The following is a 288,358-nucleotide window of genomic DNA, read 5'->3' on the forward strand; positions in this document are numbered from 1 at the left end:
GGCCATCAGGACGGAGTGGTTGGCTCCGGGGTTGGGGCCGATGAATATCTCGGCTGGGCTTCTCTCTTTGTCTAGTTTGATTGCTCCCCACCTGCAGCTTGTCAGGCGGGGTGTTCAGGTCCGGTGATGAGTATCTCGTCCGGGCTCGTTTCTTTTGTCCAGCCTGATGGCTCGTGTCCTGCTTATTCTTTTAGGCTGATGGGCGCTGGCTAGGATCATTATCCCGATGCCGGTAGAATTGTTATCTCTAAAATGGATGTTTGCGGCTGGATCTAGGGAGGAATCCTTGGCCACACTATATTTTATATTTTCTCATGTTATTATAACTACAGATATATTTATTTAGGTCTTTACGAATTTTTATTCATAACTACATTTATTACACTTGGTATTTAACTATCAATATTTTTCAATACTACATTTACATGTGTATGATGGGATCTGATGGGTTTCTATTCTCATAAAATAGAGACAACTTGGAAACTTATTGGTTCTTGGAGGACTGAAGTAACCCAAGTTTTCAAGTACTGTACTGTCCTAGTTTTATCCTTCCTAATGTTTTCTTGTTTTCCATCCAGCTCTGTTGAAACAGAATTCATTTGCTTGTGTTTTAGGGCATCATTTTTGCTTTGGTTATTGTTGAAATTTACTAGCCTTCCCTCATGGAGCAGTGATAATATTTTTATTTGTGAGAGTTAGAGTTTATAAGGTGTTCTGGAGGAAATGTTTATTGTCTTGTAGGCTGCAAACTACAGTGGAGCTACCTCATAACTGAGTTTTCTACGAGTGCTTGTAGCCAAATTCTGGTATCAATGACAGCATCAGAAAAGTGAAGAAACACTGCTGGCCTGATGTGGATTCTGAGTGTGAAGCTGTTCTGGGCCTGAGCTGAATTCCAGCCTAGGTTGTACAAACATTGTCAGTGGGTGAGGAACATGCAGATCATTCTTTCTCCCCTCACTGGGTTCTTTGATGATAAATTGCAGATAACAATTGATTGATTTAATTTCAAATCTTCCATGTCCTGCAGGTGCTTTCTGTTAATTGCTCATAAGATACTTCCATCAGTTGGATACAAAAGGAGATAGATAGTCTGTGTCCTGTGAAGACAGAGAGGGGTAAGTGCTGAGTGACTATTTAATAACACCCTATGTATTTTTCAGACACTGTAATAAAACTGATGGCTTCCTTTAATTGTTTTGGGGTTTTCTACTGATCATTAGGGTAGGCTTAGGGTTGTATCTCACCCTGATGGATGGGTGTAACAAAAGTAAAATGTCTTCTAGACATAGCAATGTTGCCAGTCCCAAAATATTTTTCTTAATGATTTGCCAGATTTTGCTAAGGTTAAACTAGAAAAATATATAAGACTACCTTAGAAATGCACAAAATGCTCAATCTGGGCCATAAGCTATGATAGACTTTTTTCTGTATTTCAAATATTATTCCTTATTGCTAATTAAATAACTGAACTTGCTCCTAAATCTACTCAGATTCTTGCTAGGATGAGTCTGAACTCAAGCATTTCATGTACAGAATTCATAAATGAATTCATAATGTTTGTAAATGTCAGGGCCTTGAACAGAACTTGGCGGTAACTGCACAGAGCTTTAGAAAAGCACCCACGACAGTTCAACGGATCTTTAAATAAAAGGCAAAATCACTCCCTCATCCCAAGCCAGTTTTCATGAACTGTGGTCTGTATAAGTGTCTCTCTACTCACAAGCATGTCACCACTTCAAAAATACAGTTGATTACTTACTTACTTACTTCTGACAGAGACCCTGACATTGTCAGCTGGAAAATGTGATGGGCCAGAGGTGCTCTAGAGGTCCATGGGCTCGAAAGGAAACCTTGGTTTAGGTTTGGTCCTTAATAAAGCTTCCTGTGCCCATGGAAATGCTTCATGCAAAACAATCCTCTTAACAAATTTCTGTGTGTCTTCTGCAAGATCCCCCATCAACCATTAGCATGCCAGGCTTTGGCATCTACTCCAAACAGCTTTAGAAGGGAAATTAATCTCAAGCAAGAATGTTCTGTCTATGTGCTGTTCTTACAATGGTGGATTCTGGTACCTTTTGAATGGATTTTTTCCAGATTATATAAAATAATATCCCTGGGTTTTTCTTTCTTTTCTTTTTAAAATATAAATATCTTAGAAAACAACTATTTTGTTCGTAGTGGTTTTGGGCTCTGAGCAGTGAGAAGCTAGAGACTAAAGCATGCTGCAGCACTGAAATAACTTGTTACTTCTTCAGAAATACATAGGATCTCAAAAACTGAACTCTAAATATTTAAAGAAATGCACAATGTTCTGATGTTAATGAACAGCCTTCATTATGAATCAATATGAAATTGCAGAGAAGTTCTTCCACTCCAGAGCTGTTTGCCTCCTTTGTGGTGACTTTAAAATGGGTTGAATTGAATTTCCGAGCTCCAACAGCTGCCAGGACTGAATGGCACAGTGGCAGTGCCAGTGTGCTATTTGCAGGCAGCACATCGAGTGTTTTCTGTGACAAGGGGCTGTGCTGGAACAACGGGGCCACTTGTGGCACTCAGCCACTCATTTGGACTCCTACAGGGCTTTGTTACTAAACAATGAATGAAGTAATGACAAGCTCTCCTGCTATTTGGCTTAACAGGAGAGCAGAGAGAGGCAAATATGTTTAATAGCACAGAAAAAAAAGAGTTAATGAGATACTTTCTTAGTTGTTGGCAAGTGAGAGCTCTGTATTGACAAAACCACCATCAAGCATCAGGCAAACAATCACTGCATTCCTGTGTTCACAATGGAAGAAATCACCAAGTAATAGCAGTGCTTTCAACAGTGCTGGAAGAAAGCTCCATCTTAATCCTCTACAGCCACTTTATAATCTCCTGACTCCTACAAAAGCAACTGCAGGACAGGGAGGCCAGAGCTGGAAGGTGCTTGGAGCAGCCTGGTCTGGTGGAAGGTGTCCCTGCCCATGGCACGGGGTGGGACTGGATGAGCTTTTCTTTCCAACCCAAACCATTCCAAAATTCCATGATTTCATTATATATTTGATTATAGACCTCACAAGGCCCAGGTTTTTGCAGACACCATCATGGATTTTGGACATATCCAGACATGGATTGGACATATCCGGAAGTTTTCAACAATTGTCTCTTTCTCCAATTGATTTGGATGCTAGATGCTACTCCAAATATTCCCAGCCTTGAGAGAAGATCAGCTGAAGAGTTCCAACAAATCCACCAGTTACCAGGGGCAGTGTTTACTTTTAGGCTGAATTTGCAGCAAATTTTTGTGCTGCTGGTGGTACCACAGTGAAGGCATAACATTTTCCTTTGCTTTTCTGTCTGGGGGACAGAAAAGAGGGGACTGCTCTTTTCACTACTCTTCCCCTTAATCAAACTGGCTTAGGGTGGTGTTTCTCCTACCCAAATCCTCCTGCAGCTGTGTAATCCAAATTAGAGAAGCAACATTTTTCTCATCCTATTTAAATAGCACAAAATGGGTCCATTACGTACCCCTCTGGACTTCCTGGAAATGAAGCAGACATTAATTCTGAAAGATTAATTGAAACATTACCTCTGGCACCACTATAGGTACTTCAGCTCTTTATTGATTCGAGTTTGGCATTGACACCCAGCTTCCATTTCAGGTGATGATGTAGAGCCTGGTGAGAGAATAAGAAAGATCTTGTTACTACAAGAACAAGGAGTTACTAAGGTGAATATACATGTGACAGACACACTCTCTTAAATCTTCCCACATAAGAGACCTGTCACAGTTGTTATCATTCACCAAGGCTAGTCAGAAAAAGTGGTTTACAGTAGAAAAATCCATTTCATTGAAAGCTAAATATCTCATGGAGTTCTGTCTGTTTTGACAGCCTTTCTCACTGAAAGTTTTATGAGGTCCTTGTAATAGTACTGGTAAAAATAACTGGTGGTGAAGAAGATGAAATGAAAACCAAACCTCTCCCAGCAAAAGCTAGGCTTCACAAAATTACGTAGCAGGTTAAGACTTCTAAGGTTTAAAGTCTTCTCCAAAGTAGAATGAAAATGAAGACATCCCTAAACTTTATTTCTGCTGTTAACCACCTCTGTTATTCACATAGTTGTCAAATGGCACCTTCCTTCAGTCCTCCGCTAATTGTTCAGATGTGAAAATAAGAATTACTGCAGATGATTTAATCTCAGACATCTGAGAAATAAATTAAAAAAAAAAAAGAGAAAAGAAAAAATAGGACATTTATCTAAAGGAAAAGAACAGCTGCATGAAACTGAAGTACACACTGCACCTGAACTCAAGGCTAAGGCAGTCTAATTCCAGGTTTAAGAATAGAATCAGGGAAATGGAAAAGCTCTAGAGGTGTTTGGAAGTTAATGATGCAGCACTGTAGTAAAGCCCAAATTAAATTCTCAGTTTTCTCAATAGAAGCACATTAAAACAAAAGTACTTCAGAATAAAGGTGTCTTATGCTGCTTCATTGTTGCTCCCTCTGAATGGGTTTTCTTTTCTGGTTTTGCTGCCAAGCAATGGCATATGGAGAGTTTCCTGCTCATACTTCTAAGTGAAGTAATTTTAGGACAAAAACAAAGGATAAAGTAGCTGAAAATATGAAGCAAGTGCAGAAGCTGATAGAAACTTAAATATAGTAGAATGTGTCAAATTATGTTGTCTGACTGCTGGACATTACTGCCAGCAAAAGGAGAAAGAAGGGTAATTGGTCTCATATAGGTATCCTTTCTTGTCCCAATTGCTCTTGACAGTGGGATTGGTCTGTAACTCTGATCTCTCCATCATTTTAGGAACTTAAATGTAGTCATCAAAGCAGTTTGAGCCACTGGAAGTTCTGCTGGGTTATCCTTCCTTGCACAGGATGTTTAAGACAGAGGCTTGAGGTTTCAAAATGTAAACAATTATTGTTTCACTGTTGTTTTCACACATCTGTGACTGTACCCATGCAGATGAGTAGAGGAAGAAAGAATTAACATGCCCATGTTTTGCTTTAAAAAAGCTTTCACTGATTTGTCCTCCCTCCCTCCTGCACTTCTTTTTGTGCTTCCTTCTTTCCTTCTCCCGTCTCTCACTTGTTTTCTTCTGTTCTCTGGATCTGGCCAAGAGCTCACACTTTATCCCCTAAACCTTCTCTCACTTAATGACTTGGGTTTTATTGTGTAAGTCAAGCGATTTACACTAAATTGTGTTTATGGTTGTGGGTTATATTGTTTAGACTCTGAAACCTTTTAATTCTCTAACAATCTTTGTTTCTTCTCTTTCAGCGGTGCCTTATTCAAGGACTGGGATTTTTTTTTCTGCCTCAGGCAATAATTACTCTTCTTCAGCTATATTGATAGGGGTTTGGGTGTCAGTATCTGAAAATTGGTAGAGATTTTAGGTTTGTTTCTTTAATGAGAAAGGGATAGTAGAAGATGGTTTGTTTTATAGCTGTCCAAGCTCTCTTTTTACAGACTTACAGATTACTCTAGAAATAATAAAAAATTACTAAATGACATCCCCATCAGAAAGGATTTTCACAGGGAGTAGGTTGGTAGAGAGAGTTCCAAACAAACCTTTGCAACAAGAAATATTTCTGTAGAGGGGGAAACCACAGACAGTCACAGGAAATTAAGAACATTTTGACAGATGGATCACAGTATCTATCAAGAGGAAAACCGGAGAAGCATTATAGACCTTTTCTCCTTTGAGCAGCCTAAACTTTGATATCTATAACTTCAGCCTGGTCCCTATTTATAAGGGCAGAATTTCACTGGCAAGGAAATAAGGATGGCATGTTCAGGATTGGGGAGGGGAGGGAGTGGAGGTTTGTTCTCAGCAGCTGGTCACAAAGAAAGGCTGTTTTCTTGGGAATGAGAAAAAAAAACCCATTTGACAGCAGAGCTGAAAAGGTGGTCACAAAATAAACAGTGCTGCCAACAGGAGCTGTCACCATATTTAAGGTTGATGAGTAGTAATTAATGCAGATTCTTTCATGCAAGACTTGCAGGCTCAAATGGTGCTCAGTGGTTCACAGAGGAAGAGGAAAGTGAGAGACTCTAAGTTGGAATTTGAATTCAGTGCCTGTGAAAGCCTGGAAGTGCTGGTGTGCAGGTCTCCCAGCCTTCAGCTGCAGCAGGGGAGTTCTGTGTGTTTGTTCCAATTGCAGCAGCTTTAAAAACAGCAACATTCACAAGCAGAGGATGGATTGAGGATTCACTAATCCGTTCTGACTCTCTCACACACCTTCAGATCTCAGCACAGTTTGGAACCTGATGGAAACTTCCAGTTCTTTCCTGGGTGTTCATAGTCCTAGGGTTAAGATCCCAACTGTTTGGGGAGTTAAAAATGTTCCTCTAAGAATGTCTGAGAAAAAGTCAACAAGGACAAAATAGTAATAGTTTATTACCTGCCATTTAGCTCTAGTGTCAGCTACCTAGAAATGTCTTAATAATCATAGGATGCAAGGTGTAAGAGGTGCAGGATAGGAGATATACATATTTTATGTATAAAACCTATAAATCTCCTACCTTATGTAACTTGAAAATTATATCATTCTTGAATTTTCAAGTGGAGATCCACTGTGTAAACTGATTTTTGTGTTTTCAAACAATGTCACACTGCAGAAATGTTTATAAGCCCTGAAGCACAGTGCAAAACACCCCCAAAGTCTCTATTACTGATTGTGGTGTTGACCAACTGTGGCTTGTAACCACATCTAGAAATCAAGAAAGAAATATGTTTTACATGACAAATGGGCTTTGCAGTCCTGATACACAAGTGCACATGTCACATAAGTGGTTAAATTTAGTCCCACTGATGTCAGGGGAGGAGGTAAGAGCTGAGCTCTGCCCAGATTCTTATTTAGCTTTTCTCAAGCCACCCCTACTCCGAGTTTACCAGTAATGGTTAAAAGCCATGTAAACAACTGCTTCACAGTAGAGTTCAACAAAATGCCAAGTGCTCATGCAAGTGCTGCCCTGAGGTTCTGTGAATGTTTCTCAGACTGGGCCTTGTGAGATGGTTCTGAGCAGGTCATAGAGTTATTTCACCTTGTTCACCCTTCCCTTCTCTGCCACTGGAAGAGCTGTCCCACCGAGCCTGTCTGTGCTGTCCACAGGCTTGTTTGACAGTAAGATTTCAGGAATGGGTATTTCCCAATCTAAATTATTCCGTGATTCTCAGATTCTACAACTAGAATTAAGTTTTCTGGCGAAATGACCTACTGATTAATTATAGTTTTCACTGAATCACAAAATATCCTGAGCTGGGATGGGACCAGGGATCATGGAACCCCTGTCCCTGCCCAAACACCCCAACAGTCCCACCCTGGGAGCATTGTCCAAACTCTCCTGGAGCTCTGGCAGCCTTGGGGCCGTGTCCATTCCCTGTGAGCTTGGTTAGCACCTGCCCAGCATCCTCTGGGGAAGAACCTTTCCCTGAAATCCAGCCTGACCCTCCCTGATAGAACTTGAGGCTTTCAGTATCTGCACTGTGGGTGTCTGCCCCACTGGGCTCTCCCCAAACTCTGGAGGGGGATCTGGAGCACCTTCTTGTCCTATTCTTTTCCTTTGATATTTTAAGGCTCTTTTTCCCAATTCCTTTCTCACACTTAGTTTATTTTCAAAGCAGGGATATGGTAGAGTTTCATTAGCAAATTAAATAGTTGTTCTGTTTGGTGCAGATTCAGTGCTCGATTGATACAGTAATTAATTCAACTTAAGGTTCTATTCCAATTAGCACAAAGCATATACGAACTAAGACAAAAATAGTGAACATGTTGAGTGAAAAGTTTACTCTCTTCCAAAACAAGTATCTTCCCAAGGAGCCAAGATGTTGTAGCAGATACAACTTTTTGAGTACAAAAATTAAGGTTCAGCCGAGGATAGCAATAGTCCTTTGATTAGTTGTAAACTTCCAAGTAAAAAAAAACCACCAGTAATCAGGAATATATATATTAGCATAAATTACACATAATAAGAATGATAAGAAAAACAACAAACCTTTGTTCCTTGGAATCTGGCTTCAAAAGCATGAGACTGCATTGTAATTTAGTGTTTAAGTTAGTGTATTGTTTTTAATTTTTCCAGTCAGGGACTTTCTCCCACAGATGTCAGTTTTACCCAGGGCAAGGACAGTGAGAAGATTTTTGTCAGCCACAGAAACTGGAGTTTTTATTTATCAGAAACTTTTATATATCAGATGGCTTTGGCAGCTTAAAAATCTTTGGATTTTTCTTTTAGCTCAAGCCTGGTATGGGACATTCCACCTGGAAGGCTGTTCTCCACAATATTCCCATTATATCACCAATTATTTCTAGCCTTGAGGATATCAAGTTTTTTGTGTGCACATAATGAAGACTCACTGCATGACAGCTTTCCAAGATCTGGCCTTTAAAACAAATCTGGTAACATCAGCCTTACAGTAAAATCTCTGAGCTGGCAAAACATCAGTGCTTCCTAAAGGAGCAGTGCAGCCTGCCTCTAAGAGGGAGAATAGACACTTGCTACAAGGAAATTAAAAAAAAAAAAAAAAAGAAAGAAAGAAAAAAAAAAGAAAAAAGAAAGAGAAAAAATGGCTAATCAAAACAATGATTTATTTTTTACTTGTATGACTCATTCCCTTAAATAAACAGCAAGCAAAAATCAGCCTCCCTCTAGCTACAAATTGGCCAAAGCATTCAAAGATCAATCTTGATCACTCTTGATAATGGGCTTTTTCCACTGAGTCCATTTCACCCAGTGTGCAAAGTGCAGCTCCTTACTCTCAGCTTAATGCATTTAATAAAACTTAATTAAACATTTGTAAGCTTAATGAAGCACTCTGGAAATGAAAACAAAGGCAAGCCAACATCCTTCTAAATGGAAACTTGGCCATCAGAGTCCCACTGAAAAACCTGAAACTGTGTGCTGGGCTTTTAATGTGTCCTCTGGGGTTAATAGGGTAGATCAGGGAAGCATTGAAAGTCCTGTCACAGTATATTATTTATTTCTTTTTGTTAGCATGTCAGTCAGATATAGGTGTTTTATGTTGTGCTGTGGACTCCAGCTGGAGCTGGACAAAATCAGCTTAGAGGTAACAAAGAGAACAAATCTCAAATATTTAACTTAGGCAAAATGCACCCCATGCAGTGAATTCATTTATGGTAGGGACCTTCATACCAATGAAGGAATGTAAAAGTGGATAAAATTGTTGGAAAACGTGAAAATACCAAGCCTGTCCCTGGGAGCTGGTGGGGAATGTGTGGGAAATCACATCTTGTTTCTCCAGCAAAGGAAATGGGAAGGTGTAACTTGGTGTTCCTCCCACGACATTCAATTGCCTGAAGCCATGGAAGGGGTTTAAATATTATCATTAGTGTTTCTATTTATTATTATTATTATTATTAACATTATTATTATTATCATTATTATTAATGATGATAATAACTTTTGTGTAATAGTATTCTGCTCTTTATTTTTATTCTAATAATTTGATCTGTACCTATGTTAATTCTCTGATTATTGTGGCAAGATTTTCAATATGCTGATAACTAATTCTTTGTTTTAATGTGTGTTTTATCGTTGTCTATAACAAGATTTCGAAAGACAATGGGCTGTTTTTTCCCAACCATTTCCTGAGGAGAGGAGTGAGCAATGAAGTCCTTTGGAGGAGTTCCCCTTTGGGCACTGGGAGGGGTTCTGGGATCTCTCTGGAGCCTTCTCTCAGCCCCAGCTCTCCCAGCTTGTCTCTCATTTATTAACTCTTGCACAGCCTCAGAGTTTTGCTTTACATTGTGAATTAGTGGCATTCTGTAAGGAGCCAGAAGGTCTTGTTCTTATCCCAGCAATAAATTTCCAAAGCTGAGGGGGCTTCATTCACAGAATTGCAGAGTCCTTAGGGCTGGGGGAACCTCTGGAGACCCTGTGTCCCACCCCTTGCCAAGGCAGGGTCACCTGGAGACACAGGGGCTCTTCCAGGTGGGTTTGGAATGTTTCCAGGGGGGAAGACTCCAGGCCCTCCCTGGGCAGCTGCTCTGGTGCTCTGCCCATGTTGTGGCTGGCTAGTTTATGGCCATCACTTCTTGTCCTGTCACTGGGCATCTCTGAACACCGTTGGGCACCATCCCCTTGGCACTTGCCCTCAGGATATTTTTACAGATTGATGAAATCCCCTCTAAACCTTCTCTTCTCCAAATTAATCAGACCCATCTCCCACAGTTTCTCCTCACCAGAGAGATTCTCCAAACCCCTTCTGATCTTTGTGTTAATCACACTGCATTCCAGTTTAGTTCCCTCCTGCCTGATAGCACAGACATTGGAGAAAGAGAAATCCAAGACCTGATATTCATTTGAACATTTGCAGATTCAAATGTTGGAGTAACCTCCAAAATTCTTTGAGCAGAAAACTTTTCATTGCTTTGAATAAGATCCAATGTGGCTGTAGCTGCACATGTGGACACTTCATCCAGCATTTTACAAAAGCAAGCCTCATTTGTAGTTGTCTAGGAAAGGCATAAAAACTGCCTATTCACAGTTTTATCCAGGCCTAACAGGCTCATTTCATGTCATCAAATTTATTGTCACGCTTCCTGACTTGGACGTGCATCACTTGAAGCATTCCTAGTTTAGACAGGTGATTTATGAGGCCAGCTGAGCTCCCTGCGTTTAATTTGATTTAGGGAAATTTCCCAGAACTTACCAGGGGAAACTCAGTTATAAATCCAAACATCATATTTCATAAGGAGATTTTACATTTTCTCCTAATGTGTTAAAAACATTTCCTTGAGGTGTGACTGTGCTGTAGCCTCCACATGCAGCTGCATCACACACCCTGCTGAATTTCAGTGCGCTAAGGAACCTTTCTGCACAGTTCTGTTCCACAGGTACCCTCAGCACATTCCAGCACATTCCCTCTGCTCTGTTCTGCTCTGCTGAGAGCACCTGGAGCTCTGTGTCCAGTCCTGGTGTCTCCCACATAAGGACATGAAAATATTGGAATGAGTCCAGAGGAGGCCATGAAATTGCTGAGGGGACTGGAGCGCTTCCCCTCTGGAGCCAGGCTGGGAATGTTCACCCTGGAGAAATGAAGGTTGTGTGGAGACCTCACAGCAACTCCCAGGGTCTGAAGGGGCTCCAGGAACTGGAGAGGGACAATTCATCAGGAACTGGAGTGCCAGGACAAGGGAGAATGGCTTCAAACTGACAGACAACAGGTTTAGATAACATATTAGGAAAAAAGTCTTCCCTCTAAGGATGGGGAGGCCGTGGCACAGGGTGCCCGGAGAAGCTGTGGAGATCCCCTGGAAGAGTCCAAGGCCAGGTTGGATGGGACTTGGAGCAACCTGGGATAGGGGAAGGTCCCACAATGGCAGAGGTGGGACTGGATGATCTGTAAGGTCTTTCCAACTCAAACCATCGTGGGATTCCAAACCAATTTGGGATTCCACAGTTCAATGCAGTGGCTAAATGTGCCCCTTAATCACTTCTTAATTTTTTTATTTTTTTTTTTTTACTAACTGTTTCTTTTTTTTCTTTTTTTCCCATTTCTTTGTTCTTTTTTTGCTCTTTGTCTCTTATGTATACTGCAGATTTTTTTTATAGAAAATGGGCCTAGGCTCCACAGAATTGTCAAGAATGGGTTTTGTAGTGCTGGGCTGGTTTATTCACATTCCCTAACATTACACATCTAATCTAGACTAGCAACCTTGAACCTTTGGATTGCTGATGGACAGGTGCAGGCTAATGAGATGTCCAAATTGCCCTTCAGAGCTTTATTGCAAATAGAAGAGGCTCCTATGTTAAAGCCTTCATTACAGATGCCACAAGTTTCACCAGCTGGATGCCTCCACGTGGGCAGGGATGGATTCAGCCACCTGAAATGTTTGTTACCTTTAGCAGTGTTACAAAGCTCTTGCTTACAGAGCAACTTCACCTGCTCAAGAATTGCCTGTTCCCCGAGTGCTTAGGTGGAAATGACATCTATTAACCTGAAAGTCAAATATCTGCACTTGCAGGGGGATTACTGCCCAGTGTGCCCAAGTTCTTTAGAGAATAGCTTTTCCCAACTCTATCAATGATATTAAAAGTTGTCTCTTAAGGAAAAAAGTAACCAGGCAGTGCAATGACTAAGAGTGTGTATAGAATCCAGCTACTTTACTAAATATTCACACAAAAAAAAATCATATATTTCTGGGCTGAAGTGAAGGAATATGGTCTCTCCAATTTATTTTAAGAGAATATGACAGAATACTGCCTTTCCAATGAAGGAAAAAAAATTGTCATCAATGTGTTCCCTTCTACAAAAGGCATATTAGAAACAGCACCAATGTTTTCAATCACAGTCAGTTCCTGTGTTCATCTTGCTCTCTGAGTCTGTTAAAGATGAAAAATAATGTATGAAAATAAATGCTTGGTACTTTTACATGTTTATGACTAAATTCTGATTGACTAGAGGCTTTAATGTTTGGAGTCCAGATAAAATTCATAGCTAAGAATTTCGATTTTCTGTTTTGTGTTGACAAGTCAGCAGTTTTAAAATGCTTAGCAGCACAGTCTTCATCTTAACTTTATACATCTAAATATTAAAAAGGTAACTATGATGCTCTCTGATGTCCTGCTGTTAAACAAGAACTTTCACATCTCAAGCTGTCAAACTAGTCCCTTCAGAAATACAGATTCTGGGAGGGAAATCTTAGGCACTGGACAGCAAGAGAGTAATTAAATTCATAGAAAGAGAGTGGTACAAAACCAGTTTTTAAAAGATAAAAATTCATAGAGATGATACATGGTAGAATTACTGTCTAATCTTGTAGAAATTGTCTGTATTATTTTGGGGAGGGGGGTTTTTGGTTTGGTTTTGCTTGTTTGATCTGAGGAAGAGCTTAGTTGGAAAATTTATAGTGATAGGCAAGACATGTGGTTATTTAAAATTATTTGGACATCTTACACAACTGTAAGTCACATGTGATGTCTTAATTTTATAGGCAAAGGAGTTATGCCTTAATACATACCTGGTGAACTGAGTAACTGAGGGGGACATGAGGGACCCCAATGGAAAGGACACATGAAAGAAGCTCTACACATTTATACCATGAATTATCTTTTGTCATTCTTCTATTCCTGTTTAATGCTTAAAGTTTCTTCTCTGCTGAGAGTGAGGGAAAGATGTAAGACAAAGATTTGTGCGTTCAAAACTAGTGATGGTCGATTTTCTTCTGTCACATGCATGCTCAGTGATTGTACCTGATCTTTGCATTTTTGGTCTTCTGTTATCCCTGTGGTACCTAAATGCTCTTGGAGTGAGTTACACAGCTGTGATGAGATCCCAAAGCTCTTCAAAGACACTTTGTTCTCCCTTTTCTCCCCACTGAAGAACTGTGGTTTGATATGTACACACCTCACTTTGTTTTACTCCTCCTCTTCTCTCTTCCCTGTCAGCTGAGAATTGGCAAAAAGCTTTTTTCTAAAAAGATAAAGCTCTTGGAATGTGTTGAAAGGTGGTCATGCTCTGGATTAGTCCCTCTTAGGGGAGCACTTCTTTCAGAGCAAAGCTATCTCTGCCTCCCAGGTGGTTTCAAGCTCTTTTCTGTCTGCTGTAAGCTGATGATGCCTTGAGAGGTTGCCTAGAACAGAGGCTAGGCAGAGTTAAAGGAATTAAGTAGATATTTATTAAAAAGGCCTTCACAGGATACACCTTGGGCAGTACAAGAGCCTGGCTGAGGCTACACCCAAGATAGACAGCGGGTCACGAGTTTTCACACTTTTATAAGTTTTGGTCCATTTACATATTGGGGTTAATTGTCCAGTGACAGCTTCAGGTTATGAAGTCCCATCCTCCCAGATTGCTCTCCTCAGTTTGCTGTTGTTTATACTTTTGGGGCCTGAAGCTGCAATGGTGTCCTTGGTTCTCAGGCTGCAAAAGGATTGTTGTGTCAAACTAAACTGTGAGGAGAGCTTGCTAACACTTAATGTGACATTCAGGGTTATGAACTAATACAGTACAGAATCTGGAAAATATGAAAGCTAAAACTTAAGGCATCACCAAGAGCAGATCATAGGCAGACAAACAATGCCTTGTGCAGGTGTGACCAGAGGGTGAGCAATCCTGCAGCACCTATTGTTACTAAAACTGGCATTTTTTGAGTTTCCCTTTCATATCTGCATGTTGCACTGAATGTTCCCTAAAACACAACAATATGTGAATGCTGACAAGACACACTGATATTTTTAGATGCACATTAATATCCAATGAGGAATCCTCAGGAAAGGAAAATTTCACCATTTCTGGGAGGTGAAACTGTTTCTTTGGTCATAATTCACACCTTACTGTTGTTGGTTTGGCAGTGAAAGAAAGAATTTATGACCCTGCTCTCCCACATGCGCTCGCTCCCGAAGCGGTGTCATCTCTGATGTGGCCACGCTGCCAAATATGTGAAACCAGAATGTCAGAAATCCATACACTTACTTCTCTGCAGCATGGATAAGTTGACATTTTATCCACTGTGACCCAGGGCTACGGGTTGCTCCCTCCATGGTCTGTGTATGCAGAAAGTGTTAGGTATGTGCTACTTCTGGAGTAGATTCTGTGCTTAGAGAATGAAGCTGAGTGAATAGACCCCAAAGTCAGTCCTGCAGTCCCACAAACTGCCCTGCTGGGCCCCATGAATCCATGAATCAAATCCTGCATTTGCTCTGATGTTGAGATCTTCCAGCACTGACTCTCATTAAAAAGTAGCCACAACATTCCATGTTTCCAAACCTCATTCATACCCAGGGAGAGCTTGGCCTCTGTCTTTAGCTGCAATGAGGCATACAGGCTCTCTTGCTTGTTTAAAAGCCTACTTAAATGAGATCTTGGTTCCTTTTCTCTCTCTACTTTTCCCTAGCTTCCTCCTTGCAATCCAAGCACCTTGTCAAGAGCCCTGGATGCACCATCCAGAGGGTGATCCCATTCCCAAGGGTGACAGTAGCTCAGATTCCGTCCCCTACCTGCCACAGAAACAGTGGCTGCTGGATGATAAGACACTGACCCTCCACCATATCCCATTTACCTACTTGCTGTCAGTACAAGCAGAAAGAAGGCTGTGGAACATTTTCTTTCCCATGACATTTTGTTTTTTCCCTGGAATACTTGCTGCATCTTCAGAGAAAGGACCTTCAGACAGTTGTAACCCCCTCCCACGTTCTCCATCCTCCTTCCTGCACAGGTTGCTCATTCAGCCTGGGAAAACCGACTTTTTTTTTGGCTTTTGCCTCTTTGCTGACTTGAGGTGTCTGCCAAAAAAGCACTTCCACAAGAAATGCAGTCAGCATATGCATATCTTTGGAAACAAAGGCTCTCCCTCAAATTTTGGGAAGAAACACCCTGAAATGTGACTACACCTCTCCCTATCTTCAGCCACGAGGATATGAATGCATTTTCTTCCTGTCTATATGTTTTTCAGCAAGCAGTGAGAGAAATGAGAGTTTATTCATGTTCACTGTATTTTTAATATTATTCAATTCAGCCTCTGTATTCTGATTTTTGTCACCCAGAGACTTGGATCAGTCTGGGAAACCTAATTCTGGCTCCCAGGTAGTGATAAGGGGGCCCATCCTTACTGCAGTCTTTTCCCACACTCAAATTTCTAGACATTAACTTGGCTCCCACACTTCAGACATGATCTAGATTGGATTTGCTTGGAAAATAATGTTAGGAGAGTTTTGTATCAGAGAAGCCTTCACTTAAGCAAGATGGTGACTGTGTTCTAATTAATGATTACCTGTAGTCACTAGAATTTGTTCTGAATATTGTCCTAGGCTGTCAGTGTGCCATTCCATGGGTACCGTGCACAGGCAGTGACAGGACAAGGGTGAGTGGCTTTAAATAGAAAGAGAGTACAGTTAGATGGGATATTGGGAAGAAATTCCTCCCTGTGAGGGTGGGGAGGCCCTGGCACAGGGTGCCCAGAGAAGCTGTGGCTGCCCCTGGATCCCTGGAAGTGTCCAAGGCCAGGCTGGACAGGGCTTGGACCTACCTGAGATAGTGAAGGGTGTTCCTGCCCATGGCAGGGGTGGCATTGGATGGGCTTTAAGTCCTTTCCAACCCAAACAAGTCTGGATTTCCATGATTCTGTGATTCTCTATTACTATCCTTTCCTTGCTTTGTTTTTTTTTCAGTTTATGATGGCAGGAAATAGCAGCATTGGTGAATGCCAGCAGAAAGCACCAGGATCTGATCACTCCAAATATTTGCAATGCCCAGATGGAAATGAGTGCACATGGATGTAGCCACAGTTCTTTCTTTCTTCTCCACCATTGGGTTCATATCTTATTGCAAAACTTTCTTATGGATCAAATTGTTTTCTGATTTGACTTATCCAGACTCATCTTTTTCTAAAAAAAATCCTGAAGTTTTTTTTTGAGAACACAGAAAGCTTCCAATTGGAAAAAATGTCAAAAGGGAAATATTATTGTCTCCTCTATGAGAACCAGATAAACCTGTGCCTTTTTTGTTCTCAATGTGTACTTGCAGGGTTTTTTTTCCTATCACATTTATCTTTATAGAATCCAGTTCTGGTAAAATAAAAATTCTCCTTATTCCATGAGCCTACAGGTCCCAAAATCCAAAACTAGTCCATGACTAGTGGGCTAGGAAATCTGGCACAGAGCTAGTGAGTAATGACAGGAGGTTTCCACTACTCCAGTCCAACACAATGAATGTGTTGTGTAGTAATCAGGTGATGTCTCACTTTTGGGGCTTCTTCTGATCTGTATCTTCTATTATGGACATATTTATGCACAGTGAAGAACTTTAAATCTTGGCAGAGAAAGATATGTTAAAAAAACCACCCTAACTCAGACAAGAAAGTAAAAACATTCATAGAGGAAAATTTTAAGAAGGAGGATGAAAGGTGGGGGGGAAACCCTCTCAGATCACTTACTGTGACAACTGGTATTTTTCCTTAGTGAAAGAAAGCAATCACTTCATCATTGCCTCACACTTCCATCATAACTTTTACTTTCTATAAGCAGAAGAGGACTTTTATTTTTGGTTTTTGTTCATTTTATCAGAGTCTTTCACTTGTTTGAAAAGACTAAACAAGGTAGTGAGTAATAAAACCCAACTATCTAATTTTTCAAGTTATTATAGTTGCCAAAAACATAAGAAAAGAGCAAAAGAAAGACTTGAGAATGAAAACAGAAATACTGATAATTTTAACTTGGGAATATCTTACTAATGGAAGAGCAAACCAAAATCTGGGCATGTAGTAGAGAGGCTGAGATACTTTAATTATCAGCAAAAGAAAACAAACAGGAATTAATCCATAGATTAATTCCTCCAGCACCAAAAAAAAACCAAACAAACAAACAAATAAAGAAAAAGAAAGAACCAAAAACAAACACCAAAGAAAGAAATAAACAAACAAAAACCCCCCAAAAAATCACTAATTTTAGTTCTGAGGAACTTCTTAGTATAGAAGGTCTGAGGAATTATCCAAATGGATGGCTTAGAAACATTAAAGCAGATAAATATTTCTTAAATCAGGAGAGACAAGAATCACTCAGGGAAATATTTCCCTTGTCAGTGGGCTTTCTAAAGAGTTTCTGTCCTTGTATTTTACCTTTTCTTCATTCACTTAAAAGGTGTTTTCTCCCCTGTGCTGCTGGGGTATTCCTGGAAGTGAAGAGTGTGCCTTAAACTCAGATTAGGCTGAATTCAAATGACACTGTAATATAACAAATTGTAATGAAAAATGTGAATTTCATTGAATAGAAGTCCAGCTGAATTAGAATTGTGTATGAATGAAATGGAGGGTTTTGCTTTCTGTGCTTGCCCATAAAATATCATTCTTTATGTAATTCTTTCCCTTTTAAAAAATACAAATTGACTTTTAAATCTATGACACAGATTCAGACCGAATGTAAGGAGGTACTACTAAACCATTTTGTATCAATTTCCTTCGCTTTACCCTGCATTTAATAAGGAGGACTGCTGACAGTCCAGCCATTTGTTCTGTTCTCTTGCAAGAGGCAGCAAAAGCTTTTTGTGAATCCCAGGTTCTGCTGTCTCAGATGTGCTTTTTTTTTCTGCTGGGATGTGTCAAATGGCAAAGAACCTAATTCTGATTCACAGACATTCACATTTAATTAACTTCAGTAATTTATAATGTTTAATTAATGACTTGCACTGCCAGCTTTATAAACTGGATTTCTTGTATCAGTAAAAGGGGATATTTTTAAAAACTGAAAATTCTTGCACTGAAAAGAATGGAAAAAATACCCATCTACTAAAGAGTTTTAAAACATGTAAATTTTAAACATTAATTTTAATCTAAGCAGCATGGCTGTACTTGGGTGAGCAGTTCAAAACAGAGAATTTGAAGATTATAATGCGTGCATTTGGGAGGAGGCAATGTGTGTATGTACTCGATTCTTTTGAAATATGCAAAGCAAAGACTTTTGAAAAGAATTTTGGTCACTTGCAGACAGCCTCTCACCTGTGTCCTGTAGAGCTAATGCAGCCTTCCACTGCTGTGCATCCCACAGTTCCAACCTCCTGCCCATCCTAAAACACTCAGTGGGATCACTCTGATGTCTGGATGTCACATGGAGCACCTTGGAAAGGACAAGCCTCAGGTGGAGCATGCAAAGCATCACTGCAGTTGTCACTTCAGCCCAGCATGAACTTAGATCCACGTCCTAAAAATAAAATTTCCTTTGGCTTTGACTTTTTGACAGTTTCTCTTAAAATCTGGAGTCAATCTCTTTACCTACCCCTCCTGAGTTCAACACACACAAAAGTGTACCAAAGTTACTACTTTTGTGTAAGAAAAAAGAATCCCACAGCATTTCTTTGTAATAACTGTTCAGCTACAAAATTTTATTGGTCTCCTTCTATGTTCCCTCTAGAGGATGTAATGCACAAAAGCATTGCCACGGAACATATAAAATTACAAATGAAATTTATTGTAAAAAGTAGAATGTCTTCTAGACTGGTGTCAGTATTTATTTCATTCATAAACCAAAACTGCAGGTATAATATATTCATTGTCAGCAAGTTCATGTGTGTAAATTGCCATCCAACAGTATTGACTGATATAAGACAGATATTGAAAAGACAATTTAAATTTACTCTTCCAAACATAAACTGTTCCACAAAAGCACTGTAAAAACTCCTTCAAGGTTTTGTGTTGTGCTTCACATTTATGGTTAACTACATAATTTGGTTGTGTCATAATCCACTGTGTTTGGCAATTTGGCATTAAAGGCCTGCAAAGCAGATTGGATCCTCACCACTTCACTGGTAGACAGTTTGAGTCTATGACGGAGCAAGCAAGAGAAGAGGTCCAGACGACGTTGGCCGGGTGGAGAGAGTTTATTTACACGATCCCGAATCTCCAACAGCTGCAAAAGTGCTGAGTCCTGTGAGCCCTGAGTGTAGGGGTAGTCCAGCTGCAAAATCAAGTCTCGAATTGCTTCTGGGTCGAAGTGCATGCTGTAGCCAAACACTTGGATGTTGTTGATTTTCATGTAGCCCAGATTTCTTGAGGGATCAATAAATTCCAGGGGTTCGTAGTAGATGCTCTCATTGCCGTTTGGACCATTTGACTTTATTCGACTCCTCAAATAGATGTGCACAGTTTCAAAAAATGTCTTCCACTTGTTGCCCAGAGTCAGCGTCCAGTTATAACACTGAAGGGGTAAGTCCAGTTTAGTCCGCTCCCAGTCTGGGAAATTGTTTTCATTCACAGGCATAAACCAGCTCTCAGAGTGGCTGCCCCCAAAAGGGTTGATATAAACAGCAAGGACAGGCTCTAAGGTGCTGTTCTTAGTCAGGCAAATTTGCAGAGAGAGGCCCAGTATCATATGGACCAGGCTGGACTTGTACTTGTTGCTCTTAAGAGTCAGGAGCATCCGCTTGCGCCACGAGGGATCGAACCAGCTGTTGAGGCGCATGTCATTGCTGATGAAAATGGCGTGGACCTCGATCCTCCGGTCCGTCTTCTGCAGCAAATACTTCATCTCCAGGTCCTGCAGGTCCGTCTCGAAGCCGATGTAGTGCTCGGTGGAGTCGGCCACCTCGGGCTTGCAGAGCCCCTGGCTCAGCATGTAGCCGGCGTTGCAGCTCCCGCAGCGCGTGCGGTTGTCGGGGGCGCAGCTCAGGCACGCGGGGCCGTCCCCGACCGTGCAGGGCAGGAACCCGTGGCAGGCCACCTGGTCATTGGGGCAGGTGCACGTGTGGGTCTCTTCAGAAAAGCTCCCCAGGAGCCCGTTCTCGTTGCAGTAGAGAAACGACTGGATGCGGTTGAGCCAATAGTTGGAAGACCTGCAACGGAAAAATAACTTATTTTAACAAAGAGAGGCCCGCACGCCGCAAATACGGCTTTGTTATATTCTATCAGAAAGAGAAAAATAAAGCTGGTTTTAGTGTCAGATTAAGGCACGATAGCATCTGCTGTCAGATAGGTACAGGTATAAATTGCCTCTTAGCAATGCAAAATCACAAAAGAATAGTATCCTTCTAAACCCACAGGCATGACAGGAACATTTAGTTCATGTATTTTCTTTCTCTGTGTCTCTGTCAAGGAAGCCTGACAAAGAGCCATTTTCTGTAACTGTCTTCAGATTAACATCTTGAAATCCTACGCAGTTGAGATTATTTTTGTGTGTTCTATTTGACCAAAGAAGTGCTTTGTGTGTATCTAAGTGTCTACAACTTTACTATCCCTCTATTCTATTATGAAGATTTTAATTTTTGTCACTAGCTGGAGTGGCATTGATTTATAGACAGTGAGCCAAAATTCTTTCCTAGAACAGCAATAGGTCCCTGCTCCCCACCTAAAGAGATTCTTTAGCTGACTTCCAGCACTACAGAATCTCCACAGGAAGCCATGCATGAGCATGTTGTGTTTACTTTTCATCTTTGGGGACAAAATTAAAAGATCACTTTAATGTTCTTCTTGTCATCTCATTTTGGTTTCACTAGGAGGAACAGTTAATGTCCTACATCACACTGGGAAAACATATTGAAACCAGCAGTTCAGGCTGATGAGGCACAGCCACTGGAAGAAAGACAATGGGAAGTGCAGAGCTACATAGAAATAGCCAGAAAAGGTATCATCTTTGCATTTTTCAGCTCCTATTATTCCCAGCAGTGCATAGTTTAAAGAACTTGTTTAGTCTGAGGCAATCAGATTTATTGTTGCCACATGAATGATGATGGTTGTACAGTTTTTTACCCTTTCATTACATTGTTTTGGGGAGAAAACGCAAGACCCTCATTTACCCTTGACTGACTTATAAGTCACATCTGAATTTGCCTCAAGGAGAAATCCATGGCAACTCAAAGTCTGATTTTTTAGAAACATGAAAATAAAGTTCAGTAAAAAATTACATCATTGTAATACTCTGGTGACTTTTTAAATCTTTCTAGTTTTTCCATTTTTTAGGGCAGGAATCTTGGTTGCTCGGGGTTGGAGGTTTATACGGCTATAGCTCTAGGTATTTTCTAGAAGCATAAGTAAATATAATAACATGCACAATGTTAACATACCTCATCATTATTCTTCTTTGTGCTAATTTGAAAGTGGGCATTAAGCAAAAACATTCTGGGTGATCTTATTCCTTTGATTAAAAATCACAATGTCCATTCTGCAAGCAAGGTCAATGTCACAAAATAAAAGTTACCCCAAAACTGAGAAGACCTTGAAGCTGTCCCAGGTGGAATGGGAAGATCCTGTGTGTTTTGTTTGGGTTGTTTTGACAGCAGTCTGCAGGTCTGGAGCTGTCCCAGCCTGACCAGGAGTGTGTGACCCTGGTGCCCATTTTGGGCTGAACTCTCCTGTTTATTGCTGTAACCCCACGGGCACCACAGCCACCAAAACAGAGCAGATTCTTCCCAAAAGAGGGAAACCAACCCTCCAAAGACCTCTCTTTGCAGCTTCTCCCTAATCCTTTGTGCTTCTCTGTGCTTATTTAAGAATTGATACCGAGTCCCAAAAGCTGCTGGAGGTAAGATATAAAAGTCTGGTTTGTTTACTTTAACTCTTTGGTTAATGCCATTTGATTCACAATAGACTTCATAAAGTTGTTACCTTGTGATTCATCACACTGGGCAGATAACTGGGCAGATTTCAAGGCTTTATTATTTGTATTTTAATCTCTAAGTGTTCTGCTGGTGTTGTTACTACCAGGTTCTACCACATGACTACTGATATTGACTGAGTACTTAACTGTGACTTTTAACATCCTCCTTCACTTCTTTTGGGAACAGAAGTCCTTGCCTTTGAAAAGTTTTGTTATATATTAGGAACACTTTTCCAGAACACATTTCCAGAAAACCTCTTGTTACATAGACCAACTCTGAGCTTCGAGCTGTGATTTTGAATTCATCTCAGTAGAGGATAAACAGCTGAAGAGATTTTCTGAGTGAATTTTTGAATATGGTTTTAGTGAGGTGTATTGGGTGTCCCTGGAAAGGTTTTGTTAGCAGAGGGGCAAGCACAGTGGTGTCCTCTACAGAAGGAAGCTGGGGTGGGACACAGCTGGGTCCACAGAGCTTCAGCTGGTTCCAGCCAGATGTTCTGGTCTTGACTCAAATGCTTTTTTAATCTTAACTTCTTCACCCTTCCTGTTGAATGCAGTGAGTGAGAGACTGGCTGGATGTGTGGGGGCAGTGGTTAACCCATCACACAATGAGATAATTTCCAGCTTAAAGCTGATCCCTGTTGTGTTTCATGCACCCTCTCTTCCTCTTAGATCTAGTCACTAGCATGACAATTTGTCATATTTATATATATGATGTTGTCACTTAAAACTATTTAGCATTGAAACAAGTTAAGAAGTATTCTATTAGGTTTATTTACATGGCAGAGGTTTTGTGTGGGAACTCCTCCACGGTTGGATGGGAAAAGTATCTGGAATGCAGAGTGCACCAGGCAAAGATAAAAGTGAAAACTGTGGCATTGCTTCAGAGTGGAGGAGAGAACAGAACTGGGAACGCAGGGAGGGTGACTGCAAGAGGGACAACCAGTGAGGAATTTGGCACTCTTGGAAGAGGAGAATTTTCTGCTCTTGGAATAAGCCCACTTAAACCAGCAACATTAATTTATTGGCAAGGGTTGATTTGGGTTACTCACTTTTCCAGCTACATGGTCCACAAAACATTGGTTTTTTCTCTTTTAAAGATGCAATCTACTCTTTCCACGATTATGAGAAGCAAAATCTTTAAAGTCACTTCTTTTTTGTTCTTTTTTCTTTTTAATGAGTCTACCTTCCTCCTTTGATTTTGTTAGGGAATAGAAGCAGAAGAAGCATGAAATTACAAACTGCAGAATTAGGTAAATTTCTTTCTATAACTTAGTTATGTTGTTTGTAACTTTGTATTATCTTGCTTATTTAAACTGCTATGTCTTTGATGATTAACAGTTGCAAAGAGGTCAACAACTTTAGAGGGAAGGAGGTTATCTCCTTATTCCAGTGAAGTTCAAAACAATAACCTTCTAATATTATTGCCTTATTTTGATTTCTTTTAACCTGGTTTTAACCAGAGAGATTTCAAAAAGAATCTGCTTATACTTGTCTTTGATTATTTAAAAAATACAGTATATTTAAAAAAAAAATAACATCTACTTCCTTATTTAACTGCTTGTTTTAAAATTAGTCATTAAGGAATACTGTTACTCTTTGTAAATTTATTGCTTTCAGTGGAGTAAGTTAAGTAAATTATGTGAAAGTACATAAAATGTCAGCAATACCTACTTTATTTAAACCACTCATCCATAACTGGATGAATTCACGCTGGCATGTCATTATGAAATCATTCTTTTTCTCCTAGAAATTCAAGATCAGATCAATTCTGGACCCTGGAGCCAAGGGAAAGGTTTGATTGGAAGCAGATGTGTCCTGCAGGTCAGCACCTGGCTGAAGAGCTGCTGCAGTTGAGGTTCCCACAGCCACTCTGAGGACGGTGGCAGCTGGGGACAGAGGGGGTTCCAGAGATGAGAGGTGACATCTCAAGTGCCAGACTTGCTAACCCTGTGACAAGGGCTTCAAGCATTGTTGGCTTGGGGCTGGATTCTAATGGGGGCTGGGAAATAGAGCATCCAGGGAGAGGGGCTTTTCAGTGTGGCTTGGAGCTGCATCATCCAGTTGGAACAAGATGATCCTTAAGCTCCTTTCCAACCCAAAACATCCTGTGATCCTGTGATTCATTCTGTGCAGAATGTGGTGCACCTAGGGACCCTTCTCTGTGCCTGGACACAGATGTGTGTGGGAAACAGGCAGTTTTGGACACACTTCCAGTACTGTGACTTCCTTGAAATCACAGAGATGTGGTGGATGGACAGAGGCTCCTTGGTGAAACCAGGTAGAAGGGGAACAATTGCACTCCCCCCAAAAAGAAGACTACAGAACTCAAACTTTGCTGTTGAACAAGCAATGGACTGGTCAGGATCTCCAGGGCAGGGATGAGAGGAGAGGACAGTGAGAGGGGCACTGTCAGAATCTTTACACACCAGAAGATAAGAGAAAATGGATGAAGCCTCCCTTAACCAACTGGAGAAAGCAACGTGACCACAGGTGCCATGAGTGGGGCTTGGAAGAGCTCTTCAATCATTCTTTTAACAAAAATATATTATTATTTGATTTGGAAAAGTACATATGCTGGTCTGATGAGTTAATTTTCCAAACACCAGGGTACAGAACCAGGTTCCAAACTTAATGAAGCCAGCAAGAACATTCTTAGTCACTCAACTGAGTTTCAAGTAGAAATGGAATGCTCAGAATACCTGTGTCTTCCTCATCATGCAAAATTATGTGGTAACTTTTAATCAAAAGCTATTTCTGGTGATTCACACCCTTGAAATCACAACTTTACTGTAGAAGTAAACTAATTTTTAGCTTAATTAAATTTGATACTAGGTAAGTACAGGATACTTGTCAAATTATATAATGGATTACACCTTCCTGGAAGTTGTTTGGAATGTTTTTAAACATCTTTTGTTCATTAATATCAAGTCATTGAAATCAACCTTTCAAAACCAGCACAGAAGTACAAAAGAAGTGATAAATCTGGACAGAATTTCTATGAAAACATGAATATTGATTGTCCTGCTAGTAGAAAACCTGTTTTCACTGTAGGAAATAGATTATCAAGCTGCTACTCTGACTTATGAACACTGAACCAGGTAACCCACCCAAACTCCTGCCTTTTAGTTGAGTCCCCAAAACTGGGTCTCCATTATTCTGGGGTTTGAATCTCACCATTGAACGCAAAGAGCTCCAGCTCACACAAATCACATCTCTCATGGAAGAACAATTCCTCCCTCCTTATTAACCTGCCTGATCAAATATGTCAATGTGGAAGTACCTAAAGGTGCACAACAACATTCCAAATTTTCTCAGTTCTTAAAATTTACTTGGAAGCAGATTGTTTACTAATTGTACTTCAATGACAGCTTCAGCTCCAGCTTCTACTCATTTCCTGCTCTGCTACAAGCTCAGGCTACTGTTGCAGGATGAAGAGACTCTTGTGGGTAAATCTGCTTCCATATAAACTGCACCAGCTTTCAGCTGGGATGCTTGCAGGGGAAAGAAAGCCTGCCAGATAATTTCACTTTTACAGAAAGATGGTAAAAAATATGATAATCCTAGGGAAGTTAATGCAGCAATTAGCATCAGCCAAGTTTCTGATGAGAATCTTAATGAGAGACATAAATCATAATTCTAAAGTGCATTTTAAAATATTTTGCAATTTCTTTTCTTACTATGAAAATAACTTTACTTAAAAACAGGATTATTTTTACTAGAGCAGTTGCAAGCTTAATCCAAACCATGTGCCTATTCCTGTTCAGTACACTGTAACATTAAATGTAAGAACAAAGCACTATGGTCACCCTATAGAATAGCTGGAGCAAGCATTTAATCATGATATGACACTTTTACCTCCTTCTCTGCCTCACTAAGTGCTTAACATCTGTTGTACATCAGATGGCTCAGTAGCATATGATGAGTACTCAGTGAGGCAGCTGCTAAGTAAAAAAATGAAGACAATTTAACAAGAAGAGGAGAGGCAGTAAAATACCCATTACCTACTTTCCCTTCCTTTGGAGGCCAAGTCCAGTATAAATCTGTGAGACAGCAACATCAACACCAAATGCACTTACAGACATCTCTACAATGCCCTACTCTGGATCAGGTGGATTGACATCTTGGGAAGGACAAATCAGACTCCAAGTACTTTGTTTCTGTGCTGTGGTTCAAAACAACAACAGTAATTGCTACTTAATTTGATAATGGTCTTTAAGAGAATGTTGTTTTCTTCTAGGAATCAGGGTAAAACTACCAACTGCACAGGAGCCAGGAGAGCAGTGAGTGATGATAGAATCAGAGAACCACAGAATGGTTTGGGCTGGAAGGGACCTTAAATCCAGAGCCACCCCCTGTCCTGGCCTTGGACACCTTCCACTAGCCCAGGTTGATCCAAGCCCCATCCAACCTGGCCTTGGACAATTCCAGGGATCCAGGGGCAGCCACAGCTTCTCTGGGCAATCAGTACCAGGGTCTCCCCAACCCCTCAGAGAAGAATTCCTTCCTAATATTTAATCTAGCCTGTCCTCTAGCAGTGGGAAGCCATTCTCCCTTGTCCTATCACTCCATTCCTTGTAAACAGTCTCTCTCTTTCCTGTGGGCTGCCTTCAAGCACAGTGAGGTCACCCCAAAGCTTCTCCTCTCCAGGCTGAACAATCCCAATTCTCACAGCCTTTTCTCCCATCAGAGCTGCTCCATCCCCCTGATCATCCTGGTGCCTCCTCTGGACTCTCTCCAGCAGCTCCACATCCGTCCTGTGCTGGGCCCCAGGGCTGGGGCAGCTCTGCAGGTGGGGTCTCACCTCAACAAGGCAGAGGGGCAGAATCCCCCCTTCCTGCTGCCCAAGCTGGGGGCTCAGCCCAGGGTATGAGGGGTTCTGGGATGGGGCTGGTCCAGCTCTCACCCCCAAATCCTTCTCCCAGGGCTGCTCCATCTGCTCGGCCCCACCTGGATTGATCCCGAGGGTTGCCCTGACCAGACCTTGTTAAATCCCCAGAGATTCCATGGGCCACTTCTGGAGCTTGTCCAGGTCCCTCTGGATGGCCTCATCCTTTAGGTGTGTCATGAACCCTCAGCTTGGTGTCACCTGCAAACCTGCTGAGGGTGGCCTCCATCCCTCTTTCGTTAGAAGATCGGATATTTTTAGTTTATTCAGCCTCACAAAATTAGCCGCCACTCAAATAAATGCCTGAAATCATTTTAGTGTGGCTCATGTTACAGGTATGGCAGTGAGACTCTTGGTGACAAATCCCACTCCCAAAGACTGCAAAGAGGAGCAGGGCAGCTGCTGTGAGTTCACATCTCACAATTTCACAGCTGCTCTACCTGAGCCAGGTACTCTAAGGGTGGTCCTAAGGTCTGGGTTATGTGGGCCATGATGAACACAAAGAGTAGTGTGAAGTAGGGAAGAACTATGATGCTTTTCTAAATGAATGTAAAGGAAAGAGAAACCTCTACTAAGGGATGCCTGCTAGCATACAGAGAAAGGATATTAATTAGCTACGGAATTTTAATGGAAATGTTGTCCCTATATGCTAAAATTGCTTCCAGCATTTAAGTGGATGCAGCAACTAAAGAAATCTGTCTCAGGGTAAGGATGCTCTAGGGTGACTGGATGAACCTGGTGCATGATTCTGGATTATGTAGCTGGGGCTATTCAGAATCTAAACTGAATCTGCTTTGAATTATGGAGGCAAAATACCTTGTTTTCCCCGTTAATCACATTTAAGGAGAGTCTTTCCAGATCCCCAAGCCCTCATGCCACCATTCTGCAGCTGTTGCCTGGGCCCCTCAGGGCTGGTACAATATAGTTTAAAATCAATAAAACATGTCCTTCCTTTTAAATTCCAGATAGTCTTTATATTATGAGAGGAATTAAGCCCCTACATTAAGTGGTTGAAACCTTTTGCATCTCATAGAGAAAACTGTCATGGGTTTCACAATATTTCAAGCTAACCTATTTTGGCACTAAAGCATGTAATATTTCAGAGGATATTTCTAGTTGGTCTGTTATGAATTGATTTACAAAGCTTTGTAGTTTTAACTACATTGATGTTACACCTTTATAGTTCTCATTGTAAAATTTTTCTAATATATAACATTTCTGCCACACACACTCCCAAAAGAATAATTATTTTTAAAAAAATTAAGATAATATATCCGCAATTCTTTTGACACAGCGCTATACAATCATAATGACCATTGTGGCATATTTAATTGGGAATCAAACTTCTTTGTAGCACCAAATATTTATGTATAAAAAGCCAAATCAGAGACAAGCTTTGAAAGCTTTTACTAAATAATGATCCAAAGTGAAGCAGTGACAAAGGAAATACACAGAAAATTAATTAATGGGGTCAATTGTAGCATGAAAGGAATCAGAGCTGTTAGGAAAATTAAGAGTTTTCATGTGAAGGGGGCAGAAACTTGCCACACACATGCACAAAACACCACCAAAATACTACAACCAAAAACCACCAAAGCAGCCAACCAATGTGTGCTTCTTGGAGCCACTCCCCTGTTGGGTATCAATGTATGTGTGTGCTTCTGTTTGTGCAAGATCTGCTAGATCTGTTAAAAAATGACCTTGGCTCCCAGGCTAGCCACTAATTTGTGAAATTTTAGGTGGAATTTTCCAGATGTATCTTAAAGTATAAATATTATTTTTTTTTATTATGAAGTTATTATTAGACTTAACTAAATCCCTCTCTGACAGTCAGGTTAATAAACACCTTTAAGGCACTAGAAAAGTAACAGCCAAATCTACTGCAATGTAATCATCTTTTTTGTGTGAAGGAAAACTGTGGAAACATCATAATATTGATCAAACTGAAAGCAAACACCACCCTGCCTTTATTTTTACAGGAAGAGGCAAGATGAGGGTATGATAATGCTGTGTACATTTCTGTACACAATCCTGGAACAGTTTAGGCTGGAAAGGACCTTTCAGATAATCCAATCCAATCATCCCTGGACAATTCCAGGGATCCAGGGGCAGCCACAGCTTCTCTGGGCACCCTGTGCCAGGTCCTCCCCACCCTCACCCTAAAAGGAATTTTTCTTTATGCCCTGTCTAAATGTACTTTCTCTTATTTTAGAACCACTGTCCTTTGTCTCCTCACTAAGGCCTTCTTTAAAAGTCTCTCTGAATATTTCACGTAAGTCCAGTCTGTATTGATGCTGCCCAGTGTATTTTCTTTCTGCCACCCTTTCCCTCCCAGCTGGATTTATTAGCCCCAGAAGATGCTCACATTAATGTAGAGCAAGGGCCACTGGTGGCTCTTTGCTCTGTGTTCAGCAGACCATAATGTAGAGGTTAAAAAGAAAGCAGTGAAGGAACACTCTGACCTGGAAAAAGGAGAAAAAATTAAATAGGATTTTGAAATGAAAATTCCTTTCACTGAATGATTTAAGCTGAAAGTGTAAAAGTAGCTAAATCAGGGGTTTCTTTGGATTTTAATATGTATATATAGCTGGCATAAACCTAATTTCAATATTTAATCTCTAGGAGGAAGGGAGCCAGTAGCAGCAATGAGACCAACTGGATTCCCTTGTCAAGATCTCGAGGCCAAATTCACAATAGTCTAAGCTGTTTGTGTGAACTGCACTGGCAACAATAACAAGATGTACCAACAGCTGTAGCAGGCAGCAGAAATTCTTGAATTAATTGAAAAGTAGCCTTGACTGAAAGGTCTTTGCATGTAATGTCCCAGATCACAAAATCTGTTGAAGATGGGAGCAGAATGCTGTGTGTCACAATGCGGTATTTCAGACAGGAGGAAGCAACATCCATGTTTTTGGAGTATTTTTCTTCAAAACAGGAGTAAAATAGAAAGCTCAGAGAGTGGAGATAATTTCTGAGCTAAAGCCTTCCAGTATTTGGTAGGATAATTACAAGGGTAATTATAATTACCCTTTACAAGCAAAAGGGTAATTGGTAGGGTTCCTAAACCATAACAGACAAAATCCCACTGCTGACCAAAGCACCCAAAGTTTTAATTATGGTGAGGGGCAAATCTGGATATGAAAAAAAATTTAGCACCAGAAAAAGCAGTCATTAATTCCAGAGTTTCTGGAATCAAACCTCATTATTCCAGGTAAAATCAGAGCCTCATTAACAGCCAGTAGCAGAGAGGCAAGTCCATGATTACATCTGTGAAGCTGATACAAGACCATTACATCTTCCCATTTTCCTATTGATTTCGAGACAGGACCTTTAGTCCCATTTTAGGCATCCTTATTCCCAGGTACAAATAACTGAAATAAAATAAAACAAACAAACAAATAAACAAATAAATAAGTGAAAATCTGTTTCTGCAAACTTTATAAGTGTGGAGCTAGAGAAAATCTGATTTTATTCCTGGCTGATTTCTGTGTGATGATGGCTATGGACCAGTCACTTGCTCTTTTCTTTGATAATGATCCTTATTTTTTCCCTGCTGTTTCCTATTTAGATTATAAATGTAGTTATCCCTAAAAGCTACTGTAATATAAACAGCAACAATCTGTCATTTTCTTCCATTGTGTAGAACCAGAAGGATTACAGCAAAGCAAGAATCTCCCAGACAAGAGTAATGGTCTTAATTAAAGAATACAAAACCCAGTTCTGTATTCATACCACTCTTATCATGTTATTAAACAAAATAAACCAAAATAAGATTGCAAGATCAGTGTGCTTTGCTCTCTAATTTTATAATAACTGAAAATAACTATTATTTTGAGAAAACCCTTAAAATTTTAATACAGGCACAAAACACATTGCAGAAGAGAGGTTTGGTTTCCTGCCATGGTATGTTTGAATAAATTGCAAGGACACCCTTAAATTTCTGAAGGAAAATGAAAGGCTGTCTAGAGAAGCTGAATCCTGCCATTATAAAAACAACACATATTTCACTTCACTTAATAATGTATAATACTTGTAATAAGATGTCACTCGTGTAACAGTCATAGTCAGGGAAAGTATTAAAATAAATGGCCAAATGTTGCATGTCTATAATATTAATTAGGAGACAGACTTGCAATAAACTTATAACAAATATCAAGTGATTGTATCTCCTAGCACATTTTTGTCTTCCTTAAGCAATCAAACCCACAGCCTGAAATGCAATATAGAAGGTGATAGAAAGAGTGAAAAAAAGAGTAGTTTTCTACATGTAAATGTGCATAATAGAAAAATTAGTATAGATAACAGAGTGAGGGGCCAAATTCCCACCAGGGAAGATATGGAATTGTGATCTGCACCACTACAGGAACTCTGAACCACACCCTGAAGCAGTGAGAACTCTTATTGCAAAGAAAGACCATGTCACTCCTGAAATGATATTTTTCTACATAGGTAATCTCCATCTGATGAGTTCACCCCCTACTGGAATTGTATGCCTTTATGTGTCACAATATTTAAGGGTGGGAAGAAAATCTTGCCATGCAGAACAGCTTCCTTGATACCTTGCAATTTTTATTTAAGGTAATATATAATTAAAAACACACACACAAGCCCATCTGAAGCAACAACAAAAAGCTAACAAAATACCCAGCATGTTGGTCTGCTTTAAATTCCTCCTTAGTAAAACTAACAGGCTGCTACAGAAGGAATTAATTTAAGGAGCTTGTATTTCACAAAGAATTCCTAAGTGTTCACTTCAATAACCAAAAGTGGATTGGAGCAGACAAGATTTCCTTGCAGGAGAAGAAAAAAAGGTCTGTAAGAGAATCTGTTCTTCTGACAAGTGACGTAGAACATTTTAGAGCCTACAAAGGCATGTGCTTTAAGGCTTATTTATCATTCTTAACAGAGCCAATCTAAGAATCTTGGATTATAATCACAGTGGGACACTAAAGGCTCTGAAGGAATTCTATCCTTAACAAGGTCTCTAGTATGCTTTATATAAATATATATATATATATGTACAAAACATACATTCTTCCTTAATACCCTAGGCATTCTCAGAAAGATTTATCTGTCCCTTCCAGAAAGACCTGATGCTTCCACCTGAGGAAAATAAAAAAGCAGAGCTACAGAAATCCCCTGAAATGAAAGTCCTCCCAAACACACACTCAGGGGCTCTAAATGAACCAAGGGAAAAGGGGTCATGATGGCATTAGGGGAATGGTGATGACAATAATTCATGGGAATGAATGATAAAGAGATAAAATTTAATTTTTTACTGAGGACAGAAAAATGGCAGAGAGCTCATTTTCTTTACCACTTTGTACAGAATTCCACACCACCTGAAGTTCAGTATCTTTGCACTTTAAACTCTTGAAGCATATGAAGGATGGTTAAATTCTAAGATTGTGAATGACATCGTGAAACATGAAGAATGTAATAGTGTTAGTTTTTAAACTTTTAACTTCTGGGGTAAAAGCACTACCAAAATGTCCCCAAAAGGATTCCATCTGTTCTTGCTATTGCAAATGATATTGCACTTTCTATTGTATTTATAGTAGAAGTGACAACAAAAGCCTGAAGACATGATCCATATTGAAAAAGCCAATTTGCCTCAAGAGCCTTTGCCTTGAAGAGATCCCAGTCTAAGTACAAACCAGACAAAGTAAATAGAAATAGGCTGTAGGATGTGCTCACAGGGGTTTTAGAGTGGCAGTGAGGGATGGTGAGGACTGGAGGGGGGATAACTGCAGAGCCACAAGCTGAAATACAAGTCTGGATCTTTAGCAGTCCCTCTGTCATGCAGAAGATTTCCTGCTGTGCACAGTGAATACCACTGAACAACAGGGAATAGCCACAAAAATAGCACTGATGTCCTCAGGCAAACACAGAATCCACGATTTCTCCTGTTTGTCCAACACATGGGGTTTGGAAGTGTCTTTCACATGGATTCTAGTGGATAAAATGGCTTAGCATTTATTTTAAAGGGGAGTTTTCAGGGACAGGCAGATTTTGGTGGGATCTGGTTCAGCCTGCTGACCATGGCACTTTCACCCAATCATTGATGACTTTTCCCTCTTCCCCAGCTGCTGCCATCTGTGGTGCTTCTGATGGACAGCCAAGGTAAGAGGGTTTGTCATGGGCAGGTAAACAGGGCTGCAGCACAAACACTCCCACCCTGGTGAGTAATTACACTGCCTCTGCCACACCATCCATCTCCAGCTGCAAAAGGACTGAGGAGCCCAAATCCACACACAATCCAGTGTTTTTCACAAGACTTTTACAGCCAGGATTGACATCCACAGAAAGTCAGAGAAAAACTGGCTCTGCTCAAACATTTTCTTGGATTTTAAAGTTTACTCTTAAGAGCCAAACATTCCTTCTCCCAACCTCGAACTGTCTGCGATACCAGGAGAGCAAATTAACATTGGCTTTCCATCTGGCAGGAGTTTTACAATCAGTGCTGCTTACTGCAATATAGTTCTGTCAAGCATTACAATTATCTGAATGCCTATTGCTCCCTTAATCTATCTAATTCACCTCACTATGGGCTTGCTCCAAAAAAAATTATGGCAGTAGTAAAAAGGACCCCTTTAGCTTGAGAGCATTCCTGATCAATCACTTACACAGTCCTAATATTTTTAATACCAGCCTGTAGCTCTGTGAGAAACCACAGAAGCTCCTGCTCAGTGATGTAATTTTAAAAGTAATTTTAAGAGTTCCTGTCCTTGTAACCAGCAGTATATTGCCAGTGATCCTTATTTACTCAAATAAAACTTGACTGAATTCTTTTAATACTCTACAGCAGTTTCCACTGGCTGTCTTTAGTTTCTATGGAAACACATTTGATTATTATTTTGTCACACAGGACTGAATTGCTGCATAGACTCCCCGTCCACAAATGGGCACTTGAACTCTTGAATGAAATATCTCTACCCTCAGCTCCAGAAATAAAGGTTTGTTGGGTACTCAAAGACCATTTAGTTTCCCAGCATGAAATGATCGTGATGGGGGAGAAAATTTGAATTGTCATGGCATAATCTTTAATGCATCCTACTAAATCCTGCAGTTTGAGGATCTCAACAATTCCCTATCTTCTAGCTGAGGATGATATTAGGGTAAAAATAACCATTATAAAGAGGAAGAGAGGGTTTCTGTTGTCTTGCCAAGGGAATAATTGTTTTACTACTGATCTGCAATTTGATTGATTCTTCTACTCAAAATATTCTGCTGAAGTTGAGCATGGTTGTTGAGGCTGTTTCATGGACCTTTTAAATTCTGACCTCTTTAATATAGTTTATATTTTCATCTTTTATGGTTTGCACCATGAAAAACCTGAGCATGTTTTCAGGTAATGCTGCTTACATAAACCCATAAACATAAACCCATTAGATGGAGTGCAAAACAGCACCTGTGGTGCCAAGGCATAATCTACCACACCCAAATCTCAGTGTTTACCCCTCCAGGTAATCCTGAAGTCAGGTCCAGTCCTCACACACAGGAACAAAAGGCAGGGAGCTGTAAGATTGTCTGAATTCTGCCAGGAGATCCCAGGGAGCTAATTCCTGTGGCCTTTCCTAAAGCATGAATCATGACTTGGAGTCAGGGCACTTCAGTTTAGAGACAGAACCACTGGACTTCAGATGAAATGGGCACAAAGTGAAGAAGGGATGACCAAAAGTGCAAAAGCCTGCTGCAGAAACCTGGCTTTAGCATTGTGGCAGCCAAAAGAAAAATAACCTTTCTCAACTCTCACACTATTCTGCAGTAAAATTACATTTATTTTAATGTTGGAAAACATTGTTTTTCTTCCTGACTAATTTTAATTTCTGTTTGGGGTGGTTATTTGTTTTGTTTTTTAAAAAATATTCTTTATTTTCTTTGCTTTATATATGATCTCTTTGGAGTGTGGAGGGGCAATATCTTCTATAAACAAACTGCTAATTATGAACACCTTGTACATAACACTGACCAGGTTTTTCTCTAAATATCACAGGGAGATTTATTACTAATACATGAAAGATGGTCTACAAACTTTTTTCTAGGCAGACTCAGCAAATATTGAGGAAAATACATCATTTACATTGTGCTGGGAATTGCCTTATCGGAGTTCCACACCCAGGGCAGTTATGGAGCAGCTCTCTTATTTGGGAGGAGGGTGAAAGCAGCATGTTGTCCCCACATCAGGTAGATGGGAAAGGATTAAACATGTCTTTTCCTTCTTTTGCCAGTGGCTGATCCACAGTGGAAATAGCTGCAATTCTTTTCCTCCTTGAGCAGAGATCTTTCTCAGAAGTGACTGATGGATGAGACTTTCTGCCCACAAAGGAAACCATGCCAAGGATAGAGACACCCAAAACTCCTTCTAAGGGTCACATCACAGTGAACGCAGAACTAGCACTCCTTTCCTTTCCTTTCCTTTCCTTTCCTTTCCTTTCCTTTCCTTTCCTTTCCTTTCCTTTCCTTTCCTTTCCTTTCCTTTCCTTTCCTTTCCTTTCCTTTCCTTTCCTTTCCTTTCCTTTCCTTTCCTTTCCTTTCCTTTCCTTTCCTTTCCTTTCCTTTCCTTTCCTTTCCTTTCCTTTCCTTTCCTTTCCTTTCCTTTCCTTTCCTTTCCTTTCCTTTCCTTTCCTTCCCTTCCCTTCCCTTCCCTTCCCTTCCCTTCCCTTCCCTTCCCTTCCCTTCCCTTCCCTTCCCTTCCCTTCCCTTCCCTTCCCTTCCCTTCCCTTCCCTTCCCTTCCCTTCCCTTCCCTTCCCTTCCCTTCCCTTCCCTTCCCTTCCCTTCCCTTCCCTTCCCTTCCCTTCCCTTCCCTTCCCTTCCCTTCCCTTCCCTTCCCTTCCCTTCCCTTCCCTTCCCTTCCCTTCCCTTCCCTTCCCTTCCCTTCCCTTCCCTTCCCTTCCCTTCCCTTCCCTTCCCTTCCCTTCCCTTCCCTTCCCTTCCCTTCCCTTCCCTTCCCTTCCCTTCCCTTCCCTTCCCTTCCCTTCCCTTCCTTCCCTTTCCTCAAACACCAACCTTAAAACAGCAACAAATCCAAAGAGAAGAGAAATCCTGCAGAGTTTAGAAGTGCAAATATCCGGGCTGACCCCTAAAACCGGGCTATCCCTGCATTCTGTGCAGATACCAGGATTCTCTGTTTATTTTCCTTTTCATTCCCTTACACTGAAAATGGCTCATGAATTTCCCCTGTCTCGGTTCAGTTGTGGGGGACCTTCAGCCCATCCCAGTGCGTGCTGAGCCACGCTGGAGGCACCACTCACCTGTGCAGCACATTTCCAGAACCTCTGAGCAGCAGTGATTGAGCTGTGCTGTAGAAATAATCAGCTTCTCTCCTCAGGCTCCACTACAAGGTAAGTGATGGGTGGAGATGCTGTTTCAGACACCACTCATGATTCTCCTGCTTTGCTGCTACAGGAGTGGAGTCACTGAGCAGTGAATCTAATTTAGTGCATGAGCAGCACTCATGTTCTGCATGACAATAACTTGCAAATACTTTCTTAGGCACTACATTTTCAGGCTCAGGGAGCCCTCTCCAATTAAAAACAGATTGTCCTTAATAGAATCTATAAATGTGAAGTAGAGTATCTGTTCTATTTGCTTTTGCTAGATTTTTTTTTTTTTCCTTTGTAACAAGTTTAACCCAACTGTTTTCAGCTTTATTGTCCTGATAAGACAGCAAATTCCATTTCCTGCCATCTGTTGCTAAATTTGCAATTTTCCACGAGATCACTAGGTATATAGTGGGGAAAAATTTCTGTTTGTTACTTTGGAGAACTTACTATAGATAGGCAAAATGGTTCTCACATTTTTGACTCGCTAAACCCTACCCTGATGGGTATTTAATACAAATATTAAAGAAAAATATGATTAAGATTCCGCTCCTACATTCTCTTCTTTTTGAGGTACTTTATTGGTTTCATCTGTTTCTTCAAACTTACTGTTTATTTTCTTAGATGTGATGGCTTCTTAAGGTTGTTTTTTATTCAAATGATCTTTTGCATTTCCAGCTTATGTGTCTGATTTTGATGGATCCTACCTTTCAATATCCAAGAATTTTGAGAGATGAGTACTTTTGCTGTAGCACTGTTCCAGTTACTCTGTGCTCACCTGGAGATACATTTGCTCTTTCTGTTTACTCTTAAATCTACACATAATTGCTTGTCAAACTCATACCTCCTTGATGTTCCTCAAAAGCTGGAAGAGATCGTATGAAAATCCATCCCTGAGGAAGGATGGTGCTGAAAATTAACAGATATCTTAAAGCAAAAGGAAGAAACAGCAAATAAATGTTCATAAGTTATTTGAAACTGAGGGAATTTTAGGGAAAAAATGTGGTCATATATGAACACAGAGAAGTTCTCAAGTGTTCTCAAAGGAGAAACTCACTGAGGATAAACCCTCATAGCTTGGTTTCTGGATTTGAGACTTACAATAATCTCACTGCCATTTATTTAAGTGTTCTCATTTGGGACCCCAAAGGAACCACTCACGCTTGTTTTGGGTTTGTGTTGTGTGTCCCCACTTGGATTCTGAGGAGAAAAAAGGCTTATTTAGCAGTATTGCCCATCAGTGCTGTCTACCATTCCTATGCTACTTCTGCCAACAAGATCTGGAAGTGTTCACATAATATCTAAAAAAATTGGAAAGGGTCAGAATTATCAAGAACATTAAGTTTTTCTATCTTTATGAAAATAGTAGAGATAATTCATAGAATGGAGAAACTGTTAATTTGCAAGGTGAGCCCAAATAATCCATAGATTCACATGGGAATTCAACAATAAGAGGCTAATTTAAAAAGAAACAGGATTTGCTAGTTTCATCATTTACAGAACTATTTTCTCTTTGAACAATTTTTTTGCATTTTTAATTTTTTAAAAAAAAAAAAAAGATTCCTGAAAAAAAACCTTCCAACTATTATTTCAACATATTTTTAAAAGCATAAAGAATCAGAATATGTTTTAACCATAGACCACAATATGTTAATATGCATTTACATGATTTCTCATTCAAAGGGTTTTGCTAAGATTGGTGTATTTGCATTATTCCCACTTGTTTAGAAGTAAAGCAGTGTCATCTGTTATTATTCATTTCTTGCTGACCTGCTAAGTATTCCTTATTAAATTTATGCTTCTCCTAGTGGGATCTATCCTTTTAAGAACTTTAAGAGCACGGAAGTGGCACTGCAGTAATATATGGAAAATAGTTCAGTGTTTAGCTTTAGTTAAGTACACCATCACTGCCTCATAAATGTGTGCAATACCATATGCTTACAAATAAACAGCTGAAAAAAAAGGAGACTTTCCACAGAAAATTTGGGGGGGGGGGGTTAAAATACAGTTAATATTTTCTCTTATTCATTCACTGAAAGTGACAAAATAAAAATTATTACAGGAAAGTTTGTACTGAGGCCACATCAGCATCTGGTCTGGTCCTTAACATGCATTCTGAAGAACACAAAGTACAGAAAAGTGAAGTTAATGAGTACTGTTCTTCTATTAAAAGTATTTTAATAGCTAAAATCTTACTCAATAAATTTTATTTGTGTTAAGAAACTTTAGAAATTTTTTGATTATTTATGGTTAATATTCTTTGTACTGTATCTCTGACATCTGCCAGACTGAGAGCAAGATTTTCTGTAGATCACTACAACTCCTGTTGCAGAATCAACCTGAATCCTTTAGATAGGGATACAATTAAAATTAATTAAATAAATTATTAATATCTAATTAGTGGTAAACTTACATTGTCTCACAAATAACAACAAAAAGAAATGGGGAAAACTTATGTGATAAGAAATTTCTCTTCTTGTGACTCAACTGGTCACAAGTAATAGAATCAAAGACTATGAATCAAGGAAAAAATTATTTTGTATACAAAAGTATTTTAATTTAGAGAGCCACCATAAAGGAGAGCCCTGATTCTTATGCTATGAGATCAGTGGGCATCTTCCACTATGAGATCAGTGGGCATCTTCCAGCTGATGTCAACAGCCCATAAAAAAACCTTCCTTCCTGATAGGGTTTTCACATGTCACGTGGCAGCAATTCTAATTCCAGCTGGGCTTCAGCAGAATTTAGATAGCTGCAAATTTTTATCTTGTAATTAGCAGCCAGTGAGAGCCATAAGTCAAATACCCTTTTATGCAGAGCTGTTCATAGCTCTATTAATATATTTCTCCTCTGTATCTATATAACTCCTATACCTCTGACATCTCTCTCACTGTTCAGGTCATCTAGGTGCTTGTGCACAGCTCCCAACATGGATGCACTACCAAGACACTGTGGGGCACATCTGCAGGCCCAGATGTTCTCCTCAAAACCTTCTCCCCACTCTTGTCATGGCTCTGGGGCTCAGGGAGCAGTGGCAGCCGTGGTGCTCAGGTCACCAGAGCCCAGCCCCAGCCGTGCCCATCACCCCTGCACAGCCCACCTGGGCCACGGGAGCTCAGCAAATATCTCTTCATGCACTCCCATGTATTTACACTTCTGCCAATGTTTTTATGATGACCCCAATGTCCCCCAAACAGCCTTGCAGCTTTTTATATTCCTCATCCTCCTTGAAGGGTGAATTCCACAGAGGAGGACTGAGTTTCTAGGCAGTGAATTTCCTTTTGTAAGAACACGGGAGCTGTTAAGACTCCAGTCATCATGTAACTATTCACAAGTGCTATGCTCCAATAATCCACTTTTATGGGAGTTTGGAAGATGAATATAAAATAACATAATCCCCAGCTGTGCTGTTATGTGCAAAGCCATCCCATTAATCACACTCAGTTTTACTTTACAGCTTAAAGGTATGCAAAGTGTTGCTGCCATTCAGGTGCCTTAGTACTGGCAGTTGCACACCCTAACTGCATTTTAAAAGCTATCTTCTCAAGAAATTAAGCACTCAATCTTTTTCCTTTCCTCCAGTGGAAATGGTAATTCAGCACCTTCTGATGTCAACAACATATGCAGAGCAGTCAAAAACTCTAGGTGAACAAATGAAACCTCAGCACTGTTACAGCCTCCAGACCTGAATATAACGCGTTAAACACGTAAGAAAAACCCAAAAGTAGTTCAACAATTCTGTTTCTTTATGGATTATCTGAACTGATTTAGTATCTGTACTTTTCCAAGAGGCTACCGAGTACAAATAAAAGTACATGGTAAAGCCACACCATTATGGGTAAAAGAGATTAGATTATTTGGGATTCACAAGCATGAATTCATGCTAGACTGATATTGCCAATAAAGACATGAAATTCTTCTTGAGGCCTGGGGAAGCTTGCAAACCTAAGAGTGAAAACAAGTGACATTTAGACCTGCTCACTTCTTTTGTGGAGCTGAAAGCACTGGTGGGATGGTTGGATTTGAATTGTGAGCAAGCAACTGAGTTTAGATCTAAAATAAGGGATATTAATTAGATTAGGCATTAGGAAAAAACTCTTCCCTGTGAGGGTGGGGAGGCCCTGGTATGGAGTGCCCAGAGAAGCTGTGGCTGCCCCTGGATCCCTGGAAGTGTCCAAGGCCAGGCTGGATGTGGCTTGGAGCAATCTGGAAGATGTCCCTGCCCAGGGCAGGGGTAGCAGTGGATGAATTTTAAGGTCTCTTCCAACCCAAATCATTCCATGATTCCATGATTCTATATGACAAGGTCAGGAAGAGAGGAAAACTAACTGGCTACTACTATTTATCTGATAGCTGGAAACCCAATTTTTCTAGAGAGCTGGAAATCTAATTTTCTATCATCAGGGCAATCAATACCTCAGATCAGACCCTTGGATGTGATGTGAAACAGCCTTTTTTACCAAAGTGTGGGAAGTTCTGTGACTCAGAGGAATCAATCAGATATACGGCCTAAAATGAAACTTCTCAGAGAGTGAAAGCAGAAACTACAAGTCAGGGCAGTTTTATAAGATTCCTGAGGATGGATTTGAGAAGCTATTTATATACATATATATATTTTTATTATTATTTTTATTTTTATCTTTTTAAGAGGCAAATTTCTGCACACCTTAACTTGTATGCTCAAGAACTTTTTACTTGATGATATCGAAGGAAAATCGTATACTTCTGTTAAAGAAAGAGTTCTGTAAGTGTTCTTTCATCATAGGTTAACATGAATATGATATTTTGTGTGCAGTGTTGTATATTTTATATCAATTATTGGGGATTATGATCTGCAAAGGAATTTCTGGTTGTGTTTTCTATTAGGATTAGATATTTAAACCAGGAATTGGGTACAAATTTTGTGAATTTCATGGACACAGGATATCAGTTCTATTTCACTATCACTGTCATACACACGGTAACAGCATAGTGAATGCTCTTGTAAACTTCAAAGGTGACATAGGTTAAATAAGTTTTTTGTAAAATAAATTTGAAAGTTTGGGTGAGATGTGTGATCCCATAGATTGTGAGCCTTGCAATGTCATGGATTTCACAAATGCATGGCGCCATTCATCTGAATTTGTCTATAGGGCTCTGTAACCAGATGACTGTCTGCTATTCAGCCAAAAAAGAAGAAACAGGCTCTGGAGTCATTATTAGCCAAGATTCACAGGTGCCTCGTGTAGAAACCCTCTTTATAAAGCTTCACTGCTCTGTGTCAGGACACTAATCCCTATTCAGTGCAGAGAAACTCTGCCTTTCACAGACAGAGGGTCTATTTTTGTCTTTGAAGTTAATCCAACTCTAAGTTGCAGCAACACTTGGAAACCCAGATGCAGAAATTCTGTATAGACTTCCTTTTAAATATTCATGGCTGGAAACCTGTTTCTCTACTGCTATCATTCGAAGCTGAGGATTCTGGCTTTTATGGACTTTTGCTCATCTCTTAATCCACAAGTAAAATGTTTTCTCTTCCCCACAGTTGATGTTATATCCAAATGTGGATATATATAGAGGAGTAGTCAGAATATGCAGCAGATGGTCAGCAGAAGAAATAAAAAATCACTTAATGACCAACAACCTCATACCAGTGGCAGGACTCATTAAACCGTGGGCTGGACTCAGCAAGACAGAAACTGCTGCTCAAGGGTTTTGCGAGGTATCGGGGGCTAAATTGATGAAACAGAAAGTCTGCATGCTGGCCTGGGATTTGCTACATTGGTCTCTGCTCAGAACTGATTTCACTGAAATTTTGTCAAGGAAGGCTGGGCCAGCCCCGTCAGCAGCTCAGCTTTCCATTTCCCACTGCCTTGCTCCCATCTTGGACACATTTGCCAACTGTCTCGTTTATATTTATACTCTATCTTAGCCATCACTCCAGGAATGATCCAACCCAGTAGTGCTTGCTGCAGATAATGCACTGATGGAGCAATCTACACAGATGGCAAGCTATCAGCTTACATTAAAAAAATCATCAGTTATTGTTCCTAATTTTTTCCAAAATTAAGGCAGCTTTGTTCAAAAATCTGTGGAAAAATATATGTGCAGTTTCAAGGACACGATGCCTTTGGACTCTTCTAAGGCAAATTAAAGAATTGTGTAGGATTTCATCTTAACAAGCAGTGTCTTAAATTTGTAAGATTTAAAAAAAAATACAACAAATTAATAAAAGTTGAAGGTAATGATCCTGATTTTGGATCCTACTGGAAATATCACTTTAAAATAAGGAATGAAAATATAATGAACTAAGTCTAACCCGTGTTGATAGAGATTTCTAATTGCTTTTTGAAAGGAAATGCATTTCAAAAAGTTAAATTCATTCCAAATTTCTTTTTTAACACAAAGAGATATTTGCATAATTTCAATTAATGCAACAAATGCTGGTATTTGCTGTACTTTAATAATCCTGTTATTTCTATGTAACAGGAGAGGTTTGAAGGCATATTGAAGTTTTTCCTGTCATACGGGTAGGGCAGGAACTAATTATCTAAGAATCTGAATGACTCCAGGTAAGAAAAAATAAAAAAAGCCAGGTAGGAAAATAATAAAAAAATCTAAAACTTTGGGATTTTTTTATAACAAAAACCTGGGGAAAATAAATTTTGTGGTAAATATGGTGACAGCTTCACAATGGGAAAAAAAAAAAAAAAGCTTGTCTTTCTGTAGAGGTTGTAATTACATTTATAATTTCTTGAGTTTTAAGCAAATAAATTCATTGCAAAGCAAGCAAAGTGAAGGTGATTATGGGTAGAATTCAGAGAAGGCTTTAGTTTGGTTTGGGTCTTCTTACTTTAATATCTCAACAATTGAGGTAAGTCAGCTATTAAAGATAATAAAATATAACTATGTTAGAAAATCAGCAAGTGTCACCTTTTGTCTGGACTGCCATTAGTTCTGCTCCTTGCAATGGGTAAGTCCTTTATTTTATCCTCACCATCACCTATTGTTTCAAAGATCAGTTTCTAGAAGTCTGATAATATTCTGACCAGGATCAAATCCTTACAAATTAATTGGAATTAATGACTTCTGCAGCTGTGTTTTGTCATCTGCTACATGAGGAGAATTTTGTACTGGTCTGTGCTTATCCATTTTAAACTATTGCACTGATTGTATCTTGTTAATGTGTCCCAGAGTCCAAAAGAGGGGTAAACAGACTGTATGTTCTGAATCAGGATTGCCTTCCTGGGATAGATCATGTGAGAACTCAGGATGTGATTTCCATGAGTTCCTCATATGAATTCTGATGCCTTTCTGTGGAAAAAACCCTTCCTGCCATTTCCTGCAGAGGTGTGGGTTGAAGCCATGGGACACAGATGCTTTGGACATTTGATTTTCTCTTTGTCATTGGTCATTGTGCAGCTGTAGAATAAGGAGACAACTGTTTAATTCCAAAACACTGGTCAGGATATAATGTGGAGGAAGGAAACTTGACAGCAAGGCAATCTTGTTTTCATTTCAAAGGTTGCTTTAAGGCCCTGATCTCCTTCACTTGTTGGTGCAATAAAATTCATTTGCATCCTCTCAGCCTGAAGCTTTTCTGTTTCCTGCCTAAAAATGACTCTAAAATTAAGGTTCTTTTTAGAAGAATATTACTGATAACACAGTACTTTGTGTTCATTTTCTGAAGTATATTTGTGGCACTTCTCCAAAAGGATAAAAACATGGGAAATTTGCATCAGTGTCGGTCTTTGCCTTTTGTACAACAACAAAGGACAAGAAGGACGGAGCTGGAAGGTGCTTGGAGCAGCCTGTTCTGGTGGAAAGTGTCCTCTACCCATGGCAGGGCATGGAACTGGATGAGCTTTAAGGTCCGTTCCTGTCTTATTACTGGACTTTTAGATTTGGGTTCTTTTTCCCTTTGAACTGAAGATTGATGAGAGGGAGGCGGTTTTTTCTCTCGTCTCAGTTGTTTATTCTTTTCTTATCAGCATTACAAGGTACAAGGAGTTATGTGCACTATGATAGAAAAGGGTAAAATGGCTCACAAAGATCCTCTTCAAGGTCTTTTATCTGTCCATTTACCCAATTAACAGGTGCCAACTAAATTATTTTTCTTAGTGACCCAATGACCCAACACCTGTGTGCTGCACTACGGTATTTTCTACCCAATCACTTACTACTACCCAAAAACCACTAGGAGAAGAACATGAAGAAAGAAGAAGGACAAGAGACAACACCTTAAATCTTCCATCTTGTCTCTTGTTCTCTAAACTACTTTTTCACCCAGTGATTTAAGAAACTTTCTAATCTACACATTTACACTTTTCTTATCTAACTTTAACATTTGTTTTCATGTGTCACCATGAAAACATGCACATGAATTTCATATTATATGAAATTCAGTGTTTCCTTGAATCCTAGAACTAAATATTAAAAACAAGGGCACACAGTCTGTATCTCAGACTCCAACACCTCCCCACCCAAAGAAGCCAGGACTGAAGGATTCCAGTTTGTTTCTGTCAGAGTCTCTGGGTGCAGTCCTGGGGCTACACTGACTTTGTAAAACACCTGTCAGGGACATAAATGTTCTGGCAACACAGAATCTGAGGTGACTCCCTCGACAGCAAGGCTTTCCCTGGGTGACACCTCTGCACACAGCACATGTCACACCACAGCCAGCAGAGAGTAAAACAACACTGACTTTATTGTTCATCATGGACTTGCTTTCACCCTTCCAGCTGCAATCTCTCCCACAGAAAGGTGACATTTGTTGGCAAGACAGTGCAAGCCTGGACCTGCTGCTGATTTCTGTCCCTCTAGGAGCACAGAGAGCTGGATGCTCCTGGGCTCCCTGCCTGGCACCTCTCTGGAGGGATAAATTCCTTCCAAAACTGGAAAAAGCAGGAAGGGAGAAGGACAAGGGGAGGGGGTAAAGGCACTCGTGTCATACCCCTGCTGACAGCAGAGATGTTGATATTGCTCCTTGGGGCAAATCAATGTACATTGTCTTTACCAATCTGGATATAGCTACACACATGAGATACCAGTAATGAATTATTAATTTGAAAATTTTAATTTTTCAGAGGCTTCTTTATGTTTCTAAAAAAAAAATAACTACTCTAATATATAATTTTCTAATGTTTTTGTTCATAAATCACACTTGAAAGTATACAAAGTAATTATGCACAAACTGAATTCTTATCTAACAGCTCAATTTTAGAAAAATCTAATTTTCCCTATACTTTACCCTTCAACTTCTTTCTATCCATCTATTTTGCTCTTATCAAGAGCACGGGAGAATAAAGAGAGTATATTACACCAAAAATTAACAAAATTCCAGTTTATAGAAGATGTCATAGATTGTAAATAAGAAAGTGTTATTAAGTTTTGATAATTATGAAGCTGACATATATAAGTTATTTCTTTCTTTGTGTTGCAAATGGAAAAACAGCCTAGTAGGAATCAGTCATATGAAACTTTGAATAAATCTTTTCATAAACTCGTGGAATGGTTTGGATTGGAAAGAACTTTAAACATTATCTGGTTCCATCCCCTGCCATGGGCAGGGACATTTCCACTGTCCCAGGCTGCTCCAAGCCCCATCCAGCCTGGCCTTGGACAATTCCAGGGATCCAGGGGCAGCCACAGCTCCTCTGGGCACCCTGTGCCAGGGCCTCTCCACTCTCACAGGGAGGAATTTATTTCTTATATTTAATCTTCTTACATACTGGCCAGATAGAGAGCTTGTACCCAGAAATATGTCTTTTGGAAGTCTGCAGCAATGGGTTTGTGCATTCTGCACATTGGAAGCCAAGGATTGATTCATATATTTATAAGGAATTAAAGAGTAGACACTGCACATTATGAACAAGTCAGATACAGGCTTATGGTGTTTCTCAAAGTATTTTTAAAAGTCAAAGGCTTGAAATTCCCATAATCTGCAATCTTAATCAAATTTATCTATTCAAAGCAACTATATGTCCTTCTCTAAGATGACCTGAAGCACCCTGAAGGTTAAAGAATGGTGTGTGTTGACCACAGGGGAGCTGGTACCTCACCTTCTGAGCAATCTCACAAATTCCATATGACTTAACCCAGGTGAGGAATATCAGACACACACTACTCTCTCTCCATTTCTATGTCAATGCATGCCTCACAGTTCTTCTGCTTGTTTAACTGGGATTTTTTTGATTCTGATCATGAAAAGTTAATTTTCAGTGTTGACAGACCTGACGTGAGAAGCAGAGACCTCATTGTCAAAGCGAGGCACTGGAGTGATGAAAGGCTTTGGCTGAAATATGGATATGCCTGCCACTATCCCCCACCCCACAAGTCCAGCCCTCATCTCCCCTTTTCCTCTGCACTTGTGTCAAAGCTTTCTAGTGCTTTGCATTAATACCATCTCCCCACATTTGGGACACCAGAGAAGTGTTTATGTCACAGCAGCTCATGGCAGCCTGGGCTGGGACCCCTCTGTGACAAACACCTGAAGGGACACAGTGGAAAAAGGGAATGAGGAAGACAGGATCTAGACCAGGCTGTGGGACTGTGCTGGCTGTAGACTGAGGGGCTTGGGTGGCTCCACAGAGGATTCCTGAGCACAGAATTAGAGAAGAAGTTGACTTGGGAGGGACCCAAAGGGATCATCCAGTCCAACTCCTGTCCCTGCACAGACACCCCAACAATCCCACCCTGTGCACCCCTGGGAGCATTGTCCAAACACTCCTGGAGCTCTGGCAGCCTTGGGGCCGTGTCCATTCCCTGGGGAGCCTGGGCAGTGCCCACCACCCTCTGGGGGAAGAACCTTTCCCTGATCTCCAGCCTGGTCCTGCCCTGGAACAGCTCCAGCCATTCCCTGGAGTCCTGTTCTTGGTCACAGAGAGCAGAAATCTGTGTCTGTCCCTTCCCTCCCATCCACAGGGAAGCTGTAACTGCAGTGAGCTCTCCCCTCAGTCTCCTCTTCCCCAGGCTGAACAGACCAAGAGCCCTCAGCTGCTCCTCATGCAGCTTCTCCTCGAGGCCCTTCACCATCCTCATGGCTTCCTTTGGGTGCTCTACAACAGATTTAGATCTTTTTTATATTGTGTTGATGCTGAAGACAAAGGCCATTTTTATTTGGTTTGTACATGTCTCAATAACTCATAGATGATAAAAGATATGCCCTTATGGCAGAGTTTAAAACCTCTCTGTTCAAACGTGCTGTTGTTATACAGGAAATCTGGACATACAGGAAATTCTGGAGTTGGGATATCCTGAAGCCCAGGGTTCTCCAAGATCCAATACCCCCCTCTGGTGTCCTTGCCTGACCTCCAGCTGTATTTGTGGAGGGCACGATGCTGAAGGTGGTGGGGCACTGTCCAGAGAGGCTCATGGCCACCCTGTCACATGTCACGACTGCAAAGACAGATGGCCACCAGGCCAGGGGCAAACAGGAGCTGCCAAGCCCAGAAATGTGTGCCAGGCTCTGTCCACATGTCAAGTAATTATTTTAAAGTGTAGACTTCCAAGCCTTGTGAGTCACCACAGCGCTGGCTCCGAGGCTGTCTCTGCAAGTGATTCATGTGGATAGGTGATTAAGATGTCTTTAAATCTGGCCTGAGGAAAAGTCCTTTACAACAGTTTGGTCACAGGAAAAGCCAAAAGGGCAAAAGCAAGATCTTCAGAACCGTGCATCTACACTGGGGATTAAATGTGCTGAATACTTTATAGCTGAAATTCTTTAGCACTTTTTCTTAACTACTGTTTTTCTTTCTTTTTTAACACCACATATCTATAAAATAAAATGCTTTTTTAAGCACTTTGTTTAAATTTTTTTCAAGTTTTCAGGTTTGTTAGATCAATTGAATTACAAAATTTGCTTGGGAAAAAAAGAAAGCTTGGACATTTGAGTTAGAAACAGATGTTTTGTTAGATGGAAGGGACAGAGGCAATTTGCAGTGGTAGCAAATTAGTGTCAGGAGATGTGAAATAAATCAACACTCTAGAAACTGATTCATGGGGGAGAAGAGGAAGCTGAGCCCAACTTCCCACTTTCTCAGAACTGGACTGCGTAGAGGAAATTCATGTTCCAACAGAGTATGTGATTTCTGTTCTTATCACCCTGTCACTCACAGAAGTGAGCCCACAAGAAAGTCACTCTCCTTGAACAGATGATTTCCTTGAGTCATGTTCTGCTGTTGCACTTCTGAGTAGTGACTCCTTTGGAAAGTTGTCTGAATATCCAGCAGTCACAGATAACATGTGGGCAATCCAAGTCATATCTGTTATGTCTTTTTAAAGGACAGGCTGTTTGCCATGTGCTCAGTGATTCAGTAATCATATTTCAGTATTGCAAGTCTCAGAACTCGACACCCTGCAATATTAAATCAGTATCATATATCATATCTTCAATATCATTAAATCATATCTCATACTGTATTGGTATAGAACCTTTCATGTCAGATGAATCTTACTAAGATGATTTTCTTTTTTTTAACATCCTGTGACAGAATGTAAACTGTGGTTGCAAAACCACTGCTTTTAGGGGACAGTAGCACTGGTAAGCTGTTTGTAGCCAAAAAGGACAAAACATTGGTGTGGAAATGTGATTTCATTGCACATATGGTGCTTCCAAAGCAGGAGTACTCCTGCCCTGTGACATTAATATAAACTCTCTACTCATTTCACTGTCTGACATGCTGAAATTACTTCGTTCTAATGTTGCTATTCATCAAAAATACCAAAAGTGGAGTTGAGCAGCAGCTGGAAAAATTTTCATGGGTAGCAGGTGGTCAAGAACAGCCTCTATGAATGTGCAATAATGTGCTGCATGGTTAGAACCCCAAATCTCCTTGAGAGGAAAGGTATTTCAAGGACAGGTGCCAAGAGCAGGCTGCCCTGTGTATACACAGCTCCTAAACCACGTGTGAAAACACATCTGTACACAAGAGTTTATCTCTGCTTCTCCTTATTATCACACCTATTATTTGCAGGGCTCCAGATCATATTTTTATGTATGTCACGTTAGTTTTAAATAACTCCAATCCCCAATCCAATTAAAGGTATCACCTCTAAGCAGATCATTTTATTTCCTTGGAGAACAGATGCAGAGTTAGTATTCGGGTTAATAAAGAAACCACTACCAAACTGACCTTCGTTTTATCTCACACACTTCATCTTATCACCTTCCTTGGCTGTGGCATGTGACTTTCAGACGTGCACTTGCTGTGTCAGAGCCAATCTAAATTTCCTCTGGACAGGCATTCCTTTGCATTAAAATTTGTAAATCCATTTTTGACTCCTAAATGCAATATCTTAATTGGAGCAGTTAAAAATCTTTACTTATATACTTTTTTTTTAAAAATATACTAATAATGACAAGACATTTTTCTTGGAACCACTTTTGTTTAAAAACATCTCTTTGATCCTTGTCCTCTGTTAAAGAAGATGCTCTGAAATCAGACAAAATACTGTTTATTTAGCACCTCGTGTTCAGAAGAATCATTTAAATTAGACCCAGCCCATCCAGAGGAACTTTTGCTGTCTTGCACTGCCTTTCTAGAGCATAATTTTCCTCTAGACTCACTGCTCACCTTCATTCCAGCAGCCTGTTAAGTGATGGATAATTAGATTTTTTTTTTTTCCCCTTACATCCAGTGCCACAAATGTTCTTTAAGAAGAAAAGTCTCTGTGTGATGCAGTGAGAAAATTTCATATCTTGAACTCTGTGGCTTCCTTGGTGGAAGACTTTATTCCTTAGTAATGTAGTGCCCATGAATCAATTACACTTATAGCAAAGCAATCTAAAGCAGCTGATAAACAACTTTGGGATGTAAGGAACTAATCTTGCATTATATCCTCAGGGAATGGGATTAACCTGCACTATCCCCTTTATTTCTTATGTCTTTCATTCCAGAGAGTTCTGAAGGAAACAGGTTTCCAGGCCTCAGTGTTAGGATGAACTGTGTTTATAGATGCTCTAAAAGTCATCTATTTTAAATCTGTTTTTCTGCCTATGGACAGAAGGGAAGACTAAGACACAAATTCCCTTCTCTGAAGTGTTTTTAGAGTATTCAGACATTGTTGTGCTTCTAGGGCATGTGAATATTTTGCTAGGTGAAATTCAAACATAAATGAGAAACAAGAAAATGCAAATTTATGGCTCTTCCTTCTTTCATAAATGCCCGTGGTGCATTCTGTGGAAAATTCCAGAAAAAAAAAAAATTTGGTTTTAAAAAGTAGAATTCTTTCTGAAACTCTTCTGTTTGATGTAGCTATTCACTGCCTCTAGTGATTAACTCCTTTTACATTAGCTTTAGAGTATGCCTCTTAAAAAAAATAACCTTCATGGAGATAAGGACATGTTTCAAACATAAAACTAGCAAGAATGACTTTCTTTCCAGAAACAGGGGGTTTTATATTTAAATTTTTTTTAAAAAAGTTATTGAGAAATTTTGTCTGTATTTGTCTTCAATTTCTAGAATATTCAGTTACCAGAATAAGATCTTTTTTAAAAGTGTCTGAACTGTTGGTATAATTATCACCTTCACTGTAAATTATGTGGAAATATTAAGCATTCAGTCTTTTCAAAAATTCAGATACTAACATTCTATTCAAAACTCCATGCTTTTGTGTGCACATGCCATACCTTGGTGTTCTAAGATTGAAATTCTTTTTTGTTTGAGGAACTGATCATCTTCATTTGCAGCTTGTTGCACCAGTTTTCCATTTAGTTATTATGCAAGGAGGATGCATTTTTTTTCCCCCGCTGACTTATTACTGTATTTACATTACATTTCTCCTTTTAATATTTTTGTTTATGTCTTTATTAAATCACAGACGGTGCTGATTAAATTAGACCTTAAGTGATGCTTTTTCATTATGAAATAATTTCAAGTGCATACAGATAAGGTTCATACCTACAATAATGTCCTGTACTGAGTGTACTCACTCAAAAGGATGATTAGTGAAGGAACCCATTTCAATGACACAAAAAGAATGAAACTGGCACTTCTGGAAGAAGAAATGAAAGCTTCCCCTCTCTTCCATGTCTTTCACTAGAGGTTGGATATTCTTTGCTGTCCTTCTTGAAAAGTATTTGGGAAAGGGAAGATTCTCCTCCACTGAGACAGTTAATATTTCTTTTATGCTCTCAAGCATGGAGATTCCAGTCTTCTCACTTTGGTTCCATAATTTGGGTGGATGTGAGTGCCAGCACACCCTTAGCTCTGGTTCACATCAGGGGTTTCACTGACAGCAATTCAAGGGTAGCATCAGGTCTTGTCTCCCTGGGATTTTCAGTTTCCCAGCACAGCCATCTCATTTGAAATTAAACCTTACTGCTGTGTTCACCAAAACAGAAAGAAAATCCATTTTCCCTCCTCGTAACACTGTGACAGCTGTATAACCACAACTTTTCTTGCTGCTTTACCTCTTCCTCTTGCCATATGTGAGCTACAGTGGCCCTGTGCAGAGCAACTGGTATTTACTAATTCCCTCCCTTATTTTGTCTTTGACAGATGAAGAGGTTCAAATGAAAAGGTGCAACCTGAAGGTGATGTTAGAGTGAGAGGTGGCTCACAGATGCCACCCTCCAGTGCAGGGGTGACTCACCAGGCTCACCCTAACCCTGTGAGGAAACTTGTCCTCACCAAGTAAGTAGGATTCACTTTCTGACCTCATTTGAGGAAGATGTTGCTGGAATCTAGAGCTTGGACTAAATGACTAATTTAGTCCTTTTCTTAGGGTGGATGCACTTCCCAACAAATCCCCTCCAGAGATTAACCACTGCTCCTCACAGCTCATGGTCCTAACCCAGACATGCACGTGATGAGCTCAGGGCACACGTGTTTTACAGCTCAGCTCGGTTCCTACAAACCAAATGTGCTGCTCTCCTTGAGCTGTTCAACCATCCTCCCATCTGTATTTTACACCACCTGCTGATTCCTGAAAAGCAAAACGTATTGTGCCATCTCTCAACCACATCCCTGCACAAAAGCTGCAGCAGGAGCTGGCCTTTGCTGCGTGCAGTGGACTCTGCCCAAGGAAACACAAGAATACTCCCTGTTTTTAAGGCTGATGTGTCAATGCAATAAGAACATGCTGGAAATAATCACTTCAGCCTTTTGAAGCAGCAGAGACTCAAATTCATGGAGGCAGAATCTCACCCGGTAGTACTACTCTGCAAAACACACTTCTTTTTCAGAGTTTTTCAGAGTTCTTTTTCAGTGCATTGTTTTTTAGTTTTTTCTCTTTAATGCTTGAAATGGAATGTTTTATTAGTCCATCCTTATACAAAACATGGGAGCAGATCATCTACACAGAAATTTCTCTGCAGCTTGTTTGCTTTGAATTTTAGTTGGCATTTTTTGTTGGACTCAGACAACCAGCCTCCAACTCCACTGATTACAGACTGATTGATTAATTCAGGTGAATTTTAAAAGTTACATTCAGCAGTGCCACAGTGGAAATCTAAGGGTGTTTGATGTATCTTGGCATGATCTGACTTTCAGGAAAAGGACCATTTGTCTGCTTCATGTTAATGAAAGCAAGCTTTAAAGCTGGGCAGAACATCTGGAACTTGAAAAGATTTGAAGTGAACAGAATAAAATAAAAATTGCAATCCTGGGCCCACCCCCACTGTACACAAAAGTGCTGCAGTAAATGGTTCTGACCATGAGTGCAAACTGAAAGAAAACTATTTGTACTTTATTTTAGCTGAAGAATATAAACTGTGTTCAAAAAGCAGACATGGAAATGTAGCTTCTTTAACCTGCAAGTTAATTGAGTCTTTTTTTTTGCTGTGAACAATGGTGTTAGGAGGGGATTCAATGGTATTTTGGTTTCAGGATTAGGAAATTAAAATATTAATGTAATTTAGTATTATGATTACTAAGTGGCTTGATCTTCAGGAAATATGAAAGAAGTTGCAAGCAATTCTGTGTAACTCATTAATTAACTCCCTTTTAAAACAATCAGGCAACAATTTGTTTCATGTTCAGGAAAGAAATTTTGTGGCCAGAGAAAAGAGATGATTATTTTCAGTAATTAATGATAACCTTGACCGTATGCAGGAGCTCCTTCAGGCGTGACTAAATGATTTCTGGCAGACTGCATTGATAAATCCCTATAAAACTCCAGCCTCATAGAAAGTTTTCATTAATTACATTAAACTTTGAGGACATACCTCCCAGTTTCATGAAGGAGAAAACCCAATCCTCACTCTTGAGATATTCCTTTAAAAGTCCTTTATACATATATTCTATTGATTAGGGAAATTTGGTGCAAAATTAAACAGAAGAGTTTGTTTTACCCACTGCCAACACCATGACCTTTATTAAAAGTTGAAGCATTGCCTCTTTAATCCATATCTAAAGAGACATATGTCCAAAAAAAGCTATTGCAAATAATATTTATATCTTCATTCAATCTAATTTCTCTTTCCATAATAAAATTCACCCAGCAGCAGAGCCCAAACACTAACCTGATGGAGTTGTTTAGAAAGCCCTGGTAAAGAATTACATTTTTTTCCAGTTCTCCCTTCTTGTTTGTTTGAAGCCTAGACTATCCATGGCACATAAAATCATAGACTGGCTTTAGGCTGGAAGGGACCTTAAAGATCACAAAGATGTTTTTTCTGCTTTTATTTCTACCTTCTCTTGAACACAAAAAAAAAAAAAATTGTACTGGGGTTTGGTTCTCTTATTCCCTTCACTGTCTGCTGAAATGTTTGATGTTACAGCCTGAGCAAGGTTTCTCCATGGCATTACTCAGGTACTGGTTCTACACTGACATTCACCTACCTGTTGGCAGGTATCAAAAATTCAGTATTTTTTCTGGATTAGGTATAATCTCATGAGGAACATCTGTAAACTATTCTGTCAGCATTCTGTTTTCTTTTTCACTATTGGTCTTTTCACCAGTGATATTCCTTTATCCAATACTTTATCTTGATCTATCAGATTTATTTATTTATTTATTTTTTAAATGGGCTTGGACATTTCTTTTGACCTTTCCACCTCACTTCTCATTTTAAAGCTCTTCTCATCAGCCATAAAAGCCTGGATGTCAGAAGGCAATTTTCCCAGATGGTCAGATGGAATTCAACCTTTGAAAACTGTCTCTTTTAGCAAACATATCCCACTGGCAAAGTATTCCCAAGCCTGTTTTAACACTGATATTTGAGTCATCTGTTGCTCATCACTACATCATACGCCCTATCTCCCTCTGTACTGGCAAGAAAAAAATTCAGAGTAGTCACTAAAATGAGATATAATTAATTCAAAAGTGATGGTATTTCTAAGTTTGAGATACACTGCAAAATCAAACTGCTGTGAAAGTTGGGTGCAACTCCCTGTAAAACAGACAGACTCATTGCTAGTAACATTTTCTGTCACAGAACCATGGAATTCCTCCAGGTTGGAAGGGATCTCAAGGATCATTTGATCCGGCCTTTTTGGCAAAAGCATGGCCTTGAAAAGATGGCCCAGCACCCTGTCCAGCTGCATCTTAAAACTGTCCAGCACTGGGGAGTTCATTGTTTTCCTGCAGAGATTATTCCAGCGACTGACTGTTCTCATTTTTAAACATTTTCCTCTTGTGTCCACTGGGAATCTCCGCAGCAGCACCTTGTACCCATTTCCTCTCGTCTTTTCCAAGTGACTCTTTGTAAAAAGGGAGTCTCCATCTTCTTTTTGTCCCCCTTTAAACACTGGAACGTGGAAATAAGGTCTCTCCTCAGCCTGCTTTTCTCACAGCTGGGCAAACACCAGTCTCTCAGCCTTTCCTAATGGGACAGCTTCCTGTCCCAGGATCATCCTTGTGGCCCCTGTCTGGACCTTTCCCTGTCCACATCTTTTTGGCACAGTGCCACCACTTTATATTGAAAAATAAATCATGAATTTGCAAGTTCTTCATTGAAATGAAAAATCCTTTATGTAACACGAAAGCTGTGTTTTGATCAATCCTTGCAACTTTTCATATCTCACCTCATCTTTATCACTGCCCTTATCTACAGCAACCAAACTTTCCTCCAAAGACCTATGGAGGTTGTTTTAGAAGACCTGATTATTTTAAATTATATGAAATCTATTATATTCAGTTTTGGTGGGGGAAAAAGTGAGTCTGGACTGTTTCTTGTGCTTTAAGAAGCTCTGGGCTCCTGCAGAAGTTGCTCATGGTGAATCATCTCTTTTCACAATGCTCATGGCCAAGACACACCTGAGAGGTTCTGCAGTGATTATATAACCTCTCTTGGCAGAATGTTTTCTAATCATGAAATGACCCCACAGCTGAATTTTTGGTTTCAACTACCAGATCACAGCACAAAGCAGAATATGCAGAAGGAAGATGAAAGCTACAAGCACAGCCTCCTGAAAGAAGGGGGAGGGCCACCGAAAGGCAAAGAGGAATTGATGGTGCTTGAGCTTGCAACAGCAGAGTGGAAAGCAGGGGAGTGTAAAGTATCCCTGGCAGTTCTGGAACACTGAACCTAAACTAGATTTCTTCAAAATCAATGGAGAAACGTGCTAAATGCAGGAGCCACTGGACTATCCCACAATGCTTGTGCTCAGAACAGCAATGTCCTTAAAAGCTCATTCATCTCAGATTTACTGTAGTGTCATTGTGCTAATTTCAACAAAGCAATTTTCCACCAGCAATCAAGTATACCCACTTTATGCTAATGAAGATTTGATTAGCTGGCTTTCAGGATCTCTCTCTCTCTGTTTCTGGGAAGGACTGAAACTCTTCTGTTTTCTTTCCTCAGGCATCCTTTCCAATCTAATTCATATTTGACAAACAAGACGAGAAATCAATTGTGTGTAGTATACACTGTATAATGACCCACAAAGTTCCTAAAACAGTTGTGCTTGCTCCAGAGCAGTTATTCAGGATTCTGCACACAATTCTTTGGCACTGTTACACCTGGCCAAGAGCCACAGAAAACATGGCTCTGTAAAAACAGAGGCAAACCAAATGGGATGATGAATCTGTGCTGCTGTCACTTCTAAGTTGCCTCCTATCCTGCACAGTCACAAAAAAAATCAGGATTTATCCTGACCTTTCCCATTGTATTTAGGAAAACAGGAATGGAGGAATATTGAAAGCTGGGACTGTTCAACTCCTACAAACACAAGGACTGCACCCTGTGCCTGTACCATTCCCACACCCGTGGCCTTAAGGAGATTTTAGGGCCAGGTTTGGATTTCTCAGGATTTCACAGAGGGTTCCTTACCTCTGCCTTGGCATGCGGATGAGAGGCTGTTTGTGGCACCTCTTGCTCAGGCTGAAGAGTTTGTGCACCGTTCTCTGGGCCTTGAGGAAGAGTTGCTTCATGCTGTTCTCCAGCTGCTCGTAGCGGCGCTGGAAATTAGAATCCATTGTCCACAAATGCATCACAGCAGATGTGTTCAGGAAATAATTCATAGGCAGCCTCTTCATAAATAATTTGAATTCATCTAAAAAAAAAAAAATACAAAATTAATAGTCTTTAATTATGTAACTATGGTTATTCTTGCAGCAGAAATTAAATTCTGGTTTGGTTTTTTTTCTTGAACCAATTTTCAGAAACTCAATCTTTCAAAATTTTAAAATTGAGCATTTATCTCAGACTCAAACCAGAAAAGTGACTACTTTTTTATTGGTAATATTAGAATAAAGCCAGCAAAATCTAATATTCATATAATTTTTAATTAATATTAAAGCAAATACAAGCATTGTCCTTATTTCTCAACCTGGATAATATGAGGATTAAATAAGAATCAGACTTTCTCACCTTCAAATCTGGGATCTGAAAGCAAATGTGCCTTTAAAGATCAGTGTTTATTGACTCATCTGAAGAATATCAGAAACTGTCTTAAAAGAAGTATATTCCAATACTTAGGACATGCAAATAAATGTGATTTTACAGGCCATTTCCCTTATATATATGTTGTTTCACCTGACACAAGCCATTAAATTAGACTTTCATAAGTATTTACAATTAAAATGAAACATTTCAAAGCATTTTATGGTACTTCAAAATTTTATGACACTTCAAAAATGTTCCCATAACTTCTTTTTGGCTCTAAAGCGGTGGAAAGGAGTTGTTCAATCACAAAGTCATTGTTACTGTGAACTTGTTCTGGTAGCTCAGACCACACAATATGATATGTAGACAGAGTCTTATTAACAGAGTTTTATTAATCAGGGAGTCTGTTTCTGTAAGCAGAATGATTTATAACTCCTGAACCTAAATAAACTTCCATTAAAAGAGCTCCAGATACTGGGGAGGGAAATATGTGAGAATGAGTGGCACACTTGAATGCACATGTTTATCCTTTTTTCTTTCTTGTTTTTATATATCAGTATGTTTCCTTGCCTGCCTTTCTGCCTGCTGCTATCTCCTCCCACCCTTCACAATCCATTTTTTGCTTTCTGCTCGTTCCTGCAACGAAGTCACTCATCCCACGGTTTGGCTTTCACCCTGCCAGATGCTCCTTTTGGATAGTCTACATTTCAGCAGGCTATGTGAAAGCAAAGATCCCACTGCCTGAACTAGCCTCCCTCTTCAAATGAAAATAATCATAATATTTAACATTAGCATAATTTTAGGTTGCTCATGGAAGAGGCTTGTTTGGGGAAAATGTCCACTCACATCAAAGAATACCCCATTAACATTCTTGTTCATAAGTCTTTTGGTTTAGCTTTAGTTAAGGTTTTATAACAATATTTTTACACAAAGCAGGCAAAAATATTTTCTTTTTTATGAATGAAGAAAGAAAGATCTTTTGTAAATAAACTGTAGTGGCCCTTGACCACATCCTGAGGGACAAGGGGCAGTGATGGAACACAACAGTCCCATTTCAGCAGAGTATTTTCTGTGGTGGGTGAAGACTCACAACAAAACAAATGGCATTGAAAGGTCTTCTGGAAGATAAAAAATGAAAGCCAAGTGTCAAAGATGATGATTTTATGTTCAACAGAGTGTTTTTAATAATTCCTCTGGGAATGTCTTGCTTATTTTACCTTCATGCCTTCCTCTTTGGGTAGGAATTATTCTCCCCTGGAGGACAGCCCCTGTGCTGCCCTCAGGGCATGTGGGAAAGGAACTGTTTCTTTATCTTTTCAGCTCTATGCAGCCTTTTATCTTTTGCTTTCTCCTTTCCTTAATTTTGTCTAAATTGGTTTTTATCCTGTGTCCAGCAAGAATGTCCGTTCCTGGGTGTACAGCTACCAGTTTGAATTAGTGGGAATACTTAATAAATTCTGCGTGACCAGATAAGCATCTCTATGAATCTTAGTGTTGTTTTGGGAAAAAACAGTTCCATTTTCTCTTCCCAAGAGATAATTTTTCCTTCCTTAGAATTATAGAGTAATTTGGGTCAGAAGGGACATTTATAGTCCAACCCCCACTGTGACAAGACACCCTCCACTGGATTAGGTTGCTCAGAGCCCCATCCAGCTTTACCAATCTCTGATTCCTTGTTGGAAATGACATAACTTCCTTTTTATTTTTAAGTAACTTCAGTCATGGGTTTGTTCACCTTTGCCAAGGGGGAGAGGAGCTGGGCTCTGTTGTTGGTTTAATCTTTAAAACACCAAGGTTTTGGGTCTGGCTGAGCAGGGCCTGATAAGTTTCAATAAACAAAAAAAAAAAATACTTTTGGACATCTGGAATTTTAAAGTTTACATGTTATGAATATAGAAGATATGGAGGAGGTAATCAGACATTACTGCCTGGCAAAGTTGGAGACACCCTCTCTGAGAAAAGAATGCCAAGGGAGCCACAGAACTGGACCAAACGAGTATGAAAGGCAAAGGGATCAATATCCAATAGAAGATCACACACTAACTAATGAAAATAATCGTGTGATGTAGAACCAAAGAATTCTTTGCTTTCTATAAATGTATAAATATGTGAAAAGCCTTGTAATGGATATGTGTAATTGGAATGATTTCCAGCACACATCCTGGCCAGAATAAAGGAGTGCCTCACTCAGTGGCTGCTCAAAGACAAATTCAGAGAGTTTTATTCCTTCCTGAGTTCAGTGACATCCTGACACTGCCCTTCCCAGCCCTCAGTCCTTCCCAGCTCTGCACAGAAGGTAAGACAGAAGGTTATGTCTGGCTTGTCTAAAGGAACCACAGTCCCATTGGCTTGGTAAAGCCTTCCAAGTTTAAAGACTTAAAAACATTAAAAATGGTAGTTAAAAAAAAAAAAATAAGGAATAAGGTTAACTGAGCTGATACAAAGTTTGTCCTTTACAAAGCACAGATCTGCAGCTTGTAAAAAATCACACAAGTTCTACCAGATTTAGAGGACTGAGGGTATATATGTATATAAATACATACCCTGGCACCTTGGGGGAATTAGATCCCAAAGGCACATCCCTGACTTAATTCCTAAGGTCTCTTTTCCCTTCTGTTCCTCTGAGGAACTGATGTATCCCCTTAAAAGAGCCTCATGAAGGCAGAAGAAAGGGAACTTTCTCAGGAGACAATAGGCTCAGAGGATGCCTTTTCAGCCCTCATGCTGCTCTAACCACGTATTTGTCATTTTGCTGTCCTCTGCTCGATGGCACTAATCTCTTCAGCTAACAACTGCTGCGTGCAGTGTTCAGAAGTGATAAGGAAGGTTCACGCTCCTCAACTTGCAATGCAACAGCATTTCCAATAAGAAAGTGGTTTTTTTTTCTCCCTGTAATAAACATCATCTTTGGCTACCCTTGTGCCCTGTCTGATGCTGCTAATGAGCTCCAGATTGCAGGTGAAGGAGAGACAGAGATAAAATGAGCGTGGTTACATGGTGTCTGCTGCACAAAAAAAAAAAAAAAATAAATAAAAAAATAAGAAAAAAAAAAAGGGAAGATAATGTGCTCATATCTTAAACAGACACATTTCATGATCTGTGAAACTACAACATGAACTCCTAACACTGAGAGATGATTAAACTATTACACTCTAATCAATACATGGTGCCAGCAATTCCTGAGGATTAACAGCCAGTATTACAGTCCCAGGGGCCATAGAAATTGATACTTTAATTCATAAAACCAGAGAATATCCTGAGCTGGGAAGGACCCACAAAGATCATTGAGTCCAACCCCTGGGCCCGCATGGGACAACCCCAAAAACCAGACCACGATTCTTGATACCACATAAAATCTGATTAAAACATTTCCTCTTTCTTTTCACATGGGTAGTACACACAATGCAATTTTATATATTCTTAACTAATTGCAAATAAGGTAAAACATCATATGCAGTGGTGGGTCAAGCAAGTTCATTTTCTGGCTGGTTTTGTCACTTTTCACTTCCCCTTTCTGCCAGGTAAATCTTTCTTGTGTCAATAGTGCCTGCAGATGGAAATGGCATCCCATATTTCAGTGGGAAAGAATAAATGAGAAATATCATAATGGGAGCAAACATTATTGCTGAAATCAGATGGATATCAGACATATTTAGGCTGTGAGAAATGCCTAGAGCTGCAGATATGTAATTTGGATCCTCAGTGTTATTTGGTGTCAGAGCAGGGCTCAGTGCTGAGTGCAGTGATTACCACTCTGCAGACAGAGCTGGCAAAGGCCAGAAAAATCCAGGAAGCCTCCCCCAATGATTTGACAGTGCTCTGCTACACAGGAAAAAGGTGCTTGCTCTCTCTTGGAAGAGAACAGGAGCCCTGATCCCTCTGCTGTGAATATTTTGATTTTCCCTGGTATTTTGCTAAAAGACCTGTACAAGTCTGTCCCACCCACACAGCACACTTCTGATTTTGTTTCCACTGAGACTGAGTGGTTTGCAGAACTTCTGCAGGCTGCCAAAATGCCTTGGATTAGCTTGTTTCCTAAGATCCCTTGTGGAGGACCTTCGGAAGCACCTTGGAAGTCAGTGGATTTATTCCTGCTTAGGGATTCAGAGCACCAGGTTATTAAAGGTGCTGCAGGCTGACATCTGACAACAATGCTGGAAATAGGAAAATACCAAATTTTATCACTGCACTTTCGTCTCCTGTTTCCTTTAGAACAAACAGAGCAAGTCCATGACTGAGCTTTGAAACTGAAATATTCTTTTAAGTCATATAAGCACTGTTTCCCCAGTCAGGGTAACAGAGATTATCTCAGGACTGAGGATGTTGGAGCAATTGTATGTATGCACAAAGGCAGGGGAGAGCCTGAGCCTCTGCACTCTGGGTAGCAGGAGCAGGGGGATAAAACAGCTCCTTTAAGCCATGGCTTGTGTCTAGGGAGGTCTCAGTGATGTGCTTAAGGAGCACCAGAATGCCTAAGTAAACATGAAAATTCAAATTTGACATGGATTTCTATCAGAGGAAAGAGAATACTCTTTCTTTTCCTGCTGGTTCTTATTATGGCTGAAATCGATGACAAAATACATGTGACAATAATGAAGTGAGGTGAAAATCTACATACAATGTAGGAGAACATAAAGCACAGTTTAAAAAGAATCTGCATTTGGTGATATGCTAAGAAAAAAATTGTTCCATAGCAAAGTAACCCACAAGAAATTTCAGCCAACTTCTCTTAGTCTCCAGAAATGGCAGTTTCTGGGGAGATGATATTCCATCAAGCATTATTCTCTTGCTTAATTTAAGGTCAAATTTTCTGATGAGACATTTTACCTAAAATGAAATAATATAATCTTATGGAAACAAAACCTTTAGCATTGGAAATTACAGCATAGTGCTTCAGTAAATATATAATCCTGTCTAATTGTGGATTACATTGTCTGCCCAAAATCAATATTAATTTTTTAAGCAATATTCAAACCCTGAAAAAGCAATTATGTTTTCTGGGCAAAAGCAGCCTGACAATAACTGGGAAAATGTAAGAATCTTTTGTTGACTGAAACATACTATTCACAATTTTATATAGTCTATGTGTTTTCTAATATTAATAAGGATTTGGATTTTAGAGGTTTTTCTCATTTAGCAAAGTTCAGGATAAATATATATATAGGAGAAAATCCCTTTTTACATCACATTTTCATGTCAAAATCTACCATTAGAGAGCAATTGTAATGGGCTGTTTTGTCATTTCTCTAAATGAGGCTCCAAGGAAACTTTTTTCTCCCTTAAAAAAATCTATTCATCTGTCATTCATATGCACATCCTCTTTTTTAATCAAGTTCTTTAACTTGCTCTAGAGGTATCAAAATTCTGCCATTACAGTCTAGAAGTGAGTAATACCTCATGCAAAAACTGTTCTTTGGCTCTAACAAAATGTTACAGTGGGATGGATTAAGGGAAAGTGACAAAAATCAACTGGTCTTTAACATGTGAGGGTGTGATGCTATCACAAGCAATGATATCATCTGGTGTGCTGGTCCAAGTCAGAGTGCTTCAGACAACTTCAAAATTAGCTCAAGTGAATTCTTGTTCTCCACTGCATTTCCTCTTTTCTCACTCTCATCGTGAGAATTGCAAATGATCGCTCCTCTGTACAAAGCACTGCTGCTTTAGGAAGCCAGATCACTTCTTAAACCAGCGTTCTGGGATCAGCTAAGTCAGACTTGGTATTTCCTTGGTCAGTCTGTAGTCCAAGGAGAGATGATCTTGTGCTTAAAGCATGTCAACTCTGACACCAGGTTAACTTTCTCAGAGCTTGGTCCAGTCAGGATTTGGAAACTGCTGCAATCAAGGTCCAAGTGCCCTCACGGAGAATAAATTTCTCCATATCCCCAGTTTGAATCTCTCATTTCACTTTATGCCTGTGGTCTCTCCCCACACAGAGCCTGGCTCTCTCTTTCCCCTCCTTGCAGACAAGGTGGCTGCTCTGAGTTGGCTGAAGTCTCCATGCCCAAGGCTGAGCAGCCCCTCCTGGGGCCTCTCCTCTCAGGGCAGCTTCCCCAGCCCCCAGCTCTCCAAGGACATCCCTGACCACACTCCAGGTTGCTGATGTCCTTCCTGTACTGTGGAGCCCCAAGTTGGAGGCAGCATCTGAATGTGGTCTGAAATGTACTGATCTCATCCCCTCCTTGATCTCCTGGTCCCTGTCCTCCTTTGGAGCACCCACAATGTGGCCTTGGTACTGTCAGGCCACTTCATCCTCTGCCCCAGGAGCCTTCCTGCAGAGCTGCTCCTGGCCAGGCAGACCCAGCCCCAGATGATGCTTTGCCCAGCCAGAGCAGGATTTATTTTATTTTTTGCCTTGTTGAACTTCACCAGGTTCCTGTTATCCTGATCCACCAGCTTGTCCAGGTCCCCCTGTATGCCAGCCCTGACCTTGAAGATTTCTGTCTCATTCCTTCAAACCAGCAACATCTACAAACTTGATGAGAGTGCACTTTCTCCAAGTCATTGTTAAAGAAAGTAAAGAGAACAAGTCCTGGGACAGATCCTGGCTGTATCTGGGACAGACCCTGGCTGTATCTGGGACAGACCCTGGCTGTATCTGGGACAGATAGTGCTGTATTGCACTTGCCACCAGTTTTCAGACAGGATGTGTGACCCTCTAACCCTGCACTCTGTCTCCCACAACATTCTGATATCCAGAGTAAGACACAGTGCTGTGGATGGAAGTCCCAAACAGATGGGTAAACATCCAATTGTGTGACCAGATTCAATTTGTAGAGCCTTGCTAAAACTGACACCCATTGCTCTCCTCTCATCCATAAACAGTGTTTTATCACAGGGAGAATGAGATGGGTCAGAGATGATTTGTCATCTTCTCCCTCATGTCCCTTGCTCTCCCTTCACCTCCACTGGCTGCCAGATGACCCCCATGCTTCTCTCTCAGTCCCCAGGGTGACAACATAAGATGAAAAGGTTCCCAGATTGAGATAAGGATGGGGAAATCTCACTTACAAATTACAGACATGGGCAAACGTGACTCAGTGTTGGGAGGATTAATATGTTGTCAGTTAAAAATAGAGTAGGATAGTGAGGAGAAAAAAAAAAGAAAAAATTAAAACCACCTTCACCCCAGCCCTTCCTTCCCCCAGTACTCAATTTCCCTCCTACATTCCCAGTTCTTCCACTTCCTTTCCCCCACAGCCATTGCAGATTGATGGAGGAGGGAGGCTGCAGTCAGTCCGTAAGACTTTGTCTCTCACAATCCTTCTTCCTCATGCTGTTCCCCTGCTCCAGAGGTGGGCACAGTCCTTCACTGGGTCTTTCCCACCGGGTACAGTCCTCTGAGATCACACTGCTCGAGCCTGGTCCACCACAGGCCACTGGTCCTGCCAGAAAACCTGCTCCTGTTTGGGTTCCTCCTTCCCTCAGGGCATCTCCACCTACAGAGAAGTGAGGTCCCTCACAGAGTGCAGAGTGTTTGCTCCATCACAGACCTCCACAGGCTGCCAGGGGACAACCTGCCTCACCATGGACATCACAGGCTGCAGATGAACCTCTGCTCCAGCACCTGGAGCACCTCCTGCCCTGCTCCTCCACCAGTCTGGCTGCCAGCAGGGCTATTTCTCTCACCTCTTCTCCCTCCTCTCTCTCACAGCTGCTGTGCAGTGTTTACCCTTTCTCACATATGGATTCACAGAGTTCACTGACAGGGCTGGCTTTGGGCAGGGAGGGGTCAGTTTTGGAGGAGGTTGGCATTTGGCTCTGTCTGACGTGGTCTGGTCTCTTCTCAACACAGGCCACCCTTGCAGTTCCTCACTGACAGAACCTTGCCAGATAAACCTCATACATCTCCAAAAATCTTTCACAAGAGGACTCATTCCATGCTTTTCCCAATGACCAAAGTGAATCCCATCAATCAGTAATTCCCTGGACCGTCCTTTTTTGATGATCAGGATAATATTTGCCTTTCTCCAGACATCAGGGATATTCCCCAGTCTCCATGATCTTTCAAAACAAAGAGACCTTAGCAGGATGTCATCTGTCTCTCAAAACCCCAGATGCAGTCCATTAACTCCCACAGACTGCCAGGGGTCAGGTTCTCTCCATAACCCTTGATTACTCCATTTTTCACTCCTGCTGTCTCCTTTCCCCTGCACCTCCTCTTCCTGAGCTCAAGGACCTGCAACGTTTGCAGGTGAAGACTCAGGGCAAAGAACACATTTAGTACTTCTGAAACAAATTCTGAAATCACTCAACCCATTCAGCAGCAGGCCCACAAGTCCTTGTTTAATCTTTTACCTCAACTATAAAAGCTTTTCTTGCTGCTCTTGGCATCCCTTGCAAGCACTGGACGTAGCTTTTCCCATCACTATCTCCAAATGCCTGGGAAGAGTTCCTGAGTTTTTCCTTGGTAGCCTGTCCCTATGTGCACCTCCTGTACTGCTGCCTTTTTGCTTTGTGATTCTGCCTTGAGTTTTAGAAAATCCCTAAAATTTTAGTATATGACCCGAGTGTCAGAGTGGACAGTTCTGCTTGAGGATGCTGTCCTGAAAACCCAGCCAGCCCTCCAGAGCTCCTTTTTCTTCAGAGCTTTCTCAGAGGGAGCATCTCCCCGTTCCCAGAACAGGGTGAAGATGCTTTCATGAAGCCCAGGTCGAAGTTCTGCTGCTCTCCCACCCTGTGCTTTCCAAATCCTGACCACAACTAACACGTGTCCTCTACAAACAAGGCTGCCATTGATTATTCCATCCCCAAGTAGCAGTTCTTTGTTAGGAAATAGTCAGTCCAGCTCTGTGTCACCCCTTTTGATTGATCCAGTGGCTGTATCAAGATGTTATTGCTGGCAACCTTCAAAACCCTCCTTGTTCCACTGTTGATTTTTCAGCACATGTCAGGGAGATTAAAGTTCCCCACGAGAAGCAGGGTCTGTGGTCCCAACACATCCTGGAATTGCTTAGGGAGGGCTTCATCCACTTATTCACTTTGGCTGAGTGCTCTGTAACAGGTTCCCACCCCATTGTCACCCTTGTTGGCCTCTCCTCTGACCCTGTCCCACAAATTCTCATCCCTGTTGTCCATCCCAGAGCAGAGCTCCAGACATCCAGGATACTCCATAACAGGGAAGGCAACTCCCTTCCTCCTCATCCCATTGATTTCACACATCGAGTGCATTTGAGCAGCACACTCCAGATGGATTTCCATTTCCCATCCTTTACCACTGCTCTTGCTGCTGTCACCCTGCACTGTGCATTCCTAGGAAAGATTCCCCCTTTTTCTCACAGGCCTGAACCCTGTGTGGTTCCTGATGCATTCCAGCAGAGCCATTCCCTCTCTGAGCCTCATCCCATCCATGAGATTATATTCCAGAGGCATGTGCCTGTGATAATGCCTTTCCAGATTACTGCCCAACAGACAAAAAACTACTTAAGGAACCCAAAACTTTACATTAAATATAAAAAAAGGAAAATTCAGCTGCAGTTTTAGTTCATTCCTGTTGTGTTTTTCCTTCAAAGAAACCTGTCTCCTTGTCTCTGCTAATCATTTGCCCACACCTGGTTTTAATACGACTCCAGCCTTCCTTTGGCACAACTCCTAACAGCAAGCCAAAGTAAACAGATAATATTGCATAAGGGAAAACAGTGACAATCAGAATCAACAAGAATACTCAGACCAGAAGCTCTCCTTGAAAAACACTTAGGAAATATCTCTACTAGCTCCAGAAGTTTATTTCCCTCCAGAAGAGGTGACATGGAGCAGCCAGCCCTGCTGTGTGTCCATTTCAGGGCTGATTATCTTCTGGTGCTGTAAACAAGATTATTATTTAATATAAATGCTGGCTGCTTTTTTTACAGGTTAGGAGTTGGAAAGAAGACTGCCAATTCATCACACACAACAGGAAAGCTGCTTAAAGCTATTCATGTCACCACCAAGATGGCTCTTAAGTAGAACTGTGCAAAGAAAAGAAAAGAAAAGCCATTTTCTGAAAGGATTTTCAGCATTCTAAAGTTATCGTAAATCTTTAGAAATTTTCTCAAATTTTCTGAATGCCTCTAATTCCTCTGAAATCCTCTAAAAGGAACGTTGCAAAGTGTCCCTCTTTTACTTTGCTTTGAATCAGTCAAAATACTTCACCTTGACAGAATAGAAATTTTTTTTGTTGCTATGTCAGCTTCTAGTTTCGTGTTATGACATCAAAGTTATAAAGTAAAAAATTTAGAATATACACTTCAAAATAAAGTTTAAATGCTTCACTGCATTCCTAGAAAACAAAACAAAACAAAAACCCAAACCAAACAAACAAAAAAAAAACCCCAAAACCCACAATTTTGCAGTTACTGAAAGATTATTCCTGGTTGGTTTATTCAAAATAGCTGTCTATATATTTTGTGACATCCTGTATATATATCTTAATCTCTGCTACACTGCAACAGACTTTTCTGTTTAGACTGCAAGCTCTTCAGAGGAAAGCCTGGCTGTTATCTATCTTTATAGGGCAGTTAGCACAAAAGACCCCAAATTTAATTGCTGCCATTTATTACAAATAATAAAAATAATTTTGTCTATTGCTCCAGGCAATGGCACCCTCCTTGGAGTCCTCAGTGGGAGCTGCAATTAGTGTAAGGAGCAAGAGTTCTGGTAGGAAAAATCTCCTAATCCCCGTTTTATCACACATTTTCCTGTGCTGTTTCTGAAAACCTGTTGCTGCTCCAACAATGTGACCACCATTGCTGTCATTGTTATTCCATAACAATGCTTTTTTTAATTTTAATCAGGGTAATAAATCCAACAGCCAGTCAAATACCACTGTCAGCTGTAAATCAAGACCTGAAAGCACAAAGCTGGAGGTCTGAGAGGATATAAACCATGGGACCCACATTTCAAATGGTTGGATGTGATTGCTGTTCATTAAAGTGCTGCCTCAATATTGTGTAGATGTTATTAAAGAGATTTATAAAAGATAGATGTTTTTTTAAATCTCCCACCATGATTCAGAAGCCTGGAGAAAACAAAGTGGTAAAATGAACATATATTTGTTTTTATGTTGCCATGAATTTTAGTTCTTCGTGATGCATTACTCAATTTGTCAAAGAAGTAGCAGCTGTGTTCCAAGAAATATATGTTTGAAAATAATCCAATTCAAAGAAGCAGAAGACTGCAGCTGGAAACAACCTTATTTCTTCAGAGAAGAGATAGTAAATCTGAATTTTTCTTCCCCTTCTCCCTCCAATTTAGGGTAAATCAGCCAGTTCTCCTGATAATTAGAATATTTCCTTCTCCAAAGCAAAGGATTTCTCCTTTAAACTTTGTGAAGGACAAAGGGAAGGAAGGAAATGTATGTTTTCTGCAGGATACCGTCTCTGTTTTACAAGGAGGAAAGGAAATCCACACTTCCTTTTGGCCAGCCTATTTCAAATGGAACAACCCAGCTGCTACAGAAGCCTCAGGGAAGCAAATTTGGATGATTCTGGCAGCGGGGTAGATTTTTTTTGGAGGGGGGGGAGGGTTGGTTTATTTATTTTTGAGGTGAGGAATGCTGCAAGGATAGCTCCTCTCAGCCCCGTGCTCTGCCAGAAGGAAAGAACAGGGATAAATTTCAGCATGGGGTGGAATTGGTGGGGAGCAGAGACCCTCTGGTCAGTCATTATATACATGATTCTGAGGAACCTCACGTAAATGTTAAAAGTGATGAGAGGAAATGACCTCAGGCTGCAGCAGGGAAGCTTTAGAATGGATATTAAGGAAAATTTCTTAATGGAAGGAGTTGTCAAGTATGGAACAGGCTGCCCAGGGCAGTGGTGGACACACCAAGCCTGGGAGTGTTTTAAAAATGTTTGGACATGGTTTAGTGGTGAACAGGGGGTGGTGCTGGTTGATGGTTGGACTTGATCATCTTAAAGATTTTTTCCAACCTTTATGTTTCTGTGATTCTATGATAGATGTTAGATATGTGTATAAATACCCAAACACAAGTATATATTTGTGTGTTATAGAGTTAATGCTAGTGATGCCAGCCTGTTATAGGAACACAAAACAAAAAATCCTCCTCTCACAAGCCTTGAAAGTCTCCTGGGGGCACATAAAGGTGAAAAAATTGCAGTCAAAATTGGTAGTGAAACCAGAATATCGTCCTATAAATTGTGGATTAATTCAGAAGTTCTGCTGGGCAGGAGATAACAACCTTGTCTAGACTCTGCTACAAGCTGGAAAGACTCACATTTCCCACAATGAAGCAACTTGTTTCTTATTGTCAATCTAAATATGACCTTGACAGCAAGTTCCCTTTTCAGAAACCAAAAAGCCAGGCTCCACAGCTGTCTCTGTAAGTCCCAGCGTTTGAAGGACGTTCCCTTCATTCTGTCAGGTTTGCTTTCAGGTATGATTTTGGTTCATTACTCCTTTAAAAATGTTTCTATCACTGCCCTTCAAAGGATGCTCCTTGGAAGTCACAGTAAGCTTTCAAGAAAAATGTCTCAAAAATTTATCCATGGGCTATTTTGGAATTTATTTTTTCTTTTCATAAGCATTTTAATGATTTCAATGTGGTTTAGAAGTACAACTGCAACACGGATGTCCCAAAGTCCTCTATTATCTTCCTACAGAACTATAAATTCACTTTAATGCATAAGACATACTCCTTATGTGCAGATATAGATATAACCTCTGTCAGTCCCAAATTTACCTTAGTTGAACATGCTGGGAACTCCTAAGGTTTGAGGACTGGGTAGGGTAAGTAAACATGTAATGATTCACAGGAGGATAAAGGAGGGAAGAGAATGAGTGAAACTGAAAAAAATGTTCTTGGAAAACACATTGAAGTAAATAACCAGTGTTAAGCTGTTCCAGGAGAAAATTTAAGAAGCTATGAATCAGAACAGACAACACTGCCCTAGAAGAAAAGAGAGGCCACAGAGTGACATCACTCTTAATAAAGAAAGCCCAAAGCTGCCAAGGCAGATTGGAATTCCACCAAGAACGAGGGGATTTTGTCACTAGCTTTGAAGGGAATTACATTATGTCCTGTACATGGTGGACATAAGTAGAATTATATTAGATCAAGCCTTCTGCTCCTCCTCTTATTACAATGTCATCACAATGTTTGAAGTATCTCAGAGTGCAATGCCATGTAAAACTTTCATATGTTGATTTGCCAGGTGCAGCTTTAGCAGGAGTTGTATAATGCTTTTAGTTTTGGAACAGGGGTAATTATATCAGCTGTACCATCATTTTTGAAATAGGACAGGAACAATTTAGATACTGACCCTCTAAAGAAATTATGCACATCCCACCTGTTCATTTTATTAAAGCAGTGACACCTCCACAGGGGTGAAGAGTTGGGGAGGGGAGCGTTGGTCACAGAAGGAATGGCAGCTTGGTGTATCTGCTCATGTTATTGATTAAACTTCCTGACAACCACAGAGGGAAGTTAATTACTGGGAGGCAAATTAACACCCCTGTAAGATAATAGAGAAAACAATAATTATATTAAGAACTCAGGGGGCTAAGTTTTCTTGGCCCTGAGCCTGAGCCTGAGGCTTTGAAAGCAAACCACCGCTCTACTGCTCAGGGGCAAATAGTTTGAACCATATTGATTGAAGTCTTTATTCTCAGTGATTAAAAAGCACCTTCAGCTGCCAGTGAGTCAGTTCAGACTGTTCACAAGGAGTCTTTCAATTAAGATTTCAAACAGGACTCACTTTGCATGGCAATGGGTCTGTCCTGGTCAGCAGAGAGAGACTGGCTGTGCTGAGGGACTGAGGCACATCTGTGCAGGAGGGGCATCCTCCCAAACCCACAAAAACAAAGCTTATCAGACTGCAAGGTTAGATTTGTCACGTCTATAAATTGAAGAAATCCTCCAGCATTCAGTTTGAATTCCAGGTTTCATTCTTAGTCTTATTTTACGTGCATTTTAATTGAACCACAGCAGCTGGAAAAGCAGGAATACGTCATTGGGGTAAGTAAGACAGGACTTCTAGTGCAAACTGCCTTCACTGCAAATGATGGAGTGGGCCCATAGTCTGTCTGTGATGCCAAGTCAAACCTTGTCATCCTGTGATCTTATTTAAGATTGGAATCTCAACACTGAGTCTGAAAATCAGCCTGGGCATCTTTTTTTTCCATTATAAATGCAATAAGTTTCTTCTGATCAGAGTGTACAACACAACATTTCTGTTTAAACTGACATTTCCAAATTATGCCTGCAGTTACCTTCTGCCCTTTTACTTTCTTTTAGTAATTTGAAACAGGTATAAATGAGACATTTGGTACATGTTTTAAAATGTCTGTCTTGGAATGTAGTTTCTCTTTGAGGGATTTCTGTTGGCCTCTTTTGGGGAGGAGCTTTTCTGGGGGTTTTCTGGGGGCAGTGGATGGATATTTTCTCTTCTCTTGAACTAGAAGAACCATAGCAAACACTGTAAATGCCAAGATAATTTTCACCTAGATATTACATGGCAGTCTGAAATCTTTTAGGACAACATGACTGTATTTTAGACAGGAGTTACTGAGGGCATTTTTTAGCTCTTAGGGTTGTCATTATTACTGCTGGTAAGAAGGAAGAAGGCTGAGACCTGGGTCAGTGTCTCCATGATGTCAATCTACAAGTTTGGCTTCTGGGAAGAATTACCTTTTCCCCTTGTCAGCCAGGTGACTTTGATTTGGATGCAGCGAGAGGCTATAAAAAGGAATCCCATGGTGTCCTCTTCTGCTAAAGAAGTTTTAAGAAAGGATTTGTGTCTCAGGGGCAGCAAAAATCTGTGCCTTATTGGGGCAGCAAACAAAATTACCCTTGATTTTTGTGACTAGATAGAGGGATTTTTAAGATTAAGCTTCACATACTGAATGCAGATTTCCTGCAGCTTTTCTGGAGCTGTCCATCAGAAAGAAGATGACAGCAATAGTTTAAAATGCTTGTCTGATGAAGAGGAGAGGACTGTTCCAATGATTGCATTCCTTAATGCACTGCCAGGAGATACCAATATAGTCCATAATTAAGATTATCCCAGAACGATAGTGCATGAAATGGTGAAAAAGCTAGTACTTATCTGATGGTGCAGACTTCTTGCCCACAGATTTCCCATGTCTTTATGTTGTGATTTACATTTGATCTTGAAGATTTTAATTGGTCTTTGGTTCTCTTCATAATGCATTTGATTCATCACATGTCTGAGGTTTCTGCCTTCAGCACTGGACAATCTATTTAAATTTATTTACATTACATTTGTCTAACTTGAAATTTAGTCCATTTAAATATAAGTGAAAGATATAACTGTATTTTCTTTAACTGCCTGGCTTTGCACAGGCTTTCATTAAGCATCTATATTTTTAGCAAATTAAGTAAGCCCAGCTGTATCTATTATTTTTTGATTGCCACAAAAAACGAATGAAAAAGTAACTCAGCTGATGTATCACTCTGTATTGCTATGTGTTCAGCATCTAGGAGTTTCTACATGCAAGAATTATGGCTATAATTCTCTTTTCTAAGAAGTACTAAGAGATTTGTGTAGATTTTGAGATCAGATATGATGACTGGCTATGGGTGGGTGCTTTGGTTGACTGTTGGACTGTCTCTATGTTGGAAAAATCTCAGAATTCCTATTTTTCAGCTTCTTTACAGCCTCAGCAATCACAAAGGCAGTGCTGTCCATCTGTACCTGATACATGAGGCTGGCAGAGAGCGTAAGGAATTCTCCCCTGAGCACCTGCACTTCCAGGTGTGAGCCAATGTTCATTTCCAGCTTTGATTTTGCTGTACTTTACAGCACTTTGCAGCCTGGCTGTTGGAAGCAACTTTGTGGAAACAGGGATCAGAGTGCTCCACAAGGAACTGTGGAACAGTTCTGAAGCCAGGAGTGAGGGCAGGGTCCTGTTTTATAAAGACACAGCGGGTGACCACAAAGGGTTGGTCAAACTTCTGTTGTGCTTGGCTTTCCTAAATCAGGTTCACAGGTCTGGGAAGCAGATGTGCTTAGTGGAAAGAGCCTTTCTTGTTCCAAAGTTGGTATTTTACAGCATGGGCTTGCTTCATTTGGGAAAATATTATCTGAAGGAGAAGCAGGAGCTAGGAAAGTGTATAGCAAAATATGGTGATTTTCCACATTTTGCAGCTTTGCAGATGGAGATATAAATTCATGGCACTATTAAATTGATAGTTCTCCAAATCTCACTGCAGATTATGGAATGCTGGAGATGATCTTTCCTATTACTTTCTGTAGGTATTGCATAAAAGTAATTATATAGGATGTGAATGCTACCCCCCCCCCCCCCCCCCAAAAATAATGGAATGGTTAGATTTCCTCATCTTCAGTATTACTGATATTTAATTCAGTAATAAGCTTATCATCTCCTCTATTAGAACCCACTTTCTCCAACCCTTTAAATCCAATTCTTTTAGACAAGGGATTTTGGGAACATTGTTATTTCAATCAGAGTGAAGAAAGGGAAAAATATAATTGAACTGAGGAACAGGACTCCAAAGTCTCCAAAGAAATCTCTGCTGAGCAAACAAGAAAACTTTGTTAGCATCTATGCAGTGCTATGTATTAACTGAGGTTCAGACCTCATTTTCAGGTGAGCCATTCAAAACTGTGCATTTATTCAGATGATTTTAAGTCTGTACATGTAAAGGGTAACCAATGCTCAATAGCAAGACATCCCAGAGTTATTAGGGAATTATGAAATGCATTAGACATGAAATCCAAATCCAATGAAACCAGGGATTTGAGAATAGCTTGCACCAGCAATTCACTTCTGTTAGTATTTTGCAATCAAAGCAGTGATGGCAGATGGATGGACAATGAAAAATAGTTTCAGCAAATATTAATGTGAAAGTTAATATCAATTTACTTTGGCTGTACTTTCACCACTTTTACTTTCTGTGATACTGAAATTTACCTTCTGAATTATCTCTGTGTCGTGGTTTTAAAGCAGTAACTAAAAATTACTAGAAAACTTACTTATTCTTTGCTGTGAGATATGGATTAGAACAAGAGCAAAACAGGCTCTTAAAACTTTGGTATTTAAATTAAATGTTTAAAAGAATGAGTTTGTCATTTCAAAGCTACTTTGAAATTATTTTATCACAATATTTATAGTACATCTCCTGATCCCATGCTCTCCAAGAAAATATTCCAAAAGGGATTTTTTGCCTTCAAGGGGGGAGAAAAAAGCCCATTGCTCAGCATATTGTGAAATATGCAGAGAGAAGGCAACAAGCTGCCATTGCATGTCAGATCTGTGAAAATAAATGCTTGATGGAAGATTTTACTTTCATATTTCCAGGGGGTCTCATAAATGCTAGCGATAAAAAAGAAAAGAAATTATGAAAATGCAATTTTGCCATTTTCTATTGTTTGAGCAACACTATCAACCATGTCCTTATTTATTTTGATAGCCTTTTTAATTCTGAAAAATGAAACTACACTATGGGGACTGCTGCAATTTTTTTTTCAATGTCAGCGACCAGATCACCCTAAAAGAAAATTGCTGCCATTTAAACTGTTTAAATGAGGTGTTCAGATTTTCAAAGACACTCAGCAGCCAACCACACCAAGATTATGGCACAGGCAATGTGTGATCATGTTCTTATACTTGTCAGAATTGAGAGCCTGTGGATGGTTTTGGGGGGTCTTCTTGACTTTCCTGTGTTTTAGAGCAGTGGGTCATGATTTCCAGAAAATGCTAAATTGCCACTCAGTGTTGTAAGTCAGAATTGGGGTTTTTTTTGTATATTAATTCTTTAACACTCTCAAAATATTCCCAAAGCAGTGATGTGTAACACAGTAATTTTTTTATCTTTACCATCTTCAAGACTGCTCCAACCATAGGCTGTGGAAGTCCCACCTACTTCCAAAATGTGAGAATTCTTTCAAGGAATATTTTGACACTCTTTATTGCAGGAAACAAATCCCATCCAAGTACTTAGGTCAAACTTTTTTCCTGAAATAGGAAGGTGGAGTTCACTGAGAAGATGAGGTAGGAGAAGCACCTGGACAAGCAAGTGCTCCTATAGTGGGGTGGAAGGGGAACAAGAAAATTTGCAATATTAAAGAACAACTGAACTGAAAAGCTGAGGAGGGCTGCAGGACACACATGAAGATTGCACAGCTTTAATCTGATGTGGGTGGACTCCATAATCTGGAATCTCAGGGGAATTTAGTGACCTGTGATAGCAGAAGGTCAAACAAGACCATCTAGTTGTCCTTTCAGGCTGCAAAATCCAGTGAAAGGCTATTTTCATGCACATCAGGAAAGGTAAATGGAACAGTGCTGGATTCCATTATTGATTGGTGATATTTTTGGTGATATTTTTAGGCTGCTTGTTACTGGTAACAACGCAGCTTGTTGGAATGATGGTCTCAGGGAGAACTTTGCTTGCACAGTAATTCAGCCAAACGCCTCAAGAACCTAATGAAATTTGTTAATAAAGGTTGAACAGCTTTCGTATGGATTTTTGATAAGGAAACAGCTGCTCATTTTCTTGGGTAGTAGTAGAGTCTGGAGGCCACAAGATCTGATAAAGGATCAGCAGATGGCTCAGAGTAAACAATTTGAAGTAGCTCTTGTAATTTCTTTAAGAACTTGGTACATAACCTGACACTAAGAGGTTATACAAAGCTCATTGAGCTCATGGTGATCAAGTATTTATTGCTGGAGGGCAGCTAGAGAGATGAAAAAATGCAGCCAAAATTCACTGTGAGATAAATAACATCCTGCCACACATCCTCCAAAATGGGATTTGAGCAGTTAAAAAGTGCCAGAAGAGCCTGAGTGAAATGCACTCTGCACATAAGGATAAGCATCACACGCTGAACTGGGATGTGTTTGGTCACGTAGCCTGTGACAGTCAGAGGGGCTCAGAAGAGAATTGTCACACCCATCAGGCCCAGAGTGCAGACCCAAGTCTTCCTGAGAGGAAACCAGGACAATTCTTTGATCACAGAGCAGCAGAATGGCTGAGATGGGGAAGAACCCCTGGTGCAAACCCCTGCTGAAGCAAGGCCACCCAGACCCAGCTGCCCATGGCCACCCAGCCTTAGGATAAGTCCAAGGATGGAGGCTCCACAGCCTCCCTGGGCAAACTGTGCCAGTACTAGGTCATCCCCAGTGAAATCCAGTTTCCTGGTGATCAGAGGGAGCTTCCTGTGCTTCAGTTTCTGCCCATTTCCCCTTGTCCTGTTGATGGGCACCACTGAGAAGAGCTTTGCTCCGTCCTCTTTGCATCCTCCCTTCAGGTATTTACAGACACTGTCCCTGAGCCTTCTCTTCTTCAGGCTAAAGAACCCCAGCCCTCTCATCCCTTCTTCAAAAAAAACCATTCCTCAGTTGTTTTATCTTGAACAGACAGGAGGAGAGATAACACAGAGAGTAAACAAACCACCTTAAATGGTTTGTTAAAAAGAATTAAAAAGAATATTTACTTCTTCCTCTTTAAATTCAATCCTGCCCACAGACACTCTGAATGGCCTCAAGTGAACCCAGTAAGTTTTACAAGTCTGTACTAGGGGACAAGATCAGTTTCTGGAGTCAGAAGACTATTTTGTAACATGTAAGCTAAGAAAGGGTTTGGCAGCAGAAAAGCTAAAAATTTAATTCTCTTGTATTTAACTTTAGTTGACTCTGGAGTTCACAGTGTCATAGAAGGAAATTCATAAGTTCATTAATTCCTCTGCCATTAATATGGGCCAGCAGTGAGTGCTCTGGATTATTTTGCCTCTTGCTGCTCGGACTGAAATTACTCCATAATCTGGTCTCCTTTCTAGTGAATTTATTTTTTATTATAAATAGATTAGAATAAACCAACATACTGTTATCTCAGGAGCTGACTTCCACTCATTTAGACAAAGATTTAACAGCTTTTTTGTTTTCCTTAATAAAGGTCACTTCTGTTCCCAGAAGGTGCTATTAACATGGATCAGATCACACTGATATTTGTTAAAAATTTTTCATCATGGAAATATTGCTCAATCTCCAAATGTTTCAGAATATGTCTCAGTGGTTATAAAAAAATATATTTATATAAATCAGTGTGGCTGGAAATGCTTACAGACCATGTGTGACAGCACTGGAAGAGCTGCTCAGTGGTAATATATGATTTATATGAGGCTGGCTGCTCAATGACTAAGTTATCAATCAAAAATTCATATGCCAACTTTTTTCCAAGCTCAGACCCGTACAAGGTTACCTATCTCATCTTCCCATTAACATTTTTATGCAAAACACTTTATGAGATAAAAGCAGAAATATTCTAAGCTACCTCTGAGTTGTGGAAGTCATGCTTGGTGTATTTATTAGATTAAAAACGATTTAAATATTTCAAGGGCTAAAGAGGGGAGTGTGGCATATGTCTTAATGATGTTAATAACCTAAATTTCACACTTCTTAGTAACCACACCTACTAACAATTACCAAATTGACAGATATATGTGAAGCTGGCATTTTAGTGATTCACCCAGCAGAGCTAAAGTGTCTTTTAAAAGCCCAGAATTTAACTCTTACCAATTTTTCCCTGACATTCATGTCACAGACCTGAGCACAGAACTAGAAATGTAGCTGACAATGATTCAACCTCATAATTAACTTGATGTCCATTACACAGCTTGCTGTAAGAATCCTCCACACACCCAGATGTGTTTGTTTTTCCAGCTTGACTAAAATTGCTGTGAAGTAGGTTCCTACAAAGGACATTCTTCAGGCACCAAACAGTGTCACAGCCCATTCAGATAGGACAAAATATGGCAAAATATGTGCCCCCCTGAATAGTCAATATATTCACCCTAGTTTGCAAAGTAGTAAATGATAGCATGGCTCCACAAATAATTAAAGGTGTCCAAATAGTCATTGGGAAAATGCACCCAAATGTACACAAAACCAACACATGAATTCAGGCTTTTATAGTCAGAGATATCTGTGATCCTCCAAGGAGAAATATTGTAAGTTCTGATGTCCTCCTGCAAAAAGTGAGAGTGGGAATGGGAAAATGGCCTCAGATCTTCCAAAGAGACTCAGATAAAAAACAGCATCAGGTTAAAAGATGCAACAAATTAAATTTGAACTGATACAGGGTCTCTTGAAATTATCAGTTCTCTTGAGCTGAGGACTCAATCTTTAACAATAAAACAAGAAATATAAAAATGAATGTGTATAAAATGCTGTTCATTCACACTCTTCTACTGATATTTATTCTACTCTTCCCTTGACCAGTGTAGGGTCTTCCTCCTTTTCTCTTCTACTGATTTGTTCTCTTTCTCCAACACAACTCATTAGAACCTGTGATTTTTGTATTTTTTTCTGATTTTATCTTATCTCCCTCAATTCTTTTTTTTTTTTCTCTCAACAATTTTTCCCAGGTCTGCTGAGCTCTTCTTACTTTTCCCACCATCTGGCTAAACAGCTGTTTCTGATAGCACTGAACAAGCAAGTTGTAAAAACAGTTGTTCAGAAGCTGATTTTACCTGTAGTTCCCATTCTCTGTGGGACAGGAAGTTCAGATGATCAGGACAGGTGAAATGATGTATGAAACAAAACTTGATGCATTAAGGAAAAAAAACTGATGTGGCACAAATGAGTTGTAAAGACAACATGGATTGGGCCAGCTGAAACCTAAACCATTCTATGAGATACAGCCAAAGAGGGGGGGAAAAAAAACAACCCAAAACTAAAAAAAAATCTCACCAGACTCTTCAAATTCACTGTTGTATGCATTCCAGGTCTCACTTATACGGATCAGGTTCTCTTCCATGGCTTGGATGTCCATGTAGGGACAGTTGCACTCCGGGAATTTGGGGCCACACTGACACCAGCAGTCATTGTCCTTGCAGATGAACTCCCCCTCTGAATTGCAGGCGATATAGCTCAGAGCTGCCTGCACAAAATGCTCCTGCAGGTACTCAGGAAGGATCACCTGAAGACCTGAAGGAAATGGAGGAAATATTATGGTATTAAACACAAAGGAAGTTCTGGAGCCGAGCAGCTTCCCCAGCTTACCTAGCAAACAAACAAACAATTATGAAAAACAAAAATATAGAGAGTTTTTAGGACAGCTTGCACATCTGTCCAGCATTTGTACTATGTCATCTATTTCCTTTCTTAATAATTATTTTAAGAGATATTCCTCACATGTCCCTCTCAGCAAGGAACATCCATCCACTAATGAGTAACCTGTATTCCTCAGACAGAGCATTTACTGTTTTAATCTTTCTAGGTGGATTGTGTAACATCAGCTTCTCCTTGGGAAGAGCTGCCGAGTGAACAGCAGCCAGAGCCTTGCAGCAGGAAATCACACAGCTGAATTTATAATCTTGGTGCCAGCAATAATGCAGATTCTGAAAATGCTGATGAAGGGAAAGCAGCCCTGAGAGGCAGAGTAAAGAGACAGCATAATCAGGAAAAGAGGTGCAAACATTTCCATCCAAAATTGGGCTCATGTTTCCTCTGGCACAAGAAGATGTAGCTTGTCTAAATAACTCATTATCTCTTGTGATTCTGTAGGGGCAAACTAAGAAGGAAGGGGGCAATTGGGTTGGAAGAAATCTTTGAAAAATAAAATTTGTTTATTTATTTGTTTATTTTTCTAGCATTGGTAGCAAATTGCTCTGGGACAGTCAATAATGTGAAGGGTACGGCTACAAAACCTCGAGAAAGAAAACTCATTTACTACTGAAGTTTCAGCATGGAAAGGGTGCAAAGTCCAGCTCCTGTGGGGCTTCAAAAAACTCCTGCTACATGTGTTCCAAGTAATTTCTCATCATATGAATTGGGTATTTGGTGATTCAAGTCTCTTCTCCATAGGTACTTGGACAATTTCACAGAGATTTATCCCTTATTTTTAGGTATATACAAGACTATAGCTGTAACAGTAATTTCAGAACCTTTCCAAGTCAAAACTCAAATCACAACTGCTGAAGCCTGGTCTGACTGTGCTTTCTTCTGTCCTGTGTCAAAATTTGTAAGACTGCTCTCCCTGAGTAAATACTGTAATGTAGTTGTGTTCTTGTGAAAAACCATGAGGCTGTGAAAGGAAAAAAAAGCCTAGTTTGATTACTTTATTAAAGAATTTACAGAGTTCTGATAATACATTTCTCCACGTGACAACAAACCACAGTCTGCAAAGAGAATGCAAAGATTATTTCCCAAATTTTAACTGACAAACATCATATATTCTGGAAATTATCAAAAATTGTATTTTCTGGAAATATTTATGGCATCTGAGTGGAAATGACAAGTTTTATGTAAAAAAAAAAAAAAAAAAAAAAATCTCTCTGGGAATAGATTTTATATTTTTATGGATTTCACTGATTTTGGGGAGAAAGGAAAGGGGTAAAAACACATATGGATATTTTAAGGAAGAATCATAGAATCATGGACTACCCTGAGATGAAAGGGACCACAGGGATCATCATCCATGATGTTCTTAATATCACCAGCCACCTCACACTGTTTCTCTGAGTGATTTACAAACTCATATAGAGAAACTTAAAACTTGGAAATAATTGTGTGTCTACCTGCAACTGCAAATTAAGAATTGTATTGTTCTATCGTGGCATAGAGCCAGAGGTATACACAAATATACACATAAAAGAGAATTTAGTGGGTTTTTTCTTAGTCATAATTTGCTCATGCTTTATTTTTGTAAATGAAAATAGAAATTATAATAAAATATAATATATATATATAACTTATAAAGTAAAAATTATGAACAGCCCCTCCCATAAAGGGGGACTTTTGAAAAAAATTTATGTCCTAATATGCAAGCTGGGAAATGCTTCAGCTGGAATTTTGAAAAAAAATATTATTTAGAAATGATTACTCTCTTCTTCCATTTGCTTCCTCTTTCTGCTTCTTTCTATTTTTCACTTTTATTCATACACAATTGCTACAATTTTCCTAATGAGTGAGATTTTAACTTTCCAAGTTTTGTTGTTTTGTTGTTTTTTTTTTAAATTCCTGAGAGGAGGAGCCCTTTGACTCCTCCTGTTTTAAATTATTTGAAAGTGTACATCCTGCTCCTCTGGTGACTCCATTAATTTTGTTGGAGCAACTGCATGAGGTGTAAGCTGCTGCTCAGTATGTGCAGAGCAGGCTGAGCACATTAAATGTCACTCCCAGCTTGGCAGAATCTCTGGGAATTCAGGTGTGCCAGTGGATGCTAAATAGGGAGGCAAAATGTTAACAGGGCTATTCAAATTATTTTCTGATGGGTGCAGAAATTGTTTCTATTTGAAAGGCAACACGAGGTACTGACATTTCCCTCACTTTGGCTGGAACACACTTATTACACACACACACACACAAAAAAAAATTAGGAAAATGACCTTTTATGAGGTGGAGGAAAGAAAAAACAAATAGCGTGATAAATGTCACCCCGTTCCAAAGCAAATTAATGAAATTGCACCTACATACCTTGCAACTGAATCTTATTTTCAGGACTCTGAACCAGGACAGAGCTGACAGAATCTAGGTTGTCATAGTTACTGCAGCCGAGAGGACCCGTCCGTGTCTCTGTTACCTGGTGGAAGGGAAGGGAGAAGCACTCACTGGATTATCCAAAGCAAACTCAGGAGATTGTTTCATAAAGTTTCCCCTCTATTTCAGCCAGAAATACATTTTGGTCTTCACTATGGTGAAATAACGATTTAATTGCCAAAAGGATGAGTGTAAATGTTTTAACAGCAGGAAATGCTATTTTTATCACAGAGAATCCTTACAAACACGACACCATTACCAAACTACATAAATACTACAGCAGTATAATGCTAGAATGGTGTAATGCCACACCAACAGTCTAAAGACAATTCATTTTTCAGAGCTGTGGGAATTACAATTAGTTGGCTAAATATTGTTTATAAAGATGAGGACTGTGATTTTCCCTCTGGAAAATTGTGCACATTACAAGTCCTGCTTGAAATAATGGAAAAAGCTTTGACTTTTCCAGTGATTTTTGACTTTTCTAGTGATGATCAGGATTTGGAATTAAAAACACTTTATGAGCATTATTTATAATGGTGGTAGCGGTGGGATGTTTGGGTTTTTTTCATAAGGGAAGGGCCTAAGATTAGTTTAGGCTCAGAATTCTGGGTATTCTATCTGTTGTAATCACCAAATCCATGGCCACAGAAGCAAAACACAGCTACATTTATCAAAACAGAACCTCCACAAGCAGAGCTCTGGCTTAACAGTGAAGGTTTGTCTTTGGGATAGAGAGGTTGTTTATATCATGGAATCATTAAGGACAGAAAAGCCCTTTCAGATCTTCAAGTTCAAACATTAACCCAGCACTTCCAGATACACCACTAACCCATGTCCTAAGCACCACATCATGGTTTTTGAACACTTCAAAACAGTGTTCAAAAACCGTGGGAGCACTGCTTCCACCACTGTCCTGGGCAACTGATTGTCCATCTATTCTGTGAATTAATTTTTTCCTTATATCCACCCTAAATGTCTATCCCTGGCACAACTTGGTGAGTAAACACATTTAAATAAAAGAGAAAAAAATGTTAGTGATTTATATGCTTCCTGGAATATTATATATTATTCTTAAGTGTCAATGAAGTAATTTAAAAGGCCAATTTCTTTTTAAAATGAGAAGTACAACCTATCCCTTCATCATGCACCTCTATTTTTCAGCCACTCTGCTGGTACTTTCTACTTCTCTTACTTTGACTGTTTCAGAAACTGTGGCCAGGTTTACCCTTATTTGGGATCTGCCTCAGTTTTGAATGCAACTGCTTCTATTTTCTATTTTCTATTACTTCAGGTATCATATTCAGCTCCAGATCTCCTGGAGAATAAGCCTAAATTACAGGGTCAGGGTGCAGATTTCCAAAATCCAGACATGCCCTGAGCCATGCAAGCAGTCATGATGTGAGTTGTAAAGAGCAGAAGGGAGAAGGCATTTGAGCAGCCTGATTTGATGGGAATATGAAGGTTTGCTGATATAAACCCTGATTTTTCATGTTGCTGGGGGTTGCCCACAGCCTGTGGGTGGCTGCAGCTGGCTCATGATGTTCTTGAACCGCTGAGATCTCACATTCCTCTTGCCCTTTTGCAAAGAATTGATGAGATTTCCTGTCATTCCAAGCTCCTGGCACTTTTCCATTAATTTGAGGCAGAGTTCCTGTGGGGAATCAGAACTGGCCTCCACCAAACCTGTGAGCAGAGCTCGAGATGCACCAGGAAATGGGACCAAGCCAGGCTGTGTCCTCTCTGCACAAATTTGGAAACCTTTAATATTTATGATAGGAGCTGATTTGCCATGGTTTGTGGCTAATCATCTTGAGCCAGCACAAAGACTCTTGCAGGGGGATAAGATTTGGATTGGATGTGGCTGGAATGGCAATTGTGATTTACCTGTGATCCTTCAGTTCTCTGCCAACAACTAGTCTAAAATTCCATTCTAAAATATGATTTTTTAGAAGTACCCCCAGTCCATATATAGAATCTTAATCTCTTTATACAATAACAGTGAGTGTCACCTAGATTAAATAAGAGAAATAGCCAGGAGACAAAAAAATAGACACGTAAACGTTGTAATTAATTTTTGCCTTACTCTGACATATTACTCTCAGCATTTATCTATGCAATTCTTTATTTAATGATCCATTTATTTTAGTTTTCATTTGCATATTATTATTATGATGATTTTCAAGCATTTCTCTATAAGGCAATGCAGCTTCATAAAGTTATATGGAATGTATAAATTACAAAGCAAATATTACAGTTCCTATCCATTTTTATTACTCTTTTATGCCCCCTGAAATCACACAAGAAGGAAGGGTGGTAAGTAGCTTTGTAGTTATTGTGCCCCTTTCATATTTCTCCACTCTTATCCAAATTATGCCAGACATAGGTAGAGACTACCACTGTTTTGAGTGATTGCATCTATAAATACCTTGATTCAGAAGAAAATTATATAGGGCAGTTTTGATATGATTTACAGACAATCATTGCAGTGAGTTAATTAATAATAATAATAATAGTGATAGACAATGCTCTATAAATACATCAATAAATAAGGCCGCTTTCTAAATGTTAATTTTCAATTCCAATCTATATATTTATATTATTCATTTTTTTACTTTTCCAGGTACATTCATACCCTCTGTCAGCTGCCTTGCTCTGGTACTCTTATCTTCTGCATAGAAAACACATTGCAAGAAGAAATTCAAAATGAATAGTCTCAGTATGTAAAAAAGAAATGCTAAAGAATATAAAAATCATCCAACCTTCAACTTTTGACGGATAACAATTCTAGTCAGAGATCAAAGCTGTGCAGTTACATATGCTTTTGTATCCTCTACACAAATCCTACTCCACAAGGATTGTAAACCAGAAAAAATTGTGAGCAACTGATAAATGAAAGCCTCAAATTTCTATCAAATTGAGATCAAATGAAAGGATTTGATTTTCCTAAATTATACAGTTACAGACTGGTTTGGGTTGGAAGGGACTTTAAAGAATATCTAAAGAATATCCAACCCCTGCCACAGGGACACTTCCACCAGACCAAGCTGATCCAATCTCCATCCAACCTTGAAAGCCTTCCACCTTTTGGGGTAAGTTGGGTGATAAAAAGGCAGACTAGAGAAGAAGAAAAAAAAATTTGAAAGGATAAAAAATACATTAATTCTTGTATTAATCTTGTATTAATAAATATTATATTAATACAATATTAAGTTTGAGCCAAATGTTACTGATGATTTTACTTTTTTTGTTTCGACAACAATAGGAATGAAATTGGAAAGGCAATGGCACGTCTTTAATTATCTCCCAAGCAGAGAAGTGTGACTTTGTTCAGTCCCAAGATCACAGCTGAAAACTGTGTTTTGTCAGAAAGTGCAAGAAAAAAGATGAACCAAAAAGAGGAGAGGGACAGGTAATGAAATGCAAATTATGCTGAGATGTGGCATGGTCCAGAAGTGGCTGACATCGTGCAAAGAGCACCAGAACCTCACGTTTGTTTTGCAAGACCTACAGCTCACAAAAAACATTAACACACAGAGCAAAGCACCACAGAACAAAGTTATTAAATAACCAAAACCCCCCTAAGAACCAGTAAAAAACACCTGTGAAATCATCTGACACGCAGCAGGCAGGATGTTCTCCAGTGCCTTGTTTTCAGAGATTATCACAGAGCAGGTGTCCCTGAGCAACAGAGTTTTCAGTTCCCAGAAATAAACTCTAACATTTGGCATTAATGAGACAAATGCCTACAGTTTTCAGTCAGTTAAATCTCATAACCATGGTGATAATGACCCGATTATAAGTGCACTGAGAACATACCTCCTAGCACTTAAGCATGGCTGAATTCTTGTGATATCAGTGGGTAGTATTTCCCTGGGAAACAGCCTGCTTTTTTTTGTCCATGATAATTAAGCCTATAGAAGGCTTTCCTAATAAAAGGGAAATACATTTCTGCAGAGATTTTGCTCCTGGTGTGTCCTTTTAAGTGCACGTAGCTAATATTCCTAACGAAGTGCCCATGCAGAGGTGGTGTGTGCCTCGCATAAAGGACTGTCCTCTTCAGCAGGACTCTTTAAAAATGGATTTGGCTTCTAAGGAGGAGAACTGAGCCAGCACAAAGGAGGATGAGGCAATGCTGGCCACTGCAGAACAGATAGCTGCGCTCACATTCACATAAACCTCTTTAATACCTAAAACATTCAAATGAGGATTTAGAGCAAACTCCTCGTACCTGCAAGGGAGCCAGGTCTGTTCTGAGTGCTTGTGCTGACAGAAGGTGGGGGAAAAGCGTGGAACAGGGAGAAACCTGAAGGCTTTGGTGTTGTCCTGAGTAGCATGATGGTGGTGCTGGGCTGATGGCTGTGTCTGCTCATCTCTGAGGTCTTCTCCAGCCGTGATGCTGCTGATTCCACCACTCTCCCACCAACCTCACCTTCAGGCCTTGTCCTGCAGCCCCTGCTCCCACCCCTTGTAGCCCATTCTGCAGTCAGTGCTCATTTCACCTTAAATAAAGAGTTGATCAAATAAATAGGCCCTAAATGTCCTTTCTATTTCGATGTGGATCTCCTGCCAACTCTCTTCTTTCTTTTCCTCCCCCCAGGCTTGACAGTTTTTCACAGAAGCACCTTTATTCCAGTACTTCCCTTTGCCACACAATAGCTGCTGCTCCACTGCCCTATTTTTGTCATTGAACATGCTAAAAAACTCCTGCTAATGAGTCTGCAATTACAAATAAATCAAATTTTCTGAGTGTTCCAAGCGCTGATACTTGACACACTATGGGCTAGACGAACATTTCTGAAGGAGGTACAGGCAAACCAGAAGCATTCACAATGTCAGGGGTTGGATTCATGTTTTCAATATGATTTTTGTAGTTGCTAGGAATTTAAAACAATACCTCAAAGGCATGACATATTTGCAACAGATTTTCTGGCAGCATAGAACTGACACTTTAATGTGAAGAGCCCCCTAACTCAGGAGACCTGGAAACACTCCCATCGTATTTTTCTGTCATCTGTAAAATGGGAGACGAACAATAAACTTGATTTTTCTGCAGAAGAGATAATTGCAAAATTTCCATTAACTTCATTAGAAGGGAAATAGGGACTTCTTTTAAGTTTCTGGGCAAGGAGACGACTTTGAATTTTCCTGAATGCAGCACTAAAGCTTCCCAAGAGATCAGACTAATCCTTCCATTCGCGCTTCTTTGTTTCTACACTCCCAGGAATTTACTGTGAACCAGATTTTTACCTTAAAATAACAAGGAAATTGAAATGTATTCTCCTTACATAAACCATTATGCACCTCAGAAATCAGAATATTTCAGGAGCTGGAGATGAACTCACACTATTTGGATTCTGCTCTGTTACATCTGCTGAAAATGCTACGATTTTTTAAGGCTGCTATGATTTTTTTCAGGTCTGTCTGATAGGGAACAATCCCCTCTCTGCTCAAGTCTATTCCCCGCTATCTCAGGGAGCAATATATTGTCTGTAAATTCCAGGAGAATCCACAAGAATATTGGAACCAGTCTGGCAGCACTGACAGCTCTGGCGTCACAGCCACAATTTTCCCTTTTCAAGGACATTTTAAATCCTGTCAGATGCCACATTCCCGTGCAACCTTCTGGATTGCAACAGGGAAGTTTGCAGGAAATGAGGCTGCTGGAAAACCAGTCAGGGCAGCAGTGCCAGAGCCTTTATTTCCTGCATTTTCTGGAATCAAAAGTGCATCAGCCTCATACAGAGAATAAGGACAGGCATTATCTCCAACAGAACAGGTTATCTCTTTTAATTAATCTTGAAGAGATGACAGTGAAGTTCTCTTACAGAGAAATAATAGAGTTAGCAAAAAATGTAATAAAAATGGAAGATTTTGTTTCAGTCTCCATTTAGCTACTTCTGCTTGCCCATATCTTACTTAAATTAACACTAATATTATTTTTTCTCAGCTTTTATTGCCTAAAGAGACAGCTGAGCAACAAACAGTAAATGAAACCTATATATTTGGTTTAAAAGATAAAATTAGAAACAGAGGGAACAGCACAGATACAAATTAAAATAATATTTCACTTTCATAAAAATCTCAAGGCATCTGCAGAAACCAAAACCAAAGATGCCTACTTAAGAAAAACCCAATTCTCAACTTTCCATCCTTTTCCAAACATCATTCCATTACTATCTAAAGGACAAAAGAAATTTGGGGGCTCATACTGCACAGGTTAAATGTCTTCTTACATTTAACCCAACTGCAAAATCCCATGCAGGGACTTCCCAAGAGTATTGGGCACAGGATTTGTTTCATGGACCAGCTCCTATAGGCAATGCTGAGGCCGCTGGGATTTTTCACTGTGTCCCCATTAGTTTCTAGAAGAAAGAATGATTTGCCTATTTATAAGACTCACAGATACTATTAGTCATAACAATACAGCAGTTGAATGGAATTTTTTTATTTTATTTTTTTTTTAATGTTGGGAAAGTATGAAGAAAAAATATAGTCCTTCCTAAATCAGGATAAAAAGTTAAAATGTTCCTTTTCTTTTTGAGGAAAAAGATCCTCTTGATGAATATAAACAATTGTTTTTAGATCATTTGGGAGCATTATACCTTTAATGTGTTCAGTTTTTAGATCTTGTAAATACTATTTTTCAAAAAAAAAAATTTAAAAACCCCAAACTGGTGCCAAAGAAAAAATATGACAGGTTAACATTAGGTCCTAAAAAGAACATGAAAGGCATTTAAAGTCTTGAAGCTTAAAAATCAAAATGATAAGGGCAGGTTAATTAAGAACACGATTTTCCATAGAGATTTTACCTTCGATTATCCATTTCTATGCAATTCTAAAACTTAGTTGCAATACTCTTTTCAGCAACATCTCTAACAATTCAGTCATTTAAGCTGTTTCCAGGTCTTCTATTTCCTGCCCAGAAACTCCTGGGTTATTTGTGTTGTCCGTGGCACTCCAGCTCAGAACACCCTGCACCTCATCTGCAGCAGGACATTTTTCATGTCCATTTTATTTTGCCATCAAACTCCCCCTCCTGGGGTTGTCATCCCAAGCTCTCACAAAGAATCACATTAGTGTCCATAACATGGGTGTCTGCCTGGCTCACAGAGATGTGTGCAGGGATTTATTTTTAGGTTATATTCTCATTACTTCCCACCCATTTATTCCCTCTGGTAAATGACTGTAACACATTTGCCCTTTCTGTCTCATTGGCGCGGCCAACTCTAAATTCACACTTTTGCTAAACTCTTGTTTTGTGCAACTGGTTTTTAACATGTTTTCCTGCTTCTTTGCAAACCTACCTGCAGACTAGGCAGCTACAACTGATCCATCATTTAATCTTTAAATCCCTATCAGTTGTTCAAGCTAAAGGGAATTTCCCTTTGCTGAATTTGTGTTAGAGAAGGAAAGCGACTTAATACTGAAGCGTTAAAGTTCATTTCATATGGCTGCTTCACTTGTATGGAAAGTTCTGTCTGAGAACACAATGAGTCTCAATATTGTTATTTCATGAACTAAACTAGAAGAGATATTTTAATGTACAGAAGACTGCTCTTAGAATTAGGCTCTGAGGGCAGCATTACCCAGACTGACTGCTGAGCCCAGCTGGAAAATCCTTCACATCATCCTGATTCATGGGAATAGAAAGACCTATCAAATACCAACGTTTGTTCATTAAAACATACATATCCTACTATGGGTAGGAAAAAAAATATTTAGAATATAGAATATAGGATCTTTTCCAAGGGGTTTTATTCATTCCTTTCTGGTCCTTACATAGATGAGCCAATGGCAAGGGCAAAGAATGATGTATCATAAGGTTCTTCCATCAAAAAAAAAAAAACAAAACAGAAAAAGAGAGAGCCAGAGTTCGTGTGAGCACAAGAATCTAGGGAAGGAGGGAAGCTCAGAAGGAAAAAAAAGGAAACCTATGAAAAAAAGCAGCACTTATTATCAGGACTGTGGAGCCCTGTGGAAGTGAAAGGACTTCGTTCTGCTCAGAATTGAAAGAAACTCAACCACCTGCAGGTTTTGATTTGTTTCTGTGCAGATGACCATGTGAGATAGGACATTCCTAGGTATGTACATGTCCAGCTCCTTTCACGGTATGGTAGGTGAAAAACTCTTTTGACAAGAGTTGTTTTCTCAATTAAAGGATTTTTACACATAAATATCTGAATTAAATTCAGATATGCCACTGTATATTTTCTTTATGCCCTTTTGCTTATCAGAATGTTTATCTCAAATGTATGCACAATTATTTCTGAGCCGTTGCACAGTGGTGTCAGGGTAGAACTCTCAGGACACACACCACAGACTTGTCAGTTTGGGATGTTTGCATCAAGGAAGGACAGATCTTCCCCAGTGTAAACCAATACCAAAGAAAAGCAGACCAACACATTTTATTTATGCCTGAAGGAACAGGGGCTATTTATTTCTGACATTGGCTCAGTATTCTCGTGAATCTTGTGTTTCAAATGGAGAACTGGAGGAAGAACAAACTCTACTTAAGCAGGCTAAAACATGACAGGAAAATATTTTAATGGTCCTCTTCAAACCATTTTCTCTTTTCATCAAGGCTTTATCATCACCTAATTTTACACATTAGGAATTTCATGAAAAGCTGAAGAAAAAACATGGAATGATTTTTCATTTGCAAGAGTCTAGATACACTTGGAGAAGATAAAATTAAATTTCTTTGCAAATTTATGTATTATTTGGGAGACTCCCATATCCTCCATTTGGTGCAATTATTAAAAAGTTGGGAAATTATGAACTATTATAACCATGACACAAAAGGGCCTTTTTGCTATATCTTTTCCCATTACTTTTAATAAAATTCAAAGGAAGAATACCCAAAGCCCATGAAATGTAATAGCTATTCCCTGAGAATTAAAGGGTTAAATTGAGCTGTCCAGGGAGAGATAATTAATTACAGTTTGATAAATTGGGAGGATGGTAGTTGAGGCTGACTTGTGGAAACCCTGATCTCAACATGAGTGAGAGGAAACTTCCTGACGCCAGTGGCATTTATTCCTTGCATAAGGTCAGAACCTCACCATGAAAAATCAGGGTCACTTTTTTATTTTGCCCACTGGATTCTGCCACAAAGGCTGTAGAACTGTGGTGAAGCTTCCAACCTTTCAGGCATTAAAGATCTGAAAATAGTGATCACTCCGTAGTGCAGAAAGTCTCCTGAATAAATAATGAAACCTTTCTTAAACCCAGCTCTGCTTCAGCATGTAGAGGCATTATATGCATTATCTTGTAAGAAATTAAATTACAGTTTTGCTGTCAGACATGCAAATGCTGCTGAAGCTCCGTGAGAAGGTCTACAAGGTAAAAATAACAGTAAAGTGCAGAATTCAGCAATGATATAACTCTCAGTGCCAGTTATCTGTGAAAGATTTCCACACAAGGGATAATTTTTCACACTAAATTAATAGATCAAAGGGAATGATTGCAGATTGAATCATAAACCATAATAACAAAACATGAGAAAAGGTATTATAGCCAAGAATTACCTAGGAAAAATAATATGAAAATGGAAAACCTTCCACAGCCTTTTATTATGCTCTAAGCTGGTTTCTTCTGATGCAGAGTCTCTATTCGTCTGAGATACTCTTCCTAATCTGACCTCTGTGTTCATACAAGCTGTTGATACATGCTATCTCCTATTTCTGAGAGCTCAAAGGCAGGGAAATGTTCTGTGAATTTTTTAGTCCTTGCTTGACATTCTCTGACCTGCTGGCAAGCAGTAGCTGCCAATTAGAGGGTGGAGGACAGGCCGAGGGCTGAAGTTTCCCAACCCATACACAAGCCAGCCAGAATAAAGATCAAATTTAAATCTGTACAAAAACCTTAGTGCCTCCAAATTCCTGCTGGAATGCTCTGTCTAACTGCAATGTTCAATATGTTCACTGTGGAGCTCTCAATACTAAAACCCTTCTCCATCTTCTGGGTTTATTTACTTTAGTTTCTTTTTTTTTTTTTTCAGGAGGGAAAAAAAAGATGGTATGGAACATTTAAAGAACCGTAGTGTGAATTGTTTATAGGTTTTTGACAACTGTGATGGCAAGTGTTGTATGAGTGCTGTTAAGGTTTCTCGTTTACATATGTATATTTATAGCTTGCTTGGTGTTTGGCAGTCTTTATCTCCCTGTTTGTTTTTTACTCTTCTCTCTTGACTAAACTCATAACTAATAGAAGAGCCCTTCAATTTGTTTTGCTCTATCATGTAATGCATCCTATCCTATTCTGTGGTTGTTTTGTGGTGTTTTGGGGGTTTTTTTATTAAGTGGAGAATAGTTATCCAAAATGCTTATCCAAGCATCTCTATTATGTGCTATTTTATTGTTCTGAAAGCATCTCACGCTGTGCTGCCAACGAGCTGGCGATGCTGTAACTCCTTGCCCTCATTACTGCTCTGCACACACTGCTGCAAAGACAAGGAGAGCATGGCTGCTTCTGGAGGCTGCTGAGACTCGTCTTCAGTGAGTGTGTGGTGCTGCAGCTGCTGTGATGGACCGTGGCAGTGATGCTGCTGAGTGAGAATTGAGGGTGATCAGTGAAATGCTAAACTTCCTGCTCTGGGTTTGGAACCACAGCATCCCAGACTGGTTTGGGTGGGAAGCCCATCCATCCCACCCCTGCCATGGGTAGGGACACCTCCCACTATTCCAGGCTGCTCCAAGCCCTGTCCAACCTGGCCTTGGACACTTCCAGGGATCCAGGGGCAGCCACAGCTTCTCTGGGCACCCTGTACCACGACCTCATCACCCTCACAGGGAACAATTTCATCTCAATATCCCAGCTAACCCTGCACTCCTTCAGCTTAAAGCCATTTTCCCTTCTCCCATCACTGCTTGTCCTTGTCAAAAGTTCCTCTCCAGCCTTCTTGAAAGTCCCCTTTAGATATGTTTTATCCCCCCTCACCTTTTCTCTCACTCTCTGAAATATTGAGGGCCAGATTCTCACAGCAATTGTGCTGTTTTACACCTGCTCAAGAACTGACCTCTATGTTACCTTTCAGAGAAAGCAGCCCTGGAGATTCAGTTTAATTAAAACTCAACTGTCCAAATGAATTAAAGGGTTCTTTTAATATCATCATCTTAAATTCCTCAATAAGATATAGAAAGAGATCCCTAGCCTTTCACCTGGTGTATTCTTAATATTAGTGAACAGTCCATACATAGCAGCCACTATCACTATGGTGAATTTAATCCAAAGATCTCCAACAGTTCCCAATGAAAAAAAAAAGAAAAAGTACAAAACCTCAGGTATTTTTCATTTTTATACTGACACAACTGAAATCCCATCCGGTGCAGCAGAAGATGGTACAGAGACTTCTTAGCTACCTTTGGGCAATGCCCAAAGTCTAATTGCAGGTCCCAGTCCTTCTGGCAAGATAAAATAATAACACAAATTTAAATTTAAAATTCATACCTAGCTATACTAACAGCAGGCTGTGTTTGAAAATCTCTTAATATTGAGTGAGATTTCTAAAGACACCTGCAGAAGTATTCAATTCTCACAGAAATTTTGGGGAAGAAAAACATTTGAGGTCATAATTTCTACGTAATCCCTAACTTTTGACTCCCCCTTGGAGAAATGTCAAGCTTTGGTCTTGTATGAAGGCAGTCTGATCTCCCAGGGTAATGGAGAACTTGGCATTTCATAATGATCCTGAGCAGTACCTGCCCTTGGAAATCTGTCCTGTGGCTTTTCCTTGACATTCCTAAGCCATGTCACCAAACCTACAAAATGGTGAAACCCCATATTTTTTTATAAGAATCAAGAATTCCTGGTTCTTAATTTTGTGGATTGTTACAATTAAATTTACATTTATATTTCATTTCTTCAATGAAATCAAGAAAAAGCTGCTATCACAGGACTTTCCAAAGCAATGTTTCTAATTGTGATTTTATACTTTAAAGTTGTTGCTGGGCAATTTTTTTTTCCCCAGTCTTTACAAGGTTTCACAGCTGTAGTCTTAAATTCTACCCAAAAACTGAATGGATAAAGTGAGGGCAAGAAGGGTTTGAGATCTGGATTTCAAAAGCTTCCAAAAAATTTGCCATTTATACAAAACTGTGCAAACTGTTGAGATTTAGAATTAGCCAGAAATCTGACAAAAGCTGAAGGCTTTATAGTATTTCAGCATTTCTACTTTTGATTATGGCAATTACTTGAATTCACAGAAAAACACATGCAAATAGGAGGTATAACAGAAAAAAAAAAAATAATCAAGCAAGCTTTTTCAGACAAAACAAACCAGAAAAAAATAAGGTCTGTGTTTCAGTCTGAGTTTTGAGTGAGAAATGAATTTCATTACACTTAAGTTTTCCTCTCTAACAGCCCACCATGAGTCACTCACGGGTTAATTATAGATAATCAGATATAGTTACCACCACAATAGAGCCCTGTTCTTTGTAATCTGAACTTCTCAGATAAAACAAAATGTTTAAATCTCTCATAGCGAAGAAAAAAAGTGATTTGGGGAAAGTAAAAAGCAAATTGCACAATAAAATTTAATTGGAATTACAGGGCACGTTCTCAGGGATGTTTATTCTTTCTCACTCAGATGGAATAAATGGGCTGTAAATAGCTGTAAATAGCTGGTGGAAAATTCAATTTATGCATCTGTTCTTCTGTTGCCTCCTGTTCCTTTGTTGCACTGTGGCTGTCCCAGAACTCTTTGGACTCTGCAATAACACCTCTGCTGTACTCACCTGGCCCAGCTCCCACTAAAGGAGGTGTATTTTGGGATGGAGGACGACATCCTCCAAGCTATGGAACAGCCTCACTTCATTAATGGCAATGCCATAACATAACTGTGTTTATAATTTTGCAGAATGCAGTGAGGCTACTCAGTAATATTTAATTTACCGCGCAACCACGGTGGTTTTTATGTGCTCTGCACAACTGTTTGGACTCATTGCAGAAGTTTGTTGGGACAGTGCTGGAATTACAGCTTGTAGCAAGCTGGAATTGTGGTCAGCTGAGAGGAGCACGCCGCTGTCTCCTAGAACTGGGGCTCAGGAAGCAGGGTGAGATCAGGATGTCCTGTCCACTCACAACCACAAAATTCTCTCATGAGCTGCTGGGAGCGTGGCCCCACCACCTGGGCGAGCTCAGCAGGGTCATTTTGCCAGTGGCAGTGACAGGAGATGGGGAAAGAAACGCTGCCTTTATCTGTATTCTGCTGCCTTTATCTGTATTCTGCTCCCACAGCGGGGCAGGGTTTTATTAGACAAGAGCAGAGCACACCCCATCATCCTAATAGGTTATTAATGAGGAGAACCAACAGCCATCCGTGCAGCTGAAGAGAGGTTTTCGAGGGAAAAACGCCTCTAAAATGAGCGTGCCAAGGAAGAGATGTTGGACGTGTCATATTTCAAACACAACAGGCTGTATGTTCATGTAAATGTTATGCAAATGAGACACAGCCCTCAGGCACCTGGTGAGGTTCCAGCAAGGCCCTGGAGGCTCCAAACTGTTGATTTAGCACATGAGCCTCAGCACTTGCACTAAAATGCATGTGCTAAAATCATATTTAAAGAATGCATGTGTCAGGGACTTTGAAATATATTAAATATTGATACAAGCTATGGGCTCTTCCCATGGACATTTTGATTTCCAGTCAGAAAACGTTGCCACGGAATGATGTTACCTCTTTTAATGTGGAATAAGTCTGTGTGATTAATGCAAAGCCTTCTTCAGCAGCAGCAGCCTCAATGCTACTCTTAAGGATAGTTATGTCTTGGGTAGTAGGAAAAAATAGGACAAGAGAGAAATAGGAGAAAAAAAATAACAAGAAAGGACACAGAATTAATGTAGTCATTTGTTTAGTAGATGCATCATGTGTGGATAAAAATTATCCTTTTTTTTAGGAGAAAATCTGCAATTTTTTTTCATAGAAATAGAGAAAAGAAGAGGTGTGAGAGTGATGTACTCTAAACTGAAAAGGGACGCTTATACCAATTTGGGGGAAGAAAAGAAGGAAAACATACCGGCTTTCTTTGTGGGGGGTAGTGTGGTTTTGGACAAAAGTGTATTTGTAATCTCTCTTCTCAAATGTTATTTTAGAGGTGTCCCAGCCACCAAGATAGTTGTCTCTGAGCACTGCAATCGGAAGAAAATGTTGGTGTGCAAGCAGTTGTGCTATTTTTTCCGAACTCCTGATGCAGCTCCAGATTGCCCATAGTCACAGGAAATGTGACAAACAATAAGCCAAATAGCAAAGCAAATTATTCCTGCTCATTCCCAAGCCCAAACTCCAGGAACTTGAGTGGCAGATTTCATTTGTGCACCAGGGTGCTCTGATTTAACTGCAAATGTCAGGGCTTTTGATTTGTGTTTTAAGTCTTTTCTGTTCCATATCATATTTTTGTTTGGTTGGTTTATTCAGATATGCATTCCCAACAGGGTGGTTATGTTCTTCCTAGTAAGAGCATGAGTTATATGAAACATTTTTGATACTCTCAGCTCTCCCTAAAATACAAACAGCTCTTGTTAGTACAGTAGAGTTTAGAATACTGCAAATGAAAAAGCCATCCAAAATTAATAAAAAATGACAGTATTAAACACTAACTAGGTCCTGAACATTATTTTTTGTTGTTGTTGTTGCTAACTAGTCAGTAATCAGTCAGCAATCATGCTGGGAAAACTTCTAATATTACTTTAGAATTTTAGGGATTTCTCAACCTCTTGCAATACCTTTATCTTGGATTTCTTTGATGCTGGTCAAAAGGGAATTAATTATGCCAAGCTGCGAGACTTTTCTTGGGCTCTTTTGGCAAATCCCCTGTGCAGAGGAAGGCTTTGAGCAAGAGCTGTGGTGAGCACACCAGACATGGGAGGTGCTGGTGTTGGAAATGATGCAACTTTTAAAATTTTTACCTAGCTTTGGTCCAGGGGGTTGTTTGTCTCTGCCCAGGGGAAAGGAATGAAAGTTTCTTTCCAAAAGGCTCTGTTCTCTGGGCAATGCCTAATGAAGTTAGCATCTACAGCCTGTAAGTAGCACATGAGGATCTAATTAGCATTGAAGGCAAAGGGATCAATACCCATAGGAAACCAAATCTTGAGAATTCTGTAATTTGGGACTAATGAACATTGAACCAATGAATTTCCCTGGGTTTTGTCTGTATAAGTATATGAAAAGTCTAGAACCAGGTGTGATGGAATGATTTACTCTGCACAACCCAAGCAACGAGTGGGTGAAATTATTTCTGTTGCACATCCTGGCCAGAACAACATCCTGGCCAGAATAAAGTAATGTCTTAATTCTCCAGCACTAAAAATGATGTTGGAGAGTTTTTGGTGTTTTCCCCACAGTTTTGGTGACACTGGGACTTAAAAAACTGCTCAGGACTCTACGGTGTAACAAGCACTGGGGTAATCCTCCCTGCAGCAGCACAGGAGGGGAAGCTCTGATGGTCACCCTGGTCCCCAGGTCCTTTAGGGTGTCACTTCTCCCAAGCCAACCCTCACGCTGGGACAGAGATCTGGTTCAGCAGCTGTATGGAAAGTACTCTCATATGTCACTATATATGTTTTAATGAATAGTCTTGAAATGTGCCACTTACACCCTGGATCTAAAAATTTACTTGATGGTTTTCCAATTTAGAACAGCAGTCTTTCAGAAACCTGTGCATATAGAACAAAAAAAAAAACAAACAAAAAAAAAGCCTTCCTTGGCTATTTCTGTGCTCTTGCGATTTAACAGAAACAGGTTTTTTTGTTCAATTAATGTTCTGACAGTAGAAATTTGTCATGCAAATGTTCCCAGCCTCTCAATGAAAGTGGTGAAAGAAGCCAGGGTTTCATTTATCAGCACTGGTGCATCTGATGTGAGAACCATTTCCTGGAGGCTCCTGCCGTCAATTTACCAAATCAGATTTGCTGGTGGACTAACACTTGGTTTGCATCCATCTCAGCAGGAGGCTGAAGAGAAATCTTTCATTTGTGGTGTTTGTAGAAATCTTTGGACATGCAGACGGTTCACCCTGTAAACTGTAGGTGGGCATGGTTGAATTTTGCATTGTAACACAAATTTCCTTAAAAATATTTCAATGGCTAGAAAGGACATATTTATTTGTCTCTACAGTTCTATGTTCTGTCACTTGGGTTACCACTGATTGCATTATCTTCACATAAAAGGAATATTTGCATGTGGAGGGAGCCTGGTTTTCAAGGTTGCTGTACATCTACAAAATAAACAGTCAGGTGATGAAGGCAAGTCACAACTGAGGGGTGAGTGATACCATGGTCTGCAGCAAGAATCATAGAATTCAACCATTAAGGTTGAAAAGAGCTCCAAGAGCATCAGCCTTCAAACCACTCTGTCAAATAACCCACATCTCATCCACTCACTTCTTGAACACCTCCGAGGATGGGGACTCCACCACTGCCCTGGACAGCCCCTTCTAATGCCTCACCACTCTTTAAGGAAGGAAGTGTTCCTAAAATCCATCCTGAACCAACCCTTGAACAACCTGAGGGCATTTCTTCTTGTCTATCACTAGCTGCCTGGGAGAGACTCCAATCCCAGCTCACCACAACCTCCCAATCCAGTCCTTCCTCCAAGACCAGGTGATGAGATGGGCAGCCTTAACCAAACCCTGGGTTTGTTCTGCTGCACTCTCAGCTCAACTCTGGCACCAGCAGATGACCAGAGCTGAGCTGGGCTGAGCTGCCATGGCACCATTCTGAGATGGATGGGATTTTGGGAATGTCCTTCACAGAGCAGCAGCCAAACTCAACGTGTGCCATGGAGCCACAAATTCTGGTTGTATCCTTCCCCCAGTAAAGACACTTCCAAGGAAGTAAATTTGTATTTACTTGAGTTAGGAATTGCATCTGGTTTCAGGTGTCTTTAGTGAAGATCTTGGTTACCAGTAGAGAGATCCAATGAAAGCATCCTAAATCACATCTTACATCAAGAGCTTCATAATTACTGCACATTCAACTGCAAGTTACAATTGTGTTTGCCCTTCAAAGCTGGAAATGAACTGGGAGAGGATATTTCAAATGAGTAACATAAGTCTAGAGATCTCCTCAGGAGGAGAGAAAGCTGTTGCTTTCTGTCCTACCTGGGGCACTGATCTTGGTCAAACATCCTCTGGTGCTAGGAGGGAGCTGCAGCAGTCAGCACAGAGGGTGCTTTGACTGACAAACTGTGCTAAAACTAGTTCCTAAAAGAAAATAATACATCTCCTTGAAACACGTAGAACCAAGAGCTCCAAATTGTTCTAAAGGTCTTAAAAAAAATATAAAATTCAGTCACAGGAGTATAATAACTATATTTAAAAAAAAATAAAAAAAAATAAGAAAAGACATGAGAAACATTAATCTGTCTGTAAATGGAGTTACTGATCACACATGTTCATGAGGTTGTTCCAATGACTAAACACTTCTATAAACACTTCTGTATCAATAAAATTATCTATCATTCATCACCAATATCTCTAGTACATCTTTAGACCTTCTTCCACGCCAGCATCTTCCTTACAAACCTAACGCTTTGATTTGGGTAAGAGAGATGATAAAACTGATTGTTTTGCTAACGCTGACGAATCAAAGCACGCTTCCCCTGAGGAGCAGTGCAGCTGGGAGCTGCCCTGGAGCTGTGTCCTGGAGCTGTCCCTGTTGGAGTCTGAAATACAGACTGTGTGCCCTTGCTTTTAATGTTTAGTGCTGAGATCCAAGAAAACACTGAATTTCATATAATATGAAATTCATGAGCATGTTTTCATAGTGGTACATGAAAACAAATGCTAAAGTTAGATAAGAAAGGTAGGTGTGTAGATTAGAAAGTTTCTTAAATCACTGGGTGAAAATGTAGTTTAGAGAACAGGAGACAAGATGGAGGATTTAGGGTATTGTCCCTTGTCCTTCTTCTTTCTTCTTCATGTTCTTCTCCTGGAGGTTTTTGGATAATAGTGAGTGATTGGACAGAAAATGCCGCAGTGCATCACAGAGGTGATGGGTCATTGGGTCATTAAGAAAAATAATATACGTGTCTATTGTTAATTGGATAAAAATAGGTATAAAGATAAAAGAGCTGCGTAGTTCGGGGCCATTTTGTGTATCAGACATGAAGTGTGCCACAAGGCCTTGTTTGTACCATCAGAAGAGAGAAATGTACCAAATTGCAAAGATTAACCTTGTAACCAGCCTGAAGAAACCTGTTAACTTCTGTAAGGATCCTACAATAAACACGAGAAACAAGATTCTAACGAGCTCGAGAGTTTACTTCGAATAATGAGAACTGAGATAAGTGGAACTCCCCACGAGGGAGGATCCCGGGAGAATTCAGCCCATAGCAGGCTGGGGAATTAGAGAAACTGTATCTACAGAGAATTCAGCCCAGAGAAGGCTGGGGAACTATAGAAAGGCTGTATCTACAGAAAATTCAGCCCAGAGGAGGCTGGGAGACTATAGAGAGCTGTATTCACAGAGAATTGAGCCCAGAGAAGGCTGAGAGACAAAGAAAAGATATATCCACAGAGAACAGAGCCCAAAGGAGGCAAAGAAAAGAGAGACAGAGGTAACAGTCCCTACCTTGATGGCGGTGGAGGCGATCTGGATGTGGTGCAGCCGGCGCAGGGTGCTGTCCCTGTCGATGAAGTAGGAGGCTGCCAGCTGGTGCAGGGTCTCCAGCGTCACCACAGAGCTGTTGGCGCTGGGGTCGCTCCCGTCCGACCTCTTGCTCAGCTTCCGTTTGTCCACAAAAATTGTGAGTGACTCCTCTCCTGGGCAGGGAAAGAGAAGCCCCAGCAAGCATCAGCAATGTGCAACAACACAGAGAGATTTTGTAGACATCCAGCTTAAAGTGTATACAAAATGTGTTTATCTCCAAGGTCACTTAATACATTCATTCTGTAGTGTTCTATGTTAGCATAAAAGAAAATGAAACCAGTGTAATACTTGAGATGTTTTCTTGTTTCCTTCTCTCATAAAGCCTATCATAGCTGACTTTACAAGAAAGGCACCTTGTTGCACCTTGTTATGAGTAACTATGTGCTTTCTAATCAATTCAGCAGTGCCTGAAATCTGATAGAACAGTTACCTTGAACCAAATTTCTGCAACAGAAAAATGTAGGGTTTTCAGAAAGTTGGTGGTTTTCCACCAAGCTCTGGCAACTTGTGTTGTGGATTTGTCACTTCCTGTCTCTTTATAAAGATGTGGATAAATACTGTTGAGTTCAGAAATTTTAATTTCTGTAAGATTATCGAAAACCAAAAATCTGACTTGCTTAACTGCATGGGTTCTTAGGAACATCTCCAGAACAGACCTACTGACACTGTCAAATTTTCCATGTTTATTGTCTATTTCATGGATATATTTTCCTGTGTTTCAGGCTAAGCAAGAATTCATTCATTTAATAAAGTGTTTAGGCAAACCCCTTTACATGACAAAACAAATTGGAAAAGTAATTTCTGGACCCATTATTTTCTTCTGTGTAATTTATGTCCAAAATAAATTGGACAGAAGAAAATTTCCTCACCCTCTGAGCATGTGTTTGGTAACCTGCATTCTTCAGCATTTAGCTCAATGATTGATTAATAATGTCATTATACCTGGATTTTAGGTGCTGAACAACTCCACTGAGTGCCTTTTCCTAGTTCCTGGAAAGGAAGTTACCCTGCTAAGGTCTGACTTGCCACTTGTGCTACTTTCACTGCTCACCCATCTGCTGCAGTGGCACTGTGCCCGTGCAGAGCATGGGATGCCAACTTCAGATGGGTTTATGTGCCAAAAAATAATAGCTGTAGGATAAAAATCTAGGATGAAAACATGACATCATCTTTAGAGGGAGCTAATCTTGGTAGTGAGCAATGCTAAGTGAGGAACGTGTGCCTCTGTGCAGGAGATCACATTTGCTGGCAAATTTTGACTCACAAAAATTGTCTTTGGTTAACATGAGCACACTCCTTGCTCCCCAATGTACATTATGTGTTTCCCAATCTCTCAGAAATTCAGAGACAGTCAAGCCCTTCAGATCTTACACAGGCAAAACTGGCATTATACAGGAGTTTTTTATCTAAATAGACCTGTCCAGAATATTTCTTTTTCCCTGGAAGGGACAGGTGGCTGTTCCAGCTGCAGCTTACCTCAGTTTCCACCACTACATTTATGCTTCTCCTCCTACAGTTTCCTAATGGGTCATTATTTCTGTGCATGCAGTTGTCAATGCAGGGATTAATTGCCTGAAGCTCCAAAGAACCAGGAATTAACAGCCTCCTTAAGTACCAGGATTTCCCCACCCAATTATTTAATCTTTCTGCTGTAATATGTGAACGAAGGTTCACAACTGCCATAAGGAGGGAGCTGGGAAAGCACAGCAAACTCTAACAGCCTGTCCCCTGAGAGAAATCTGCCATCAGAACCTGCTCTAGGTTCCAGCTTTGCTGGCATTCAACTATGCCCATGCAATAAAACCTGACTTGCCACAACCTGCCATGGGACTCCAGCCAGGATAAAAGACATTTCTGAGATGAAAAGCAATGGAGTGGGCTGAGATTTGAGCCAGGGGCCGTGGGTTTTGTTTAGTGGTCTGTGGAGCTACAAAGACATGGTTTAGAACAGATATTAGGAAGAAATTCTTCCCTGTGAAGGTGGGGAGGCCCTGGCACAGGGTGCCCAGAGAAGCTGTGGCTGCCCCTGGATCCCTGGAAGTGTCCAAGGCCAGGTGGGAGAGAGGTTGGAGCACCCCAGTCCAAGGATGTCCTCCAGCCCAGACTGTTCCGTGGTTCTGTGGTATCAGAGAAGACAACATCCGAACTCAGAGGGTGGATATTGTGTCAGCAACCACCTCAGGCTGCACAGATTAGGTGAAAAATTTTATTAGGAGCTTACTCTCCATGTTTTCACCTTTTCTAGAGTCTGAGCTAATTTATTTAGATTGAAGTGGCTTTTGCAAGGTCAACCACCTTTCCACTGAAAAGATAATGAATTGTAAGGGCAAAGAAAACAAGGACTTAAAGCTGCAGAAAATCTCTGGAAAAGATTACAAAAACCCTTGTTTTTTTGAGGTTCTTTGTGTTTCATTATCACAGAATCATAGATTCACAGACTGGTTTGAGTAGGAAGGGACTTTTAAAGATCATCCAGTTCTATCCATGCCATGGGCAGGGACACCTCCCACTCTCCCAGGGTGCTCCAAGCCCCATCCAGCCTGGCCTTGGACACTTCCAGGGATCCAGGGGCAGCCACAGCTTCTCTGGGCACCCTGTGCCAGGGCCTCACCACCCTCACAGGGGGCTGAGGGTGATGTTGAGATATTCCTAACATCTAATCCATGTTTCCTGTCTTTTAATTCAAAACCCTTCTCCCTTACCCTATCACTATCTGCCCATGTAAAAAGTCATTCTTTTTCTTTTTTTAGAAGCCCTTTAAAGTCCTGGATTGCCACAATAAGGTCCCCCTGGAGCTTTCTCTTTTCCAGGCTGAGGAATCCCAGCTCTCCCAGCTTCTCTCTGAGGAAACCTTCTCCAGCCCACAGAGCACCCACCACACCTTGTTCTCATGTAAACACTTTTGATTGATCTGTATTCATCATTAGCAGAGATGGTGGGGCTCCTTATACTTCAACAGAATTCTGCTAAGTTTTAGAATTAAAACAGAGTTTGTTGCGTTTTTTTCACATTAAAAAAAAAATAAATCTAAGGCATTCCTGCTCTCCAGGAGAAGACAGCAGATCTGCAATAAAAACTCCCATTTCAAAAACAAACAAACAAACAAACCTTGAAAAAGGACAGGGTGGTGTGTTGTGATGTTTTACTCTGATTAGAACATCTCAGGAAAAGTTCGTTTGGACCACATCAGAGTTATCACCTCATCCTGTTTGTCTTGTCCTCCTTGACCCTACACCTTCCATGGCAGCTGCTGGTGGGTGTGGATCCCCTGGCACCCCCAGCCCTGTCCCCACCCCCTAACAGATATTTGGGTTCTCATTCTTTGTAACCAGACTGAAATAACTTTGAATGTTTACATGGCACCTCACACAAGGAGTCCTGGCTCATCCCTGGCACTCCCAGGCACTGTGCTAGCAGCAGGTGCCATCAGGGGCAGCTCCAAGGTACTTGCTGCACAAAAGACTTCTCACAGAGTTTCTCATCTGTCAGAGATGATTGATCCCTTGCTAGAAACAGTGAATTCCCCCAAGCATCGGGGCTTAGGCACCCCTGTCCCGGCAGAACTGGGAAAGGGCTCCCTTCAACACCCAGAGCTCCAGCTGCCGACTCTGGTTTGGGGGGAGACAATTTGAGTTTTAAGTTCATTTGGAGAAAATTAAACCCACGCCAAAAGAGACTCTTTTGTAACATTGAAAACATGGATGAATCTTGTTTTTCACTGGTTACTGTCTGCCACCATAAAACAGGCTAAGAAGATACCCAAGCATCAGGTAAAAACAAGTGTGATTTAGAAAACTGGTCAAGGATAAAAATTTTAAGAACTGAAAAGGAGCAGTGACAGTGAACACTTACAACACATGATTATTCAGCACCAAATCCTCCCAGCTGTGCTTTTTACAAGCTCTGAAAGCAGCATTTGCTCTCCTTCCCAAAATTCAAGAGACAGTAAAATTCACTTTCTCAGGTTTAAAGGAAGTAGCAGCATGGAAATGCTTAGTTATGCTTACAAAACAATGCTACATAGCCCAATGAGTGGTTCATGAAGCTCTCAGTCACCACAGGGATGTTTTATTGCCAAAAATAAACTTGGGGCTGTCACTGACAGAGTCACTGCAGGGGCAGGGGACTGATGTTCATGCTCTTCCCTGACCACAGTGTCCACCACTGTCCCCACCAGCCCTAGAGCATGCAAGCTTATAACTTCAATTTTTAATTGTTTATAAGAACATATTGCCCATGATATATGTTTATAAATTCAACTAGCTCCCAACACAGTTTAAAAAAAAAAAAAAAAAAAGAAATTAAATAGGTGTATAGAAATTTACCCAGATATACAACCCATCTGTGGCCATTCAGATGTATGACTCCTAAATAACAGTTGGTAAGTGGCATTCAGAAACTAGAAATTAATTTTGTGTTCATCTTAAGAACATATTCAGGAGTTATTTAAATTAAAAATGCAAATCTCCATCAACATGGTGGAATTGGAATAATGCTGTAACAATTGCAGCTAAATATAACCATCTATTAAAGGAGTAAATATATTTTGTTATACATACCAATGTATATTCATATGATTTAAACACTTAGTGCTGTCTTGTGCCTCAGTTGTTGAGAGATTGTTTGCCTGTACCCACATCTTTGGCATAATAAAGGAATTATAGGCCTTGATATTTCATATTTTCATCTGCAGACTGGGAAGTGGTAGGAAAAGGCAGTGATCCAAGAAGTTCCCATCACTTTGTGTCAGAGAGGAAACAGGAATAAAAGGAGAACACTCCAAGGTAGCTATAGCTGAGCATAACCCACAGATGCCTACTTGAACCTCTCTCTTCATACACATAAAAGTATCTTACACAGGACTAAAGGTCTTTGGCCTATGAACCCCTCAAAGGTTTCTGATTAAATAAAATACCTCAGCTACTACCTAAATAATTACACCTAAATAAATACACCAGCTAGTACCAGCTAGTGGAAAATCTATTCCTGTCTGGATCACCAAAGGTACCATTAGGGTTTTATCAGGTCATTTTCCCAAACTTAAGCAGATGCTGGTAGAAATGCACAGGCTGGAAAACGATATAAATTAATGTCAGGCCAGATGTGGTACCATTTCCATGGTCCAAGTGAATAACAGTGCACGTTAATTCTATACAGACCATCTGTTTAAGGATTTAAATTTTTTTTTCATTAAGTAGACGGAAGTGGAAAGAAAGTTAATGTACTTTGTGCTTTTTCCCCTCCCCTTAGCTTCCATAATCTTTGATGCTGTGGAATTTACATATCTGGACGGGGGGTGTGACTGGTGCTTGCAAGTCTGATGCAAAATTTTCAAGTTCCTTTCTCACATCAGTCATTTGAGACTGTCCTCTCCTTCTCTTATTTGCCAACAGTTTGTATCTTACTTTGAGGGAGTGTTATGGAAAGCAAAGGTCATATCAGCAGTTAGTGTAAGTGCTAATAAATCCTTCAGAATTCATTGAGATTCACTGTTTTACACCACCTGACAATTATCCCCATCTTTGCAGGCAGAATAAACACGCAGCTCCAGGGAAATACTAATGAGGAGCAGAAAAGCTGGCACTTGTGGAAAAGTAAAGGTATAACATCACACTTGCAGGGCTGTAATCAGAGGGGTTGGGGTCGAGCTGATCTGCCCACACCTGTTAAGACTGCCTGTTTTAAAGACAAAACTACCTCTTTTCCTTCTGATTCCTTCAACAACATCAAGGGCTATTTCTTGACCCAGAGAGCTGAATGGATTGATGGTCTGGTAATGAACACCTTGAGCAGAGATGACTGACAATAGCAGTAAAAATAAATCTACCTGGAACATTTCAGATGACCACTTAGACAGTTTCTTAACGAGGTTCTCCTTTCATAAGAACCTTCGGCATTGTCCTGCAAATTGGTTTATTCAGAGCAGTTGACTTGTTTCCAGGTGCAAGGAGGACTTCCTTGCAAAGGAAGTACAAAATTAACACAGAAGCAGAAATCAAAGATGAAAAAAAAATAATATTTGAGGGATGCCAGAAAGAAAGGGTTGCCAGCTCCTGGATGAGCAGGGCTATGTAACACATACTCAACACTAGGATTTGTTAATGCTTTTAAGTCCACAGTTATTAGTGGAACCTAGATGAATACATTTTCGTGTAGCCCTTCTGCTTCCCAGCCTCCTCCTCTTGCTCTCCTGGATTCTGCCTTTCCTCTCAGACACATTCTGGTAATCAAAAACAAATGTGAAGAATGATGGTAGGGAACGATTTCTCTAAATTAACTGAAATTTAATGCGATTTACCAGTCAAGGGCATGAGGTAAAACAGATCCCCATAGTCCTTCAAGGCTCTACACACCACCACTGAAATTCCTAAATTAGTATTTGGGAATTGCTTTCTGATAGGGGATTTTCCAACTTGCAAAGCTGTCTTCCCAAATCAGTCTCGCTTCACCCAAATGCCTGGAACAAGAGCCTGTCATCTCATTGTGGTGTTCTAATTACCCTCATCCCCAGCTCTACTGCTTTGCTGAATGGCCTTTTCTGTAGGAGCAGCATTAAATGGAATGTCTTTAACTCCGGGGGGATTTGGTTTTGTCCCCTCACACTCATCCCACAGTGGTAGCCCAGGCTTCCCTACAGCCTCCAGCTCCAAATCTCCCACCTGTTTTTTGGCAAGCCATTAAAGCGTAGTTCCAGCAAACTGGAGCACCACTGCATGACATTGTGAGCAGGCAAAAAAGAGAAAAGTATAAATGCAAAACAAAAGGGGAGAAAGTAATAGTGAGTGCTCAGTCTGCTGGGTCACACAGGGTCCTTCAATCATGCAGCTTGGAGCTGCTCGTTATGGACTTTGGGCTTGTGTCACAAGGAGATAAAATTTCCATAAGAAATAAAAGCAGTGAGAAATGTCACTTTCCACATTATCTTGTGGCAGCAAGAAATATGGAACTTTTTTCCCTCAGTTCTCATTTCCTAATGCCCTTGAGGGGTGTATTTCTGTGTTTGTGAATAAAGACTGGGGAATGTTTCACAAACAGCCATGTGCAAGAGTTCCCTTTATGCTCAAAAAGGGATCTTTATGGAAACCAAATGGTCACAGAGGCACACAAATCTTACCACAGCATCATTCATTTGCCAAGTTTTCCTTTCTGTCCATGAATACAGATGATTGGGGATTCATTATATAAAAGCACTGTGCACACTCCGTTTGGTCTTCTGCTTTTAACAAGCTGCATAAGTGACAAGCTTTCACAATAAAACAACTTGTAATTAAAGGGAAAGTACTAATACATTATTAAAATAATAAAAAAATCTAATTACATGTTAATCAGATGTGGACAAGCATCTGTGGGAATCCCCATTCAATCCAGCCCAAAAATGACAACTAACACATCCAGGAAAGTATGGGTTTATTAGCTACCTCATGAAAGCTTTCCGAGAAATTACTAATTCCCTGTAATTATTGTAATTGAACCAATTTTTCAAAGTATTCAGCACCCATCCAATGATAATGTAAGGCAGCAGGTGTGCCTCAAATCATACCTAGGAGTTGAGACTAGGGACCTAAATCAAGCCCCAAGTTAACACAAAAACTCCCTTGGACTTCATTAAACGGTGACAGAGCCCAGAAGTCAACACTGTCTTCTTCTGAGTGAAAATTTGGGCAAGGCTGTTGCAGCTACTGCAATTTAGAGCCTTTCTGAGGTGAGAAAATGGTACCCTACCTCAGCTTCCCTGCAGCAAATCCTGAGGCTTTGGGGAGAATATTGAATGTCTCAGCTAGAATTTTCAAATGTCTTCAAAGGAAATAACATTATGTTTTAGTTTTACTTAGGTCCAGACCTCCTGAAAGTTGTCAGCTCCGTGGCTCTTTGGTGATCAGTGTGACACTGCTGCTTTGAATGTAAAGATCAGCTGTGGTCATGTTAGGCTGTTTTCCTAGAGCTCTCAGATCCAATTTCACCCTGACAATGAATTTCATCACATGGCTTCGGAGCTACTGCAATTTACATTAATTAAGAATTAGCAGATCGGTAGCCATACTGAAAAATAATTTTTACCACTGGATAATCCCTGAAGTAGGACACATGCTGCAGCCAAACCTTTAGTTCTTACTCTTTCTATTTTAAGAAACATTTTCTTTCTCTTCAGCATTTAGTTTTCCTATTCAAATGTATATACTCAAGAAATAAGTAATTTATAAAACATGTATATTTGCATGCAAAAATATTCAAAGTAATTAAAAGAAATTCAGGGATTTTTTTGTTACAAATTTCCGGTCAACACACTTCAATTGTTCTTCAAATTCTAATGGTAATGCTGCAGAGGTACTAGTTCCCAAAATAATGATAGAAATTAGCTCTTTATTTTTTGAAATAACTACAGCAAGACAGAAATCCCTCTTGTTTCTAGGATGGTCTCCTTCAAAAGGAAGTTTCTGTGGGCCATTTGGGCTCTTACAGATCCCAGCTATCAGCCAAGAGAGACTGGGAGGGCTCTCATTTCCTTTACAAATGGCTAGGATTCAGCTATGGAATGTATTAAAGAGAACCATTCCTCAGGTGAATAAAGGATTTCGACAAGCCTGTCCTGCAGGAAGGACACTCAATAACCAGAATTATCTTTAATATTATCACCCACGATGGGATAGAGCTGCATTTCTAAAATGTCAGTTCATTGTGTAATGCCTAGATGGGTAATCACAGGTACTAATTATCTTTCATTCGGAACAATTTATGCTCTCCTTCGAACATTAGGCCTTTTCACCGGATTTCTTCAATCCATCTGGTGACTGGATCCCAATTATCCATGGGGCTACCCTTTCCAGATTAGTCTGTGGGGACTGAAAGATGCAGATTCCATTAAGTTAATGGGAATGACATGGCAAAGCCTCATCATCCCATTTTGAAAATGCAGTCCCACTGGTTAAGTGAAGAATAATTCTAAAAAGGGCAGAGTGACAATATAGGGATTTTCCAACGGACAAAGTAGTTTAAAAGTCTCATAAATTAAAAGATTTGCTGGAAATACTTGTTACTTGGTTTTGGCTGCATTTCTGCAGGACTGCAAAGGACCCAGATACTTCTGTAAGCTCTTATTATGTAAATTGTTACAAGGACCACTTACAGAAAAAAATGTCAGTCTCCTTAAGACCTCAGTGCATAGAAAGACCCCCAAAAGACTAAGGGCAGCACAGCAGGAGCTCAGGTAAAGCACCTCAACCTTAGCAACCAGATCTCTTCTTTTTTTTGCACAAAATTCTATACACAGCAGCAAAAAGGAGAAGAAGGAGTCACAAGACCTGTAGACAAAGCCTGCTCCCACACAGAGTGCTGCCCATCCTAGCGGCACGGAGGAGGAGGAGTTGTGACCAGCACTTTTAGTCTACTCACACCAAGCTCATCCACAACATTCCCAAGAATTAGCCCTACCTCCCAGGGTAGCTGAGAGCAGGAAATGTGTCCCATATTTCTTGATCAGGTTTTCTGTGATCTGTTGAAGGGTCGGGCGCCGTCCCAGCAGCCTTATGTTACGGAAGAACTCGGGGGCGAGTGGCAGTGGGGAGCCAAGGAAATTTCTTCTTTCCACAGCAAGATTGTTTACTTTCCAGCGGCCAAACTCTCTGCAAAACAAAGCAGTTCTCATTCAGAAATGTGTCATTCAGACAAATGTCCTTCATTTGCAAGCGACTCTGCTCTGCTGAGTAGCTGGGGGCGACTCGCTGGGAATTACAACGGGCCTTGACAGTGATACTCTGTCATGTGTTATAGACAGGACAAGCAACGAGGGTTATTTATTAGAAGTGGAGACAGTACTCCATAATGAAATAATTGTTGGGAAAGAAAGAAATAACAACTAAGCCTCTTAGGTTGCTGCTGCTCCTGTTGGTTTTGTGTGGCCTCTGATGTGAATATTGCTCTGAAACGACACGGTTTGGTAGGAGCTGAAATGAAAGCAATGATTTCCCCAAATGTGAACCAAATGCAACAAATATTTTTGTTAGAACAAGGTAAATTTTAAAATCTTAACAGGATAGAGTCCATGTTCTTTTTGATGTTAAGTCACTCGGGTACTGAGCTGGATAAATTGGATAACTTGAACAAACAATGTCACACCACATTTGACCTTACTGTGATAACTCCAATTTTCTATCGCTTTGGACTCCATTTTGAAAAAATACACAGACAGAAAGACTGATTCCTAAAAAGTGATGATGTTTCAATTGTAAGATGGATATAAGTGAATTCAAAGACTTGCCCCTTCCCTTCTCCAAAATAAATCAATGACAGCAGGGAAAACAAACAATATTTTATTAATTTACTTGCCAATTAAGATACCAGATAGAGCTATTAGTGAGAAGGACTCATTGTCCTCAAATCTAGACAAGACAGGCAGCCTTGGCATTAACTTGGCTTTTCCCAGATACAGCAATAGCTGTATTGGTTACAGACTCTGGCAGTGAAGTGCAAGGACCTGAGCACTCTGCTTTAGCCACCACTTTGTTGAGTCTTTTGTACATCAATTAGGATTCCTCCTAGCCAAGGCTGTAGAAAAGCAAGTAGCTCAATGAGCTTGCAAGACCCTGCTGAAGTTCCTGGGTAAATAGAGAGAAACACTCACGTACAAAATTAACACAGAAGCAGAAATCAAAGATGAAAAAAAAATAATATTTGAGGGATGCCAGAAAGAAAGGGTTGGCAGCTGCTGGATGAGCAGGGCTATGTAACACATACCCAACACTAGGATTTGTTAATGCTTTTAAGTCCACAGTTATTAGTGGAACCTAGATTAATACATTTTCGTGTAGCCCTTCTGCTTCCCAGCCTCCTCCTCTTGTTCTCCTGGATCCTGCCTTTCCTCTCAGACACATTCTGGTAATCAAAAACAAATGTGAAGAATGATGGTAGGGAACGATTTCTCTAAATTAACTGAAATTTAATGCGATTTACCAGTCAAGGGCATGAGGTAAAACAGATCCCCATAGTTCTTCAAGGCTCTACACACCACCACTGAAATTCCCAAATGAGTATTTGGGAATTGCTTTCTGATAGGGGATTTTCCAACCTAGTTTTCAGGTTTTGAAGTTTTCTCTCACAACTTTCCTTTCCTTTTAGGAAGCTATAAAACCTATAACTTCTATTTGCAGCTTTTATGGAACTACTGTATATGAGTAGAGAGAAATGACAAAAATTACAAACAAATATTTTTTGCCTGTAAAGCGAAAAAATCCTCGTTGTGTATATTGATCACATTAATGCAGACACTAAAAATAGTGAATTACCCTGCACTGCAAATTTTTAATTTTCAACTGAAATTTTCAACTGCAATTTTCAACTGAAAAACAAACCACAAAAAAAATAAAATTGAAAAAAAAAATCTTCCTTTTTTTTGTTGTTGTTGTTGTTTTATAAATTCTCTGTATTCTGGTCATATTTTTCATTTAAATACATCAGAAAAAGACTGGTTAACTGTTGTTCCTGAACAAACCAGCAAGACTTGCTTTGACAGTAAGAAAATATTACAAGTTTTATCTTGTAAAATATTTATTTTATGCCTTGAGGAAACCTTTTGTTCTAAGCTCACTATCTGAGCTGAGATTCAAACACAGTATTAACAGAAAAGATACAATTCTTATAAAAGACAGTTTTTGCCACCCTTGATCTGATTTTCATTGTCAGTATTTAAGGACAGAGAAGACCACCCTAATCCCCTCAACCTGCCTCCTTTTTAGTGCAGTCAGAGGAATCTCACCAAATGCCTCTTGCTGTCACACCCTTGGGACTGAGAAGAAACTGTCCCCCAGAAAAACATCTCATCTTGACTCAAATTCCGAGGATTTCTCAGAAATCCTCAGCAATCTGTGGTGGTGTTTGAATACTGAGAGTGCACTCCATTTTCAGCTTGAGCACTGCCAGTTCCAGTTTCCAATTTTTAGAGCCCTTAATGCATGCTGGGCAACTGAAAAATTTTCTAAATATTAGATACATTCTGTGCAAGTAATTACAGCTCTTGTTTGAATCCCCTGTTAACCTTGGGCTGAGCCCATTGCCTTCCTTGGTGTCTCTCTGTCAACAGTGGGCTCAGACACGATGTCTTACAGCCCTTCTCCACAGGCAGCAAATCCTTTCTTGGAAGAGTTCAACTGGAGACAAAGGCCACATCCATAACAAATTCAGAAGAATTTCCAAGTTGAGGTTGCCCTGACCTCCTCCAAATCCTTTATTTGCTGAATCCAGGGACTGGGTTGTTCTGGCACTAGAGAAACTTGCTTGGCTTAAACAAATTTGAGTTCCTTCAACAGTTTTTGCTACAGAAGGATATTTTTTTTTCCCTGTACGTTTACAGAGGAAGTAGGCAAACACTTTTGTAAAAGCTTTGTCATTCTTATTTTGTTCAGAACATACCAATGGAAACATTTATTAGTGCAGCAAGTAATCATCCTCTGAAATTCACTGCTGAGGAATCTGGGGGAGTAGAATATGGAAGATGGAACCCTTCTAAAAAGATGACAGTTTTATAATTGTGCCACAGACAGAGCTGAAGCTTCCAGAGATTTTAGAAAACAGGTTTTCTATTTTGGTGAGGTCTTTCTTAAATGAAGTATTTTGGAATTTGGAGAGATGAAGACCTAAACTCTCTGGGAGAGATAAGCAGAAGGTTCATCTCTGAAGATAAATTAGGGATGCAGGACACTGGAAGAGTCTGCCTTGCTCCAGGAGAAGGGATACCTGGATTTGGACAAGTGAGAAATGAAGAGCAGATCTGACAAAATATTTCAGACTTCAGAAGGAACTGGGTTCATGAGAGTAAAGTGTAGGAGCAGGGAAAAAGCTGGGATGAAGTTCAGGGTGAGGGGTTATGGTGCATTATTCTAGCATGTTGAGTGAAGAGGTTTTCACAAATGCTTTCTGGGTCACTAGTAGCTCCTAAAATTAGAGCTGATTTCCCTTTTTAGCAACATTACTCCATTTAAAATCATATCCTTATCTTCCTTTTAAATGACACATAAATATGTTTGTCTATATACCCATCCATATAATTTCTCTTTTTTAATCTTAATTTCACTTTGCAAGCAGTGCTTTTCCCCTCTCTTGCCACCCCTTTCTGTGTCTCTAACACAAACTCTCCAGACAAAACATTTTATTTTGTGCCCAATGTGCGTTATTCCCCTGTGGAAATCAAGCTCCTGCCCATTGCCAAAGGCAGACCAGCAGGTCTGATGGAGTTAATACCTGTACTCTGAGCAGAAAAAATGCTGCTTTCCAGAGTCACCGAGTTCCATTCATCAGGAGAGCACCTCCCATAGAATAGCACGGCATCAATGCCAGCTGCTGCTCAATAAACCGATTTTCCACTGAGAACAAACACTGGAGCTATGAGAGAGGCTTGTTCTTTCCTACTCTTCATCCTCTTCTGCTTTGTAAGAGCCAAGACCAGCAGCTCCCATGGTGTTCTCAAGGAGGGAATGGCAGGTGGTACCCCCTGTGCTGCCCATCTATTTCCAGCCTGAACAATACGTGATTCACTGCATGGAGCTCTTTAGGGCTCCAGGCAAAGCCTGCTGTGGAGAAGGATGATGGCTCAGAGTTCCCAGGCTTGCACAAGAGAGAGGAAATCAGTCAGTCTGGCTCCTAGGATGAAGCCTATAATGGAATATTGCTATTATCATAAGTAGTGCCTGAAGCCATGGGCAGCATTCTCTCCATCTTCCCAGATTTCAGAGCCATGGATTTGCATGTGCTGCCACAAATCTGATCCCTGGCTGGTTGGCTGCCGTGGCCATGGGAGCCCTGGAGCCCAGCAGTGCTGATTCAGGGTCAGGGTGGGCCAGAGCCTGTCTCCTGCCAGGAGTTCTGCTGGGGATGCTGGGATGAGGAATGACCAGCCAGAGTCAGTGTGGGATGAAAAGAAGCACAGTTTAAAATGCAGTTGTCATTTCAACACTATTTCTTTTGTTAATGACGTTGAGAGAGATGTTTAATCTCAGGAAACCATTAGTGTTCTGACAGGAAAGACCTGTTACTAAAGTATCATACAAGTTTTGGACAAATTTTTACCTTCAAAGAAGCTTAAATTGCAAGTGGATCTGAGGGGAATCCTAGGACAGAGACCAACAAGGGCTGTCAATGTATTCTTTGAGTTTCAAGCCATAGCTTTTTTTTCCAAATGTGTACATTAATTATACACTGGCTTCTATCACTGTATTCATTTCAATACATTTTAAATCTTATGGCATGGGGAGCTATATGGAAAGCTCTCCATAAAAAATCTAGATAAAGGAAATTTAAAAAATGCCATTGTACTCTAAAATGGTAGTGTGAGGAGATTTGAAATGGGAATATAATCTTTTCCATTGCAGTGACTGAATCAGCCTATAAAGAGGTTTACTGTGAGTTTGATGGATCCTGCATAACTGCCTACGGTCAACCACACACAAAACAGAGCCCAGGCAAAATTAATAATGTTAGGCCTCATTTTAAGTAATTTTTTGTGCTTTATAAATCAATATTATCACTGGTAAGCATAAATAATATTGAATAATATTGTGATATAATGTGGACAACACTCTTGGAAAATGAGCTTCATATAATTTCTAATACAAAATGTGTTCCTTTTTCTTAAGGTCTTCAAAATGAGACACCTTCACTCTTGGATGATGAGAACATGACTGCTTTGAATGGGCTGGATTGACAGTGGGAGCCTGAATCCAATGTTTTCCCATGCAGCTGCAAGTTCTGCTGCTGCAGAACAGTTCATCAAGACAATACATGGTGTTTTTCTCCTCCTTCCTTTGTTAAAAGCCTGAGGATTTCTAATGCCAGAGGCCATGGCTTGAATAAGGCCAAGATGAGCTGAAAGTCATTTCATTAAGCTTCTACCTGTTAGCATTTCCAAAATAGGAAGTACAGAAAATATTTGTTAGAAAAAAAAAATTTACTTTTAAAGAGAGGATTCACCCAGGTCTAGAGTCAGGTAATATCCAAGATTGTGTTATTCACAGATTGTCAAGTGAAAATATTCTCCTTACCAGCACAGGTCATAGAACTTTCAATGTTTTTTAAAATCAGTTAAACAATCTGCCACAACCTTTACTAAATGCTTGTTGTGGTTGATTTTTCTATCCCAGGTGGAAAAGGGAATTAGTTACATTGTGGCTGAGCAGCCTCCTGAAAACCTCTACCTTTGTATAGAAACATGATAGCAGAGAAAAACATTGCAATGTGAGCTGAGTAAACAGAACAACCTCCCTTGAGGAAAAGAAGCAGGACCTGATAGCACAGAACACATCTCAACTTTGTCCCAGAACATTTTAAATTATCTACATGTGGCGATCAGAAAGGAAAACATTCAAGATATAATAAGCTCCTTTTAAACATATTTTCCCTCGATAAAATGGAAAGTATTTCTTCATCAAGTTTATGCTTGTAATTGTCTGACATCTTGCCAAGGTCAGAACAGAAAGGTTTACTGAACATAGGCATTCTTTTCCATACTATTGCTTTTTACCTTACAGTGAATAAGCACTATCAATAGGATTTATTTTTATCCTAAAATCTTTTTAGCCTAGTAATTTCTTTTCCTTTCTATGCCTTTTTTGCCTTATCAGCTTCCTAGAATTTGAAATTCCACTTCCAGAACTAGAATTCATCAGTATGAGCTTCACTATCTCCTGGCATTATGCATATGAAGTACATGGCAATGTATTAATGAATTTTAATAAAAAGTACATACATTATACCTAGAATGTACTCAGATATATTTCTTTTTTATGAATACTGATAGTCAGATTACTGCATCAGCTACTGTGACATCAGTGATTTCAAACTTCACATCTCTCATGAACATCAAAGGAACAAGAGGAAGGAAAGTGGCTTTCCTTTAGTGCATGTCTGATTGATATTTAGCCTCTATAGCCTGTGTACTGAAAAATTTCCTCCTCTGAGGAAATCCAAGACAGAATTATTTCTGTATCTTGTCCTGTGGTATTGCTTGCCTTTTACCCATAGTTTGTGCTTAACTTCCCAACACCTTTGTGAACACTCATTCAGGAACTCACCATCCACATGTTTAGCTGGGCCTATATTCATACAAAGGTATTTGCACAAAATCAGTAGCTCCTAATGACTAAATCTTATTTACTTCCTGCCTCAGAGGCAGCTCAATCAGCAGAATTAAGTCAGAAATGCACTTTCCAGGAGCACATTGCAAATGGCACAAGGGATAAACAGCAAGTACAGTACTTCAGAACTGAAATGTGTTTGTATGAACCATCAAAGACCGAGGAACTGGTGAATTATCTTGTCAGATCCCACCAGTTTGCACAGTCTTGTAAGACAAGGATCAAATTCCAAGCAAATTATTCATTAGCTCTGCATGTGATAGCAGTGTCAGGGAGCAGAGAGGAATGGGAGAATTCCCAGTAAAACCAACCCTTGTCTCCACCACATCTGGATCAGAAAATGAGTGGGATGCATGGGAGGTGTTTGGTACAGCCTGAGTAAACAGGACATTGATTTTTCACCTCTTTTGTATCTCTGGGGTTCATTTTCTCAGATGTTCTCTGGCCTGTAGGTACTTTAAAGTGCATGCAAATATCTTAGAGGTGAATGCCAAGAGGATGGGGCCAGACCCTTCAGTCATGCCCAGAGACAGGGCAAGGGACAATGGGCACAAGCTGAAACACAGAAAGTTTCACCCAAATAGGAGGAAAAACTTCTTTTCTTTCAGGGTGGCAGAGCACTGGACAGGCTGCCCAGAGGGGCAGTGGATTCTCCTTCTCTGGAGACATTCCAAACCTGCCTGGGTGTGATCCTGTGCAACTGCTCTGGTGACCCTGCTTTAGCACTGGATCATCTCCAGAGGCCCCTTCCAACCCCAGCCAGTCTGGGATCCTGTGAAAATGATGATAACAACTTGGGTTTACAACCTGCAGGTAAGATGGTGACATACTTGGAGTCAAAAATCAAAAGTCCATGCAAATAATTACAATAATCCATTCTCACCGGTTTATAAATTTATTCTTCCCTGCAAAAAGTATTGATTTCATGGTTTGTCATATGTCCTAGAGGGACTGGAAAACTGTTCCTTCTCCCCTTGACAGTATCAAGAGAGACTCCAACACCTTGTACCTGCAAGCTCAAAGCATCCTTTTTTCCCAGTTCACATCTGCTCATAGGAATAATTTATTATCTAAATAGATAACAGGTTTGACAAAATGGTGCATTTGTTTAGACTGGCAGAAGACAAATGAAATCCAAAAAATTCCTCTGACCTGAAGATTCTTGTTCTTTTTTTTTCATTTTATTTGTGACTGTTATGAAAGCCAATCTTGAGGAAAAGGTATGGATTTATACTTTGTAAATGTGACAAAATGTCTCACTTTCAAAGAAGGTATCTTACCTATAGCTAAAACAGTAATTAACCGTTGAAATAGAGACAACTGCCCTGAAAAAGAGTTTTTTACACAATAAGGAGAAGAATTATGAGAAAGAGAAGCAAAAAGTCTGTTTACATTAATTTTGCTTAATCTTAAGAGCCAGTTGATATTATGGTCCTGTCCCTGTGGTTAATTTTACAGGAGAAAAACCTGATGACTCTGGATCCTAAGAAAATGAAACTCAAAAGTCTCTGGAACTCTCACTGGGGCTGGACTTTAGGGATTTGGCTACACCTTATACTGTTTCAAAATCAGCATGAAAAGCATGTTCTTATTCCATCTCTTTTTGTCCTGACTAAAAAGAAAAATAATTGAACCATGTTTCTTGAAGAGATAAGGAAGAAATTTGAATCTGTGGAAGTGTTTTAGTGCATAAATCAAGACATGAAAATACAGTTTATGAAGAATGAATCAGCATAAAAGTCTGAGAAAACAGAGCAGAGGATTCATAGATTCAATGCTGATGGATACTTCCAGATGAATCACAGGGGAAACACAAACTGCTAAAATTTTTCATCATTATGTGATACAACTCATAGTCTCAAAGTCTTTGAAATGCCTTTTATTACCATTTTTACAAGTTCTGTTTCAGAACTACAAATTGATCTGTAGTACTGGGCAATGGAGAGGCATACAGACAAACCCACACCATGATAAATGATTTAAAATTTAAAAGGAGCGTTCTTACTCACCTTAGTTCTCATTTGAAAAATGAAGCACAGTCAGGATAAGAATTCTGGCAGTGCTTTGAGCAGCCATGACCTCCTTCTACCCCGTACCCAGAGCCAAACAAAAAAACTTTCTGACCTGGATAGTGTGGTGGGGAGTATGAGTTCTTAATGCCTTTGGAAGCTGTTTGCTTGCTTGTTTCTGGGATGTTACTGATGCTCAGGATTGGTTTGTGTTTGGTGACACAGAGACCAAATTCCCTTCTATTCAAAACAAAAGCTGATGCTACTCCTGACTGCCTGAAAGAGGGAAAAGGTACCAAAATTGCTGGCTTAAAACAAAATATATAGTCTCAAATAGATTCTCAAAGAAATACTGATCCAAAGCTTTATGTATGAAGCTGTATATAAAATCCAGAATTGTTCTTTTTCCAGGAAGAATGTTGTATAAACTTAACCTTCTACAGTGAAGATTATTTGGCTCATTTTTTATTCAATTTATAAGTTTATCCTTCCAAAGTGGAGGCTTTTTGTCTCCAGTCTGATGCCAGCACTGCTATTTACAGCACTGATGGATGACAGTTACTTAACCTGCACTTGAATTTATAAAGGCAGTTGTTTCCACCAACCCTCTGGGATGAGTCTGGCTTCACACAAGTGTAAATCTCACAAACACATGCATAAATGCTGTCTTGATATTGTGAAATATAACAACTGCACTGTTGTTGTCTGTAGCAATTCAAATTGTTAAAAGGAGTAGAAGGTAAACCAAAATATTTCCTGAAAATACTTTGGTGTTTTGTTTGTTTGTTTAGCTCTTGGGAGAATGTACAGATGATCTTCTTTGCATCTAAATGCTCTCTTCCTATGCAAGTGTTGCTTCACTGGCAGCAGAAAATGCTCAGATCTCTACGTGCATACAAAAAAAAACAAGTCATGAATTCTTTTTCAGCATATGAAAATGTTTCTACAACAGCAAAGGATGTTTCTCTTTTAGGAAAACTATTTGTACTAATTCCAAACTAAAATTGGAGTGCTGGTTTATTAAAAATGGCCATGGTGTTCTTTTTTTCCAGTGGACTAAATTGCAACTATCTCTAAAGGAGCAGTGGAATTTCACTAATGATGAGCTAAACAGAGAATCAGGGCAAGAAAATTGTCAATATAATTCCAGATTATAAACACAGAACTTCCTAATGCTCTTAACTAAATCAAAGCATTGGATGGGAGTTCAGTTATTCATTTCTGCAACAGAAACAGTGAAGTGTTAAATGTGTTCTGTGAAAGAATAAAGCCTATATTTATGTTACTTTATGGAATCACAGAATACCAGAATGGTTTGGGTTGGAAGAGACCTTAAAGCCCACCCAGCCCCACACCCCCTGCCATGGACAGGGACATCTCCCACTATCCCAGGGTGCTCCAAGCCCCATCCAGCCTGACCTTGGACACTTCCAGGGATCCAGGGGCAGCCACAGCTTCTCTGGGCACCCTGGGCCAGGGCCTCCCCACGCTCACAGAGGGATTTTTTTCCTAATATCCAATCTAACTTATTCTCTCACAGTGGGAAGCCATTCCCTGTGTCCTGGCACTCCAGTTCCTGATGAATTGTCCCTCTCCAGTTCCCTGGAGCCCCTTCAGACCCTGGAAGGCTCTTTGAGGTCTCCACTCAACCTTCCCTTCTCTGGGCTGAGCATTCCCAGCTCTCCCAGCCTGGCTGCACAGGGGAGGTGCTCCAGTGCCCCCAGCAACCTCATGGCTTCCTCTGGACTCATTCCAACATTTCCATCTCCTTATCTTGAGGACATCAGGAGTGGACACAGAGCTCCAGGTGGGGTCTCAGAAGCGCAGAGTAGAGGAGGAGAATCCCCTTTCTCAACGTGGTGGTCACAGTGCTTTGGGTGAGCCCTGGACTCTGTTGGTTTCTGGGCTGGGAGCCCTCAGGGCCAGCTCACAGGGAGTTCCTCCTCACCCAGCACCTCCAAGTCCTTCTCCCAGGGCTTCCCTCAGCCCCTTCACTGCCCAGCCTGTTGGAATATTTGGGATTGCCCTGACCCAGCTGCAGGACCTTGCACTTCCCTTTGTGGAATCCATGGGGTTCACACAGCCCCAGCTCTCCAACCTGTCCAGTCCTTCCTGAATGGAAAGGATGTGGAAATTACACAAGGTGGGGGAACAAACTGGGAAACAAAACCTTCAGGTCTCTGGGAATCCTACAAAACCAGGCAGGTCAGCTGCTAACGTACCTTGTAATGCATCCATTGGAGAGTTACACATTTTGTATGCAACCAGACCTATTCTGAAGTTCAACCTGCATTAAAAATACTGAGGAAGATACTTAACCCCTCTACGGAGTCCAAATATGAGCTTTTCTAAGAAGCTGTAAATAGAATGAAGCTCTACATATTTACTATTATAAAATATATGTACTGAAAATGCATTACTACAAAACTTCTGTGCTTCTGAATTAATTTCGTTATCACCCCCAGCACCTTTGTAGAAGAGGTCTTAGAATAAAAAAGGTGATTTTGGAAAATTTCAAATGGGATATAAACACCAGAGGGAGATAAATACTATTAATAATTCCATGTAATTATCATCTACACTGTAGATTTAGTTATAATACCACAAGTCCTGACACAGAGTGGGAGGGACTGGAACTTTATGTACCCAGCAGAGGCTGGGACAAGAACTGCAGAGCAGGGACATAATTTACAGCCAAGAGGATCAATGCATGACATATCCTCCCAAATATTTAGCTATGGGCAGGGTTACTCTGCCTTTCTCTTCCATTTTTTTTCACGTAACATGAGTGTTATCATATTTGGGAGAAACGTAAGACATGTAGGCTGGTTGAAATAAAGAAGAGGCACAATAGTTTAATTTAAATTAGCATAAAGATTATTACTTATCTTCTAGGTAAGAAGATAAGTAATATATTTCCGTTTCAGGTTGATTAGCCAATAATTTCAGATTATTAACCACAATATAGCAACCATGCTTTGGACAACATTGTCCTGGCTGCTGTTCTGCTGCAGGCTTAGGATAATGAGAGCCTACATGAACATTGCAGGTTTTTCCTTGGAAGCTTGCTCAGGAAGAAACAGAATGAAAGATGGCTCTACAGGTCTAGAAATAAATCCAAGATTAACTGATTTCCCAATCCATATGCCCAACAGACATGATGGTGTTTATTCTCCAACTTCTTTGTGTAAAGAACAATGCTGGGCAATTACCAGGGATTCAGTTTTGGCCAGAATAAAATTAACATTTGCTCTTAATGTCTCGGCCAAGATGATTTTTTTTTGCTTGTAGCACTCGCCAGCTCTGCACTGGTGCCAAGGAAAAACATCAGGGTACCTCTGCAGTGTGTCTTGCTTTCCCTGAATCAAGTGTTAAATATAGTCCAGTATTTTATGGATAATATGTTCCATTAAATGAAAGGTGTGAGAATAAATGAGGTCATTTGTATCATACTTATGGGCAATGGCAGTGCACAAGACAAATCTGCTGACATAGGGTCCTGTGAGCAGTTACAAAATCTTGCCCTTTGAACTGCCAGCTTGAATACAGTTCAAGGTGCAACAAAACAGGTATTTTTGCCATCTGATAGTCATTGTGAAGGGACCCTTAATTCCAGTTCCTGGGGGAAATATATCAACATATTGCAAGAGCAAGATAACCAGCATTTTCATAGACAGTCTCACTGAAAACAAGGCAGAAACCATGTAACACCAGAGTCTGCTCTTCCTGTCTCACAGCATGTAAGCAGTGGGAAAAAGAGACAGGATGGTTGAAAATTTCCTTTCACCAAGATAAATGTTCACTGTCCTTGTGCAAGGCTGTCCTGTATGAGTGAGAAAAACACAACCACCAATGTGTGTAGAGATATTCATGTTCTCTGAGCTGGACCAAGGATGGTACAGCCTGGTGCTTCACCAGGTCAGAGAGTTGCTGTGTTGAACAACTTCCCTCCCCCTTGAACCTAGGACCAGGTGGAATCAGGTCAAAGAGCAGAAAATTAGTGACTATCCAAAGAGCACAGAAACAGAAATCTCGCTGACATGAGACTCCTTGCTGTATTTTTCCTATAAGAAGTAGCTCACATACAAACGCCACAAACCCACAACCTCCCCTATCCCCCAGTACTATCTCTGTCAGGCAGGAAGAGGCAGAGGTAGATATTCCTCTGATTTGAGGAATTTCTCCATTTTGATATCTCAACTATCTCAAATTTGAGGACTATCTCCCCTTTTGATTTTCAGGCAGGAGCTCAAACACTGCATCATAAACTCCAAACAGCTGCTCAGGCACACAGAATAGAGTTACCCTCTTCATTACTCCGCTTTCTGCTCATCCTAAACCTGACACTTGTGTGTGGGTGAGGTTTGACTCCTCTTGCCAGAAGGTCACCTCAGAGTGGTGATAATTATTCCATTATTCCTCTCCCACAAGGCCCACGGGCATCCATGCCCAGGGGTGGTCTACAGCAATAGTGGTCTCAGCCCAAAAAGCACAGCAGAAAAAGGAGAAATGCACTTTTCCAGAAGAAATTGATAACCCCTGCAAGAGCACTGGGCTTCATCTGATCTGGTGAGATGTGCTACAACGAGCCCATATACTGTTGCCTCTCTGGGGACCATCCTGAGCCCTTTTTATTTAATTTTTTCCCCCCCAAGGAAATTCACAAGGAAAATACAGGGATGTCCTGCTCTGAATCTGGATAAAACCAAAAATGCACTTGATATGAAGAATTAGGAAGCGGTCTTGGATCCAACAATTCTGACATAGTCATGAATCCCCAACCCTTTCAAGAGAAACTTGACCCAGCAGCAGCTGCACAGATAAGAATAAAGACTTTCTTCACCTCTTTAACCTAAATAAGCACACAAAATTCACTGCTAAATAGGGACTATTAAATGCTAATTGGTACAGCAGGTGATTTCATTTCCTCTCTGAGTTTTCCTTGAAACAGAAATAAAAAGAGTTGCAGTAGTCCAAGCCTTTTTTGTTATTAAAATGGTTGATTCTGTTGTAACTTGTTCTATGTGGTATTGCTGCATCTTGTGATAACTAATGAAATTTCTGAAATTGAAGAAAACTACAGGAAAAAATATCCTCCACATCTTATATCCGTGTCACATTAAAATTAATTTGCTGAACCGAAGAAAAGTTAAAAGTTGTTATAAATCAAATACTTTTCAATTGCACTGTAATTTTTAATCTATTTTCTGTTTAATAGTTGAGTACACCATGGCTTATACAAAAATAACATAAAAATATAAAATATTACCCATGCAAATTTTGGTTTTCTAGTGGAATTTTTGTAGCATTCTGCATACACAAATTGCATTTTACAACTCATAACAACATGTAACTTCAAATAATTGAAGACCTCACTGCAGTCTGCTACAATCTTCTCCTTTTCCACAGGAACTCAGAAGCCCCAGAAATCATCATGATGGATTTTGATCTATATTTTTTACCTCATGATGGAATTTGATCTATAAATATCCATCTCCAGCCCCAAGAAATGGTGCAGGTTTGTGTATCCCAGCACAGAAAGAGTGACTGCAGTCACTTGGCTGAATGGAGTAGACCCAGATTTGCAAAAGATTTGTTGTTCCTGGTGCTTCATCAAATTAGAAAGGATCCTACAGAAATTATCCTCAACCTGCTGTTTTTAAAAGTTCTTATTATTGAGAAGAATGACAGAAAGTATATTCATAAAATACCCAGACACCATTAAGCTGAGGGCCCTGGCAAGTGCTTTGGAAGGTTTAGAGAAACCAGAGAAGCAGCTGAAAATTGAGAATATGGTATGTGATAAAAGGTGAGGAACTATGCTAAAAACAGAGTTTTTAAACTAATAAATAGTTTTAAGAATATTCAATATTATTATTAAATATTATTATATTCAAAATTAATTATTATTTTATTAATACTTATTATTTATTTATTTTGGTACAATTTAATATTATAATATCTTCTTAATAATATATAACAATGCTATACTATATTATTGCTTAATAATTTATTATTATTTACAAAATATTGTAAAATTATTAGAAAATAATTTCTAGTTATTGTATAATAATTTGAGCTAATATTAAAAATACCACAAAATGTGGGGGCCAGCCTTTTTTCCCAGGCAATTAGTAATAGGATAAGGGGAAACAGCCTCAGGTTGTGTCAGGGAAATCCAGGTTACCAGGGAAAAGTATTTTCACTGAAAGAAAAGCATTGGAACAGGCTGCACAGGGCAGTGGTGGAGTCACCTTCCCTGGAAGTATTGAAAAAATTTACTGGATATGGTACTAAAAGATGTGATTTAGTGGATACGATGGGATTCAGTCAAAGGTTGGATTCAGTGATTTTGGAGGTCTTTCTGATTATATAATTTCATGAAAATAAATAAGCAGGTAGAAATATAGAAAAATGCAACACTTTTCCAAAAAGTCCACCTGATTGTTTTTGGAAATCCAGTGCAATCTCCAAAGATTTTATCATTAAACAAGAAGGTTTTATGTGTGGCAACAAAATAGCCATGTCACTTTCCAGAGGGCTGCTAAGATACCAATCATAGCCCCCAAAGAAATAAAAATAAAAATAAAAATGGAAAGGAAAGGAAAGGAAAGGAAAGGAAAGGAAAGGAAAGGAAAGGAAAGGAAAGGAAAGGAAAGGAAAGGAAAGGAAAGGAAAGGAAAGGAAAGGAAAGGAAAGGAAAGGAAAGGAAAGGAAAGGAAAGGAAAGGAAAGGAAAGGAAAGGAAAGGAAAGGAAAGGAAAGGAAAGGAAAGGAAAGGAAAGGAAAGGAAAGGAAAGGAAAGGAAAGGAAAGGAAAGGAAAGGAAAGGAAAGGAAAGGAAAGGAAAGGAAAGGAAAGGAAAGGAAAGGAAAGGAAAGGAAAGGAAAGGAAAGGAAAGGAAAGGAAAGGAAAGGAAAGGAAAGGAAAGGAAAGGAAAGGAAAGGAAAGGAAAGGAAAGGCTGTTTAAATAATTTTCAAAATAACAAGCAGATAGAAAAGGTACAAGAAATTCCTTAGTAGGAAAGGCTGCACAGCTGGACATTATTGGAAAACACAAGACTTCCAGTAACACACAAAATGTTATTCAGAAGCAGGAGGTGAACATTTGCTCACTTAGGAAAAACAAACTTTATTTGAGGCAAAGAAGAAGAACAAGAACAAGAGCTGTGTCCCAGTGTCTGTACACACTTTAGCAGAGGAAAGTCTTGGTCTGTTGGTGAGTGCCAATACAGAAATTAATAATATTTGCAGTTATTGTGCTATCCCAACTCAAGAGTTCCTGAAAAGCAGAGAAACATTATCCCCAAGGAAAATAAGGGACTGTCAGCAAAAAAATCAGGTTTAATTATACTTTATGCAAGGTAGGTGTGCTACAAATTGATACAAGAACATGAAATTAAAGAAATTATTAAGTGTTGATTATAATTGCTACGTTTCATGAAGGATCAGCGATGTAGTGGACAGTATGCAAGAGGAATTATTCCAAAATGCCAGAGTGGAGCTGTAGTCAAAAATGTTATTTTCACTGAAAATATCAAATATTCAGTAAAAGCTGCCTGTTTCAGCATTTCAGTACATTTACCATGCTTAGATAAAATGTTTTGTTTCAGTGATATTAAAATTATTTCAAGATTATTTTTTAATCAACTACAATTTTATTTAGGCTGGTATTTTTCTAAAGCTGACACATTTTGACTCAGAGACACCAAGGAGATGACATTTTAATTACAGAGAAGTTGGGGAATTGAAAGTTTTATATTGTAAATTTTTATCCTCATGGGATTACAAATAAGAAAAAGTGCAGATATGCATAACTTTTTATTACTATTTAGTTCTAGGCTTATTTGAATCATTTCAGTTATTATTAAGATTCTGAGTTATCATTTCATCTCACACCCAGGAAAAGGAGGGGAAGAAATTTTGTACATTCACATAAATAGCAGTGCTCATAAAGAAATTACTACTCATCCCTGAAACCATGGGGATCTTTGTGTTTGAGGCTGCAGGAAGAGGAAGAGTCAGTCCTGCTCATGACAGCAGGTACACACAGCATCCTTCCTGCAAAGCAAACAGGTATTACTGTGGGATTTGAGGGAAATCTCACAGCACAAAACTGAAGTGTCTTTCTCCTTCAGCTCTTACTTGCATGATGTTGTTGCATCTTCTGCTGCATTGTTCAGTAACTGCTTGAAGCATGACCATGCAAAGTGCTAATTTTGTTTACATCACTGCTGCAGACTAAAGTGCTCTCTGGCAGCTCATAGCACCCATACAACTCCTGAAAATAAGGCCTTATTATAAACCCTATAAGAATTAATCCTTATAAAAGATTACTTGGGGTGAATGCACTGAGAACAGGTGGCCCTAAAAGCTGATGTCCTCAACTGGAAGGAAAAGGGAAGGAAAAATGTCTCTTTCAAACTGGAGAGTTGTTTATCAGGAGACAGCATTTCCAGGCTTTCTGTGGCTCTTTTATAGACTGCATTTGTAGTGTTTTGCAGTCAGGAATTCAGCTGTGCTGTAACTCAGGGATGGTCACTGCCCTGGCAGCTGGATATGGGGGCACAAGCAGCTCTGCCAGGGGAGAGCTTGGCACAACTGCAATGTGCTGCCAGGAGAGAGCAAAAGTCAAGACTGGATAAGCAGCAGGGGATTCCCAGAGGAGAGGTAGAGCCTTCCCAGAGCTCTGCTCTCGGCAGCAGAGCTGTTTGGGAGTGCTGGAGGGGCTGTGATCCCAAACAGGATTCCTATTGCACTGCAAGCAGAGGGGATTGATCTTCCATTAAACATTCACAAGGCTTATGAGTGAGCTGTACAAGAGGAAATGTGAAAGCTGAAGATTCCAGGAACACCCTGCTTTAGATCCTCGACGATAACATCTTGGGAAAGTGGAACCGAAATGTTATTTTAAGGTTCTATTTACCTTAAATAATCTTTGGGCTTTTAAAATCAAAATATTTTTCTACTGTATTTGTTCAGCCAACAACTGGAATGCAAATGGTTTTGTGTAGTGGACAAGACCTGGCATCTCTGTTTGAGCTCTGATCTCATTTTAATGGGGAGCTAAACCTACTCTCTGTAGGTATTTTACGTCCTTACACATTTACACTGTATCAGAATAAATATTTTCTTTTTTCTAGCAAGTGTTCCAGGATACAAACTACAGGAGTAATCAGTATGTACCTGACCTTATGTTGTTTGGGAAGCAGCTTTAGGGATTTTAAGAACAAAATGTGTTTTAAGAGTCTCATATGGCCATTGCCAATTGCACTTGTTTAAACACAGAGAACAACTCCTTCCAGCCTCAGTTTTCCCAGCTGGAAAAAGAGAAGTATTGAGACATTTATGGAAGTCATAATACCTGTATCTGAAAAATATTATTGAAAGCACAATGGGATGGGATTTTCAATGTGTTTTCCAGCATGATATTCTTTCTGCAAAAATAATTTTAAATGGGGGTGCCCTCTGATCTGTGTAGCATAGAGGTTCTTCTTCCCTTGTGATTTTAAATGATCTCATTTCACTTCCACGCAGCAATGGAGCCTCCCTAGCTCCAAGCAGTCACTGCTGTCCCTAAAAGCCATTGTTTCTGTTCTCCCTGAGATGCTCCAGTGGTGATTATCTGTATCTCTGTGCAGATGCACCAGACAGGAATACGGCCCTGCCAGCATCATTTCTTAACAAAGTAATAACCATGGAATCATAGGGTGATCTAAGCCATGTATTAATAACTACTCAAAAATGTGCAAATAACCAAAGCTGACAAGATTCAAGTATATTTATTTTCACAGGCAAGTAGGCCATATCACTCACACATGCCTTGAACATTTTTGGGAAGGTGCAGATGGGGATGGATGGATGGATGAGCTGGTTTAAACATCTCACATGAAGCTGTCAGTCAGACTGCTGACAGCAGCAAAGATATGTTATTCCTAGGATCAGAGTTGCCTGATATTGTTATATTTTTATCATTTTGTACACGCTCATTTTAAACTGCAGCCGTAGCTGTTCTAGCTGGATCATCCAGAACAAAAGTGAATCCTTCAAAAAGAAGGTGCAAGACAGGCAGGATAAGAAGACATCAGTAAATCCCTTCACCTGCACGAGCCCTTTTGGTTTCTACCAAAACTTTTTATTTTGGCCCTTTATTGCAGCAGGTCTTTGACCTCAGGCCGTGTCAAAGCAAATATTAACTGGTTGGCACTTTGCTTGTTGGCCAAACATGAGACACTTCTGTGACAAGTTTATTGACACCATAAGGAAAAAAAAGTGTTGGGTAGATTCAGGCTTTTAATTTCTCTTTCTGTATAACACAAACAGAAGTAAGGACAAAAATCAGAAACCCGGCAGACCTGTGCAAAGGATCATAAAACAATAAACTTGAGGGGGATTAGTTTGCCCATATCTTACCTTAATCAAGATAAATCAAAGAGTAGAAGCATTCTAAGGAAATTTACCCCTCTGGAAATCCTAAGCATTTAAAATATGCCAAAGAGAATGATTAAAATTAAAGATTGAGTAGTTTTAACATAGAATCTGGTCTTTTAAATTCAGCATCTGCTTCAGTAAGGAGTAAATATGCAAAGTGTCATAATTCTCTTTCGCTTTTCCATCTCCCACCTGGCTTTTGACTTAATTGTTTAAAGACAATCAAAAATAGGTTTAAAAAATTGTAAATGCTCACCTTTGTTTTAATCTATACCCAGACATTTGAATATCTAACTTCTCCCCAAGGCATCTTTACGAGGATGAGACATCAAAATCCTTTCAATAGCTCCAATAAAGCAGTATTCTTCTAAATGCAAGTTTGGAAGCACAACTAATGAAGTAAACAATGATTAGTTCAGAAATGGCAGGGGAATGAGGAGTAAAGAACGTTTGTTCTGCACCTGCTGGAGTTATGCAAATTTGCCAAGAGGCACTGGAGGCCTCGCCCTGGGAGGTGTCCTCAATAAAGAGGCAGAAGTTGGTGTTTATACCAACATCAAAGAAAAGCAACTTTCTGGGCTTATCAGGTGTCTCAGGACACTGATGTTGTGATGCTGTGCAAGAATATTTTGAGCCTTAGGATTCCAGCCCCTCTGGTACTGTTGTCAAGCAGTTGTGACACTGAATCATGACATGCAAAAGCATTTACCCAACACTGATGAAAAACCAGCAGCTGAAATATCCAAATATTCTCATCCTGAATGGACACAGTCACTTTAAAAAAAAAAAAAAAAAAATAAAATAAAAAAAAAAGGTAATTTAAAAAGACCAATTTATTTATTTGTAGTAGGTCTAAATAAGTGTAGATCTATATTAGGGGTTTATGTAGCATGTGTAAGAGATGTAATTTAATGGTACACTAAAATACCTACACTGAGGACAAATAATGCCATTAGCGAGCTCTGCTGACAATCCTACTGCTCTGTAAGTAAATTAAAACCAGGGCCTGTCAGAAAAGCTAACAGTCCCAAGGGGTTAGAGCATCATGTTTACTATATTTAGAGATCTTAACAGAGAACCAAAGTTAGTAGATGCAAATTACTTTTCATATAAAATGCTAGCATTATAATTACCATTATTAAAAAAGTTTTGTGATGTGCAATGTAAGTCTGCTCTGTGAGAGCTCAATACAAAGCCCACTGAAGTAAATGAAGAGACAGAAAATAAATGCACAAGCTACAGAAAGTTTAACTGGTAATTTTAACCCTCTGGTCTTAAAACTGATTTAAAACTATGCATTTGAGTAAATTAGTCACAATCAATGTCTGATCAATTTGAATTATTTTTGCTCACAGCATGCCCAGTAGCAGATTATTTTTGCAGTTTATTCAGTGTTTGAATGCAGTGAGAATATTTCCCTTGTATTTTGTACTGGGGATAATTCATTCTATCTGCTTGACACCACACCCAGAGTGCCAGTTAGCTGGGATGACTGCAAGAATCTGCTTTGATTGGATTAACATAAGTGGGTTAAGCAAGCAGATGTATAGATGAGCTGAACCACATGGGAAACGTGCTCATCTGTCCACTTCAAGCTTTTTCTGTGGCTTCAGAGAGAAAATAATTTAAATTGAGATACTTCTTTTCTGGAACTGTGCAAAGAAATGGATGCTAATGTCTACCTGCTATACACACAAAAATAAGATTGTTCAAGCAAAAAAGAAAAAAAAGAAAGTTAGAGCATCTGAAACCCTCAAAGGAGATGATACCAGAACCTTCCCATTGCACACTATGAACCTGGAAAGCTTTTTCTTATATATTTGGCATCAAATCATTCTGGAAGAATTGGATCAATAGAAAGTTACCAAGGCCAGAAATCCAGATGGTGTTGGTTTCAGCCAGCTAAAATTAGCTTCATTGGGTTTCACTCACTTGTCTATTACTGTTGATCCATGAGAATTTATGGATAACTGGAAAAGAGCCAAAGCTGTATCCCATTCATTATTGAATCTGACTCCAGTTTTTCCTGATAGAGGAGAGTATATTAGATTATATTCTTTTTTTTTTAATCTGAAGTACCTAAGAAATTACATTTCAACCAACAGCTTGATTTTCTGTGATGAAAATTGTGTATCTGTTTGTTAATCAATTTTCAGAACACAAATGTTAAATTTTTACTTTATCAACCAAAACCTCAGATGACTTTAAAAAAACCTAACTAATGGCTTTTTAATAAATGTCTGGATATGTCAGCCTTGTTGGCTTCAGATATGATTTTCTCTTCTTTGTTATTTATATTTTAGCAGTGTCCCAGTACCTGAAGCTATATTATTAGAAAGGTTTTTTATATAAAATTGGACAGCACAGCAAGTTGCAACTGAAATTTATTCTATTAATAAGTAAAATAAGTACTGATAAGTGAAAGTAAAATATTTTTCTGTCTAATTTTACAAACATTGTGCCACTACCATAAAGTGATAAAATATGCTTCTGCAGGATATGTGAATGATAGGAAATTCTCTGTCTAAAAGATGAGTTGTAGTGTTAAATAAAACACAGTCCCAAATGAAAGTGTCGTTATCATAAATTAATCTGAGGAGAGGCGATTATTGCCCACTGACTTCTGGTGTATGACACAATTTGTAAGGCCTCTAGCAAAAAAGTTGAAAGACACATTTGAAGTACAGAGATCGTGGGTTTTACCTCACACATCTATATTTAGTTCCAGCTGTACCAGGTCAGAATCAAAGGCAAAAAGGCAGAACTAGAAATGCTCAAATTTCAAAGTGCAGGAATGTTGACTCAGAAAGGTCATTGCCAGTTAATCTGGACGTTTCTTCATTGCAATCTGAACTGTGGCTTGCTGGAAAGATTCCTCAGAACTACTCGCCCCTCTTCTTAAGCAGTACGGTAAGTAGATAAAAGTGAGAAGAGTTTGGTCAAAATGTCCTCTGGAACTCCCTGACAATGAGAAAACCTACCAGACAGGAAAAGTTACATTTGTCTATTTCCATTTTGTATGGAACAACCAATTGTTATATACACAGAGCATCACAAGAGTTTTGTTTTGAGGGAAGGACTCCAAAATTGTTGACTCAATTTCTGAGTTACATACATCTGAATGGTAAAGGAGAGGCACAGCCAATTTCATGTAAAATTGATAAAATTATACTGGACATATTTTGACATTGAGAAGGAGAAAAAGAAAACCCTTCAAACTGCCATTAGTCTAAATGCATCAGTCACATTAACCTCAAATTGCAAAGCTGAGGTAACTTGTAGGCCATAGTGAAGTTCACTCGATTGTATCCACCTCACATCACAATTACATTACCTGCATGTTCTGTGTGCACATCTATTTCATTATTCTGTAAATTCAGCTTAGGGAGAAAGCAAAAATCCATTGGTGTAGGCAATTCTTTCAGCAGGTATCTGATATGACCAATTACCTTCATGTCTGTTTAAGTTAGAAATTCAAACCCTGCCCTTTGTCAGTAGGTCTGTCCACAAAAATATTTTAAATTTACTCAGTCTTCCAGACCTTGTGCAGAGACTACAGAGAGGAGTGAAGAAGAAGTTACACAGCTAGGGTTGTTTGAAGCTGAAATGAGAGAGACATCATTCTTTGCCTTCAAGGTTTTCTTATTTATTATTATTTTGCTCTGCAGTAGAGTGTGGCTGCAGATACATTTCTGAAACTGGTGCCTCTTGCAGTTCATCCCTCTGCGTTCCCTGGGTGCAGTGGTGACACATGGTGGCAAACCTTCCCCTCTGTCACACTTCAGTGGAACTTCTGTCCCTTCTCCCCAGTGCCCAATTTACAGCAAAGAGCATTCGCCTTCCTCCAAGTGCTCCGAGTGTCATTTCCCTGTTTCTATGCTTGATAGCTTCCCTGTGAGGAGGCACAAGATATTTCCATCTTCTTTCGTGTACATTTGCCTGCTATTTCATTATCATCTGCTAAATAGCATTGCAGCAAATACTTAAACACATTGTCTGGGATAACAACGGTGACACAGCTGAGAATGTGCTGAGATTGCTGCAAATGCAGCAACTGTGTCATTGCTTCAATGTGAGCTCGTCCTCCCCCAGGTTTGTGTTCCTCTCTTTGTCTACCTTGTCACTATACTCCTAGTTTTGGCAGAGAACTTGTGTTTTATTTATTGCCTTTCTGAAATACTCGTGCATTCATGGAGATATTGAAGAGTTTCTTGCTCTCTCTCGCCAATAGGACTCGTGTGTTATTGCCTCAGTTCCCACTTGCCTCAGCACTGAGGCACTTACACACATACTTCTGACAAAATTTAACTGTTCTCCTCAGGTAAAAGGCTTGCATTTATCAAGCAAGGAAATTTACTTGAAATCCTCCTGCTTTTTATCACCCAACAAACACTGGCACAAAGGTCACTCACATTAGCCAGTTCTCAGCCCTTGCCAGGAGCTGATCTCAGGAGGTAAGAGGCAGGTCTCATCTCCAAAGCAATTCCATCTTTTTCATGTGAGGTGATAATCCTGCTCAGGTTTTCTTTACTTGACAGTCTTACTCTTCTCCATTTGCTCTCAGTCAGCTTTCACAGCAAGGAATTACTTTTCTCATTATAATCATTAGCTTTTCTTCATAAGATATTGCAGAGCTCAGAGATGACTTTGAATGTGTCCTTCCCCCGTTTCCCCATCAGCTGGCATGGAGACACAACAGCTGCTACAAATCACAGGAAAGATGCTTAACGGGTACATTTTAGAGAAAAGTTCCTGCTAAAGAAACCACTAAATTGCAATCATAGCCCTTGTTCTTGGGTGGCTGTAGCAAAGGGAAAATATATTTTGGAAGTGCATGCCTAAGGTATGAGCAAGCTTGTGTTGAGAAACAAGCTGGGGGTGGGTCTGAAGCTTTTACATTCTGTGCACGAGGTGATTCTTGGCTTCATGGTCAGAGATGGAGCTTGCACAGGTCAGGATCACACGGATCCAGGGACACCAAGGTGCAGCTGGAGATGCTGCCTCAGCTTTGAACTCCTCTGGCCTTCCATGCCATCATGACCCTCCAGCACTCAAATATGTGAGAGTTTAGAGCTAAGGCCATCATATACCACTGTAATAGTCACATTTTCTAGGGCAGCCACACGCTGGAAATCACGAGGTGATGGTGCAATGAATTAATCTGTAATGTCTGTACAGCCCTGCATGCCAGAATCAGAACCAAGCCCCCTCTCCTCCTCCCATCCTGCTTAGGAGCACATGGAGGTGGGCCAAAGTACACTGCCAATTCTGCCTGTGAGTGCCTTTCTGGATTGCTTTGGATTTAAGGACGATGTTTTCCAGATAATTGCCTTATCAGACCGTGTAACTTCCTTATCAGACCTTATATAATTTGTAACAGCCCTGTGTGCACTTCCTTTGAAGAACGGTGTTCCTACATCCTCTGGGACCCATTTGGAAATTTCCAGTGGCATCTTAGGATCAGAGCCAATTATCTTCATTCTTTTTACAAGGTTGTATTTTGGGGATTCCCCCCACACCCCCCCCCATTTTCAGACTGTCACTATTTTCTGGTTTATGTTAACAACATCAAACAGGTCTAATAAATATTTTTCCCAAGTCCATTCCTTCCCCTGGTAGCAGGTATTTCTCTAAAAGGAGGTTTATAGACAGTCTGGAATTCCAGCCAAGATTTAACAAATCTTCAAAAATTAAACTGAAATTCTCAATGGTTGTGTTTTCAAAAAGAGGCAAGCAACTCTGTTTAAAATCATTAATAAAATCAAAATAAGTGGTGGTGTGCTCATATTTGATCCTGGATGTTCCTGTTTTCTGCTTAGAACACACTTTTTGCAGATGAGCAGTATTCCCATTAAAACGAGGGTTTCAATGGAAATGCTGACACACTGAAGAAGAAAAGCTGGTGCTTTTGAAATTATGAAGGATATATCAGGTAGGATATATTCTTTCATAAAATTGTGTTCTCATAATCACATCACTCTCCTTCTGCAGTGTTGAGGTGCTGACAAGTTTAACATATGCTTTTTGGAAATGTCATACCAGGTACCAGGAAGAGTTTCCAAGTTCAGTTACTAAGAAATCAGTGAGTATTGAATGAGACAACCCCTCAGCACAAATGTAAGAATCAATCCTGACTCTCCTCCCACATCCTTAACTGCTTCTATTTTTATTTGGCAAATCAATTTAGTATTTGTGACAGCAGCACCTCACACTTTATAAAAGGTGAGATGCTAATAAGGGAAGTGACCATGACCATTCAGGGGACCACTGACAGGCACAGACGTGGAGCCAGGTATCCTGTACCTGTCTTAAACTCCCTCCTAGCAAGAGTTTATTTTCTCCTTTAGGTCGAAAAAGTTAGGATGGTGAAAGTGCCACTATCTATAGACTTTAATTTGACTTTCACTCCTAGTATTATGCACATGGACTGTACATACACATATTCCTGGCATATTAGAGTCATAGATAGTGATGGAGGACAGAGTCAACTAAATAACTCTTTCCAAAAAGGGTTTTTTTCTCTCGTTCTTCTTTCCTTCCTTCTTCTTAACACCACTGTGGCTGGGAATAGCATCTGATATTCCCACCATTGCTAATGCTGATTCTAAAACTAAAAATGAAAACAGGAAAAGTGTGTTCCAAGGTTAGAGAACACAAATAAGCCTTGCATGTTTGGAGAGTTGTTGGGGGAGGTATTTTACTTGTAACTCTGAGGTTTCCACAATGTCTGTGGGGAAAAACAGAACGGGTATTTTCGTGACATTGAACCCAGATAGCACAACTTCAGCGTGGAAACCCTGATCAAACCAGACAGCTGAATCCATCAGATCCTAATCCCCCATATATCCAAGAGAAAGGAGGTGGTTTCCAGCCTCATGAAACTCAATACCAAAATGCTAACAAGTTTTGCAGCAAGCTAAAAAAGGCTCAAAGTAGAAAAGGTGCTCAGAAAACATTTAAAGTGCTTGTGTTGAGACAGGAAGGCTGTTGCACAGTGGGCTGGGGGCTCTGTGACACAGATGCCTGTGTGTGCACATGTATGCACAGCTCATGTTCTGCCAGGGCTGTGGCACTGCCATAACGAGAGGGAACATCATCCCAGCATCATTTCTGCACAAGTTTTTATTTTGTAGAAGAATGGCTGCTTTCAGTCTCCTTCAGATGTTTGAAACATTTGGAATGAGAGCTCAAGTCTCTGCAACCCTTCAGAGAAACAGAAAAATTTCAGATATCTGCTATGATCCCCCAAAAAAGTTATTTTTAGTAGCATTGTTGTGCTTATGTGAACTGTATGTTTCAGAGATACTCAGGGTTCTGACCTGTTTTTATGTTTGTTGCTGTTCAATCAGAGCTTGAATAACTTATGCTACTCTGAAAATGCTTAGACTGAATTTGTGGGAGTAGCAGGGAGAGGAAGTGAGCTGAGGAGCTCGTTAATGAAGGTTAAGACATGACAGGAACTCAGTGTTTGGATGGCAATGCATTTTTTCCCCATCTAATTGGTCTCTTCTATTCTGTCAGTTTGCATTTCCAGGTAAAATAATGAGAGAAACAGAAATAATCCTATTAAATAAAAATACTTATTGATATTTATACACATAACTTCCTGAAGATTTATTAATAATATTACAGTAATTAATAGACAGATATTTTCCTGTTCAGCATTGCATACTAATCCTCACAGTGTTTCAATGACTTGCTTTAGAAAGCAGCATACAATTGGTATTTCTCAGAAGATGCATATTTATGTATATTTAAATACATTTCCTCACTGCCCCTGCTTACTGTTTCATGTATGGAAGGAGTGAAAAATTCATTAAAAATGGAGTTTACAAGGTAACTCATGCCACAGAGTTTGTTTGCTGGATGAAGCACATGCAGGGCCTATTTGCTCCCATCTTGATCTCCTAAGGACCAGTTAGGTAAGAGAAATCATAATGAATGCTTATTTTGCACTTAGAAGCATATTTTGATTCTGATTTCCTGGAAGCAAAGGAGGTTCTTCATGCACAGGTGTAAAACTCACCCTGCTAGCCAGAGCATCCATGGCTGTGAAATGATGGAACACCTCCCCAGTGAGGAAGGGCTGGGAGAGTTGTGACTGCAGCTTTGAAGGAGAGAGGATTCTGGGCTAGAGCTATTGAGGCCTTCCAGTGCCCAACTGGGCTCCAGGAGAACTTTGGGCAAGGGCTTGGAGTGACAGCACAAGGGGGAACAGCTTCGAGCTGGAAGAGGCAGTTTTAGACTGGATATTAGGAAAAATCCTTCCCTGTGAGGGTGGGCAGGCCCTGGCACAGGGTACCCAGGGAAGCTGTGGCTGCCCCTGGATCCCTGGAAGTGTCCAAGGCCAGGTTGGATGGGGCTTGGAACAACCTGGGATAGTGGAAGGTGTCCCTGCCCATGGCAGGGGTGACACTGGATGGGCTTTAAGGTCCTTTCCAACCCAAACCATTCCACTATTCCATGACATTGCAGAGTCCTTACTTACAGTTATCAGCTCAGTATTCCAGGAATGGCCACAAAGAGCTACAAGATTTAGTCAAATGCCCAAATCTGCTACTGTTTCATCTGTGTTCCTTTAGCTCCAGCACAGACTTTGATGCCACTTCCAGACTTCCAGGCTCCAGAGGACACAGGGACAGAGATATCTCGGTATCTCCTTACAGACTCTCCACTTCCATCTCCTGAGCCTCCTCAGTGAGAGCTGAGTGTGCTGTGACTTCCCAGCAAAGCCCGAGGGGCTGGAAGTGGGTCATTTCTGCTGGGTGGCAGCATTAAACCATTAAACCACTCCCCTTGTGATCACCCCAATCAGTTATTTTGTTCAGCTTCTTCAGCAGTCTCTTCCCCAGCTGTGCTGTGGCTGAATGGCACTGTGATGCTTTGGAGAATTATGAATTCTGTTCAGTTTTGTGAACACAATTTGTAATTGCAATAACCGCTGTGGATTAAATCATCTTTTTTTTTCTTTTTCTTTTTTTTTTTTTTTTTTTTTTTTTTTTTTTTTTTTTTTTTTTGTGCAAAATTGCTACACATTGTGGGGATAGAGTCTGAAAGACTGTGACAAAGAAATCCAATTTTATCACTGTGGAATGACTCTTCCCAGATTGAATAATGGTGCTACTGTCAGCAAGGCTTTTAATTGAAATGGATTTTATACAGAAAACTAAACCAGGCCTGGCCTGGCCTGAGAGATCCAAAGTCCTCCAAGTGCCATCTCACCCTGTGACTCAGAGAACTGATTTATACCATTTGGCCAAGAAATCTGGGGAGCTTTGCCTGCAATATACGTGGTAATACTTTGAACCAGGATATGCTGCACACAAGCATTAAAAGACAAAATTTATGTTATTTTATTTAAATAAAAAAAAATCTAGGACAGGTTGGAGCAGTTCTGCTGTGGAGACAGGCTGAGTTGGGGCTGTTCAGCTTGGAGAATAGAAAGCTCCAAGGGAGAATTTTTTTCCCCTGTGAGGGTCCTGAGATAGTGGAAGGCATCCCTGCCCATGGCAGGAGGTGACGTTGGATGGGCTTTAAGTTCCCACCCAGACCAGTTTGTGATTATATGATTCTATGACTCTATATTTCAACTTGATAATACTAAAAATGCTGTAAATGACTGTGAGCAGTCTTTATTCACTCCTGGGGCTGTGAAAACAGAGATTTTGCAGTATTGGGCACCTTTTAAAAGCACCATCCTGGTTATGAGGAGCAGAGAAGCTGCACTCCATGAATTACTCCACATCAAGAAAGCCAAAGTGCTGCCTGTCAGCTGAGGCCCTGGAGTAAAAAAAAAGACTAGAAATGTGGTTGTTTTCCATTTACAAAGGTGTTTATTTACACAGTATATTGATGTTAAACTGCCTGCTGTGATGAGCTGTCTGAACCAGGCTATTCTACCAGAATCCCTTCCACCTCACATTCAATCATGTTTAGTCTCAATAAGCCAAGACAATAAATGGAGAAGAATGACACACATGGCAATGCAGTTCTGTCCATGTCTTTCCTTTCAACACTCTACTACATTTATTAAAGAGTGTGATGCTAGCTATAGAAAAGTTTCTGTCACTAATTACTAGTTCCAAGATGTAGTCAGGCTGTGATTTTTTTTTTTTTTTTTTTCTTCTCAGTTCAGCGCGTTTTGGATTCCATCCCACATCAGCAATTTGGGCCTCTTAGTATGAAAATTAAATGCATTCCAAAACCAGTGTTAAAACTAAGAGAACTTAATAGCTGTCAAAGCTGTATACACAGATACAAATTGGCTAAAGCACAGGTAGAGGGATGGTCACCATCTGGACAGCATTCATGTGGTAACTACATGTTTCTCATATTTTGGGATTTGGCATTTCATTCCTTCTGAGTTTACTGCCAGGCCGATGGCACCTGAGCAGAACCCACATTTGGAGCTTTACAAAAGTCCAGACGTCCTCTCTGTGGTGTCAAGTTCAACAGCTTTTATTTGTTGAAATATTGTTAAAACCAGCTCTTGTGAGACTTAGATTGCTGTTTGTGCATCGAGGTACAGGGACCCACAGGGACATCAGCCAAAGCTCCAGGTTTGTCAGTGCAGTTCATGCCTGTTGATCTGGCAGCCTGAGAGAACAAGAGACCAATATTCCAGTTTCCCTGGCTTGCTGGGGAAAATTCAAGGCAAAATCTTCTCTGGTGGTTGAATATTTCCAGTGTTCACACACGTACCAGGCATTTGTGAAGTCACTGGTAAAAGCTCAATGCAAAACCTCCCGTGATGGGCATCTGGGGCTTGTCAGGGACATTTTAACACCAAGGAAGACTGGTGTGTACCCAGTGTGCACCAAGGTGAAGGCATCCCTCTCTGTGCAGGATGGAGATGACTGCATTAAACTCCTGGCTCAGCACCTGTTCTTGATGGGATGATCAGTATACACAGGTTTTCTGGGAGGTCAAAGGAACAGCATCTATGGATTGCTGGGATGACAGGGAATGTTTTGCAAGCTAATGGCTCAAGCACTGCTGCTGAGAGGTGACAAGACACGAGGCACAGTGTGCTCATTAATCCAGCACTGTCCTTGTGGGAATTCAGTATCAAGAAGCTCAAAGACACTGTCTTTCTGGGTTCATCTTGAAGGTTAGATATGTGGTTTTCAAATTATTGATTCTGCAGTGTCTGTGATGTTGCAGCTTGTACATTTCAGCTTTTTTGATCGGGTGTTTGGTCACATTGAGGTCATCGACTCTTGGGCATTGATGTGGCAGAACAAAGTTTGGGGAGCCATGTGTCCTGTTTTTTCTGCTGTGCCAAAGTGTGTGGCTTTTGTAGAGCCACTGGAATATCACATTTAGCTGCATGGTCTAATAATGTACTTCAGTACTAATCCTGTGTCAGCCAGGATATAGGAGTACATGTGGAGGGCTTTTTCCATTTTTAAATCAGTTTGTTATGTATGGATCGTATATGATGGCACCTACATACAATATGATTAATTTTTTACTGGATTTCTTTTGTAACTTTTGGGTTATATCCTTAGGAGTTATGTTTTTCCAAGCCTCCACTGCAGCACTTTGTTCTGAGGTTTCATGTAGCATGAAGATGTAACAAGGATGAAAATCAAACTGGACTTATCAAAACATTTTCTGGTATCTTTCGAATTAAAATTATTAAACTATCATATTAAACTTATTAAATATTTTTGGTAAGTGTAATACTATGCAAAAAAGGAAAGAAGAGATACTAAAATATAATAATGATTTTAGTTTTCAATTTTTTGTTCTAATTTCATGGTTCTTTTAACTTGAGATTTTCAAAGATTCTAGAGAATTGTGCACACAGGTAAAGGACTAAGCCCTGACATGAGAAATGAACAGACCAGGAATGACATGAGGAATTCCTGGATGTAACAAAGAGCACAGTGATAAGACAAAAAAAAAAAAAAAAAAAAAAATTCAGACAGTGCTGTTAGGAATGGTCAGATTTTCAGGAGTTTAATGGGATTTATGGGAGAGAAAGGCAGTTAGAAATATTTGGAAGGGAGCACTGGGGACTTTTTGTGGAGACAGTCTGAAAGGCCATCAGCACCCAGGGAACTGTGTCAGCAATGCCAAGATTACCTGGAAATGCTGTCAAACATTCTGAATTTGTGTGCTGATATAGGAAAAATTATTGCTGTGGGGAAAAAGAAACCAGGGACAAGTGATCTGCCTGGGGGGAGCCCAGGACAGGGAAGGAGAGAATCTGTAACTGGGGGTAAAACCAACATGGGGAACTGGTGGGAAGTGGCTTAAAAAGGAGTCTGGGAGGTTTTGTGCCCAGTTGTGCAAGAGCTTCTGCACCCCTAGAACAGGTGCTGAGGCAGCAGGGTGGTCACCAAGGAGGAAGGCAACCTCCCCTGGAACCTACAGAATTTCAACAGACTGAGATTTCATTGAAAAAGTCTCAATATTTTCCTTAAGAAACCACGTGCCTCATTTGCAATGTTAATGACAAGGTAGGAAAATGGCACCTCCTGATATTTTTCCAGGGATTTTTCACAAAGGAACTAAAAGTATGTGTTTTGTCATGTTTAGGAAAGATCATAACTTATCTCTGCTTTTTAGAGCAAAACACTGAAATCCCTTTATAACCCATGCAGACTGCATACAAAGTCACTTTCCCCTGATTACCACTCTGTTTCCCTAGGTGCATAAATAATTAATTTCCAGTCCTTTTACAAGCCTTATAGAAGCTTAGACATACAAAGAATTTCTCAGTCACCTGTGTGCAAGGTGCAACAGGTTTTATAAACTGGAAAAAAAAATCCTGGGAGAATAAAAACAAGGATCAAACAGATATAGATTAAAAAAAGCTTTTTATTTGGGTTTTTTTCACAGTATGAGTAGTAGGGACCTTTTTTTCTATATGTCTAACAAATAGGACATGTAAGCTTTGATTGATCTCTGTTTACCATAGTAACAATGTCAAATTTTTCTATAAATGCATTATTTTACCTTTGTCTTTAAAAAGGAACAATCCCCCATACCCTTGTAAATCTGGTATTAAAGGATGATTTAAATAAAGTTATTTCTCTGCCTCCTCATACATATAACCTTGCAGGCTTCCCCTTTCATTTGTCCAATTTTTCCTTAAAGTATAAGATATTTTCTATTTCAAGATTATGTTTATTTTATATAAAAATTCAGGATAAACCCCTAAAATCTGTTTTCTGATTTGCTCTCTGGAACATGTTTTTTTTATTGTAAAGACTTATTTTTATTCTCCAGATCCAGCAATCACAATGTTACTATTTATTACTTTGGCTCTTTGCTGCACTTTCCTCCCAAGCATTCATTCCTTTCTGTAGATGCTATTTCACTTTTTGCTGAGGAACAGGAGCATATTTCTGCTTGTTTGTGTCAGATTAAAATTCCCTCAACCAGTTGTAGAAGAGTACCAGGAAATTAGAGGTGTACATTTATTACTTGTTTATTTATTACTGTTGTTTATCGATTGCATTACCAATATTGATCCTGAATGTATCCTGGCACTCAGCTGTTTAGCATTAATAAACTTTTTCACTTCCAAATTAATTTAAATCTCATGAAACCACTTTTGGTTTGCAAGAGGTGTCTGTGTCACTGGTGCACCAGGTGCTCTGAACCTTCTGGTGTTGTTTACATGGGGTAAAAAAATATCACTAGTGGACAATCTTTCTCCCAGGATCTTTTCTTCCTTTCCTCATCCTAGTATATTTTTAATTCCTAATGCTGTAGATTTTTTTTTAAGACTAGTAGTTCTTATGTTGGGACTGGAGATGGATTTTTGTCAAAGGTTCTGTTTTAGATTTGCTACAGGAGAGTTGAAGCAAGTCCTCCTCAACTTTTTGCCTTTTCTTAGTGTCCTTTAATCCTGTTTTGGATGTGCCTCACCCTTCTCCTTGAGGAAAAAACATTGAGGAAGTGTACTGTGCTATCAAATTTAGCTCAGAGGATAGAAACAATCCTACTTCAGGAATTTATTTATGATGTTGATATTATTCAGGGATTTTTCCACCCCCACGAGCCTTTTCTTTGCTTTACTTTGTAACCTCACAACGTAGAAAAGGGATTCATTAACCCCTGCTCAAGCAGTACATAAACCAGCAGCTACAACTCCACTCACTACGTTCATTTTTACTGCTGTCATTTGAAAATGTCAGGAGACAGGGAGCTAAACAGTCTGAGGACTAAATGAGCAATTTTTCTGAGGTACAAATAAATGTTTCCAGACTAGTGGACAACTCCCAGCACCCGCATTTTGTACTTCTCAGTGCATGACCTTGACAGATCAGATCATATTCTTCTCAAAAGGAAAAAAACAAAGGCAAGAAGAAAAGGGTGATGAGTGAAATTGCATCTTTATTTATCTGAAAGCGTTGTTTCCATTCTTTTTAGCCAGCTGAATGGAGGATGGCACAGTGAAGTGTCCACAACAGCAGGAAAATGAAAAGCAATCTGTAGCAAACACTGGATGCGTTTGAAGACAACTTTCCAGGAATGCTTACATAATTAGAGGCAGTGGAAATAATTTGCTCAGTTTGCTGGTTGGGTTTTTTAGGTGGCAGGTTTGAAAAAAACCCACACTTCCACACAGCTCAGAAAGCAGCATGAAAAGGTGGATTCTGTCCATCAGATGCAGAGCTACAGCCACCCCCTGCCCCGAGCAGCCCCGCGAGACAGGAGCACACCCAGCTCCGGGGCACCCTGTGCCTTTGGATCTCTGACTGCAGGCAGTGCAAACTCTGCTTGTGTTAACCCTGGTGATTTAAGAGATTCCAGTGCCATAACTCCTGTCCCTGGGATTGCACACAGGAAGGAGAATAAGCACAACAAGAACGACAGGGGTGCTAAGCAGCTGCATAATTCCGTGACCGCGGAAACTGCTGCGGCCACAATTTTCGAGCACATGAAAAGGAGGAAAGAATCTTATAGCAGGATCAAATGAAAGGCTGCATGAATAAGAATGCACAGGGAGAAAATTTATCCTACAAGAAGGAAATAAGATCAGAAATTTATAACTCTATGTACAAATAAATATGAAGAAGCAGCTCGTAACTCTTGGAGGCATAGAATGTATTGCGAGCTACAAGAGTATCACTGAGCCAGGCACCTGGACTAAAAGCTGCTCACAACATCTTTATGTGAGTTTGCATATTTTATCTTCTCACCTAAATTACCTGTCTTGTGCATCTCAGATGCAAACTGAAGGCCCAAGTTTACCATTTGGGGCTCATACCCTAGGGAAGCCAAGACTGATTCCAAGTACAGCTACCAAGGGCAGTTCAGCTTTTTTTGAGGCTTCCAGGTTGTCTTGCTTTAAGCTGAAGGGTGATAACTCTTATGTTTCCCCAAAGGGAAAGGCCAGCAACTGTGGTTGTTCAAGAATTTTCAAGACCTGTAAAGAAAGGAACTGTTGAAGGGTTGTTTTTTGGTTTTTTTTGATTATGGAGTTGTTGACAGACAGAAAAGAAAAAAGGAATGGAACAAACCTCACACAAGAATTATTCACAGTTTTTTTGAAAAGAAAAGTCAAATATTCTTGGAAAATTATCTCAGAGTTCTTGTCTTTGGTTTTCACTTTCCTGCTTTATTTTAACTAAATTAATTTTCCGTATTTAGCCTGGTAGTTGGTATGAGGTCTCCCTGTCTGTATCTCAACCCATGAGCTTTTTCATCTCATTCTCACTTCCTGTTGAGGAGGGGGCCTGTGAGAGTGGCCAGCAAAGGTCCAACAACCACAACGCTAAAAAATGCCCAAATTTAGAACGAGAATTTAACATGGAGTGTTTAAGAGAGTCACAAATTTCCTGGCTTTCCTAATCCTTCCTGGTTTTCTTTTTTATATACGTCATTCCTACCTAAAAAAAGTTTTAGTTCCCCTAATTCCTGTTCTCTTGCATTGTATTTTAACAACCTTTTATCAAGGTGCCTGGTTCTCAGACAATGTAATCACACAACATCCCTGCTGTGCTCAATTTTATATTTCTGTTGTCATTTATCTTTTGTGTCTTTTTCCCTGTATAGTCTGCTACAGTTTTAAATTCACATTTATTCATCTTTGGTACTTGCCATAGTATCATGGATTAAAATATGCAATAATAGCAATGCATAATAAACAATAATAATTTGATTTTGTATAGAAAATTATTTTTAAATTCAGATTTTATAAAGAATGTATTACTTAAGTGCATTATAATTTCTAAAAGTGTGATTTTCTAATTGTGAAATACACATAACACAGCAGGCATTATAAAATATTACTACAGCACACACCACTCATGGGAAAAAGAGCAAAAAAAAAAAACAAGCTATGAAAGCTTCTATGAAATTGTTACTACTGAAAAGAATAAGAAGTTTTCATTTTACTGCATGACTTCTGTTCAGTACAGGGACTGCTCTGTTCCTGTGAACTGCTACTTGAAATAATAGTATTTTACAGGCTGTTTTTGTGAGGAGGTTTGTAAAAACAACAATACCTACTGGTGATTTAGTAAAGGTGAAGAGCTCTTAGGAAATAAGGGCAGTATTTTCAGCTGGAAGTTATTAAAAAGGTGCATTAGAGGGTAAAAAAGAAAAGTATTATACCCATGGAAGTGTTGCTAAATAACCACTTTTTATTGTGTTCTGTGAGCTATTAGCCTTCAGAAAGTTCAGCACAATAACATCTAGAGACAATACAGTAAAGAAAATACAGCAGTAAAGAAATCCTTTTGTGTATACATCACCTCTGCAAATACCAGCCAAGAAGCCACAAGGTCTAAAGACAAGCTTTGTAATTTCTCACTGCTTAAGCTGTAAATAATTGCTTTCTGTATGCTGAAATGTTTACTACAGGCTTTAAATGTCAGCATCTCCACTGACCTTGTATCCTCGCTGTCAGGGTTGCACGGAGTTTTGCTGCAGGGGGAAACAAGGCAACAAACAGAAAATCTGATCTAGAGCAATTTTTTTTAAAGCTATTTGTTTTCTGTGAGGTCCAATTTATCAATTTTTTAGTCAATCACATATGTGGGCATGCAATTAAAGTATAAAGATACAGCTTAGTGACCCTGATGCTGTACTTGATCGTGGCACACACACAAAAAAAATTGCACAAAGCACTTTAGCAAGTGCAACTACTCATTAAATTGATAGTTCCTATCATTTTCAAGGCACAAGCTGCACAAAATTTATCTCAATCACTAAAACAGCCTAGAAAGCATCAAACTCCACTGCCCCAGCTAAAGGAAAATTCATGCTCAGCCTTAATTTAAAATTTCAAGTTCAGAACCCTCCAGCTTGTACATGGGCTATAAGGAATTTTGGGAAATGGTGACTGTGGGAATAGGAAATTCTTGACAAACAGAAGGTCCTGAAAATGATTTAACTTGTGGCTATGAATGCCTTTCTCTCCATCACTATGGGCAAAAGCTAGAAAACCTAAAAGCTAGCAACTAGGTATAAATAAATAATTCTCAGTGGTAGTGACTTTTCTACTTCAAGGTCAGAGCAAATCAAGTACCTAAGTCTATTCTTGCTTCTTTCTGTTCTCCAAAATGAACCATCTAACACTTCCATGGCATTTATATTTTACCCAAGCACTTATCAATGCCCATCAGAATGGCATCTGCTGGTCTCTCTCTAAATAATAATGAAGAAACAAAGTCTTGTGAAAAGGTGTGGGTGGCGTTTGCTCTTCACTTGTGGTACCACAGCAGCTTTAATTTAGTTGGGCTTTGAGTTAGTGTTGCCAGTTGTTGGCAGAGTATTGTTAATGGCATATAAAATATTCTTTTAATTGATGAAATGCACCCAGAGGCCTCTTAGGGAAAATAAGCCAGAGTGTATTTATATGCAAGTAAGCTTAAAATGGATACTATTGAAAAGCAGAATGTCAGCCAAAATATCCCAGCCACTTAAAGCAAAGCACTTCTCAAACACTTTACTGATTCTAAACTTCCTCCCTTGAGTAGGATAAGGTACTACATAAATGACATTATTTTTATTTTTATTCTGTGGGCTCTGGTTGATATGATTGCTCCCTAGGTCAGCTACATCCTCATAGACAATCACGTTTAAGCATTTTTAAGTATTAATTCCTCCAAAGGATCATAGTCAAACCAAGATAGATTATTTTCATGAATAATTCTTGTGAACTGTGATATCAAATGCTTTACTAAGTTCAGATATTAATCTAATGAATTCTACTGTTCTCCCCAGAATATGGAAATTAGAGTCAGTGGTTCAGAAAATTCCTCAGCAAGGCTGGAGGTCCTTGTGGCTGAAGCTGTGAAATATAATATCTTTTGCTTTGAGAACGGATGGATCAATGAATAAAAATGGGATAAGTATCCCTCATCTTTTCAAAGCTCCTGGAGGGATGTGGAGTCTTATTACAGTGCATGTGAATGAATTTGCTTGCACACACTCCTTAGATAGATCTGCATCAAGGCATAACATGAATGAGATACGTGCTGGATTTGAACATCCCATAAATCATTTGGGATGATTGCTGAGGCCGTTTCCTCTGCCAGTACCTTCTGAAATGAAAGTGTAGGGATCAACTCAGTGGAAAGTCCCTGGGTTTAGAAGAAAATCATCTGTGAAACCGCCCCATTCTTCTACCAAGCAAGGCCATGTTATGGCTGAGATTTACATCTAGGTGTGCAGAAGTGGAAGGGCTTTTATTTTAAGCTCTGTGTTGTCTGAGGAGAAAGTTGGGTTCTCTCTTTGCAAACTTGCAAACGTTATTTTCCCAGAAATACAGAGATTGGGCATGGATTCAGGTGAGGTTTCTGCTCCCTGATGTGTGGATCAAGGTTTGCTATCAGCACCGTGCTACTTGAGTCAGGAGTGCCATCATCAGAACAACGTTTGCAAACTTCACCAGCAGGACCAGACTCCACTCTGCTAAATGCTCTCTTAAAAGAGACTGAAAATCACCTTGTAGTCCACAAGGATCATCCAGGGAACACAACTAGTTCCAAAACAAACTGTATCAGGATTAATTGGACCCTGGCTGCTGGGTCTCAAAAACTCTTGCCCTTCCCTCTCCCATTCAAGATCTTCCACTGGGATTCCACAATGAAATATCTGGTTCAGAATTTTAAAGTTCTGGGGAAACAAATAAAGGTTTTTTGTTTGTTTGTTTTTAATATGGTAGAATTTATTTATAATTGCATCACTGGAAGTTGTTTTACATATGAAACTCTCTTGCAAGAAGTTTCTTCTCCCTTTTGAACTTCAGTTTAGATATAACTCTATAAAATCAACAGGGGCTCATTTGCCTCTTTTCCATCCTGGATTACATAGAACTGTCTCAAAAAGATATCTCTCCACCAATTAAAAAAATAGGTTCCAGTTTCTCTTCCTAATGAAGATTAGCTTGTGCCCCCCACCATCAGGAACATTTTAATGAGTATGACCCCAAATCCTCTGTCATGAGAAACAAAGGCAGAAACACCGTTCAAAGAAAGCCACAATCTAAGATGAGGCACAGGAGATGAAGGCTCTGATGATAAGACCCAAATCAGATGAAAATTATAAAATTAGAAAGGACAAAAGAGGAAGAGGCAGCAAATTTTTGTACAGAAAAATAAAATACGCTGAGATGTGGGCAGTGAGGAAGGAAGGCAGTGGAAGTAGAAATTTACAAGACTAATTAAGAAATTAACAAGAATCACAGAAGGGTTTGGGATGGGAGGGACCTTAAAGCCCATCCAGTGTCACCCCCTGCCATGGACAGGGACGTCTTCCACTGTCCCAGGGTGCTCCAAGCCCTGTCCAGCCTGGCCTTGAACACTTCCAGGGATCCAGGGGCAGCCACAGCTTCTCTGGGCACCCTGTGCCAGGGCCTCCCCACCCTCCCAGAGAAGGATTCCTTCTTAATATTTAAACAAAACCTCCTCTCTCTGCTACTAGAGGAAAAAAAAAAAAAGGACAAAATCCATAGCAGAAATTTGGCACCATAAATGTTTGTCTTTTCATTCCTCCCTTATCACATTAAATTAAAAGTACTGTTGGGGAATTTTCGTGGTACCCCTTGAGGTAAATAAAGCACATGTTTGTGCTTAAAGATTAACAAAAAGAAAACCAAAACCAAACACATGATTTAACAAACAACGCATTGGGCAGAGTCCGAGTGCCTTAAGCAGTTCTAGAGGGAGCCCACAAAGCTGTGTCACCAGCCAATTCCCCCTAGACTACGCTGAAAAGTTACAATTTTAATTTTCCTTCACTGTAAAATAGTGACAACTTATATATTCTGCAGTATAGTTTAACCCTGTCTCATTTGTACGCATCTGGGAATTTGCTAGGACGCAAGCAGAACTTCCTCTTGCTCAAAAAACCTGAAAAGCTCACATGGGATTCTTCAGCAGCTGAAAATTAGAGTGCTAATACTCTCATGCATGCATATTTCTGGTGGTATTTCCAGAGTGTTTGCATTCCATAAGCACTTTTAGCGCTGATGTAACACCTTCTGTTTCACAGATGAGCAGAACCAGCTCTGGCCAGTTATTCAAGATCAAGCTGAAAGTAAATTATCTCAGACAACAAGGGAATACTGTGAAAGTTCTGTGCAAGTGTGACTTGAATAAAACATGGCACACAGCAAAGAGGAGAAGAAAACTGTTCTTGGTTCAGCCAGCTGGACAAAGTTTTGAATTTATGTAATTCTCCCATTGGAGAAATGCTGTCTGCTTGCATCCTAAACTATGGATTTGTATCTATGTATTCTTAGGCACTTGGTAATCAATTTTAAATGGGGTGAAATAGTTTTATCCTGTCAAAAGCATCAGCTCAGCCTGTGCTCGTGACATTTGCATTTTGAAAACGCACGCTCGGTAATGCTGCACCTTGCAGGAGGGAAGAAATATTTTATGGTGGTAGTAAAAATACTGCCACCATATTTTAATTTTTGACCCCCAAGAAATAACTGCATCATTGCCATACTTCATAGAAACCTTTAAGGATGGAAAAGACCTCCAAGATGTTCATGTCCTACCTTCATCTGAACCCCACCATGCCCATTAAACCATATCATGAAGATTCCTGTTAATGTGGTAGCAGTCCTGCACCAAAAAATAACCATGCAGATTTACAACAACCACATCGAAACATCTGGGGGCTTGTTTTATCTTTTGGAAGCCTACAGTTTTGATCTGGGTGTTTCTTGTAGAAAAATGTTTACAGTGAGAACATTACTATACACCAGATTTTTCCATAAACATTCCAGGACTGTTCTGCTCGTCTGTGTAAGTGAAAACAGCCTTTCAACTCAACTAGGTCAAGTCTCTAACAAATAAATTGATAATTACGATGTGCATTCCATCACTTGTAAATAATAAAAAAGTGTTTTGGACTGGGGGTGAGGGGCGGGTGTGTGCGCCGTAGGGAAAATGAAACCAAACTGAAGCTTTCCGTCTCTTTCAATAAACCACAATAATAAAATAAACCATAATATTCAGGATCAGCTTCTTTTCTACTCTGTTTCAATTCCCTTCTACCATTTCTGGCAGGAGAAGAAAGTCAGCTGTAAAAGAATTTAGTTAAGCAGAATAAACTGGCAAGAAGCCGCTGCTTGAAGCCCCACAGTTGAGTGCAGCCCTGGGCTTGTGTGTGTTGGAAAAGGCACTGTGGAAGACACTGTGGGCTGACCCTGCTCTGAACCCACCCCCAAGGCTCAGCTGCACCTTTCACCCTCATGCCATATTTCTGTGTTGTGCCCACAGGTGTAGGAACGCCCAGCGTTACAGATTTTTTCTTTGGACTGCAAGGGAAAGCTCAGAAATATAATTTCTCAGAATGAATATGGGTCATACTTTAGCCAGCTTTAATCCTCGATTGAATTTTTTTCCTATTCTTGGGACCAACCTTTATTATGGACACAGGATCTCAATATATGAATGGATTTTTTACAAAAGTAACCTTCAGCTGCAAGAAGTGAGCTGTGTGTTTCTGGACACGGACCAAACACTGGAAGAGTGGTGCCCAGGTCAAGAAAAAGATGTGATAAATGCTAATGATTCACTGTGGGAATTCAAGGATGACAAAATACAGAGAAAAAGGGGTTGTTGCTGCATGTGTCCCCTCCTGTGCATATCACAGGGGATGAAAACCTGTAATCCTGCCTTTCTGATTCAAAGTTCTGTAAATATTTGCCTTAGCTGGAGCAGTCAATATTGGGATGACTTTGTTAGACATCTGTTTGGAAAAGGGCCAAAACTGTAAGACATCTCTTCCCCAGGAGACATGATAGCACTTCTGACAGAGGCCAGTGGCAATATTTAGCCCCATACTTGAAAAACCAAAGCTTTAAAATAACATTTTTTTTACCCAATTTTTGGGACTTAGTGACCCAACACAACAATTACATTAGTGGCACTCAGTGTTGCAGTTCCTGTTTCACAGGGAAAAGGGAAAGGGAAATTGGAATGAAAAAGTGATAGAAACCAAAATTACGAAATTCCAAAGTTGCCAATTTTGGCAAAGAGCTCCTGCCAGTGCAGACTGCTAATTTAAAATGAATTTAAAATCGTAAAAAGTGACTTATTTGTGTTTCCTCAACCATGTTGAGAGCCACACCTTCTACATTCCTCGTTGCCTAATAAGAAGGATTTATTTTCTCTTTTTATTTTTGTGTTTTTTCAGCTAGTTTTAGCAATAAAAAATTTCAATGTATAAAAAGTATAACAGCACCAGTCAATTACCTATCCCTTTGTGAGTTCTTCCTAATATTACCCTATTTGCCAAATACAACGCTGTCTGTGTAAAAGACTCAGAGATGCTGCAGTAATGGGCACAATTTTAATTTCTATCATAAGCAGAACACTGAGATTTAAACTCTTCAGAGGTTTATCTAGTCATTCCTTAAGACTGCTGAAGTTGGGGTAGTAGCAGTAGCTGCAGATGGAATGCTGGAGGGCACAAAGAGAACACTGAGGACTAATTCTTCATTTTTGTACCCCTTCACAAGGCAAAAATACAGAAACAAGACTAGTAGTTGTTAAGGTAACTGCAAGTGTCAGTGAACATAGACTCAGCCCAAAAGAGGAGGCTTCTGCTAATGTGAGAACAGCCTATTTTTTCCACGATAGCTGATCAGTTGGTTTCTGCATGGAACAATGACAGCATTCACAACTATGAAGCTCAGTATTTTTACAATGTACTTTTCCCTTTCTTTAAAAGAAAAAAAAAAAAAAAAAAGGAAGACAGCTTCATTCAAACAAGTAATTCTCTGAAGACATACGACATCTTTAGAGTTTTACCTTCAAGGTCTTAACAACCTTTTGATTCTGAGATCATACTGTGTATAGAAGGTTAATTCAGTGACACTGGAACAAGAATGGAAAGTGGCAAACTCAGAAATACACTTGAGATAAGACTTGACATGCTTTAATGGAGAAAGATATGCTATTCTTGAAAGCCCTGTTGCTTTTACAGGATTTTCCTTTTCTTTTCAGAAGAATTTGTTGTTAAAGTCTTACCTTCAGAACATGAACAAGAACACAAAATAACCACATCTATATACAGACCGGAAATAATAATATTTCTCCCTCTTAATAAGGTACTTGCACTTGAGATGCTGAATAACAAAACCAAATACAAAATTATTTGTTAAATATCACTCTCTAAAGTCATGAAACCTGTAAAGAAATAAAAAAAACAACAAAAAAAACCAAAAAAACAAAGAGACTATAAAATTAATGAGGTGGTAAGTTGGAAAATCATCATGGATACTTTTTAGAAGCAGAGCAAGATGAATTTTCTTGGATTTCAAGAACCATCTATTTCCAAAATGGTGAGCTCATGAAGCACAGACTTTGTATCTTGGATATTCAGTTGTTGGTACAGGAACAAGAGATAAAGATGTGGAAATGCCTAAAGAAAACCTCCCACAGTTCTCACAATCAAAGCCATCAGTTTAAACTGAAGCACACAAACTGGGCTGAATTTACCTGTAGAAATGCATGCAATCAAATCACTGTCTTTGGAACTAACTCTGACTCAGTGGACCAGCCTCACCAGTAATCAAGCAAAAGATTATTACAGTAATTGGGTTCTGAGCTTGCAGCAATGTAAATCTTTACTGGATTGTCACCAGATGACTCTGAGTCTCAGCAGAGTCACAAAACCTACTAAAAAAGTCATTCAATAATAAGCACAATCAAAAGCTGGGGAGAGCCTTTAACTTTTAGTTAATCTGTTTCTCAAGCTTTCAGGCAAGTTTTCTCTAGCAAAGAAGCCAAGACAGGATTATTTTGTGAAAATAATCCTTGTCCATCCAATCAGTTACATTTTTCTTCTTGGAATGAATGAAATCCGCTGCCTCCAATTCATTAGCATTTGGACTATTTTCAATCTGGATACATCCTTCTGGCACAAACAATATAAATCCTGATGGTACTAACATAATGATGCACCCAACCTAGTGACATCAGCAGCAGCTTTCAAGATTTATCCAATTTTACATGTTTCCTAAGTTCCAGCTGGGTCAGTCATTAATTAGGAACTCCTTGCCAATGATTTCCCAAACCATGATTAGGTACTTCTGACATACCAGCAGCACCTGCCAGCCCCCAAGGCAAGAGAAGAGACTTGGTTGCACCAAAAAGTGTAACATAATCAAGTGTTCATGGTCCCAGTCTCAGTTTGAAGCCTGGTTCTGCTGGAATCAGGTGCACAGCCAAAAGAAAATTTGGAGAATAGAACAAAACTGTCTAGGAGGCCATTTATCAGCATCAGATCACTGAGAGCTTCTCTCAGCTCCTTTCCTTCTACAAGTGAAATTTGTGAAAAGATTATAAAAACCCTGGTGGGAATCACTTCTGAGAACAAGTAGACTCCAGATAATTCAGCAGAGTATTCCAGCACTGTTTCTTTCTCTGTCAAGGTGATGACAATGACAATCAAAACTAAACATACTTCATTAGTTGCAGTTTAAGCAGTGTATGACCACAACTACAGCTGAGCAGCCCCAAGGACACACTGCTACACCATAGCCATGCCATCAGGGGCTGAGTTAAACCCAATCCTAATCCTAAAATGGCTGAGGGATGCACCTAAAAGCAAATGTTTCCTTTCCAGAGAGAAAACAACTCCAAATTAATGTAATTTGAGCAAGTCTGGAATCAATATAGATTCTAGTAAGCTTACCCTTGGAAAACAAACGGTGTCCAGCCTGTACCATATTTACTTTTTATATGTTGTCAATACCTTCAGCTTGCTTTTAATCCAAACCAGGATAGCTTTCCCACACAAATCCATGTATTGATATTCCTCACTTCTCCTGAAGCCTTATGCAACCATGAGCCCACTCAATATATGTCTGTTTAACACAGAAACAGATGCTGCTCTATACTGTATATATGTTGAATTAGATGGTCTTCATAAGGCATCCAACTGATTGTTTCAAGGAGAAAGCACAAGTTTTCCATGGCTCTTTCACCATTGTTTGGCTGGGATGGAGTTAATTGTCTTTGTTATAACTGGTATGAGGTTTTGTTTGGATATGTGATAAAAACAGTGTTGATTTCACAGGCTTGAGTTTTTCTAGAAAGCTGGTAGACACTTCCTGATGCTTTTTTTTTCACTGTCATCAAATATATAACGCTTACACTACTTGTCTCAGTAGAGTTTTGATTTAAATAACATATGCATATGTAGATGAAAGAGGCACCTATGAAATATGCAATTAATTCATTGTATTGTATTCATCAATTCAGGATGAACTTGGCTATCAGAATTTAGCCCTTAGCAGAAATTTCTGGGTTGGTACATGGAACAAAGAAGAATTATGGTGTGTGCTGCTGATGGGAAGTAGAGAATAAAATCTTGTTGTTTCATTTCTTGCATGCACAACCTTTGGCTTTTCCTTGAATAAACTGACCTATGAGGGTTTTCCTTAACTTCCCCAGGGAACAAGACTGATGGATGTGTAATTTCCCCAATCCTCCTTTAAGCCCTTCTTGTAGATGGGTGTGACATTAACTCTCTTCCAGTCTTCTGAGACATCCCCTGACCTCCACAACTCCTCAAAGATTATGGGGTGCAGCCACAATTATATCAGCCAACTCCTTTAACATCCTCAGGATTTATTAGAGTCAAGCCCCTCTAAGAGCTCACATACTCCTCCTCCTTCACTAGACTGGGTCCAACAGTGCTGGTGAAGACAGGTGAAGGATGTGTTGAGAACCTCCATCCTTTCAGCTTTGTTGGTGACATCTCTCCTGTTAAACAGTGGACTCATATTCTTCTGTTTCTGCTTGTTGTTTCAATACCTGCTGGACCTTATCTTGTAGTTTTTTGACATCACTGGCCAATGTCACTCTGAGCTGAGATTTTTCGCTTTTCTAACTGCAGGTCTGCACACCCTACTGGCAGTGTTCTCAGTGACTGCTTTTCCATCTCTGCTACTCTTTTAGATCTGAGCAGAGCCAGAAGCTCACAGGGCATTGTCTTCTGCCTGCTTCCCTTCCCTTTAAAAGGCATGAATGTTTTTGTGCTTCCAGAATAACCTAGTTATTCTGAACTAGAATACTAGAACACACTAGTTCCTTTATCCTCCAGAGAATCTTCCCACAGAATCCCTCCCAGCTGAGCTCTGAGCAAGCTCAGCTTTGCTCTTCTAAAATCCAAATCCTCTGTCTTAGTACAAACCTCCAGGATCCCGAAGTGCACAATGCTGTGATCACTGCAGTCAAGGCCATTACTGACTGAGGAAATACAAAGCAGGTTTTCTTAGTTTGGGAGTAGCAATTCCAGCAGCAGCTCATTCTGGTTGGCATATATAAAAAATGTAGGAGGAAGCAGTGCTCCAGGCATTCCAGGAACTTCATGTCACATGAACTGACATGGGAGCTGCTGTATTGTACTTCCAATGAACCTTCAGTTTAAAGTCCAGCTCACCAAGTTGGTCAATCTACTGCCACATGCCCACAAATATTTTCTTTTGCATATTGATGCTATAGCACAGAACACTTCCAAGTCATCACACCCTCTGCAAGCTCATGATTTACTTCTGAGTTACTACATCCCTGCTCAGAAAGCTAAACCAAAAAGTGGCTTGTCTAAAACTGATTTATTTTGCAATTTTTTTAATAGGCCAATAGTAAAATACAATTGGTGCAGAAATGAAAATTATTAATTTTAGGAAGATTTCTGTGAAAATTACAGCTTTTCCATGCTGTTCTTGAGGGTATCATTAGTGGTTTGGAAATTTGGATGCATCAATTTTTATTTTTTTTTAAAGGTAACTTGTATCCCAAAGGGTTGTGTATGAATATTTGATCCCAGATTATTTTATGACTGTGTGAATTCACCATTTAAGCTCCAGTTATCTGACAAAGCATCGTGACTCATTTTCTGCTTGCCTGTTCAGGTGTTTAATTCAGGACTATTAGGACAGCATATCCATCCCTCATTATCCTTGGAAAATGGCAAATCTGATGAAACAGAAATGACACCAAAAAGAATGATTTCTCTCTTTGATCTTTAATTGCAGATTTGTGTGAACTCATGCAACTCTAACTCACCTAAGGGCTTGGATTGCTGATCTTGTTGTTATTTTAGCTCAGATTTTTATTCATTCTTATTGTGGAAAGAAAAAAAAGTATTCTTCATCTCTATATTGGTAATGAACCATTTGTGTCAACTTCCAGTATCTGAATTTAATTTAGGTATTCTTACTGAGGTAAAGCTTGGTCAGCATTCCTACATAGACAAGTTTGCTTCCATTTCTGTTATCCTACTGCTTTAAACTAACCATTTTCCTCATGCATATGATGTAGAAGCACCCAAATATTCAGGTAAAAATTATTCTTAGCACGTAATGATGCAAAACTGTCCTTAAATAAAACTGCTTTCATGGTCTGCAAAAACTATAGAGAGTTTTGTAAATTTAAATAGGCTGTTTGCATACTCTTCAAATGAACATATTTAAATCAGGTGATTGCCTGCAAGGCACAGTGCACCACTTAAAACAGGGATATGCATCACACTTGCAGAGGTCCATGGGATTCCCTGGCCACTGGTTTAAAGGCTCTCAATATCCTCATTGAATTGAAGAAGAGGTATCATGGTAGTAAAGCTTTAAGTTCAACATATGGCTTATGGCAGCTCAGTATTTTAATCCCCAGAGAGCTTTTTTATGACCTTTGTGCTTCATTGCAGCCATCTAAGAAACTGGGATGATAAATGTGTCTCTTTCCAACTCCCTTTTAACTTCCTGTTTTATTACTTAAATATATATATATTTATATATACAAGTAAGTATCCATATGTTTTCTCTACACAGGTCAGTGTTCCTTCTCAACATATGTGAAGTTTTTTGGCAGCTCTCATAGCTGTGCCATCTGTACAAAACCTTCACTTTATCAGATGAGAAATGCTGTGGGTCAACCAAGGTGCTTTCCCTACATATTCTCTATTATTGTTGACCCACACAATTTTCTCCCCATTGTCTTCTTGGCTGCCTGTGTGAGCTGCTCCTCCTTACCCCACTCTAAAGAATTTTTCTTTTCTACCTTTGGTGTAGAGCAAAAGACTTCTCAGAAGTTTAAACTATAGGAAACATCTAAAAGGAAATAAAAAGGAAAAAAAAAAGAGTATATTGATTGGAGGGAAATTATCAGATGGATTCAAATGCTCCTCTTCTCCTTGTTAAAATGACATCTTTGAGGAAGCCACCCTGGTCTCTCATGAGTTGTAAAGGAGCAGACACGATGGGAACACACTTTCCCAGGAAATATAGGAAATTGTTCAAGTGCCTTCCTTTAGGTCTAAGCTAACAGAGCCTTTTGATCACTCGTTAGGATCTTGTTTCATCTGTTCAGCTCACTGATCTTGCCTGGATTTGTCAAGCTTTTCATGATTTTCCTCCTCTGCAGGCTGTCCATCGGCTCCATTTCCCCACGGAACTCTGCCAATGCAGTCTGACTAACTATCTGTTGGTACTAGAAGCTAATAAATCTTTCCAGGAGTACAGGCAGCCCTAAGAATGCTCTGAATTTAAACTCTGTTTTATGTCCTTGGCTCAGTAGAAAAAATCCCTCTCTGAGAACAAAAGCTCCGGCTCTTAAGTAGAGCTGAAAATTCTTGAAGTGGCAAAATATTCCCTAAGTCTGGGCTGAAGTTTAAGTCTGGATAACCCATCACAGCTGAGATGCTAAACCTTACCTGGCTTTTACTTCAGACTTTGAAAACCAATCTAATTGCCTATTATATTTCCCTTCCCTGAGTTAAACACATTGCTGTTTTGACTGAGATTCCTCATCAGTTCATTGCAAAACGCATTCAAATTACTTGAAGTTTAGAAATCAATAAAATAAAGTTTTAGTGAATAAAAACACATCAAGGAAGGAGAAACCCATTTCTAAACTCATTTTTTTCCCCAGAAAATCTCTTCAGCAAGTCTGATGGAAAAGTGATTGTGCTAGGTTTGGAAAGATTTTGTTGTAAGATACTTTCCTCCTCTAGATCTCGATCATGTTTGAGCATCAAATAAAGGATATATTGTTCCCTCCCAGTGAACACTGCTGGTTTTTCTTGCTTTTTGGGAGAATTTAGAATACAGTAGAGCAAGAGGTTCTGAAGTTTATCACGAGGAGGCTTCTCCAATGTACTGAAGAGTCATGGCTCAAACAGGAAATAAAATCGTCGTGCCACTATTATTTTAACATTCAAATGGATTTAATGTGTTTTTTCTGTATGAGGATTTCAGATAGTTATGAAAGATGATTTCTTTCTGTGCTAGGCTTTCTAAAGCTCAGAGTTCTTGCACTCTCTGACACGTATTATCCTTTCTGTTGATGAAATATGGGATTTAAAATAAGCTCTATGTCTAACATTGTTCCTTACACTTTGATGAATGTTACATTTATTCCTAAATTTATGAGCAAATGAAAAACTTTTACAGCTATGTAATAGAAAACACAAAATAGTTTTCTCATTTTAATAACTTTAATTAGATTTTTCTATGTACTGTAGTTTTAAGACTCACAAACAGGAATAGATACACCAGTAAGTAATAAATCAGCCTTGCCATTCCTCTGTTATTTCCCACCATAAGTGAATGTTACAGATTTATGTTACGGTAATTCATCACTCTCCATCCATTATCCTGTAAATAATTTGTTGTGCTTATAATAACAGATTCTAAAACTCATTATATTTAAATCCTCAGAAACTAGAAAGTGCATAAATTTGACTGTTGAAAAAAAAAAAGTCCTGAATATGAAATCAGCTGCTTTGGTAAGAGACAGATCCAAAGCTACAATTTTTTAATTTCAGGGGTAATAAAACAGTATTTACCTGCTGCAGCTGAGCAGGGATGGTGGCTAAAGCCTCTGTCATGACAACTAGAAGTATATTAAGAAGCAAAGATTAGCTCAAAACTACAAGCCCAGTCTCCTAATGGTTATAACCTCACTTTCATTAAATTAAATACATTACTTCATTTGGTGTATTTTTGTCATGTGAAAACCTAATCAGCTTTGCTATCCAAGGTCTTTACAATCTTTTATCTGTTTATCTATTGACTTTTATTTAATCTATCTCATAGCATGACTCTGGTGATCAGCCAAAAGTTGGACTATATGATCTTAGAGCTCTTTTCCAACCCTAATGATACTGTGATTCATGTTTCATATTACATTGAATGCTTGGATTTTGTGATAATCTAATTTTTATAACATCAGAACTCTGAAACCATAGAAATGGGAAATGCATGCTGGAATAAATACCCGAATGGAAAACTTTAAAACTCTGCACAAGGGCTTGGAGCTGTGTCAGGGGAGGTTTAGGTGGATATTAGGAAAAGATCCTTCCCCCAGAGGGTGATCAGGCACTGGAACAGTGACTTTTCCCAAGTTCACACCTTTCATACCTTAAATCTGACTTCCACTTTTCTTTCAGCTAAATAAATTGTAGTTTTCCTCTTTATTCCAGTTATGAAAAGTATCAATCAAAAACAAAACTAAAGCAGTGTAATTAAACTACTACTAAACTAAATGCTGGGAAGCAAACCATCACCTGGTGGAACCTACTTTGTGACCCAAAATTCCACCCTGGGCTTGCTTTGAGCATTGAAGATGGTAGAGACACTTGAAAAACAGCAATTTTCCCCAGAGATGTGTCTCCTTTTGATGAAAACCTTGAAATGGCAGTGTCACAGTTGCAAATGTGTTTTACTAAAGATAGATTCCTTTAAATTTCAAGCAGATAAATATCATGTAATGACACCATTCCAAACCAGGGATTCTAAGAGCAGGGCACCACATGGCTGCCATGTGTTCAGACCCTTCACACCCACTCCTGAGATGGAAATTGAGAGAGCCTGAAAAAACAGACATTCAGAATCTCAGATGAAAAAGGATATGGCCAAAATAATAAGTAAAAAATAAAAGACACAACTATGAAAAATAAATTCTATTAAAGGGGAAAAAAAAATATTACCACAGTACAAAACTCATTAATCTTGTAAAGCAGAAACTATTTCACACATTAATTCTGAATCCCACTTCCAGATGACCAATGCTGGGTGGAGAAGTTACAGAAGAGAACCTGAAGCTCACCCAGGCTACCTGAGAGTTCCCTGTCTGAGACACAACCTCTAAATAAATACAGGTCCAGAAAATGGCAACACTGGCTTTACAGTGATTTTTCCAATCAAATTTTTGTTTTTGCAAAAAGGTCAATTTACATTTCTCTGCACAATATAAATTTTTTTTAAATGTGAGGATTTTTCAAGACTCGGGAACAATTTTGAATATGAAAACCTAAGGGGAGGTCATCAAGACATTACACGCTTGTCACCACATTTGTAATGAAAGCTTTATGCTAAAATCATCTCACTTTCTTATACAGGTGTGACTGGCACTGTGGGTAATCCATGAATGAAAAACTGAAGAAAAGACCTGAGGAAAATTAAACTGGGGAAAAAAAATATTCCTACCAAAATAAAAAATATAGTTATGGAGATAGATGTGAAAATAATTAAATCACTCAAGTGGTAAACTCTTGCAGAGCATTTGTGGTATCATTTTTTTTTTTCCTGAAAAAAACCAAAACCTAAAACCAAATCCACAACATTTTGCTATGAACAGGTGCTGATTGTGTCAGTAGGATCACAGGAATTTCAGAACATCTCTAGTCCAGCTCCTGCCCAAAGCAGGAGCAGCTCAGAGGTCAGCCCAGATTGCTCAGAGCTTTATCCAGATGAAAACCTGAATAAACTTTATTTCACTTTATTCAGGTGAAAACCACCAAGGACAGGCATAAGAGATTTATCTGCTTTGATTCTTGAATTATTGTAGGGCTATGAAGGAAAGCAATTTTTCCAGACAGATTTCCAGTCATGGGATGTATGAAAATAATTCAGTGGCCCATGCCTAAGCAATTCACTCTATTTCAGGGTATCAAATCTGTCTGTCAAGGAGACACAGAGACATCATAACAATAATAATTTAAATTATATCAAGTGAAAAGTGTATATAAAGCAAGGAATACTTTCTAAATGACTCCATAAAAACATAATTATCTGCAACAGAGAATGGTCAACAAAACCCTTGCAGTGTTTGAAGCTAGACACCAATAAGCTGAATTTATAAAAATAATTATGTTTTAAGAGCAGATCAGCTGCTCTAGGAAAAAAAATATTTAGGGGAAAAAAGAGATTGAGAGAGCTTCAGCTCTGCTAAGGATATTTACTGTTCATGCAGGCTGAAAGCAAAACGATAGGAATGTCCTCTAAAAATCGTTTAACAGCAGTAAATGTCCAGAGAACATATATTGCTAGAAATAATTAAAACTGTTCTTGATAAGTCCTGGAAATAGTACAGAAAACAGACATGGTGAACCTGCAATACTTCCCTCAAACAGATGGAAGTTACCTACTGGGGAGTTTAGTGTTTATTCATTTATCAAAACAGAGATTATCTTAAAAAGTGATAAGAAGTTAGCATAGGACCTGTTCTTGAAATAAAACCCTGACATCAATGCTGCCAGTGAAAAACTCGTTTGTTTTCTGGAGCACAGGCAAAGCATGTGCAGAAACAGAAAATGAATATAAATTATGTGAGACTAATGTCAGCTTGCTGAAAATCGCCCTTTTTATCGCTTTATGATAAAAGTAGATTGGGTGCTGCTTTAAACCTTGAAAGCAGCTAAATTCTTCTTCTCTTTCTTATGTTTGCATTTCACAGAATCACAGAATTGTTAAGGCTGGAAAATCAACCCAGCAGCACCACCATATTCAGCACTGAACCATGTCCTCAAGTGCCACAGCCACACAAATTTGAGAATTTCAAGGCAGGGTGACTCCACCCCTGCCCTGGGCAGCCCATGGCAATGCCTGACCACCCTCTCTGGGAGGAAATTTTAACTTGTGTCTGATCTAAACCTTCTCTGACACAACTTAAGGCCATTTCCTCTTGTCCTGACAGTTTGCCACGGGATAACTTTTCATTGTTTATTATTTATTGTCATTCAGAATACCCTGTCAGTCCAGCCTGTGCAAGCACACACTGTGATATTGTTCAGGTTTAGAAAGGGATGTTTGTTGCACTTGCCAAAAAGCCAGAATCCCTGCAATGTTCCAATTCATCCTGAAAATTAATGATATCTTTCACCAGGAGCCTGAGCAGTTGCTTGAGCCCAAGCCTGCCTTTCAGAGCAAGTCATCCCACAAAAGTGGGATTAGCAGAGTGTCACGAGGCCCTGAGCTCACAGAGCTCTGAGACTGAGCTGTGTTGATCTCTTCTTCCTCTGAATGATCCCAAGGGACCAAACTCCTGCTCCTAATCACCAGTAAACATTTAAGAAATTAATAAATAATACCAAGCCCTCCAGCTTTTAAAATATGCAAAACTCAAAGCAACGGGGAAAGGTAAGACAGAAATTAAAAATTAATTTATACATTGCGTTCTACCTGTCGATTCCTGACTTTAATTTTACCAGTTCAACAGGTATACATTGATACACTGAGTCCTAACCCTTCAGAAAAAGGTAGAAAACTTATTTAATAACAATCTTTCAAAAAATAACAACAGTTTTCATTTTTCTTGGCTAGAATCATGATATGGCTTTAAGGACTATGGACCTTCAAAATAAAACATGGCAGACTAGTAAAAGCAAACATTGGACTCTATCTCAAAAATAATGAGAAAAAAATCCCTAGAATTAACTTATAATTAATATTTAGAACTTATAATCTTTAGAATCTTCAAATAAAATAGCCAAAAATGTGCTTAACATATCACTGGAAGTCTAAAGGGAGACCAAACAAATTTGTAACCAACCACTACACAGAGAAGTCTATAACAAAGTTCTCTGGTTCCAAATATAAAAATATTAGTCAAGAAATGTTGGAGTTTAATAGAGCCAACCACAAAGTATAGAAATAAAGCCTTCTCACTGTATATGGGATGGTCAGTACTATGTCTCATGGAAAATTTAAGTGCATTTAAGAAGGATTTCTGCATTAATGAGCGCCCTTCTAAAGTTTGTGGTGCCACCTCAGTGCACAGAACTGAGCTACACAGGCAGAAATCTCAGTGCCAGAACCGACCACCCTATTCTGGAGGGTGCAGACAGCAATCCAAAAACAGGAGGGAAGAAAACCTTTCAAAATTAATCAGCTGGTTCTCCCTGACCAAGGCACAGCATTGTAGAAGAAAACAATAAGCATTTTAGAAGGAAAGAATATTTGCCTCCGAAGGTTTTACTGATACATGCATTTCAGACTTTGTTCTGTTCCCTGAAAAACCATGAAGAGCAAAACCCAAGCTTTTTCATTTGCTTCACTCAAGCAAAATGCCCAGAGTCTGAGGCACTCAGGTGCTGCTGCAATGCAGGTGGCAGAAGCTGAACCCAGTCCTAATGAGTCCATCAAACATCACTTGAATGCAGAGTGCTACAGGAGGACCTAACAGCTTGTGACAGGAGACTTTCTGCTACAGAGCACTACACTTTCTGTGCTTTTCAAACCTTTTTAGCACAGAACCAAGCATGGCTCCATGATGGCAGTGAAGACAAAGCAGGATTCAGATTTCTGGAACCAGAGGACTTGATGTGTCACCCCTTCCTGCCCTTCTTTCCCTGCAACCACAGTGCATTTCCAAACATATTTCCATTTTTGATGTATTCTACTATACCTGAAGGCCCATGAACAGAAATTCAGAACCACAGACTCACAAAATTGTTTGGTTTGGAAGGGACCTTAAAGCCCATCCAGAGCCACCCCCTGCCATGTGCAGGGACACCTCCCAGGTTGATCCAAGCCCATCCAACCTGGCCTTGGACACTTCCAGGGATCCAGGGGCAGCCACAGCTTCTCTGGGCACCCTGTGCCAGGGCCTCCCCACCCTCACAGGGAAATATTTCTGAGATATCTAAACTAAATCTAAATACATTACTGTGATTAGCCAAAAAAATACCAGCACAGGCTCTTCACTTCCAAAGGTGTAACCCAGATAATTTTCAAATTTTTCAGCACTGGGACAAGGGCATGGATTAATAATAACAGGCCACATTATGTGCTTTATAGGAAGGAATCTGCTTGTGGTTTCAAAATTTCTTTAAATTTCAGGAGTTTATTATTAAGGTCATACAAACTGTGGAAAGACATTTGTACCCAAAGATGTAGCCCCAAAAATTATCACACATCCAAAACTTGCTTTGCAACATTACCAATATTGGATAGCAAAGATTATTTTTCAAAGAACATAATTTCTTTTCTGAAAATGAAAACTGCTTCATTAAAGAGAATACAATTAAAATTTAATTATTTTCAATAACATCAACTTTTGCTGACTTTTTTTCATGTTCTTTTCTAAATGGTAATTCGTTTTCCAAGTGAGAATATCTGTATAACAACAAACACCAAAACAAGAATCCTTTGAATTTCTATTGCCACTAAACAAATTGTTTTCTCTTATCTGTACATTTAAAATAATATTAAACCTTTGTTTTTTCTTGTTAAATACTCCAGTTCTATAATATCACCCATTAGCTACTAAAGGAGAGAGACTAAACCATAACAATAACAGAGTTCTAACAGAGGAAGAAGAAATTAAACATATTTAAACTAAACTAAATGAAAAATCATGAAACAGCCCTTCCAGGTTTTGCATTTCACATCCCTATTGTCCACTCTTCAGTAATCTCTTTGTTTTATACTACCTGGAACACATTTTGGGTGATATATTATAGCTGTATATTGAACCTATTCCGTAACCTCCTCATACCTAAAAAAATTTCCATTACAAAGAGCTGTCCCTGCAATCATATGGTTTTGTCACAGCTACAACTTGTCCTACAGCAGAATACAATGTCATTTACACTGTCCAATGTAATATCTGGTGATTTCACTGGAATTGTAGAGAGAAAAAAGATGTGTTTCTTATCTTTTTTCCAAAGCAAGCAAAAAAAAATCAGTTTTAAAGTAAAATCCACACATACAGATATGGGCACCATCTTCTTAAAATAAAACAACATTGCAAAGCTGAACTTACAAAATGTATATACAATTGTATTAAAAATAATGTACATTGCTGTTCACATTTCTTCATATTTCAACTCATTCAGTCTCATCAAAATAATTTTAGCCAATAAGCCAAAGTTACTCATTTGCCTAGAGATAAATCCCAAGTTCACTGAAATATTTTACGATCCCAAAAACCAAATTTTCTTCTGCTCTGCTCATATGAAGTATCAAGTGAGTTCTTTTCCCCTTCTGTACTAGGTACAATTTAACCTTATAACCTTCTTATGTATTATTTTTCAATTAATCTATACTATAAAGTAAAATAATTTTCATTATTTCTTAACATAAGCAGCGGGGTTTTTTTCTAATTTTTTTAACTACTGGAGGAAGAGGGAACCATCCTTTACTCATTGCCTGGCCTTGGCACAAGCTAATTTAATAAGTAACACAGACAGTGATGATGTTATTATGGGATGGTACATTGAAATGCGAGGAAAAGCACAAACAAGAAATCTTGATAATGACACCATGTTTTTGGTACAGGAAGGACACTATTTAAAATTGTCACTGTCTGTGTTCTCAACTGAGAATAAAGGAAGTAAGTAAATATTTTTACTTTGATTAATAGGAAAAAACAATTTTCATTTGTGTAGTGGCTTTTAAAATACAAAATAGCATTAAGGTCTTAGAAAAACTTGGAGGTGTATACAGGCCCTGTGTCTGAATCACTTCATTCACCACAGGAGTGAAACTGCTGCTGACATGAAATATGAAGTGCTTCAGTTCATGGCAGCACAGTCGGGCACAGGAAAAGAACCAAAGAGCAGCTTCTCAGTGTATATCTGAAGGGAAAACAAACTTCATGAATGGAAAGGGAGCCAGGCTTTGGGGTTCCCATCCTTTTCCTTTAACATTTCTGTGCCTTTTGGGTCAAGCAGTGTCAAATGAACCCTTTGGCCAAGACACTCAAAGAGATTACGGGTAGTGCATCTTCCAGTCATATGTGATTGTTTCTATAGATAGATCTTTTCCAGCTATCTAAGCACTTTTTTCTCTCTCTGTTATAAGAAATGACTGCAGTGTTGACAACTATTACAGCAATGGTTCTATGCTACTGATTTTTACCCCATCTTATGCAATTTGGCTAATTGGTAGCTTTATTCATAAACCCGCATTGAGTCACTTGCCAGATTGTTTTCAGTTCCTGGTGTCTAGGTACCAGTTCTCTTCAGAGCCTCTAGCCCACTGGAGAACAGCATTTTCTCACCAGGAAAAACAGTAAGTCCTTCCCCTGCATTCCTGGGAAATGCTCCTGCCTGCTGGCATGTGGAAGAAATGGTTTGTACGCGCTCCTCACTTTTCCCAGGAGCAGCAGCTGGGACTGCCCAGGTGGTCAAATGTTCCCTTCATCTCTTGTATTCCAGATTCTTCCACCCCAGCAGGTACACTGGAGACTTTTGCACTCAAGTCCAGTGTGTCAGCTTATGCGTTTTTTTAAGTGTGAACAGAGGGAACCCATTAAAACACATTTTCTTTAAAGCCTTAAACGTGCTGGAGTGGAGGTAGTTTTAAGAAATGGCAGCTGTATGGCCCCAGGACTTTTTTCATATGTCCTGCCACTGTGATGCAAATAGCATAAGTGCCTAAAAAGACATGGCCCAGCTGGGCATGTTAAGAGGCATGAGCACTCAGTGGTTTAATAAAGACCCAGTTCTATTACTGGCACCAAAGGCGAGGTCAATTTAGGAAACGCTGCTGCTGATTCACAGCCTACTTCTTGCTCCTTGTTTTAATGAGAAAACACAGTATGGCTAAAACTGGAAGTGAGACCTTGCAGAGCAGCTCACATTGCATTTTCTAACAGTATTTATATGGTTCCTGGCTATACTTGCTGAAAACAGGCTTTGACTTTTTATTATGTCCCTTGTTCATTACCTATTTTCTAAACAAATATCTACTTTGTCACCTGAAAGCTAAAGAAATACTTTTTAAAGTCTAATGTGACATATTTCTATCCTGCTGTCTAATCCCACAAAGGCACAGAGAAATGCATAGATACTTCTGAAAGACACAAAATCCAAGTGGCTTGGAGGACACTTCCAAAATAGAGAGCATTTAATGAAGAATGCCCTGCTTTGAACTTTCAGGATGCCCTGAAGCATATGAGATTTTACACAAAAAAGCAGCAACCAAAGCTCTACCTGCCTAGAAAGTAAAATCATTATATAATTGTTGAGACCTTTCAGCAGTGTACTTGGGAAAAAGCTGGTTAAAACTTCTGCCAGGGAATGGGAGGCTGATTTAGAGGCAGCTGAGTTACAGTCAGCTGAATTCTACATCTCATGCAGATTATTACTGTGGTTACACATCCTTCTATTTATATAGTTCCTGGATTTCATTTCCTTGCTTTACTTATTGGTGATGAGCAAGCCTTCAAACCAGAGGTACCAAGGTCATGAGAGCTGTTAGTTAGGAAGGTGTTTGGCCACTGTCAGGGCTAAGGAGAAGACTGAAAAGGAGAGTCACAAAAACAGTCTTTGCATAAGAGACTCGAGACACTTCTAATCACCACAGCCAAAGCAATTTGAGTAACAAAGAGCAAAAATACCCCAATTTATTTGCAACTTTTGGATGAGGAGAGGGGTTATGCTTCAATGGGCAAAGTCCTTGAATGTTGCAGACTGACATCATCTCCCAAGAAACTGCAAAATAAATGCCTTTACATGAATGTAAGGGGTTCTTAATGTTGCTTGAGCCTGGCTAACTTCAGATGTCCTTGTGGGATTTTGGAAAAGGCTGTATGGTGCAGAGAATTGGACATGGAATGATAGGGGCAAGGAATCACTAATGTTGGAAAAAACCTTTAAAATAGAGTCCAACCACCAGCCCAGCACCCAGCACCATGTTTACCACTGACCATTTCTCAGGTGCCATATCCACGTGCTTTTTGAACACTTCCAGCAATGGTGACTCCACCACCTCCCTGGACATCTTATTCTAATGCCTTGAAACCCTTTCTGTGATTTTTTTTTTTCCTAACAGCTAATCTAAACCTTTCCTGGTGCAACTTGAGGCCATTCAAAGAATTGCTGCTGCTTGCAAGCAAATCAAAAGCCTCTGCCATGGTTCCAAGCTTCATTATTCCATGCACAATAGAGGGGACTTGGAAACAGAATGAAAATAAAAAACATGCTAATGAAAACTTACTATAGCAAGAGTCACTAACTGCTTAAATAAATGCAGTTTCTAAGCTTATTACATTAGAACAAGTGTCACTTTTACTGATTGAAAATGTGTGGAGCTGCTGCAAACTACTGCTGCATCGCCATAAAAGATAAAGAGAGAGGGATTTTATAGGCTCACAATTGTATTTACCAGGGGCTAGAAAAAGGAAAAAGAGCTGGTCAGATTAAAAAAAAAAAAAAAAATAAAAAAGTGTACATGTTTAGGGTAAAGAAAAGGAATCATCTGCTACAAAGATAAGAAATTTAAATCCCATTCAAATTCCTCTACTGCAAATGTCCCTGTTCATCAGTTTGTTCATTTCCATTTTTCATGGAAAGATACTGATAATTACCCAAAGGCTCTCCAGCCTATCAAAAACACATAGAACTTGTTTTCACTTATGAGACCAATTTTTTTTGCAATAAGGTGATACACCACTTCCCTTCTCACTGTGGGGTCAGTTCTGCAAGGTGAGAGATCTTTCCTTTAGCCCGGTGTGGTTTGGAAGGAAACCAAAGGAATGAGATTGTTCAGTTATGGCTCTGCTCAGGGCTAAGGCTCCTCTTTCTCTTTACTGCATCCCACATGTGAACATTACAGGAATGTTTTCCTCCTGATCCAGCCTGGATCAGAGCTCTCAGCTAGGAAGGTTAGAGCAGCAACTTTACCCAATATCTGATAAGAATTCAACGAACTCCTAGAGGCACATGTGTGTTGTGTAATTCTCAGAAGGGGCAATAAATGGCATGGAAAAATAATCGAAAAACAATGAAGTTATTTACAGTGGTGATGAGCTGCAAGACTTACAGACATTAAAGTATATAACCTATTACACCATTTCTCAATTTCTACTGGAATAAAAAGGAAAACATCATATGAATTTCCTTGCTTGACTAGGAACAATTATTAGTGAGCTGTGACAGTACTCTGTAAAAGGCAATTTGAATATGCTTTTAATCATGACCTCATTGACAGGTGCAAAACTACTTTAAATGGAGGTGAGATGTCCAAGGCAAATGGTGTTTTATACTTTGAGTAAGCTTCATTGCTTTTTGCAGCACAGATTGGAAACCAAGGGAAATCTAACACCTGTAAACAGCTTTTCTTCTCATTTGAAATCTGTATATTTTCATCTCAACACGCAGATAAAATATTAAGTTTAGCTAGAGGATGACAGATATCAAATTCTAAAGCATTACAGGAAGAGAGAGAACAAAAGGAAAAATGAAAAATATCTTAAAAACTGGTTTCTGTAGAAAATATAAATATTATCAGTTGAACAGTGGAAGTCATATGCTTTAGTGATATATTAATTCATCCCAGATCAAGGCTTATTTTAACATACCTGCTGACATGTCATAAGGTAGTCTGAATGAAGTTCAATACTTGAGAAAGGTTGGAAGTTGATGATGATTCAAAATCAAAATATTTTTTCTGTGAAATAGTCTACTGAAAATTGGTGTCTGATAGACCCTTGATTTGCTTTTCTCCTGCTGGAGCTAAAGTTGTAAGATGAAGCTCATCCCACCCAGGCTTCACCTTGAAACCCAACATGAGCTGGCTAAGAAATAAAATACTTTTTTGTTTCTGACTCTTCAGTTTCTGTTTTTCAGTAAGAGCCCTGGATTACCTCTGGCTGGGATTCTTACCAGGACAGAAAGCCTTTTGGGAATTGAGGTTGACTTTATACTCTTCCCTTTTTCTCTCCTCTCCCGTTCCTCACAGCAACTCTCTCAGCAGTGCCCTTGAAACACAGCAACTGGATCCAGAGGAGGGAGCCTGCATGTGTTGCCAAGCTTGCTCTTTTGATGATTTAGAATGATTTTTTAAGTAGTCTGTCACTTTCAAAAGTTCTAAATGAGCTAAATAAAATCAATAAATAGACAGTAAATTTATAATATTAATATTAGGAGGAAAAAAAAATAGAAATTAATCCCTTAAATGTATTTCCTTCATCTGTCCTGCTACACATTTCAGTGCAAGTATAGGAAATGACTGTGGTTTAACAAGCTATTTTCCCTGTGTTTTCTGTATCCCACCTCCAGCTGGGGTAGAGTGGATGGTTCACAGATGGGTGGATTAACATCTACAAAGCATCTGGCAGGGAATGCAAGCCTGTGAGGTATTCAGCTTCCCTGGAAGCTGAAGGCGTTCAGCAGTCAACTGAGAAGGCTTAATTGTGCAACGCTTTACTATGGAAGTAAATTTCTTCATTGCCCAGTTGGTTACCAGTTTAAAAATCAAAATAAGAGCACTCACAGCCTTGTCAAGTTTACATTAGAAAACAGCTGTCATGGTTTCTCATAGAAAGGTTCACATAGATATTTCTCCTTCTACTATCTTGCGACAGCATATTCCACTGATCTAGCTGTGCGTTATCTCTTGTGCTTTTAGATATCCTGCCTTCTTTATTAGTGAGACTTGGAATCCTGGAAATGTTCAAGGATGGGGCTTAGAGCACCCTGGTCTAGTGTAAGGCGTCCCTGCTCATGGCAGGGGGTTGGAACAGGATGGACTTAAGGTCCCTTCCAACCCTTCTATGAGTCTAGAAGATGACTGTGTGTCTTACACTAGAAGCATTTGGGATGATCCCATGAATTTGGCAATGCTCCCCTGTTGAAGCAAGAAGGTCAGAAGGCTGATGGACAGGTGGAGCTGCACCTTGATGTGCATGGGAAGTTTACACAGCATTTTCCATGCTCAACAAACCAGACAGGACTGTTCCTGTCTTCCTTATGGTTTTTGTCATTGATTCTGTGCCCCACAGCTGTGCAAACATATTATTGTACGGAATCATAATGCAGAATCTCAGCACCAATGCTTTGGGGAGGGAGAAACCTTAAAGACCATCCAGTTCCACCCCCTGCCATGGGTAGGCACATGTTCCACCACACCAACTTGTCTTAGGGTTTGGTCCAATATGCCCTTGAACACTGCAAGAGAAATTTAATCAGTTTTGGCAAGCTAACAGATAACAGACAATATCAAAAGGCCACTCCCAGAGGACACATCACGTTCTTCAACCTGGGAGAGCACTGCTGCTTTTCAGATTAAATATTAATTTCCCAAGAAATCGCTGGGTCACATGTTCTTAACCTTTCTTAACCCTTGTCTTCTCTCCTGCCTCTATGATATCTTAAATACATGACTAACTTAATGCCACAATTACCCCCTTGGAGGCAGAAAAAGGCACAAGACAGCAACAACATGAGTTGTAGCACAGCTTGTGCCAAACTACAGCTTTCGTTTACAAATCTGGGAGATGGAATGCATTTCCATCCAGTGAGATCATTGTGTACCATATGAATAATATTCTGGCTGAGGATATCATGCAAAATAAAAACTAACTGACATTTTGATATAACACAAGCAAATGCTTTGCTTTGGAAAAAATGCGTGACCACCCAAGGATAAATTTCGCATCAAAACTGGGGTTTAGTTGACTCATTTAAAAAAGAGATTTCTAAATCTATGGCATAAAAACACGAGAATAACTCAGCCTTTATAAGCAGTCTGTATAAATTCTAGTGATGCAATTTTTTCACAATGTGGTGGAATACCCAGCTTTTAACCAGGATCAAAGGGCACATGAAAATATTTAGGCGTTTTCCACTATACCTTCTTGTAGTTATTCAGCATAGTTTCTTTGTATTATCCAAGACTACTAGCAGGAAATTTCCTGGAGAAGAAAATGTAAGCCTTTTTGATTTCTTCCTCTGTTCACAGTTGGTACCACTGCTGGCATTCCAAGGGTCATGCAGATTTCTGTGCACCGTAAATGGCACTGGAAGGGTACCGAGGCCTGTTTTACTCTACATCTGCTACCAAGCCCACAGGCAACCTGGCCTGCCTACTGAGTAGCACCAGAAATTCAATTTTCACTTTTCATTTACAGGTTAAATCTTACACAGCTACAAATTAAATGAGACAGATGTGATCAGAGGGGGCTGTGAGGACACGTGCTCACCTAGCTCTGACTTCTCGGTTTGGTTCAGGATTTAAACCCAGGAATTTGGATTTTGTGGGCTCAGGTGATGGTTTATTAGTGTGAGCTGTGATGAAAGGCACTGGGAAAGGAGGAACAGGGTCTGATCAACAGCAGCAAGGGAGTGTTAGGCAAAAAGTCTCTGGTGAGGCACAAATAGTTGTTCTGCCCATGGCAGGATTTGTCCCAGGATACCACTGCAGCATGGAGAGTAAAATGGACAGGCTTTGGTGATTTTGCTGTGGTAATGACACTGGCTGTGCTTGGCCCCATTACAGCTCTTCTGGAGGGGATAACCAGAGGGGGGGTGTTCTTTCCTCTATCCAAACAGAAACAGCTTCACTTCCATCTTAGAGCACTCAGCTTTCCAAAGGCATTGGAGAAGTTTCCTAGCCAAAATCTCCTGAAGAAGCCATAGTGTAACGAGACAAGAGAGGATCCTCTATTGGGTTGCTAAAAAAATAGGAAACAAATATAGAGGAAAAAAATGATAGGTTGTGCACAAGGGAGAAGATTATTGCATCCCACATGGATCTCTCTTGTTCAGCATATTCCTAAATCATCTGGAAAATGGTGCGAGTAATGAGGTGAAAATGTCAAAATTCAACATTTTAGAAATGCAATAAAGACCTTCAACTGAACTGAATAATTCCTCAATGGATTGTTCGTTCACAAACACTTTTATATTTAAACTGTTCACTCCAGTATTTGAAATCTATTTTTAACATGGGAGAATACTTCTTCCCCATCTCCATTTCTTCACATCTACTAGGTTTGCTAAAGAAATAGTCAAATTTGGATGGCAATTACAAAAGCCACTTGCCAGTCTTCTCCACCTTCCTGAAGAACTAAATTTGTATCTTACCTTTTATTCACATTTTTTTTCCTTTCACTCTCTCCAAAATTGTTAAGAGCTCATGCTGCAAAATCTTGATCCTTGTTGTCCAAGTAGATCCATGAGAGAAGCTCTCCTGGAGTGACTTTATTACAGTTGTCATCACTTTGTCTGGGTCTAACAAGCAGATATTCAAAAGGTGAACATAGTGAAAGAATTGGATGTGAATTCTTAAAATTTGTCTTGCTTGTAGTGCCTTATACATATTTGTTGACTCCTTTATTTCAACACACCAAAATAAAAACACACGATGACAGCCCCCAGTTGCCTCAAAGTGCCTCAAATGATCCATGGGGGGAAAGTGAGAATCAGAGAAACCCTATGTGGTGTTTTCAGTGAGGAATGCCGTGTAAATAGTGCAGGGAGGGTAAGTGCAACATGCTCCATTATAAAATGTGGAAAGTGCAGCAGCTGCTCTCGTTGCACAGGCTGTCCCCTCATTTCTAGTGACAGGGTGATGATCTATGGGCAAGAAGCATCACTGTTTCAGGGATTCTTATATCCATATCTTTTAAGGTCAAGAAGGACTGTGGAATTCATCTGATGTGACCTAGTATGGTGCAGGGCAATGAGTGGTGCCTTGCAATTTGTCTATTAAAGATTCCTCCTCCTCCTGTGAGTGAATGATGTTATCCCAGGAACCACGGCTGAACAGCAGGCTCTCTCTTAAAGTACATCCAATCATAAATTAAGCACTCTGAATCTAACTCTTACTTGCAGCTAAAAGGCATTGAATATAGTGATGGAGTCCAATAAATGCCTACAAATCCTTCTGTGGCCAGGTTACATTGGAAACTAATATTTACTGGATAATCCATAGTAATCCTTTGTTCCTTTAAGCTTCCAATTTTTGGGATAAGCCTTCCTTCTTCTCCCCTTTTAGTCCAGGAAAAATTTTAATCAGGCTTTTTTTGCCTTCTGAGCCTGTACTTCACCATTGTCTGCTGCAAGAGCTTGGCCAAGGGATCTGTGTGGAGCTGTTTTAGGAACACATCTGCAGCTCACGTCTCACAAAGCCACCACATGGAAACCTGATCCTACTTCTTGGTGGGTGAAAGGATTGGACAATTTGTCCTTAAATCTTTCTTCCATCACTTTGCTTTTCCTTCTACAAAGAGCAAAGAACACCTTGAGTAGAAATCACATCTGCAATACGCTGAAGACACTACAGTACACTGAAAATCCCAACAGTGCTGTAAAACCAAGGACTTAACCATGCAAGGTTATGGTTTTGTAAGAGAGAAATTCATCCCTCTGTGCTAGAAGCAAAACTTGTTCATCATAAACACAATTTATAATCACTATTTCTGCCTCCTACTATGTTTTTCATTTCTACAGGATTCAGATGAGAAGACACACATACGAATGTGGGAAACTATCCGCTTAAACCTATACAAAAGTTAAATTTTAAATGAGAAAGGTCAAACAAGTTCAGATTTAGCAAAAGTGGTGCTCAGTTAATTTCCACACCCTCTACCCTTGCCACAGTACCTGGGCACATTTACATGTATTCCTTCTGACAGATTCCTGTGAGGCAGGAAATTGGTTTTATCTGTGGCAAAGCAGGCTAAAGGATTTGTGCATGGTCACACAATGAATCTATAAGGAAAAAGGGATTGGGGCAGAAGTTTTCTCAGTTGCAAAAAGCACTCAAAGCCCTGGACTCTGAGTCTATTTCAAACAAAGGTATATAAGCTTAGTCACCCATATTTTCTCAGTTAGCAGTTAGTTCTGAGTCCCTTAATGAGCTGTATAAATCAGCATTTTTCTAGAACTTAATGCAGAAAGACCTGAGCCTACTCTTTTAAACCCACAGAGCTAAATCTCACAGGATACATACCTATACCACAGCCTATTTTTTCATCCCATAAAGCAGATATGTTTGAGCCATACATAAAGAAAGCACAATGGAATATCCTGAAGATAATAGAGTGGAGCATCCTTTCTCTGCAAAAAATGAACAATGAAACAGGACAAGGGTTTTTCTGCTTTTAAACTCTTTTCAATATGAAAATGCTCTTCGTCAGTTAGAAGTAGAGACAGAATGCGTGTCTTCCTCACAGAGTTTCATTTTTCCTGCTTTCATGGAAAGTTGTGGTTTTTAAAGACAGTGGTGTTCACTGTGGTTTGGGAGGGGTTAGGGGAGAAGTTCCTCTTCCCAGAGGGAGGGAGGAAGGAAGGAAGGAGGAAGGAAGGAGGGAGGGAGGGAGGGAGGGAGGGAGGGAGGGAGGGAGGGAGGAGGGAGGGAGGGAGGGAGGGAGGGAGGGAGGGAGGGAGGGAGGGAGGGAGGGAGGGAGGGAGGGAGGGAGGGAGGGAGGGAGGGAGGGAGGGAGGGAGGGAGGGAGGGAGGGAGGGAGGGAGGGAGGGAGGGAGGGAGGGAGGGAGGGAGGGAGGAAGGAAGGAAGGAAGGAAGGAAGGAAGGAAGGAAGGAAGGAAGGAAGGAAGGAAGGAAGGAAGGAAGGAAGGAAGGAAGGAAGGAAGGAAGGAAGGAAGGAAGGAAGGAAGGAAGGAAGGAAGGAAGGAAGGAAGGAAGGAAGGAAGGAAGGAAGGAAGGAAGGAAGGAAGGAAGGAAGGAAGGAAGGAAGGAAGGAAGGAAGGAAGGAAGGAAGGAAGGAAGGAAGGAAGGAAGGAAGGAAGAAGGAAGGAAGGAAGGAAGGAAGGAAGGAAGGAAGGAAGGAAGGAAGGAAGGAAGGACAAATCCATTATACCAGTTTAAGTAGAGCAGTTCAGTCAGAAGTGACCTGCAATAATCACCTTTTTTATTCCCAAGTATCACCATAATTACCTCATTCCCAGGAACAACAGGGAAGAACACAGCATTGAGTAATGCTGATTACTGACTACTGCAATAATGGTCAGAATAAGTGTGTTAGTATTTCAACAATACAAAGAATTGGTTTGGTTGATGTGGTCTTTTTAATTCTTAAATAAATCAAACTTTTGAAGTTTTAAAAAATGAAAATCTAAACTAACGCAACGAGGTGGAATACTAGTCTCTCTGGAGAGTAGCTGAAATTAGGATTTTAATTACTTTTTGATCAGAATTGTGACTGCTTCTCATAATCTAAACCTCTGCAGAGTCTCAAAACATCTTTCATATAAATGTTTGCTTTTACTAGTCAGTATGCCATATTAAGTTCACACTTTTTGATATTTTTATAGTGAATTAGATAATTCCCAAAACTACCAGGAAGAGCAATGGAAAAAAAAATTAGGAGAGAGTTATGTATAGTTCATACACAAATATTTAACCCTCAACAAGTCAATGTTTCAAATTATTGCCAAAATGAAATAATTTTTAGAAAATTTTCATGTGGTTTCAGAATAAAATCTTGTAAAGAGAATGGTTTGGATTGGAAGACATCTCAGAACTCATCCAGATCCATCCCCTGCCCACTCCACTAGACCAGGTTTATCCAAGCCCCATCCAACCTGGCCTTGGACACTTCCAGGGATGGGGCAGCTGCCACAGAATATCTGGGCAACCTCTTCCATCAAATCTACAGAAGAGATAAATTGTGGGGATGCTGTAATGATTTAGTAAAGCCTGGCAATGCTCTTTCCCTTACAAGAGCAACATCCCCTTCTGTTGGATTTACTCTCTAAAAGCCAGTTGCTTTTTTTTTTAACTAAACCAAAGTGATAATAAGCAGGTAGGGGGAAAAGATTGCCTCAGAAGGGAAGATAGATGGAAAACCAAAGTCTGCCTTGAGTCAAACCTGGCCTTTCACCTGTTGTGTCTATGAGATTTGTGAAATCTGGAGGCCAGATGGGCAAGCACACCTATGAGCCTTGCTCAGAGGGATCCCTCTGCTCAAAACTCTCTCTCTTCATCCAAGTTTGCAGTTTGAAAGAGCTGCTCACTAATTGCAGTAATAGTCTCAACTGCATTTTAATTACATATGCCAGCCCAACAGAATTTTTGAGTCATTTTTTCTTTCCCCTCCAAGAACACCCTGAGACCACCCCAAAAGTGTCAGATATAGATATAAATATCAGAAAGGAGCCCTGAAGCACTGCAGAAACTCTGCAGTTTATCTTAGAGACATGCAGCAGCTTCCTGACAGCTTGGCTTCGACTTCAATTTTCTTTCTCCCTGCGCCAGGCACCATATGCTGACTGTTACACTGAAGTGACACTTAACCCACAAGCCTGCAACAGAGAGGCTATATTTAAATTCAACTGTTAGGTGAAAGTGTGTTTTAGAAAAACCTCCAGGAAGCTGCATCCAGATGGTTACAGCAAAGAATCTATATCTAGGGATTTGGGGGAGGATAACAGGTTACAGCAGCATCACTTCTGAAGTTGTGGCTATATAGTGATATTCCCTTTGCTTTCAGGTAGAACTAAAACCATTGCATAATGCAGTGTTTGGCATTCATCAGCTTGACTGTTTGGGAGAAAGAAAACTTTAATAAACTTGGTTTCTCTGGGATTTTCTGTAACTATTTCTCTCTGTGTGTTATCAGTCTCAACTTCTTACTTGAAGTTAACCTAACAAAATAAATAGAAATGTTAATACATTTATTTCAGCATTTTGTCAGTGTAACTTTACTTTTAAATGGCAGAAAGACACCAGAGAAAAGCTCTATAACTGTTGAAACTACCAGCATTGAATATTTGACATTCTGGATTAGTTCATTCCCAGCATTTTAGCCTGTTCCATAAAGGGAGAGATGGCAGTCAGAGAGCTGATTATATTTGCCAGATTTCCAAAGGAAATGTCAGTCCTGACAGTTCCTAAAGCAGTTCAACAAAGCTGTGACATTGGCACAATTTTTGACTTCACTTTTTTGAAGGAAATGCTTTAGTGTACCTGAGGGTATTTATGAACTAATTTTGAAGAGTTCTTTACTCTGGCTAATGATCCACTACGATTTTCAAATCAGTTTTGGAGACTGAGAACAGATAAACACGCAAAAATCCACAGGCTGATCATACACTCTTTAGATAAGGGGAACATCTGAGCTCCAGCCTCTGATATGACACCGTATATTTCCATTCCACATGTCCTTTTTGAAGCAAACAGATGAAAGAGATGTGAATCAATAGTGTTTTCTGAGATGCTTCCAGAGCAGTAACTCCCCAAAGTAAGCTCACATTTCATCTGGTTGTGTTCAGCATGCTGTTGATGTTATCATAGCGATTGCACGAAGCCATTAGTCTAAGTTTGTGTAAAACATCCCTCAAAATTGCTTCTCTTCACACCCCTCTGCACACACAAACCTGATGTTAATACATGCATACATGCTTACTACAAAGGGTATTCAGGAATATATCAGGTATTCAGCTAATTTCAGAGAAGTCCAGAACTTTCTTACATTTACCCAAGGACACTGTAACAGTAAATATGAAAACAGGATGCTCTCAAAGCCCACCCAAAGCATCCTGTGAAGGGAAGATGATGGAAAACTGTATGTATGTGTATACAGATACACATACATGTATACATTCAAGCTAGAAAATTAATTTCAGAACAAGAACATTATAAAATATTGTGATTGGGAAGCTGTCAGTATGCTTCTCACAGAGAAAACCATGAAAGCCTGTCAATAAACAGTGAAAAAACACTATCTTGAAAAAATGAAGTTACACCTCTAAAGCCTGATTGAATTGACCAACATTTCTGTTTGACCTGGTTAGTCCCCAGCACAGCACCAATCTCACACAAATCAAACAAACCTACTGTTTGTCCTCACATTTTCTTAGCAGAAGTCTGGGACAACTCAGTTCTGCCCTTCCCAAAAGATCTGACCTGCAAAATTCAGTTTAAGAAAGCTCAAGATAAATCTTTTAAGATTGGTCTCAACTAATGAGGCATGGCATGTTGGCAGAGCACTTTCTTTATGACCCACATTGGCCTGAGGGGACACATCCTGTGCAGAGGAGGACAGGTTTCCTTGTATCTTCTTATGCTCCAGTGTCAGGCAACCCACAAATCTGCCACTGATGCACCCAGTTATTTAGCTGCGCTACAAATTCATCTCTAATCAACTATACAAAGGAGTATCCATGTAAGGAATAGCCCAGTTCATTTTCTCTCAGTGTAAGAAAACAGATTGACTTTTTAGTGAAAATTACAGCCAATCAAAAGAAGAAAAATGTACCATATGAGGAAATTTCATTGTGAGACCTCCAATCAGGCTGTCCACAATCCCCTCTACAACTAACACAGCTGAATCCACTCTGGAACCCATTTGGCAAAACTCAAAGCCTAAACAATCCCCATCTGAACACACATTTACTAACATATATAGAAAAGATGGTTACACTTTTAGCTGCCATTATCCTTGAGGGGTTTAATACCTCTTTCCCACGTGGCAGTTTCTTCTAAAGAGTAGAACAAGAGGTGCATGACTTTCTCCTGCTTTGTTCTCTGTGCTGTTGGTGCAGAATGTGCCCTACCCCTTTGGTATGGGATTCATTACAGAGCACAGCCTTTAAAATAGAGAATCACAGAATCATGGAACAATTAAAGTTGGAAAAGCCCTCTAAAATCATTGAGTCCAACCATTAAGGTAACACTGACAGGCCCAGCACTGAGCCACGTCTCTAAGTGCCACATCTAATGTTTTTTGAACACTTCCAGGGATGTGACTCCACCACTTCCCTGTGCAGCCTGTTCCAATGCTTTACAACCCTTCCAGTGAAGCAATTTTTCCTGATATCCACCTACAACATGGAAGTAAAGGAAGCACAGGTTTGGTAAGTAGATAATAATAAAATTTCAGCCAAATGTTTTTCTCCTGTCCAAAATATTTCTCCACCTGTCTAGAATGTTTGAGAAAAAAGACCGGTTCCCAAAAGTAAGGAAACAAACACATCACCACACAATTGTTTTTCTGAAGTACTTTTCTTGTTGGATTGGGGGGTTTTAAATAAAATAAATACCAACTATAATACCTATAATATGTAGTATGTAATATAATAACAAAAACTCGGGTAAGTATAATTTCATCTCTGTGAGGAACAGTTAATTTGCAATTCCAGCTGCTCAAAGGTAGAGTATGCCATTAAAAACCAAAATGAACAGGAATTCTGCTTTCTTCCTCATCTGATATTGGGTCAAGGAATCTCTTTGCAAGTAAACCAAGTGCATCACTGTCAGTGCCAGTGTCAGAAGCCAACACACAAGGGTTCAGGAAGGATGGAGGGGAATGTTATCTCCCAGTTCCACAGCCAAAGTTGGTTAACGGCAAAGCAAAAAGTAACATTTTAGCAACTTATAAAACAAAATCGTTTGGGTTTAGGTGAGAGATATAGTGTCATCCAGTGGCACAAGCAGATGGCAAAGTTTACTAAAGGCAGGATGACAAACTATGTAAAATTAAGTTGAACCAATGCACTTCATATTATGTAAAAATATACAGCAAGAAACCTTTTGGATTTGATTTTAGATCTATTATCTGAACTTATCAGCTGTAAATTTTCCCTCACTTATGTTTAAGAGCCACAGAATTTCACTACCCTGTATCAACACTGTTGCTCTGAAAACTCCTTTCCTGCTCCCTAATCATGAAATCCACAGAACTTTGCCACCTCCTGGGAGTAATTCAGTCCCATGTATTAAACTCCTCTAATTCACAAAATCCTCCAGGTTTCCTCCTGTCAGACTGAACCTGTTGCTTTTATTTTTATAGCCTCACATCACTATTTATTTTGTTCCTCTTTCGTTCTCTGTCCCCAAGATTTTACAGTCAGGATCTGAACCTACTAAACCAAACCAGGAGATATAATCCTGTTCAACACAGGATGTGTCAATTATTCACACAATTTTTCACTGATGACAGTGGAACCATCCTAGTTAATATGAAACTGGTGAGCCATCTTCAGCACAGCAATTACTCTCCTTAGGTACCCAAATAAACAAGTGTCACACCAAGGACTGAAGGCTTATGAAAATAGTAGGTTCTTTTGAAAATCTAAGCTGTTAAGAAAATGTCTTGACTATGATTGACTAGTGAAAAAAAAAAAAATGCTACTTAAACAGCACATTTAATTGATATGGCATTAGTCTCAATGACATTTAGAGAACATCAAAGACAGAACATATCTGTGTCATGAGGAATATGAAGCAAAAATGGAACTTCAGCTGAATGATCAAATTTAATTCAATGAGCAACAATAGTTAGGATAACAAAATATGCTATGCAGTAAGTTTACTCATCCTCTTAACTTTATTTGTGCAGCCTGAAATTGGATTCCATAGAAATGCAAAGTTTTACAGATTGCTGAGATCTGAACCTTTATCTTTCCTTGCAGACTATTTGTATTAATCTACTTTTCTTTGAAGCACAGAGCTATTAAACTGTTAAAGCTCATTTAAAATGTGGCCATATTTCTATCAATAGACCACATAGTTGAATTACAGATTTTAATTATGCTTTTTATACTTTGGACATGCTTACTTAGAAATATTTGCAACAAAAATATGCAATTAAAGAGCTTTTATTGCTGCTGATTGGTGAATTGTGTCTATATTGACAGCAAGAGGTAGTTTAGCATATAAGAGAAATTACACAGGCCACTTTCTATTAGTGACTAATACAAAAACCATAACCAGCTTTGTTCCCCTACCTTTATTAGTACTTTATCATGAAATCAAAGCATGTGAAAATGTAAAATGCCATGTGCTTTAACAGTGAGATACAAGAATACTTCAGACTTGAGTAGCACCCATCCTACAAAACCAGTTAAATATATAACCAGAAAAGCAGAATTTCTGCTATTCATTTGACACATCTGAATAACCTCTCCAGTTTAGCGAAAGCAGAACTGGACAGTTTCCATCCTGTAATATTCAATCACTTTTCCCATTAAAAACTGAAATGGTGGGATGGCACTGAGGAAAATTAAAATAAAGCTAAAATAATTCAAAAAATAAAAGTAGGAACAAGCACTGCCATAAAACAACAAAGGTGAACTCCATTTGTCTTTCAGGGTAACAATGAATGTGTTGCTTTGTGTTTTGCCATTAAAAAAAACCATATTGTACCATCAAATACACCTGTCACCAGAGTGGAAATAGATACAGAATAAATATAATCCTTTCACAAATTCCACCACCCTGACAACACTTACACAGCATGACATGAGCACAGAGAAAAAAAAAATGACAAAAAGGAAGTGTTTATAATGTACAATTGTTTTCTTCCAGAAACTGCTCATTTTAGCTGATCAGTATTTTTAAAATGGCTGGAAACATAAATTACTACAAACTACTTCAGAGGGAACACAGTGTGTGTGTGTGTCTAACATCCTCTGTGCCTCAAGATTAGTTTCAAAGTCCACACAAAACTATTCACACATATTCTCAAAGTTTTATTTCTTTTTAGTAATAATACTAATAATTTAGTAATAAACAGTTAATTGTATAACTCACTTCAGTGAAAATGATGCTTTAAAATTGTATTTGGTGTGAGAAAGGTGTTCAACCAACCTGAAATACCTTAAAGAAATCATATCATCATAAAATTGCTAATGGTGGAAGAGACTTCTCAGGCTAAGTCCAATCACCAACTCAGCACCATGTTCACCTCTAAACCAGTCCTCAAGTGCCACATCTACACACCTTGTGAACACCTCCAAGGATGGGCACTCCACTATTGCCTTGAGCAGCCTGTGCCAGGGCCTTTACCATTTCAGTAAAGAAATTTTCTCTAATAGCCAACTTGAACCTCCCCTGGTGCAACCTGAGGCTGTTTCCCTTGTCCTGTCCCTGTTCCCTGGGAGCAGAGCCTGACCCCCCCGGCTGTCCCCTCCTGTCAGGGAGTTGTGCAGAGCCAGAAGGTCCCTCCTGAGCCTCCTTTTCTCCAGGCTGAGCCCCTTTCCCAGCTCCCTCAGCTGCTCCTGGGGCTCCAGACCTTTTCCCAGCTCTGTTCCCTTCCCTGGACCCGCTCCAGCCCCTCAAGGTCTCTCTGGCCACGAGAGCGCAGAACTGGACACAGCACTCCAAGTCCCTCAGCTGTGCAGGAACAGGGTGTGTCCTCAGTGTGCCAGCACAGGGGACAGCCACTGCCCTGGGCCTGTGGCCACTCCAGGGCTGGCACAGGCCATTGGCCTCTCGTCCACCTGGGCACACCTGGGCTCCTGTCCAGCCATGGGCACCAGGACCCCCAGGGCCTTTCCCAGCAGACCCTTTCCAGTCACTCTGCCCCAGCCTGGAGCTGCAGGGGGTTGTTGTGGACAAAGTGTAGGGATCTGGCCCTTGGCCTTGTTGAGCACCCTCACACCACTGGTGTTGGCCCATCAATCCAGCCTGTGTGGGTCCCTCTGCAGGGACCCCTCCCACTCTCCAGCACCTCAGCATTTTACAGCTTCACTCAGTAGTGGCTGATCTCATAAAAAGTAAATGTATAGTCCTTGAACACCCTGGTTGTGAAGGCTTCTGCCTTCTGCCTGTGAGAGCATGACTGTTCCTCATTTCACAGCATGGGAATTAAATCTCCATAGTACTGTTCCAAATTCCACCATTTGCTATCAGTGAGAAAAAACATCATCACTCTTTATATTAGAAGGGAGTTAAATAAATCCCAAATCCTAATCCTTTTCCTGGATTAGTCTCAGCATCAAGTCCACACTGGACACGTTTATACTTTTATATATTTCCTTCTGTGTATGCCTGTCAATTTACAAAGAAGATCAACATATCATTTCATGCTAGTCGAGACCCAGAAATTTCTGTAGTTTGTCAGTTCAACCCCCTTGCTTTAACTAGAAGTGAATTACTTCATCTGAGACACAGTTTAATACCCCACAAGACTAATTCACAGGTCATGTCATTTTTGCATAATGTTGTTACAGAGATAGAATGATTCCTGATTTTCAAGACCTGGTAACAGCCAAAGGGTAAATAATACAAGTGTCTTTGCCTGAGGCATTTATAATGTGAAGTCATTCATTTTGCTCCTTTCTTACTTTTCAGCATGGACTAAAAGGTATTATCAAACCTTGTGGCAGGATAATTTAATTCAGCAAGCAGAAAACATAGGGACTGTTTTGATTCTGAGTTATACGTTGTAGGCCACCTTCCAGAACATTTTACTAAGACCAAAGAGGCGAGATATTCAGTGATATATCTCATGAAATGATAAATTGTGGAGAACTATATTGATTAGTAGTAAATGTGTAAAGGAAAACTGGTGATATTGTCTGATTGCCAGAATAATGAAAGCCACCCAGCTTCTTGCATTCTTTCTGAGAATCATAAAAATCAGAGAACATTTTGCATTAGAAAACCTTTAAAGCTCATCCAGTTCCAACCCCCTGCCATGGGCAAGGACACCTTCCCCTGTCCCAGGTTGCTCCAAACCCTGTTCAACCTAACCTTGGACATTTCCAGGGATGGGGCAGACACAGCTTCTCTGGGCACCCTGTGCCAGGGCCTTATAGGAAATAATTTCTTCCCAGTATCCCATCTAACCCTGCCCTCTCAGAGTGGGAAGCCATTCCCTGTGTCCTGTCACTCCCAAGTCCCTCTCCAGCTCTCCTGGGCCCCTTTGTGCTGGATGAGGCTTTGAGCTCTCTCTGGAGCCTTCTCAAAGATTAACACCCCCAGCTCTCCCAACCTGGCTCCAGAGCAGAGGGACTCCAGCCCCTGGAGCATCTCAGTGGCCTCCTCTGGACTAGCTCTAGCAGGTCCATGTCTTTCCCATGCTGAGGACCCCAGAGTGTAGTATCAGGTGGGGTCTCATGAGAAAAGACTATAGGGAGAAACCTGTGCCACGGGTTACTCAGAGAAGCTGTGGCTGGAATGGATGGAAAGCTGAAGCTTCCATCCCTGAAAGTGTCCAAGGCCAGGTTGGATGGGGCTTGGAGCACCCTGGGATAGTGGAAGGTGTCCCTGCCCATGGCAGGGGGTGGAATGGGACAGAATTTAGGATTCTTCCAACCCAAATCATCCTGTGATTTTTATGATTCAGTGGTGCTTTTTCAAGTCAGTGGCATTAGTAGTCCCTACCAGTCAGGAATACCATCTTTCCCATTTAGTCTGATTCTAGATTTGATTTAACCTGGTTTCTTAAAAAGTGGCAGTCATGGATCAGCATTGTGGTAGTAGGAGTTACAGATACAGGGAGATGTTACAGGCAGGTGATTATATCTATTTCTGAACTTACTGTATATCTTCAAATTCATTTCACCCATTTCTAGACTTATTCAGCCACAAATCACTTTAAAACTAGTTTTATATTTGATGACCATACATCATAGTGAGCAAAATAATGTTATCACAAAGGCACACCCAAAAATTTCTCTGCAGAGCTTGATGTGAGTGCCAAAACATGTCCCTCTTATACATGCCTTGCATGTCTGCAAAATAATCTGCAGTCAGACAATCAGCCATCAACCAGGGGGCAGGCAGTTGTGGAAAAGCCATCTGTATTCATTCTGGCACTCGAAGAACAGCTGGCTCCCTGGATTTGCCCTGTGGGTATTAAGCTGGAGCCACTTTCCTCTCCTGGCACTCAGCAGCTAGTGTTAGCAGGCAGTCACTCCAGTGGCCTTTCCACTCCTGGGATTGTTACCATCATCCTCCTTTGTTTACTGCCCTTAAGGGATGTTTCTTGCCAGACCAGCTCCTTCTGAAATTACTGATTTGTTAGCACGTTTCAGGATGAGATCACATGACAACAGAGAAGCAAAGCACAGGTTTTTTTCACCACTGAGAAATTTATATTTCCCAAGGATAAAACCACTTCATCTCAGGTACCTGCTGTTCAGACAGAGCTGTCAGCCAATTTAATTTGGCAATGTGTAGGTGGACCTTTCTCTCTCCCACCCTACCCTCTCTCAAAAATTCTGTTCCCTGACTAAATTCTGAAATATTACAAAGTTTACTTAACTAAAACTGACCTTTGCCTACTGTTTGTCCGGTTAATATGACAGAACTAATTCTTCTGAGGGAGAGAGGAATGGTAACTCATTCATATCAGCCTTACAAAGGAATTTCCAAAGATTTAAGCTGAGTTAGAAACGGGAGTCCCATGACCTCAGTTTTTGTGGTGTAGAAACTTGCCAAGTCCCATTTTGTTTTAGCATAAATACTACATAAAGACTGGTTTATTGCTATCAACAACCATATAACATCTTGCAAACCCACTCATGGTTTGGAATGCTCATGGTTTAACTGTGAAGACAAGAGAAATAGAGTGAAATAAGCATGATTTATACATTGTATATCTAATTTTGTCTCCCCATAAATATAGAACTGGTACATAAAGACATTTTTAAAAGTAGAAGTACAATTATTTTTCTTTCATTTTAATGTCCTACTTTGCAACCTTTTAACTGTTCTTGTCAGTTGTCTCTAAATTCCAATGAATTACTATGGTTAAAATTCCTTTTTAAGCTGTTCATATTTTACCAATATCATAGAAAGGGAAAATGACCATCACTTAAAAAGAAAATTGAACAATTTGATTGTTTACTTTTGGTTTTTTGATTGTTTTTGTCTCCCTGAAAGAACAAGTGTCAGGGAGTTTGATTAATTAAGTTTGATTTCTAAGACTCCTTCATGGTTTGGGTGCCAAGGAAACACATACCCAAGTCACACAGAACTTCTATTTCAGAACATGTAAAGAAGCACACATTTCTGCTCATCCAGGCCAAGGAGTCAACAGGAGAAGTAGACATAACCATTACTTCGTCAGGCAAAATCCTAAATAAACAGATGTGCCTGTCAGCCACACAAGAAACAGTTCTACTAAAAGGAAAATCAAATTTCAAAGGCAGCTACAATAGAAATATCTTCCAGACACTACACAAGGCCTGAAACAAAACAAAAAAAAACAAAACAAAAACAAAAACAAAAACAAACAAGCAAACAAAAAAGTGAAAAGTCAGAGGTATCTAAGGAACAAAGCAGTCCTAGGCACTGAACTCAAGACCAACTCCTTTCAGATTCTTCGAAAGTTTGGAGTTGTGCACCACACATAATATTTATCAAACATATATTGACAGCTCTTAGCACCATCAACAAATGAGCACATGGTGCTCATTACCTTCTAGAAATGAAGATGCAGGTGGAAAATCTACAGCATATCAATTTCTCATGACATTATCACACAAGGAATCTATGGAAAACTGAGATTTGAGCAAAGAGCTTCTGTAGTCACATACATACTTATTTTTTTTATGTAACTTGTCATGGCTAATTTCATTAACTATATCCCGAATCATATGGAAAGAGAGAGAAAAATGTGGAGCAAAGTCATAGTAGCCCCTGTATGAAAAACAAGTTTCATGGTAATGAAAAAGAAAAAGGAGTTTCATGGTAATGTGTTTCAGTTACAGATTCTCAGAGGTCTTCTATTGTAGCCACAGCTAAAATTTAATGGATAGGTTTAAGGCATAAGCTAGAGTTGACCAAAAGCATGAGAAAATCCAGCAAGATCTGACAGAATATTTCTGCCATAGGTATTTTAATACAATGATCTAATCGGGAAAGATCTTTTGGCATTGCCAGGGTTGCAAAGATTTTCTGGATGTCTGATTCATGAGCAAATGCCCATAGCAAAGGTCATAAATATCTTGGCCAAAGGCTCCTATTCAGACACCAGACTGCAGAGGATATAAGCTTTTGTTTCTAATGAACAGTACTCTTCACTCTGCAAAAAGGTGAATCATTAAACTAATTTACTTAACTCATCCATATCTATCTTTCTATTTATGCATGTATTTATCCACATATGTGTACAGAAATAGATACTCATTAATATATATAAGCACATGCATTCATACTCACAATGATTCATTCTCACAGTAATCACCAATATTTGGGTTCTAGACATCAGTAAATAAACAAGCATCACAATTTACATGTTTTCCACTTATTCTAATTTATCAAGCCTGGTGACTTGCTACCAAAAGCATCATTACAGAAACATAGAATCTGCCAGTTTGGAAGGGACCCACAAGGGTCTTTGAGTCCAACTCTGGGCCCTGCACAGGACACCCCAACAATCCCACCCTGTCCCTGAGAAAGCTGTCCAAATGCTCCTGGAGCTCTGGCAGCCTTGGCACTGCACCCATTCCCTGAGGAGACTGTTCAGCACCCACCACCCTCTGAGGGAAGAACTATTTCCTAATATCCAACCTAAACCTGCCCTGATACAACTCCAGGCTACTCCCACAAGTGTTGTCCCCCTCCATGAGAGGCAAGATATCAGTGTCCATCTCTCCTCTTCCCCTCACAAGGAAGTTGGAACTGCAGTGAGGTCTCCCCTCAGTCTCCTCCAGGTGAACAGACCAACTGCCCTCAGCGACTCCTCATAGGCTTCCCCTCAAGGAAAGCCCTCCTTTGGATGTTCTCTAACAGTTCAGTGTCTTTCTTATATTGTGGCACCCAAAACTGCCCCCAGCACTCGAGGTGAGCCCACCTGAGAGCAGAGTGGGACAATCCCCTGCCTGGCCTGGCCAGGGATGCTGGCCCTGGTGCCCCCAGGACAGGGATGTCCCTCCTGGCTGCCAGGGCACTGCTGACTCAGACCCAGCTGGCCATGGACCAGGACCCCTGGGGCTCTTCCCACCGCTGCTCTCCATCCTCTTGATCCCCAGCCCATACACAGACCCAGCGGGGCCCTGTCCCAGGGACAGAATCCGGCCTTTCCCCTTGGTAAACTCCACACAACTGGTGATTGCCCCTCTCTCTAATTTTTCAAGGGCTTTCTGCAGTGCCTTTCTGCCTTCGAGAGAGTCAAACAGCTCCTCCCAATTTTGTATCATCTGATACAAAGCTGAGTATTCCTTCCAGTCCTGTGTCCAGGTCGTTAATGGAGACGTTGAAGAGCACAGGGCAGAGGATGGAGCCCTGTGGAACCCCGAGAGTGACAGGTTGCCAGTCTGATGTCATCCCAGTCACTAAAACCTTTTGTGCCCAACCTGTGAGCCAGATGCTCACCCATTTCATGATATGTTTATCCAGCTGTGGGATGGACATTTTGTCCAGAAGGATCCTGGAATTTACAGTCTGAAAAACTTTTCTGAAATCCAAAAAGATTACATTAACAGGCTTTCCTTGACCCGCCAGGTGGGTCACCTTGTCATAAAAGAAAATCAGGCTTGATTAGCAGGACTTTCCCCTCATGAAGTCATGCTGTGTGAGACCAATGACTGTGCTGTCCACAGGTCTTTCAATACCTCCCAGAATAGCCTTCTCCATAATTTTACCAGATCCTGAAGTGAGGTTGACAGGCCTGTAGCTTTCCAAGATCCCCCTTCTTGACCTTCTTGAATATCAGCAGAACACTTTCCAGGTTCCAGTCAGCTGGGGCCTCTTTGGATTCCCATGACTGCTCAAAAATTGTCATGAGAGGTTTTGCAATGACATCAGCAGCTCTTTGAGGATTCTTGGATGAATCCCACCAGGCCCCATAGGTTTGTAGGGATCCAGCTGGAGCAGCAGATCCCTCACAAGTTCAGGGTAGACTGGGAGCTGATCATTCTCACAGACAAGGTCCTCCAGCTCACAGCACTGAGACCCCCTGGGTCCATCATCCATACTGAAGACAGAGGGAAAGAAGGCATTAAATACCTCTGCCTTGTCCCTGTCCCAGTTTGTGAGGTGACCATCCTCCTCCTGGCATGTGCCTATGTTATTTTTACTCTGCCTTTTGCCATTAATATATTTGAAAAAACTCTTTTAATTTTCCCTGACAGTTCCAGCAGCCTCAACTTCAAGTGAGCTTTGGCTGCATAAATTTTCTCCCCACAACAGGGAGCAACATCTCTGTATTCTTCCCACATCATCTGTCCCTGCTTCCACACCTTCCTTTTCAGCCTTATTTCCAAGGGAAGATCCCTGTTCAGCCAAGTTGGTCTTCCACCTTGTCTGCTTGTTTTCCAGCATTTGGGAACTGCTGACCAGCAAAACTGAGCAGTGCTGATGGGCCCCAGCACCTTTAAAACATTTTCCCGGGCAATCTTGTTCACTAGTTCCCTGATCAGCCTGAGGTTGCTTTCCTCATGGCCAGAGCTGAGGTTTTGCTGGCATTTCTCCTCCTGCCACCAGAGATTTTAAACTCAATAACTCCATGCTTGCTGTGGCCACGATGGCCCCAACCTCCACTTTGCTCACAAAATCCCAGCTGTTGACAAGCAGCAGATCCGGGAGGGCATCTTTCCAGCTCGGTTCCCATAGGACCAGTTCCAAAAAGCCATCCAGGTGTTTCAGGGTACAGGTGGTGGTCTTTTAGGAGGCTCCACTACGACAGAAAGACTTTCTCCCAACTCATCGGTTGTCTGGCCTTCTAGTTCCAGAGCCTCGTTCCTGGTACAGGAGGTGCCAGCCCTACTTGTCAAATTCTGAGGAGGGGAGGAGGAAAGAAAGGAACTTTCTTCCTCTTATGTGCAGTCCCTTGCCTCCAGCCTTCACTTTCAACACACCCTTGGCTAACAGGCCTTTGACTAATTACCCTGCAGGGCCATGAGTCCATCTGCTTCTCCACTACAATGGAGGCCTGAGATTCCTGAGAGTCTTGAAACTGAAGCATCACTGAAAATAATTTGTCTCTTGATTGTTTGCTCAAATCCTATGTATTCTGTTTTAATCACTTGAACTTATTATTTTTCAAATTTATTTTGCACTGTTAAATACATGAAACGTAGACTAAAGCCCACTTTTTTTTAATGCAGGTTATAAGATTGCTTATGCTGTGTAAGGTTTAGGCTTCATTACTATTATTATTATTATTATTATTATTATTATTATTATTATTATTATTATTATTATTATCTGTAGCCATCATTTTTTGTAAATGGCTAAAGATGTAGTTTAAATAAAATTAGATGTGACTTGATAGTAAACCAATGTCTTTGTTTACCTTGAGCATATTTATCAGGAAGCAAAGATGATATTGTGTTTGAGTTCCTAGTAAAGTATCCAATCCTACTGCTAGCAGTCAGGATATAAGAAATCTATACTAGTTATAGTTCAAGAACTGTAAGAATATAGTTAAGAATTAGCTGAAACACGAATTTTTTATTTTAGATTTATCAGTTATATTTCCTCAGGTCTCAGATTCTGCTTTCTTTCTGAGTATTTGGCAGAGTGTCTGTTCTGTTTTGATTTTAAATTATGTTACTCATCTAAGACAAAACCTCTATGTGTACTTTTCCCTTGAGAAATTAGCATTCACTCCTCAAAGCCAGATTCTATCTCTTGGATGCGTGCAAGACCTGCATACACAACTTCTAAATTGCTGGTGGGCTCTGCCTGTGCATTTTTCAGAGCTCTGTATATATCAAATTGTCTGGTCAGTAACAATATCTTCTCTTCTCAAGCTGCATAAATAAAGTAGAAATTGAGAGTATCAGAAGATGAATTGAGATACAGAGCCATTAATGACCTTAAGAACACTGTTATCCATAACAATCATATTGGGATTCTAGGCAGAATCGAGCAACAAGACATTATTTTGAGGTATTGCTTTTCTTCACAAGGGTCTCTGCTGGAATGAAACTGTAGCTACAAAAAAAAAAAAAAATCCCAACCAGCATAATGACTGTGAAAACCTGTAGAATCAATCAATCTGAGCTAGAAGACAACTAAGATTTGGATTCAGAGATATTGACCATGACCTTAACTTAACGATAGTAGAAGAAAATGACAGAAATTCTTCAGTGAGCACATTCGGTGTCAGTTGCTCTTTTTCTGCGTGGAAAAGGCACAAATGCCCTTCTGTACAAAGAATCACACACTCCAATCAATACCACTGGCTTTTCATACAGAGAAGGTTTCTGTGCTACTCAGTCATTTTTTTCTGCCACCCATATAGACTGAACATATGGTCAAAAAGAAAAACGGGAAAGCCATTCTGCTTGGAGACAGCTACTGCCCTAGCAGCAGTAAGAGAAAACAACAACATCAGGGTTAAAACAAAAGCACAGAGAATTTGATTCAAGTAATAAAAAAAAAAAGAATTCTTTTTTCTTCAGTAACTAAAAGAAATCTTGGTAATTGTTTTCTCCTTTATGAAAGTCATCAGCGTTTGATATCCTCTACATCTTGAACATCGCTGATAGTACCAGCAGGGATACTGAAACAAAAATGAAAAGGAAGGGCAAATGAAAGAACAAAGACCAAACTAACGAAAAGTCTTCAAAGAATTAATGAAAATGACCTGATTTCATGCACAAAATCCTGTCAGACTACCCTGCTGACTGAAGAATGTATCTGTTATTAGTGTTAAACAGCTTTTACACTACTTCAGTGATTGCATGAAACCATTAAGTTACAGCCTCTATTATACTAATTTTTTTTAGGGCAACTTAAATGATTCATGAACTCACTAACTGAAATGATGACACACCATATTCTCTAAATAAATGTTCTTTGTTCTTGGGAAACATATCAGTAGGAGGTTTGATCTAATAATTATCCTTAAAATATTAGATTTTGAAAGAGGGTATATTCTAGAAATAGATTATAATAATGTTTACAAAAAATAGGATTTCCTTTTCTCCTTGCCATTTGAGTTTCTTTAGGATCTTTGATTAAATACACAGAAAAAATAAGGAGAACTACAAAGAGAGATTGTCAAAACACAGACTCCTGCAGTGTATTATGAAAAAAAGATATACAGAAGGCAATCTTGGCATCAATAGTCTCCTTTGTTGCCAAGCTGAAACACGCTCGCGTTCTTATCAAGCTGACTCCTGAGAATGCTCCTAATCCTGCTGGCACAGCCAGCACTGCTCCCCAGCACCCTGCCCAGAGCTGCTCCATCTCACCAGGAGAAACTCCAGCCTTACTCTGAAACCCAGGAGGCTGATCCTGAGCCTGGCAAGTGGAGTGAGGGGATCTGGGGTAGGTCTGAGTCTGGTAAAACACCCCTCAGCTCTGTAGAACTGGGCTCTCTGAGAAATAGCTTGTGGTCTTCTGAATGTTCTGCAAGATTCTGTTGGAAGCCAGAATCACTTAAAAATGCACATTTAAAAATTTAATGTTTCTTCAGGGGCTGTCATGCTTGTCAGAGACTCACAAGATGGTTTGGTTTGGAGGAGACCTTAAAGCCCATCTTGTTTCACCCCCTGCCAGGGGCACGGACACCTTCCACTATCCCAGGCTGCTCCAAACCCCATCCAACCTGGCCTTGGACACTTCCAGGCATGGGGCCTTTTTTCCAGGATCTTCAAATGTGGGCTAATATTCAAATGTTGGATCAGTCTCAAAAATGAACTTGATTTCTCATTTGTTCCTGAGTTAAAAGTGCTTTCCTTAACCCAGAGCACGTGACTTCTCTGCCACACTGGCTCACAGATGTCAGAGAGATGGAAAGACAGGGTGATTTTGGGAATCAGAACTTCCTGCCAATCTTCCTGTCCATCTCTGAGCCCTCATTTCTGTCTGCACTCTTTGTGAGCCACAAGATCTCAGGCTCTTTCATTACTGCCCATGGAGATTTCGTTTGTCCATGCATGGCAGACCCCTTACACAACTGGGATTGTGAGCACAGACCTAAACAAGTGTTCAGTTTTTATCTTCTGCACCTTTCATGTCTCTGATATCCATCTTAGGAGCCCCCTGATTGTCCCAGTGCTATTGGAGACAGCCAAACCCTCCTTCACCTTTGTGAACCTCCAGTCTAGGGACTTGTAATCCTTTAATATTCTGGCTAAACTAAATTAGGCCCTGGTTATAATTCATCTGAAAGCATGTTCTTAACTTTTCTGTTGTGTATGCATGGCTTCTCAGTTTAAATTTTCCCTTCCTTTATTTCCACATTTTCACAAGTACGTACCCTCCAGAGAGCCCCCTGGATAAAGATCAAGACACTAATATAATATTGATAACAGGAATTGCTAATTGTAAAGCATCATGGCCTAATATGTTTTTAGGCTCTAAAACTGAAACAAAAATTCTTTCCTAGAAAAGGGATTTGCATTTGGAACAAAGGGATGGAAACTCAATGATTTTGTAGGACATTATTCAGATATTTCTAGATCTGGAAATATGGTCATCTAATGCTTAAATTTTGCTCTGGTATGTCCTTATTCAAACCTAATTATTTAACTAGTGTCATGTTTTTCTATGCCCAGCTAACTAGAATAAGAGAGGCTGTTGTATCACAATCCAAAATTAAACTCATTGATGTTTTTCATATCCAGACATCCTTAAAAATGTGCTGGGCTACAAATATTATTTTTCTAGGGGAAATTTATCAACTCACAATCCCAAAAACTCTCTTTGAGCTGCTCTTCCCTGTTACCAGCCTGTGAGCCTCTGAATTTGAAAAGAGGACATAGTGCATTCCCCAGTCTAGCCTTTTGCAAACACTCTGGGGATGATGATTCATCTGATTTCTGTATATTTTATCCACCAAGCTGAATGGAATATTCTCCAAGAGAAGCTGACCAATTACAACATGAACCAGAAGCAATTTACTGATAGACCAAATTTCTGGAAAAGGCAGAGAGAACCATTCCTTCTACTCCTGTTAAAACACTTGTATTGAAAACCATTGTTGGAAGAACTTGCTTAGGTCTTCTCCAGGCTTTGAAATTCCAGATTAATCAGCTCAAATCAACCTCAGGAAGACCACATGGAAATTCTATTCCAGACCATACACTGGAGTGAAAATTAGGATTCAGGGCATATTGTGTACCTGCACAACTGAACCTGCTAGGATTTTATTAACACTGTCTGTCACATGTGTCAAAATGTGAGAACTAGTGGGAACTGTGGGCTAAAATATTTTGACAGTGAGTAAAAAAATGACAAAACCAACTAATGTTGGTCCTACTTAGGTTCACACACAGGAGCTGAAGCGTATCAGTGAGGGTTCTGTTACAGTCTTGAGTCTTGCTCACTTTGCCCTATGGGTTCAGTCACCGGAGGATTCAGAACAAAGGAGAGGAACCCAATGTGTTCTTATCTTTAACTTTATAGCATTATTTTCCAATGCTTCTATTTTTGCAGCTGTTTGTGAACATAATCCATTTTAAAACAACCTCTAAAAGAATCTTTTTAAGCCACATGAATACCATGCTGCCAAGAGCTACTCACTGTTTCAAGAGATTCTTTTTTGTTTTCCTTTTGTAAAGTAGTATTGGGCACTTATTAAGTATAGTTGCCCCAAAGGATGTCAGTGGTCACTAAAACTTAATCCACTTTTATCTGCATCACATCTTATAGCCCCTTCCTCCTATTCATAGGATTGGGAAGGTTCTGTTACTTTGTATGTTCCAGAATCTCTTTAATGATTAGGAACCTTTTCTAAAGAACCAACCTAAATTTATTCATAGCCAGTTTATACCAATTTGGTTTTGAGACAGCATTGGCTTTTGGTTTAGATGGCTCATCTCACTGTATAATATGTATTCTGTTGACAGGAATTGTATCCACTTCCAGCTCTCTTTTTCTTCCCCCCTAAGCATTGTATTAAGTATTTCCACCTTAAAAGAAAGAGTGAGTCTCTTTCTTCCCCTGATTTTTCACATCTCTTTCAGGTTTTAAATAATTTTACTTCAACAAAACTCCACAGTATCCCCAAGGAGATTTCCTCAGGACCTTATTTGATAGCATGAATACTTGACTATCTCTGTAGAAATTACCTCTTCTGATACAATGTAGGTTCTTTGCATAATTTCACAATCACTCTTTCCATCCTGGTAACCTCTTGGCTCATTCTGTTTGGATTTAAATCCCTTTGTCTGGGTAGCTGATTTACATAAGAGGCACAGCACTCCCTTTGTGTATTAAATAACAAATTATAAACTTGGTTTTCCTCGCCAAAATACTTATTGATGCTAACTGCAGGAGCCACCTTCCATGAAATATTGACATAGCATTCCCATGAATCTAGAGGTTTTCAGCAGCCATCCAGGTGCTTTCTTGGTGATTTTCTTCATAGATCAGTGACAATGAATACCACCAAAATCTGTGGTAATTATTATATTTCCTGCAGGAGTGTATTTCCTTTGAAGCATTAAAGGGAATACAGCACTGCCACATAATCAGCACAACCAGCCCACCATTTCCAACTTACAACAATGCCAATAACACCAGTTGTATAATATTTAGTGTTCTGCAATACCAGATTAAAACTTATTTCATATTAATGTGTCTCTTTCTGCTCTGTCCAATAATACTGAATACTCCTGGCCTTGGAGAGAGTCAGCCTGTTTGTCCATGAACATAACTGAACTTTAATGTATAGAATAAAATATGGGTAGTAGATGATTTTTCCACTGGTACAGTCCCACAATTGACACACTAGTTGGTTTTATCACATCATTGTTTTATGCTACAAAAGCCAGGAATGGAGATAAGAAAAAGTGTAACTTTTATGTTTAAAAAGATATGCTGAAGTTAAGAGCTCTTATTAGAAACTAGGCTTAGTTAATCAGCGTGCTCCTTGGTGCAGCTCTTTGGCTTCATCCCTGCAATTTATAACAGATTCATGGTCAGATGAGCACTTGCTTACAGTGACCACAGGATGTGGATACAAAGCACTTGCTTTTTGCCTCATTGGCATGTGAACAGGGAGCTTGGCTTTAATCTGAAAAAGGGTAAATTTAGATTGGACATTTTTCCCTGTGAGGGTGAGGAGGCCCTGGCACAGGGTGCCCAGAGAAGCTGTGGCTGCCCCTGGATCCCTGGAAGTGTCCAAGGCCAGGTTGGATGGGACTTAGAGCCACCTGGGCTACAAGAAAATGTCCCTGCCCATGGGAACTGGGTGTTCTTTAAGGTCCCTTCCAACACAAACCAGTCTGTGATTCCAAGAATACAGAAATGTTAGCACGCAGTCCATAGAGAGATCAATTTTCTTGTTTTAGGCTAAAAGTTTGACTACATGAATTTTAAATGGAAGCAGGTTATGTAAAATAAGAACTGAAAAAAGTAAGCCTACTGAGTATTATTAAAAACAATTGCCATATGTGAAATTAAAGTTTAAAATCAGTCTGTCTCCTGCCATGCAAGTGACAGAAATAGAAGAATTAGCACAACATTGTTTTACTCAATAGCTGAAAAATAATGACAGTGTTTCCTTTAAGTAAATTCCATTTTAATATTCTTTGTTATTCTCTCTACTGGGTGCTTTCTCACTTCTCTGTCCTATTATATTATTTTAATCATTCTGTGTCTTTCATGGGCCTGCAGCATATGACCTTGATCCCATTCAAACCAGTGTCAAACAATGGTACAAGACAAAGGCTTTGTACCTGTAACTTTGGTATTTATGGAAAAATGCATTACCTGATATAACCAAAAGCAGAATAACATGTGTTATGTGCTTTTTAATATAATTTTGATTAAAATAGAGAATGTTATTAATGAGGGAATTAAATAAAATCTTTGTGATATAGATTCCATCGAGATTTATTTTTTTTCTGCATCATTACTGCCTCTCCTGAGACTGCAAATGGAGGGGAAATGAAAATATCATTCTAGTCACTGAATTATTCCATTGTTGGATAGCAAAAGTCAGACAGCAGTCTCATTCTGAAATCTCCTGCCACACACCTTAAACTATGACATGGAATATGTGCAACTCGCTGCTGGGTTTATGTTATTTTTATTAAGGCCATTTCATTTCTGCTAGTTGTAGACAAACAGTCCCAGCATGAGGTTGGTCTTCCTAAATTGGTTCCCATGGGCAGCAGGACTTGATGGGTTTTGGCAGAGAGATACAATTGGTCATCTCCTGTGTAAGGCTTGGATGCTGTCAGTCTGCAGACACAGGAGGAGAGCTCCTACTGCTCAAAGCTCCATTGGTTCTTCTGGAGCCAGCCCCTTCCCCAGAAGAGAGACATTCCTTTAGGTAGCCTGCAGCTACTTGCCACATTTGTGCCATTAAAAATATAGGGGTCTTCAGTCATTTTCTGTCTGACCCCACTGTGCTACCAACATCCTGCCAGGAGGGGTTCAAATGGGACACAATCCCCTCAAGTCCCTCACCCTGCTCATCTTACTCATCCTAAGCCCCTTTTTTTGGATTTTGACCTGGCATGGATTTAAAATGAAGGAAGACGACTTCCCTTCATCCTTAATCTTTAAATATCAGGTCTCAGGCGTGTGCTTCACGGGCTGAACTGAAAAGCTCAGGGTCTGGAGGGATTCTGTTAGCACCTTTCTGCCTTGTTAATGTGGCTGAGTCCCTGCAGGCAGGTGCTTTCCTCTCCTTGCCTCTCCCTCCAAATAAGGACCTGTACCTGAGGGATCGTTTTCATTAGGTAAAAGACAGGTGAGGGAATGAACAGACAATTAGGCTCTAAGTCCTATAGCCTGGGAAAGCTCATAGAAAAGCAACAGGGATTAAATTTACAGTGTGCAGCTTCTAACAAGGTCACGGTGCTCTGCACTACTCACTAATGGGACCATATTTTACAAGGAAATCTTACAATATTTGTTGCTGATTTCTTTTTGGAGGGCTGAATCAAAAAAGTAAAGATTGTGGCTCTTGTGACTTCCTGGCTCATTACTTGGAGGGAATAGGCAGAGAATGGAACTGAAGCTGAGAAACATGTTCTGTGGGATTGTGTAAATTGAAGTCAATTGAAACCTATGCACAAACCCAAATAAATATTAGCAGTGTGATTGCAAATCTGTGAAACTTAACAGTGTTGCTGTAATGATGGCTGAGACGAGAAAAATTCTCAAGGACCTGATTGTAAGAGCTCAAATGAAATACAATTCCATCTTTCATGTTTTAGCAAGATAATTTTGGTTCAGTTTTGACTAATACAGAATAATGGGAATAAAATATGCTGCCTCAGTCTCTGCATTATTGGCTTTACATTATTGGTCCTGACAGCTGGCTTTTAAAATGCAGTAAATATTGGGCAATGCTGTTCTGTTAAGACAAGCCACTTCATCAAGCATATTTCCAAATCACACTTTATTTTCAAAACGTGTTTAATTTCTCTGTATATCGCAAAGGAGCCCCCTGCAAAATTGACCTGCAACAGAGTGCCCTCTACTGCATGTATTTGGGAAAGGAAAATAAAGCAAATCCCTAAAAAATAAAACCTTTACACGCTGAGGCCAGCATTTTTGTCACAGGCCACTGGACACTGAACTAAATATGATATCCATACAGGCATGTATCACTCTTACCTTCTTCTAAAGGACTGGATACCACTAGGGAATAACAGCCTAAAATAGGTATGACATTTGCACAATCTCTTCTGTGGTTTTCAGTGAAATCAATGTTTATCTTCCCATTCCAATTGGCCTGTGTTTGTAGGATGGACAGTTATTAGGAGAGCTGAAAACCTGCCCTGTATTGCCCTGCTGCCCCACCTTCTTTTTGCTTTTATGAGGAATCCATCACAATTTCAAGTGAAAAATCTCTCTGCTTATAGATTTGTTTTCTCAGTCTTTAATCCCTCCTGGTCTCCCATTTGTTCTTCTGTCTATTTGCCATTAGGTCACTCATATTAGACTGAACTCCCCTTATCCTTCCCATATCCTTGATAATATTGGATGCCACTGAGTCACACTCATTGCAAATGATTGAGAAGATATTTCACCAGTGCTGTCCCCAAAGAGTAGAGACTCACAGGTTACAAACATATCATTGAATCAATTCCACAGCAAGGCCCAAATTCTCAAGCAGACCTATGCTTTTGAAGCCTTCCCCCGTTTTTTCCTTTTCTTGGTCTGAATTGGGCCAGCCTAATGCTGAGATTTGTGATGGACCAAACGTCTGCAACCTCCGTTAAAATTCACAGTGACTCTTATCACTCCATTCCTCAGGGAAGAGAACACCCCTTTTCAAAACATTGGCATAAACTAACAATAAACATTTTTGAGTGGCTTTTGAAATGCCCTCCTTTGCACCATGAAATCTGTTCTGTCAGCAGTATATGCAGAGCCACAATTTCATTCTTAAAACCTCAGCTTAAGCGTCGATGAGCCACACGTAAAGCAATTGAACTTGATGCATGATCAAAGGTGATCCCTCTGCAACCAAAGGAAGTATTTGAATCCCTAGCACATTTTTGACCATATCACTGGGACAGAATAGAGATATGTAGTAAACAACAAAGTTTTGCAGAGCAACATAATCAATTATCAAAAGTTCTTCAAACAAAACAGAAACAACACAAGCAGCATTTCCATAATACACAGTGGCCTTGCAAATGGCCTTGCATATATTTCAGCAATGAATTTGATGTCGATGGATTTTCACAACTGAACCTTTCCCTTAAGGAAACCCTTATTGATAATACACAACTTCTAAGGATGGTATCTCTGCAATTGCTTTCCCTTTGCTTCATACCTGTAAATCTTGTATCTTGTGCTAAATCCCTGTCGACTTCTGTCCACAAAATCTGTGTATTCCTGTGAGCGATGGAAGGGTCCCTTATCAGAGAGGAGCCAGTCGAAGGGGCTTGTGGCATGCTGATCCGAGACAGCAGCAACCGCTAAAACCCAGCAATGAAGACTCAGTGCTATCCACTCCCATAGAGCCATCAGAGAGAACAATTCAGCACCAGCACTGCATCGCCATATCATGCTTCCACTGGGGACTTAGAGCCTTCATTCTCTTAGCTTTCCCTCAACACCTAGACAAAATACACAGTCAATTAGATAAGCACACACTAGGCATCCCTTGGAAGTAGAAACAAGTTTCCTTTCTTTCAGCTTAAAGAGATAGTGGCCTCTACTTTATTATATTTTACATTAGCATAAACCCCACTAGGCTAGTTAACAGTGGAGTGTTTCAGTACTTCAAATGCCGTGAAACTAATGTCTTCATTAACATCATCAGCGATAATATTTACTGTTGAAGGGAGGCCTTCACAAATCATCAGGGGAGGGATTGTTGGGGTTTTTTTTCCCATTCATGCTAGTCATTAATGAAAAATATGCAACATCAGATTCTTGTCTGTTAGCAGCAGCACAAAATCATTCAGCAATGTCTGTACATAAGCTCAGAGTTCACACATTGGACAGAAAACAGGTGAGATTCAGAAGACCCAGGCTGCTTTCTCTTTTAATGTCCTTGGAAAAATTACGTTGTGGTTTGTCTTCACTGCAAAGTGTAGTTCACAGACCCTCCTTTCTCTGTCCAAACCAGCATGGCAGGACAGAGTGACTGCCCTGATCAAGAGCTCTGGAGCTGCCCACTGTGATGAGTTCAAGTGACTTACACCAGCTCCAGATGCTGAAATTTTGGGTATCCCTAACAGCAGCGTTTTACTTTCAGTCCAAATCTCTCCAGCTCAGTGGATCAGCCTAGAAATACTTTTTAAATGGTGCCCAAACAATCTTTTGTTTCACAAAAAAATCACAAAGCAAGTTTTGATTGCATCATGTAGGAACTCAGTGAAGACAAGCCACAGTTTCCCTCTGTACTTCAGACCCACACCTGTGGAATGGGCTAACGTTTCTAATATCCTGCAGAGATTTCATTAAAACATCTATGCAAGATCATGAGGTTTTCAGAGATGACAAAGGTCACGTAGATTCCTAAATATATGGAAGCAATCAGTTCCAGTTTTCAGTCTAAGGTGAAACAGCACAGAATGAATTAAAATATATGAATGTGAGAGCTTTAATTTTTCTAGCTGATGAGTTTACAGGGAATAAAATGTTGAATTCACGTTCACTCAAATCAGCACTCATCGTGACATTTTTACCGTGCCCTTTGTGATGATTTTTAGAACTTGGTGGGAAATTTTTTCTCCCTGTCAGTAATTTGGTCTGTAAGTGCACCCTAAAAGAAGGATATTTCCAACAGAACAGTCCTGCAACTGAACATTCAGCACCCCTGTCCATTATAATGAATATTGTGTTACTGAATAAATATGCTCTGTGCATATATGTGAGACATTAATATTCTCAAGAGTCTGCAGAAAGCTGACTGCCTCCAGGAGAGCACAGAGGTTCTTGTGAACCAACAGGAATTTACAGTCTAAGAATAAAATAATCTGTCTATGCAACCAGATAAATGCTCAAGCTTTATGTGGTGTAATTGTTTGTAACGTGATTTGGACATGATTCTGCAAACAATAAATGTATAAAGAAAGACCCTGCTCATATTTCATGCTGAGCATGTACCAAGACACTAAATTTTAACCATAAACAGTTACAGCCATGCAGTAGTTTCTGAACATAAAACACAGATTGCATTAATTTTATAAATCCTTTTGAAATTAAATTCCAGGAGTCTACAACAGAGACCTCTCAAACTTTTATTTATACTCCCAAGCCATGATTTCCATGCAAAAAGAGTCTGCATATTGAAGTTTGAGCATCATCTTCCTAGACTGGTGGGTTTATTTTTTCCTTCACAAGTCAAAATTCATGTATTTGAGGTTACACCACTGTATAAACTTCCTCCCACTGTATGAGAAAGTCTGCATGGATCTGTAGAAAAACTGAAATGCAATAGATTGCTCTACTGGCCAATAAAAGCCATGATGATCATCTGGTTCCCATTTCCTGTTATAAAAATAAATCACTACAAATGAAGAAAACATTCCAGTCACTTCCAGACAGTGCAGACCAGCTTTGCATCACAACAGAGCGAAAATCTACAAATGCTTTTGTCTCTTCTTATCATTAATCAGGGAAAAAAATATATTGCACAGCGTATTCATTCCCTTCCATCATCCTTAGCATAGACAGGGAATCATTTCTTGACATTACGTGAAGCTACAGAAAGTGAGTGTCGTGAGAATTTTCATTTTCATACCTACTGCTGTATTAAAAATTCTAACTTTTCTACTGAAAAAAATCTCATACTTGATTAAATGAGAAGAGATAGGAGTTTACTTTTGCAGTTACTTATTAACACTGAAGTGTTTCAGGCCGTTAAACTGTAATGATGACTAATTGAGTCCCTTTTGAATTCAAAATGATAATATTAGGATTGGAAAATGAATTACTGTGTATATGTAGCATCTTTCTAAAACTAAACTAAACGAGCACTTGGAAAGGAATAGTGGAAGAACCAGGAGTTTATTTTTGGCTTAATGCTTCACCTCATAGTGTGTCATAAATTAACCACTGGCAAAACACCTGCAGAGAACCTGTGAGGGTACAAAAGAAAATAACCTCGTTTTAAAGATCTCCTTGTTTTAAAGATCTATGGAGGTATATTCCTAAAGAGCATAAATATACAGGAGAGAAATAAGAAGAGAAAAAAAATCATGTGTGCATTTGAAGATGGAACTTATCTACTTGACTCTGTTGTCCAGTCATTGCAAATTCATTCTGCATTGCATTAATTCTCATAACACCCCCGAGAAGGAAACTTTAACAAACAAGGAACAGAAGCCTGAAAAAACGACTGCTAAGGAAGGGGTTAAGCTGTTAGAGGGATCTAAATTTAGATTTAAAAGATAATTTGGAAAATTCTAGCCAAAGTATTTTTGTACAGCTTACAGTATCATAAATATTTTAAAATTTTGAATATTCAAATTCCCTAATTAACGCAAATGCCCTGAAAACATTTTCCAAAGACTGTTATAGGCATATGGAACATAAAATTTTGCAGCTGCAAAGCCATCATAGAACTACATGGAGGAACAATCTGTATTAAATTTGTGGTAGATAAAGGGTGGGGCATGGCAACTAAAACACCTGTTAAGTAACAGAGCTGGTAGATTTTCAAGTAGAGAAGGCATTCTACAGAGAGCAAATAATGCAATATTTATCCTGTGATAAAAACTGTCATGTCAACAATGGTCTCTTTAAACTGCTGCCCTAAAGGACAACTCTGAGGCATAGATGCTCTGCACAATTATTTTCTGTTATCCCCGTGGTTTCACCCAGCTACCACTTGTAAATGCTGTTAAGCTTTTGGTCCTTCCTCTAAATTCTGAGGTTAAGGTGAGTTCAAGAAGCAGAACAGGCTAATTTTTTCTTTGTTAGGAATCTATTGTCTCCTCACTGGCATTAGTGCAGCAGGAATTTGACTCAGCATTTTCTGGGAATGCCATAGCTAAATCCTACTTCTCATCAACATGTAAAGGTTCTGGAGACCGGCAAAATCCATGTATTTATATCATGTGAGGATACAGAGCTGGCAAATACAATGCAAACATTGTGGCCACTGGGACAAATTTCATCAAGCTTCAGCTGTGAACAAGAGAACAGGACATCTTTGGTCTTTTTGTTGTGATCGTATTGTAGAGCAAGCCCCACAAAATTTAGTCTTTCTTTTTTAGGTAATTTTTTAAAAATATTAAAATTGAATATAACTGCATATGGAAGTTTTTGAATTCACTGAGACACTAAGCTAAAATAGTGCAGGTTGAAGTGGCTGCTTGATTTGTGAGTTGAGACTTCTTGCTTACAGAACATTAATTAATAAACCATGTACACTAAGATACACAGAATAATATAGAGCCAGCCCAGATGTGTGCACAGCAATGCTCAAGGGAAAAAAAAAAAAATCAGTAAGTTTAAGTCCTTTATAAAATGGAAATTGTGGAAAAATTTCTCAGGGAGGAAAAAAAAAGTAATCTATTGTTACCTCAGTGCATGTAACTTTTTATTTCCCAAGAGATGAGAGTCAAGTAGAGATGTGTTAATATACAGTAGAGATATAGCTACTAAATTGGTCAATTACCAATTGAACATTGGTTCACTAGTGGAGCAACCTCTTATGTAAGAGTCAATAAAGTTGATGTTAGGCATCACCAATAACTTTTTTTGGGCCACATCTACCTGCAGCTCTCAAGGATCAAAATAAAATAACTGTACAAATGTATGGACATTTTTAATAAGATCAGGTTTGGGTTTTTTTTTTCAATATTTCTCTCTACCCTGGAATCTGAGAGACGTATCTGAGGCCTTGGTCTGAGATCCCACAGAGATCCCCTTCTGTCAGTGGAAGACCAAGGTGTCTCTGAAATCCTTTGGTTTTTATGTTCACTTGAATTCCAGGAAAATGCTGATACATCCCAGCTCTCCATGGAAAATTGGGAGTCCTCTATGCTGAAGTGGGATTCTCTTGGCTGTAACTTCCCATAATGATGAAATAAAAATTGAAGACTGTTATTCTCAGATATGCCCTTTCAAAGGAAAGTAATAAATAACTTTCTATAGCATTGAGAAAATTAGCATCTCTAAGATGGTTCTTTTTTATGCAAAACACAAAGCTTAGCTTTCCTTGAACTAATCAAAATAACAAATATTACTTATATATCCTTTAAAAATAAACAAAGAAAAAATATGATAACAGATGGAGGGGAATACATCCAATTCTGTTTGTAGACAGTTGGATTTCAGCAAGGTCATAATTTTACCATTTATGAGGGTTTTGGTACTCCATCCCTCCATTACTTACAAGCTGTAGGGATTTCAAAATTACTACTTTTGATCAAGTGCAATACATGGTGTAGCAGAGTACTTTCCATATTTCTTTTAGATTGCACATCATGGAAAACAGGAATGGAGCAAACTTTTTTTTTTTCTAGGTATTACTCAAAATTCTCAGGAATGCTACAACTTTGAATCAAGAGCAAGGAGCAACATTTTATTTACTGCAGCTGGATGGGAAACAGTAAAGCTCAGAGAGGGTGAGATAAGTCCAGACCATTTTTTTCAAAGGCATTTTGACACTGAAAAATGGAAAGACATTTTGCATAAAGAATAAAGCAATAGTCTGTGTCTCAGAGATTGCTCTTATCTGCTCTAAGTCCTTGGGTTTATCACTTCGTGTGTTCCTGCTTTCACTTCCCCATCTGAAGTGTGATGATCACATTGCCCACCTTTGCAAAGCACCACAGGAACTACTGCATTATCATCAGAGATCCTTATTCTTTTTTCAAGGAGCCATTTTTCTCATGCTAACAACTTTAAGTGAATGAGACCCGAGGAGGCACCTGTCCATGGAATTCTCACACAGCCCAGTGTAAATGAAGCAGCCGTGAAGCTGATGATGTGCTGTGGAAGAAAAGAGCAGACAGAGCTGCAATCAGAGGGCAAAAAGTTGTTCTCTCTCAGCTGTTCTGGGCTTAGCCACCACATGTGTTCTGTGCTTCAAAGGAAGATACTCAAATGCACAGAAAAACATCTGCCAAGCTGAGCTTCCTGAAGGATAGCAAAAGGAGCTGTGGGCTGAGGTGGGCTGCTCTGTCCTGTGGTCACAGTCAGCTGCTGGACAGAGATGAGCTCGCTCCAGCTTGAAGTCCCCCCAGATGTCTGGTGCAGGAGCAAGAGTCCCAACATGAACCTTGGGTAGAGCAAAGAAACAGAGCATTTGGGGCATTGGGATCACTGAATCACAGAGTCACAGTGGTTTGGCTTGGAAGGGATCTTAAAGCTCAGCTCATTCCAATGCCAGCTGGCCCAGGTTGCTCAGAAGGAGCAGGGCAGAGGATGGTGAGGCCTCCCTGCCATCAGATCTGACCGTGTGAGCTGCAGGGGACAGCGTGTGACACCACAGACAATTAGAAGGCACCTGGATGGATAAGCCATACTTGTCAAAATGATTTTCTGGATGGGGATTGAATCAGCTTTTCTCTGGTGTTCATTCTGAGCTACAATAATCTGAAAAAAAAATCTGAAAGGAGAAATTAATTCTATGTCTAACAAGCTTAGGAGAGTTTTACATTCCAGGCTTAAGAATAAGTCCTCATATCAGTTCCTGGCAGCAGTTTTGACTACATGCACCCTAAATCAGCATCTTTCCTTTATTCAAAAAGAACTGCATCCAGTGCCTGATTTCAGCTTTCTTTTCCCCTCTCAAAGACAAGATCCCTGCAACTATGTCCTCAACAGGTGAAATAAACAAATAAGATGTCTCATTTTTCAATTTTATCAAAAACAGTCCTGCTTCCCTCATCCATGCATTCAGAGAAGAAGAGAAAATATAAAATGCATCCATGGAAAGAGAGAATTCATGTCAGCCCAAGCTCTGCGGCCGCCCTCGGGGCTGGTTGCTAAATGTTACAGCTCTTGCCCACAGAGATTGTCTTTGTATTTGCTCTGTCCCTGCAGAATTTCACTCCTGCAAGTGCCTGTGAGCCTTCAGTTGATGTCCCCATGTGCTTTCTTGTCGCTTCCCAGTGCAGCAAGTTCCAGCCTTCTCAGCCCATGAAGTATCTGCTGGCTGTCAGGCGTACCGAGGTAATTGTTTCAATGTCTGATATTTGTAAAAGACCTAATTTTTTCCTTTCCTGCCCAAATCATGATGTATAAATTCCCTCAGGCACTTTTTAAATCTGCTAATCTAAGTTCATCCTCCTGTGCAAACGGATCCTTATGTGTTTTAGCTGATGATGTAAAGCAGCATCCCCAAAATGCCATTGCAGTCTTTCTGCCTTAATGAGTGCTGTTTCTGCAAGGAGTCCACTGAGGGGAATATATTACCTGTCAAGGCTCTGAGAGCACAAAAAGGTCTCAGTAGCCTTGACCAGCCTTTTCTGGGTCCTCCACACACCTCGGGCTGACCAGGGGCTCCAGGACCTCCAATCCCAGCATGTGTGGTGCTGGTGGGACGGTGTATGTAGGTGAATATCTGAAAGGGAGAAATCACAGAGCCACAGAATGATTTGGGTTGGAAGGTACCTTAAAGATCACCCAGTCCCACCAGTGCCATGAGCAGGGACATCTTCCACTATCCCAGGGTGCTCCAAGCCCTGTCCAACCTGGCCTTGGACACTTCCAGGGATCCAGGGGCAGCCACAGCTTCTCTGGGCACCCTGTGCCAGGGCCTCATCACCCTCACAAGGAGGAATTTCTACTCAATGTCCAATCTAAGTCTCTGAATCTACTCTCTTTCAGTTTCAAGACATTCCCCGTGTTCTTTCACTACACAATCTTGTAAAATCCACTCAAGTCCTCATCATGTTTCAGTTCCTCATCCTTAAATGGGGTCTAGCACCAAAATTGTTGATACACAAGAGGTATCAGTCACACAAAGAGCTAAAATGAAGCTGATTTCTGGAACGGATGAGCAGGACCCTGGCTGAGCTCTGGGTTTCTGGCCATCACCCAGGGTGCCACGAAGACACACAACACCTGCTGCTTTGAGAGCTGGAGCTCTGCTCCAGGCTGGATGACTGCACTTTTGCAATCACAAAAGTGCATTGGGGTTGAAGTCTGTAGGGGATGAAACCTTAATCTTTGCAAGTCCACAGGTGCACACGGACTTTCCTATGTGCAAAAACCCTTTGCATGGAAACTCCACGACATTTCAGTCTTAAGTCACTCTTCCACTACACAAGTTATGCTAAACATTCTCCCAAATTGTCTAAAAATTTTCAGCTAAAGCATCTGACAGTATGAAAAGTGTTAGAAGGGAAGCAGAACAAGATCTCTTGGAATAAGTTTATGAGTGGCTCTACAGAAAAATAACAGCTTTGGGAGAGGTTCTGGTCCAGCATTTCCTCAGGCACAGACTGACATGTATTGCTGTGACATGCAATTTTGCATACTGGAGCTTTCAAGTTTGAAGAAAATCCCAACAGGAGACATATATTTAGAAGCCTGCATTCCAGCCTACTGGATTTTTTAATTTTTTTTTTAACTGAATGCTCAACTTCTGATCATCCATTCTCCATTCATCATCCACTTCTGATCATCCAGCATTCTCCATTCTGATAATCTCATTGGGTGTTTTTTAATGGGAATCGAGTTGGTTCTCGGGATTTGTAAAAAATTACACCCTGAAATTAAGTAATAAACAATCTTTGAAAAGTCATGACATGCTAGTTCCAGCAGCATATCTCCTTTTCACTCATAACTCTTAGTCCCCAGACAAGTTTTCTGACCCAATTTGACAGCTAAGTGTCAGTAGGATACAAAGAGACCAAGACACATGTAAATTAGCTGTATCCAGTAAACCATTCCTGAGTAATAAGCAGCCCTTTCCTCTTTTATTTCATCCTTGTATTAGTTTTTAAACCCAGGGCTCTTCCAGCTGCTACCATCCAGAACAGGAGGAAGCAGCTATTTACACACTGTACACTAAAGCTTTGGTTCCAGAGGCTTTCGAGCCCGAGGACAAATCCAAATATAACTAATTAGCGGAGAAAGGCTAAAATGGGATGGAGTGGGAGGAAATTTTGCTCACCAACAGATTGTTGAACTGAAGAAGATTCAGGTTACAGAGAGAAAGGAGAATACTTGGAGCTGAGTTACCTTAAAGTACAACTTTGATTTTGCTGTAAAAGGCTTGCCAAGTCCCTTAACCTTCTTTAATGACAGTTTCTATTATGAAGCCTAAACAATCAATGCTTATAGAATGCTTGCAAATTATTGGATGGCAAAAATGTTATAAAATAAAAAGGAGGTTGATTATTCCATGAACAGAGTGGCTGACTATTTTTGTTGATGCTTAAAATTTCTGTTCCTGAAGATTTTGCAACAAATGCTCAGAAAAAGGATGGAAAGGAAAGGAATTGTCAGCCTCAGGCAAAAATAGAAGTTTCTTTGAAGCTGTTGGAGCGCTAATATTGTTTTTACAACAATCAAGGGAGAAAAATAATGGTGCATAGCTGTTCTCTGGACTTAAGAACAGCCAAAATAGCAATGAACTACTAATTGCAATGGGGACATATTTACAAAATCCAACCCAGTTTCATGTGCTTCCATCCCCTCGGATATTACCTGACCTAATCCACAAACATGGTTGCGGATTCTTCAATTTCTAAGAAAGATTTTCTTCAGATTAGAGTCTCTGACTCAAGCATGGGACACAGCCCTCTAATTTTAGCTAAGGCTGTATCTGGTCAAGGATTTACACTCTTTTTTATTTTATTCTCCATGTGAAAATTAGTGGTTACAACTTAGACTAGTAGTTAAGAATAACATCCATAAAGATCTAATGGCATGAAATTTTTCTTTCAATGCACTTTCCTGGATGCCTTGCAAGAAGAATGGATTATTTTATATATTTTATTTCTTAACAATGATATCTAATAGAATGGTAAAGCTTTTATTTTCCCCTTTTATTATGTCTTTCAGATAAAAGTGCTCCAGATCTCACAGCATATTTTACAGCTGATTTCACAGATGGCGTACACGGTTTTCAGCTGATATAAATGGATGGTTAAAACTCCTTTCAGGTTCCTGATCTACAGCCTATTTATTCTAGTGGGTAAAAAACAACAAACTTACACCACTGGTTGCGCCAGCTCCAAGGCAGGACTCATAGAAGCTTCAAGAGAACATTCTTCTACAGCTGATCCTGCTCAGAACTGTTGCATGATTTTTCCACGGTCCCTTTGCCGCAGTGTTCCAAGCCTGTAGCCACTGCATGGGCAGTAGCCAGATCCTCTAAAATGTTCATGTCATAGCTATTAATTTTTTATAGCCAGAGTAGGGACTTTATGGCTGACTGAGCAAAGATTCAAGCTCAACAAACCAGTCTGGGGCTAATTGCAGCTCAGGATGAATAAAGCTTGATTGTACAAGTAATAATTATGTTATGTGTACTGGGCAGCCTGCTATCTCACATAAATCTCGCACCAAAGCTGCCTTGCAAGACTTGATTTTTGACAAGATTAGAGGAAATTGCAAAATTAGAGAGAAAAAAAAATGTCTGTCTGCTAAAAGACGTCTTTCTTATGAACATCACGCTACAAGGAGTTAAAGTCTGAGTCTGCATCAGGAATTGCAATCTCTCTACTGTGTTAATTTAGATATGACCCTGGTCTAAAACCATCTAAGTATGAAATTGTCACTATTTCTTGTTGTAGCTCATAGAAAAGCACATTCTTATTTAGTAGAAATTTGTTAAGCTGATGTTGAGGAGATTTAAACTTTCAGTAGCACCTGTACAGTGCTGAATGAGACACACACATCTGTTTATGAGGAATTACAGATCACTGCAGTCTCTCTGAGGATGAGGATCATGAGTTTTCATTATTATAGCCTATTTTTTTCCTGAAAGACAGAGAAAATGTTCTAGATTTTGTCTGGCCAAGACAAGCTAGCATGAAGAAGTTTAGCTGGTTTATAAATAAGAGTACTTTTCAAAAAAAAAAAAAAAAGCCACTACCATCCCTTCAACTAATGTGAATCAATCTAATAAACTCAAGCTAACAGAGAGCTTAAAGGGTGCTTAGGTAGTTACTAAAGCTTTTACTTTTTAAGCCAATGAGTCCGATCCACATCCCACAGGAGCAGTGACTTAAAAAGAGAACATCACCAACTAATGGCTCTCTGTGAAATAAATCCAGAGTCTCCAGAGACTGGCAGCAGGATGAGTCTTGACCTGCATAAACAGTGCTGCTTTACCTAAACAAGCATCTTTCTTAGAAATGTTGGTACAGACCTAAAGGAATAAGGGGATTAGTCCAAGAAATGCTGAGCAGCTACACGCTCTGGAGAAAAAGAGCTGGGTAACACCTCTGCCCTAAACTACAGCAGTTTTAACCTTTAGAGAAGCACATTAAATACAAACCATATAGAATTATTCAATATTAAAAATATTGTAACGTGTATGTCTTCTCTCTGTCCAGCAAATTGTTAATGAATAGGGATCAATAACGTTTTAGGTGAAAAACTGTGAAATAAAAACATGCACTCGGGCTACCACCTCCATCCATGATGCTGTTTTTCAGCATTTAGCAGTGTTTTTCACCAGTGATGGTAAGCTTCCTTAGAAACAGATTTCAAATAAAGAAAACAAATTAAGAAAAGAAAATCCTAAGAAGTAACATTTGTAATGGATTTTAATGATCCCATTTGACTTCAGTGTGGTCATCCATGTTCAGCTAACCAGGTGTCTTTGTTATTTCCCGTAGATTTATAAGTATTGAAGGAGCTAAATTAGCCCTACAGAATTCTCAGTAGTCATGAATAATATGGGATTAAGGGTATAGAGCAGTGCTCTGATTCCCCAGATTTACATCCTTCACTTGCCAATGTATAATAAGTGCCTTACAAATTGCTTTTCTCATTAATCAAGTGCTGGTGGATGTGGCAGTGAAGGTGTTACTGCAAATGAGCTGAATTTTTCCCCATTAATGTAACTGTTACAATAAAGGTATATGTCACTCCAGCCTTACGATCTCACCTCATTATAAGAGAAACCACTGCAGTTTAATGGTGTTAATTTAGCTAACAATATATATTGCTTGGTCAATCTTCTTCTGAAGGTGGAACAAAATCTGTGGCCTTTGTTAGAGACTCGTTAGTTAAAGCTGAAAAGCTCTGGTGTGGCAGAGTGTCCTTCCTCCCTCTCCTCAGTGCATTATTTTGTGGCACACGGAGCAGGTGAAGACTTTTCAGGGGGAGATGGGAAACAGACTGGGCTAAATAATCATTCCCATGGTATGAGCCAGGGCAAAAAAGTGATTATACAGAGCATGGGTGTGGAGGGATGTCTAGTGCATAGCATGCATATTTATATCTATGTATGCATATGTATATTAAAACTATATTTGTGTATGCACACAAACTGTGGTACATATAAATTAGTAACTTCAAAGCTAGAAGAACAAATTTATTCACACTACAGTTTTCAGCAGGGTGATGACTTGAGTCACAAGGAGATCTCTCAATGTTCCTCAACTTCATACAGAAAAATGTTGATTTATCAATGGTGAAAAAGAACTGAGGCCTAGGCCAATGTAAGATCAGGTCACAAATTCTTCAGTTCTTTAGTATTTTAATAATACCTGACTCAAGATTTGCAAAGCCTCCCACTGCTCAGTGCGCAGCATGTAACTTCATGATGCTCCCTGTTTTTTACCTTCTAAATCTGAAGTTCATTTTGGTTCCAAAATATTGTTTTGGAAATTGATCTTGCTTTCATTGAAGTTAATAGGGATGTTCTGATCTCCTTTAATGGTCCAAGATTAGGCCCTCGCTGAACACACATATATTGAGCAAAAAGAAAACAATGATATGAAGAGAATGTAGTTGCAAATTTATTTTTAAAAAATGTTCTCTTATGATGATATAGGATGAGATCAAGAAGAAGTTAGATAACTTCCCCATGAAATGACTGGCTGTAGTTTACTACCTGCAGCTCTAACAGGACAGTGGTTTCAGTGCAACCTTTCTCAAAGAGCGCTTGGGCTCTGTTTGTCAAAGTGTATTTCTGATGATTTTGCTCCCATAGGAGGTTACTAGAGTTTCAGGAGAGTAAAAAAAAAAATGTCTGCTTCTGGTTTTGAAGAGAGGTGAAGCTTTGGGAGGATTAAGAAAGAGCTGCATTAGGTATGCCTGAGAGCTAGAAAATCAAGTTTCCAGAAACTATCACCTAATACCTTCCACCACTCTTTTTCTTCTAAGGAAAACTTGGGCAAGTAGTTTGATCATCCAATTTTCCATTTAGATTTTCAAAAACTGCTGAAGAGGCAAACTTGCTGGTAAAAAGACCTTCTTTTTGTTTTCAATGGGTGTTGCATCTCAAGCAAAAAATTACTTAGGCTGATCAAAAACAGACATGATTTTGAGTTAATACAAATGAAGTAAAAATATTTCAGTCCCATAAATCATTGTCTGGGACTGAGAGGAGTGAAAAGTCCACCGCAATCTGTGTGACTAAAAAAGTAAATTTTTGGATATATTGGTGTAAATAATGAATTGACTTCTGTAATTAATTCTTCACCGAGGCATTCAGAGAATAGTAGGAAAAAATAGGAGAAGATAAGACGGGATGATTACATCACTTGAAGATTCTCAAGTTGTTTTGTTGGATTGTTATACAAATGTTGCCTTTTGCACTGAGCTCTGTAAAAACATTCAGCTGCTTGTTTTCATGTTTCCTAGTTAACGTTTGCACTCACAGGGTTTCAGCATTTCATGAACAAACACCCCAAACACAACTCCAGTGAACTCAGCATCTGTTGGGGAGGCTTGCTCTCACTGGAGGTGGATCAGCTTACTGAAAATATCACAGATCTTTATTCTAATTCCTCCCCTGCTTAAATTATAGACGTCTTAGAGAGAAAAATGGTTGGAGGCAAGAATTTGTAGGTAGTTTCTGGATGGAACTCTGCTGATTAGCACTGCAACAGCATCTGAGACCGAGGGTCTGTTGCTATGCTTAGATACAGAGAGGAAGAGATCCAGTCAAATGTTTCTATTCCCAAAGCTGGTCTTGTGGTAAAGCTGATAGAGCACCTATTTAAAATGAGTAACTCCTCGTAGGGATGGAGTTGAGCAATGACAGCAATCTGTGAAGTCTGATATCTAAACGGATTGCTCCTCTGAAGTTATTTCTTATATCCTGTAAATGCAAGCAGGGCCACTCTAGCTTTATCTCTGTACACTTAATGTGTCAGAGTCACTCATCTCTGAACCTACAGACTCTGTACGGTTCTGACTTCACTTCTTTTTATAGCATTCTTTTGTGATGTTGTATTTAATAAACATGGGCTTTTTTTCAAGGAAGGAAGTTATTTTGTTGTTTTTTTTTTCTGACAGACTTGCTTGTCAGATACATGCCTCTGAATTACTCTCTACATTTTCTCAAAATCAAGTCTATCTCACACTAGCCTTCATTTCATATGGATCCATAACTGATTTGCTGCTACAACAGAACATCCTCCTCTTATCACACACATTACATTTTTCTGCCAGTCATGAATTCACTTTACTTCACATGCATTCACTTGCTTAATCTCTACATGAAATCATTACAACTTGAAGCTGACGTAGTCTTTCAAAACGACTCCCGAACAGTAAATCATGCCACATTCCACTTTCTTCCCACTCTGCGCTACACAATTTATCACTAAATGAAAGCTACAGAGCAAATGCACTTGAATCCGGCAGTGAATCACAATATAGACTGTCGGTAACAAAGCCCTTACCTTTTTAAATGCATGACGGTCTCTAAGTCTCTAAGAAATCGCAGCCCAAAAAGCAGGTCCGCCTGGCGATGCAGGGTGACAGTTTACACCCTATTTTCTTCACCTCCCTTCTTACAGCATGCTACATCTAGTTCACACTGCTGTCTCCAGGATTGGCTGGTGCATCTCGGAGGCGCACACAGGACTCTGCCTGGAGCACCCTGCAGCCCCGCGTTAACCCTTTGCGGTGAAGCCTCTGCTCCCTCTGGAGCCCGCACGGAGCGGGGCTGCACCGCTCCCTGCAGGGGGGTGTTTTCTCCTTCCCCCGCAGAACCAGCTGCCCTCGGCTGCCGAGGATGGGGAGAGGCTGGAGGGGGTCCCGCAGCCGGGACAGCCCCTCCTGCTGCTGGGGAGGGCGGCGTGATCCCCCCCGACCTCCGCCTTGTCACCTTCCCCCGCCACCTGCCCCGGGGACACACGGAGGAGAGGGGCAGATTAAGCCCAGGAGGCTGAGAAGGCAGGCTGGACACGCATCCTTAAAGGTGTCCCTTCTGCCAGAGCCACCTCCCTGGATGTCCGTCTGCCGCCGCCAGCATGGGAAATTGGGATATTAACTCCCGGCCAAAAGGGAGTCCCGCATGCACGCAGCTTCAGGGGAGATGGAGGTAACCCTTGGCAGTGAAGCCAGACATGGGCAAGCAGGGAGCCTGAACACCTAAATCCAGGGAACAGAGATGTTTGGGAGCATTCTCTCAGGAATGGGCCGCGGGGCTCGGGAGGTATTTCCACACCTCCCATATATACAAAAAGCAAAAGAACCAACTACGGCAAAGCAAAAACCGCCCGGCTGCTGCCCATTATTCCTCTGGGTTTTCTGAGTCATCCAGCCCCATGTGAGAAGTGTCCCTGGGCTGGGGGTGTGGAATGGTGGAATTCAAGGGTAGTGGGAATCTCCTCTATTTACCACGCCTGACTCTCGCTTGTTGCAATCGCCCACTAAGTAACCCCACGTTACTTGCATTGATTTATCTGGTGCTGTATGCAAAGGGTTTGATGTGTATCCCCTCACCTTCCGCTGAGTACAGAAATGCCACCCGGTCCAACCTGTGTCACTTCTGCTGCCCAGACGCCGTTTTACTGCCATCCGTGACAGTGCCTGTGAGCTAAACAACTCCGCTGCCCTCACCCTGCGTCTCACCATCTCCCATCCCCGTCAGCAGAGGGAATATCGAGTGCTCTTAAACCCGGGAAATATTCTGCTGATGGGCACATAAATCTCTCCTGCAGAGCGGTAACATTTAAGCAGCACGGCAAGGCGATGCTCACTGGCTGAGCTATTCCCACTATAACATAAATCCCTCAGGACTTGCTGGTTTGTTTTGGGGTGGTTTTTTTTTTCCTTTCCTAAAGGTTTAAGCGCAGGGGGGGGTGGGGGGGTGGGAATATTAAAAATCAGACAGAGGTTTTGAAACGCAGACCCTACCAAGGTGGGGAAGGGGTATGACTGCACGGAAACTTTCCTGAGCATCCTGGTGCGGGAGGATCCCGGCAGCAGCAGCAGCGCCAGAGGCGGGTAATTCAGGAGAAAAGTCTGGGATTTGGTTAATCATCTCAGTCTCATGGAAAGGGCCGGGGCAGGAGGAGGTGGGGGCAGAGGGGCAAGTCAGCGGGAATGGGAAAACGTGCTGGAGTCTCCGGGAGAACGACGCTGAGCTGGAAGGAGATAAGTACGGATGGGGGCTTGGAGCTGATGGGAGAAGAGAGGAGCTGGAAGAAGGGTGGATTTTGGATCCCACGCTTGAAGGGCTTTTTCACTACTCCTTTCCAGACATCAGCCAGCAACCTGGCGGCCGAGCCGAGGGGGGATGCAGTAGGGCGGGGAGGGGGAGGGTGGAGGGAAGAACAAGAGGGGAACACACTCTGGCATTGAATTGGTCTTTCCCGTCCTCTGCTTGCCACCCACCAGGCAATAAATTCGGATCTTGTTATTTGTCCCTGGCATCTCTACCTGCTTGCAAGCCTTTAGCACCTTCCTTGTGATCTCTGCAGGTGCTGCTTTGGAGACATGACCGTGCACACACAGACACACACAGGCACACTTATCCTGCACCCAAATGACAGAGTTACACGGAGCCCAGTCACTACCTCCCCACGAGAGATAACATGCTTCCTCCCTACCTTCTGCTATTGACCGGGGGTCGATCTCTGCCGCTAATTAGGGACACTGAAATCCTGGAAGTATCAACCACAAATAGAACTCTGAAGGCACTTGTCCTTTTTATAAACGTAACGTGTTTATTTCCCTTGGTTCTTCTCTCTTTTTCTTTCAAAGAAGCCCCTACTTGATTCAAGAATAGCCTACCTCTACCATCTACTTCTACATCAGGTACGTGTATAGGTGGGCGTACGTTTTGTGAAGAAGATGCCTCGCTCCTATCCTGCCCTCCTCAGGAGCCAATTTTTGACCAGCGAAAAATACAGGTATGCCAGAAAATAGTGACAAATAAAATCAGGTGCGATGGGATTGAGAAGTGAGGAAAGGGCGCTGAGTGAGCGGTGGCAGCGGCTGGAGAGGAGCCCTGGGGGCAGCAGGACAGCAGCCCCGGGGGCAGCAGGACAGAAGCCCTGTGGGGGCAGCAGGACAGAAGCCCTGGGGGCAGCAGGACAGAAGCCCTGAGGGCAGCAGGACAGAAGCCCTGGGGGCAGCAGGACAGAAGCCCTGGGGGCAGCAGGACAGAAGCCCTGGGGGCAGCAGGACAGAAGCCCTGGGGGCAGCAGGACAGAAGCCCTGGGGGCAGCAGGACAGAAGCCCTGGGGGCAGCAGGACAGAAGCCCTGGGGGCAGCAGGACAGAAGCCCTGGAGGCAGCAGGACAGAAGCCCCGGCCGCCGACCCCGCTGCTGCCGCTGTCCCCCGGCCGCCCCCAGCCTGGCCACTGCCACCTCCCAGCACATGCGGCGGGACATGAGGTCTGGAAATCCTTTCCTACCCCTCTTGGAGAATCCTTCCCCACCCCCAATCCTGTCCAAGTTCTTCAGGGAGATGGGGAAGAGCATTGAACTTTTCCACCTGATCTCCCGCCGCGGATTCCCAGAGATTCCTCGGGCAGGCTCACGGCTCCCCCAGCCAGCGATCCTGTCCTTTCCCCGGCCCGGGGAGAAGCCCTGAGCCCTTCCAGCGCCCACGCCAGCCGCTTTGTCTGCAAGGGTTAAAGCGGGGAGTGGAGCAGGTAGCATGCCTGATGGAAGCATGAATAAAATGTGATGAATAAGCAGTGGAACGGTGAAGCTCTGGAAGCGATGCTGCGGTGCGCGCTGCAATCAGCGCCCAGCGCGCTGACTGGGAATGAATGTGGGCAGAGAACTGCTGTTTCCTAATTCCTTCGAGTTTAGAAAGTGGAGCCAGCCCGTTCAGGAACAAGGAGAAGCAAAACTTTTTAAAATTTATCTTGTGTGCATTTATATTTCCCTGTTGTTTTTAGCGTCCTTCCTGTCGGAAACACGGCACCTGAACGCGAAATCAAACCTACTCACCGGGTGAAATTGCAGGAGGCGAAGCGGCTGTGAATAAAACGCATCCCGGCTCCGAGCATATAGTCCATGATCTGCGGCTTCAAGCTAGAGGAAGGCTGAGCAGGGTGGGGGGACTTTGGGAACCAGCAGCGGTTCTGTGTGTGTGACAACCCATTTACACCGTGCGTGCCCGTCTGTGTGTGTGTGTAGGGCAGAGAGAGGCTCCAAACCCAAAAGGGGGGAAAGAGGGAGGGGAGAAGGAGGAGGAGAGAGGGAAGCAAACCCGAATAGCAAGAGGAGTTGCGAAGAGGGATGGGATTCGCTGGGGGAGATGTGGGATTTTTGGTGGTGATGGAAGCGATTCTCGAGGAAAGAATAACAAATTGCGGGATCTCAGCCGCAGGCAGAGGGAGAAGGGCTTTGCCCACGCAGGTGGAACACAGACGAGACCGCACCGAGGAGCGGGAGGCTGCAGAGAGCCGGGAGGGTCGCAGAGCGCCGGGGGCTCATCCCGGCAGCCGCGGCCGGGGAGTGACGGTCCCGCGGGGCGGGGGCGAGCGGCGGAGGGGTGCGGGGAGCCGAGACCGAGGTGGGGGGAGCCACAGGACCGGGGGCAGCTCCCGGGACCGGGGCACGGCGGGGACAGGGCTCGGCACGGGGGCAGCGCTCCCGCAGGCTGCGAGTGGCGCGGCACCAGCCTCTCCTCCTCCGCCTCCTCCTCCTCCTCCTCCTCCTCCTCCTGCACCCGCAATCCAGCCAGCACGGCGGCGATACCGACCGGGTAAGAACATACCTGGCCCCCACCCTCAGCCAGCCCTTTGTTTCTCATCTTTTTATTTCATATTTCCTGCAGCCCTGCTCCCCGCCGGTGCCCCGCATCCTCCCCGGCACGGGAAAGGCTGCGGAGATCCTTGAGCGGGGAAGCGGCTTGTGGGAGCTGCGGGGAGAGGGGAGACACGGTGGGAGGAAATGTCCCTGATCATCTCCCCCGTCCCTCTCCTGCCCCGGGTAAGCGGAGCATCGCCCCACCATTCCCCCCACTTCTCGATATTCCCCCCACTTCTCGATATCCCCCCCACTTCTCGATGTTTCCAGGCTCTTGGCATGGCTCGGTGGAAAAATCCCCCTTTTCCTCCCGCAGTGGCTCCGGAATGTGTGCGGAATTTGAAGGTTTGTGGGGGAGAGGGAGGCAGCGGCAGCGTTTATGGAGCTTGATGTCTGTCCCCCCTCTCCTGGTCCCTCTTCTACACCCGTGCTGTTCATGGCTAATAAAAATGCTTTTCCCCGGGCACAGCCGGGCTGAGAGCCTGGACCGAAAGCCAGGGAACAGCGAGCAGACCGACACGGAGCTCTGGATCCCCGCAGTGTAGCGTGGCTGTGTGCATCTCACCCTTAGCGGCATCAATAGGCACAGGAAGCATGCAGATTACGGGATCAATGTGCTGGGCAATATGGAGTGATCACCAGCGTTACACCAGCACTTGTGTGCTGTGCTGTATGCGGTCTTTAAAAGAAATTGTAATTTCTGGGGTTTTTATTAAGAAGATTTTTGTCTTCTTTCTATTATCTCTGTAAGCACCAGAGTGAAGCATTCGTGTCTGCTGGCCAGTCTGGCAGTTTTATGTTTCCAGAATCTGCTGGGAAAAAGTCAGAATCCGCAGAAATCCAAGATTCCTCTGGCATCACATTGGTTTGTTCCTGTCAGCATATTTAATCATTTTTATGCTAAAGAATTGTGCAGTGAGCCGATCTTAGCAATGATTTACTCTGCTTGAGGCTTTATTGATTTTTTTTTCTTTAGCAAGGACATAAGGAAAGGAGTGAAGGAAGGATGACACGGTTTGTAAAGAAAAAAATTCAGTGTACGTTTGAAGTGTAGTCGCTGTTAAATATATAGACATATACACGATGCTTTATGCAGCTATAAAAACAAAAGGTCTCTTTGCCTCAGGATATTTCTCTTACAGCAACAGGTAGCAAAGGCTCCTCTGTCCTCTTCTCTCCCCTTCTCTCCTCCCCTTCAGCTCCTCCTGACAAAATGCCAGTTTAAAAGGTCAGAGTGTTTATGTAAATATTGTGCGTTTCTTAACAAAGACTGCTACACATCAAGCCTGCAATGACTGTCAAATAGATTCAAGACATTCCATGAGGGTGCTGTCGGTTTTCTAAGACTGATAAAATCTCGCAGAAAACAAAGGACAGACAAGTGTGTGCCTGGGATGGATCAACAGCGCCGGGTGCCCGTGGGCAGCAGCTCCGTCACGGCAGCGTTTGGTACTGCAGTGTCCACCGCAACTTTATACCGCATGTGTGTGAGACAGACACACACAAAATGGATAAAAGGAGATTTGCTGCTATGCTAATGCCTTTCTGCTCTTCCCTTCAGGTTTCTTCTTCTCTCTAGTGGCGTCCTGGTCTGAACTTGCTTTGCAGCTCCTTCACACCAAAGGCAGCTTAAATCAGCCAAGGAGGATTTTGAGTCTGACCAACCTCACCCTCCCAATAAAAGAGATTGACTTCATTAGTCTTTGGGTCAGACACTTCACAGTAAGGTGGAGTTTCTATTTCATAGCATCCAGAGGTGCAGTGGACATAGTCTGCTCCTTATTTCTCTGTGCCCTCTTTCCCTCCCTGCCACCTTCTTTCACCTACAGAGCAGGACAACTTGGTTTCCTCAGGTAGTATTGACTCTTCTGGTTCTTGCCCACTTGCAATTAATAAGAATATTCTGATGTTATTCACTTCATAGAATTATGGAATAGTCCATTTGGGAAGGGACCTTAAAGATGATCTAATTCCAGCCCCTTGCCACATTCCACTAGAACAGGCTGCTGAGAAAAGATTATATCCATTACCAAAAGGTTAAAAAATTTGTTTGGAATTACAACACGGATATTTCACTGTTGTCAACTCCAAGACCTAATTGCCACCACAGTTTGATTTGAGCCCTTAAAATCACTCTGAAGCAGAGTTAGGGGGTTGTAAAGGACTATGATGCCTTTTGTTCAGTGGTGTTTATATTCTATGACCTTAAAATACGATATTACAAAATCTCGTTTTGGGGCACAGTACTGAAGTAACAAACAATGGAACAAATAGTGCTTGAACGAGGCAGAAACTTCCATCACCACCAAAAATGCTAAATCCAGACTGGAACCATGTCTGCAGCAGAATCATGTGAGGGAAGAGTGGCACATCAAATTCTCCCTTCCCAAAAGCCTTGTGGCCCTGAATTAGAGGTCATTAGAGTCCTTTGTCAGCAGTGTTTATCTGTGTTGGTAAACACATTTTATCAGCGTATCCCACTACCTTTTTTTGTTTTCTACTTCATATGATCAGCCTTTGGTCATCTTTCTTCCAGAACCTGTTAAGTGCTTCTCTTTAACTACTGAAGAATATATGTGATTTATTAAGGTAGCACAGTAGTTACTCTCAGTTTGCAACAGGCAATCCCATTATGCAAACAATACTGTCACCTTCTTGCAGTGACTTCCTTCTCCCAGCTATAATGAATTCCCTGCATGCTACCCTGCTGTAAATTCTCCATCTAAAAATTCCATCCACTATGTGATGTGTCAGGGGAAACTGTACTTGACTTTAGAAACAGTTGGGAGAAGCAGAATGATAACCTATTTAAGTGCCTTGCCCTTAACTGAAATTTGGCAAGTAATTAAAGTTAGAGGAAAAAGACTTAAGTTTTGGACTGCTTATGTTCTTAGTGTTTTAACTTGGGTGAAATTTTCTTAGAAGTCTGATCTGAATGTCAAATTTGCATATTTATCCAGAAAACATAGGCAGTGCTTAATTGCCTGCGTCCAGCATTCATATTTTGCTTGGGAAACAATGCTTCACATATTCATGAGTTTCATTTCTAGTTACTGTGTGCACCCATAAAACACCTGGTCACAGAGGAGGTGCTTTTATTCCACTGGCTGAGGGGGGGTCCATGCTCCCAGAGCAGCCCTCAGAGCTGTGCCTTGTACTAGGAGCTGGAAAGGTGCAGATTGGAAAGGTGCAGACTGGAAAGGTGCAGATTGGAAAGGTGCAGATTGGAAAGGTGCAGATTTGAAAGGTGCAGATTAAAAAGGTGCAGATTTGAAAGGTGCAGATTAGAAAGGTGCAGATTGGAAAGGTGCAGATTTGAAAGGTGCAGATTAGAAAGGTGCAGATTAAAAAGGTGCAGATTTGAAAGGTGCAGATTAGAAAGGTGCAGATTAAAAAGGTGCAGATTTGAAAGGTGCAGATTGGAAAGGTGCAGATTGGAAAGGTGCAGATTTGAAAGGTGCAGATTGGAAAGGTGCAGATTGGAAAGGTGCAGATTAGAAAGGTGCAGATTTGAAAGGTGCAGATTTGAAAGGTGCAGATTGGAAAGGTGCAGATTAGAAAGGTGCAGATTTGAAAGGTGCAGATTTGAAAGGTGCAGATTGGAAAGGTGCAGATTGGAAAGGTGCAGATTAGAAAGGTGCAGATTTGAAAGGTGCAGATTTGAAAGGTGCAGATTGGAAAGGTGCAGATTAGAAAGGTGCAGATTTGAAAGGTGCAGATTTGAAAGGTGCAGATTGGAAAGGTGCAGATTGGAAAGGTGCAGATTAGAAAGGTGCAGATTGGAAAGGTGCAGATTGGAAAGGTGCAGATTTGAAAGGTGCAGATTGGAAAGGTGCAGATTGGAAAAGTGCAGATTAGAAAGGTGCAGATTGGAAAGGTGCAGATTGGAAAGGTGCAGATTAGAAAGGTGCAGATTTGAAAGGTGCAGATTAAAAAGGTGCAGATTAGAAAGGTGCAGACTGGAAAGGTGCAGATTTGAAAGGTGCAGATTGGAAAGGTGCAGATTGGAAAGGTGCAGATTTGAAAGGTGCAGATTGGAAAGGTGCAGATTGGAAAGGTGCAGATTGGAAAGGTGCAGATTGGAAAGGTGCAGATTGGAAAGGTGCAGATTTGAAAGGTGCAGATTTGAAAGGTGCAGATTGGAAAGGTGCAGATTGGAAAGGTGCAGATTTGCACACACCAGTTTTGGCTGCTGCTGGGCAGGGCAGGCACATTCTCAGCCCTGTCTCTCAACATTCCCTGCAGGGACTGAGCACAGCTGCCCCAAACTGACCAAGGGGATATTCCAGATCATTTGACATCAGAGCAGAGATAAAAGCTAAGTGGGGGTGGAGGACTGGGGAAGAAGATGTGTTATTTACAACATTTACCTTCCAGAGCAACAGCTCCACGTGCTGGAGTTCTGCTTCCCAGGAAGAGGCCGGACCTTTGTAGCTGATGGGAAGTACAGAATAAAATCTTCAGGCTTTCTCTGCTTGAGAGCACAAAACCTTTCACTTTGCTTTAGTGAACTGTCTTGTCTCGACCTGTGAGTTGTTTTCCATCTTATTTTCTCTCCACTGTCCAGCTGGAAGGGGGAGTGGGTACAGCAGCTTGGTGGCCACTTTGCTTTATGATTCACTTGAATAAAATTATGCCCACTGCTCATTTCCTCACTTGCAGAGGAGATATTTTTTTTTTAGGATCTGACAACATTTCACCTACAGAAAATGAACCAGTACTGTAGAATTTTTTTTTACTTTTTCCCCAAAAAATGAAAGAAATAAAACATGTTTCCTTATTCACCTGCCCTGTCCTTTGGCAGCAGGGGACAAACTGAAAGGCTGGGGGATTTTTCAGGCTCTTGCTGCCATTGAAGCACCATTTTTCCTAGATAGAATAACCTTTTTGAAGAGGTGGCATTTCTCTACTGCTTTCAGAAGGTATAATAAAGTTCAGGTAAGCTGAAATCAGTAGACACAGCCAGACACATCTAGGAGGGATACAATAGCCCCTGAGATGTGGAGGCATCAACTTCTCCAGGGCCTGCCAACTTAATGACCCCTATTCTTGAAAGATTTAAGGCTATTGTGCTGAATCTTCACAGCTGCTGTCATCTGTGCCAGGTAGGGGGCTGCAAGATTCTCTCCTTGCACTGCAAATACACAGAGAAATAACTGAAGAAATAACTGGGAAATGTCTGGGAAAGAATGGAGGGGTTTCATGGCTGTCCTGTGACAGGCTTTGTTTGTAGTTGTGAATTCTTAAAGCACATAAGGCAAACGATGACTGCCATCACACAGCCTGAGAGGTAAAATCAGGTGACTTTAAAGTGTTCCCAGCCTTGACATTAAAGCTGAAAAGGTAAACAGGAAACGATTTTTCTTCAAATCCATGGAACAATGACAACAGCAACGTGCTACAGTACGTTACCGACCCTATTGCTATTTTTTTTTCAGTTCTGGCATATCTAGGCCACGTTTCAATAACCAATAACCACCATGCAGGTAAAAACATGGGTTTGCCAGTTTTAAAATATCCTCTGATGCATTCAGGTGTTTCTTCTTGCTAACTTGACTTTAGAAAATCACAACAGTCTCTGTTAATTTCAAGAAATATTTGTCAAGAAAAGTGAAGGAGGAGGTGCATTTTAAATCATGTTGAAATTTTGTGGTGGAGATTCCTGTGCACCAAATATCTGTTTTGCTTAAGAAAAATTTATTTAGCTACTGTAGTATCCCAGTACAAGAAGGCCTGTCCTATGAAAGTAGTATAATCTGTATTTCCAGTAGTTGATATGATGGATGTAGAATGACTTTACAAGCAGGGTGAGAATCACTGACCTCTGCAGATTTGTAGAGGAATTGAGGTGTAATTGTAGTGTGCTTGTGTTTAAATAACGCTGTCCTGCATCTTCTGTTGGGTTTTAGCCCCACCTGGCCTTGATGTTGGCACACACAGCTAGAAAAAACTCCTTTGAGTTGTCTCTGTGTTACTTGTGTGTAATCAGGAAAGGAGTCCCTTCCAGACCAGGCAAGGTATCAACACAAAAAGTCTCTCCCTATAGAGTTTGGATCTGAAATGCATTTGAATTAATGGTGTAGGATGGAAGAAGAGCTGAAATTAATAGAAGACCCCTCAATGAATTTTCTGTGGCACATGTAAAAGAACAAGACCCACATTCATAAAAAAATGGGTATTTTGGAAGGGTGATGGAGTCAAGTAAAGCTCAGTTGATGCTTTGCAGTGTCAAGGAATTGTATAATAGAAAAGTAGAGTTTTACGAAGTGGCTGTGCTGTGAAGAAAAACTTGCAGAGAATGCGATTTGCATTTAGAAAATAGATTATTTTACAGATATTGGTTCCATTTGATAGTCATTCCCTGAATAACATCTGCTGCATTATCTCAATAAATCTGGTTACCTCCCACAGAAATGAGCTGAGCAAAAGATCTGTAGTAAGTTTTGAAAATAACCTTTGTTATTATGTGTCATTAACTCATAAGAATCAAACTACATGGCCACTAATGACAATGAACAAGAACAATACAGTTTCTTGCACATTCTGTTCCATGCATTTCCAGTCTCTAGTCTGCACTTAAAATACAGCAATTTTACAAGCATTTCTCATTTGCCCAGGCTGTGGAGTTAATGAGATAGAGAAAGCATGAAGAATTTGTACGGGTGAACTCCATTTACCTTATTTCCAACTCAAACATAACAATATGAAAAACAAGTGATATATGAATAAAATTGTGTACTCTTTTTTTTTTTGCTTTTCACAGTTCTTGTCTTGCAGCAGTCTGGGTCGAGTCATTATGGCACACAACAGGTATGTGTCTTGCCAGCAGCAGCCATCACCCTTTTGACATTCCTACTGCCTCCCAGCTGCTGGGGGGTGAGAGCAGGAAGATAATCAGCTTCTCTTCTCCGTCACAAAGGAAAGGAGGCAGTAAAAAAAAAATGCCTCTTCCATCATTTATTTGATTATGTTCTCCATTTGTCAGAGCAGCAGAGCACAAAGCCCACATGGATTTTGTGAAGTGCTCTGTAAGCATACATTTAAAACTTCAGCAGACAAGGATGGCTTCATGTCTTTAGTATGTGTTTTGCTGAGCCACATGCCAGCAGGAATTTATACTTTTAAAGTGTTATAAAATGCCTTTACCAGAGAGCCATATTTCAGTTGCATTTCTTCAAACGAGATTGGAGAGAAAGTAAATGAAATCTCAGAACCTGGCTCAAAAAAGACATACGTTCAATTTCGAGTTAGCTGTCTCGATTTTGCTCAACCCTAGAAATAACACTCACTTTTTTGGCATAACTCTGACACAGCAGAACACTGTCTTGTTCCTGTCTGGACATTAAGAAACCAGACATCCATTCTCTTGCTTGGCTTTTTTTTTCAGACAAAGACATAAAAAGTAACACTGCCAAAATCTATTAACATGGGATAATCTCAATGTCCCCGTTGGTTGTGCACTTTAAATGACAGAGTAAAAAACCCTACAGGATAAGAAAAAAAAAAACAACCCCAAGGAAACATTCTCACTGAGCACTATTTGGACTGTCTAGAGGAAATGGAAAGTCTTCTCAACCTGGAAGGTATTGGGCAATTAATAGTCAGTATATAACTGGCATTATGCATATATTGTGAGCATATATGTTGGCAATTGCTCTTTTTGGACAACTGAGCACTATTAGAGCCTGAAGCGAGTTTGGAGCTAGAAGATGGGATGTACATCAAATGTAGCTGGTATGGTTTAACCAGTCTGTACCCTACAACTGTACCTTACATTTTGTGCCCCAATCATTTTCTACTCTTAAGAAATAACTGTAGTGTGATTCTTTCTCCAGATTCAATAGCCAGCAGTACTGTGTTCTTAATGCAATAAAAACTTTGCATAAATAGCAAAAAAAAAAAAAATGCTGTTGCAAGTAAATGAAGAAAACATTTGCAGTTTCTCTGATTTGTGAATTAGTAAAAAAAAACCCATTTTTTTCTGTATAATTAAAATAAGAAAACCAAAACTTACACTTTTTCTACAACAACAACAACAAAAAATAAAGCATTCTCAGAAATTAATTTTCTTGTCACAATAGGAGGAAAAAAGGTCAGTGAAGTATAAAAAAAGCCCTCTACTGCCACACCTTCAAAACAAGTCACTCCTAACAAAAGCAGACATCACCAATTTTCCAAAGTAGCCATTGCTTATAGCCTGGCTTGGCATCTGCTGGAGGTGATCAGGGATTGCCTTGGCATCAGCTGGGGGTTTGGTTTTGTTTTGTTGTTATTGTTTTGGGGTGGTTTTTTACAGTCATTAAACTCTTTTTGTCTCAATCCTTGAGTTTTCCTCACTTTTTCCTTTCCTGTTCTCCTCTCCCATCCTGCCTTGGGGTGGGGAGGGAGGGGAGGAGGAGTGAAGAAGCAGCTGGCTGAGCTGTTAGCCGAGTTAGTTAACTCTCCACAGGCTCCAGCACCACGTTTGGAGATGGAGAAGTTGCTCTGCCTTAGCATTTGTGGAGTTGTTGGCACAGAGTTTTCTTGTCTGCAAAATACTGCATCACCATGCAGCTTTCCTTGTTCACTTATCTCCATGTCTGTTAAATAAACAGTTTTCCATGTTCCTAATATATGTAGTAAAACATAGAAAATAAGAACAAACCCTTAAGAAGGTGGGAGCACGTTCTCATACAAAAGTACTCATATTATTAAGCTGAAGTTTGCTGCAGTGTTTCATTCTCTGGGTAGCTGTCAATCACCACCATATTTCTCTGTTTGGTGAGTTCTGGGTTTTTGTGTTTGCCTTTTCCTTTGGTCATTTATTTCCCTGATAACTGAGCACACTTTGTACATCTGCTACTCAGCCTGTGGCTGAACACACACAAAAATAAGCCTTTGACAGAAACAGGGAGGCTCAGCTGTCCTCATTTGCTGCAGCTTTGCTAAGAGGTCTGTGTGAGGCCAGTGAACTGGGGAGGGGTCGGCAGAGCAGCTGCAGGGAGATGGGTAACAGCACTTATCAATATTTAACAATTCCAGTGCAGCTTGATTCTGAAGTCATGCAGGTGGAGATGTATCTGGGAAGCTCAAAATTCTTTATCACCTTAGTAAGAGGCTGTGGAGCCCCAAGCCTGTGCTGTGCAATGTGGATGTTGTCACAGCACTCAGCCTGCTCTGCATGACTGCGGGCTCATCGCCCACTTGGGCACACAATTTATGAGGATCACTGGAGGGTCCTATCACTGCCTTAATCCTCCAGCACACTGCCTGCTGCTGTACCCTACACTTGCCTCAGACCCTACTGAGGCAGGGATTCCTTTTGCTTAAGGAGTTCTGGCTCATTATGGCTTTACTCACACGGCCCCTGCAGAGCCTTGTAGCATCACGAGAGCGCAGCAGGGGAGGAGATCCTGCTGGTCCATGGGATGCCATCACACAGTGATCACTTCCACCCACACAGTCACCTGTGTCTGTGACTGAGACATTATTTTATGTCTTCTATTAAAAAAAAATAAATCTTTAAAGCGCATGAAAATCCAAGGTGATACGGAAATACGTATTTTCCACAATATCAGCAAAATGAGACTGTAAAATTGTTCCTGATTTGATTGCAAGTTAGAAGTAATTCAAAATATACACATTTTTATTCAGAACATTGGCTAATAGTCTCAGTTGTCAATTAATATTTGGGTTTCTGAATATTTCTTTTATAGAACCACATTAGGTAGACACTTGTTGAATCAGATCTTCTGAACTGAGCCTTGCAGATTGCTGAATTAAGCCTGAAAACCAAAAATTTTACTCTATATTGGAAAAAATTTCTTTTTTTTCATGTTCATGTTCTATTGGCCAATTTCTGACAGATTTTACCAGGCATTTCACTGCCAGCCATAAATCAACTTCAATTGTAAATACGTTCAAGGATTTCATTTTAACTGTACTTAAAATAAGCCTGCCATTAAACTGAAAAATAGAAAAAAAAAAAAATAAAAACACAACCAAGACTCAAATCTTCCACTTCTTCCAAACTGCAGAATTCTTAAAATAAAAAGTCCCCTTCACTTTTAGAAGCCTGTGAAGAAATGGACTTAGCAATACAGGCTGATGGCCACCAAATATTAGGGGTTTTTTTTACTATTAACTATTTCTATCGAAATACAAAATAAATGTCTTCTAGACCTTTTTTTTTGCATTTTATTCAGCTCAAAATTTGGATGTAGATGATCTTGTTCTGCAAGGTACCGTATGCAACAGTTAATAAAAAAAGTGTTTAATTATCCTGGTTTCAGCTGGGATAGAGTTAATTTTCTTAGTGGCTGGTACAGCACTGTGTTTTGTCTTTAGAATGAGAACAATGTGAATCACACACCGAGGGTTTGGCTGTTGCTCAGCAACCCTTACCCTAAGTCAAGGGTTTTCTTGATATTATTATTTAATTTATTTCAGTCATTAAACTGTTCTTATCTCAACCCATGGGTTTTACCTTTCTCCCTGTCCCACTGGAGGGGCTGGGGATGAGTGAGCAGCTGAGTGGTTCTTAGTTGCTGGCTGAGGTTAAACCACAACACTAATAAATAAAGTAATGCTTTATGCTTGTCACAGGTAATTGTGGCTCACTTTACAGTGGATTAGTCGATTTCTCTTCCTGTAGGGCTGTAAAGTTGGCAAGTGGCAAAGAAGAACTCTTCTGCATAGCCTGCCAGTGAGTCTGCTGTTTATAGTAGTACTGGGAGTATTTTCCATTTGCAAATCAGCAATTGGAACAATGAAGTAATTTTAAGTTATGCTGTTTCTGAATGTGCTTATTGCACAGTGATTACTGCATCATCACCTGCAACATCTTGCAGTGCTGGAAAATGGAAATCATTATCCTAACAAGTTTTCTGCAGGATTTTTCATTCAAGTTAGCTAAAGGACATGCAGATTGATCTAGCTTCTCCGTGAAAACCTACTTCTACATCCAAAATTTCTACTCTGATATGGTCCACTTTAAAGATTCCTCTCCCAAAACACTTCACTATAATGACTGATGTCTCTGGCCAGCATTAAACACAGTCTTATTTGGTCACAGAAAACTCTTCCTGGAGACAAGCTCTCCCTCTTCTCAACAAATATTAAACTTAATCTGTAAGTAGCTTGAGAAAAATTTCTCTAAAATATATTTTGGTAATCCATCATCATAAAGGTAAGATCTCTACCTACATTCACAATGACCTAACCCTTCAGCGCTGCAGCTGGTAGTAATTATACACAAACCACACAGAAATTGTTCCATGTGCCTCCTGTCACAGAAATAATTTATACCTGTGGTGAGCTGACTTTGGCCAACTGCCAGATGTTCACCCTGCCACTTCCACTCACAGAATCACAGAATATCCTGAGTGGAAAGGGATCCCCAAGGATCATCCAGTCCAAGTCCTGTCCCTGCACAGACACCCCAACAATCCCACCCTGTGCATCCCTGGGAGCATTGTCCAAACACTCCTGGAGCTCTGGCAGCCTTGGGGCCGTGTCCATTCCCTGGGGAGCCTGGGCAGTGCCCACCACCCTCTGGGGGAAGAACCTTTCCCTGATCTCCAGCCTGGCCCTGCCCTGGAACAGCTCCAGCCATTCCCTGGCTCCTGTCCCTGTCACAGAGAGCAGAGATCAGAGCTGCACCAGTACTGCCCCTCAGAAAGGACATCCCCTCAACAGCACAGGCAGCTAAAATCAGATGAAAAAACTGGATGGGTTTCTAAATGCAGAGATATTTTCTGGAAGCTATGGAAATATTTTAAACACTTCACTTCTCTCCATCCAGAAAGGGTTTTATCCTTAGGGAGACACATATCAGCCTGTTATCCCCGTTTCCTTAAATCTTACAGTTTTGTTGGAGAGTTTCCTAGCTCAGGGTTTAGAATACCTGATGAAACCCACACCTTACTTTGCACTGAACTTCAAAAAGTTGTTGTTCATAACATAAATATAATTTTCACACTGGTTGGTTGGATAAATTTCAATTTTAATTTTTTTTTCTCTCTTCTCTTTATAGGCATAACTTGACAAATAATACCTGTAAGTAATCCTGTAGTTTTCCCATGTTACACTGTAAGAACCATCTGTCTACCTTGAATAAGCTTAGGATAATTTTCTCCATGGTTCTTGTCCAAGCATTTCTGCCACGAGTACATTATCCATCCAGATTAGATGCTTTAGGAGGAAATGGGGCAGCAGAATAGAAGCTGAGGTTTGTTGTGGTGAGCCAGCTGTACAGGAAATACTTTTAAAATAAGAGAAATAAATGAGCCACAAACAGTAATAGTTTCATTTCAATGTGTGCCTTGTCTCATCTTCAGTGATGGTGTAACTACTCAGATTTCCTTTCTGATCTGGTATATTTATGCTGTTTTTCCAAACCAGTGTATGCCTGTTAGCATCCATTTCAACAGAATAAGAACACAATAAATTCATTTATCTTTTAGTTCTTCAAAGGAAAGTTTAAAAGCATAAGAGATACAAATTCTCCTTGGCACTACAATTATATCTTTGACACACACCACTGTGTATGACCCCCAAATCTCCTTTCATGGAAGTTCTTTAGCATTAATAGAGTCTCCTCATGGAAAAAAAGCTCCAATATATTTGTGTCATGACCTTATAGTGGAGAAAAAGAATACAGCTACTACCAGGGAGACCTTTTAAATCAGTACAAAGTAACATAAACTCCTGTTTCTGTCATCAACTGCTCCATAGGAAAAAACAGATGTTTATTTATTTTAAACCCCCAACTTACTAAAATAAAATTATGAAGATTCCAAATTGTCAGTTCTAACAAAGAGTTTGGTAAGGAACACGGGTAAACAGATTCTCTATAAGATGTTGACTTTGAGGTCATGCAGTAATTGTTAAAGGATTTGAAAATTAATATATAGCATGTACATACTAAAGGAATTGTAGAAAAAGAGAAAGGAATTGGAAAAGCATAGCAATCAAACTCACTATATCTGTAATCTGTGTACTTACACATGCTATTTTATACATTCAGCTATCTCAAAAAATTAACAGAGATTGTTGCAGAAATTTGTCATTTCAGCTGACAGATCCAGCAGCTAGTAAAATTCATCCATGAAGAGGGAAAAAAACAAGAGAGCCACAGCTAAAAATAGACAGCTTTTGAAATAAATGTCTTATCTCCATCCTCAGCAAAAATAGTTGAGGGTTTTTTTGCTGACCACAGATTGATAAAATTGTAGTGGATAAAATCCCGCATTGGTATTGTATCAGAATAATTGATTTTGTCAGAAGTAGATGGATTAAAGCACCTAAGCACCTGGCCCACTTTAGGCACTGAAATTAAAATCTTGAAAAACACACTAATTTAAATTTACCAGAATGTTTAGATTAGCACATGATCATTGTGCTGAGCACGGTAGGGAAAAACCAACTTCTTGTAGGAAAGTTGCACACTGAAACTTGACAAACCTATTTACCAGTTGGTCACCCAAGGTATGCCATTTTTACAATTGCTCGTTTAAAAATCCAAAACCATTATTAATAAAAGTCCCAGGTAGACTCCAAGACTGAGAACAAATCCTTCACTACAGTCATCAGATGTCTCTATAGGACACTCGTGGTTAGGTTCTTTCTCCCCTGGAACTGAAATTGATGAGAAGGAGGCACTTTTTCCTCTTGTTCGGACATGGTTGTTTACTCTTCTCTGCATTACATGTATACAAGGTACAAGGAGTTATGTGCACTAAGATACAAAGGTGGAAAATGGCTAACAAAGGTTTTCTTCAAGGTCTTTTATATGTCCATTTACCCAATTAACAGATGCCAAGTAAATTATTTTTCTTAGTGACCCAATGACCCAACACCTGTGTGCTGCGCTGTGGCATCTTCTATCCAATCACTTGTTATTACCCAAAAACCTCTAGAAGAAGAAGATGAAGAAGATGAAGAAGGACAAGAGACAACACCCTAAATCCTCCATCTTGTCTTCTGTTCTCTAAACTAACTTAAACTCTAAACTTTAACTTTTTCACCCAGTGACTTAAGAAAACTTTCTAATCTACACACTTACATTCCTAGCTTTTCTATTTAACAGTTGTTTTCATGGTGTTATATGAAATTCAGTGCTTTCTTGGATGTCAGAGCCAGGTATCAGAGATAAGGGCGCACTCTCTGTGCCTCTGACTCCAACAATCAGAACATTCCCAGAAATGTGTAAAGTGGAAATAGCACATGGTTAATGCCCCCCTTCCCAAAACCTTGAAGAAGACCAGAGCTGCCAGCCCTGGATACAGAGGAACATTGGGAGGGCAGGCCTAGTGCTAAAGAAAACAGGAGGTACTAGCAATGTCTTTTTTATGTAACAATTTTCACAGTATTACTAATGAGGGTTTTCTGTAGCAAGCACAAAACTTGAGGAGTTCAAAGATTAATGTGACAAAACCCAGAAGTCCTTGCTGGGTGTTTATGTGTGCAAGAGTTTTCTGACAAGGTTTCATGAGCTTGGCATATTGTGGGGTTGTACCTTTTACTGCTACAATGCTAAAGGAGTAACACAATGCTTAACACCACAGGATTAATCTCTTGCTTTTAGGTGAAGTGCCTTCTAATTACAACTGTAGCCATCTTCCCAGATTTATGGCAGTGCTTCAGACTCTGAAGTGCAGCAGCCTTTCAGGATGGCCCATGACAGCGATGTGGTTGTATGGCAAAATAAATAAGAATTACCTGCTCACCATTTTTATTAAAACAGCATTTTTACAGCAGAGGCTGAGAACACTACATCTTGCAGTAGCGCTGCTGTAATGCTCTAGGTCACTACTGCAGAACAGTTGCATTTTTATAAGTTGATGGAAAGATTAGGTGTCAAATTTAATAAACCCTTTGGCTCTTTTTCTATTATTCTATGCCATGGGTCCTCTCTCTGCTTTGAAGTAGCATATTTTTTCATTTGGTGGTGGCAATAATTCAAATATATAAACCACCACATATCATTTAATATAATTTGCATTGACTGGCAGGTTTAAAGCTAACCTGTATTAATGAATTTTTGCATATGTAATATATGTGATACAGACAGATTGGGGCAAAAAATCTTATTAGTAAAGTATAGGAAAAGCTGCATTTGGATGATCAAAAGTTTCATTTCTTCTGCACTGGAAGATTCTAAAAATTGGGTATGACTGCACATTTAAAGAAAACAATTCAAATATTCTTACTAATAATGAAAAGTAGTTATTAAGCTGGCTAGCCAGAGCCTGTACAGGGTCTCTGAGAGCAGCCTCTTTCCTTGGCTTACACAAGCCCTTCAGATCTGATTACATTCAAGTTGAGTTGCACAATAATCCTGTGTCATGATGGTGATGCTGGCTCCTATATAACGTTTATTTATCCAAGACTAAAATACCTTACTGGGAATGTACTGTCTCTGACTAAATCACCAGAGAGAACGATCTGGGACATGTTTCTGTATGACTTTATGATCACAGAACAATTAATTATTTGGCAGCTGGAGAGTCACCAGGGCTGTATGAAATTGTATCAAAGATTTCTTTAAGATTTGGAAGAAAACACAACACACTGGAAAACCCTCCAGAAGTAACACTTCAGCCTAGCAGGGTGTTAGGTATTGTTCTGAACCTTTCAACAGAGCCAAGTTTCAGGACTAAAACATTGCAGTAGGCCGACTGAAAGGACAAATATCCCAAGGGTAAGAAACAAGTGGAAAATTGAAAGACAGGAATACTCTCCATGTAGAATATTAAAACAGGGGTAAGGGTCTGAACAGCTGTTTGGGAGAAAATCTGGTTGGAAAACATCTAATGTGAGGACAAGGCACAAGTGAAAATGCTTCAACCTCTTAAGCATCTCTGCAACTCTTTAGAAAATAAGGTGGAATATGAAGAAAGTTTACAGTTCTTGCTAAATTATTCTTTGTTAAAATTTAAATTATCAACTTTCTATATTTCTTCTAAATATTTTCTTCTAAAACTGTTAGGATAAATATGACCTGCTCAAGGAGAGACTCATGCGTGACCTCTTTCACCATCCTCAGATATTTTTAAGGAATCAAAGGAAATTAATCAGTTTCTCGTGAAACAAAAGAGACAAAGTAGTTTTGTTTCCTGGCAAAACATTGAATAATACATCGAGCTTATAAAAATCTCTGCAGCATAAGAGCTGAGCAAGGCCAGAAGTCACTTTACAGCAAAAGTGCCACTGACCCTATCACTTATAATGATGCAGTATTTCATGTACAGCTTTTTTACTCCTGTTACATGTTTAATCCACGGAGCTAAACCTTAATTTAAACTGGCCCATCCAACACCATTGCCTACTGTATCACAGATTTGATCCTAGATAAGGTGAAATTTTCCTACACTTTAAAAAAAACCAACAGAATAAAGCTGCTATAATGGAGTGCAGGTGGAGCTCATTTGGGGTAATGAGGTTCTAAATGGATGTTTTGCAAACAAAACACTCATTGTGACCTGACAGCTCACGGATTCACATGCTGTTCCTAAATGGTTTGTTTTGTTCCGTCGGAATTCAAGTGGAAATGAAGATTTCTGCTGGTGGTGGAGGTGCTTCGGCAAGGGACATACCAATTAGTCAGCTGCGATTCAAGCAAGAAGATTCACTTGTTTCCCCTTTTTTTGTGCTTGAGCTGCTTCCTGCCTACCCCTTTAGTCGGAGGAACAAGCAAATGGGTTTGGCACCTGCAATCTTGGAAAATTTTTAGGGACAAAAATAACAATTTAGCCATGGCCACGGAGGCTGCTCACAGGTCTTAAACAGAGAATTCAGGGAGCTAAAGTTCAGCCTTATATTAACTGTTACTTAAATGCACTGTTTACATCCTTCTGCGTAAGAAATACATTGTGAGGAGAGGAATACAGATATTATGACAGCCCCTGGATGTAGAAATTTAACATGAAACCACCCAGGATGCAGAGTGCACTCCAGAGGGGCTGCTTTTTCCAGCAAATCCTGCCCACTGCTTTTTGGGCTAATAAATATATCATGGGCTTCTGGCCTCTGGCACTATTTGTTCTAATGAGGCCTTCTTTGAGCTATAACATTCTGTATTTTACATCACTGGATGTAGAATAGATTCCCAAACTTCTCTAGCCATTTGAATTCCAAGGCATCAGCTGGACTGACTCATTGTATTTCCCTGAATGAAAAAAAGAGGGGAGGAGGAATGGGAAGATGACAGAAGTGCAGAAACAGCTGCAAGGAAACAACTATCCTGTCCTAAATTCCAGTGTGGTTCAATGGGGTGTGGTTATTCCCCCAAAAGGAAAAATGGAGATAAAGACCAGAACTACATGATGCAAGTTTTACAGCACACATAAAAATATTAGCCTACAAAACTGAGCAGTAACAAGACTTGGGGTTGATTAAAGACAATACATCAATTTTGTGCACAATGTTTGGTGGCAGCATGAGGGTAAATAACATCTTGACATCTATTATGTCTCTAGAAGTGCAATATATCAATGAAAAGATAGATACTCACATATAGAGCAAGAGCAGAGCCTCATTTGTTTTTCTTTTTTAGTACATTACATAAAGACCACGAGAAGCTGGAAAAGATTAAAAAAAGGTTCTTAGATCAGCATTGGGAACAAGGAAATGCCTCATAAGGAATGAGAAACTAGGCTCTGCAAGTATACACAAAAGAAACTGAGACCTTGGATAAAAATAGAGGTTAAAAAATACCCTAAAAAGGAAAGACAGATGCCAGTGTAAGGTAAAGTATTTAATACAATAAGAGCTAACTGAAAAACAAAGATATGAGTTTAAATGATGGTAAAAGTCAGCAATTTAAGTAATTTGGATGGAATTAGTACATAGATGAATAGCTGCTGCATACTGCAGAGTAAAAAAGGTTGTGCATCAACTCAAAGGAGCACTTAGCTACTGAACATAGGCAGGTTGTGCCATAAAAGAACTTTAGGAAGTAAATAATTTTATAATCCCATCTTGCAGATAACCTATCCAAGCTAAGTTCAAAAAGTGTTCCCTGCAATGGATTTGATTTAGCTTTGGTGATGCAGAAAATAGGCATGATAAAACCTGCAGTTCAACAGCAAACCCCTTCCCTAACAAAATCTTTAGGACCTGCTTTAAGACATACCTTTACAATAAAACTTATCAAAGGAGATGGTGAAGATGGGGAAGAATAGCTGGACTTTATACAATAGGATACAAAAGGAGACTTCATCGGAAATGTCTGCACAGATTTAAGGCATAGAGATAATCCCTAAGCAAAGCATCTTCATTATATAGAGCCTACTTTTTCTAACTGCTGCTGCATATAACCAGACAGTCTTGATGAAGAAAGAACACAGGGTTTTTTATTTTAGAGAGAGCTCAGAGGTGTTAGAGATTCTGAGAGGGAAACAGGTGGACATCCTCCCTTTTAAGAATTGATTCCAAATGAATTACTTAGTTAGCTTTCTTCTCAGGTGTTAAAATTTCTAATCCAGGATCAGCAACTAGCAGAACACAGGTTAAGGAAAAAGGATGAGATAAAGGCTTCCTGGTTTTAATAACAATAAACACTTTGAGAAAAAGCAATGGTACAGTGCATTTTTCCCCTGGCACAGCTTATCTGGGCAGAGCTGGAGTACAGCTTTGGAGAGCTATTTGTGAGTTTTGTGGGGATAGAAAAGGGTTCTGGACAGGCTGGGAGAAGCAGAAGGGAGCAATTTCTCTTTTCTCTGCATAACAACTGCCCCTTTGACTCAAGGAATCACAGAATGGTTTGGGTGGAAGGGACTCTAAAGCCCATCCAGTGCCACCTCCTGCCATGGGCAGGGACACCTTCCCCTATCCCAGGTTGTTCCAAGCCCCATCCAGCCTGGCCTTGGACACTTCCAGGGGCAGCTTCTATGGGAAATCTCTTCCAGTGCTTCACCACCAACCACTGTAAAAAATTTCTTCCTGATATCTCTCCCAAATCTACCCATCTTTAGTTTAAAGCCCAGGCTGAACAATCCCAGCTCTCCCAGCCTTTCCCCACAGCAGAGCTGCTCCATCCCTCTGATCATCCTGGTACCTCCTCTGGGCTCTCCAGTATCTCCACATCTTTCCAGGGCTGGGGCAGCTCTGCAGGTGGGGTCTCACCTGAGAAGGACAGAGGGACAGAACTCCCCCTTTCCTTCTAACCACTGGGGGATCAGCCCAGGATACAATTTTAACTTTCTGGATTGTGAGTTTACTTTGCTGACTCATGTCCAGCCTTTCATCCACAGCATCCCCAAGTCCCTTTCCCTGGGGCTGTTCCACCTGCTCATTCCCTCTCGGGTCACAGGGCAGGACCCCCCTGCAAAACACAACCAGAGCAGCAGAGAAAGCTGAAAGAGTTTAATCCACAACAGCAGATCCCTGGCACCAGGGAGTTTTGTCACCTGACTTCACTTTTCATAGGTAAATTGGAACTTTCTGGACTTGCCCTGACATCTTGAATATAAATTGCTATCTTCTGGTTTTTTAGAAGTTTTTATTTATCCCCTACTTCTAGTATGTGAGTTTGAAATACCTAAATGCAGGCACAGTCCACAGAAGACAACTTACTGGCTGGGGCACTGGGAAGCCTCTGCACTTCAGATGCTGTCCATGGAAGTGGAAAAAGAAAAGTTTGACCTCTTATTAGGTTTACAGAATAGCTACACCATTTAACTGGGTGTGGGAAAGATTTGAAGGAAAATGTGGAACACCCAAAGGGGTTCTGGCTGACAGCTTGCCTTTACAAAGGCACTGTGGGGGAATGAAAAGTTGAGATTTTAAAATGAAAGCCATGATTAAATATTTTAGGCAATAAAACTGTGGGGAAAAAAAAAAAAAAGTCTGAGTTTGTAACTTGTCAGACAAAGCCAGGTCTCCTGGGACTTTAACATCCCTACGCAGAATGCAGCAATTGATTTTATTTTCACATATTAAATTTAGTTTTATGTCAATAGTGTTGCACTTCCTACCAGAAAACAAATCTGATCAGCATCAGCAACAAAAAGCACCATCTGCTACAAAAATGAAATGTATTCCATAAGACCATAAAGCAGTCTTTTAATAAGTGAGATCTATTTATGTATCAATAGATGTTAATGTATGCTAATAGGGTGAGGGAGAGACACAGACTATGAATTCTCATGATTTGCACTACTCATTGATCAAAATAGGATCCTCAAGTTATTAGACTATGCATATAAATTTTCTCTTCACTTTAAAAGTGGAACTGTGTTTCTACCTAAATCAATACAAAATAATGTCTCCCTGCCAAAGCTGTAGTGACCATCTCTCCCGAAAAATATCCAAGTTTGGAAAATCTTCCATCACTATTCCACTCAGAAGGAGGGTTCTGTCTGATTAGTGTCAGGCTGGATTAAATAAAAGGGGATCCCCTGCCATTCTGTAGGCTTGGCTTTAAATAGGCAGTTCCATTTTCAGGCATTTCATTTCTCAGGCAATGACAACTGGAGGATAAAAAGAGGTGAAGTAGAGAGCAATTGCCCAGTTTTGTAGCCTTAATTTCCCATCAATTAACATACTGTAAAAAATTAATGGATCAAGTTTTAATGAGCTTGGCCCTTTCTGAGGGGGAGGAAGAGGTTGGTGAAGGAAAAAGGTATTTACTAAATCCTTCAAGAGCTAAATGTTCAGGAAACTTTTCGGGATGGCTCAGCAGAAAATGTAATTAAGTCCTCACAGGCATAACTTCAGTGAAGCCACAAAGTTTAGGACTGAATTTGCCTACATGAATTTTAGGTTAACTTTCTTCAGTACTAATAAATCTGAGGTGAGGCTCTCACCAAAAGGTGCTGTGTGTTGCTGTGCTTTGCATTATACCACCTTCCTGGAATTTTAATAAAAATCAAACAAAAAAGTTTTATTTAGAAACTATAACATTTTGACATCCTGGATCTTGTCTTGCTTACTTTCCTCAGTTGACAAGCACAGTTAAACACAATTAAAATGGAAAAAAAAAGAACATAGTTATAATCTTTATCGAAAATCATTTAGAGTTTTTTTTGCTTTTGCATCCTTGTAGGACCTATTCTTTTGAAACCAGAAGAAAAAAAACCCAATCCTTCCATCAGTGACAGAAAATAATTCAAGAAAATTGCAAGAAAATAATTAGATTCTCTGATTACCAAACAATATTTAAAGTTATTTCTGAGGGGTTTTTTTTATATTTAGCTAAAGGGTATATGAAAATCTGACTGGTAGAAAATAATGACTTATTTTTACTTGTTATCTGCAAGGTTTGGAGAGAAATACAGTTGCAGCTAGAAATCTATTTCTATTCCCATTTAAATTCATCCATGGACACTCAGAAAATGCTATGACTGTTCAACTCATACGAATTTCAGAGGGATTAAAGCTCCCTTATTTATTACATAAACAAGATACAGAAAATGTGATCATTGCTGGACTTGGATCGGATCTTAAAAGCCAAAAATCATTGACAGTCTTTATAACAACTTCCACAGGCTTTGCATAAAAAAAATTAAAACAGACCCTAAGGACCTGTTAATCTTGGAGGATTTTAACTTCTGTGACCCTACAAACCTCCCAGGCACTGCCATGGGTGAAGCAGGCTTCTCCTACTCACATGCTTGGTGTCTGGAACTTGAATGAAGCTTCTGGACAGCACAGGGGAAGAATTCAACTGAAAAATTGTGGTTATTTTGGCTTCTTTGACAATCCTGACCAATAAGAATTAAAAAGACAACAAAATTGCTGAAGCACTTGTTCTCAGATATGAGACAGTGCTGAAAAACAATTAACATGTACATTGCAAAATTCATCAGTTCTGAGGTGTTGTATAATTTAAGATGTAGTTGGGCATAGTCCCACTTTCCAGATGGCAATTTATTGCTGGTTACACACAGATGTGATGTGCATCTTGTTGCTAGAAGTTTCCAGGAGGTGTCCCTCCAGTCTAATCTGCTCATCTAGAGATGAGCAGAAACCTCTGGACTGCTTTGGGAAAGAAACAGGATGAGCTGGAAGCCACTCTGCAGTTGGAAAATTATGATCTGATCAGTGTCTCTGGGGCTCATTGTCAATAGCTATAAACTGCTCAGGAGAGAAGGAAAGAATTGGGGAGGGAGTTGCCCTATAAGTAAAAAAAAAGAATGGTTTGATTGCAGAAATCTGTCCTTGAGAAACAGCAGAGGCTGAGAGTTTATGGGTAAAGAGCAGAGACCAAGCCAACACAAACCTCTTGGCTGATGTTTTCCTCAGGTCATCTGAACACAGGGCGATGGAGGCTTCCCACAGCTGGTGCAGGAAGCATCACACTCACACTCACTGATCCTAGCAGGAGATTCCTCCCACCCCAACATCTGCCAGAGCTGGGAGGCACCAAGGTGAAAGCAGTCTTGGCAGCTCCTGAAGTGCCTCAAGGATAATCCAGAGGAGTTGGAAGGCCGGGTGAAGGAGGTGCCTGACTGGATCTGTACCACATCTACACAGAGGAACCCACTGAAGTGGAAGCTGACAGGATCCTCAGCTGCAGGGATCGTGTCCTGCTGCAATTCAGGATGTCAAGGGCTATACCCCAGGAGATCAAGACACAAAACTAAGTGAATTTTCAGTTAAAAACTGATGGATGGCATTTCCTGGGAAGCTCTGCTCAGGGATAAAGGAGCTGGACAGAGCTGACAACCCTTTAAAACACTTTTCTTACTGCACAAACCCCTTGATTTCCATGTTCAAGTAACCAAGAAAGAGAGGCAGGAAACCAGCATGACTGAGTAAGAACCACCTGGTCACACTGAATCACAACAGGGGAATGTACAGAGAGTGGAAGCAGGGGAAAGAAAATCCATGGAAATCCATGGAAAGAATGTAGGAATATGGTCCAAGAGTATAAGGAATGGATCAGGAAAAGTGCAGCATGTTTGCAGCTATGTTGGACAAAAAATATGAATAATAATTAATAATGATAATGTCTGTTACTAGTAAGTTGGGCAGAAAAGGAGGATTAAGAAAGATGTACTGCTGCTTTGCACCCCCAATAACTAACACAGAAGGTCTGGTGACAATGGGCATGGAAAATGCTGAGGTGCTCAACAGCTGTTCTTGCCTCAGTTTTAAATGGTGATCCCTCTCCTCACACTTCTCAAATCCCTTAAAGTCAAGTCAGAAACTGGGGGGGAAGAAATCTCTTCTATCACAACTGAAGATCAAGTTTGAGCTCATCTGAAGAACACAAGCATAGACAAATCTGTGGGTCCCATTATATGCATCACTGGGTCCTGGGGGAAGTGGAAGATGTAATTTCTAAGCAGTTCTCTCCATTCATATTTGAAAAGTCCTGGCCTGGTTCTGGTCTGGACAGGGTTAATTTTTTGCCAGGAGGGGCACAGCAAAGACCCTGAAGTTACTCTGTATGGACTCACCTCGTTGGCAGGTGTGGGGGAAAGGGAGTCTCTCCCATGGCATACAGATTCCTCCTGGTGGAGAATCCAATGCTAAGGGAGCCATCTGCTATTGTCTGTTTTCAACAGTTTGTCTGTTTTTCTGTGTGAATCATTTCTTTTATCGACTGTCATTAGCATTGTTGCTGTTTCCAGCACCTTGTTCTGATCTCAGCCCACCATCTTCACCTTTTTTCTCCTCCAGCTCTCCCCTCTGGCTGGCAGGTGAGTGGTTTGGAGAATCTTGGAGAAGACACCGAACTGGGGAGCACCATTCTTACTTGTGGGCATCATGACAGTCACATGAAGTCTGCAGTTACAGGAAAAAGGGAAACAGCACCAGCCTTTTGTCTCTTTTGCTGCCTTAAATTGAGAGGCTTTTAATCTTATTTTGATATGAAACTTCTGTTTTCTGGTGGGTTTCTGTGTAGAACAGGACTGTGTTAAAATACTTACTCACACTTTCTAAATTCCTGCAGAAAGAAATTCCAAGTGCAGTCTCTTCAGGGTGCAGCTTATAGACAACGCAAAATAAATGTGTAGATTTAGAAATGAGAAAATACTGCTGTTGTTGTTTGAAGTCTACTGTCTTAGCAAAGTTATGGAGGAAGAAAAACCTGACTCTATGAATGTACATGCTGCAGTTTGGTCAGACAAAATGTAATTTTGATATAATTTTCAGGATTGATTATTTTTCTGGATATTAATACTATGAGATAGTCAGAACAGGAAAAGCATCTGTGTAAAAGACAATGTAAAACTTCAGTAGAAGATCTAGCATCTCTAAAAGTGCAGGAGTTAGCTGAGATTAACCCAGAAATCTATAAATTTTCAGTTGCTCCCAGTTTGTCAGACAGATAGCAAATACTACATCTGGATAAAACTGCAGCTACTGCTTTCTTTGTTCTTTTAAGCATATTCTGTTTTTGTACAGTAACAGAACACGGCAAAGTACTGAAGGAGAGGATAAAATAGATTCTCGAGGTTATCATTTGCACACATTGTAGTTAAAAATCTAGTCCTAAAGGGCAACATTAAGCCCTGACAGTGGTACTGGTAACCTAATTAACCATGAATGCTATTCAAATGCAGCAATGTCAATATACATTTTCCTCCTTTTGTACTGATAGGCCTGGGAATGCTGGAAATAAATATTATCTTTAAGGCTGGATTCCAATATCTCATATTTGCTCTGAAAGCTGTTAAACTCCATTATAGTTTTCTTTGACCCAAAAAGGATATAAAAGGACACATGTAGCAGTTTTGTTGTTTGTTGACACATCGTAAAAGAACAATATATTATTTTTTTACTTCTCCCAAGAAGATTTAGAGAGTCACTGACATTAATAAACAAATAAAATGGAGCCATAAAGATTCCTCATAGTTTTCTTGCCTAGAACTTGTACAGAAGAAAAATAATTATCACTGAGATTTCCTTCAAAATTTGGTAGGTTGTGATTTGTTTCTCTTACAGATAAAAGTGGTTGTGAAGAAATTTGTATTCTGTCCTTTTAAGTTCTTTTTAAGGCTATTACCCTTTCTGTTTGTGAGAACTTTGGCTCTCTCTTTTCATTTATTTCAGTATCTATCAGGTCCTCATTTCTTGCACCTTCTCTCTTGAGGTTTGCAAGAGTTCCCAGACTTCTGAGTGGACTAAAGGCCTTTTTTTCTCATGTGAATGCTTCATTTCAAAATATTTTTGCTTTCCTGTGGCACCTAATTTCCTGAGTTTCTTTTTTCTGAAAAAAACCCAACTTTTCTGAAGATTTAAGGTAACTATGAGGATGGGGAAGGGTCTGGAAGGGAAGACTTACGAGGGAGCTGCGGGCACTTGATGTATTCATCCTGGAAAAGAGATTGAGGTGAGGCCTCACTGAGGTTTTCAATATCCTTATGAAGGGAAGAGGAGAGGGAGACACTGACCTGACCACATGACAGGACCAAAAGGAACACCTGGAATGTGTCAGGGGAGGGTTTAGGCTGGAGATCAGGGAAAGGTTCTTCCCCCAGAGGGTGCTGGGCACTGCCCAGGCTCCCCAGGGAATGGACACGGCCCCAAGGCTGCCAGAGCTCCAGGAGTGTTTGGACAATGCTCCCAGGGATGCACAGGGTGGGATTGTTGGGGTGTCTGTGCAGGGCCAAGAGTTCAACTGAATGATCCTTTTGGCTCCCTTCCAACTCAGGCTATTCTGTGATTCTGTGATGCTGTGATGTTATATGGTTTTATGATTCTATCATTCTGTGGTTCTAGGGCTCTATGATAGTATTACTACAAATTCCTGCTGTTATACAGAGTTAACTACTTTTCTTACTACTATTAAAAAAAAGTTCTGCCTCACTTGAGGGGATGAAAAAATGGACACCCCAGGCTCAGCTCAAGGATGAGGTGGTCAGCAGTAAATTAAAATATGTGCTCTGGGTTTCCCAGCTGCCAGCTCTGGCTTACGTGCACATACCCTGCTGCTGGGGGCTGCTGGGGTGAGGCAGCCCATGAAACAGCAGCACATCAGAGGGACCTTCAAGCACAAAGCTGGAAGGTGTCACTGTCTGTACTATCACACAACAATCACAGTGTCTCATCTGATCCCAGCTCCCTGCTCCAGCAGGGCCATCCCAAAGCACACAGCACAGGATTGTCCAGATGGTTCTGGAATACCCCATGAGGAAGACTTCTCCCCCTACCTGGTCTCTTTCAGTGCTCAGTCACTGCACTGGAAAGTTCTTCCTCACGCCCAGGTGAAAATTCCTGGGCATCAGTTCCTGCCTCCTCCTCTTGCTGTGCCATTCTGGGCCCCGCAGAGCAGAGCCTGGCCCGTCCTCTTGACTGTGACACCAAAGACCCTCAACCCTCCCTCTTCCTTTCAGTGCACCTTGGATCTCTCTTGTGCTTCAGCAGACTTGTCAATTAATGGATTCTGCAGGAGAGGTGACGCTGAGTGAAGCATCTCAGAGCTGAGTGGTTTGAGAGATGTGTGAATGCCTGCAAATTTATTTCTCAGGTTTCTCAGTATAATGGGCTATAACTCAGTGCAGGTATGGTATCAAAGACTGTTTCTCTTGGAGAAAGTGAGAATAAAATCCAGGAGACTAATGGAACATAAAATGTTTGTTTATACCCCTGCCAGAGCTGTCTGTGTTGTTCTCCATGTCTGAAGTACATGCAGATATACATTACCCATCTGACCTGCACCATCTGGGGCAGGCATTTGCTGTTCCATGCATGTCAGCCATGAGGAAATAAAGAGCTTTTAGTCATGTACAATGAAGCTCTTTCTTTGCTTACCTGCTTCAGGTAAGCAGGTAAGACAGAAAACAGGAACAACAAACTCTTAAAGTCTCAGCACATTCCCTGGACTGATCTTTACATCTTTGTTCTTGGACTAAGTACTTGGCAGGTGGCTGATGAAAGTAATAAAAACAATATCACTGTTGTGAGCTGAAATTTGGAAAGAAAATTCTTCATTTAATTTGAAATTAAAATTTTGTCTTTTTATTTTTTTTCAGGGTATTTCATAACAGTTTATATTTTTGAACTTTTATGGGTCTCTTTGCAGTAAAGAACCTTGAAATATTTTGCATGAACTTTGCAATGTAACTTTAGGTACTTCCATAAAGAAGCCTAGAATTGCTTGTCTTTCTTTTGCAGCTTTTTTTATAGCACAAGAATGGAGCAAAGGAGACACCTTATTTTGGAAATAACCAGAAATCATACTTATTTTTTTTTTTCACAGTATGATTAAATCTGCTGATAATGCTCTCCAAATTTACACATTACCGAAAAAATAATGAAGTCCATGCAGATTTTCTCAGCAGCATCTCTTAATGAGACTGCTTTAGAATAGGCAGAAGTGCCATCTGCTGCTACTCACAAGAATCCCCCTCTCTCTCACCCCTGGGTAAAAGGGACTCATGATGAAGCACCAGCATCTGTGTTTGTAGCAAAACAGTAAATTCGGTTTTCAGTTACTAAACTGGTTAAGTGCAGCCCACTGGTTGGATTTGCCTTTGTTAGGAATTTAGCCATACACGTGTGGAATCTCCTCTGCTCCTGTTAGCACCCAATTTGCTGACAAGAGTTTACAATGTACATGATAACATAAATGGAAAGACTCTGCCATGGTACTACCAGGCTCTCCTGTAGAGAAGTTATTTTATATAACATGTTTAGGTGAGAACGAGAATTAATCCAACAAAGGTCCTTTATAGTCTTCTGTGAAAGCATCTAAGAATCAAAGGGAATGTTAAGTACAGAAAAAAAAAAGAAAAATGCACAGTACACAGAGCAGATTTGATTCTAACACAGTACTTCCAGCAGCTCCAGAGGAAGAGGAATAAAACTTTATGTTTTCTCTTGAGCAAGTTGCTCAAGTCTTGCAATGACTTAGCCATTTTCCTAAGTGTAACATAATAAACTGAAAACATCTCTAGGAAGGAAAATCAGTTATCAGACAAAACTAGGGGGAAATCCAACTAGCCAGCTAAAATAATTTCAATGAGATATCCATGGAATCAATCTTCCAGTGAGAGAATGATGACATCAAGTACCTAAACCCAGCTGCTCAGCTCCTCTATTGTTGCTGGTTCTGTTTTATTCATGGGAACTCCTACACCTGCTGCCATCTCATCTGTTATTTCACTGGAGTTTCTTCTCAGAGCACAGCCACAAAATCCCAGCCTTACTGTCAGATAAAGTATTTGCCTACACACTTTACAGTAATCACCCAGTTAGGCAAGTTCCTGTCTTCTGGTGCATTTTCATTGTCAAAAGACAGACTGTTCAGAGTTGCTGGATGAACTCACACATAAAAGCTGTATTCCCTTTTCCTTAGTTAAAATTTCCCATGTGAAAAATGAGCTTTCCACTACCATAAACAGTGAAAAATTACGTCAGTTTTACTTAGCCTCGGACAGATGATAGTATTGATTTAAGAGTTTGGTATAAGGACAAGTGGTTCATCTGGAAGAATTTGTTTTTCACTAGCAAATTAATTGATTTTGTAACTGAAAAGAATATATGTTTTGCTGAACACATGAAATTTTCATATATCACCACAAGAAATAGCAAAATTGCTGATAAAGAACTAGATTGAGTTAGATGGTTTAAAGACACAGCAGCATTAATCTAGGCCTAAGTTCAGAAGTGATTTTGTGAAGGCACCTGTTAACTCTTCCATCACTCTGTTAAGTGAACACTATAGTCCTTGATCACCCACTTACACACAAACAAAACCAAGGACAAGGAAACAGAATGGAGAGGGACGTAGCAATATTGGGAGCCAGGAAAGAGTGAATGAAGCCGATCTTGGAAAATGTCAAGTTAATACACCTAAGGAAGAATTATTTCAAAACTTTGGAGATTCATTGTTGGTATGAGAGAAAAGTAGGACTCAGAAAAGGCAACAAATGAAACCTGCATCAGTAAGGCAGAATGCCAGACAAAAGAAAAATTGTGAATAGGGTTTCTATGCTGCATTTGTTAAAGTCATATCATGATATATATGCAGAAATAATGCCAAGTTGCATCATGGTTGCACAACCCACCTTCAACATCATATTTGCCTTTATGGCTGTAAGAGGGTGCCAGAAATAACAAGAAACACCCACAAATGAAGTGAAGTTGATCGAGCTCTGCCGGACCAAGAACTCTAAACTCTCTTCATTCAGGTGAATAACATTTCGAAAAGATGTTGTCATCCATTTTTGTGAAGTTAAAAAAGTCTTTAGTAAAATCTCTACCTTTTCCTTATGTCTCTGTTTTCCAGTTTTTAGTAATCTGCATGGCCTCCTGAGTTGGACTGACCTTGGCTGGATATCTGGTGCCCACCAAGATGATTTATCATTCCCCTTCTCAATGTGACAGGGGAGAGAAACTGTGACTAAAGGCTGGTGGGCGAGGTAAGGACAAAAATATCCCTCACACATCACCATCATGGACAAGATAGACAGCTCTGGAGAATTCATCTATTACCAAATAACAAAGGAGTAGGATAATGAGAAATAATAACAAACCAAACTTTTTCCTACCTTTACTTCTTTCTGAGCTCAGTTTCACTCCAAACTTGTATAGCTCCTAAACTTAAGCAGCACAGGGGACATGAGTAGGGGCTGTGGTCTGTGCATCCCATGCTTTTTCTTCTTCTCCTTCCCCAGCATGTGCTTCCCCTGCTCCAGTGCTGGGCTGCACCCATGGGAGACCATGGGAGACAATCCTTCATGAATTTTTCCAGACTGAATTCTTCCCATGGGCTGCAGCTCTTCACAAACTGCTCCAGCATGGTTCCCTTCCACGGGCCAGTCCTTCAGGAGAAGGCTGCTCCAGCCTTGGTCACAGCTCCTGCCAGAAGGCTTGTTCCACTTCAGCCTCCTCTCCAGATGAGGAGAGGGTCTGCTGGGAAGGGTCTGCAAGGGTAGGTGGGGATCAACCACCTCTTCCACCCGGGTGTGGCCAGCAGCAGGTTCATCTCAGAGCTGCGTGGAACTGACTGTGTCAAGCATGAGGGAGCTTCTGGCATTTTCTCACAGAAGCCACCCCTAGGAGCCGGCGTGGATCAAGGCCTTGCCCCAGACACCCAGTACACCTCTGGGGAACGTGACCTGGAAAATTAAGGGAGTGTGAATACAATAGTGTGTGGCCAGAATACCCAAAACTCTCTCCTCTGAGAGGTTTCTTGCCCAAACACTCATGGTTATGATCAAGAGCAAATTAAAAATAACAAAGTTTACTTACAGTGATGATTAGCCAAATTAAGATCTAGTCAGAACATGATCAAGAGACTTTGGATGAAAGAAGGAGTCAGCTTGAAAAAGCATAAAATTAAGGATGGGAAATATATGATGCAGAGATTGAGAAGAAGGTAACAGACAGCAGGAAGCCTGGGCTTGACACCCCTGGAGTCACCTTTCCAACAACCCTCCCAGGCCACTGTTTATGCCTCCCAAACCATCCCTGCCAGACTGGGAAGGACACAGGGCCTGTCTGTGCAGCCTGCCCAAGGTGTTGGTGTCTCCATGGGGTGTGAGGGGCAGCAGGAGGACACTTGGAGCTGGACCACCATCAGCCCCCATGGGGGATGTGCAAGGAGGGGAACCCCCAGAGCCAGGAGAGGGGATGTGTGATGGCAGCACACATGGTGTGGGGGTGGATCAACAGGAGTGTGTGAACAACACTGTGTGGGAGTGCATACTTAGAACATTCTGCGAGAAAGTATTAAAGGGTCCTAGAAATTTATAAGGTTTTATTAACAGCTGTTGAGTGTGTAGTGATGCCATTTAGGTGTTGCATTGCTGCTATTGCTTATAAATGTATAGCTCTGGGATTGCAACTTCATTACCTGTTGTTCAAATAAAAATCCATAAACAATTTTGATCCTGACTTGAGTTAAAATACATAACGAGAGCAGCCTTTTCTTGCGTCATTCCATAAGTCTCATATCATGTCTGCCTATGTGACATGGTCACTAATTCCATCCTGGCAGCATTCCAGAGAGTTCAGTGAGGGATCATTTACTTTATTTCTTGTCACTTCTGATTTTATACATGCATTACTCCCGTCTCTCATTTCATTTCTTCATTGCGGAGGAGTGGTGACAATATACCTAAATTCCCAAAATTGGTTTGAAGAATCTACCACTGAAATACTGCCTGTTGGAGAAAAATATTTCAAAAATCCACATTTTCTCCCAGAGCAGAAAGTGAGCTTGATTGGACTCTTCTACAGGCCAGAAGTGGCCCCATTCTTTCTGTCAGGATATCTAATTCAACTTACTTATTTAATAACTATGACTTGAGATATTTCTTATTACTTCACACTTGAGTGTGGACACAGACACAACATATCAAGCTACACCATGCTGGTAACTATGACACAAACCCAAATTTCACCATTGGACTTACAAAATTAATTCCTTAGGGCTTGGCATTCTGTTCCTCCCCAGATGTTGGGTATCTCTGTGTCTCTCTCTGGTTCCTTCCTAGGAGTGACTGAGCTTGTGGCCATGACAGATCATAGAATCATGGAATTCCAGACTTGAAGGAACTGTAATGATCACCCAGACCCATCCCTCATCATGACAGGGACACCTTTCACTATCCCAGGCTGCTCCAAGCCCCATCCAACCTGGTCTTGGACACTTCCAGGGATCCAGGGGCAGCCACAGCTTCTCTGGGCACCCTGTGCCAGGCCTGCCACCCTCACCTAGTGATTCCTTCCTAATATCCCATCTAAGCACACCATCTCTCAATTTAATGCCCTGTGGTTCAAGAACAGGAGAAGAAAGTATATCAGAAAAATAAAATTGTCTGGATCAGGTGATTCTGCTGAACTATCATGGCCCTGACAACCAAAACTACAGTGTGCCCAGATACTTTCACCTCTGGAAGCTTGCTGAAATTTTTTGCATAAGCAATGGTCTGCATGGATGCTCCCTGGATTTTGTTCTATGTATCTAGATCTAGAGAAAAATAAACCAATTCAATTTAAAGCCATGGGTTCTTTAATTCAAACCAGCCTGTCTAAATAATTTGTTGCTTTTTTGTTCATCACTAAGAAATATATTACCATTAAAAAACCCCACCAAACACACATCCAGAACTCCCATTAAAAACATACCTTGCAGGATGACTTTCTTTTGCCAAGATGCAGCTCCACATGTTCCTCGTGTCTGTTTTCCATCATCTGACTCCCTTGGAGATTTGGGTAAAAGCAGGACTAACAATTTACTGCCAACTGCCTTTTTCAGAGCAGGGAGCATGGAAGGATGAGTTCAAGTGCAAGAAAAGACATTTTAGGGCCATTAAGAAGGAGCCCACTTGAGCAGTCCTCTGGGAACAGGTCTGACTCTTCTAAACTCCTTCAGGGTGGGAATTGCTGTAATTTACCTGTGGAATGAATGGAAAAGGGAAGAAGCTACAAAACTAAACCGAGCTCACTTTAACACAGTGAGCAATCAGAAGATTTGCCTTTTGTGTCCTTATTTTCCCATGAACTCTTTGATTACCAGGAGCAGGTCTTGTATGTTAATTTAAAATAGATAAGTAAAGGAGGTTATACATTCTGTACTTTTTTTAGCTTCAGAAGTGGGTAAATAGAAACCAGTTAATTGCTTCAGTTGTTTTTTACGAAAATAGACTGTTTTTCAAATGAATCACATTACTGAAACATAAGAAATGATGTTAGAAGATTGTTGAGGTTTATTTCTAATTAGGGCCACTGAGAATAATATTGTATTTATTACTGCATTGAATTAATATTTCATATTTAGCTGCAGGTATCCATTTCAATGATTTATTCTGGTTCAACCACTGAAAAAAGAAAAAAACCTCCCTTCTTCTCACAGACACACCACGGCATTTTCTTCCAAAATTCCTTTTCCTGCAGAACAAGAAATTAAAAGCACTGAATTTCATAACTAATTAGTAGGAAAAGAAATCCAAAGATATCTAAAAAAAAGTCTAATCCTTTAAACATTTTTTTTTTGTTTAGAGTCATTGAGAGATGCAGAGTTTCTCTCCAACCTGGGAATCCAAAAATGAAAAGGATAAATTAGGTAGGCAATTTTTAAGGATAATTTAAAATTCAGTGGAGATTATCAACTTCATGAAAGTCAATTTCAAGAGATTATATGCCGTAAATAATATATTTTTGGCTGTGTTTTGCCTTAAATTGAGTGCCTCGGGCTGGAAAAATGCTTATCTCTGAGGTGTTTTTCAGAGATCCTGCATCCTTGGATGACACAAGTAGGATTTAGGCAGCTGCTCTTTTCCTAGGCACATGGTTTTGGTGTCTCTTTCCCACTCTTGCTCTTGCCCACAGCTCTCACTATCTCACTTTCTCTTTGCTCCTCCTTCCTTCCTTCTCATGATACCCAGATAAGACAACAGCAGGAAAATATTTCTTACTTAAACAAATGAAAAATATACACAGTCTAGTCCCAAGTGGCATTTTTGCACTTATGAATCATAGACTCATGGAGTCCCAGACTCTTTTGAGTGGGAAGGGACCTCAAAGCCCATCCAGAGCCACCCCCTGCCATGGGCAGGGACACCTTCCACTATCCCAGGGTGCTCAGAGCTCCATCCAACCTGGCCTTGGACACCTCCAGGGATCCAGGGGCAGCCACAGCTTCTCTGGGCACCCTGTGCCAGGGCCTGCCACCCTCACAGGGCACAATTCCTTCCCAATACCCAATTTCTATACTGCCATCCCTCAGCCTAAAGCTTTCCCCCTCTGTCCTGTCACTCTGTACCTTCTTAAAAAGTGCCTTAAAAATTTGCCCTTGAGTTGTCAGAATACCTCCTTCATCATCCACTGGGAATTGTTTGGTATTCAATGTTATATTTTTTTTTGTGTGGGTCAGGAGGATTAATTCCTCCCATAAGCACAGTCTGAAGAAGAACTTTGGTGGTGTGGTTTGCTTTGTTCTAAAGAATAATAAGCAACTGTTACATGAACTCTTTCTAGATAGCAAAGTATTTATTTTAGGGTGAATATTTATAACACTTTCAAATACAAGACTGTACAGATGAAAGCTAATTTAAATTAATTTTTCTGTTAAAATTTTGATTCTTGGTAATAAAAGCATTGATAATATTCAAATCTAATAAATATACTACATTTACTTTAAGATAATCATAATGTTTTTCTCTTCGGTGATAGTGCAAAAATGAGCCTACAGCCACACAGCAGAAACTGACCCAGATGGATAGATGGATGAATGGCTTGAAAAGCTAGAATCATTTTCTGAAAAGATACAAAACAGGATCTTTTTTTTTTCCAGCCATGAAACTGATATTAATATTGGCTGTGGGGAAGCTTTTCATTATTAATGAAATTCACATTGTTTGTTTTTAAATGCTGTGTCACTACCTAATATTTCACCATTTGCCTTTCTCCTTTCCCGTTCCAGATACCAAAAGACTTGAGTTAAATCTAAAATCTGTCTTTAAACATGCAAGAATAACTTGTTTTCCATCTTTGTGCTCCTGAAGCAGGCTGAACAGAAATTGAAAATCTAGAAAAGCTCCATCCACCTGTACCCATTTGGACCTGAGTGCATTGTTTGATGACCCTTGTGCTCTATGTTTGTTTTGTACAGACTCACATAGGCAATATCACCCTCATTTAAATAGTTCCAAGAACCAGTGAAATGCATTTTGAACTTAAAGAATAGATGGGTATCCTACTATAATGAGTTCTTAAAAACAAGAAATCTGAAGTCCAGATTTTGTTCTGAGAAAATATTGTGAAAATTTCCTTTTTCACTGAAAAAAAAAACCCTAACCAAAAAGCTGTCACATTTCACTGTCACATTACTTCAGTATTGTGCTATTTTCATGAAATTGCATTTTCTAGTTTATTTTATAGTAATAGATATTTTTTTTAAAATTCTTTGTGTCCTGGTTCTGGCCAAGACAGGGTTCATTTCTGCAGTAGCTCTGAGGGGCATGGCCAGGACCCAGATATTCTATACCCACCCACAGCACTGCTGGAGGTGCAGGGAGAGGGAGAAGGGGCTCCTTCTGCTCTAGAAAACACGGCTTCAAGAATTGAAATTATGCTTTTGCAATTGCTGTGTAAGTCAGGATACATGGATTGATAAATCTGCATTTTTCTAACCAATGAATTATTCTATGAGTCACAATTCAGATCCTCAGCAGGCAAAAACCAAAACAGTTTCTGATCAGATCATCTTGAATTTCATGTTTCATAAAAACATGAAATGTAGCCTTTTTCTTATAAGGAGTCAGCACTGTGTGTTCCCCCTTTTAGTGATTGTTAAAAACCCTCAGTGAATGTATTCATTTCAAGAGTTTAAAATCAAGCTAAATGTTCAGCATTAAAATAGAACATTTCTGATGAAATTCAGGTTACTGCCTCTCAAAGACTGGAAGTCTTCTATCATATGATAGGAATCTTAAGTCAGAAGGAACATGCAACAGTCTTCACTCATCTGTGTAAATGCACCCTATTAATAGCCTGTAAAATGCTCTGTCCGTGTTGTTCACACTTCTTTCCTTCTATGTGCTTTGCACCATAAATCAACTTGTTGGTATAGTAGCTCTGTACCAGACTGGTGCAAAACAACTCTGCACATGCCTGCAAAGTTTCCCTCAGTTAAGATTTGTAGTACAAATATTAAGACTGGTGTGAAGACACACTGAATGAGAGTTTATGTGTGTGAAAACACCAGTTCTTTCTAGCAAGGACGAGATATACACGGACACCAGATGTTGGTGACACATAATTAGCAGGTTATCAAGATTAGAGCACTGCTATTTGACATTCTCAAGGCACTTAGACAGTGAAGGCATTAGACATTTTAAAAGACAATCTTAAAAGAAAACTTCAAGTATTATGCAGGGTGATTTCAAAATATAATACAGCATTGGATTATTTACTTAATTTGGGATTAAATGAGGTCAGAGGAGGACAGGAGTACCAGAATGCAATTCCTACCTTGTTTGTGTAATCTCTGTCTGATCCCTTTATGCACAATATTCTTGCACTTTACATTTTGCATTTTTACTAAGAAGTAAACTCACCTGATCAAAACTAGCATGATTTCTCTTCACTATGACAGCTCTGTGACACCTGATGGTCAGGTCTATGTTGGATATAAAATAGATTAGGGTTTGGGGTGTTTGTTCCTAGGTGTTTTCAGCAGGGACTCAGCCTGGCATGCATCCAGGTCCAGCACATGTGTAGGTGGGTGTGTGGGGGCTTGTAAATGGGTGTTTCCCCAGACTGGACAAATTTAACTCCCCTGCTTCAATTGCTGTTCTCAACAGAACTCAACTGGCTGTCACTCAATTACTTTTCTGAATAACAGGAGAATAACTGCAAGGTTATTATAGAGACATTTCAAAGAATGAAGAGTAAAGGAGAAGGGATCTTCATACATCTTTTCTTTGAATGTTTTGCTTGATCACTCTTATGTTTTTGGAAAGGGACAGCTCCTTCACTGTAAAGAGCAGAAGCTCCTTTCCCAGTCTATTCTAAGTAGGTTGCACTTGGTGCTAAAATCTGTCACTGACTTAGAGAACCGAGTGACAGGAGTAATTAGTGCCAGCAGGATGAAGCTTCCTAAGTGGGAAAAATCTAGTAAAAAGAGACCTGCATGAGAGCTCATTTCTTTCTTCAGAAGTGGAAATTGGTGAGGAAGGAAGACTGGGCTGCACTGCACATTTGGCATTGAACTGCTCTGCCTACAGAGACCTCAAAATAATAAGGGAAGGACTAGTTCAGCTTGAAATATTTAATAGGATTGACTGAATTATTTTGTTCAAAATTATTTCACCACCAAATGGATTAAACTTTCCTTTTTTTGCTGAACCTATGAGACAGAACTGTTGCCATCCCTGTAGAAAAAACAGTCAGTGTACTTATAATTTTTCCACATCATGAAGCACTACTGCACCAGTGTTTCCTTCTTGCCTCATAATCTTTGCAACTAAAAAGGGAAAGTAATTTTTAAGCACTTGACTAGTGTTGTTGGAATGGCCCCACATAAGTGTGCATGTGGAGTGTGTGACTGAAGAATCCCACAGGTCTCCTGTCAGGCACCATTTATTTGATTTGAAGGAGTTAACATCTAATTTCTTTAAATTGCTCTGAAAATCTAGTTTCCTAACTCCCTTTTCTCTTGAGTAAGGAGAAATCTTAAAAGAGTGGACAATTACACTACAATTATGTACTCATAAAATTGCATAACTATATAAGCATATAATTATATGAGCATCTAATTTTAATATATTAGAGACCTGGTAAAATTGAGGAAGTCATTTCACAGTGGCTTTGCAGTGCTCTGTGTAAGAGCCCTTTCTTTACTGGACATTATTTAGGATCAAAGATCTTGGGGAAAGGAGACAGAAGGAGTGAAAAAGGAGGAGTGCACCAAGTCTGTGTAGCCCACCATGTTTTGGTAGGGTGATGGGGGTGGGCTTTCTGCATCCTCATTTGTCCCTCTGAACTAAAAACTTGAACTTTGGGATAAAGAATTTTCCAAATACTTAAGGCAAGTCTTTCCAAGGTTACCTTTTACCATTACTAGAATAATGGGGGTTACATGTTAAAAGAGAACTACCTTATCCTTATGCATTTCATTACTTTTTTCTAATTACTTTTTTCTAATTTCTTCTCCACTGCTCACTAGAACAACATTATGTTTTTGTTTGTTTTGAGCTCAAAAGTGATGTGGTTTTCTGAATTCCACCTTCCACTGATTGATGAGAAGCATGTAAGAGAAGTGTTTAGCTACACAGCAGAGTGAAATCTTTCAACAACACATCTAATACAGACAGATCTTTGAACATGGCTCAATTTGTCATTTTGCAAGAAATTTTCAGCTTTTTCTTACTTCCTTGCAATTATCCATTAATGAGCTGTATTATGCAATATTTTACATACATAAAGGCTTTATATATTAAAATTAGGCAGTAGCTATTCATTTTTCCACCACTTAATAGATATCAGTGCTCTTTCCCAGGCAAAACTAAATTTAAAAACAGAAGAGCTTGATCCTGTTCCATCGAAGTCATTGGGAGATTTTCAATTGCCTCTAGTGGAATTTGGATCAAAACTGAAAGAATAATTATAGCATTGGTATACTTCTATGAACAAACCTAATTTTATTTTAAAATCTGTTTAGTGGATAAAGTTTAGTTTATTTATTATATTTGAATATTAACAATGCTTTTATTACCAAGTCTCACAATCTTAACCAAAAAGTTAATTTAAATTAGCTGTCATCTGAATGACTGTCTAGAGATCTAAAAATGTGCTAAGTAACTATCTTAATTTCTAAATTCTTCTTTTCCCCAGAAAGCTCCATCAGTGTTTGGAGAGCACCAGAAACCCCTATGAAGTGTGCTGTACTGAGCTGTGCCACGAAAGTAACATGTTGTCAGGGATTTGCCACTTAGTTGCACATAATTGTGCAGCAAATTCATTTGTTTTCACTTGTCTGCAAGCATGTGAATGCGTGTCACTTTTCCATAAACTCCATTAGTTTTCATTATAAAGAGGTCTGATAAAACCTGATGGTCACTCTTACCTCTCTATTGATCAGTAATGCTACATCATTTTGAAATACTAACGATTAAGGGTCTTTGTGTGAGAGCTCATGAGCGTATTGAGTTAGAACGTTTTCCATTAATTCTTTTCCAGTAATAACCTTGGTCCATTTGAGACATTGTTTAATAGTCCATAGCTCCTACTTTAATAGGAAACAATAATTGATTTATACTTGTACTTGAATACTGTAGGCTATAAATTTTAACACATTTAATACCCAGTTAATGATACACCTTTGGAAATATTAATGAAAGCAAAGTCTGGGCCTTCATTGTTTGCATATGCAACCTCGAACATTAACAGGGTGTTTACTCAAATCATGTAGAGTACAAAGGAGCTAATAATTTTTTCTATAGGGAAAAAAAAACCCCAAGCACAACAAAACAAAACAAAACCTGAGAATGCAATATAACTAACAACACTACACCGTGACTTTGCTAACAACATGTACATCACTGAGCATTTTGTAACACAGCCAACCACAAATGTACAAATAATATGAACCTGCAAGAGATCCAACACCTGGCAAACAATTGCAGAAATGGGATTCAGGAAGTCATCTGCAAGGAATAAAACCAGCAAGATACAAAGAAAGTATGTTAACTGGCCAATAACATCAACCCTGCTGTTTTTGCAGAGCAAGGCAGGAAGACAAGCTGTTATCACTCATTGTTTAAGCAGGTAACTTAAACCTGTTTAAGCAGGTGTATTGATAATAATCATCCATCAAAAAAAAATCCTTACTTTTGAAGTTGATTTATCAATATTTTCAGCACTTATGTCTCACTGATCTCTGATTCCCTAAGTGATGTACAGGTATACATACATTCCTGAACCACAGAAAGTTTGATAAGTTTGAGTTTTTCAGGTGTTTTCACGATGTTTCCCACCCCCTCTACTCAAGGAGCCCATCTAGAGCAGCTTGCTTAGGGAAGGTTGTTGTTCCAGTTGTGTTCTTTTGCAACAAATCTATGTGCAAGCAGAACATGGGGAATTATGTAGAAATTTCACTATCTTGGAACCTCTTGATTTTTTATTGCATACTTCACTGCTCTACAGCCAGAATTCACTGGGATGTGTAAGAAGCTGATACTCCAGATGATTTAAATGAGTGGAGAACTGAGCTCCTAATACATTGATTCTGTATCTTTCTGCTGATTGTCTAATGACACATAAGCTTATAAGTTCGCTTTCTTAGGGATCCAAGTGATAGATTTGAATACTGCAGAAGAACTCAAGCTTCACTCTTTCTTAATTGAAAGAAAATTTACTGCAACATTATCTTGTAATTCTGCTTGCTCAGTGGCAGGCTAAGAGAAGAGATTAAAAATATTGCATGTGTAGCGTTAATTTGCAAAGTCATCCTTTCCCTAGGAGACAGCCACTTGTATGAGTTTTCTGGTCTAAATACCTGACAGAAGACACAGTTTCTACCACCACTATTTTCTGAAACTTATTTGCTTTTTATTTTATTAATATCACTCTCAGGAGCAAGGGGAAAGGAGGGCAAAGAAGGCAGGGAGGGAGGAAGGAAAGAAAGAATGGACAAACATCCCTAACAGTTTTCAGCTTAGTAATTATATATAATTGATCATCCACGGTCATTGAAATTACTTATTGCATGTGAGTCTGAAGGTCAGTGTTTGATATTTAAATAAGATTTGAGGAAGAACCAGGGCAGAAGGCAGAAGGGAAATGATCCACCTTCTTTGCTAGCACTCCAAATCAACAGGCTGAGACCAAGATACAGCTGTCAATCCAGTGCTCTGGTGAGGGCTGGGTGATGGAACACACTGAGGACATTGCTTATGTTAATTTTCCTTTATATATGTTTCAGATTTGGACAGCAACCACTTTTAATGTGCACTGACAGTCTGGTCACAATGGAAATAGAATGAATGGCATGGAGTCTCCTCCACTAAATGTTTTAGGTGAATGGAACAGGATTCAGTCGAGAAGGCAGAGATAGCTGATCGATTTCTAATAAAAACAGCAAGTGCCTGTAGAATTCTCAAGAGTTCAACTTTGCACCCTAACAGTTCACATATACCTGAAGCAGATATTTTATTAAAGTTTAGGTAAACCCATGGCATTAGAGCCACATAAATAAATCTTTACGGAAATAATGCCCATTGTTATGCAAGAATTTGGTAATTGGCATTCTGTTCTGCTCTTGGTAAGACAGTGCTCAAACCCCCAGAAACACCTGGGAAATTTAATATTTTAGTGGGTTTGTCATTATATTCATTTTAAGGATGGGTTTTCTACTTTGTTTTTGATATATTATAGCACTGAATTATTAAATAGATGAAAAATTATGTGCTACACTAGGGCGTCAGGCTTTATTGATTAGGCCTCTTTACTACTTGAAAAATTTTTGATAGCATCTTTGATCTTTTTTTGTATTAAATGGGGACAAAAAATTAACTGCATTTTATGTACAAGTCCTACTTTGGGACCAGGATGCAACACAATGATTTTTTTTGAAGTCTCTCCCTAATTAATTTCATACTTCTTTTTCTTTCAGCCAAGTTTAGTTACATCAGTCTTTCTGGACATCTATAAAATCAGATTTATCATTTGATTTTTTAATTGTGTTTTTCTGTTGAATTTAAATTGTTCTCTTTAATGATGTTTGACATATTGGTGCTGACAATGGCAGTTTAAAGAACCTACAGCACATCTCCAGTCACAAGATGCTTTTGCTGACATCACCTTGGAGCATGGTATAACTGCCAGAATATTTTATGTAACTGAGGAAATAAATAATTGTAATCTTGAGTATCTGCTGTTTGTTTCACAGTTATATTTTAATTTTCTTCAGAAGTTTACAAGGGAGAAGTACATTATCTCATAATTACATTATCTTTACACTAGGAGTTAATGGCTAATTAATGGGTTTTGTGTTACACATGATGATTGCAATCCCTGAACTCTAGAGAGCTTTGTTGCTTGTGAGAAAAAACACCTAACAAACATTTGTGGAGGTTCACTATCAAAACACATAATTTCCTCTCCTTTTGAGTATGATTTACCTTTTTCTTAACTAAACTGGAAAGCTAAAGCCAGCCAAACAGTAAGATGAGAGCTGGTTTGGCTTTATTTCATTTCAAATTTCATACCATTCAATTAATATCATTGTTTATTTCAACTCTAAAGTGTAAAAAAGGCATTATGGGGTCTCAGATGATTAAAGTTAAAATTAAGCAACAACAGCCAGAAATGTTTGGAGAAAAAAGGATTATGAAACATAACAAATGGACTGCATGTTATTTGATGCAAAATCAACTTTATTAGACTTAATGTGCAGACTTGTTTTTTAAGATGTTCTGAGATAAGGTACAAATGATGGTTATTGAAAGGGAAGAGGGGAATAGGAAAGGTAAGAAATTATAGATATGGAAAAAAAATCATTCTATTGTCTTGCTGTTTCTCTCTGAAATAATATAAATACTACATAGAATAAAGCTGGACTCTGCCAAGAACACTGGATTTGATAACAAAGTCATTATTACCCTTTCTCAGTCACCAAGAAAAAATCTGAAACACTTGATTCCCCATCCTCAGGGACCTCTCCTCTATGGACAACATTGATCTGCTTCTGAATTATTCTATCAAATGTCTTTTTTTCAGTCAAGAACAAACAAACATGCTGCTCTAATACAGAGTGGGTAGAAAAATTTATCGGCTTAAACCATGCATTCTTTAATTTCTTGGTAGTTGCAGACAGGTTTGAAAGAGCCCTTTGTACACATTTCAGTCTTACTAAGAAAGAGGACAAAGTTCAGATATGTTAACAGTTTAGCTTTATAAAGCTTAGTTTGTTTATTCACTCCCCCCAAAACTAAACAAAACAAAAGAAATTGAATTCTGTAGAGATGTTTTTTTTAACCAAGCATGGTTGATGGCTTTTCCCTGCTGTGTAGAGCAAAACAGGAAAATCTAGAAATAACATGTGCTGAAGTATGGGTAGACCTCACAGTATTTGACATCTCTTGTTTTCAGCATCTTCCCCCAAAAGGGAAGGGGGAAGAGTGGGAGAATATAGAATAATTCCTGTGATTTTGTAGGTCAAATGTCCTTTAATTCTTTTTCAGGCCAAGGCCCTGAGCAACCTGCTTAACCAAAGACATAGAAGAAGAACTGGATAACCAAAAGAAGTTACTTCTGTTCTCAAACATTCCATAATTTTGTTTCTAAGAATGGACAAAATTGCAAATTGGGTGAGAGGAAGAAAGGAAACATTTACACCTGGAACCAAAATGTGGTGTTAACAAAAGGCAGCTATAAACCATTCCATCCTTTGAAGGTACCATACAATTAAAAGAGAAGGGAACTCAAACAGGCTAAAAATCAGTTGGTTTTTATGCAGATTTAGCACTTAAGCCTCTGGACATTTTTCAGTTTGTTAGAACATGTTTGTTAATAGCCAATAGTGTTCCAAGCAAAAGTAATGCTTTTATAATACTTGCCTCTAAGTTTTCCTATTTACTTGGTACTCATTATTCTTTCTGTGAATAAATAGATTTACTACTCTAATTGTGTATTACATGTGGGAGCTGTAAATAATGTCCTTTATATGGAAACAGGAAATAGCTTTCCTGGAAGCTGTCCATGTTTGATTTGGTCTCTAGTTAGTGCTAACATTAATTCTTAAAGTACAGACTGAGTGCAGATTTGTCCAAGGGATGGACTGCAGATGGTTAGGCTGATATCATAATACCAATGGCTATGTCACAGAAACACCAAAAGTCTAAAGAAAGGTAACTGCAGGTGCTTTTTACAAATTTAATAACTTGATCAACCTGCAAGAGTATAACTTCCACCAACTTCTCCAATGCTTCAATACCTGGGAAATACATGTAATGACAAAAGGCTCTGATTCTTACTGTGATTTAGTGCTTTAATGAATTAATCAATTAAGCCATTGCTCTAAGGTGAAGTACTGGCAGGCACTGGAGAACAAAATCTGGACACAAGCTGGCAGTGTGTACTCTCACACCCCTGAACCCCCTACAGGATGGGCTGATCCCCCAGCATGAGCACCAGGAGAGGAGGGGTTCTGCTCCTCTGCCCCCTCAGCTGAGACCCCACCTGCAGAGCTGCCCCAAACTCAGGGGTATCTGGTACAAGGAAGATGTTGGAATGGGACTTAGAGGAGGGCTATGAGCATGACCTAAGGGCTGGAACTGTGAGGAAAGGATGAAAAGAATGAGTTTGCTGTCTTAAAGAACAGAAAGCTCCAGGAAGCTTTATTGCAACCTGTTTAAAATATATAAAGAAGCCATGTAAGAAAGATGCAGTGAGACTTTTACTGAGGTCTGTAGGGACAGAAGAGGTTTTAAACTGAAAGATGAGGACTTTAGGTTGGATAAAGGGAAGACACTTTTTATTATAAGGGTGGGGAGGCCTTGGCACAGAGTGTCCAGACATTCTGTGGCTGCCCCTGGATCCCTGGAAGTGTCCAAGGCCAGGCTGGATGGGGCTTGGAGCAACTTGAGATAGTGAAAGGTGCTCCTGTCCAGGGCAGGGAGATTACAACCAGATAACATTTAAAGGTCCTTTCCAACCTAAAGTACTCTGTGATCTTATGATTGTTGTTACAAATGAACAGTGATAGAGTAAGAAAAAATAATTTCCACAAGAGTTTGTTTTCATACTTATGGACGCCAAAAATATGGCTTTAATTTTGTTCTGTTTCCATATTATGGTCATCATTGAAGTAGACAAAAAAAGGGACTGAAAGAGAGAGAAGAGATAAATAAAAACATACTTCAGCTGTTGTGAATGAGATATTGAAAAGTAGATTAACAGTCCAAATGACCAATCAGTCATAAAGAGTTCTCATGGAATCACAGAATATGCTGAATTGGAAGGAGACAACAAGGATCACGCAGTTCAACCCCCAGCCCTGCACAGGACATCCCAACAATCCCATCCTATGCCTGAGAGCATTGTTGAAACATTCCTGGAGCTCTGGAAGCTTTGGAGCCATGGCCATTCCCTGGGGAGCCTGTTCAGTGCCCACCACTCTCAGAGGGTGGAAGAACCTTTCCTGATATCCAGACTAAACCTGCCCTGACACAGCTCCAGGCATTTCCTTGAGTCCTGTCCCTGGTCACAGAGTGCAGAGATCAGAGTTGCCCCTGTGCTGCCCCTTGGGAGGATATTGAAGAGCTCAGTGAGGTCTCAGTCTCTTCTATCTGACTGAAAAAAATGCCCTAAACTGCTCCTTTATGACCCCTTCTCATTCCCTTTCCCCTCCTCGGGGCTCGTCCCTAACAGTTCAGTGTCTTCCTTATATTGTGGCACCCAAAACTGCCCCCAGCGCTCGAGGTGAGCCCACCTGAGAGCAGAGTAGGACAATCCCCTGCCTGGCCTGGCCAGGGATGCTGGCCCTGGTGCCCCCAGGACAGGGATGTCCCTCCTGGCTGCCAGGGCACTGCTGACTCAGACCCAGCTGGCCATGGACCAGGACCCCTGGGGCTCTTCCCACCGCTGCTCTCCAGCCTCTTGATCCCCAGCCCATACACAGACCCAGTGGGGCCCTGTCCCAGGGACAGAATCCGGCCTTTCCCCTTGGTAAACTCCACACAACTGGTGATTGCCCCTCTCTCTAATTTTTCGAGGTGTCTGCAGGGCCTCTCTGCCCTCAAGGATGTTCTCTCAGAATAGAAGTGTAGGAACTTCTACTGCTTAATAAAATCAAGAAAGAACAAGTAAAATGAAAATGAAAGAAGCATCCAGTGTAGGTACCCTTTACTTCATTTATGTGCCTGCATATACAGGGTATCCTGACTGCCCTTACATGAGACACCCAAATATTGCAGGCACTTTGGAAAACTTCCTCTGCTTCTTGGATCATGAAGAATTCTTTGAAATGTATTGGTCAGAATTTTCTCAGCCTGAGATGTACTTAAGTATATATTACATTTTTAAATTCACACTCAGAAATGCTACAAAGGTCTACATTTTTTATCAAAACTGAATTTAATAAATAGCTTTCAATAGATGCAATTTCCACAATGTGATGGTGAAGAGAAATATTCCTAAGCCACTTCAATATCATTGTTGTCATTTCCTTTGAGAAAAGTCCTGAGACAAAAACATGCAGTGATCATGAGACTGATGCAATCCCAAAAATACAGGAAACTGCAGCAGAGATGTTAATATTGTTCTAAACAGAAATAATTTACTGCATCCCCAAATGTGGCCCAGCAACATATGTTTATAAAATAATAGATATAAATATTGAGAAAACCAAAACCTGTAATAAGATTAGACTAGAAGGATTGTGATATTTTGAGGAAAATCAGATTCATTTTCTCAAGATGATCACTGTGTCTGCTAGATACAAGATCACTGTTACAGGTAATTTTGTGATAGTTTATATTACAGACGTATACTTTTGAATATATTTAGCATTTGTTTATTGTTGTGTTTTGGGTAGAAGCCACTAAAAATGGGAACTGGATGTTGTTGGATTAAATTTTGAACTCTGTTAAGAAAAAAAAGGCTGAAGACCAAAAGTCTCTAATGTCTTCCAAAGCTGAGAGAGTGCTTTTAATCTGAAGTAAGATTGATAAATAGGTAATTTTTGATTATCATTCAGTTTACTGGTGGCCCCATTTAAGTTACAAGAATGTCCATAGTTGTCTGTTTAGATGTACCTGTACAATTTATATTACTGGGGCCTTTGTAGCTGACTGATTTCAGAAATAAAGCTAAAACCAAAAAAGGTTTCAACACATGCATGCAGGTCCCAATGTACATGTTGGTTTTAATAGCTGAGGTCCTTGTGCATTTGAAAGATATATTATATTATCTATTTCACTTCCAAATTTTTAGATAAATTATTATCTCCTTAGGCTATATTAAAGATTATGTAAATTGACAGATATTTGAATAGTGATTTATTTTTAAATGCCATTTTTATTGTAGCTTTAAAGAACTCCAAATCACAAGGCATCCAGTAATTCTATTAAAAACTTTATGATGTCTCTCTATTCTACTGCTTGAAATATAAATTTTCCTTTGAGTAATCCATAGCTGCTTTTTAATAAGAATATATCAGCCTATGGTGCAGTATGTCAGTGCTTTCAGACCTGTTTGGGTTACTTTACTTTATATAGATCAGCCTGAGGGGTTTTATAAGGAAATTTTAAAATTTGAACTTGTTCATCTAATAATATATCTGAGACATGAAGTTTAGATTCAGATTTGACTTTTTTCAAATTCATCCGGCATTCTGTTTCAGAATTATAAATGGAAATATTCATGTCAAAAATGTTGAACAAGGAAAATCTCTAATTCTATGTGTGTGTCCATGCAAGAAGGAATAAATGGTTAAATGGTCAAAACTTCTCCATTACTGTTAATTTTGTCCTCTCCCTCCCAGTGCATGAGCTGCATCAGCCCTTTACTCACCCATTAGGTACAAAATTTACGTATTTGTGGCTGAAAATATCTAACATGAAACCACAGCCCTCTATGACATCCCTTGATGCTCCTTTCTCTGACAGAGGGTTTTTCCCTTTTGGAGTGTGAACACAAAATGACTCAGAGATAAAGATTTAGCACTACCATTCTGATGATTTTTTTTTTTTTTAATATTGTGCAGAAAAGTGATTTTCTAAAAACCACATGACCCAGCTGAGGGAATATGAGTATTGTATGCTGAGTAGATGGCTTATTTTCTGCTTTTTATAGGCTGAATTTATAAATTGTTATTTCTTCCACACAGAACTAAGGTCTAAATATTTTTTCTAGACTAGTATATGACAGTGCTGCTCAGAATTGGCATCTTTTATTGATATTGCATAGATGGGATTTTAACAAACCTTGTATTTATATGAACTCTGGAATTCTTATTCTACCCTCTTCTCCAACTTTCATGTCTCGTGTTGCCACCTTATAGAATACAGCATCTAACCACATGCAAATACACCTGCAAGAGCTAAAATTGCTAATTCTTTTCTATTGCAACTGACATACTGAAGGCTGAACAGTACATTTTTAAAGTTATAAATTTGGAATTGCTTTCTCTATCCACCTTCCATTTAAGATGCTTTTTTCTTTCTCCAAAACAGTGAACAAAAGTAAATCAAGCAGTATATTAAATGGCTGAATATCATCTACTATGCAGTACTGAAGAATTATAGCCAGAATTTGGCAAAAGGCTTACCTCTAATTCCCGTATACAATATTTTGCTAACATATATATACTACTCTAAGCATAATTCATTTTGAATTAGAAAAGTGAAGGAAACTTATCCAAACCTAAATGGGAAGAGTAGCAAGTCAGAAGGGAATCATCTGGATTGCTGACAAACTGGGACAAGTAATGACTGTGGCATGGTCACTAATGCAGGCTGAAATAAGGTGCTTGTCCTCTCTTTATGGGAGAGGGACAATTAATGATAAGATCTGGAGCCAGGACAGTCTGTGCATCTGTTCAGTGGTTCAAATGCAGAAGAAACTGATTACAGAACTATATATTCTTAAAAGGAGAAAAAGCCCTGAGGCAAGTCAGTGAATCCTCAAAATAAGCCTGCCAACAGATGACACTGCATCTCCAGTTTAAAGCAGAGGATCCACTTCTGGTGGACAATGGTTCTGGTGGGTTCCCAGTCCAGTCCAGCCTATCATGTTGTTGTGGTTTTAAACTAGTAACAAAAATTACCTATTTTTTGTTGTGAGATATGGATTAAAATAAGAGCAAAACAGGCTTAAAACTTAAAAGGAATAAAGACAGTTTATTAACAAACTATTAGAATAAGAATACTAAAATAAACTTTCAGAAAACCCTTTTACTTCTTACTACTCGATTATTTCTTTGTAGACATAACAACATAGAGACAAAAAAAAAAATTTTAGAATCTTGGTGGTCAAAAACAGTCTCAATTTTTTAGAGTCTTTTCATCAGTCCCCGTAGAGAAACAGAAGTCTCTTTCTGCCAATCCATGGAGTTTCCAGAGTCCACTTTTCTCATCTCACACTATTCTGAGGTGTGCATGGGTCAAAATGAATCCAGGGATGTTATTTTTAAGGGTAAGTTATTCAAAGGTAGAAATTTTCTTCAGTTGTTTCTGTGAGCCTTCCTGGAAAACAGCCATCTCTTTGGCTCCTTTAAAGCTTTAAAATCTTCATTTCACTCGCAAGTTCCAGCAACTCACAGTATCATAACCACTCTTCTTTTCTTTAAAGTCCACACTTTGAATACTCTATTCCTCTCATACTCTAGTCATGAATTAAAGGAGTCTTTAAACTACTGTCCATCTCCATAGCTGTAACAGAAAGACCTTTCAGCAATAAGCATCTTCTTTTCTTTCTTTCTTATTTAAACTTAACTCTTTTCTTCACTGTTTTTGGTGGTTTTATGATGTCTTACATGTTAATTGTCTCTCTTTCTCTGTCTTTTCTAAGAAAAAGGAGTAATCTGTTTGTTTATCTAGGTAGTAAAAGAATTAAAAGTTTTAAGGAAGCTGCAGAAGTTCATAGTGTCAGGTTTCAGTCTAGCAGCAGACCTTGAAAACTAAACTAAACTGCTAAACTCTGCTTTTCTCTCCTCCCTCCCCCCTCCCTGCGGCCTTGTCCCGGGCCTGGGAGGGGGGGGAAGGCCAAGACGGAGCTTGTTACCTCTCAAAAGCCGGAAACCAAAAGAGAGCGAGACAGCTCGGAATGTACTTCTTAAGGAGGTGTTTACAAGTTGAATTCACTTTTTAATGGTCAGATCTGCTGTCAATTCTTGGAAATGACTGATAATTGGTCAGGAAGAAAAACTCCCATGAGTCACCAGTAGCTTCAACTTCCCCTTTTTTTTACTCGGTCTTAGAGGTGAAGCTACCCCATGACACATGTCCTCGCAGAAATCCTTCAGAAAAGCATCCAAGAGCTATAGCAGTTTCTGTCTCATAGTCATACCTACATGTTTTTCAGTGGTCTTCTGCTCATCTGTGTCCAGGGTCTGCTGTTGACCTCAGGCTGCTTTTTTTGCTACCCGAAGTTAAACCTGAAATAGTAACAACAGGAAGAGTGAAGAGAACACTGAGGATAATTGGGGGAGTGACTTGAGCTATATCCAAGACAACAGGAAAGAATGGAGATTTGGGTTTTCTATTTCTAAAGCAAATCTCTAGAGATTCAAGTGGAGCCGCACATCCACCTCAGGGTATATACCACTTGTGCTGGGTGGAGTTAGAACTCACAGATTATTCTGTTGCATTAAAGTTTATATAAACTTTCTACAGGACAAGGTTACTCCAAGCCCCATCCAAACCTGGCTTTGAACACTTCTGAGGAAGGGGAAGCCACAGCTTCTCTGGGAAGAATTTTTTCTCAGACCAAATTTCTGACAAAAAATTTTCTCAGACCAATTTTCAGACAAAAAAAGCACACCATAAACAAAAGTAAACCACCATCAATATACCAGTATTTTCCTAATCACAAAACTTCATTTCAGCTGCTTTTGATTGCTATCATTATAAATTATTCAGAGCTTGAAAGCATCAATTAATTGTGAAGAACTAGAAATTTTAAAATGCTTATTTTTAAACTTTGGATTTCTGCAAGCTCCCATCTTCTCCATAAACTTTAGAGTCTGGCTTTCCAAAAAGAAGGTTGAAAAACATCTGAAACATTAGGGCTTTCCAAGTATTCTCAGTCATAATTACACATGCTGTAAATTAAAATTCACCCATGGCTTACTGGAACATTAGACAATGTTGTAGCTAATTTAGGCATGTAGTCTCATTTCTTGTGATTTATAAAGAGGGCAGACTAGTCTGTTTGCACTGCATATCTAATGTATTGAGATTTTTCTGGAACCTTCTTTTGTTTCTGCTGCTGGATTATCATTATCAATTTGAAGGATTAAAGGCATCAAACATGTATTCCTCCATTTTTGTGTTTTGCTTATACTTTGCCTTATCTACCTTTTCTGTGTTACAGAGAACATCTTTACAGCTCAAAAATTGACATATTTATACTACTTTTCCCTTTAAAACTATAACAACACTTGTACATTTGAAGAAAGGTTTTGAGAGGTCCCTGACTGTTGCATTTCAGTGACATGGAGACATGAGTACAGACAATATGCAGAAGGCTGGGAAGAGGCAAAGTACTATTTCCAGCCAAAATGCTGAAAAAATATTAGCTGCCAAACATAAAGAGATTTTTAAAGTGTATTTTAAAACTTACCTTTTATTTTTCACTGTCCCTGTGGTTGTAAGTTTGTGGCACTCTCAGGCTCACCTTGACAAACCCTGCCTTTATTCTCAGTACACATTTGACAACATCTTCTTTATCCCTTTGCAACCCACATCTAGAGTACTGTGGTGAACTGGTTCTCATCCTTCCATCCAGATCCTGGGCTCTCTTTCTGCTCTTGGATCTGGCAAGAAAATGGAAGGCAATATCCATCTCTAGATGGTGCAGAATCCACATGTTGGTCATGCAAGGCAGAAACTGTTTCTTTACTATGGATGGGAATGGTTTTCTGTGGACTATTGAAGATGTTGCTGCTTCTATCTACAGCCACTTGTCACATGTAAAATGGACAAGTGAGCTGCTGTCTGTAGGCAGAGATTTCTGTTTCAAAGAGAGCTGCAACTGTCTGGAAATGTGCAAGATAGGTTTGTGTTAGCCAACACCATGGCATTCACCTGCCAGTGAACTGGCAGGATGGGCAAAGCAATCAAAACAAGAAAACATCACTACTGATAGATCAGCACTCCTAATGTTTTACCCAATAGCTCCACAACCTGTAGAGAGGCTTCTTTCTCCTCTTAATTATTCTTCACTTTACCATCTTATGGCCACTTCTGCCAAAAATATCTTTGACTTTCATAACAAGGTCCTCATTGTTGGTGTGTCTGTGAGGTGCCACAAAGTATATCTCCTTGTTGTCTACTCTACCATTTGGGTGAGGAAATTGTCTCTGATGATCTCCAGGAATCTTCTGGATTGCTTATGCCCTGCTGTGTTGTCTCTCCAGTGGATATCAGGGTGGTTGAAAAACCCCGTGAGGACCAGAGCTGCTCCTATTGGTCCACAGAAGGGCTCATCCATTTGTACTTTCCAGTGCAGCCTACAGCAGACCTTTACCTGCCTCCTCTAATTCTAACCCATAAACTCTCACTTGTCTCCTCATCCATCCTCTGGCACAGCTTCACGCACCCCAGATGTTTTCTCACATGAAGGGCAAGGCCCATTCCCCCTCTTGGCATCCTCTCATTCCTCCAGAGCCTGTTTCTCCTCATTGCAATGTTCTGATCGTGGTAGCCATTCCACCTTGTCTCCATGATCCCAAGACTAGATTCCTACAATTGCACAGGTTGAGAAAATAAGGAGAGTAGCTTACCTGGGTTTGTTTCTGTACAGCCATATGGCCTCCAATCAGAAATAATTCTTTCATTAATAATTAATAATTCTGTCTTACTTTTTTTCTATTAGAGGGTCACTCCAGCTCAGGATATTCTGTGATTCCATGGTTCCTTTTTCTATGTTACTGAATTGTCACTCATGTAAAAGTGTGTTTCACAAAATTCAGTTTCCCTGAACTGAGGGAAAATCTGTTGAATACCCCTAAATTTGTGTGCTTGCTGTTGATCTAAGATATCATAGCTTCACGACAAACAGTTGAAAAGCCCACATTAATCTCTTCTGGGGTAAAGAAACCCATCAGCTTCCCAACACAACGAAGCAGTGACAGATTTGGGTTGTTTGGCTCATCTTCTCGGTTCACCATACAGTTTAAGATATTGAACTATGTAATCAATGATTTGCTAAAATATAATCTCCTTGGATTACCTTTCATTGTCAGTGCAGCAGAAAACATGATCATTCCTCTTAAGGGCTTACTAAGAGAATTATCTATACTTTAAAGAGAGTTAAATTCATAGCTTCCTGAAAAGAATTTTATTTTCCCAATTACCTTTTATCTTTCTGCAGATTTCCATTAGAAGGCAAAATAACATCATCTATCTCTGTTAGGCACCACAGTCCAGAAAAAATATTGCTGAACCTTGGATGTCAATAGGATTAAATATTCTTTCTTGTTTCAGGAAAACTGATACTTACTTTTGAAAAGATAGATACAAGCTGGGTGCCACTTCAATTAATTAGACCCTGACCTCTTCTCTTTCCTTATAAAGGAATCTGAATTAACATTTTAAACAAGGACTACCAAAACTAATCCAATGCACATTTTCAGAGAGAGCAAGCTGAGATGATGGTTAATAACTTAACAATGCAAAAATCAAAAGACAAAACAAGTTTTCCCTCCTAGTTTTAGTGTAAGCTCTAGCCAACCAGGGATTTGGGATTTTTAAAGACGGGATAAAAGTGATTTGTCCTGTTTTCTCTGCACAAGCCTATGTGCACTAGATGATATAGCTGAAAGCACCAGTCCAGAGGCATCTTTACAAATAATTTGGCTCAACAAAGAGGTTTAGAAGGATTCTTTCATGATGTAGAATTCCATAGCAACAAGTCCCCATTGCTTTCAGTGGATTCTGGCTGCATGACAAGCTGAGTTTTATGTCTGTATATATATGGTATGACTATGCAGATTACACATGTGTGTGTATATGTGTGTGTGTGTGTGTGTGTGTGTGTGTGTGCAAAGAATTTGCAGAAAATGCAAAAAACCACATCTGCTCTCTTCCTGACTGTAATGCAACAATAGCTTTGAAGCTCCAAAACACCAGGAGATGTGGTAATATCTGACAGAATTTTCCATCCCTCTAACATAACGCCACAGCAGTTCAGTTGGTCAGAATAGGGTGCTGACAACACCAAGGTTGTGGAGTCAATCCCCACATGAGCCATTCACTTAAGAGTTGGACTCGAAGATCCTTGTGGGTCCCTCCCAGCTTAGAAGATTAGAAGACTCTGTGATTCTTCAGAGGTCTCAAATTCTCATCTCTCTCCAAAAGAGAAGTCCCTTTCCCTCAGCTAATGCCAGTAAATTGTGTCCTGTCCAGCCACAGAGTGCATTGATTTAACAGAACAACTGGTGATCCCTCGAGAGCCAGTGTAGCAGTCTACCGTAAATTATGTGTGCCAGGATTTTATCATGGCTGGTTTCCAGTAGCTTTAGCACCAGACTTTTGTTACTTCCCTTGGGAAATGCTTCAGCAGTTAAAATCTCTCTATTAGGAAAACTTTCTTTGATGACTTCAGTCTGAATACACTAGACTCAGGGAGAGAAAGAGAAGTGTCTAAGCCATGAAGTCTTCAGAATATGAGTTCAGCGTACCTTCCCAGTATTTTTTAAAAGTTTCCCTAAAGTCTATGAATGTGGCACAGGTTTTGTGCTCTTCTGAATGTAGGTGGCCTTGAAAGTGTGAGCCTGAACAGAGATTTCTTTGGTGGCTGGGGAAGGGAAACTTGCCTTCTTTTAAAAACAGACCTTTGTGTGATGAACAAAATTTTTTTGTCTGCTGTATAAAAATACATCCACACATTTTTGCTCATGTTCTCAATGAAGGTTTATATGTGTTATATAATATACAAAATTAACAATGCAATGCATCGAGAGCTTAGAGCTGCTCTACACAAACTATACATCAACCGGTACTAATTAATTGATTTTGCTCTCTCAGGTCATCTAGTTCCAGCTCTGTCCAGTATATTTCTCAATATTTCCAAATGTGACATGCTTTCACATAACTATTGACATCCTTAGCAGGCAAGTCAAAACAGTTCTCCAGTCGCACTCAATTTTGCATTTTTCAAGGCTGCAATGTTTTTTAGAAATATTTATTATAAAGGAAAATATGCAGTTAATGTGAAATTTACAGCAAGCAGTTATTTAGTTGTTTTCAAAACCCAAGCTGTCTCTGCTAATCTTGCAGAAAGTAAACAGCTTAATATATATATATTTATCATATTACACAACTATATTTGTTAGAAACATATATATAAATTTTAAATGCATGTATATAAAAAGATTCTTTGAGCTTCCTTTTCAAATTGCCTCCAGTTCATTTTTTCCTGCTGTAAAAGTACACAACTTATAGATTGTGTACTTTTAAATCATCAAGAAGTCATATTCAGAATTTCTAAGTGAAATAAAAGTGAAATTCTTCTAAGACTCATTACCAAGCAACATTAACTCATTATTTAGTTATTAACTTACTACTTGAAAAGTATTTCTGTAATAGCAAAAAACACTAATGCTTCTGTATCTTTGGTATTAACTACTGCAACATGTATGCCAAATCCTAGTAATACATGGAGCTTATCCTGGATAGAGAAGCCACTGAGTTAAACAGCAGCAGCATATGACTAAATATTTCACTAGCACAGAGATGTTGTATAATTAAATATCTCTGGTTCCAGAATGCGAGTTTTGTTGCATCTTGTTGTGAAATTCCTACATGTTAAATCACTGTTGATCCATTTTCCAATGTATGAATGAGCAAGCAGACACAGGAAGCTTAGTCAACCTTAATCAATTTTTAAAAAGCATTTAGTATCTCTAATAAAGCATATTGCATACATAGAGGAGTAATGGCAGGCAAAATGCATACAGGGAATATATTAGGAGGCAACAATTAGAGGTTGTCTTGGCCACAGAATTTTTGAAATTGCCATGTAATGTGTTTTAAAATAGTTGGGGTGGGTTCCATTAAAGCTGTGCCTTGACTTTCTGTAGCTCAGAGGGCTGTTTCTTATTGTTCTGTCCTCAAAATGTGTTATGAAATATAAATCGTTAGTGAGGGCAGGAAAAACAGGCATTGAAAGACATTCTCTTTCCATCTCTAGTAATTTTCAACAAACTCCCTGCATATTTCCATAGATAAATTTCTGGGAATTGTATGCATGATTACTTTTGCCCTTAAATCCTTCCACTGCTGCTCTGTTACCATTTCTGTGCATCCTGCAAGCAGCAGCTTTGGGTTTTTTCAGAGGCACAGTGCTTGAAAATAGGACAGGCAAATAGCAGAACAGATTGCACAGAGTCTGTGCTGTCCCCATCCTTGGAGGTTTTTGAGCCCTGACTGGACTAAACCTTGAGCAACCTCATCTGAACTGCAGCAGAGACCTTCTGTGGCCCCTTCCAGCCTCAGTGATTGTACAGTTACCTGAAAACAGGGGAGAGAGGTGATGGAGAGGAGAGTGGTCTAATGGAATGGGATAATCACCACATCAAATATGGCTGTCAGGAGCAGAGACATTTTGGGTGGTTTGTGTCACGATGTCGCTCAGCTGGCATGTTTTTCCCTGATATGTAAGAGTGATACGCCAGCATGATTGAAATTAAATCATAGAAGATGTAGGAAGGTAAAAACAGGTGGCAGAGAATGATTCCCCAATGGAATGAATACAAAAATGTCTTAAAAAGGCTTCTTGCTTGAGACCTGATATTTTGGAAACATTTAAAATGATTCAATCTAAAGATCTGGGATTTGATGCCCAAAGGGAGCTTTGGAGATACTCATCAAAGCTTGGCAGTGAGTACAGACAGAGGATGGGTACTTGATGCTGCAGTTGAGCACCACTGGCTTTGAGACAAGGAAAGTGCCTCAAGAGTGAGGGTTACTGCTCCCACCCCAGCGACTGAGGTCAACAGGCCAACAACAGGTTAATAAACCTTGTCAGGAAAGATAAAAATTTAGGAGAAATATACAGAAACCGCTTTTTTTTTCCCCCTGGCTCACTGAGCTACATTTCCTTAGCTCATTTTGTTCCTTTTTGAATGAAAGAATAAAAATAATCCAGTTTGTAGAAAATGGCTGTTAATCACTTTAAGCAGCTCACTGTCTACCAACTCTGAAAAAGTAATTCATGTAGTGTTAAGCTCACAGAGCCTGTTGCATTGTGATATTTGGAGACAGAAGTACCTTGTACTCAGGAAAGTCTGATTGTAAGTCTGTGCTCTTGAGGAAGGTGAGACCAGCTACCCAAGCAGCTGTTTGAGACAATGGAGGGTTTTATCTTGTAGCAGTGTAAGTCATTAGCATTCCAGCTAGACTGATTTTACTGAGACACTCCTTTCGAGCCGTGGCTGTAGCTCTTCAAGTATTGTGTCTTATCGAACAACAAAATATATTCACAAGTCCCCAGGGAAGGTGAGACAAACCTTAACAGGGAGCTGAGGAGAGAGATTTGACATCAAATGATTGACATGACCTTCAAATGCCTAAGCTGTACTGTGTTGACTCCCCTTGGATAATGCTTTCCTAGGAACTGGAAAACACCCTTGTATAGATCCACCAGGCTGCAAAACAACCTATCATTTGTGGAAGTTCATCTGTATTCCAGGTGAAATTTGAAGGATGTTTTTAGAGTGGAAGAGGACAAAATCAAACAGGAATCAGATTTAATGTGAGAAATACTGCTTTTTCTGTTCTGCATTTGTGAAATTGTCTTTAGTTTGAAATAGTTTTGTAGTTGTCCTGCAGAAGAGATCCTGCCATTAGGAAATCTTACTGGTACTTTATTTTCCTTGTCAAAGTATGCTGAACTTCGATGAATACACTTTCTATTACTTATCTTCTTGGGAATGGGTTGACTGGGTCTACCAGGGCTGCATCTCATGAGAAGAACTGGAAAAGAGAATTCTAAGTTTTAGCATGGTGGATTTGGACTATACACCAGAAAGGAACTGGAGAAAAGACCAGAAGATGCTGCTGAGGAAGATGGCACTTCCTGCTGTTCTCTTGTACGTTTTTATGCCACATGGGGTAGCAGATAGAGCCTTGTTCCCAGAGGCTCTCAATGTGCTCCAGACATTCCAACCCTTCCATTACCTACCCTCTGCCACCCTTCTGCCTCCCTGCCCCTGCCTGTCCCTCCTGAAGAACCTGGAACCTTCCATCAGGGCACTCCAGGCACAGGACTCATCCCATCAGCTTTCACTTCTGACAAGTATGTCCAATCTCTGCACTGGGACAAAGCCTCGAGCTCCTCTTTGTGGTTCCTGGTGCTGAGTGCGCTGATACAGACACATTTCAGGGGAGGTTCATTGCAGCTAACACCTCGTGGAGCAGATTGTGGAGCAGAAATTAGTGCCCATTTCCTCAAGTTTTGGCACTCCATCCCGCTGCTGATCACTGGCCAGCCTGGCTTTGTCCCCTTCTCCCTTCCAAGGTACTTTAAAGCTCTGTCAACAAGCCCTGCTGGTTCCTGTGCTAGAGCTCTTTTTCCCTTCTGGGAAGGTGCATCCCATCGTGTGTCAGTAGACCAGGTGTTGAGGGCATCCTCCCATGGTCAGCAAATCCAAAATTTGCATGGTTTTAGACCCTAAAATTATTCGGACATGTATTTTCAGACATCTATGAAGAGCGGCTGTAACACTGAAACCCTGGTCTGGCCTAAACAAGTAAACATAAAATGACAATTTGTTTTAATGTGATGTAAAAATAATTCATAGAATTTATTCTTCATTGAATGGATTATTTTTTCTGTGATGGAATTTGAGTATTAAATTCTGTTGTGTAATCTACTTTTTAAACTAATTCACACAAAAACCAGAAAAGCTTAATCATTAGTAAAGCCCAACTATTTTTACATAATATGAAAAACAGATTTTAAGTCACTTCTAGTAGTTCTCTTCTCATTTTTAGAGTGGAAAAGACAAAGTTTTAATTAAATAAGAAATTTGGCTGGCAATTCTTTAGTCATTAATCTGGTCTGGCGCCTTCTGCTATTTGTATAAAAAATGGATTTGTACAATTTTGAAATTCATTCCTAATAAATGACCAATACTTATGTAGGTTTAATAGACTCAAGCCTCCAGTGCATGGAAAGCAGTCAAAGGCTTTTGAATTAATTGTATTCTTCACTGCATTACAATAAGGTCCAGTATGGTAACAGATGAGCATCCTAACCCTGGGATTTTTATGGTTATGCATCCAGACTTTTTCCATAGCCCACTATAAATCACATTAGTTCTGTCACAGAATACTGCAATGTGGGGAACTAAATACCTTATAATCTCAGATGTTCAGTGTCCTTAAAATAATGCTTTATGCAAACCAGATGAAGCCAATGAAGTTTAACTGTTAACCAGCAGGACTCTGAAGGAGGAAAAATACCTTCCAATAAGTTTTTAGGATGCTTTATGAATACAAAGTTACAGCCCTACTGCAGCCTACCCGCTGGGTTCTGCAAGCATTACTTCAGAGCATGGATCTCAGCATGAACTAATTTGCTATTTTTTTCTATTTTAATATATACCAATGCTTATGGCTGTTTAACAGACCAATGGAGGAGAATGTGCATATTAGTCTTCTGAACTCTATGTTCGACACATAAACTGCTTCTGTTGCCTAAAATAATTCTAATTAATCCTGTTCAGCATTTCCCTACAACACAGCATTTGATACTGCAGTTTTATCCTAAATAATCTGAGCTTTACAGAACAGGTTTCTTGTTCTGTCATGGTGGTAGAGGCTCTCCTCAAAATCACCTCAAAATATTAGTGTAGCCATGATTAATCTCATAAAAACACAAGAAACAAGGAATGAGGTACCTGCGTTTCTGATGGATATAAATCTAATTTTAAACTGTTCTTCTCTTTATCAAGGTTTACAACAAGTTCTATTCTTATACTCTCTGCAGGATTATAGAAATAATAGAATAAAGAGACAATAGGGCTGGGGAAGTGGTTGGACTTGATGATCTTAAAGGTCTTTTTCAACCTAAAAAATTCTAGTATTTATTGACTGCATCCTCTCTAAGTATTTCTGGACATCTTAGGAAGTCTTGCCTATGCATTCTAGCAGAGCTATGATATTTTGCCAATAGCTAAGGAAGCAGATATTTCCAATACAGGAAATACACAGGGATCACACAGTGGGGTATGTTAGACTGTTTCTCTATCTATGGCTCCTTTCAGAATGGCAAGGCCTTTCTAGGAAATTGAAGTGACAAAAGTTTTCCTTTGTGTTAAAGAAAACCAAATAAAAATTGGGTGACAGATGAAGGATGTTGTGTATAAACCACACTGGAGTTTCCATTCAGAAACTGAGCTCTAATACATGAGGTAAATACAGGTGATAGCATTTCCAGACATGGTTCTGCTGACTACCACAGGTGTTTACATTTGTATCCTTATTAAACTACTGCAGGGAAAAAAATGTACCTTCCTCACCTATAGAGATGTTTTAAATATATGTAACTTTTTTTTTTTTTTTTTCTGGGTGTTGGGAAACTGTTTCTGCAGTTTATGGAGAATAAAACAGAGAACACAATGGAGCTGATAAAGGAGCCTAGTATCTCAAGCCTAATCAAACAGATACCATGGGGGAGAAGACACGGATAATTCTCCCTGGAATAGAAGTGACCAAGAGATATGTTGTGAAACTTTGTAATGATTATCAGGTAAATGATGTCATGAAGAATGTGTAACCAATGGGAAATTGTTACCGAAAACAGAACCTTATAGAAGAGCCATGCAAGTAAAGCCCTATATAAATGCCTTGTATACTCAATAAAATTGGCTTCTGATCTTGATTTGGATGTCCCCAACTCACAATTGCCAACAGCTGTTTTACTTTTTTTTTTCTCTGAAGAAAAAAATTACATATTAGAAGAAACACTGAATGAGTAATTCACTTCAGCTAAAGTCTGAAGGTTTGGCTTGATGGAGCATCTCAAAAAAAGCGAAAACCCAAAGGACAAACTCCTTCAAACCCTCTAGTTAATGTTTGCCCCTAGGTCTAATTGATCATTAACCTTTCAAATTACTTTACATTATGATTTTCAACTGCCTAGGAAAGGAAATTCTTCAGGGAACTACATATCCATTATGCTGTAAACGCCTTTAAGAAAGAACCTCTGGTACATTTGTTCTATCCTGGGGTTTTCTGGTCCATGGGAGATTCCCCCAGCTTTTGACCACAGAATTGTGCGTTTGTTAAGGGCAAGTGGAAAGGAATGACAAGAGGAGGAAAATCTGGTTTGTTTACATAATTTTTTTTCTTATGTGTAATAAAAGATGATACATTTTTGTAACTATATTTTTAGCCTTTGTTTTGTGATTTATGTTGTGTTCTGTCAAGTAGCGTGACAGGATCAGGTGAAAGAGCAACTGAGTGTGAAAAATTGCAGCAAATATGATGGAGTGGTAGAGTCATCATCCCTGGAAGTGTTTAAGAAATAACTGAACATGGTGCTTCTGTGGTTTAGGTGACAAGGTGGTGTTCACTCACAAGTTGGATTCAATGATCTTGGAGGTCTTTTCCAACCTTAATGATTCTAGGATTCTATAAGAAGAAAAGGTATCATATTGCCATCAAGCATCATCCAGGCCTTAGAGGCAATGGAAAGGAGTCCCCAAGGCTCAGCAAGGATGAGAATGCTTCATCAGCACCCAGAAGATTGATGAGTGATGGAAATTAAATCTGGAAGCAAAAACTCACCTGTAATTCAACATGGAGGCCAGAAGAGCAAGGAGAGAATTGACTGTTGAGAAGGCTTTTAAGCAACACTAGTGTTCCGATTTTCTTAGAATACATACAATGAAACTCAATAAAATTTCCCATGCCTGTAAACTTTACAGAAGTCACTTCCCCTTGTTTCCACTTGACTGGATTGATCACAACTGGAGGCTTCAGAAGGGTTGCTCAGGGAGATGTGATAGTGCCTTGTCTGTTGAGTAAGAAAAGGATGCAGAGCTACAAGACCTCTGACAGTGAGGATAAAGGACAGACAATTCCTCCTCCCTTGTTTTCTGCTTGGTTCTTCAGGAAAAAAAACCCTTTTTCATGTGAACAGTATTAACAAATACTTTCTCATACCAGCTATGTCATAATTTCAGTCAATAGTAAGGCTTTCCTATTGTTGCAGGCAAAAGCCGCTTAGTTCACGTAGTTTGCTCTAAATCAGAATTAAAGTGGTTTATTGATTTAGGAGCAACATATCATTAACCAGCAGCAAGGAACTCTGCAGCTGTGATTACTCTTAGCAATACAACAGGTAAACAAAAAGTCTAGACACAATGTCAACCAATTGGCATTGAATTGTGTTCCCAATACTACTTCTATAAGTACTACCTAAAAGATTCCGTTTCCCCTCACACTTACACATATTCCTCTTCCTCATAAATAAGATAATTTTTGGAACAAGATCCTCTTCAAACATCTCTGTATTTTCAATTCAGACCCTGCTGACGCTGGCATTCTTATCTGACATGTTGTTATCCAGCTCTGCTGCCCAGGCTGTGCCATGGGATTGAGCTCCTCACAGGTGTTAATAACTTCATGAGTTAATTAACCTGAAATGGGTTAATTCATCTTCATCCCTTTTTTTCCCTGCAGGCTCTTTTCCTTTAATAACAAGCCTTTAGCTATTTTTGCAATTTTTTGTTGATATTCTCCAAATTCTGCATGTTTTTTCCTGTCAGTCTGCCCTTTCCTATATTTCTAATATATTTTCCCAGATAATTCTCAGGGCAAGAGCAGCAGTGCAGTCAAGGAGTTGACCTTCAGTGAGATACTGTTCAAAAGAAAGGAAAAAATTTTATTATTTATTGTTGTATATGCTTCTTTGTCCATCTCACATGTTATGTGAGGGATGGAGGATTGAGAGGAAGAGAAAGAGAGTCAGTCTCTAAGGTGCTGAGTTTTCGCTCAGGGTAATGGAGAAATAGAGTGTTCCTGTAGACATATTGGCAGATCAGCAGAGGCAGTTCAGTGAAGTATTGAGTGTTAAAGACAAATTCTATTGATCTATAATTACTTCGAGACTCACACATGCAGCCTATTAGGTTATTGGACACATCTCTAATATGAAAAGGAAAAGCTCATGTTGCTGTGCAATGTCCGAGGTGTTCAGCGATTAACATCATATTGTGTTCAAAATTTGGCCAGTCTCGTCTCTATAGCTCAAAGCTGAGATGTATTTCAAAGCATTAAATCTCTTCTGGAATACTTGTGGATTCTTTTTTTTTCACTCTGGATGCTGAGATTTACCAGGCCTCAAAACACATTTTCTCATCAAGTGAAAAAAAAAAAAGAAAGAAAAGATCCTTTTTAAATGTTCTTTTAACTTATCCTTATGAGGGTTAAATGCAAATTAGTGAAATAATTCTGCATTTATTCATGCAAGAATATGAAGTGAAGCCATGATTATCCATCAAAATGGTGGTTGAGGAAGAGAATGAGACTAAATTGCTGACATTGGGAGGCACACCTGGATATTGTCAGATCCCATCCTCCCACTCAAGCAGGATAAGCTAGGGCTGGATGTCCAGAATTTTGTCCATTTGGGGTTTTAATATCTCCCAGACTGGAGACTCTAAAACCTACTGGGTAACCTCTTTCAGTGTTTGACTGCTTTTACAGTAAAAATGTGCTTTCTTATGTTGAGACAAAATTTTATTGGTTTAAATCCAATCAGTTTTTTATATATTTAAAAAATTTTCCTCTGAGCCTTCTATTCTTCAGACTAAACTGTCCCAGGCCACTTAACCTCTCTTTGTTGGAGGAATGCTCCAGCCCCTTAGCCATCTCTTTGGTTCTAAACAAGGTAACTAATTTTCAAGAATCTATTAGAAAATTTGCCTACTGATGGCCAAATTCCATACATAAATTTGATAATTTTGTTCTGTCTTTTTTTTCTTTCAATGCTAAACTTGATTTCATTTGAGGCTCTAGGAGCTTTTAAGTTTTCCTTTAAGTGATGCTATAGAGGAACAAATACTATTCAATTTTTCTTACCATTAGAACCACAGAAGGTCCACTCAAGAAGTCTCCACTCAAATATATTGTTTTATTCCTGAAATTTTAGGCATCAGAAGTCATAAGCATAAAAAGAAGCTCTCACAATTTCCCTTTCCCCATTCCTCTTATGCACACAGTTAATTTGGAGGTATAAAGACCTCTTTGTTTTTCTTCAACAGATCTTTATTCCAGCAGGATCCTCTAGTAGTCTAATCACATTAAAAAAACCCCACAATTTTCCCCCAAGCAGTATCAGGCAATGCTCTCTATAACATTGAAGCATTGAGTAACTTTAATAATTTGAAGATAATGCTGCTAAAATGCTCATTGGTCACATTGTTTTGCTGAAGAGTCTTTTAGATTGATCCATCTGCTCTTGGATATGTCAATATAGGGAACAAGAACATACCAGCTCCATGAAGATGTCTTTGTTGGTTGCACAGCCATTTAGAGATGGCAAATCTCTTTCTTAATGTTTAACTGTCTTTAAAAACTTGAAAGGAAACATTTCCACATTTTCCACAAAATGAACAGCATGCAGCTACAAATAGATATAAATACTTGGAAAAATCTTGATAAATAAAATTTTAGAAATTCAAAATTTCTTTCAAATTTATTTTTTCATTTTTAAAAAAATACTTTTAGAAAATAATTTTTTTTTTTCTGACTAGGAAGAAGATGATTTAACTTTATTTCTGGTTTTATTGAAATACACTTTCACACAATTCTAAAAGGGAAAAGACTTGAAAGAATTTTTTCTAGATCTAAACATTTTAATTTCTTTACAATAAATTAGGCTTTTGTTTAAAGATCTTTGAATTATCTCAGAGATGCTATTATGTGGAGCTACTCATGTAGTATTCTAATATGGGGGTTGAGATATTTTATTTTCATTTTGTTGGTAAAACTCTAACACAATATCAGTAAACTCAATAGATTCTCCATCCTGATTTAAAAGTCTAATTTGTTCTCTTTTCAGAGTGTATTTGCAGACTGGAACTTGTAATGAATAGGTTTGAAATTTTGACACTGATGGGTAAAATATGTCAAACAGTTCATGAGCTTGGACTGCTGACATGACGTGCCATAATGGAAAAAATACTAAAATGGCAAATCATATTTTGAATGAAGATTTATATTCTCAAATGAAGCTCTCTTAAATGTCATCTTTTCAAAATTAAAAAAGCCAGTACAAAAGTAAAACAAATGTAAAAATATTGATTTCCCACAAAATAGAAAGTGATTTTCAACCTGTTGTATCTTAGATATCAGTCAATAGGATGGGACTAAATGATTATGTGTCTGTCAGTGGTTTCTGGGATAATTATTGCTGTTATTTATGAATTTGTGTTTTCTTTTTTTTTTCTTTTTTTTTTGTTTTAAAGAAAAGACATGCAAGAGATACAAATCTATTTCTCACACCAGTTACCTCACTGCCATAGCCCACAGGTATATGTGAAAAATAGATCTTTTTTCAACTCACAGCTGGAAAGGATGTGACAATCATCAGTGCAGGGGGACCTGTTGAGGATGGGGAAGGGTCCAGGCAGAGCAGGACATAAAGGCCTAATTCCAGAGTATTCAAAGATGGTGAAACTGTGTGGGCAAGATCTACTTGTGGCTGGTGAATTAATGTCCTGGAGACAGAGGGGAAAGCATAAGGATGGGGTGTGTTTTATGGGAAGCTGTAAAGGGATTATTTTATTTTTTTTTAATCACATGATTTTTAATCGCGTGGCTTCTCAGTGGCCAGGAAAGGCTGCGGGAGCTGGGGCTGCTCAGCCTGGAGAGGAGCCCCAGCTGAGAGGGGCCCTCAGGCCTGGCTGGCCCTGGCTGCAGGGAGGGGCAGAGCAGGGCCCGGGCTCTGCTCCGGGGCCCAGCAATGGCACCAGAGCCACGGGCAGGGCCTGAGCCCAGCAATTCCCCTGGCCAGGAGGCAGAGCTTCTGCCCTGGGCACTGCCCAGCCCTGAGCAGATTGTCCAGAGAGCCTGGGGAGTCTCCTCCCTGGGGATATTCCAGAGCCCTCTGGACACACTCCTGGGCCCTGGGCTCTGGGATGGCCCTGCTGGAGCGGGGAGGTGGCACCACATGAGCCACTCTGGGCCCTTCCAGCCTCACCCATCCTGGTACTCTGTGTGGTTCTGCTGTGTGATCTTACAAAAGGCAGCCTTAATCAGGCTAATCACACTGTGGCCTTTCCAAGATGGTTTTTTTGGGGGGAGGCAATGATGGGTATGGAACAAACACTGCATCCAGAGAAGAGACTTTTTCTTCCTATCCCTTCTCTCTACCCCCATTGCAGATAAATAGTAAGAAAGCAGAAAGATTTCTTTTTATATAAGGGAGGAGCTGGGCTTGCTGTGTCCAGATGAGGGCTGTGTGTTGGGATGGCAGAGACTCCTGGAGTCATGCCTGTTGAGAGCTCTGTCCTGCTAAAGCTGCTGGACTGTATCCTGGCCACTGGCTCTGCACCATGGTCCTGCAGGTTTGCTGCTCACAGGCACGGAGAAGCCAGACAGTTCTCTTCTGTCTGTCTCACACACATTTTGTGTGTGAAGCAACAGATGTCATGGCCAAATAAAGACAGGCAATGTTGAGGGGATGGAACACAGATATCTCAGCAGTTCTTAGAAAGCCCTGCATGTTTTGACATTAAATTGCCAGAGATTAGGTTTAGATTGGCTGTTAGGAAGAAATTCTTCCCCGTGAGGGTGAGGCCACTGCACAGGTTGCCCAGTGAATCTGCAGCTGCCTCATCCCTGGAAATGTTCAAGGCCAGGTCAGATGGGGCTTGGAGCCACCTGGACCAGTAGAAAACGCTCCTGTTTGGGGGCAGGGTGTTGGAATGAGATGAGATTTAAGATCCATGCCAACCCAAACCTTTCTGGGATTCCATGATTCTGTGTTTCAGAAGGTGGATGTCAAAGATCAGAAAAAGTGCAGAGCCTGTGTGTGCTGAGGCTGTCCTGATGTATGTGCATTGATATGAGCTGGTCAGCAAGACCCTGGAGCATGGTCATTGATCTTTTTCCCTGACTGTAGTGAGCCTGGAAATAAATATAAATAAGTCTGGTGTCAAAGCTGTATCATGGTGTGTGTCCCTAAAGGCTTCACCTGCAGTGGAAGTCTATAGGCTAAGATGAATATGGCAGGTAGGTGGGACAAGACAGTGCAGATCCCTGTGGTGATCATAGTGAAGTGTCTTGTAACTGCTGCCTTGAATAACCTTAGAAAGATTTGCTTTATTTTCTAGTTTATTTTTTATGTTTCTCTGTGCTTTGTTCTGGCTGTACACTGTAATAATAAAAAAGTATTGTTACCAGCTTGGCAATGCCAGAATGAAATGTTCTGAAATTTTAGACTAGTTGAAAATATTTATTGCAATTCTGACAATGAGCACATTCATGATTTACAGATACAAAAGAAAAGAAAAGCTACTGAAGGTTTTTCATTGTTAAAACCTTATTTAACTTTCATAACTAGAATAAGCTGTTAAAAGTTTTTAAAGTACTTCTGTTGATTTTTGACCCAAGACTATGCAAAAAAAATGTTGATTGAACTGTCATGATGAATGTAGAATTTTGCATTCCATAAAGAGTATAAATTTACAGAGGGAATAATCTGTGGTGGGGTTTTTTTCAATATTAAGATAAAATTCAATCTTTTATTCTTTATGGCACACAGATCATAAAGAGATTCTTACTCAGCCATAGGCTAAATGCATTTTGACCCAGTCTTGAGTCAAATTTACAGGCTCTTTTGTCTTTCCTTCATTCTCTGGATTTTGATATCAAAATGAAATTGAGCTGATCCAGTCAAGTGAAAAGTTAACATAACCCCCTTCTCTTTACCTAAAATAACACAAATATATGACATGAGGGACCATCTTGCTGTATTTGAGTATCTCCTTCACCTCCCAAACAAGCAGATGAAATGTGTTCAGAACCAAACACTAGAGTATCACTGAGCAAAGGTTACAAGTGAGTTGTCTGTTGTGAAATACTGATCTTTTTTTCTGCTTGTCTGTTTTTATCACAAAGACTTTCACTGAGTGAATAATTCAAATTCTAGATGATGTCTTGTTATTGTCTGTAGTGGGAAATTATCTACTTTTTATTGGGTTCTCCTGAAGTAAAACCAAAGGGGGAGAAAATGTCTCAATAACATCATCAATTTGCTGCTCCTTTGCTTTTATGGTAGCTACATACTTAAAAAAATTCTTGAACTCATGTCAAATTATGTATTTGATCTCCTTGGGGTAGAATCATTGACTGACTGGGAGGGAAGTTCATCTTGTTCCAATCCCCTGCCATGGGCAGGGACACTTTCCACTAGCCCAGGTTACTCCAAGCCCTGTCCAACCTGGCCTTGGACACTTCCAGGAATGCTGATTACATATGGTTTTCTAGGGAACTTCCAGATGTTTCTATGCAATTGAGAGCACTCAAGGATTAAGAAACCTAGTTTAATGAGATACCTAACCAATTTTTTCCCTGCCAGCATCTTATTTTAAACAGGCAGGTATGTCTATGAATGAAAGCAATTAAATTACACACTTGCTTAAGTAGCTCACTGAACCCAGTTGTAATGAATAAGCAGAGTGATGTTGTGCTGCTTTTGTTTCACAGAGCAGGCAGCTGTCGTTACGCTGCTTATCTCCATTTTTATGCCCCTTTTTATAACCTGCATTTGTGAATGCATCTCCTGTTCTCAAATCTTCATCAGTAACTCTTGAAATAAACAATTCTGGGCAGACAATGATCATTTTGTCATACTTGTTAAAGTCTTTAAGTATCACTTTTCTGTTTTAAAAGACATATTTTAATCCATTTGCTTGTCATTTTGTGAACAGTCTAAAAATAAATCACAGAATCCTATAAAAATATTTCTTGTGGCATAGTTCATATAGCAATAATTTTAACAAAAGAATGCCTTCCTACACACCACAAACAAATTTAAATTATTCATAAATAACATCAGGATATAATTTAGCCCCTCTGAATGAATTGGCAAATGTGAGGTAAAGAAGGAGAAATAGAAACTACTAGAAAAAAGGAGAGTCGGGGGAAAGAAACAGTGGGACAGAAAGATAAAGTAGAAAATATCCTGGATCCTGACAGCATCCCATTGGTCCTCTTCCTCTAGTCTTCTCAATGGGGAAGGTACCAGTCATGTCAAAGTGATGATTGCAGTCTGGATCCAGTGGCAGAAGCCCAGGAAACAGAGTCAAGGTTCAGCTGAGAAGACTCAGGTACCTCCCCTGGGACAGGGTTTTACACTGGATAATGTAATCACTGATGACACCTGCAAAGACCTTACAGCTGCCTCTACACCCACAAAGTTGAGTTAATTATTGCCCATGAGCAGGGATAAATCTTTTTGGTGTGTGTGAATATCCCAGTACTTCTCCAGAGGGGAGTCTTCCCAGCTGAGCCACAATGTGTAACATTGGCATAAGAAGAAGAGCTATCCCAGCTTACAGGATTTGCCCTTATCCTGTTCAACACCCACCCTTCATGATGGGTGCACAGTCCTTTACACCTGGGCAGCCAAGTGGTCAATTATTTGGGTCATTAACCATTAACAGTCCAGTCCCTCATGTATCCCACCAAATTCTCCCCACCCACAATCTGCAACCATAGCACCTGCTCAGGGGGATGAGAGTGGAGCATGGAGACACTGTGGCCATGCCCTGTTAGAATCTTCCCAGGAACTTGGTGGCACTTTCCAGCTGAGAGAGAAGATGTCCTGATGATGACTGGGGCAAAATCACTCTTCTTGGATGAAGTTGGCTCATTACAACCTAATTGCAATATTAATTCCCCCCCACACCCCAGTGTATACCAGCCTCCAAGGTCCAACCACCCCTCACTGGGCATGAGCTCTACATTTCTTTGACTGTATCTTTGAAAGCAAAGTGAGAGAATTTTACACCAATGAGTAACAAAGGTGTGTATGACTAGGGTCACTCCACCTAAACACAGAGAAACCAAATA

General features: G+C 40.0%; 1 protein-coding gene across 2 annotated transcripts; it reads right to left on the bottom strand.

The window, feature by feature from the left end:
- Positions 1-18,808: 18,808 nt before the first annotated feature.
- LOC131581013 (BMP/retinoic acid-inducible neural-specific protein 3) lies at positions 18,809-218,536 on the bottom strand. Of its 2 annotated transcripts, XM_058842850.1 has the most exons (8): positions 218,409-218,536; positions 200,446-200,731; positions 109,536-109,726; positions 100,029-100,219; positions 81,396-81,501; positions 78,669-78,905; positions 56,442-56,664; positions 18,809-20,275 (listed from the first exon to the last, which is right to left on the bottom strand). In XM_058842850.1, the coding sequence occupies exons 2-8, from the start codon at positions 200,679-200,681 to the stop codon at positions 19,159-19,161; spliced, it is 2,301 nt and encodes a 766-aa protein (XP_058698833.1). In that variant the 5' UTR covers positions 200,682-200,731; positions 218,409-218,536; the 3' UTR covers positions 18,809-19,158. The 2 variants fall into 2 exon arrangements, with proteins under 2 accessions (XP_058698833.1, XP_058698834.1); XM_058842851.1 differs by lacking the exons at positions 109,536-109,726; positions 218,409-218,536 and having other exon boundaries at positions 200,446-200,566.
- Between the last annotated feature and the right edge of the window lie 69,822 nt (positions 218,537-288,358).

This window comes from Poecile atricapillus, chromosome 7 (genome assembly GCF_030490865.1).
Source record: "Poecile atricapillus isolate bPoeAtr1 chromosome 7, bPoeAtr1.hap1, whole genome shotgun sequence".
Lineage (NCBI taxonomy): Eukaryota > Metazoa > Chordata > Aves > Passeriformes > Paridae > Poecile > Poecile atricapillus.

Coding starts and splice junctions, on each gene's coding strand:
- LOC131581013 (XM_058842850.1), bottom strand. CDS start 200,681: ATGATATGGCGATGCAGTGCTGGTGCTGAATTGTTCTCTCTGATGGCT. Junction 100,220..109,535: donor GCTCTCAGCTACCCTGGGAG/GTAGGGCTAATT, acceptor TTCCCTGCCCAG/GAGAGGAGTCACTCACAATT. Junction 20,276..56,441: donor ATCCGCATGCCAAGGCAGAG/GTAAGGAACCCT, acceptor TTTCCGTTGCAG/GTCTTCCAACTATTGGCTCA.